This window comes from Stegostoma tigrinum, chromosome 6 (genome assembly GCF_030684315.1).
Source record: "Stegostoma tigrinum isolate sSteTig4 chromosome 6, sSteTig4.hap1, whole genome shotgun sequence".
Classification (NCBI taxonomy): Eukaryota; Metazoa; Chordata; class Chondrichthyes; order Orectolobiformes; family Stegostomatidae; genus Stegostoma; species Stegostoma tigrinum.
The window spans coordinates 93,346,126-93,605,885 of NC_081359.1; the positions used below are offsets into that span (position 1 = coordinate 93,346,126).

The following is a 259,760-nucleotide window of genomic DNA, read 5'->3' on the forward strand; positions in this document are numbered from 1 at the left end:
AGTTGGACAATCAGCCATGATCGTGAAGAATGGCGGAGCAGGCTCGAGGGCCGAATGGCTTGCTCCCACTCCTACCTTCTATGTTTCTATGCTTAATTTAAAAGATAATTAGAATCAGCTATCAAGGTATCATCTAACTATGTTACAATTTGATCATGTCTTCTGTGCCATGTTATGGACTGTTTTTACAGCTCTGAAAGCTCGTAACGCTAGCTATATTTGAAAGGTGTAGTGAATATTGAGCTAAGAATCGTAGCTCTCTGTCAATGTAATTCTTAACAATTTAACACAATTATTGATATTGTCCTTTAATCTTTTCTGCGTGTGAGTTGTTAAATTTGTATGCATTAAATGTTATCAAAAAGAATTAATGGAAGAAACATGGAGTTATCTTTTCAATGCGGCTTGCTACTGAATGAAGAATGATGCTACCTGAAAACTCTCTTAGTGAGATAATTCGTTTTATCTGCAATATCAGTTTTAGTTGTTATTTACTGTCTGCAACTGGGTTAGCAATGGGAAAATCTAACTGACTGACTTCGAGTGATGGCTAATGTTTGCCCCGTCCTGTCATTTTGCCCCACAACGCAAAAGGCTGCTTTGAAGGGGAGAGCGCGAAGATGTCTGGGAGTTGTAGTTTGATGTATGCTGGGCCCGGTCGAAGTGTGAAGAGGGTGACTACAGCTCCCATGGTTCTTCCCTAGGGGGCCGGGGCGGGCGCATGCGTATTGGATGGAGTAGGTGGGCGTTGAGCGGGACGGTTGCTGCATCGTCTGCTGTTACCGGTTATGTTTGTGGACGGCGTGAAGGGAAAAGACGTGCCGGCGGGCGGACTTTCTGTTTTGGCGAGGGAGGGGTGAGGGGATAAAAGACTGGCCCAGGTAAGAGATGATGTCTTGGTGAGGATTATTATTGATGTTTATTTTGACGGGAGCGAGTTTGAGGGTGCTGGGCCCGATGGAAGATCCGTTTGATGAAGGGATGAGCTCCTTCACCCTCCCTCAGTTTCCAGCCGCAGGAGGAAAGCATTAGGCCTCTGCTGGTGGGAGGAAACCTGTCAACAGGAGCAGCAGAACCATTTGTTGCAGAAATGGTGCAATCGTGAGCTGTAGTTCATGAGCAGTACAGAAGCAAATTCTCGTCTTTATTTTCTTGGAAGAGGTCGAGGGAGGTGGCATTCACTTTTGCTGCTATTTTAAAAGTGGCTGAGACCATTTGTTCCTAGTTCCACACTTACGCTGCATATCTCCTAATGCATTCTCCTCCTCTGTCTCATAATTGAAGCGGTCAACACCCCAGAACATCCCAAAGTGCTTTATAATTAAGTAGCTTCTGAAGTGTCAGCACGGTTCCGATGTAGGACGGAAGGAAGGTAAGATTTACATATAGGAGTTTGATAAGTAAACATTCGTTTATCGAATGAGAGATGTGCAGAAACAGCCTTTCAGACAATCATGTTTGAGCTAGTTCTCTGAATGACCTTGTCATTGAGTTGTGTCAAAACTTGACAGCTTGACTCTGATTCTGGCATTATCCTGAGAAGTAAACTAGCAAATGTGCAGTATGTGTTCTGGTGTTTAATTATTATTCATTATTAGTGCATTCTCTATGGCAGTGCCTTTGCCAATTAGTGTCCATTTGCCAAGCAATCAACACTTCTGTCTCATTCAGTATAAGTATTCATTTTCCCCTTGACTTGATGTTGCCAATTGTTCTGGTGACTGTGAATGAAAGGCTTTGACAAAATGTCTTTATTAGCAATATTATTGTCTTGATTTTAACTGCTGTGCAATAAGTGATCATGCCTTGAAAGACATAGGCCCTAAGTCCTAGAATTCTCTTTATGCCCCTCTATCTGGTTTTCTTCCTTTTCTGATGTTCCTCAAAACTACTGTCCTGGCTATCTGATCCAGTGTCTCCCTGAGGCTCAATGTTTGTTTTGTTTATAATCTTCCTGTGAAGTGCCTTTGGACTTGATAGTTCTGAAGCTTTTGAAAAAATAAAAAATGTAGCCATACCGATGAGTGTTGACTTAAGAGATTAATTTGACAGGAAAATCACAGCACCATTTGAAAACTCTGCTATTACAGTTAGTAGCTAGCCAGGTGCAAAGTCTTTTTTTTTGAATCTTACTCTTCCAGGAATTGACATTACCAGATATTTCAATTTTCTCTTGAGGAATGACAACTTTTAATGATTATTTCTTGTACTGTTTAATCTGTTTTTGTTGGTTGCTCTTTCATAACTCAAATTGGATCACTGACTAGCAAATATACATTGTCAAATGTGCAGTCAAATTCATTTGGATTCAATTGCATATACTGTGTTGGCAATAACACGTTTTTAGCTACATTATATAACAGGAATGGAAAGTTCTTGGCTGCTGTTTGTGAGTGGTAGTTTCTCCCAGCCTCACCAATAATACAAGTTTTTTTTAAAAGAAGTGATAGATGGTATTGATATCAGTAATAGCTTATGTATTCAAGTAGCAGAGACCAGTTTTTCTCTCAAAGCTGTAGTGGCTGTTTTTTCACTTCCTTGGTGTCGAAGAAATTGCTCACAAAATGGGAATAGATTAACTTGTTTAATTTGCATGCTGAATATGGGAATCTTTTGATATTATTAGATCTTTTGTGACTGTTGTCACATGTCAAAAATGTCATACTGGCTATTAACTACTGTTTTTGCATTAGTAACAATTAACAAAGCTATATATATAAGCAATGATAGATTTTTATTCTGATGTGACTGGTACAGTTAAATACATGAGTTTTGCTTGTAGTTTGTTAAATCAGCTTTTCCATTAGTATGCACCCTCTTTGTCAGGTTTGCAAGCTGAAATTTTATATTTCTTTGGAGATAATATTATAAAACACAATGTACATGCTTCTAATTAAAAGCTCAGAGAAAATAGTGCTAACTTTAATTTTACATTTTCACTATTTTGTCTGCGGGAGTGACACTTTTTTTTAATGTAACTTTTACTTTAAGGTCTATATTCCAATGAGGGCTCCTAAAAGAAGAAATGAATTATAAATGGGTGTACTGTATTAAAATATTGTATAAATGAACTGCTCTTCATTTTAAGAAGGTGCAGAGCTGGATGAACACAGCAGGCTAGGCAGCATCAGAGGAGCAGGAAAGCTAATGTTTCGGGCCTGGACCCTGAAACATCGGCTTTCCTGCTGCTCTGATGCTGCCTGGCCTGCTGTGTTCATCCAGCTCTATACCTTGTTATCTCAGACTCCAGCATTGGCAGTTCCTACTGTCTCTGATCTTCATTTTAGGCCATTTTCCAATAATTATTTCCTCTACTAATTGCTTCTTTTTAAAAACAGTTCCTGTTACTGTCTATGAAAATACTTTCTTTTACAGGATGTTTTGAATTGAAGGGAAGGAAATGATAATACCTGCTCAGTCATGTGCTAAATTAATATTTTAATTTCTATTTGAGGAAGTGAGGAAGGCTTGTTGCCAGATTTTTATGCCTTTCTTACCCTTTGGAAAGAAAGAAAGAATATAGGGAATACAACTATCTCCCAAAATCTCTGGAAGGATGCTGCTTCATTTCATTTTTAAAAAAAAACTCTTAGTGAATAAAGTGATAAATTCTCATTTTGTTTTAATTTATTCATCATTTCCATGTCCATAAAACTGCTGCATAAGGGACCTGATTATTCAAACGATTGGTGTTATGTTGTACGTTGGACGTTACTGTTCATTTAAAGTTAGATTTAACTTTCAATTCACGATGGAAGAAATTTTCTACCACTTTTGCAGCTGGCATTTTTGTCGGTGGTTAAGTAAAATTTGGTAAATTTACAGTTGTGAAGTGCTATTTTGTGTTGAGATGGTTTTGAAATTTGTTGCAAGATGAAAAGATATGAAGTGAATGGTCAAATTTTTATGTGTTGTTACTTATGTATTATATCTATTTGTATCATGTTCAACATAACGTACCACATGTTTTACTATCAGGAATGTGTTTGTGCTTGTTAACATACATATCTTGTTTTTAGTGCTATTCATTACATAAATATCCATTAAGTCAATCAAATAAAATTTTCAATAGAATACTCAATTCCTGCATTCTCTCTTCCCATGCTGCTGAATTTTGAGTTTTTTTTAAATGAATTTGACAGTTTTCTTACTGTAATCCCAATTACTGTTCTTCAGGCTATTCCGTGGAAATGAATTTTTGCTTGCACATTGAAAATGGCAACTTTGGGTCGGGACTAAGGGCTATTAGTATCTGAAGAAATAAAACCCAGTAAATGTTAGAAAATTGGAGGAGACCAGAAAATAAACAGGATAAACAACAAATCCACAATGCATGGCAAAACAATTATTAAAAAAATTTTCACATGGAGTTTGCTGGCTGGGCCAGTATTTAAAGTCCATGTTACATGCCTTTTGAGAAAGTGGTGGTTACTGTCTTAAACTGGTGCAATCTGTTTAGAGGACCCACGATGCTTTTGGGGAGGAAATTCCAAGATTTTGATCTAGTGACGTGTCAGGGACGGTGATATATATTTCAAAGCCAGGGTGCTGAGTGGCTTGAAGGGGAACTTGCAAATGATGGTTTTCTTATGCATCTGCAACTCTTAACCTTCTAGATGGTGGTGGTGGTAATGGTCAGGTCTGGAAGATGCTGATTAAAGAGGTTTGGTGAATTTCTGCAGTGCACCTGTAGATGGTACACACTACTGCTGAGTGGCGGTGGAGGAAAGAATGTTTGCACATGTGCTACTGATCAAGCAGACTGAATTGCCTTGGATGGACAAGGCAGCGGAAGTGTGTGAGTGAGTGTGTGTCTGTATTATTTTTATAAATATTTAGAATTAAATATAAATATTTATAGTTAGCACTTTGGATGGAAGCAGATCATTTCTGTGCACGTTTTGCTGAAAAAAAAGTAACAATTGCTTCATGGTTTCAGTATTTGTGGCCTGTTTTTTTTAAAAAATTCATTCTTATGATGAACAAATAATATCTCTAGGCCATTGCCTCCCCTTGTGGGGAAATTACAGCACATACTGTAATCCACATGTGCCTCTAAAACTTGAAAAATTTATGATGCAAACAGCAGAATCATTCACAATTATAAATACACTCATTTTAAACAAAAGCATTTTTACAGATTGTGAGCCAATGCTAATTGAGGTTTTAAAAAAATTACTGTGTATGATGGAAATCTGAGGCAGAAATGAAATGCTGGAAATATTGAACAGGCTGGGTGGCTTCTCATGGGAAAGGGAAACCGAAAAATTTCTTTTCATCAGAATTGTCTGTTGTTGTGTCAATGGATATGCCAGCTTCTGTCTTACTCACTTAGAAGGAATTATAATTTCTTCATCACATTACCAAGCACCAGATTGTCAAATGATAGCTGCTAATTTACTTCCTCTCTCTCTCTGGTAACCATCAGAGACTAAAGTGACCTGTTTGTCATTATCATGTCATAATTGCACCATCATTAAGACCACTATATGCATCTCCATGTTTGAATTTTCAAATACGCCACTTTCTGGTCTTCCACATGCTTCTTCCTGGAAATTTGAAACTATGCAAAACCCTGTTGCCTGTGGCTTGTTTTGTGCCATTCCATTCACGAAACTTTCTTGTGCTCAATGAATTACTTTAAGCCCTGGACAGTAATGCTGTGACCTTACAATTCTTAACCTTTATCGCCATATCTCCGCATGACGCTTTCCCCTGAATTCCATGTTTACGTCCAGACTGTCAGATACTTGGAACTCATTTTAATTCTATCCTCTTGAGCATCCTGATGGCTGTGCCTTTAATGCATGTGCCCTAAGCTCTGGAATTTATTTCTCAGATCGCTGTCTTCCTACCTACTTTCTTTTCTTTATCTTTGACCAAAAATTTTATCATATGATCTATTTTTACCTTATTTAACTTGATATCGTTCAGATTACCAACCTTCCAATGAAGTGTGTTGGGCGGTTAATTACATTAAAGGGTGTTTGATAAAAATTAGTTGTATCAAGCAAAGTTGGATGAATTTGTTTCACTAAAGGAGTGGATAATTAGCAAAGTGTGAAGCAATCGTACAGTAAGAAATGGGAACAGCAGTTGGCCTTTTAGCCCCTCAAGTCTGCTGCACTATTCGATGTAATCGTGGCTGATCCAATATTCCTTACATCTACCTTCCTATTTTTCCCCCTTGACTCTTGATTTCTCCTACTTAAGGCTGAGATAGAGAGATTCTTGAATATACACAAGGACTCTCCCCACAACTGTGGCAGGAAATTCTATTCACACTCAACCCTGCTGGAGAAGAATTTTCCTCCTCATCTGAGTCTTAAATTGATGCCCCCTTATTCTGAGACAGTGCCATCTCTTCTTAGGCACTCCCGTGATGAGTAATATCCTCTCAGCATTTACCCTGTTGAGCCTTTGAAGAATCTTTTATGGTTCAATAAGATCACCTCTCATTCTTTTCTCGTAAGACAATCACTCCATACCAGGAATCATCCTAATGAACCTTCTCTGAACTGTCTCCAATGAAATTCCTCAAAACTGCTCTCTCTACTCCAGATGTGATCTCACCAGCACCTTGTACCATTGCCACTAAGGCCGTCCCTACTGTTGTACTCCAATTCCTTGAAATAAAAGTCAACATTTCATTTACCTCCCTGATTATCTGCTGCACCTGTGTGCTAGCTTTTTGTGTTTCATACGTGAGTATCCCCAAGTCCCATTACAGCTTTCTGCAGTTTTTCTTTATTTAAGTGCTACTGCTCTTTTGTTCTCCCTTACAAAATAAACAGCTTCATGTTTTCCAACATTATGCTCCATTTGCAGTGATTACAATAATATTTCAAAAATCTCTTGCAAACTCTCTTTCTGCTGTTTGACCTGTCTGTTTCCATTATAGAATCCGAATGAGTCTGAAGAAAACACACTCATTTCTTCAGGAGGAATCAGGGAATATGATATTCTGGTTTCTTGTCTCCTTGGTCCCTTCCAGAATTAAAATTTATCAGGGTAAGAAAAAGTACTAATTGTCATTGCATCAATTCTTTAAAAGCAAAATATAAATGGACATCAGATATTCATAGTTGGTTAGCTTATTTTAACAGTTGGATTGCAAAGCAGAGTAATGCCAATAGCAGCTGTATGAGGAATCTTAATTTTAGTGCGGTGGAAATGTAGGGTTGGGGAATACAGTACCTGGTGTATTTGAACTTGAAAGGAAGAATTGAAGAAAATTTGGACAAATACTAGTCATAGTAATGATACTTACCTAAAATCATAAAAGGCCGAGCCCAAGGCATGGATGCTAGCAATGGAGAGGAGAAAGAGATTTTCATTAGTGGACGAAGAGTTGTCCGGCTGTGTTACCTAGTGGTGCAGGTAAGATCCTGAAGTGTGAGGTTTTAGATAATTACATGCATTGGGAGGCGTTTGGTAACGGAGGGAGTTAAGTAGTGTCCATAAAGGTCACTAACTGTTTCATGCCCCATTTAAGTGGGCACAAATCATATGTATTTCTTAATTATTTAACACAAGTTAGATTAAAAATTGCCCAGACAGCAATGCAGACATCCTGAGCGAATTCAGAAATGTCTGTGAACTGAACATGCAGGAAATGTGAACAGTCTTGATTTTAAAATACACTTATGCAGAAAAAGGTTGATTTTTCTCAACCATATTTTTAGTTGTCCTTACTAGTAGAAATCTTTTGATCTAGACCTTTACATTTTTTCACGAAAAGTGGAAACTATGGTCTAGCTGTGAATACGTTCAGTGATGCCTTGAGTTAACTGAGACCCTGATCCTGCACTACTGCCCTAGAGTTTTAGTTCTGTTTGCCTCAGTTGCTGTACCTCACCATTTTCCTCTATTCTTTCCCCTTCCTACTGCCTCTGTTGCTGAGATTTTGTGATTACACCATTTTGATTTTTGATAGTACTCAAGCTCTGAAGGAGGTCTGTGATAGAACATTAGTGGAAGAGCTAGAAGATTTATTTGAAGGAAAATGCTGTATTTAGGCTTGGGCTGCCTTTGGTCAACAAATTCTGAAAGCCATTACAATAGTTGTATTTGAAAGAAAGAAATATACAACACTAGACTATCTCTCCAGGTCTGTAATGTAGACAGCATACTGCTTTTTTGTTTTATTTTTTAAAGATGCGCATTAGTCTGAGAATGTATATTTTGTACACAATATTTTGGTTGTAGGCATGTTTATCAGGGTTGGGGAGAGATATGGGAAAGAGTTCAATTATATAATCTTCACATTATCTCTGTTTAATTCATATGTAGTAAGGTACTTTTTGAATAACTTATAGATTGAAAGAAAGATTCCATCTTCAAAACGCAAAAAAACGAGCACAGACGTAGAGTCATGGGTTGTACAGCATGGAAACAGATCCTTCTATCCAACTTGTCTGTGCCGACCAGATATCCTAAACTGATCTAGCCCCATGTGCCAGTATTTGGCCCAAATGTCTCTAAACCCTTTCCATTCATGTACCCATCCATATCCCCTTTAAATAATGTAATTATATCAGAGTTTGCCTCTCTGTACCTTTTCAAATCTGTCCCGTCTCACCTTGAACCAATACTGTCTAATTTTGGACTCTCCTACCCTGGGAAGAAAATTCTGGCTATTCACTTTTATCCATGCTGCCCATGATTTCATAAACCTCTATAAATGCACCCCACAGCCTACAAAGCTCCAAGGAAAATAGCTCCAGCCTGTACAGCCTCTCCCTAAAACTCAAACCCTCTAATCAAAGCAACATCCTTGTAAATCCTTTCTGAACCCTTTAAAGTTTAATCATATCTTCCCTACAGTAGGTGGGGAGTGCACTTTAGTTTAATTCAGAGATGTCCCTGTGGAATTCAGTGCTTTATAAAGGTAAAATTATAATATTTTGTCAGTTTTAAAAGGAAAAATAAATTGCAAGTTTTGCTCCAGCAGGGTTTTGTACTGTTATAGAGCACTTCTGCTGTTAAGTGTAACAATCTCCTTGGGCCATAAACCAAATTCACCAAATTCTCTTCCCCGCGCCCCCCCCCCCACCCTCCCATGAAGAAAGTGCCAACAAGAACTTCTTTTTTGTCGTAACATTAGCAAAGATCTGAACTAATGCACATTAAACATACACAAATACTCAAATGATAGTTCAAATTAAAAGGTACATTTGACTTTAATCCTTACAAACCCTGCAGGCTTCAGGAGTTAATGTTGAATTCAGTCATTTTAGGGGCCTATATCATTTACCACCCCAACATTTCTAGTCCTGTCAGCATATGGATTGCTTTTATTGCTGCCAACCCATTTTCACCTGCTAATTATCCTTTTTATTAACTTTTCATTCTCCATATCTCACCATTATGCATCCCTTTGTCGGCCCAACTAATATTCATTTTGTATCAATACCGCAGATGCTGGACAATCCAAGATAACAAAGTGTGGAGCTGGATGAACACAACAGGCCAAGCAGCATTTCAGGGCACAAAAGCTGACGTTTCGGGCCTAGACCCTTCATCAGAGAGGTGGATGGGGAGAGGGAACTAGAATAAATAGGGAGAGAGGGGGAGGTGGACCGAAGATGGAGAGAAAACAAGATAGGTAGAGAGGAGAGTATAGGTGAGGAGGTAGGGAGAGGATAGGTCAGTCCAGGGAAGATGGACAGGTCAAGGAGGCGGGTTGAGGTGGTAGGTAGGAAATGGAGGTGGGAGGAAGGGATGGGTGAGAGGAAGAACATGTTAGGGAAGCAGAGACAGGCTGGGCTGGTTTTGGGATGCAGTGGGGGGAGGGGACGAGCTGGGCTGGTTTTGTGATGCAGTGGGGGACGGGGAGATTTTGAAGCTGGTGAAATCCACATTGATACCATTGGGCTGCAGAGTTCCCAAGCGGAATATGAGTTGCTGTTCTTGCGACCTTCGGGTGGCATCATTGTGGCACTGCAGGAGGCCCATGATGGACATGTTGTCTGAGGAATGGGAGGGTGAGTTGAAATGGTTCGCGACTGGGAGGTGCAGTTGTTTGTTGCGAACCGAGTGGAGGTGTTCTGCAAAGCGATCCCCAAGCCTTCCGGAGAGACCACTCTCTCAGTGACTCCCTTGTCCGCTCCACGCTCCCCTCCAACCCCACCACACCCGGCACCTTCCCCTGCAACCGCAGGAAGTGCTACTCTTGCCCCCACACTTCCTCCCTCGCCCCTATCCCAGGCCCCAAGATGACCTTCCATATCAAGCAGATGTTCACCTGCACATCTGCCAATGTGGTATATTGTATCCATTGCACCCGGTGTGGCTTCCTCTACATTGGGGAAACCAAGCAGAGGCTTGGGGATTGCTTTGCAGAACACCTCCGCTTGGTTTGCAACAAACAGCTGCACCTCCCAGTCGCGAACCATTTCAACTCCCCCTCCCATTCCTCAGACGACATGTCCATCATGGGCCTCCTGCAGTGCCACAGTGATGCCACCCGAAGGTCGCAAGAACAGCAACTCATATTCCGCTTGGGAACCCTGCAGCCCAATGGTATCAATGTGGACTTCACAAGCTTCAAAATCTCCCCTTCACCCACTGCATCCCAAACCAGCCCAGCCTGTCTATGCTTCCCTAACCTGTTCTCCCTCTCACCCATCCCTTCCTCCCACCTCAAGCCGCACCTCCATTTCCTACCTACCACCTCATCTCACCTCTTTGACCTGTCCGTCTTCCCTGGACTGACCTATCCCCTCCCTACCTCCTCACCTATACTCTCCTCTCTACCTATCTTGTTTTCTCTCCATCTTCGGTTCGCCTCCCCCTCTCTCCCTATTTATTCCAGTTCCCTCTCCCCATCCCTCTCTCTGATGAAGGGTCTAGGCCCGAAATGTCAGCTTTTGTGCTCCTGAGATGCTGCTTGGCTTGCTGTGTTCATCCAGCTCCACACTTTGTTATCTACTATTCATTTTGTCTCGCTGTCTTTGGGCTCCATCACCACTTGTTGTTTATTCCTTCCCTGCTCCCACATGTATCCCACCTTTTCCTGGCTACTGTCAGTTCTGAAGAAGGAAATATTGACTCTGCTTTATTTCCACAGATTCTGCCAGACCTGCTGAGGGTTTTCAGCAATTTCTGATTTGTTTCACAGCTACAAGCATAACTGGCATCATGCATTTACAAACTTCTAAATTGATCATTTCTTAAAAATCCAAATAGGGTAACTCTGGAGTCTTATACAACTCAGTTTCAACCCTGAGCTGGATGGGTGGAACTATTATCAGCAACACTGTTAAATTGTCTGACTTTTGGGTCACAACAGCCCTGATAGCTCTGAATTGTTTCTTTTCAATTGACTGACAAGTAACAGTCTGGTTCTGTGTTTGGTTACTTGACTCCCAGCTCTCTAGTGTTGCTCAGCTGTTCATACATCCTCTTGGGTTTTGACCTTTTTTAGCTTGCTTACTTACCATGCCTCCCAGAGCTCTGTTATATGTGTTGATCACCTTCTGTCTCCAGGTCTTTTCCTGTTTGTCAGTCACATGGCTTTCATGTTCTGAATTCCTTTTGATGTTGCTTCCAGGTTAAAGGCCACCAGTTCTTATGGAATTCGATGTTGGAGGAGGCAAACATAGTGCAAAAGACTTGGCTGAAGTATTTGCATCCATCTGTAACCACAACTGCATAGCATTTCTGCTTTTTCCCAAGGCACTGTGCATCTTAGATGCTAGTTCTCAGTCAATTTGAATTTCTACATGTCATACAAAGAAATAGCTCAAGATACTGGATACTACATAGGCTATTTGGCCCTGACAACAATCTGGTGACAGGAGTACGAAAGACCAGTGCTCCAGAACTAACCTCGTCCCTAGCCAAGTTAGTTTTGCTATAGCTACAACACTGGCATCTACCTAACAGTGTGGAAAGTTGCCCAGGTCTGCCTGTGTACATAAAGCAATCCGACCTGGCCAGTTACTGCCCTGTTGATTGACTCCTCATCGTCAGCAAAGTGTTAAGAGGAGTCATTGTCATTGCAAATGCAAGTTGATAGCAATGGAATAACCTGTTCACTGACATTAGCTGGGATCTGACAGGGCTCATGGTTCCTGACCTCATTAGAGTCTTCGTCCAAAAATGCTGAAATTCATTTACGAGGTGAGAGTGACTTGTTTGTTTGTTTGTTTCTCTCTCTCTCTCTCTCTCTCTCTCTCTCTCTCTCTCTCTCTCTCTCTCTCTCTCTCTCTCTCTGTGTCTGTCTGTCTCTCTCTCTCTCTCTGTCTCTCTCTCTCTCTCGTGCTCTCTCTTTCTCATCCATACCCCCCCGCCCCGCCATGGACGATGTTTTTGGTTATTGGATGTCAATCATCTTCATCCCAGGGCTTCAGCAAAGCAGAAGTTCTTCAGGTTACTGTCCTAGGCCCAAGTGATACATCAATGACCTCAATTTATCATGCAGGGAAGGTGTGGGGATGGATGTTTGCTGAAGATTGCACAATATAAGGCATAATTTGCAACTGGAACAGACCATGACTAGCAAGCCTTGGATAGCCGACAGGCTTGGGCTGATAAATGACAAGTAACATTGTTAGACAGCTGTCATGTTTTGGCTGTTTACTCACAAGAGAGAATTTAGCCATCACCCCTTGATGTGCAGCGGTATTACTATTGCTGAAAACTCCTAGTATGTTGATACTAGGGTAACCATTGACCAGAAACTGAACTGGACTAGCTATATAAATATTGTGGTTAAAGGAGCTAGACAGAATCAGAAATTGCTTCTTTTGTTCATGGATGGTGGGGGTCACTGGCTAGAGGGCAGTTGAGGGTCAACTACATTGCTGACAGTCTGGACTCATATGTGGGCCAGATGGTAAAATGGCAGAATTTCTTCCCTCAAGGACATGAGTAAACCAGGTGGGCTTTTGTGACTATTGGCAGTTCCTAGGGTTAAGCTCGTAGTTTATCCCAGATTTTTATTGATTTCTCATTTCACCAATTCATGTCCTTAGAACAATTGCCTGGGTTGTGTTTCTGGTCCAGTGACATAACCACTATGCCCTACATTCTGAAGCTAGTATTGTCATCATGTTCCCCCAATGACTGTCCACAATCTACAAGCTACATTCAGGAGTGTAATGGAATACTATCCACTTTCCTGGATGACTGAATCTCCAGCAATATTTGAGCTTGACACCATTCAGAACAAAGCATCCTGCTTAATTGACGCTCCATTTGGCACCTTCAACATTCACTTCCTTTGACATTGACACCCTGACACCATCTCTAGAATTAAGACCGAAAGAACTGTGGATGCTGTAAATCGGGCATAAAAGCAAAGTTGCTGGAAAAGCTCAGCAGGTCTGGTGCCGTCTGTGAAGGAGAAAACAGTTAACATTTTGGGTAAGGTCACCCTTCCTCAGAACTGGGGTTCTGGGGTTCCTCAGTTCTGATGAAGAATCACCGGACTCGAAACGTTAATTCTATTTTTTTCCTTCACAGATGCTGCCAGACCTGCTGATCTTTTCCAGCATCTTTGTTTCTGTACCTTCTCTAAAATACTCCGCAGTAACTCATTGAGTTCTCTCCTTTCAAATCCTCTACCACCCAGAAAGATAAAATTAACAGATAAATTGGAACACCATCACATGCAAGTTCCCTTTCAAGCCACACATATCCTGACTTGGAACTATATTGGTCATTTTTTTTTCCCACTGTCATTGGATCAAATTACTGGAACATCCTTTCTAACACCATTGTTAGTGTTCCTACATCCCAAGGACTGTAGTGGTTCAAGAAAGCAGCTCCCCATCATTACCTTCAGGGAAATTAAGAGCAGGCAATAAATTATTGCCTAGTTAGCATGCACACACTTCCCATGAATGCATTTCGTTAAAAGAAGAAACTGGACACAGTGAGACAGTAGTTAGCAAAACAGATTGGATTTGCTCCTTATAAATAGAGGTATGAAGTACAAAAGTAGGCATGTTATGCTGAAACTTTATAAAGATCTAGTTGAGCCATGACCAGTTTATTGCATGTATTTCCGGATGAGAGAATAGACATGTATATCCATGACTGGGTGAGAAGTGATATTCTAATATGAGACATTAACTACAAGGTTAGGTGGCAGAAGCCTTTTTTTTTAAACTTTGGAACGATGTAGAATGAGGGAATATTTGAGGAGGTTTAACTAAAATAGTCATAAGAAAACTATTTTCATTAGCCTTTGATGCAGCGTTAGGGGGACGGATTTAAGGATTAGGTAAGAGATAGAGGCGTTGTGACAAAGAACTCTCATGTATCAAAAGGTACTGATGTTGAACTTGCTGCCTAATGAGGGAGGAGGAAACTGAGAAGATGTGATTTTGAAATTGGCTAGGCATTTGAGTAGAATATACTTGTAAGGCTGCGGTGAATGAGTGTGGGGAATGTTACTGATCAGATTTCTTAACAGCTGAAATGAATTCATTAGACCAAGTGGCCACTTCATTTACCATCATTATTCTGACACTCTGCATAATTTTTGGATCTGTAACTGTAGTTCTTAACTGGTGATTCAGACCAAACATCTCACTTAGATCTGCAGGTATGTTTATATTTTAATGACCTGTATTTTGTTTTCATCTATCTTATAAACAGAATGAAAGCTAACCTCCATTGTTTATCTGCTGTCATGATTATAGACTGATGTGTACTTGAGTAATTTGTGAAGACTTCATGTAAGCTAAGAACTGCGGATGGTGTAAATCAGGAACAAAAACAAAATTGCTGGAGAAGCTCTGTTCTGAGGAAGGTTCACCAGACCTGACACGTTAACTCTGTTTTTCCTTCACCAATGCTGCAGAGCTGCTGAGCTTCTCCAGTGACTTTGACTTTGTTCATGTAAGCTCATAGTTAACATCCTTTCAGCCTTTGTGTTTCAATTTAACAGCCACGTGGATTATGCTTGTGACTAGATAAATTTGTTATTGAACTATTGCTGAAGGTTATTTAAAAATAATAAAACTTGTTAGCTAAAATACAGATACGGTGATTGATCCGAGATAACCAGGTGTGGAGACGGATGAACACAGCAGGCCAAGCAGCATCTTAGGAGCACGTTTCGGGCCTAGACCCTTCATCAGAAAGGGTCAAGGCCCGAAACGTTTTGTAGTCCTAAGATGGTGCTTGGCCTGCTGTGTTCATCCAGCTCCAAACTTTGTTAGCTCGGATTCTTCTGCTGCTCCCATTAACTCTGATACAGTGATTGATCCCACAGGTTCTGGGTGTGAGTGAAGACTCCTTTCTTCCAACCTCTTGTAACAGTGTATTTTGTGACTGTCGGTAGTCTTGTTCAGCACAGCAGCTCTGCGATATTTCTGGCTACCTCCCTTTGGTGTTTAGATGATTCTATTCCAATCTCTGTACAAAATGGTTGCTACATTTTATACAGTTCAAAACTTTGAAGTAGCTGATATCCGAAACTGTCTTATTTTCTTCTTGGACATTTGGTCAATCCAGGTCTGGAAAATCCAATGTTTTTCAGTTGAGATAATTAACTATATAATTTTTAGTCAAAAGTTAAGCATAACTTTGTCTGTGTGTATAGGAACAGTTATTCACACCTCCTGGGAAACCGTTGTCAGTGGGTTTATGTTTACCCTTGGAAATGCCCACAGAATTTTAATGTCGTTTGAGATACGTGCAATAGGGTTTCAAGACCAACTGGATTCACAATTGTAGTTAGGTGGCCTTGGAGCTGTTTTGTAGGACCTCTTGTGTCTGTTTTAAAGATAATGAACTTTCTTCACAAAATATATTGTAATAACCATACATTTGTGATACTACATTAGTTGCCTTAGTGTAGCAGGCGCTCATAGGCAAATTTCATGTCTAGTGCAGAGGGCAGCTATTCTTCTGGTGGTGATCTTATCGTGCTCCTTATGTGAAATGCTTTAAATGTTAAACTAAGCACCGGGGACCAAAATAACCATAGATTTGCAAACACATATTAGGCATAGCTGCAATAGCACAGTAAATAAGAAGTGGAAGAGGTAACTATGATCAAGATATATTAAAAGACTGTGGAGGTGCTGCATATACAACTGTGGTGCTCACATGAAATTTTGCCAGTTGAAAACAAAATCACTCCTAGCCTGGATTAGTAACGCAGCTGCAAGCAAGGGTGTTATGTGCACGTGCCAAACTTAATAATATTCACAATTCATAGGTCCTAAAGACCACGCTGTTCTGATTATTCCATCTTTCCTAGGTCTGTCAATGGGACAGTGGAAGAGAATAATGTTTTCCTTTAGTTTGGAAGGAAACTTTAAAAATAACCTTTATCTTTCACATTGGTTTTCACTCAAATTAGTGGACATTTAACAAAATAGAATAAAAAGACTTTTGTGTTTATATAATACAATAGGCTTGTTTCCAATTGTTTAAAAAAGTACAATATCTTTCTTTGTACTATTTGTTTGTCTATTTAGGTCATTGCTGCATGCTTCATGCTTCCTGACTACTACTCAACATTGAGAAATTTTTTGAGTTAGCAGTTCCATTAACCTATACAATTTTAACCTGTCTTTGAGTTGAAAGAAGTTGTGCTCCATATTTGTAAACAACAACGGACAAAAAATATATTTAAGTCCAAATTAAAATAATTTTCTTCCAACAAAGATGTCATAAATAATCTTGGGCATTTAATCCCCTAAAACAGTTTTATAAGGTCAGTGCAACTGTTTAAAAGTCTTTATAATTAGGAAACCTCCAGTGTGAAGACTTGGAATAGTCGTGTGTTATGTAGGCTAATTATGTCTTGCAGCTTCATACATTTCCCTAGGGTTCAGCGAAGGAACTGTGCACCTAGTCCTGAAAATTTTGGTTGGGATCTCTGTTCAGTATATCTTGAATCTTGAACTGTGTTGAAAATGTGGGCGTTATCAAATTTTCAACAGTGTTAAATTGGTTATGTTTTGCTCAAAGAAATTGTGCAAGTCCCCTTTGGTGCGTGCCGCTGAATCATCAGTTTCGAACTAGTAGGATACGTACGTAGATCAGTCGAGCAATATTAGCTGGGGAAACTGCAGCAAGATATAGATCTCCTAGCACAGCAGCAAAGTGTTTTTGTTCTTTTTTAGGTTCCAAACAGCATCTTGTTTTTCCTCTGTGCAGAATGCCTCAACAATTATAAACTGTCTGCACCTTAAGATAATGTAATGCTAAAAGCCAGGTAAGAATTGTTAATTCCTTTTGGGTAAATAATCTTGACTTTTAAAGAGAGGATGAATACAGTGCGGAACCCAGTATGCCACTATGTCGCTTTAAACGGTTTGATTGAACAAAGCTTAATGTCTTTTCCTTTTCAAGTTTCCTGAGTTCGTAGAGCATTTGATGATAAATTATAGTTTTAGATACTTGGTCACTTAAATGAATAAACCTGAATAACAATTTTGCTATTGTGCTGTTATTATTTGCGGCAGCTGTGGTTGATTTTGAAATATTTGGCTTGAATATTTCCAGTCAGAGCAATAAACAACAGTTATATTATATATTAGATTCCCTACAGTGTGGAAACAGGCCCAACAAGTCCACATCGCCCCTTGAAGCATCCCACCCAGACCCATCCCCCATAACCCACACAACCCTGAACACGACGGGCAATTTAGTATGGCCAATCCACCTAAGCTGCACATCTTTGGACTGTGGGAGGAAACTGGAGCACCCAGAGGAAACCCACGCAGACACGGGGAGAATGTGCAAACTCCACACAGACAGTCGCCTGAGGCAGGAATCGAACCCAGGTCACTGGCGGTTGAGGCTGCAGTGATAACCACTGAGCCACCGTGCCGTTATACTTGACTGAATACTAAACTTCTTCCATTAGGAAGCACATCAATGCAAAAGTGTCTTGGTGATGCATTGGGGACTGATGTCTGAATGCATTTACTACAGCAAAGAAATGTGTTTTCTCAACAGCCTTGTGCAAATGCAAGGATATCTGCCAGATGTTAATCCTTTTGATAACTTGTGTGTCACTAAACCAATTTTTACAGCTATAGAGTTGAAACATATATAAAAATTGTAAATGCTTTGAAATAATTAAACATTGTTTAATAAAAAAATTCAATTTTCACCCTTTTCCAAAATGATTGAATTCCTTTGTTCTTCTGTCGGCATTGGACTTACTGGTCCATTAACTTAACCAAAGATAAGTTGGATTCAGTAATTCTTGCAAGCAAACCTCTGCTTCCTTATCCATTGTGGTGTATATGATTCTAGCTTACACTGCCATGAGCACTCGCTGTCCTCTGAATTGAACTTAGAGTCACAGAGATGTGCAGTACGGAAGCAGACCCTTTGGTGCACTCATCCATGCTGACCAGATATTCTAACTTAATGCAGTCCCATTTAGTGGTATTTGGCTCATATCCCTCTAAATCTATTTGTATACCCTTCCAAGTGCATTTTAAATGTTGGAATTGTTCCAGCCTCCACCACTTCCTCTGGCAGCTTATTCCATAGGCTGGCCCTTTTAAATTGTTCCCCTCTCATCTTAAACCTGTGTCCTCAAGTTTTGGCCGCTGCTACTTTGGGGAAAAGTCGTTGGCTGTCCACCCTATCTATGCCCCTCATGATTTTATAAACTTCTATAAGCTCGCAACTCTGCCTCAGATGTTCTAGGTAAAATAGCCCCAGCCTATTCAGCCTCTCCCTATCGCCCAAACCCTCCAACCCTGGCTAAATCCTTCTATATCTTTCCTGAACGCTTTCAAGTTTCACGATATCCTTCCTATAGCAGAGAAACCAGAATTGAACACATTTGTTAAGCCACTTTTGGAATACTGGCTAGTTCGGCAGGAACTTGACCTCCCAATTCCTAAGGTCAATGCACTGCCAATAAAGGCAAGCATACCAAATGCTGCCTTCAATCTCCTGACTGCCTGCGACTACTTTCAAGGAGCTATGAACCTGCACTCCAAGGTCAGCAACACACTCCACAAACTTACCGACCTGCCCTGATTTGCCTTTCCAAAATGCAGCATTTCACATTTATCTAAATTAAACTCAATCTACCACTCCTTGGCCAATCTGCCCATCTGACCAAGGTCCTGTTAGTACTCTAAGGCTACCTTCTTGGCTGTCCTGATATACTGCGGTAGCTCTGACTACAGTGGAATGGTAGAGCAGAAAAGGACTACCTTCTTGGCTGTCCACTACACCACCAGTTTTGGTGTCATCTGCAAACTAACTAACCGTACCTTGCAAGCCACATGGTTGTACTAGCTTGTGAGGGAAGAGACACCAATCTGAGATGGGGAATAAATTCTAAGATTGCCAATGTCTTGAGAATAAGCAATAGAAAGAAATATCTCAAATGTTGACATACTGTTCACCCATGTGCAGCCATTAAACCTGGTCCTTGCCTGCTCTACCGTTCCAATTGTAGTCAGAGCTCCACTGTGTATCAGTATCCATAATCCTCGATTTCCATCTCTTGGAAAAAAGATATTCACAGCCATTTCTGAAATGGCTGTGAAGATCTTAGTTTAGTATAAATATAGATAAAAACTGACTCCTTCAGGAATTTTTTTTCTGTATTAGTTTAATCAAAATCAGCATGTAAAGTGAGGTTACCAAAGGATAGGTAGATAACTGATTTCTTCTAGAGTGGTTCTTTAAGTCTGTAGCTACATGGAGGGATCTAAGCAATTTTGAATTTTAATACTCATTTTTGGCAACTAATGCCCCATTAAGATCATGGGACGCAGGAGTGGGAATAGACCATTTGGTCCTTCAAAACTGTTCCACAGTGCCTAGATAATTGTTTGTGGCTGTAACTTCACTATTTTACTTGCTTCCCAAAAACTCTGGAATATGTAATTTTGATGGTGCACTCCTTCACTAGGAGTCTGGGGTTGGTGCCATTTATAATAATATGATGGCAACTAAGGTCAAATATTTTTCATAGGCTTATGTAATGGAGGCATTTTGGCTCTTTGTGTTTGTACCAGCCAAGAAAGATCTGACTATACTAATCCCATTTTCCAGCTTATGAATCATAGTCCAATGCAAAGTGAACTATTGTCTTTCTTTACTGTTCAGGCTATAGTTCCAGCTGTTTGATTAAAAGAGGTCTTTATTCCAGGAAAATACGTTGTCATCAGATGTTCACTGGTTGTGACTATAGTATGTGATTACAGAAAATGAAGTACCACCTTTTACCTTGAGGTCTTTTGGCTTCTACTGCCATGTTTGGAAATGAGAAAGTTGCTGTCTGGTGAGAAACTGTGGAAAATACTTCAACCAGACAACATTTTCGTATCTAAAGCTTACACTACTGCTGTAGATTCCACCACTTTGAATCCTTGGGCATCATAAATGAATAACTCTTTGGGAAATATCAGTGGCTCAATAAAACTGTGTTTTTAAAATTCATTCATGGGACGTGGGTGTCACTGGCTGGGCCAACATTTATTGTCCATTACTGATTCTCTTGAGAAAGTGACTGTGAGCTACTATCTTGAAATGTTGCAGTCTGTTTTATCTGCATGCACCCATAATGCTGTTAGGGATCTTGACCCAGCTACAGTGAAGGAAGAGGAATATATTTCAAAGGCAGAGTGTTGAATTTTGGACGGGAGCTTGCAAGTGATGCATTTTTACGTATCTGATGTCCTTGTCATTCTGGGTGGCGGTCGATGATTTTTTGGAAGGTTTAGTCCAAGCAGTCTTAGTGAATTTCTGCAGTGCATCATGTAGATGGTACATACTATTGCTACTAAACATCAGTGGTGAAGAGAGTGAATGTGGCTGTGATGTCAGTCAAGTGGGTTTCTTTGTTCTGGATGGTGTGAAACCTCTTGTATTGTTGGAACTGCATTCCTCCAGGCTAGAGAGTATTCCTTCACTCTACCCTCATGCCTTGTAAGTGGTGCACAAGCTTTGGTGAGTTACCTTGTTGCAGGATTCCTAAATTCTGACCAGCTTTTGTAGCCAGTGTTTACATGGCTAGTCAGTTCAGTTTTTGTTTAATAGTAACTTCCAGGATATTGATAGTGGCAGGAGTCAGTGATGCTGATGCAATTTATTGTAACTTTTGTGGGTTTTTTTAAATGTTGGATCCAACTAACATTTAGAAAACATGATATTTACTAATTACCTAGGTCTTGTCGGTAATTCTGCCTGGAAGATAAAAACATATGTTGAGATTGTGGGAGATTTTAAAAGAAGCACCTAGACAAGTTTTTTATATGGAAGAATAACTAGTGTGCAAGTTGGCATTTCTTATAGTATAGAGGCTACAGTTTCTTTTGTTGGAGTTCATCAATAGCTAGGACTTGTGTACTGTGATTTGTCGTGAAAGAACTGACCTTGTATATATCTGTTTAGTTGGTACCTTGCAGCTATAAAAATGCTTCCTCAAGGATATTTCAATTTCCACTGAACTCAGTTACTGAACATTTAAAGGAAGCATCACTATCCAAGTGATGCACTTGAACTTCCTACAGCAGTTACTGTGAAACCATGCAATTAATGAAGTTGACATGAAACATGTCTGTCTGTAAAACTAAGTATAATATAGTCACAATTTAATGTGAACGCTCAAACACCACATTGGAACGGTCTTATGAGGAAATAGAACATAGAACATAGAACAGTACAGCACAGAATAGGCCCTTCAGCCCACAATGTTGTGCCGACCAATGTTAGCAAATACGTGGCCTATATAAAGCTGTTTCTGACACTTTTTGTACAACTGTGATTGTATAACCAGAGCAGCATTATACATTAGAATTTAGGTACATTAATAATTTTGTGTCCAGTGTTGGTTAAATGTGCTGTAAAGGCCTCTTGCGAATTGATGGTTTTATGCAAAAACTGATTCAAGCTGAGATGTGTCTCAAAGCAGCTATGGAATTCATTGAATTTTAAACTTGTATGCCAAACATACATTCAATCAGTTGTTTCATTAAGTTGTGCTAGCATTTGTGGAATTTTCTGTTCTGGAAGGTGTACATATTGTCTTCCTACTATTTTTAAATGCAAATGTGATCTGTTCTCATATAAAACAAATTTTTGTTCATTCATTTAGTGATTTCTTAGGAATTTTGTCTGTAGGCTATGATTCCTGTGAAGTTGCTTTCTAATACCATTAAGATTGTTTCAACTTATAATTGCAGAGAATTCCAACCTGTCATATTCTGGACACAGGCTCATGTACTTCAGAAGAATTGGCAGATGTAGAGAAGGGCAGGACAGTATTCCCATGCATAATGAAGAGCCAATTTTAATTCATTACTTTATGAATTTCCCAGTAGGAATCTCATGTTTTATACCAGAAATTAATAACAAATGTAATCTGCTTCTGGAGTTAAAGTTTGAGCAGAAGAGAGAATGCCTGAAGACTGCCTTTGTTTTGCCTTTGAGTTAAGATTTTTAAATTATCACAACATGAATTTAAAAAATAAATGAGATTGAGGTAGGTAATGCTCCTCTTCTGATGGTACCTTCCCTAATTGAATATTTTGTTGTGAAAACTTTGCAATTGCTAAAAGCTGAGATTGGCGTAATAGGCCTGTTTAGTACATTGCTACAGTTGTCATTTTGACAAAATGACATATTCTTCTTATACATAATACAGATAGAATAATTCGAGTATTTTTGAACAGCTGCATGTAGTTTTGTTCTAAGGTTTGCCTGTTTCTCTACATCACTGAATAATCATACATACTGAGATAACAAGGTGTAGAGCTGGATGAACACAGTAGGCTGAGCAGGAAAGCTGATGTTTCGGGTCTGGACCCTTCTTCAGAAATTTCTGAAGAAGGGTCCAGACCCGAAATGTCAGCTTTCCTGCTCCTCTGATGCTGCTTGGCCTACTCTGTTCATCCAGCTGTACTCACTGTTACCTCAGATTCTCCAGCATCGGCAGTTCCTACTATCTCCGAATCATATATACTAGTTATTTGGTTTGTCTTTTGCTGCCCTGATTACATAAAAAAAGTTAATTGCTTGAGAACTAGCACTGCATGCCAACAGTGTCATTGCTTCTGAATGTTTTATTCCTTTGTGTGATGTGGACACCTCATCTCTAATTTCCCTTGAAAATGTTGGTGTGTAGCCTTCATCATCCATACAGTGTTTGGGTTATAAGACATACAATTCTGTTATGAGGGTAGTGCCAGGATTTCGACTCAGGAACTGTGAATGAACCATGAATGTACAAAGTTTTTGAGAAGATTTGTAGCTCGGGTTGTGGATGAGGTTGTAGACTTGCTTGCCAAACCAGTGTGTTTGGTTGCAGACGTTTCATCACTGCATCAGTGCGCCTCTGGTGAAGCATTGGTGTTGTGTCCGCTTGTTATTTATATGCCTCAGTTTGCTGGGGTTGTAGGCTTTACTTTCCGGTTGTGTTTTTCAGTGGTTTGTGTATTGGGTCCAGTTCAATGTGTTTGATAGAGTTCTGTTTGGAATGTTAGGCCTTCAAGAATTCCCTGGCATATCTTTGTTTGACTTACGCTATTATGGATGTGTTGTCTCAGTCGAATTAGTGTCCTTTTTTTCTGTGTGTGTTGAGACCAGTGCGAATTGGTTATACCTCTTGGTGGCTAGGTGGTGTTGGTGTATCCTTATTGTCAGTTTTCTTCCATTTTAGCCTTTGTAATGTTTATCACAATCCTTGTATGGTAAATATTATGTCCCTTTTGTTAGTTGTCCATGGGATCCTTTACGTTTGTCAGTAACTATCGCAGTGTGATAGTTGGTTTGTAGGCTATCCTGATGCCTAGGGGTCTGACTAGTCTTGTGGTCATCCCTGATATTTCTCTGATGTTTGGTAGGGTGGCTAGCATGTCCGGCCGTGTTGTGTCATCTTGTAGTCTGTCACGGAAGTAGTGGTGGACTATGCTTTTTGGGTATCCATTCCTTTTCAAAAAAAATCCATATGAGTGCTCCTGTTCTACTTTGTGCAATTCTGGGTTGTGAGGCACAGATCCAGGGAATTCCCGGAGGCCTGGCATTCCAACCAGAACTCTATCACAAACACGTTGAACTGGATCCGATTTATACCAACCATCCCAGCAAACCGAGGCGTATAAATAACAAGCAAGAGAGAGCACCAATGTTTCACTAGAAGCACAGTGATGAAACATGTGCAGCCACACATGCTGGCTTGCTGAGCAAGTCTACAACCTCAACCACGAATGTAGTTCCAAGTCAGAATGGTGTGTGGCTTGTCGGACAACCGGCAGGTGATGAAGTTCATGTGTTGGCTGTCTTTGGCTTTTTAGATGATAGAGTGGATGTTTTAGAAGGTGCTTATAGAAGAGACTGGGTGAGTTACCTGAAGATTTTGAGGATAAGGATAGATTGAGTTCTTTATCATCATCCTAACGGTTCACACGGTGCTAGAATATTTTGGAGTCAAGTTGAGTAGAATAGACGTGCAAGCTGGATGTTATTGTTCTTCAGCAACATCTTCATTGTAACACTCTACTTTTAGCTTCACTTGATGCTTGAGTGTATTTTTGAGTTATAGTATGAACAAATCACGATGGTGCTTTGAACTATTTGAAACCCTCATAAGCAAATTGTGGTCCATTGCTTGAGTTTACAGGGTCTGGGATTCACTGTTGCAAATATTACCTTCAGGGGTTTAATCATTGTTCAGAAGTGTGATTCTGCAATTGCTTGACTTCTGTCCATTTGGCGTAGCACCTTTTAAAGTCTTTGTTCAAAAAGGTCAGTCCCAAGACTTTTTCATTGTCATGCTGGACAGGTACATGACATCGGTGGTGTTTTGAGTATAAAGAAAATAAATTAACTGCATCTCAGGTAGAAGTGAGTATGGACACTGATAATCTATCAGTAATATAGTTACTGCATGGATTTTTGATTAATCGAAAAGTTAAGGCGTAATAAAGTTTTTGTTTCTACTTTTCTGTTTTTATTGAAGTATGAAATTTAGCTTTAAGCAAATACCAAAATTTTACACTTGTCACCTGGAAGAATGTAATGATTAGACGTCTGCCAAACTGCTGACACTTCTAAAACCTGACATGATGGGACGCGAACCTGGATCCCCAGAGCATTTCCTCAGTCTCTAGATTAACCCACTACGACATTGCCTGTACACGCCCCTCCAAACCCCCTCAAATCATCAGTGAAGTGATGGATGGAGGCATGAACAGTGCTATCAAACAGCACTTGCCGAGCAAGGAAGGGAGAGACTCTGGAGATTGGAGTCATACATGGCATGTAAGGAGATTGTGGTTGTTGGTCAGTCATTTTATCCCCAGAATATCTCTGCAGGATCTGCTCAGCGCAGTGGTGTCTTTGGCTTAACCATCTTCAGCTGTTTCATCAACCATCATCCTCCCATCATAAGGTTCGAAGTGGGAATGTATGTTGATGATTGTACAACGTTCAGCTCAATTGTGACGACTCAATACTGTAGCAGCCCACGTCCAAATTAAGCAAAAGTCGAACAATATTCAGTTTTGGGCTGACTAGTACAATTTACGTTGCCTTGAACTTGAGTTACATGAATGACAATCTCCAACAAGAGATTATCTGATTATTATCCCTTGATATTGAATGACATCATTATCAGTGTATCCCTCACTGTCAACATTCTGAGGTTACTATTTGCCAGCAACTGAAATGTGCTGGAGTAACCATAAATACAGTGGCTACAAGAGGTAGTCCGAATACTACAGTGTGTAACTCACCACCTGATTTCCCCAAAGCCTGGCCACCATCTACCTGGCACAAGCCAGGCATGTGATGAATATTCCCCACTTGCTTAGATAGATGCAGCTGCACTTAACAGTCAGGAAGCTTGACGCCATCCAAGACAAAGCAGCCCTTTTGATTGGCACCGCATCCACTTCCTCCTCCATTGATGCTGAGTAGCAGCAGTATGTACCATCTAAAAACTGCATTGCAGAAATTCACCAAAGATCCTTAGATAGCACCTTCGAAATCTGCGACCAGTACCATCTAGAAGGACGATGGCAACTGTAGGCAAATGCTGCCACCAGCAAGCCACTTGCCAATATGATTTGGAAATAGAAATACTGTTTCTTCAGTGTCACTGTGTCAGAATCCTGGAACTTTCTCCCCAGTGGTATTGTGGCTGTGAATAGACTGCAACAGTTCAAGAAGTTTGCTCAACACCACCTTTCCAGGGACAACCAAGGATGGGCAATAAATTCTAGCCTAGCCAGCAATGTCTACTCATATGAATGAATTGAGAAAAGTAGAGCCATCTTTAATTGAAAAGGACTGACAACTGAATAGTCAATGCAACCCGCTGTGGTTTCACAAGCAGTTGTATCATTTTGTGCTGTTTAGTGAAAACTAAAGCCTTTGCAATCTGTTCTAGCAAGAAAATTCAAAAGTGAAGGTAAGTGACTATTTTATGGATTAGGACAATCTAATTATTTCATATTTGTTCTCCCCATATCATATACGTGTTTGACCAGGAATACTATATGAAAATCGCATATTGCTAGAATCTGACCAATGTTGCACAAATAATCCTAATGTGTTAACTGGCATGCAGAATTATTTTCTTCCCACAGCACAGGCAGTCATCGAAGAATGTACACATTTAGGGAAGGAATTCCGCAGCTGGAGGCATGGCTACCTATTTTATAATAGTAATGCTCAAAAGTCAGAATTGTTCAAGTCACATGTCTGAGTGTTATACATTTGGAGGGAATTAGAAAGGAGGTTGTGGGAAGACTTCAAAGGAAACTATATCTAAGTTTGGAAATATTACAAGTGAGGCGTTATTTAAGAAAGGTCCTAAGTCTGCAAACATCGGGTGTTGTTGGATAGAACCTGGTACAAGGACACCGGTAAGTTTTGAAAGGTTTCAAGTTTACAAAGAGTATAGTATGGGAGACCAGCCAGAACTGCTTTCAAATAGTTGAGGCTAGAGCTGATGAAAACACGGATGAGGCTTTCAGCACCAAATTAGTTAAAGTGGGGAGGGTATTACCTCATTGTTTGAAGGAGAAATGGGTAGATTGATTCTTTTGTGTGTTGGTAGCTCATCCAAACTAAATATGACACAGCTGACAGTGTGGGTCATCCTCAGACAGTTGCCAGGGAGAAGGATAGAGTCAGTCATGAGGGAATAAAATTTGTGGCTGGGAGTGAAGACAATGCCTTTAGTTTTCCAAATGTTTAATTACAGAAAATTTCAGCTTATCCAGTACTGGAAGTCAGGCAAGCAATCTGATCATTTTAGTAAATGGAGGCGTCAAAAGCGATGGCACAGTAGTACAACATGTCATTAGCATATATGTGGCAACTGACCCTGTGTTAAGAAACAGCATGCAGATGGGAAATACAGCATCAAGACCACTTCTTGGCTGACATGAGTAATGATCAGGAATAAGAAGAGAAATCATTATAGCCTGGCCACAACTCCACAAATAAAACCCAGGTGAGTACAATTCCATCCATTAGGTGGCTAGATGGAGAGAGCAGTAAGTAAAACATATGGTACCCTTACCTTTTATTAATCGGGTCATTGAGTATGAGGGAATGGAGATGATAGTGAATGTGTATAAGACACTTGTTACATGTCGGCAGAACTGTTCTGAGGAACGGTCACCGGACCTGAATTGTTAACTCTGTTTTCTCCTTCACAGATACTGCCAGACCTGAGCTTTTCCAGCAACTTTGTTTTTGTTCCCAAGAGGCTGTAGATTTTAAAGTGATTTGCAGAAGAAGCAAGGATGATGTGGCAAAACGACTTTCTCACTCAGCCAGTGGTTATTGTATGGAATGTGCTGCCTGGAAGCATGGGTGAGGCAGGTTCAAATGAGGCATTCAAAAGCACGTTGACCAGTTCTTTGGAGTAACGATTTTGAGGGAAAATGCAGGAGACTGGCAATAGGCAATGATGCTTTTTTGAAGAGTTGGTGCTGACTCAACGATTGAATAGCTTTCTGTGCTATAAAATAACGTACTGTGGATTCCATGAAATTTCAGAACTTGGGATTTTTGATAGTTGAAGGCATGTCCACAAACTTGGTATCGTCGCAATTGGGAATACGAATGTAGGTGTAATTGCTGATGGTATGAGAGTTCTAGGGCTAAGGGCTGTTAGAAATGGGCGAGAAAGGTCTGAGTATTTTGAGATATTGGTTGACAATGTAGTTTAATGTAGTTCAGTGAACACAGGTGATGGATGGACAAAAATGATGCTAGATATGACATGGTCAGCAGAATTTTGGATCCCTTCAAACTCATTTATGATCAATGTGAGAGATTGGCCTGGAGTGCAGTTAAATGATCCAATCTAGAACTAACAATGGATGAAAGTTTGTGTCAGAAGAGTTGAAGTAGGGATGGCATTGGGTGGTGATTTGGAGATAATAATAGGCACTGTTAGTAGTGGGATGTGGTTGGAGGCTCTGGTATGGTAACATGCTAAACCAAAGTTGCAAACGGTCTGATTCAGCCTCTGGACCTTCACCAGGGAGATAGAATTGATGAGTGGGAAATTTAATTTGAGATGAGTACTGAAGACAAGTTTGTCTTTCTATTATTTAGCTGGTGGAAATGTCTGAGGATATGCAGCTTGGTGGTAGTGTCACTGGAGTAGAACTCCAGGCTAATGTTTAGGGAGACGCATTCAAATTCCATCATGGCAGATGGTGAAATTTGAATCCAGTAAAAATATGGAATTAAAATGATAATTTAATCGTGAATATGTAATCATTTTTAATTGTCATTTTAAAAAAAAAAAATTCCTTGATCTTTTTTGGAAAGATACCTTCCATCTTTACCTGGTCTGTCCTACATGTGCCTCCAGACCAACAGCAATATGGTAGACTCTTAACTGCCCTCTGAGAAACTAGAGATGGGTAATGTTAACCTACCAATGATGTCCACATGAACAAATATATAAAAATAAATCCAGTTTTCAATTTTGGACAGAGTTTGATAAACAGTGGAGAAATTGAGAGGAGCGGTAGTGAGTGTGTGGGGTGTCGTTGACGCACTTTTGGAAACTGACGCTATATTTTTGGATGATCTCACTGAGAGGCTAAATGTAGAAATAGGGAGCTAGAGATATATTCTAGTGGGACACTACAGTTGAAGAAGTGAAAAGAGAAACCATGTGGGTAATGATGTAATTAAATATAAAAGAGTTGAAGGGAAGGGAAGTTGTGTCCTTTCTGACAGCAACCTCCCCAGCAAAAAAGTACGGAATCATGTTTTTAGTCATTATCATGACGGTTGGATTTTAAATGACTTCTTGAGTTTAATTGACATCTGATTTGTGTTCCGTCATCGAACTACTACATTATTATTTTGTGAAATATGAACTATTGTCCAAAATCACTGGGCTCGTTGGCCATTGCTGATGTGATTATTTACAGCAGAACTTAAATGAAGTTGTGTTTTTACTTATAAATTCTAATTTTGGTTCTTGGTCATGATTAGATTGTGAAGATTCTGCACTTTATCTGCATGCCCACATCAGTTCAGAAAGATCTTGATATGAAAACTTCGAACGAAGTAATCAAATTGTTTTGGAAATTGTTAGCAATACTTATGTTGTCTTTTTAGATCAAAAGTATTGTAAAGGAGGAAAGCTACAAACTTAAATTCTAAAGGCTTTGTGCATCCTTCTGAAAATCCAGTGCTCCTCTTAATAGCTGATTCTTTTGCATGCATTAATCAGTGCAGTAACTTGGGGCAGAATTTAATGGTGTTTTCTGTTACCTCCATAAATAGCTATTTTGCCTCCTTGGACTTCCTGACCTCACTCTGCTATACAGTAACTCATTGGTTGATCAAAATGTATGAAATAGGCAGCATAAAAGGAACATAAGGCAAGGAAATGAGAGATTAAATAGTGAAGGAGTGGAGTGAAATAAACCTACTGACTCAGGGTCACTAAAGAGATTATAATATGGTGAAGGTGGGCAGGACTTGAATCAAACACTTGTTACTTTGAAAGCAGTCTCTTTAAAGTATACCACAACCATTTATACAAGTTAGAGGAAACAGAATTTATGCTTGAAATTATAGCATCCTTTTTTTAAAAAAAATGCATGATAGTTTCTCCAGCAAAATGCAGTGGGAGCAATGTGCATATTTTTACATGTAAAAATCAATCCCAATCTTTTTGGACTTCTCCCACCATCTGGGTGGACAAATTGTTTAGATCTGTCTTGTCCCATTCCCTTCTTTGTCCGCTCCCCCACTTCCACACCTCTCATACAAACCCGATTTTACAAAAGTCCACACTGCTGCTACAATGTGAGTTTAGCACAGCAGTGAGTGGAGTCAGATCCAAATGGCTGAAGAGTAGAATCCCTGCAGTGTGGAAACAGGCCATTTGCCCCAAAAAGTCCATACTGACTCTCCAAAGAACATCCGACCCAGATGCACTCCCTTACCCTAACCTTGTACCTCTACATTTCCCATGGCCAATCCACCTAACCTGCACATTTTTGGACTGTTGGTGGAAACTTGAGTATCCGTGGGAAACCCATGTACACACACTTCATACAGGCAATTGCTCAAGGCTAGAATTGAACCTTGGACCCTGGCGCTGTGAGGCAGCAGTGCTAACCACTGAAGCACCATGTCTAAATCTGCAAATAAAATATTACCCCTCCAAAGTCATGTAAATTGCAGCTGAAGAAGAAAAATAGTAATTGCAGTATTCAAAGGTGAAAGAAATCAATTTTTGGGTGAACTGTTCATTGAAAGGTATCCAGGCTGTCATGTCTACTTGCAGGTCAGTCAATTACTTTCTGGTCATTTGGTTTATCTTGGCCTTCCCGTGGGTGCTATTTTATTTCACTAATGGTTGACTATTCAAAAGCACCACATAAATATAAGCAATTTTGTTTTGATTGTTCATTCTTGGGAAACGGATGTCACCGGCTAAACCAGTGTTTATTGATTCTCCTAATTGCTCTTTGAGGGTCGTAGTGAGCTGCTGCCATGTATCATTGCAGTTCTTGGACTGTTGGCATAGCAAACAATGCTGTTGGGAGTGGAGATACAGGATTTTATTTTAAACTTACTGCAGATCCTTGACAGCAGCTATGGTTCCAAGTCAGGATGACAAGTTTCTTGGAGGGGAACTTGCAGGTTCCTGTGAATCTGCTGCCCTTTTCGTTCTCTGTCGAGGTCACGAATATGGAATGTGCTGGTAAAGGAGCTTTGGTGGTTTACAGCAGTGCGTCTTGTGGATGATTCACATCATTCCAATTGGTGGAGGGAATACACGTTGAAGGTGGTGGCTAGGATAATTTTGTCCTGGATGATGTAAATCTGTTTGAATGTGTTCAAGCTGTACCCACCAAAGTTAGTGGACAAGTGGAGAGTATTCTATTACATTCATGATTTGTGCATTATTGATAGTGAAGAGGTTCTGGGCGAGTCAGGAGGTGACTTAGTTGCCATAGAATTGCTTGCTTCTGACCTACGTTTGTTGTCACAGTGTTCATGATGCTGATCCACTTCGTTTTCTAGTCAGTGGTTACCCTGGCATATTAGTAGTGGGGCAATTCAATGATAGTAGTGCCATCGATCGCCAAAGGGCAGTGCTTATATTCTCTCTTGTTTGAGATAATCTGTGTCGGGCACTTGTGTATCAATGAATTCTGTTTATCTTCAAATTACTACAAGATGTAATGTGATTTTGCACTGTCTATTTTGTACTCGGAGGGATACTCAAATTAATTGTTCAATGCTTTGCATGTTATAAAGCCTATCATTTACTGGTTGGCATTATTGGTGTCACTGTTCAGTTTGGGACAATATAAACATTTCATCCAAATCTTTGTTACACAGCAGTTTTATATGTGTTCGTGAAATGGCAATGTTTCGTATTGTTTGCATTAGACCAAGAATTTACTGTGGAAAACATGCTCCTCGTCAGCTCATTAGAATTAGCTCTGCAGCAAAGTCACTGCATTGACGCTCCTTATTACCAAATTTAGCTATAAATAGCACTGTCCAAAAAAACTACCCTGTTGTCTGGTGCACTCCCAGCATTTTGAATTGGCAGCATACAGGCAGCTTTTCTATAAATTAGAATTTGCACTATTTGTGGCATGGATGAAGCTAAAAGAATTGCAGTCTTAATAGACTCAACTAGTCATGTTATCATAAGTTGTCCAAATCAATGTCAGGTATGATATTGGACTAGTGGTATAAATGGAGTGAAAATGGGTGATGAGACAGTTTCTGAACTGGTATAGAGAAGTGCCCTGATGTAGGGAAACCTCACAACCATTTTAAAGAAAAAAGTTTGGATGAAGAACTTAGTGTCATAACATTCAAGGCTTGGGCCTATTGTAGGTAGGTGTATGTTGCGGTATAGACTTGTTGTACTGTTATGATTGCATGCGCTACTTCCAAACACTCTGATTCAACTGTCTGATGAGTGGCAGCAAATATTCTAATTGGATTTGCTGAAGCTCGAGTCAGACGTTTGTTCTCCTTTCCAGTGCTGTCTTACTCCTCTGACACATTTTAGTTTACATTAAAATGTTCCTTCCTAGTCACTTAGCTCACTGTTTGGTGGCTGGTTTAATTTTTGTTTTGGTCAAGTCTGTATAGAAATTAGTTGTTGTGTTAGTAACCATGTAACTGACTCAATTGCACTGAAGTTAATTTTACAAGTATACAGTTCTGTAAACTGATGAGTTGCTTCCTCATTCTTTAGCGTGTGCAATTTCTGGTTGGGGTGCTTAATTCATTTGACTTTTCTAGAATAGAGTTTGTGCAGCAGCTTGCAGTTTCTTACCAGTCATGGTTTGCAGTTGCAATTCTGATTGTATGAAGTATATTTAGGTTAGTGAAGTAAGGCAGCATGCAAAGCAGCAACATTGACAGGAATGAACCAAGTGTGAATTAAAACACTGCTGAACTTTTGAGGTTGTGGCAGCACAAATCAAAAGTGGAAAACCTTCAGAATGCAGTTGCAAAGCTGAGCAAAAAAAATGTTCCAAACCTTGGAAAGTGAAGATCAAAAGTAAAATGCTTTCTGCTCCTTCCTGTCCTCTGTGTGAGGTAAAGAATTGTTTATATATTTTTTCTAAACCTATCTTGAAGCGTGATTTTATTTGATAATATTGCCTGTAGTGAAAATGCTTTAGCTACTGTGTAGATTTTATGCACTAATGCTGTATGAAAATTACAATTTAAACTGGACATTTAATTGTTTTTGGCACTTTACTTCTAAGAAATATGACTTTATAAGCTTGAAGGTTGCCTTCTCTCTTTCAGGTGGTAGATACCTCTCATTAAACCCTCAGACTAGTCCCTGAACAATAGAATGTGAATTTCCTCTCCAGTGCATTGCTCCAAAGTCCACCAACTTCTGATATTCAAATGACTCAACACCCGACATAGTTTTGCCATCCGTTCCAAGAATCTCTCATTCCTTTTTTCCTCCTTTGTGTTTTCAGTTTATGACATTATTTGCAAGTAATTTGCAATATCTATTTATGTACAGTTAATAGCCAGATCTTTTCTGCCATCCTTGACTCATGCATACTATTATGCTACAAGAGAGCTTGTCTGGTGTGGCAGGAACCACATTTTCTTCAGCTAAACCTTGAAGTTTTCATTTTTACCCCAGCATAACTCCATATTCATGCCTTAGCTTCTTTTCCCTGTCTGTCTGATAGAAATGGACTGCTTACAAACCAAGTGTTGTGTTCCTTATTTTAAGCTGAGTTTGCAGTTGTCCTCCCTGCCCAGCACACAGATTTTCTTTCTGTTCCATGTCTGTGATGTGACTTGCCTTTGTCCTTTCACAGCAGAAATTCTGAATCATTTGAGACCATGTTTTCTGGCAAATTATACCAACCTGCTATCTTAAAATCACGTTAAAGTGTTTTTGCAATTGATCAGTCTTGAAATATGACTTCCTGTAGCTTGGTACCACTCATTATGACTCATTAGTTGAGTTCAAGGTGAATTCCTTTTGCAGAAAATGTCTCTTCAATTTCACTTAATTTGCTGAGGAGCCGTGAGATGGTAACCAGTTGTAAGGAGTGTATTGCAAGTTATCCTCATGATTAAATTTTAAAAGAATACAAAAAAGATGTGGTGAACCTTAAAAAGGTTCGGAAAAGATGTGTAAGGATGTTGCCAGAGTTGGAGGGTTTGAACTTTAGGCAGAGGCTGAATAAGCTGGGGCTATTTTCCCTGGATTGTCAGAGGCTGAGGGGTGACCTTGTAGAAGTTTATGAAATTGAGGGGCATAGATAGGGTGAATAGCCAAGGTCTTTTCCCTAGGGTAGAGGAGTCCAAAGCTAAAGGGTGCAGGGTTAAAGTGAGAGGGAAAAGATTTAAAAAGGACCTGAGGGGGCAACTTTTTCATGCAGAACATGGTGCATGTATGGAATGAGCTGCCAGAGGAAGTGGTAGAGGCTGGTACAATACAACATTTAAAAGGCATCTGGATGGGTTTATGAAGAGGAAGGAGTTAGAGGGAGATGGGCCAAATGCCGGCAAGTGGGACTGGATTAATTTAAGATATTTGGTTGGCATGGACGAGTTGGTTGGAAGAGTCTGTTTCCATGCTGTACATCTCTGGTTCTATAATCACTTGAAGCATTGTTGTATTTGTTCGCATGGCCTCGTCGTGATTCCTTAAGGAAAAGGAATAGATATGTGCTCAGCTGCAACACCTTGATTTCTGAATCAATGACCAATCCTATACTTATGAAGTACTGTACTATTCTGTGACCTTCTGGATGTGAGTTTGCTCGCTGAGCTGGAAGGTTCGTTTTCAGACGTTTCGTCACCATTCTAGGTAACATCATCAGTGAGCCTCCGACGAAGCGCTGGTGTTATGTCCCGCTTTCTATTTATCTGGTTAGGTTTCCTTGGGTTGGTGATGTCATTTCCTGCGTTGGTGATGTCATTTCCTGTTCTTTTTCTCAGGGGATGGCAGATTGATTTGGAGCCAATGTGTTTGTTGTTGGAGTTCTGGTTGGAATGCCATGCTTCTAGGAATTCTCGTGCGTGTCTCTGTTTGGCTTGTCCTAGGATGGATGTGTTGTCCCAATCAAAGTGGTGTCCTTCCTCATCTGTATGTAAGGATACGAGTGATAGTGGGTCATGTCGTTTTGTGGCTAGTTGATGTTCATGTATCCTGGTGGCTAGCTTTCTGCCAGTTTGTCCAATGTAGTGTTTATCACAGTTCTTGCAAGGTATTTTGTAGATGACATTCGTTTTATTTGTTGTCTGTATAGGGTCTTTTAATTGGACAAACTGGCAGAAAGCTAGCCACCAGGATACATGAACATCAACTAGCCACAAAACGACATGACCCACTATCACTTGTATCCTTACATACAGATGAGGAAGGACACCACTTTGATTGGGACAACACATCCATCCTAGGACAAGCCAAACAGAGACACGCACGAGAATTCCTAGAAGCATAGCATTCCAACCGGAACGCCATCAACAAACACATTGATTTGGAGCCAATCTACCATCCCCTGAGAAAAAGAACAGGAAATGACATCACCAACCCAAGGAAACCTAACCAGATAAATAGAAAGCGGGACATAACACCAATGCTTCGTCGGAGGCTCACTGATGATGTTACCTAGAATGGTGACGAAACATCTGAAAACGAACCTTCCAGCTCAGCGAGCAAACTCACATCCAGAACCTCAACCTGAGCTACAAATCTTCTCAAAACTTGCTATTCTGTGACCCTTTTAAATGCACTTCATTTAAATTTTCACATTTTTAGGAGAACATGTTCTTGTTAGGTTTTCTGCCTCAACCTGAGAGCTTTCATGTAAATTAAATTGTGTTAATTTGACTATTAATTTGGATCTTTTGATGGCATGGAATCTAACTATTTAGCTGACATTATTAGATCAACTGTGCTGTAGCAGATAAGTACCACCGCTTGATATTTAATGGCGTTGCTATAACTGAATCTCCCATTATTAACATTGTGGGGGATACTGTTGACCCCCTTCAAACCAAAACCATTCTAACATGGAAGTATATGGACGTTCCGTCTGTGTCACTTGGTCAATATCATGAAATTCGTGGCTCAGTGGTTATCGCTGCAGCCTCACAGCATCAAGGACCAGGGTTCAATTCCAACCTCAGGCGACTGTCTGTGCGGAATTTGCACGTTCTCCGCACCCACCCTTCCCCCACCCCCCCCCCCCAAAAAAAAAAGGCAGGCTAGGTGGATCAGCCATGCTAAATTGCCCCATAGTGTTCAGGGGTGTGTGGGTTATAGGGGGATAGGTCAGGGTGGGATACTGCAAGGGGTGGTGTGGACTTATTGGGCCAAAGGGCCTGTTTCGACACAGTAGAGAGCCTAATCTAATCTAACAGAATGGTGGGTCTACCTATAGAATATGGGTTGGATTTCTTTGGTGTTTTGCTGTACAGCGAGGATACCTGGGAAATGAGAACAGAAAATACAAATACATATCTCTTTAACCAATCTTATTGAAGGATTATTGAAACTGATAGAGCAAAGACTGGCAAATCACTGTGAAAGTGGGTGAATCCGATGGCAAATTGTCTGAAAAGAGAAACAAAACATAAAGTTTCCTTTTTAAAATCTTTCAAGTAAAACTCAAACGAAATCAATCCACAGCAGGCCAAGCAGCATCAGAGGAGCAGGAAGGCTGACGTTTCAAGCCTAGACCCTCCTTCAGAAATGGGTGATGGGAACGGGGTTCTGAAGTAAATAGGGGGTGCGGATAGAAGATGGATAGAGGAGAAGATTGGTGGAGAGGAGACAGACAGGTCAAAGAGGCGGGGATGGAACCAGTAAAGGTGAGTGTAGGTAGGGAGGAGAGAAGTCAGTCCAGGGGCGATGGACAGGTCAAGGGGGTGGGATGAAGCTAGTAGGTAGGAGATGGGGGTGGGGCTTGAGGTGGGAGGAGGGGCTAGGTGGGAGAACGTACCTATGTTCAGTTCACACTAAACAACTGCACTTCACAGTTGCGAATCATTTCAACTCTGCCTCCCATTCCTTAGACGACATGTCCATCCTGGGCCTCCTGCAGTGCCACAATGATGCTACCGGAAGGCTGCAGGAACAGCAACTCATGTTCTGCTTGGGAACCCCGCAGCCCAATGGTATCAATGTGGACTTCACAAGCTTCAAAACCTCCCCTCCCCCAACCACGTGCCAAAACCAGCCCAGCTTATCACTGCCTCCCTAACCTGTCCTTCCTCCCACCTATCCCCTCCTCCCACCTCAAGCCCCACCTCCATCTCCTGCCTACTAATCTCATCCCACCCCCTTGACCTCTCCGGCCACCCTGGACTGACCAATCTCCTCCCTACCTCCCCACTACGCTCACCTTTACTGGCTCCATCCCCGCCTCTTCGACCTGTCTGTCTCCTCTCCACCTATCTTCTCCTCTATCCATCTTCTATCTGCCTCCCCTTCCCCTCCCCCATTTCTGAAGAAGGGTCCAGGCCCAAAACATCAACCTTCCTGCTCCTCTGATGCTGCTTGGCCTACTGTGTTCCTCCAGCTCTACGCCTTGATATTTCAGATTCTCACGCATCTGCAGTTCCTACTATCTCTGAAATCAATCCATGTTTGTAGCAGTTAGTCATTCCTCCATATCTCTTGAGGATTCCATTCCTGAGTATCCCTGCGAATGATGAAGTTTGCGTGTTGATTCATCAGGTGATGGAAGATGGCACATGGTATTCAGCAGGAGGTTTCCTTGCCCATGTTTAGCCTAAAACCCTGAGACTGCATAGGATTCGGAGTCATTTAATGAACACTCCTAAGGTACCTCCCTCCCGATTGTAAACCATGGTGCTGCCACCTCTGCTGGGTCTGTTTTTCTCATGGGATAGGATAAATCCAGGAATGATGGTGTGGATGAGATCCTAAATGAGTGTTTTGTGTCAGCATTCACCCAGGAGAAGGAAATGGAGGATAATGAGTTTTGTTTGGAGCATGCTAATATGCTAGGGCATTTTGAGATCAAGAAAGTAGTGATATAGGGTCTCTTAAAGAACATTAAGGTGAATGAGTCCACAAGCCCAATGATATTAACCCCAGGTTATTGAGAGAGGTAAGACAGGAGATTTCTTGGGCCTTCAGCAAGATCTTTGTATCCTTATCAGCCACTGGAGAGGTCTCAGAGGACTGGCAAGTAGCTAATGTTGTTCTTCTGTTCAAGAAGAGAAATAGGGATAATCCAGGAAACTATAGATTGACGAGTCTGACCTTGGTGGTTGGGAAACTATTGAAGAGAATTCTTAGAGATGGGATTTACGCGCATTTGGAAAACCCTGGCCTAATTATGGACAGTTAGCATGGCTTTGTGGAGGGCATGTCCTGTCTTATTGATTTGATTGAATTTTTCGAGGAGGTGACAAAGGTGGTTGATGGGAGTAGAGCAGTGATAGTGATAGTATCCTTACATACAGGTGAGGAAGGACACCACATTGATTGGGACAACACATCCATCCTAGGACAAGCCAAACAGAGATACGCACGAGAATTTCTAGAAGCATGGCATTCCAACCAGAACTCCATTAACAAGCACATTGATTTGGATCCCATCTACCACCCTCTGAGGAAAAAGAACAGGAAATGACATAACCAATGCAGGAAATGACATCATCCACCCAAGGAACCCTAAACAGAAAAATAGAAAGCGGGACATAACACCAGCGCTTCATTGGAGGCTCACTGATGAAGTTACCTAGAATGGTGTCGGAACGTCTGAAAACGAACCTTCCAGCTCAGCGAGCAAACTTGCATCCAGAACCTCAACCTGAGCTACAAACCTTCTCAAAACTCACTGTTAAGGAGATGTTAGTGGCAGGACCCTCATCAGCATTGATGTACAGAGGGATCTTGGGGTTCAAGTCCATAGCCCTCTGACCATGCAAGTAGATAGGGTGGTAAAGCAGACGTATGAGATACTAGACTTTATGCGTCGGGGAATTGAGTGCAAGAATCAGGATGACATGTTTATAATACTGTGAAGTTGGAGGAACACAGCCAGCCAGGCAGCATCAGAGGAGCACGAAAGCTGATGTTTTCGGTCGGGACCTTTCTTCAGAAGTGGGGAAGGGGAAGAGGGCTCTGAAATAAATAGAATTGTGGGGGGTTGGTCGAGGAAGGGTAGGCGAAATGATAGGTGAGTGCAGATCAGTAGTGGCGTTGGTTAGTCAGTGAGGTTGGAGGAGCGGATAGGTGGGAGAGAGAACTGATAGGTCAAGGAGGTAGGGATGAGAGGGAGGGGTGGTCTTGGGATGAGGCTTGGGCTGGGGAGATTTTGAAGCTAGTAAAGTCTAGCTCTCAAGGTGGAATATGAGGTGCATGTCCAGTTTACGGGTGGCGTCGTTGTGACATTGGAGGAGGCTCAAGATGAACGTGCTGTCCAGGGAGTGGGAGCGGGAGTTGAAGTGGTTCGCAACTGAAAGGTGTTGTTTGTCGCAAGCCAAGCGCAGGTGCTGTACAAAGCAGTCTCTGAGCCTCCTCTTGGTCTCACCGATGTAGAGGAGGCCACATCGGCAACAGCAGATACAATAGACTGTATTAGTGGATGTGCAGGTGAACATCTGTGTCTGATGTGGAAAGTTTTCTTTTGAGGTCTGGGATGGAAGTGAGGGGGGAGGTGTAGGGGCAGGTGTTATAGAACTCTATGCTCCATGATGATGGTGTCTGGGACATTGACTAATATAAGAGACAATTGTACCAATTTTGGCATTAGGTCCCAGATTGTGATAATGAGTACTTTGCAGGGTTGACATGATTGTTTTCCCTGTTTCAGTGCCTAGATTAATATTTGCCAGGAAATCCATCTGGTTTCATTTTGTTAAACTTTGCAGTGATTGATACAGCAGAATGGCTTGCCAGGCCATTTCAGAGGGCAGTTGAGTCAACCACATTGAATGGATGAGGTGAGAAAGACTGATTTCCTTCCCTGAAGAACATTTGTGAACTGAATGGGTTTCATCGTCACCGGAAGGTTCTTAATTTGATCCTTTATTTTTAATTGAATTCAAATTCTACCATCTGCTCTGACAGATTTTGATTCTGATCCCAGAACAGTAGCTGCGTTTCTGGTTTAGTAGTCTAGCAATAATACCACGATGCTAGTGCCTCCCTGTCTATCATTCAGCATCTGCTTGAGCATAAGATTCTAATTTCATGGTTTCTAAAAATGAAGGCTCAGTGGTTAGCACTGTGATCTCACAGCCCCAGAGGCCAGGATTCAATTCCAGCCTTGGGCAACTCTCTGTGCAGTTTGCACATTCTCCCCATGTTTGTGTGGGTTTCTTTTGGGTGCTCCGGTTCCTCCCAAAAATGTGCAGGTTAGGTGGATTAGCCATGGTAATTGTGGGGATCTGGAGACAAGACGGTGTAGTGGGCTGGGCCTGGCTGGGATTCTCTTTGGAGCATTGGTGCAGACTATGGGCTGAATGACCTCTTCCTGCATTGTGTAGGTGTTCTATGATTAAGATCTTTTCCACGCTTTCTGGAACCAATTCCAAAGTAGCGACCTTAATTATAGCCAACTTCTGCTATCGGTTAAATGTAGTATTCATCCCCAGTGACAAAGCATCGCAAATTCCTCTGAACAGGAGCCACGTGCAATTAACTTGCAGACCTGGCCTCAAGAATAGACAGAAACTTGTTTAGTTTGTTATCTGCAGTCCAAACGTAATCTTTAACTTTCAGTTCCCAGATCATGCCTCAACCAAAAGAAGAAAATAAAAACATTGAAAAAGTCAGCAAGGTCTCCAACACCATCTATTGCTGTGCCTTTTAGTGAAACAATCCAATTTATCTCAGGCAACTTCCTTTTCATATTTTCTTTTGTTTGGATTTGGCATAAATTTTGGATTAGATTACTTCACTTTCTATCCCAGGGACAACTTCTATCATAAGAATATATGAACAGGAGTAGGTCATTTAGCCCTTGGAGCTTGTTTCACCATTCAATAAAATCATAACTGATCTATGACCTAACTCTATATTCCTATTTTGGGCCCATATCCTTTGACGCACTTGTTTTAGTCAGAAATCGCCTATCTCAGATTTAAATTTGACAATTGCTTGAAGAAGAGCATTCTGAACCTCCACTACTCTTTACTGTATCGAAGCTTTTCTAACATCTTTTCTGAATGACCTGGCCCTATTTCTTTAGCCTGTGCCTTCTAGTTCTGGAATCTTCAACCAATGAAACCGTTTATCTTTACCTTGTCTTTCCTTATTAGTATCCTGAAAATCTTGATTAGATTACTCTTTAACCTTCTGAATTTTAGAGAATAAAGGCCTAATTTGTCTGATCTCTCTTTATAATGATATCACCCTTGTAAATGCATGTTGTACTTCCTCCAAGGCCAAAACATCCATCCTAATTTGGCGTGGCACGGTGGCTCAGTGGTTAGCACTGCAGCCTCACAGCACCAGGGACCTGGGTTCGATTCCAGCCTTGGGCGACCGTCTGTATGGAGTTTGCACATTCTCCCTGTGTCTGCCTGGGTTTCCTCCCACAGTCCAAAGGTGTGCAGGCTAGGTGGATCGGCCATGCTAAATTGCCCATAGTGTTCAGGGGTGTGTGGGCTATTGATGGATGGGTCTGGGTCTGGGTGGGATGCTTCAAGGGGTGGTGTGGACTTGTTGGGCCAAAGGGCCTGTTTCCACACTGTAGGGAATCTAATCTAATGTATGCAACCATATCTGCTCTCGGAGCCCTAAATAGGATTGAACTGAAATTTTTTATAACTGCTGCTTAATGTTGTAATCCAGCCTTTAAGAGATAAAAACCAGCATTGCATTAGTCACCTTGACCATTTTCTTCACCTGTTGGTGGCATTTTTAAAGAGTTGTGTGTCTGAACCCCCAAATCCCTTCGAACGTCCACTTTGTTGGATGATCTAATGCTTGCTTATATTAAAACCCATCTGCTACAGCTTTGCCCATTCACTTAATCTATCAATATCCTGTTGTAAATTTGTTATGGTTACTTTTTTCCAAAATGACAAGATTATTACTAATTAAACACTTCTTTTCGTGCAGAACCAAATCTAGGACAGCCTGCTCCTGAATTGACTGTAGTCTAAATATCCATCTTGTACACAATCCAGGAATTTATTGTCGTCATAATATAGCTAATGTGGTTTTCCCCAGTCTACATGTAGATTAAAATGAACTATTACACTTTTGTTGCATGCATCCCTAATTTCCTTCATAATGCCATCTGTTGGAGGCCTAGTTTTTAACGCCTTGATGCTTCTTAACGCCACACAAACTGATTCTACATCTAGATTTCTTGTGCCAATATCATTTATCACCGCTACACTGATCATTAGTAATGATGCCATATTACCCTATTTTTCCTTTTAGCTTGTGCTTGTTAAAGATTGAAAACCCTTAAATGTTCAGTTTCCAACATTGGTCAACCTGCAAATGTTTCTATAATTGCAGTCATGCTGTACCAAGTACAAATATTTGCACTGTTAATTCACCAACCTCATTGCGCTTGCTCCAAGTGTTCAGGTATAGTATCTTTAGATTTCTCTTTTTTGACACTTTTTTTTTGTACCAGGACCAATTTGTTGTTACTCGTTTCCTCTGCTTTCCAGTTTTGCTTTCTACTCTTCTGTCTTTCATTTTTCACCTTTGTTTCCTTAATGTTGTCACCTTGCTCAGGTTCCCAGTTAAAACCCTGCCCCACTCTTCAAGCGAACGCCTTGGGGGAAATTGGCCATGATCCTGCTGGAGACAACCTTTTCTAGCTTGTACAATCCTATTCTCAAGAATCTAAATTCCTCCTTCCTATACCCCACCCCTCAAGCCAAGCATTAATTTAGCCTATTGGATCATTCCAGATCTTTCTAGCACAACGAAGTAATCTTGTGATTAGTGATAATGGGAACTGCAGATGCTGGAGAATCCAAGATAACAAAGTGTGAAGCTGGATGAACACAGCAGGCCAAGCAACATCTCGGGAGCACAAAAGCTGACGTTTCCGGCCTAGACCCTTCATCAGACCCTCTTTCGCCCTATTATAGGAAAGATGTGGAAGCTTTGGAGAGGGTGCAAAGGAGGTTTACCAGGATGCTGCCTGGACTGGAGGGCTTGTCTTACAAGGAGAGGTTGACTGAGCTCGGACTTTTCTCTCTGGAGAGAAGGAGGAAGAGAGGTGACCTGATCGAGGTGTACAAGGTAATGAAAGGCATGGATAGAGTCGATAGCCAGAGACTTTTCCCCAGGGCAGGATTAACTGCCACGAGGGGTCATAGTTTTAAGGTGTTAGGAGGAAGGTATAGAGGAGATGTCAGAGGGAGGTTCTTCACCCAGAGAGTTGTGAGCGCATGGAATACTTTGCCAGTGGTAGTCACGGAAGCAGAGTCATTAGTGACATTTAAGCGACTGCTGGACATGCACGTGGACAGCAGTGAATTGAGAGGAATGTAAATTAGGTTATTTTAATTTTGGATTAGGATTATTCCATGGCACAACATCGTGGGCCGAAGGGCCTGTACTGTGCTGTACTTTTCTATGTTCTATGTTCTATTAACTTCCCCTCCCATTCCTTAGATGACATGTCCATCCTGGGCCTCCTGCAGTGCCACAATGCTGCCACCTGAAGGTTGCAGGAACAGCAACTCATATTCTGCTTGGGAACCTTACGGCCCAATGGTATCAATGTGGACTTCACAAGCTCCAAAATCTCCCCTTTCCCCACTGCATCCCAAAACCAGCCTAGCTCGTCCCCGCGTCCCTGACCTGTTCTTCCTCTCACCTATCCCCTCCTCCCACCTCAAGCCGCACCTCTATTTCCCACGTACTAACCTCATCCCACCTCCTTGACCTCTCCTTCCTCCCCAGACTGACCTATCCCCTCCCTACCTCCCCACTTATACTCTCCTCTCCACCTATCTTCTCCTCTATCCATCTTCGGTCCGCCTCCCCCTCTCTCCATTTATTTCAGAACCTCTCCCCATCCCCCTCTCTGATGAAGGGTCTAGGCCTGAAACGTCAGCTTTTGTGCTCCTAAGATGCTGCTTGGCCTGCCGTGTTCATCCAGCTTCACACTTTGTTATCTTGAATAGTTTTCTCTTGTCTGGATGAGTATAGCTCCAACAATACCCAAAGGCAGATCACATGATTTTTGGAACCAAATTCACAAATGTGCATTCCTTCAATGATCACTGATGTTCAGAGTATCATTGTGTGTCATCTACATGATGTGCTGAAGAAATTTACCAATACCTTTGGATAGCACCTTCAAAACCTACCACCTCAGTCTAGAAGGACATGGGCAGAAAATGCATGGGAAACCCCCACCACCAGAGAGTACTAAAACGTGAACTTGTGTTGGCTTTAACATGACTCCATTGGTGCATGGAGGTGTATGTGTTGACATCACATGAACGTTTTATGTGCTTTGTCCTGAGCATGCGTAATGAAAGAGTCTCTGCGCCAACGTCGTGTAATCATTTCGCAGACTTTGTCATGAAGCGCTTTCTGTGAGAGGTACAGTACTTGTGATTTTTGTTTCTCTTTGCAAATTCTGCCATGTTACCCACAAAAATGTGAGGACAATGTGACAAGAATGTTAGCAAGAAGTGTCCTGGTGAATCAAAGAACATTGTGTTGATCTTGCAAAGCAAGTTGGTTTGGAAGAAGTAGAGGATGAGGATGTTGAAGAGCTGCTTGAGTCCCATTGTGAAGACCTCTCCACAGCTGATCTACAACAACTTATCACTGAGTGGGAAGTGAAAGCTGGAGATGAAGAAGATTAAGTCCAGGTTGCAGTATGACAAGAGCTTTCCACTTCTGTTTTGTCTTCTGGTCTGAGGAAATTTGAGAAGCAGTTGTAGCTCTTAGAGGACAATGATTACAATGCAGAATGCAGCAGGGTAGCCGTTCGTAGAATAGGATCTTGTTTGGCACTCTGAACAGCTACTTCATGAAAGAAGAAAAAGGGCAAAACAGCAAAAACTGGATGTCTTTTTAAACAAACACCCAAGAAAGTCAGAAGACAACAAAACAGCCATTCACGTCTGGATTAACTGTTTTTCACCCTGACCCTGCAACCATTACTACACTTGAAGTTGGTGGTGATGATGACGACGATGACCCTCAGCCGTTGCGTTAGCAACATAGCAACCTCAAAACCACCTCCCCAATCAAACCATCTTGACGTTTTTTAAAGGTAAGGTGTTAAATTTACTTTAATTTCATTATTAGATATGAATTAATCATTTATTAAAACTGTGCTATCCTTTGTTTTAGACTTTTGAATGATTTGTTTGGTCTGCCTGTAGCCCCGTTACTTCTATAGCACAATTTTCTATAATGCAGTGTTACACAGGATTGCAACTAATGCGTTACAGTAGAACTGACTGCTCCTAAAAATGGGGTGTCAATCTGGCGAAGCTACAAAGCAGGACTACTTATGTAGCAAAGATTGTAAGCATCAGGTTACAGGCTGAGCTGAGCGATACCATAATCAATGGGTCACATCTAAGTTCTGTGATCCTGCTGCATCTAGTTGAGAATAGTGATAAACAATTTAACATTTTGCTGGAGGAGGACGCCCACAAATATCTCCATCCTCGGTGATGGAAGAGCTGAGCTCATAAGTGCAAAAGGTAAGGTTCTAGCCTTCATAACAGTCTTCAACCAGAAGTGCAGAGTGAATGATCCACCTTGGCTGCCTCCAGAGATGCCAGTATCTCACATGCTGGTCTTTAGCCAGTTTGATTCACTCCACATATTATCAAGAAACGTATAGAGGCATAAGATGCTGCACAGCTTATGGGCTTTGATAGCATTCCAGCAGTAGTACTGAAGACTTGTGCTCCAGAACTTAGAAACACAGGAACAGAAGTAAGCCCTTCAAACCTGTTCGGTGTGATGATGGCTGATCTGTGACCTAACTCCATATACCTACCTTTGGCCCATATCTCGTTAATACCTTGGCTAAACAAAAAAATTATCTGCCTCAGCATCCACTGCCATTTGTGGAAGAGCGTTTCAAACATCTACTACTGCGTCTCGATCTGCTTCTTAACTTGCTACACCTAAGCTGTTCCAGCAGTGCCACAACATTGTTATTTGCTCAGTGTGGAATATTGTCCATGTATGTACTGTAAACAGAATTTGATTTGTTTTTATTTTTATCATATATGCCTCAGCACATTGAAATTTTTTTTGTTTTGCTTGCAGTGTGGGCATATCATATCATATAGAGTGCATCAGGTTAACAGAACCGAGCAAGCTGTTCTTGAATCCGTTGGTACATGTGTTTAAGCTTTTGTATCCTCTGCCCATTGGAAGAGATAATAACCTAGGTTGGCGGGATCTTTGATTATGTCAGCTGCCTTCCTGAGGTGGCAAGAAGTATGGTTGAATTCAGTGGATGGAATGTTAGCTTGCACGATGGACTGGGCCATCTTCATAATTCTCTGTAATTCTGAAGAGGGGCCCAACCAGAAACGTCAACTTTCCTGCTCCTGTGATGCTGCCTAGCCTGCCGTGTTCCTCCCGCTCCACACTTTGTTATCTCTGACTCCAACATCTGCAGTTCTTGCTATTTCTTAATTTCTTATGGTTCTGGGTAGAGCAGTTGCCATATCAAGCCATGGTGCAATAGATGCTCTCTTTGTCGCATCTATAAAAATTCGTAAGAATCTTTAAGGACATGCCGAATTTCTTTAGCTTCCTGAAGAGGTAAAGGCATTGTTGTACTTTATTGACCGTAACACTAACGTGGGTGGACCAGGACAGATTATTGGTGAGCATCATCTTCAGAAACTAGGAGAAAAAGCAGAATGAATCCAACATGGCCAATTACTGCCCTATCAGTCTACCCCAGTATTAGTGAAATGGTGGAAGGCATCATCAGCAGTGCTACTAAGCAGCACATGCTTAACAATACTGCCAAATGGTGCCCAGTTTGGATTCTGCCAGGACCGCTGAGCCCCAACCAACATTACAGCCTTGCTTTAAACATGTTCAAATCAACTGAATTTGAGAGGTGGTGAAGTCAGAGTGTAAGGCCTTGATGTTGAGGCTGCATTTGACTCAGTGTGGCATCAAGGAGCCCTACCAAAATTGCAGTCAATGGAAACTCTGTGCAGGTTGGATTCATACCTGACACGTAGAGAAATGGTTACGAGATTTGGAGGTCAGTCATCTCCGCTCCAGGACATCTCTACAGGAGTACCTCCGGGTAGTGTTAGAGAATTGTACAACATCATGTCTGTGCCAACCAACAAACACCAAATCACATTAATTCAATTTTAAGTGCTCTTCCATATGATTTTTAAATGCTGCGTGAGTATCTGCCTCATCACCGTCTCAGGCAATACATTCCATCTTTCTACCACCTGGTGGAAAAGATTTTTCCTCAGATCTCCTCTGAACCGCTTAATCTTCTTCTGTAACTTATGCTCCCTAGTCTTAGACACATCTGTTCTTTCACTATTGATGGGTCAAAATCGTGGAAATTGTCCAGCCCATCCCCGCTAATGGCAATGTGGGTGTACCTACAGCACATGGCCTGAAGTGGCTCAAGAAGCCTGCTCATCACCACTTTCTCAAGGGCTGTTATGGGTGACCAGTAAATATTGTTCCAACCGGAGGTGCCCAAGTCCCACAAGTGAATCTTTTTGGAGAAGATTTTCTTTAATAATTTTGAATTATAGAATCTCTACAGTGTGGAAACAGGTCATTTGCCCCATCGGGTTCACACTGCCCCTCTGAAGCGCATCCTACCCAGACCCACCCACCTGTATCTGTGACCCTGCATTTACCGTGGCCAAACCACTTAACCTGATTGTTGTACAAAGCATAATCTGTTTAAATGATGTCCTTCAGGGAGGAAAAACTGCTACCCTTTAATGGGGGTGGCCAATATTATGACTCTAGACCTATGAATATATGTGTGCCTCTTAACTTCCCTCTGAAATGGCTGAATACCCAGCTCAGTTATTTCAAGCAGCTAAAGAAAGAACCTCTGTGGATGTATGTGTGCCACATGGGCATCACAAATTCACAGCATTGTGCAAATTCTGAGAACAAATATAAAGAAAGCATGTATCACCTTGAACCAACACAATATCCTCATCCTTTTGGAGAAAAGAAAATTTCAAATTCCACTACTGGTTTCTTTCCTGAACAGTTCATCTAATTTTTATATTGTTAGGACAGTGGTGGGAGGAATGCACTTTCTTTCTTTAGATCTACCACTCCACGGGACACAACATAATTTAATTGCTTTGCTTATTTTCTGATTGGTGGAATAGTCAGATTTTGACATGTTACCAACATCAGCTTAAGACTCTGGAAGCTTGATACATACAGCTTGCTGAGGAAACACTATATTAAGCATTCTCTGTTTTCAAGAGGGCAATCCAGTTTCACACTGAATTCACCACAAAAGTGCTTCAGAGATAGGAGACAGGACCTGCTCAGCTACATTCTTTCAGCTAGCTTTACTAATGAAAAATCCAAGCCTGCAAAGCAATAATCAGAACACCACTAAAATTCAGTCATTTTAAAAAAAAGTTAGATGTTTTCCCTGAAGTGAATTCAAGCAACTATCTGGAATTGTACACTTTCCAAGTAATGACTTTCTTTAAAAAAAAAATCCTCAGTCCTTTCAGTGATGCTTTGAAAAAAAGACAGTCGTGGTCTCCATAATCCTTCAAACTGAAATTTACAAAGCCTATTGAATACAAAGTCATCATAACAATATTATGCCAACTGTTCGTGAATTTTTCCCTTTCAGAGGAAATTAAGTTTCTGAATGTGCCTGGTCATTGTAGATGTTTTCTTACCAGCCTGTTCTGGAATGTTATTACACCTCTCTGGAGCAAGTGGAACTTAAACCTGGAACTTCTGGGAGACAGTACAAGTTCATGATATAAGCTCTAAACCTAGTTTTCATAACTTAAAAAAATCTCAATTTAAATCACACCGTCTACCTCCAAAACCCGATGGATTGCTAAACAAGTATGTGCAGTGCCAAGAGGTATTTCAGTGGGTTCGTGCATCATGCAGATTAAAGTGAACCTGTATGACTAAACCTCAAGTTCAGCCTGTGATCTGTTGCCTTGACTGATACAGAAGTCTGGGCAGTTGATTGGGTTTACTGTAACTCTGAAATTGTATTCCGTAAAACTTGTTAGAAAACATTTATCAAACGAGGGATGACATTGTCAAGTAATCTGTAAGTAGCTACGTAACTTAGAATATCATTATTTTACATAGTGTGTTGCTAATTTCTGTAGAACTGTATTTGCTTTGTTTATTAGTGTCATCCTTAGCTGATAAAATTCTTAACGGACTCTCAACATGATAGATTCAATGCCACAGAAAAATAGAAGGACAGCACACCGAGAGGTGCAGTACTGAGAGGCTTTTTTAAGTTCACTTGTGAGATATAGGTGTCACTGGCTGGGCCAGCATTTATTGCCCACCCACAGTCGTGCTTGAGAAGGTGGTGTGAATTGCTGAAGTCCATGTGCTGTAGATCCACGGTCCCAGGAAGGAATCCCAGGACTTGGACCAAGTGATAGTCTAGAAATAGTGATTTGGTTTTAAGTATGGTGGTGAGTGGCTTGGCGGAGAACTTGCAGGTAGTGGTGTTCCCATGCATCTGCAGACCTTTTCTTTCCAGATGGTAGTGGTCAAGTGTTTGGAAAATACTATCTAAGGATCTTTGAATTTCTGCACTGCATCTTACTGATATTGCACAATGTCTACTGAGTGTCGGTGATAGGGGGAATGGATGTTTGTGGATATGGAGCCTGTCGAGCGGTCTGCTTTGTCATGGATGGAGTCAAGCTTCATGATTGTTGTTGGAGCTGTACCATCCAGGCAAATGGGTCGTACTCAATCATACTCCTCTCTTGAGCCTTTGTAGATGGTGAGTAATCTTTGGGGAGCCAGGAGCTGAGTGACTAAGTGCAATATTCCTAACCTCTGGCCTGCCCTTGTAGCCACTGTATTTATATGGTGAGTCCGATTTTCAGTTTCTGGTCAGTGGTAACCCCAAGGATGTTACAAGTGGGGGAGTTCAGTGCTGCATAAGAAAAAGTGCTGTATGAGATCTGTTTGCTCTGCTAGATCGGCTGTTTGCCTCTTCAAGGTACATGTAAAAGACCCCGTTTCACTATTTTATCCCTGTTGTTAAGACCAAGATTTACCCTTCAGTCAACAACTCTCAAAAAGTTGTGGCCATGATCACAAATCTGCTTTGCAAGAGTTTGCTAGGTGCCAGTTGGCTGCTTCATTTCCTACGTTATACCTGTGCTTTCACTTCTCACGTACAGAATTAGATGTAAAATGCTAGGGCCGTTTGGTTATTGTGAAAAACATTGTAGAAGTGCAGTTGAACCAGGAGGCCCAGTTTCAAGTCCTACCTGCTTTAGAGGTATGTAATGACATTAGTGAACGCTTGGAAAATACCTAAAAATGTAAGATATTTCTTAGTGTTAGCCACTGAAAAGTCTAGAGCCAAAGGCAAAATACTACAAATGTTGGAAATCTTAACAAATTAAGTTTCTCAAGCATTCAATGTGCCTTACAGTATCTGTGGAGTGAGAATATTTCAAGTATGGTATGACTACTTCAACACTGAGAGGCATTAGAAATGAGGGTTTCTAAGTTTTGAGTTACATGGCTTATAGACTGGAATAGGTTGATGTTAGGCCAAGTTATCTCTTTCAAAGGATTTTTTTATGCTGTAGCATTGACTGTAAGAGAAAATCAACATGGCTGATTTGCCACCAAAATTTTCCAAGGCCCTATACGCCAAGCTAATTACTTTGAAGTTCAGTTAGTGCTGCCATATAACTAAGTGCAGTAGTCCTTTTCCACACAAGGACCTCATAATACAATAAAAAATACACCTACCTCTGGTAATATTTGAGCAGAAGTGTTGGCTAGGACTTCTGAAGGTAGAGAGGTGGCCTTGGAATGCAGGTTTTTTTTCTTTAAGAGAACGTAAGCAATGGATTGTGCTAACTTTTTGCTTTAGTGCAGAATTAGGTTAATTGGCAAATAGATTTCTTGAGGCTCAAAATAGATAATCTATTAATGGGTTTTGTTAATATCACAAATTAGGCTGATTGGAAAATGAAGTTTCTTCACTATTGACTGCTATTTAGATATGAAAAATACCTTGACTATTGTATCCAATTATAGCCAAACATACATTAGGAAGTATTAACGTGCTGAAGACAGTCCAAGAGGAGACTGATATTGGGAAGAATGGGGTTGGTGTATCAAATTGTGAAAAATGAGGAATTTGGTTGCTTAGAGTCAGAGCCATGCAGCACAGTAGGTCTTTTCAGGTATGCAATATGGTAAAATCGTCACAGTAACATTAATATAATTTTATGTCAAAATGAGTCATCTTGAACTGAATTTTTATAAACAGTGACTGACTGTTTGCTAATACTTAGACTTTCCACACTGTTCTGATATGAACTTTAGACAATGATTAGACTCAAACTATGATTCACACTGAGAGCAATGCAATGTAATTGGATCAAAAACAGTGCTGGAAAAGTTCAGCAGGTCTGACTGTATCAGTAGAGGGGAAAAAAATTGAACTAACATTTTGAGTCCAGTGACAATTTGTCATAACTTTGTGGAGCATAAAGAGTGTGTTTATTTAGTTGGATGTCTGCAATTTTTGCAAGAAATGTATTTCAGGGAAATACTTTGGTTTGGGAGTTAAAGCTAAACTCATTTACAGGTGTCCAGTGAACCCCAAAAGTAGCGCAACCCATTTACTTTATTAGATCGAAGACAAAGTTGAGAGAAAATTAACAATGTGTTCATTTGAGAACAGCCCAGAGCTGGTTATATTATCATGGAGATGATCTTTAAAGATTATCTAGTTTCAGATTGTCTGGAAATTTGCTGAAAGAATTAATTGTACTTTGGACTGCATGTGGTTTACAGCTCACTGAGAGAATGTATCAAAATTATTGTTAGATACATCTGCACCATGAGCAGAGTTTATACTAAAAGAAAACATCATAATTGATTGTTCAATGCAGGTAATGTTTAATCTCAGTTTGAATTATATTGGGAAGCAACAGCTGGAAGATGCCTAGGTTGAAACTAATAAGAGTCTACAGTGGTGTTGTACAGGCTTGAACCAAAGAAAGCAACATGAAGGTTAACTTGGAAGTGCTGAAAAAGTGACAAGCTTAAGTTTACGGTCAATAAGCTGGAGTCGGATGTTCTTCAGCGAACTATGGCAGTAGTAAAAATTACTTGGAAGATTGATGTATTTTAGGCCATTCTCGTCGGGTGGGGGGGGGAGGGAATGCTGAAGAAAGAAGAGTAACCCTGAGTTGCTAACACATTTAGTTATAAGGCTACGGTGTTAACTTAGTCACTCATTTGTTCATCATACAGTAAAACTTATTTGTTGTGTCTTTAAATTAATTGCCTGTGATATAATTCCTTTGATTAGAATGAGGAGGTGTTCAAACATTTTTTTAATGTTCCCGAAATGGGTCGTAACAAACTTCACTCAGGTCTTAGTGAATGAAATATCTGTACTTTATCCACCTGAATTGTAAACTAGCATTTTGTGATTTTTTTTTAATATAAATATTAGTGGCAAGCTCTGCATTACTCATGGATAATGGGAACTGCAGATGTGGGAAGAATCAGAGATACTGCAGAATCTGAAATAAAAGTGTGGAGCTGGATGAACACAGCAGGCCAGGCAGCATCTTGGGAGCACAAAAGCTGACGTTTTGGGCCTAGACCCTTCATCAGAAAAGGGGAGGGGGAGAGGGTTCTAAATAAATAGGCAGGTAGGGGAGCCGGATCGAAGATGGATAGAGGAGAAGATAGGTGGAGAGGAGACAGACAAATTAGAGGCGGGGATGGAGCCAGTAGAGGTGAGTGTAGGTGAAGAGTCTAGGCCCGAAACGTCAGCTTCTGTGCTCTTAAGATGCTGCCTGGCCTGCTGTGTTCATCTAGCTCCACACTTTGTTATCTCTGTATTATTCGTCCCTGATTGCCGTTGAATTGAGTGGCTTTCTGGGCCATTTCAAAGGACAGTTGGAAATCAGTATTGCTGAGAGCCTGAAGTTGCATGAAGGCCAGACCAGGCATTAATGGCAGATTTTCTATCTAAAAGGACATTTTCAAAGTCCCTTTTAGCTCACTGTACTTGATATTTTCTGATCACCGATACTGAGACTAATTTTACATTCCATTAGTTGAATTTGGATTCCACTAGCTGTCATAATATTATTTAAATGCATATTACCAGAGCATTAAAATAGAACCAGAACTATTAGCACAGATACTAGACGTCCGAAACAAACAAAAACAGAAATTACTGGAGAAATGCTGTAGATCAGGCAGCATTTATGGAAATAAGAGTGTGAATGTTTAGAGTCCAGTGACCCTTCTCTGTTTTCTCTCAATTTTAGTACATGGGATTGGATTTATACTGTGAATTGCAAGGTGAAGTCTGCCTATTGTGTCACTGTTGAAGGTTTCCTGCAAATGTCAAATTGTGTGAATCTCAAAATTCAAACATAGTTACTAAAGTGTGGTCTTAGCTATATTGTTTTGTTATCAGAAAATCCCAGAGTTGACACTCAGCAAAGATATGCTGGTCAACAGTGTGAAATGCTAAATGTCTCAAAACAAGATGGGTACGATAACTTGGAACTGTGTGAATCTGCCTTAATCTTAATATTTGAAAAAAAATGTTTTTCAGCAGACAATTGGTTTCAGGCTTTAAGTTTTCATTTTCTTTCCTCTCCTTCAGGTGAAACATTGAAGTAGCAATACTGTTTTAAGACAAAGAAATGCAGAGCTGACATTAAATGACACCAGCAAACCAATCTTGCTGTATGTAAGTAGCAAAAGTGTATTCTAAGTATTTGTGCATAACCACTTCATGAATTTGTGAAACTTCTTCTGTTTTCGAGTCTGGAAAGATTGGTGTTTTTGCTATTTCAAAGATATTTAGCGTAGTATGTTTTGGATACTGATTCTGTTGACCTGTGTTGCTGGAAGAAATAAACTCATGTGGATTTGCCAGCTTAGTTCCGAGTATTAAAATAGATTTTCCCTTTCTTTTTGTTTCGCTACCATGTTTCATTTGACCCACAGTTGCTCACCTTGGAGTCTAGATCAACTTTGCAAATGTTGATGGATCTGTTGCATGGTAAAATAGTCTTTGACATTTCATGGTGAAGGATGTTGTCTAATCCCTAAAATGTTGGAAGTGAATTTCTTCCGACATGGTTTGCAATGAGGAATCTGCGAGAATCCCATGTGTAGTCCAGTGAAGCCCCTCAATGTCAGGAGCAAACAGCTACATTTTTGATCAGAGATAATGGGAACTGCAGATGCTAGAGAATCTGAGATAACAAAGTGTGAAGCTGGATGAACACAGCAGGCCAAGCAGCATCTTAGGAGCACAAAAGCTGATGTTTCGGGCCTAGACCCTTCATCAGAGAGGATGAAGAAGGGTCTAGGCCCGAAACATCAGCTTTTGTGCTCCTAAGATGCTGCTTGGCCTGCTGTGTTCATCCAGCTTCACACTTTGTTATCTCAGCTACATTTTTGAACTATGTTCCAGGCACTATGGTGAGCTTTTTAAATGCCTGTTAACATACATAATTGCTAAATAGCCCTATTAACATCAAAACTTGCTTTATTAATGCACAGCATCCTATTCTATTGACTCAGTCATACAGCACGGAAATAGACCCTTTGGCCCAACTTGTCCATGCCGACTAAGTTTCCCAAATCAGAATTATTCCTTACCTGCATTTGGCCCATATCTCTCTCAAACTTTCTTATTCATGCAACTATCCAAATGTCTTTCAAATATTGTAACTACATAACCTGCATGTACCTCTTCCTCTGGTGGTTCATTCCATATACAGCCCACCTTCTGTGTGAAAAAGTTGCCCCTCAGAACTGTTTTAAATCTTTCTCTCACCTTAAAAAATGCCCACTAGTTTTCAACTCCTCCAGCCCAGGAAAAGACCTTTGCAATCCACCTTATTTGTGCTGCCATGACTTTGTAAACCTCTATAAGGTTACCCCTCAACCTCCTATGCTCTAGTGAAAAAAGTCTCAGTCTATCCTTTATAACTCAAACCCTCCAGCCCCAGAACATCCTGTTAAATGTTTTCTGAACCCTGTCCAATTTAACAATATCCTTTCTATAGAGGGGTGACCAGAACTGTACACCGTACTCCAAAAGTACACCAGTCTCCTGTACAGCTTCAACATGATGCCCCAACTCCTATATTCAGCAGTCTGAGCAATGAAGGCACATCTGCTAAATGCTGCCTTAACCACCCTCTGTACCTGTGGTGCAGTTTCCAAAGAATTTTGTACCTGAACTTCTAGGTGTCTGTTTTCAGCAACACTACCCAGGGCTGTACCATTAACTGTGTAAGTCCTGCCTTGTTTGTTCTCACCAAAATGCAATACCTTGCATTTATCCAAATTAAACTTCATCTGTCATCTTGCAACGCATTGGCCCAATAAATCAAGATCTCTTTGTAACCTTGGATAACCTTCTTCACTGTTGACTATACCTCTAATTTTGATGTCATCCTCAAACTTACTAACCATGCCTCCTAAATTGTTCAAATCGTTCATATAAATGAGAAACAAAAGCAGATCCTGCACCGTTCCCTGGGGAGCACCACTGGTCACAAGCCTCTAGTCCGATAAACAACCCTCCATCATCACCCTTTGTCTGCTGGAAGGAAACAAGATGTTGACAATTCCTGACGTAAAAGTCAGCGTGGGTACCTGTTGATTTGAGCATGTTGTTTGCTCCTTGGTATTGCCAACTTGGGCAGGTGGGAACAACACATCAGGGGACATTACAGCGGCATGCCTCCCCTCATCCACTGATGCAGAAATCTAAAACCTATCAAACTTCTCTGAATCCTTGTGGCACCTTTCCGACCTACTTGCCGAATGCCTCTGTACTTTAAAATTGAACTTGGGGTGTACCAGCAACTAACATTGATATGATAGGCCTTAATACTGTTGTGGGTTTATGTACAGAGCAGGCACGCCATGGCTCAAGAAAGCGGCTCACCAGCAGTTTCTCAAGGGCATCTAGGGATGGGCAATAAACGTTGACCAAGTGCCACCCGTGTCCCATGAGTGAGTAAAAGGAAAAGCGCTGTAAAGATATGCACCCAGCTCTGGAACATCCTCTGTTACAGGGCTGCTCAGAACAAATGAAAGGTAAACAGTAAAGGTTTCAGCTGTAATTATGGGTGCCTTTAATTTGCATGTAGATTGGGAAAGCCAAATCTGTAACAGTACTTTGAGGACGAATTCCAGGATTTTGATTGGAATGGTATTCTGGACCAATATGTTGATGAACCAACAAGAAAACAGGCCATTTTAGATGGAGCATTGTTTAAAGAGAAAGGAATTGGCAATCTAGCTTTGAGAGACCACTCTGGGATGGGTGACCATAATATGATAGAATTCTTCATTAACATAGGAAATTATATTGTTGATTCTGAGACTAGGGCCCCGAATCTAAAGTTCGGCAAAGGACGATAAAGAGATGGATTTGAAAAGGGAACATAGAAACATGTAGTCAATTTTGATCGGTATGTGAAGAAAACAAAGATTGAAGATAGTGAGGTTCCTTTACAGTGAAAATCAGGGGAATTCATAATGGAGAGCAAACAAATAACTGACCAATTAAATCCATAAGTTATGTTGTCATAAAGGAGGACATATATAGTATGGCAGAAATGTTTTGGGAGCATGGGGTTTAGAGAAGGGGGAGAAACTGAAGAAGATCAGTATTAGTAGGGAAATGGTATTGAGGAAATTGAGATTGGGGAAGTGGAAAGTGAGATTGAAGGCAGATGAATCCCCAGGGCCAGATAATCTACTTCCCACAGTACTTAATGAAGTGGCCATTGAAAAAGCAAGGGCAGGATCAAATAGAATCAGCATGGATTTACAAAAGAGAAATTGTACTTCATGAACCTACTGGAATTCTTCAAGAATGTGACTCCGATTTGGTGAGAGAAAGTCAACGGATGTGATTTGTTTAGACTGTCAGAAGGCTATTGATAAAGTCTCACATAGATTAGTATGTAGCACATAGCATTTGAAGTAGTGTATTGAGATGTGTTTAAAAAACTGGTCAGCTGATAGGAAACAGAGGAGGAATAAATGGATGTTTTTCCAAATGGCAGGTAGTGACTAGTGGGGTCCCACAGGTTTCTGTCCTAGAACACCATCTATTCATAATATGTACTAATGATTTGAATAAGGGAACTAAATGTAATACCTCCCAGTTTGCAGATGAAACAAAGTGGATGGGAGGATGAGATGTGAGGAGCGTGTAGAGATGCTTCAGTGTGATTTGGGCAAGCTAAGTGAATGGACAAATGCATCACAAATTCACTAAGGTGGATAAATGTGAAGTTATCTACTTTGAGAGCTGGAATAGGAAGGTGGATTATCTAGCTATAAATTTGGAAAAGGGATGTGCCACAAGGTGCAGGTATCCTTGTACACCACTCATGAAGGTAAACATGCATGCGCAGCAGGCAGTTCAGATAGCAAATGGTCACCTTAGTGAGAGATTTGGAATACAGGAGCAGAGATGTCTTGCTGCAATTATACTGGGCCTTGGTGAGACCATACCTGGAATATTTTGTCAGTTTTGGTCTCCTCTGAAGGAGGGTGTGCTTGCTATCACAGAAGTGCAGCAAAAGTTTACTGGATTGATTCCTGGCAGACTGATGTACAAGGAGAGATTCAGTTGGCTAGGGTTACATTCACTGGAGTTCAGAAGAATGAGAAGGGATCTCATAGAAACCTGTCAAATTCGAACATAACTAGACAGAATAAATGCAGGAAGCACATCATTATAGAGAGTCTAGGGCTAAGGGTCATAGTCTAATGACTATGCCCACTATTGCTCCTTGTGTCTGGGGATGTATGGGTTAGGTGGATTAAGACTGAGACAAGTGGAAATTTCTTCAACTAGAGAATGGTGAACCTGTGGAATTCACTACCATAGAAATCAGTCATGACAGATGGATCATGCTTGATAAACTTCTGAATTTTTTTGAAGAGGCGACTGAGGCGGTGAACTGTGAAATTCTATGGATATTGTTTATATAGACTTCCAGAATGCATTTGATGAGGTCCCACCTAAGACATTTCTAACTAAGGTTAGAACCCCACAGAATGGATGGCAAATATTGATATAGTTGGGAATTAGTTCAGTGGCAGGTAACAGTAGGGATAAGGGTAGGGGAACTCATATTGGCAGGATATGAATAGTGGGGCCTCACAAGAATCTGTGTTTGGACATCAGTTGTTCACGTTATTGATGAATAACTTGGGTAATGCATAGAAAATCATGTATTCGATTTTGCTGACCATACAACGTGATAAATAAATTGTTTGGAGATGATTTATCAGGTGGAACCTCATTTTATGTTATCTTTGAAAATGTCTACAAAGTGATAGACTAGTTAAACGAACAAAACTGGTTGCTGGAGTTCAATGCCAGCAAATGAGAGGTTATTTATTTTGCCCCACAGAAGGTTAGATCAGGGTACTCCCTTGATTGTATGAAATGAAATATAGTGATGTCCAAAGAGTCTCGACACTCGGGTGCATAGATCTCTAAATTGCCACAAACGGGTGCAGAACGTAATCAAAGCGGCTAACAGAATGCTGGCCTTTTATGTCTAGAACACTGAAGTATGAGGACGTAGAAGTTATGTTGCAGCTGTACAAAATCCTAATTAGACCCCACTTCAAATGGTGCCCACGTCAGCTCACAATACATCTTAGGAAAAATGTATTGGTCTTGGTGGGAGCATCATGTAGATTCACAAAAATGAGACCTAGACTTCACAGATTAAGTTATGAAGAGATTATATAAATTAAGTCTATATTCTCTCAAATTTTAGACGGTTAAGAGGTGATTGGATTGTAGTCTTCAAAATAACAGGAAAACACAGGGTGGATAAAGATGACCTATTTCCACTGTTTGGAAATTCTATAACTAGGAGGCAAAGTCTAAGAATTAGGGCGAGACTTCTCAGGAGATATGTTAGGAAGCAATTCTAGATAGAAAGGTTGGTAGAGATTTGGAGCTTTCTTCCATAAATAGCAGATGATATTCAATCAGTTGTTAATTATTAATCTGAGATGACATATTTATTAGGCAAAGATATCAAATGGTATAGGCTAAAGGCGGGTAGTTAGGCCCCAGATCAGTTGTGATCTCATTAAGTAGCAGAACAGGCTCGAGGGGTTGAATGGCCTATTCTTGTTCCTGTACACTCTACATTTTCTGCACTATTTTATTTTACTGAGGGATCCACCTGCTAAATCGTTTCCAAACAATTTATTTTTAATCAAATCTCATAATTAAGAAAGATCATAGAATTTAATAAATTGTGAATGGAATGGGAATAATATGCTCATGGGCTGTAAGTTTGAAATGACAGACATAGATATCTGATCACAATCACTTTTTTCCTTGGGACAAGTGTATACATTAAGGTGACCTGATTAGGGTTTTGAAATTAAGATGGGAATTATCACTACTGATACCAGTAATTTGCTATTAATAGAACTTGAAGTTGGGTACTGTCAGAGATTAAAATGCAAAAGGTCTGGAAGAGGAATCAAAACCAACTTGAACTAACCCATTAACCTCCAGTTTTAACAAAAACAGGAGGGAGGGAGTGTAATGACCAATTCACTTGTCAGAAGAAGTTGACTATTTAAATGTTATATTGAGACTATGTACCTTCATTTCAGTCACAGAAATCTGGGCTTGAGAAAACTGCGCAGAGACTAGAGAACTAAATCTGAAACGAGGCCGAATACTCCTTGAGGAACAGGAGAAGCAGGAGTGCTTCCTCCAACTTAAGAAACAAGTAAATTAAACCATCCCACCATTCCAAATTGCCATTAAAAATCTGAACACTGGTGCATCTTTTAGCAATAATCTCTCTCCCTCCCCAATGCTGTAATAAACTTTGGACTTGTGAAGTAAGTTCTTGACCAAAAGACCTCTTGTCTGACGATCAAGATTTCTGCAGTCATATGTTCCTCAGGGTTTGACAATCTTAGCAGAGCCACTAAGTAGAACTCCTCTCCAGGTTAAAATCTAGGTTTAAGAATAGGAGAAATGAGAAAAATCAGTAAGAGTAATCAGTAGGTCTTCGCAAAGTAATTCCACAGTGGGTTACAATATAAACCAGGAAATATTGGAAGCTTTTAAGAAAGATATGGCAATTATTGTGGGTGATTTTAATATACAAATAAACTGGATTAAAAAATTGGCCAAGGTAGCCTTGCAGCAAAGTTCATGGAATTTGTTAGAGATTTGTTTTTTTTTTGAAGCAATATGTTGTTGGACCAACCAGAGAACAAGCTATTCTGCTTTTAATAATGTGTATTGAGGTGGGATTATTTAATGTCATTGTAAAGGATACTCTGAGGGAGAGTGAGCATGGCATACTAGACATTTGAGGGTGAGAAACTGGATTCCTACACTTAACATTCTGGGGTTTAAACAGGCAATTATATAGACATGAGGACAGATTTGATCCTTGCAGACTGCACAGGAAGACTAAAAGGTAGGAGATTTGATGAGCACTGACAGATGCTTTAGGATATATTTATTTTCTCCCAATTAAAACATATCCTGGAGAGGAAGAAAGATTGTAAGAAGGGAAAAACCATCCATGGCTAAACAAGAAAGTTAAAGATAAAATAAAGGCAAAAACTAAGTGTTATTATATTACAAAGGCCAGGAGTAGGCTGGAAGATTGGAAAACTTTTAAAGATCAACAAAGGCTTACTAAAAAGATGAAAGGTAAATTATGAAAGCAAACTGGTGCAAAACAATGGACAGCAGAATCTTCCATGAGTATATAAAAGGGAAGAAAATAACTGAAGTGAATTTTGGACGTTTGGAGGGTGATATTAGTGGGAAGCATGGAAACAGCGGACACACTAAATCAACTTTTGCATCAGAAATAATGGGAACTGCAGATACTGGAGAATCCGCTTGGTTTCCCCAATGTAGAGGAGGCCACGACAGGTACAGAGGATGCGGTATACCACATTGGCAGATGTGCCGGTGAACATCTGCTTGATGTGGAAATTCTTCTTGGGGCCTGGGGTAGGGGTGAGGGACGAGGTATGGGGGCAAGTGTAGCACTTCCTGCGGTTGCAGGGGAGTGTGGTGGGGTTGGAGGGGAGTGTGGAGCAGAGAAGGGAGTGGTCCCTCCAGAAAGCAGACAAGGGTGGGGATGGAAAACTGTCTTTGGTGGGGTCCGATTGCAGATGGCAGAAGTGTTGGAGGATGATGCGTTGGATTTGGTGGTGGGGTCAGATTGCAGATGGCATGTGTCGTTTGTTGATGGGGTCGGATACATTGGGGGAAACCAAGCGGAGGCTCGGGGACCGCTTTACAGAATACCTACGCTTGGTTCACAATAAACAACTGCACCTCCCAGTCGCGAGCCATTTCAGCTGCCCCTCCCATTCCTTAGACGACATGTTCATCCTGGGCCTCTTGCAGTACCACAGTGATGCCACCCAAATGTTGCAGGAACAGCAACTCCTATTTCGCTTGGGAACCCTGATACCATTGGGCTGCAATGTGGATTTCGCAAGCTTCAAAATCTCTCCTCCCTCTACTGCATTCCAAAACCAGCCAGGCTTGGCCCCGCCTCCCTAACCTGCTCTTTCTCTCATCTATCCCCTCCTCCAACCTCAAGCCGCACCTCCATTTCCTACTTCCTAACCTCATCCCGCCCCCTTGACCTGTCCGTCCTTCCCGGACTGACCTATCCCCACCCTCAGTCACCGCTACTGGCTCCGTCCCCGCCTCTTTAACTTGTCTGTCTCCTCTCCACCTATCTTCTCCTCTATCTATCTTTGATCTGCATCCGCCCCTTCCTATTTATTTAGAACTCTCTCCCCATCCCCCTTTTCTGATGAAGGGTCTAGCCCCGAAATGTCAGCTTTTGTGCTCCTAAGCTGCTGCTTGGTCTGCTTTGTTCATCCAGCTCCACACTTCGTTAAATCAATTTTTGCATTCATTTTCACTGTGGCAGACACTAGTACCACTCAAATAATAACAGGTAATGCAGAGGTTATGGAAAGGGATGAATTTAAAGCAATCATTATCCTGAGGGAAAAGTTACTAAGCACACGTTCAGGGCTGCAGGCAGACAATTCCCTGTACTTCTAGAGGGATGTAGTTGCATTGGAGTTAGATCAGAGGAGGTTCACTAGGTTGATTCCCATGATGATGGGTTGTCTTATGAAGTGAGATTGAGCAGTTTAGGTTTATACTGTCTGGAGTTTAGAAGAATGTGAGGACGTCTAAATGAGATATATAAGATGGACAGAGATATAGAGAAGGTGTCTTTGTGTGGCAGTTTCGAACCAGAGGTAACACTTGTAGGATAAGTGGTAGTACATTTCAAATAGATGTGAGATTATTTCTCTCAAAAATTTATGATATCAGTTCAAAACATGAAAAAAACAAAGAATTCTGGCATGAGCCTATTAGGACAAGTATAAGATTAGCAAATGTCAAAATATCATAACTTGTACTGCAGGGGAAAGGGAGCTGATTTATTGTCAAATTAACTCTGGTTGAGGATTTGCTGTGAAGCTAAGAAGGAGCTATTGACTTCCAAAGTGTACAGGCAATTCCGAAATGGCACGAGGGTTAAACGTGTTTCTTTTGTTTTTTTTTACAGATTGCTGGTGGCTTCCCATGAATGTATGTTATTTCCAGCAACTTTAAATGAGCTTGACTGATTTGTCTTAAATTGATAGAGTAGTGATTAGCACTGTCCAATTACAGAATCACATATCAACTTTAATTTAGTTTAGTTAGCATGGAGTGCAGTCTGTATCTGCCCACTGGGAACAACCAAAAAAGCATCCTGTTTGATTCATTAGCCTAGTATGTACAGCTTATGTACCACGCTTCGCACTGCCACTGATTCAAATGGCAAGTTGCCCGATTTATATGGGAAGCAGACATCTTTTTTGGATTGATGGAAGCCTTGTGATAACAGAAAATTATACTCATATAGCCTTATCAGTAATCTAGCCAAAGTCATTTGCATACCTTGCAAGCTTGCCACAGCAATAGAGTGCATTAAAGCTATTCTATAAAACAAATGGCAACCCACATCAAGTCGCCATTTGCCCAGAAAGCACAAGCATACAGTTGGCCTAAGGGCTGCAACCTTTGGGCATGAAAATTAGCTGGTCCATGCTGAAATTGCCTTAGTAAGGCCATGCGTCTCAAATATGAACAACAAGTAAAACAAGCTATCTAAAGTTCTGTGTAGTGGTTATTTATTAATAACCAATTAATCAAAGCCTCTATGCCCTGTTGTATAAATTGTTGTGATCTTTTGAAATTTGTTGTTCTTGTACTTATCAGGATAAAACACATGAAAAACTTTGGTAACATGTTTTTTTCAACAATATTCAGGAGTGATTTCATCTGGAAGTGAGTGTATATTATGAATGTTTTCAGATTTCCTGGCTATGTTATCCTAAAGCATTTTTAAAGAGGCTTTTAAGGTTATTATTTCTATCCATGTGAAGCATGACAACAAATGGACAACTGTCCTGTTAGAATGACACAGCATGACTGCATTTAAAACCTTTGCACATTTTGCAGAATAATATTTTAAGTTTAGGGATCTGATATGTTTGATCCAGTGTAGAATCCAGTTTTGAAGGAGGCCATTATATCCGAAACATTGACATCCAAAACAAGCTTGCGTTGAGTTTTGCTAGAACACTGCAGCAAGCCAGAGACACATGTTGGTTAGGCAACAAGTTGGTGTGTTAAAGCTAGAAGAACAACGTCACATTTTCCATTTGGGAACCCTACAGCCCTCTGGACTCAATACAGAGTTCAATAATTTTAGGGCCGAAACACTCTCATGTCCGAGCCCCCCTACGCCACACACCAGGCCTAGTTACCACATAGCCTGCCATTACACACCATGTTATTCATCACTAATAGTCCCCATTAATAATTTTCACCCTCCCAGCTTGATCGTTATCAACTCTGTCTGTCCAACTGCTGTTCTGTCGTTTTAGGCTCCATCCTATCATTTTTGCTCTTCCCCTTTTTTTTTCTGCATATAAGCCAACGTTTTCCTAGCCACCATCAGTTCTGAGGAAGGGTCGCCTGATCCGAAACAGTAACTGTGTTTTTCCCTTCATAGATGCTGCCAGACCTGCTGAGCTTTACCAGCAACTTTTTGTTCCTGATTTACAGCATCCACAGTTCTTTCAGTTTTTATATCGGTCTGTATCATGTCTAACTTAAAATACTTGGTTTGATTATGGCCTTTTAGTTTCTGACCTCGTTCTATGGTTTCGAGATTTTTCTTCTGGAGATTGTACTTTGTACTTTATTTTTATTTCTGCTCTGTTTGTAATTCCTTCAATTAAATTTAATCATATCTTCTTCTCTAGGTCACTTTTTGGACGCAAACTACTAGCAAGCTGCCAGTGTTATGTAGTAATGGGGCATTAGATGTTAGGAAGTGGCCTGTATTGTCTAAATTGACATTTCACTTTTTTGCTTGAATTTGGGAATTTGCTATGCGCATGCGAATGTACGACTGCTTCTTAGACTTCTGCGCCACCATTCATGGGTAGGCTGCTCCATTTTTCATATGTGTTAGCTTAGATGTAGTGACTTGCCTTGCAAGCTATTAATGCATTTGGTGTTCACTGGAGCACTTGTTTTTGTTCATGTGGAAGTTGCCAGCAGTATTTGAATGATCAGCATAGAATGTATAATAGTGGTACTTAAAAAAGATGCATTGGATTTAAATTTTGGTGATCTATTACAAATCTATATTGTGATTACTGTCAAGATGTAATAATCTTGGTATTGAACTGTGTTAAAATAGTCATCATAATATTGATGGGTTTAGTAGTATTTGTCTTTGAGTGTGACACAAATCATCTCCTCCTCCTTGGCTCCATCTGATAGCTCCTACCAAACAAGAATTCTGGAAAATTTCTCAAAGTTTCTTCTGTAGAGTGCATCATCTTTTGAGGAAGAATGAAAGCAACACGACCACAGTTCTACTGATAACAAAGTGTGGAGCTGGATGAACACAGCAGGCCAAGCAGCATCTCAGGAGCACAAAAGCTGACGTTTTGGGCCTAGACCCTTCATCAGAGAGGGGGGTGGGGAGAGGGAACTGGAATAAATAGGGAGAGAGGGGGAGGTGGACCGAAGGTAGAGAGGAGAGTATAGGTGAGGAGGTAGGGAGGGGATAGGTCAGTCCAGGGAAGACGGACAGGTCAAGGAGGCGGGTTGAGGTGGTAGGTAGGAAATGGAGGTGCGGCTTGAGGTGGGAGGAAGAGATGGGTGACAGGAAGAACATGTTAGGGAAGCGGAGACAGGCTGGGCTGGTTTTGGGATGCAGTGCGGGGAGGGGTCGAGCTGGGTTGGTTTTGTGATGCAGTGGTGGGAGGGGAAGAACTGGGCTGTTTTTGGGATGCAGTGGGGGAAGGGGAGATTTTGAAGCTTGTGAAGTCCACATCGATACCATTGGGCTGCCACCCGCCCCCGCCGCAACCGCCCCCAGAGGATCCCCCTTGTTCTCACATCCCACCCCACCAACCTCCGGATACAACGCATCATCCTCCGACACTTCCGCCATCTACAATCCAACCGCACCACCCAAGCCATTTTTCCATCCCCACCCTTGTCTGCCTTCCGGAGAGACCACTCTCTCCGCGATCCCTTGTCCGCTCCACACTCCCCTCCAACCCCACCACACCCGGCACCTTCCCCTGCAACCGCAGGAAGTGCTACACTTGCCCCCACACCACGTCCCTTACCCCTATCCCAGGTCCCAAGATGATTTTCCATATCAAGCAGATGTTCACCTGCACATCTGCCAACGAGGTATATTGTATCCATTGTACCCGGTGTGGCGCTATCTACATTGGGGAAACCAAGCGGAGGCTTGGGGACCGCTTTGCAGAACACCTCCACTCAGTTCGCAACAAACAACTGCACCTCCCAGTCGCGAACCATTTTAACTCCCCCTCCCATTCCTCAGACGACATGTCCATCTTGGCCTACTGCAGTGCCACAATGATGCCACCCAAAGGTTGCAAGAACAGCAACTCATATTCCGCTTGGGAACCCTGCAGCTTAATGGTATCAATGTGGACTTCACAAGCTTGAAAATCTTCCCTTCACCCACTGCATCCCAAAACCAGCCCAGTTCTTCCCCCCCCCACCCCCCCACTGCATCACAAAACCAGCCCAGCTCGACCCCTCCCCCCACTGCATCCCAAAACCAGCGCCGCCTGTCTTCGCTTCCCTAACCTGTTCTTCCTCTCACCCATCCCTTCCTCGCACCTCCATTTCCTACCTACCACCTCATCCCGCCTCCTAGACCTGTCCGTCTTCCCTGGACTGACCTATCCCCTCCCTACCTCCTCACCTATACTCTCCTCTCTACCTATCTTGTTTTCTCTCCATCTTCGGTCTGCCTGCCCCTCTCTCCCTATTTATTCCAGAACCCTACCCCATCCCCCTCTCTGATGAAGGGTCCAGGCCCGAAGCTTCAGCTTTTGTGCTCCTGAGATGCTGCTTGGCCTGCTGTGTTCATCCAGCTCCACACTTTGTTATCTTGGATTCTACAGCATCTGGAGTTCCCATTATCCCAGTTCTACTGGGCTGCTTTTACTTTCTTTCCCATTGTCCCTCTTCACTTCCCACTAATAAGGTATTGTTGTTTCTTGGGGATATGTAAACTGTTGATTCAATCATCTCTGCCATTGATCAAGAGACAATCGGATGAGATTGCACCCCATCTGGTTTTCTGTTTCTGCCCTAGTCAATCAGTTGTTTATTTTCAGATGAATTGAAAATCTAAACTGAAATTGATGCTTACACTTTCCTCCTCAGATAAGGGCCAACACAGACACTTTTGTAGTTGAATGCAACTTTCTTTTGGCAATTTAGACTCTAATTTTGTTAATTATACTGCATTGCTGACTCCAGATTACCCGTTAAAGTTGTAGTTTTGAAGAGTCAATGAACATAAATGCAAAACCTGGAAAGATTTCTGATTAAGATAATAAAATGTGAGGCTGGATGAACACAGCAGGCCCAGCAGCATCTCAGGAGCACAAAAGCTGACGTTTCGGGCCTAGACCCTTCATCAGAGAGGGGGATGGGGAGAGGGAACTGGAATAAATAGGGAGAGAGGGGGAGGCGGACCGAAGATGGAGAGAAAAGAAGATAGGTGGAGAGGAGAGGAGAGTATAGGTGGGGAGGTAGGGAGGGGATAGGTCAGTCCAGGGAAGACGGACAGGTCAAGGAGATGGGATGAGGTTAGTAGGTAGGAGATGGAGGTGCGGCTTGGGGTGGGAGGAAGGGATGGGGGAGAGGAAGAACAGGTTCGGGAGGCACACTTCTTCTGATTCACAACTAGCTGTTGCAGATTGATAATATTTATCAAAAGAACCATGGACACCAGATTTTATTTAGCAGATTTGTTGTCTGGAATGTACTGAAAAGGATGACAAAAGCAATTTACTAGTAACTTTCAAATGAGGAAATTAGATTTATCACTTAAAAGGGAAGATTTTCAGTGCTATGGGATGGTCAGAAATGGGTTTCATTTGATAACTGTGATAGAACTAGCATGGGACAGTGAGCTGTGACTTTTTTTTCTGTGCTATTTGTTTTGTAAATCTGGCATACCTGCACAAATTCAAGACTTCTGTAGGAGATTAGTGTTTTTGAAAGAAATTTTCATTGAGGGCAGTGAGTCTTCAGCAACAATCCAGCTATAATGGATGTTATCTCCTGAATCCAGACAATACTGGAAGTCCACTTGATGCAGACTTCATGAGTTGCTGGGCTGCTAAATATGCAGAATTGCTAAGCACCAGTCCTGAGTTGTCCAGAAATGACCCATTGGTTCTGTGACGAATGTCACAGAAGTTTTCTTTGTTCCACACTATTACAAGTTTGGCGTTCAGGAATCTATAATGTAAATCTCCCAAAAATGTAACACTTTACTCTGAACTGTCTGCCTTCATTTCAGAATTCCAAACTCCCTAAAAAAAACTTCTGCCTGGTTATTCACATAACAACGCAAACTTGTAATTTGAACTTGAAGACTAACGAAAGAATAAAAACATTTCTCATGAAAAATGTCAACAAAGGAACAAAGCCCTCGACACAACGTTAAAGCAAGGTCAATGCAGCGAGCTTCAACATTTGATATGTCTTCAGATATGTTAAGTTTATCTCTTACAGGTGAGATATTTTTACTATACACTTGTGTTAAAATCTATTGCTCAGAAACACGTTTTTGAGAATGGTTTTTTTGAAGTAACAGATGAGTTTTGCCAAAAACAGTATTTTGTTGCAATATTTAGGGAAATCTGTAAACTATTAGTCTATAGGTTGGCTGGCTGCAAGCTAACCTTCTGAAGATCTTCTGATTTCAATGAGACTTTACTACGATACTTGATATTGGGAGTACATTTTAAGCTCTTAAAAGCTTGAATATCTTGGATTTTTGAATTAGCATAATTTATTTTAGTTAATCTGGTCTTTTAATGCCTACTCCTGGGATACTTGAAACAGGTTTCCTTCATCCTCCAATAAGAAACCTAGTTTTAATGCAGAGCTTTCTCAAATTAGCTAACCAGCTTATAACTTATAAACGCTTTTCAATTTTATAAATGCCGAATGGGGAGATTTTCTGAACTGCAAAAGAATAAATTAATGTTAAAATACTGAATGTATTATGAGCTGCTGCAATTTTCTTTGTGAGGCATTTGTTGCAACTAAGATAGTACAGCAGGCACAATTTTTGCATATCAGGAATGCAGTGCATGAAAAATAAAAGCCTTGTAGTCAGCAGAGGTTAGTTTAATTAACAAGTGATTCAAGTATTTGAATGTTTTTAAAGATTTTTGGTTCTTGCTGAATGTACACTTTGCATGCAGTAACTTGTTGCACACTGAAATGCCAGATGCACAAGATTTGTTTTATGGCTTTTGTTTGCTGATCAATTTAGCACTTATATGAAATAACAATTATTATTAACACCATCATATAGTCTCCCTCTTGACATCTTTGAACTTTTTTAAAGAGGACTAATGGGATGTTAGCTGAGCATTTATTGCACATTAGATTTTTAATTGATTTATTGTTACGTGTACTGAAGTACAGTGAAAAGCTTTATTTACGAGCAGTACAGACAGATCATAGTAAGCAAGCATGTACAGATCAAAATAACTTAGACAGAGGTAAAGGCTACGTTGCACAAGGCGTGTGCTATGTAAGATCAACGTTATCAAGATCCATCATTATTTGATGCTAGAGACTCTCTTCAATCTAATGACAGCAGGTAAGAAGTTACTCCTGAGCTTGCTTGTACAGATATCAGGTTTCTGTAACTTCTGCCTGACAGAAGAGGTTATAAGAGATCATTTCTGGTGTGCAACGGGTCATTGATGTTGGCATTCTTTCCGCAGCAGCAAGCCATGTAAATGGAGCCCGTGGATGAAAGGTTGACTTCCGTAATGGTCTGGGCAGTGCACACCACCTTCTGTAATTTTTTACGGTTCTGGGCAGAGCATTTGCCATTCCAGGCTGTAATGCACCCAGACAGTTTACTTCCAATGGTGCATCTGTAGAAGTTGCTGGGGGTCCTTTATATATGCCAAATTTTCTGAGGAATAAGTGTTGTTGTGCTGCCTTGACTGTCACATTTACGTGAACAGTCCAGGACAGGGTGCTGGTTATTGTCACTCTGAGAATGTTGGTGCTTTCCACCCTCTCAACCTCAGTTTCATTTATATAGATGGGGTTGTGTTCTCCGTTTTTCTTTTGAAGGAAATGATTAGTTCTTTAGTTTTGCTGACATTGAGAGACTGTTTTTTTTATTGCATCATGTCACCAAGCCCTCTATCTCCCTTCTGTATTTTGACTTGTTGGTGTTAAATGTCTGTCCCATTCAAGTGGTGTCATCAATAAACTTGTAGATGCCGTTCGTTTGGAATTTGGAAACACAGTCATTCGTCTATAGGGAATACAATACTGGGGTGAGAATGCCACTATTTGTTTCTTGGGGGACTCCAGTGTTGAGTGTGGAGGAGGTGCAGTAACCTATCTTCGCTGATTGCGGTGTGTGGGTCAGAAAGCTGAGGAACCAGTTGCAGAGGGTGGAGCTGAGACCAAGGTCATGGAGTTTTGAGATCAGTCTGGAGGGGATAATAGTGTTCTTGAGCTACTACAGCCTGTGTGCCACAGGTAGACCCACTACTGTCAGGATGGTGAGTAAATTAGAGGTTGGATTGGCAGGTGGTCATGTTCCCATGTATTTGCTGCCCTTGTCCTTTTTAGGTTGAAGTGGTCATGGGGTTGAAAGATGCTGTTTAAGGATCTTGGAATTTCAGCAGTACAGCTTGTCGATGGTGCATAATGCTGTTCCATGCTCTTTGTTTTAGTTGGTTCAATCATTGTGTACTTACGTTTTCATATTAAATTTGTTGCATATAGATTTGGATTTTATATTGAGTGGGGGTCAGGTGGGAAGGGAGTTCACCTGTTGCGATTGAGGGTGGTGGCATCCTGGGATGTGTAGCTGGAGGATGTAACAAGGGCACACTGTTGAAGACTGAGGTCCCCCTACCCACCTTTTTTTACAACTTGTGTTTTAGAAAGTTACTTCTTCGTCCCCACTCTAAATGTATTTCAGCATCAGGAATGTATTAGTTTAGACATTTGGCCTGTTAAGCACCTTGATTGACTGTCACTTATTTAGATAAGTGTGTGACTTGCTGATTTCAATACCTACCCTGCATATTGTGGGAGAGAGTTTCAGATGAGCAAGAAAGATAGTGCGTTGTGTAACTCATGTCTTTTGCACAGTTTCCCATACGCTCAGCGGAGCGGAGTCTGTACAGTTCAGGACATGGATGAAGCTTTGGTGAATTTCTGACTTTCGGGCTATTGTAGGATTGATATTAGAAGAATGTTTCTCCTAGTTGTGCAGCCTAGAACTAGGGATCATGTGATTTAAACATAAGAAAATTGGCCCTTTCAACATGCATTTTAATCCTTTAATCTAGAAGGTAGCGTGCATACCCAACTATGCAGCATTACTTAGCTCCAAATTAAGTAAAAATGGTGGAAAGCAGAGTATGGTCTCACAAATGTCACTCTGTGAGCCAACTTAATTAGAACCACACATGAATAAGCTGAATCAGCATTCATTTGTTCTTGCGTAACTTTTTAACATTGGTTTTGAACTAATTTTTAAATTCACTAATGGGATGAGGGTGTCGCTAGTCAGGCAGCATTATTGTCCATTCCTAATTGCTCAGAAGGCAGTTGAGAGTGAACTATGTTGCTGTGGGTCTGGAGTCACATGTTGACCAGACCAGGTAAGGATGGCAATTTTCTTCCCTAAAGGACATTAGTGAACTAGATGGGTTTTCCCATAATCGACAATGGATCCGTGGTCGTCATTAGATTCTTAATTCCAGATATTTTATTGAATTCAAATTCCACCATGTGCTTTGGCGGGATTTGAACTCGAGTCCCCAGAATGTTATCTGGGCCTCTGGATTAACAGTCCAGCGATAATACCACTAGGCCATTGCCTCCCCATCACCCTCAATGAAAAATATTGTACTTCTTGGGTATTTAGGGTAGCACAGTGGTTAGCACTGCTGCCTCAAAGCGCCAGGGAATCCAAGGTTGATTCAACCCTTGAGCAAATGTGCAAACTCTACATAGACATTCTTCCCCTGTCAATGTCGGTTTCTTCTGGATCATCTGGTTTCAGTCCAGAGATGTGCAGATTAGGTGAATTGGCCACACTAAATTGCCCATGGTGTCCAGGGACGTGCAGGCTTTGTGGAATATTCATGATAAATGTGGGGTTGTGGAGATTGGCTAGGAGGGTGGATCTAGGTAGGATGCTGTTCAGAGGGATTAGTATGCACTTGATGGGCCAAATGGCCTGCTTCCACACTGTTGGGCATCTATGATTCAAACCACCATGAGCACCAGTCTTTGCTACAACTGTCAAGTAGCCTTTATTTTGCACTGGTAGAAATTTATCTCAGCTGATAAATTAGGAGAACTTAGAGTTTCAAGCATTTTATATATGATTCTGTAATCTCCATGCTGCTTACAACAGGTTAGATATTATTAGCAATGAAATTTAGGACAATACAACATGAACACAAGATAAGCATCATTGGTTCATCTAATTAAGAAATGGAAGAAGTCGTTATCACAATAGTCCCAGACATGATCTTGTGTGTCAGTGTAATTAGTAAGGAAGCAGGAGCCGTAGTCTCGGATGATCATAGAGCTGCTGGGCACCCACAACGGTACACAGTACTCCAGCTGAGATGTAATAAGTATCTTGTGGAATTTGACATTATCTCCCTGTACTTGTACCCAGGTCCCCTAAGCCAAGGGCATGTTATACTTCATTAACTGCTCTATTTACCTGTCCTGCCATTTCAGTGATCAGTGCACATGTATATCCAGATCACCTTGCTCTTGCACCCCTATAGAATTCTGCTCTCTATTTTGTATTGTCTTTTTAATGTTTATCTGACTGAAGTGCATCGCCTGAAACCCCTCTGCATCGAAGCTCATTTATCTCCTATCTGCCCATTTCACCAACTTGTCTGTCTCTTTTTTTGGAGTTCCACACTGTTGTCCTTGCAGTTTACAATTCTTCCAAGTTTAGTTGGAAGTGCTATGCTGTTAAGAAGCCTTAATTTATGTCCTTCGATGTTGACACCTTTCACTATTTACTCCAGTCATTGTTTATCAGTTTATTTTGTAATCTTCAAGTTTAAACAGTCAATTTGAAAGACAATAAATTTGATATATCATCATATTGAGCACATGCGACCTCACTTTTTGTTGAACTTGCATCTTTTTCACAAAAATAGTGGACATGAATTACCATTCCTGGTGGATATGCATAAAAAAGTTCTATGTTGTCCAGATGTACTAATCATATTTGCTTAGCACTACATCAGATAATGCACTTATCAATTTCCTTCACCCATTTCTTGTTTACTATTGTGGTTTAATCAAAATGTACACAACAGATTAATGTGTGTTGAAATAAGAAAACTGCTGTTCTGATAACTTTTTTAAATGTCATCTATCTCTACATAACCAACTTAATCCACTGACTTGAACTTTTATTATGCAAATCTTGGTAATATTGCTGACTCTCAATTGAAAGAATGGAGGCCTGGTCTCTAGAAAACCTATCTTGCCTGTAATAAGTCAGCCGGAATGCGGCAACAAGACACAAGCATTAAATTGCTTTATTAGAACATAGAACATAGAACATTACAGCACGGTACATGCCCTTCGGCCCTCAATGTTGTGCCAACCTGTCATACCGATCTGAAGCCCATCTAACCTACACTATTCCATGTACGTCCATATGCTTATCCAATGCCGACTTACATGTACCTAAAGTTGGCGAATCTACTACCGTTGCAGGCAAAGTGTTCCATTCCCTTACTGCTCTCAGAGTAAAGAAACTACCTCTGACATAACTATTATAACATACTAAAATAAAAATATTTGTGATCACATTTAAAGGTTTGATGCTATATATGCTTCCACAGTTCATTGTTACAGTTATTAGTTTTAATTTTCTGAACATTGAACTCTTTGGTTTGATTTGTTTTGTTCTTTGTTATTTCTTTTCTAGCTAACAGCCAGGATCCGGACGAACCAATTTTGGAATTTAGTTTAGGTGAGTAGGAAAGATGTCCCTTCTTCATTTACTTTGACAGTGCACATTTTTTAAAAACAATTTTCTCTCTTCTCTCTTGCTCTTTTTGGTCAGGCATTGTTAGGCAAAAACCTCCCATTAGACATTTCACACTGTCAGCTTTTGGAATTTTTAAGTGAAAGTTGGAAAAAAAAAAGCAAACCAGTTAGACAGACTGACTGAGTGGGCAGGAACATGGAACATGGAATATATGTACAATTGTGAGGTTATCTGCTTTGGTAGAAGGAAGAAAGATGCAGTGTATTTCCGAAATGATGAGCAGTTGGGAAGTATTGATCTCTTAGGTGTCTGTTTCATAAGTCAGTGAGACCTGGTTTTCAGGAGCAGTAAGCAATTTTAGAGGCAATCGTCTTTACCACACTGGCATTTGTTAGCAGGAGCAAGAAAGTCTTGTTTCAATTATATAGAACACCTGAGATTGCACCTGAAGTATTCAGGCAGTTTTTTAACCTGTGGAAGGATATAATTGCCATAGATGGTGTTCATTGAATCGGTCTTGTGAACATCCATAGGATAGTGGGCCTCGATACAGAAGAATGAGAGGTGATCTCATGGAAAGGTCAAAATTCTTGAAGGGCATGACTGTAGATGCAGAAAGAATGCACCCAGACACAGGGAGTAGCCTCCAAATAAAAGGCAAGCTATTTAGTGAGTGAGATGATGAGGAGAACATTAACCATCAGAAATGTAGTGAATGTAAAGAATTCTGCACCGCAGAGGGCTGTTTAAGTTCTGTCATTAAGTTCAAGACAGAAATTGATGGGTTTCTAGTTACTCTGGATCTCAAGGGATAAGGGGATAGTGCAGGAATAAGATGGAGATTTGGATAATCAGCAATGATCTAGAAGGATGGAGCAGGTTCAATGAATTGAATGGCCAACTACCTCCTATGTTCATGTGATGTGTTGGCTGCATGTCAAATTAGTTATTATTTATGCTTTTAGTACTGTCAGAAGAATTGTGATCCCTTAAAGTTCTGTTTTTGTATGGTGAAAGGATGAACTGATGCACATTTAGTTGTAGAATCTACCAGTGTAATATGTTTCATGATGAAACTATTACTTTAAGAGAAAATAGTTTTGGTGAAAATTAAAGTTGAACAGCTTAGGAAGGGTTTCTGGTTAATTGGAGATAACAAAGTGTAGGGCTGGATGAACACAGCAGGCCAAGCAGCATCTTAGGAGCGCAAAATTTGACATTTCGGGCCTAGACCCTGCATCAGAAAAGGGGGATGGGGAGAAGGTTCTGAAATAAATAGGGAGAGAGGGGGAGGCGGATCGTAGGTGGATAGAGGAGAAGATGGGTGGAGAGGAGACTGACAAGTTAAGGGGGCGGGGATGGAGCCTGTAGAGGTGAGTATAGGTGGGGAGGGGATAGGTCAGTCCAGGGAGGACGGACAGGTCAAGGGGGCAGGATGAGGTTAGTAGGTAGGAAATGGAAGTGTGGCTTGAGGTGGGAGGAGGGGATAGGTGAGAGGAAGAACAGGTTAGGTAGGCAGGGATGAGCTGGGCTGGTTTTGGCATGCAGTAGGGGGAGGGGAGAGGTTGAAGTTTGTGAAGTCCACATTGATACCATTGGGCTGCAGGGTTCCTAAGTGGAATATGAGCTGCTGTTCCTGCAACCTTCTGGTGGCATCATTGTGGCACTGCAGGAGGCCCAAGATGGGCATGTTGTCTAAGGAATGCGAGGGGGAGTTGAAATGGTTTGCGACTGGGTGGTGCAGGTGTTTGTTGTGAACCGAGTGTAGGTGTTCTGCAAAATGGTCCCCAAGCCTTCCCTTGGTTTCCCCATTGTAGAGGAAGCCACAAAGGGTACAGCGGATGCAGTACACCACATTGGCAGATGTGCAGGTGAACCTCTGCTTGATGTGGAAAGTCATCTTGGGGCCTGGAATGTGGGTGAGGTAGGAGGTGTGGGGGCAAGTGTCGCACTTCCTGCGGTTGCAGGGGAAAGTGACGGGTGTGGGTGGAGTTGGAGGGGAGTGTGGAGCGGACAGAGGAGTCCCGGAGTGATTGGTCTTTCCGGAACACAGACAAGGGTGGGGATGTAAAAATGTCTTTGGTCGCGTCGGATTGTAGATGGCGGAAGTGTCGGAGGATGATGCGTTGTATCTGGAGTTGGTGGGGTGGTATGTGAGGACGAGGGGGATTCTCTTTTGGTGGTTATTGCGGAGACTGGGTGTGAGGGATGAGTGGTGGGAAATGCGGGAGACATGGTCAATGGTGTTCTTGACCACTGCGGGGGGAGGTTGCGGTCCTTGAACGAGGACATGTGGGATGTATGGGAGTGGAATGCCTCATCCTGGGAGCAGATGCGGCGGAGGCGAAGGAATTGAGAATTGGGGATGGAATTTTTGCAGGAAGGTGGGTGGGAGGAGGTGTATTCTAGGTAGCTGTGGGAGTCGGTGGGCTTGAAATGGATATCGGTTTCTAGGTGGTTGCTTGATATGGAGACAGAGGGGCCCAGGAAGGTGAGGGATGTGTTGGAAATGTTCAAGATGTACTCGAGGTTGGGGTGGAAGCTGTTGGTGAAGAGGATGATTTGTCTGAGCTCCTCTTGGGAGCACGACGCGGCGCTGATAAGTCATCAATGTAACGGAATCTGCCAATGTGGGACACTGCAGCCGCTATACCCGCCGTTGTGGCTTCCTCTACATTGGGGAAACCAAGCGGAGGCTTGGGGACTGCTTTGCAGAACACCTACGCTCGGTTCACAACAAACAACTGCACCTCCCAGTTGCGAACCATTTCAACTCCCCGCTGCCATTTCTTAGATGACATGTCCATCTTGGGCCTCCTGCAGTACCCCAACGATGCCACCCGAAGGTTATATATGTATATATAGAACAATACAGCACAGAGCAGGCCCTTCGGCCCTCGATGTTGCGCTGACCTGTGAACCAATCTAAGCCCATCCCCTACACTATCCCATCATCATCCATATGCTTATCCACGGACTGTTTAAATGCCCCTAATGTGGCTGAGTTAACTACATTGGCATGCAGGACATTCCATGCCCTCACCACACTCTGAGTAAAGAATCTGTCTTAAATCTATTGCCCCTCAATTTGCAACTATGCCCCCTCTTACAAGCCGACGTCATCATCCTAGGAAAATGACTCTCACTGTCCACCCTACCTAATCCTCTGATCATCTTGTATGTCTCTATTAAATCCCCTGTTAGCCGCCTTCTCTCCAATGAGAACAGACCCAAGTCCCTCAGCATTTCCTCGTAAGACCTTTGCTCCAGGCCTGGCAACATCCTGATAAATCTCCTCTGCACCTTTTCCAATGCTTCCACATCCTTCCTACAATGGGGCGACCAGAACTGGTTGCAGGAACAGCAGCTCATATATTCCGCTTAGGAACCCTGCAGCCCAATGGTATCAGTATGGATTTCACAAGCTTCAAACTCTCCCCTTCCCCCACGCATCCCACAACCAGCCCAGCTTGTCCCCGCCTCCCTAACCTGTTCTTCCTCTCATCTATCCCCTCCTCCCACCTCAAGCAGCACCTTTATTTCCTACCTCCTAGCCTCATCCCCCCCCCGGCCTGACCTATCCCCTCCCTATCTCCCCACCTATACTCACCTCTACAGGCTCCATCCCCGCCCCCTTAACTTGTCTGTCTCCTCTCCACTGACCTTCTCCTCTATCCACCTTTGATCCACCTCCCCCCTCTCTCCCTATTTATTTCAGAACCCTCTCCCCATCTCCCTTTTCTGACGAAGAGCCTAGGCCCGAAATGTCAAATTTTGTGCTCCTCAGATGTTGCTTGGCCTGCTGTGTTCATCCAGCCCTACACTTTGTTACTCGGATTCTCTAGCATCTGCAGTTGATACAATTATTACTGGTTAATTGGAAGGCTTTTGAAGTGAACGGATACAAGTCTACACTACAGGTACATAAAGTCAGCAAGAAGGTTGACGCAGAATACATTAGAAGATTGGGAGATGAACCATATATTTTTGCAGCAAGTAGGATGCTATTTAGCTGGTTGGCAGGGTCTGTGTTTTTGTAATCCAATCTTCATTTCTCCACTAGAGCACCACATCGATGTGTCATCCTCTTTTAAATGTTCATTAATTTTTTTCCCTTGATTGTAAGGTATGTTTTCTTTTTGGAAAAACGGTTAGCTGTGTGTGTTGCAAAGATCGTACTCAGGTTAGTATGTTGCCTACTTGAATCTAGAGCTTTGGATATTGAAGAATATGGGAACCTGACCAGTGATAGGAGTGATTCAATTGAGATTAATACTATAGAAGATGATCATACATTTTGAAAGTCACCTCATAACGGGTTGAAAGTAATGTCCTCATCAGGACAATCCTGAGACAGACAGTCAGCAGTAACCAAAGTGAGTGCAAAGAGGATACTGAGGTAGTTTGAAAGCGATATGTTTGGAAGAAACAGTGAGTGTGACTGCCCAGGAATGCTGCAGGTTGAGTGACTGGTGTGTAATTGCTATTGGGAAGTGTTTAAGTTTCTAAAAAAAAGGTCTTAAAATATTTTATTTGAAATTGTAAAGGTCTATCCTGTCAATAAGTTATATTAGTATAGTGCATGTTGGTAAAAAGAGAGGCATTAAATTAAATCTTTAAAAAGGTAAAATTATTTAATTAAAAGACATTTAAAGTTGACAAGGCAGTCGATGTGTTGCAGTTGTCAAAATGTGGTTGCTATTGGACACTGGGTGTACCAGGACAAAGATGTCTGCAGTATGTATTTACAGCTTCTGAGTTGCCAAGTCGTCTGGGACAGGAGAGTGTGATTGCAAATGAGGCATATAAGAGAATGCAGAGACAAGAATGCAGGAGCCTCAGCCGTTTCAATTGTCCAATAGATTTGTGGTTCTTTCAGCTTGTTTGGGTGAGAGTGGGAGTTGCACATGGAAGAGCTAACTGACCAGGAAACCATGATGCAGAATCTCTGTAGTGGTGGTCGGTGGCAACGTAGTCGGGGATAAGCTCAAGCTGTCACCTGTAGAGTTGTGGTCAGCCTGATGCTAAGCTTGGAAATGTACTCTGGGTTGGAGAAAAACTTGAAGTGGGAGAAACCAGTTGTCATGGCCCATGTGGCTACCACCATTTTAAATGAGTCCAGGAAAAAGTTCTACTTTGAGATAATGAGCATCAAATGACTAAATGTAAAAAAAGCAGAACCTCAAAGAAGAAAATCTCTGGTTGTTACCTGAGTCACAAGCAAATTTGCATAGGGAAAATAAGATTAGAGAGATAGCTGAATGATTGGTGTGGGAGCAGTAGGTTTTGGTTCATAGGGCATTTCCTCAAGTATTAGGGAGAGTGAGCTGTTGGAGCAGGCTACTGAAAGCCTATTGGGACTCGTGTTTTGGTGAATCATGTAACTCTGGCTGTAGGGAGGGCTTTAAATGAAATTATTGGGGGAGCAGGCTAGTTGAGAGAAAATGTAGTATCATAAAGGGAAACAATGAAAGAGCAGAGCAGCAATTGGGTACCAATTACCAGTATTTGTCAGGAAGGGACAGAAGTTACAAGCATGAATGTACTAATCGATAAGGTAAGAGGTAGCAAAAAGAATTTAAGACCCTTCATTAAATTCATGTAGTATTTGTAATAGAGGGGATGAATTCCTAGCTATAGTTGAAATATGACCTGACTGACATTACAGAGATATGGTTGAAAGGTGGAATGTTGGTATTGAAGGATAATTGACATTTCGAAATGATAGGAAGCTGGGAAAAGGCAGTGGGCTTTTCTGTTATTTAAGGATGAAATTAATTCCGAACTGAGGGATGACCTTAACCTGAAAGATTGACATTCCGTATCAGTGAAGGTCAGTTAAACAATTGCATGCATCCTGTTCCCATATTATTTCCAAAGAGATGCTGATTACAGTTTCATTTAATATAGTCAACATTTAATTGAAAAAAAACTCCATTAACAAGCTCCAAACACCACAACTTTGACTGTTAATGAAAACAGATATATGATTAAATTTGTGAAGGAAGAAACAGAGTTAACGTTTCGAGTCCGGTGACACTTTCTCTCTTCTTTCGGTTTTTGTGTTTTTAATTTGTTTCTCTTCTATAGCTTGTAGTGAATTGGTCACTCCCTCCTTGGACAGGAAACCTAATAGTTTTGTAGCAGTAAGTGTGACAACCCCTCCACAAGCCTTCTGGACCAAGCATGTACAGACTGAGATTATAGAGGTGAGTTCATCAACTACTATTTGTTCATCTTCTGAGTGACTGCAAAATCAGAAAGCATCACATGGAACTCAGAGTACTGAAACAGCAGATTGACTATGTACCTTATAATTTTTCCTGTTGTCGCGTGGACGCCCACGCACACCAGCAGCTTCCAAAACCAGAAGTCGGTGTGCTGGCATTCCGATCAGTGTATACGGCATCTGCCAGTGACTGCACAGTTTACAGAGATTGTTGCTCATTGGTGCTGGTACCCCATAGAAAGATTCCGCTTTGTTTACTTAGTCTCACCCTATCAACACATCTCTTTATATTTGCCTCCCTCATTTATCTAGCTTTTTCTTAAATGCATCACCTCAACCATTCCATGGTAGCAGATGCTACAGTGACATCATTAGTTGGGGAAAGAAGGTCTTTCAGAATTCTTTACCACATTTATTAGCAGTTGCCTTACATAAGTGGTTCTTGGTTTTGGACTTCCTCCACTAATGAAGGAATCATTTACCCATTCAAAATCCTTTGATTGGTTTGGAAGCTATTTTCTCAAAATAAAGCTCCCAGCTATTTGTGCTTTTCTGACAAATGCAATCTCTCAGCTCTGGTTTGATTCTTGTAAATGATCTTTCTTTAGTGCTTATTTTTCTTTAAACGTTTGTTCATTTTTTCACTTATACATGTTAGGCAAATTGATATATTTGTTTCCATAAGAATTAAGAATTACCAGCTACATACTACTGAATATGATAAATCACTAGAGGCCATAACTTTTTAAAAGATGTATAAATTCCCCAGAAACCTATGCAAAGATATGCGAAGTAAGATTTCGGGTTTTAAAGTTTTTACTGTCATTCGGTATCCCTTGATTGAAGGATATGCCTGCTCTCAGCAATGAATTTCTGCTGCAGGATGAGACGGAACAATCTAAAATCAACAACAGTTAAACATTAATTATTCAGAAACTGATAGATTAAAATACAGAAAAGGTATTCACCACAACCTATTGCAACCAAAAAATACCGCACCTTGTTTAGAAGTCAGTGTTCTCAGCAACATGTAACTGAATGCTTAGTAGTTCAAGCATCTCCTGGTAACTCATCAAGCTCTTTCCTGCCTGTCCTGCCAGGGTGGGTGGTCACCAGGCACATTCAGTATAACTTTGCATCATACCTCATTACAGGGCATTCTGCTTTATTTTAAATTTAAAGAGCCAGTGTAAAAAAAAATTATCACATGGTCTTGCTGTCACAATGAAGGGTTATACAACAAGCTTATCCTCGAATCAGTTGTAATATGGTCTGGAAAAATAACAATGTTTCACAAATCCATTTTATCTCAAAGACCATCAGCTTCCACTTCTGAAACTTGTCTCTGCCCCTATTTCAGCCCATCTGCCATCTTCCAGTATTCCTTTCGTCACCCCTACAGCTGATAATTCCACCTACTGCACTCCATAAGTTTCAGCCTGTGTGCACTTTTACCTATATCCTACTTATGTTTCAATTTTATGTTGCAGTATTCATTCCCAGAGTCCAAATGTGGGGGGAAAGAAACAGGAGTAGGCCATTTAGACCAGGGAGTCTACTACACCATTAAATATGATTATGGCTGATCATTCAACTCAGTGCCCTGTTCCTGCTTTGGTTTTACGCCCTTTAATCCCTTTGAGCCTAAGAATGGTCATCTTCTTGACCACATGCAACGTTTTGACCTCAACCACTTTGTGAAGTAATTTCTCCTCATCTTAGTCCTAAATGGCCTTTCCCCGTCTGGTAAACCTTTGCTGCATTCCATCTATGACAAGAACAACTTTCCTCAGATAAGGAGACCAGAAATGTACACAACATTCTAGATGTGGTCTCACCAAGGCCCTGCATAGTTGCAGCAAGACATTGCTGCTCAAGGACTCCAATTTTTTGGCTGTGAAAGCCAACATATTCTTTCCCTTTTTAAGAACGTAGGTGCAGTAAATTGTTACCTTCAGTGACTGGTGCCACATTGTTCCAGATTCCCTTCTACCAATTTATACCCAATCAGATAACAATCAGTCTTCCTGATTTTGCTCCCAAAACTAACTGCACATTTACCCATATTATACTATATCTGTCATACATTTTTCCTACTCACATGGCTTGTCCAAATCACATGAATCATCTCTACATCCTCCTCACAGCTCATCCTACCATGCAGCTTTATGCTACCTGCAAATTTGAAGATATTACATTTTGATTCCTTCATCCAACCATTTATTTTTATGTATGTATATTTTATATAGTATCTCACTGGGGTCCTTGCACTGATCTATGCTGTATCCCATTAGTCACTGCCAGCCATTTGGATAAAGACAGTTTATTAGAATCATAGGATCCCTACAGTGTGAAAGAGGCCATTCAGCCCATCGAGTGTGCACCAATCCTCTGAAGAGCATCCCATTCAGGCTATTGCCCTGACCCCATAACCCTGCATTTACCGTGGCCAATCCACCTAACCTGCACATTTGTGGTCTGTGGGAGCAAGCCAGAGCACGCAGAAGAAAACCAGATAGTCACAGAGAGAATGTGCAAACTCCACACGCAGTTACCTGAGGCTGGAATTCAACCGAAGCTCATAGTGCTGTGAGGCAGCAGTGCTAACCACTGAGCTACTGTGCTGCTCATTCTTACACATCCTAAGCTTTCCTCCTGTCTGCCAGCAGGTTTTCTATCTATCTCAGTACCCTACTGCTATTCTATATCCTTTAATTATACATGCTAATCTCTTATGTGGAACTTTGTCAAAGCCTTCTGAAAGTCCAAGTAAACCATATCCACTGGCTCCCTCTCATCAACACCTTGACTCATCCTCAGAGGATTCTAGTAGATTTGTCATGTATGATATGATTTCCCTTTGTAAATCCGTGCTGACTGTCTGATCCTGTCACTGTTGTCCAAGAGCTCAGCTATTTAGGCTTTTATAGTAGACTCCAGGATTTCCCCACTACCGATGTCAGACTAATGCGTCTGTGATTGCAAATTTTCTCTCTGCCTCCTTTTTTTAAATAGAGAGGTTACATTAGTTAGACCTAATATCTGTAGGAATTGTTCTGGAATCTATAGAATCTTGGAAAATAACTATTAATGCATCTGCTATTTGTAGAGCCCCTTTTTCCTTTGCACTGCCTCTTTGTTTAAGGCACTCCCTGGAATCCGCCACATGGATCATGATTTTGGTTACTCCTATCTCTTCCTTTTGACTGACATGCATTTTTGTGACATTATGTCTCTGAAATGCCTGTGGATGTTTTTCTTTGTTAAAATCAGTGTTTAAATGTGGAGTCTTTGATTGTAAGTAAACAGTTAAGATAATTACAGCTTTAATTGGAGAAAAATAAACACAAGGTAATTTAATAAATTAAATTTATTGTGAAAAGCAGTATTTAAAAAAAGTTTATTTAAAAGGTGCCAGGTTAGGCTGGTGTAACTGTGCAACCCTGCACTAAGAGCGGTCAAAAATCAATTATAAAGGCACTTCGGTTAGCTGAATGGAACTCTTGTGCTTTATGATGACATGTTTAAGATGAGAAGAATGTACTAATTGATTTCCCTTATCCTTGCAGGGTACCAACAATCCCATATTTCTAAGTAGTGTTGCATTTTTCCAGGATTCTCTCATCAATCAAATGACGCAAATTAAACTTTCAGTGTATGATGTCAAGGACAGATCTCAGGGAACTGTAAGTGGCATAATATTTGCCTCTGCATGTAGACCCATTTTTAATATAAAAGTTTCCAAAGTCACATCAAGTGAAATCAAAGATTTTTTTGCAGTTCTGCTGTGGTATATTGTATGCATGCAATGTTATCATGACTAATAAATTATATTGCAATTTCTGCTGGATCAGATGAAGTATTCCCTAGGATGCTAGCAATGTTAAACAGTAACTGTACATTATGGAAAGAATAACTGCAACATTAATTAATGTAGTTTGACTGTTCACAAGCACTCTAGCTCATGTATTTGTTCCTGAAATGTGAATGTGGGTGGCAATGTCAATATTTATTGTCCAATTCTAATTGCCCCTGAGAAACTGTGAAATTATGAGTGAACGACAATGCTGACCTTGCCGCAAACAACAATGGGATTAAAAATGAACTGTGCCCTTTCCATTTAGAGAACCATGTCTAGTATAGAAGCAGATGTGCCAAGAAGGTTGAAAGTTCAATTCCTTATTTTGGCTCCAATTAATTGGCTTCAGTGGAGTTAGTAGATACAGCAAAACAATTGGGCTCTGCTTTTCTATGCTGGGGCGATGCAAGGTTGCTCAAAGTCCAGTCATGAATGTATCAGTTTAATTTCAAAAATATAAAATACATTGGTAGGATAGTTGCAAGGATATTTTGCACTAATAGACAATCTAGAACTAAGAGCTCAGTCTCGGGATAAAAATGCAACCATCTAGAACTGAGATGTGGAGAACTTTATTCACTTAAAAGGCTGTCGGTCTTTGGAATTCTTTCCCACAGAGGGCAATGGATGTTTGTTCATAAAGTAGGTAGTGAGATTAAAAGAGATCCAAGGTATGACAGGGTTAAATAAGACAGAAAAATTGTTTTCATTAGTTAAGGATGCAAGGGGTAGGAAGATACAGATTTACTGTTAAATGCCTTATGGTCTTATGATCTTATAAGAAATGGAAGCAGGAGTAAGCCAATTGGCCCCTTACCCCTCTTCTGCCATTCACTGACATTGCGCATTTTCCTGTGTTTTCCTGTAACCGTTGATTTCCTTGCTGATCAAGAATCTAGCTGTCTCTGCTTTAAAGATATACAAGGACTCTGCATCCTTACCTCTCTGTGGCAAATAATTCCAAATACACTCAACCCTCTGAAATTTCTTCTTATCTCATTCCTAAATTAGCATCCCTACATTCTGAAACTGTCCCAGTTCTAAATTCCCAGAGGGGAATCATCCACTCAGAATTGACCCTGTCAAGTCTCTTAAGGATCCTGCATGTTTCAATGAGATCGCATCTCTTGCTGCCCTTTTTATCTCCCAGATTAGATCTAACAATGATTTTTGATTTTAATGTGAGGCTATACCCCTTTCTCAATAAAATATAGTTATCTGATGTCTACTGTAGTAGTAAGGAGCCAGATACAAAATTTTCTTGAGTAAAAACAATTATTGTCTGCTAACACCAAGAAAAAATAATAGACCTGTACGCTTGATGTCATGTCTAAAGCTTAAAAAAAAGTGTCCAGTGCAACTGGAAGATGAAAGATTTGTAGTATAAAGCCCTTGAGTAAGGGTTTTACCTGAGATATCAGTTGTTTAATAGGGGACTTGAATCATCAGCAGTAGTGATTAATTTCAGTTATCAGAAAATTAAGAATTCAAAGGTTATTTGATTTTTGAGTATTATCACAGGTGTTTTTACTTCTTGAGGGGCAGAGAGCACTTTTTCCAGCTGGTTCAAATTCACAAGTAAACTCAGTCTCCTGCTGTGCTTAAAAACTGGTTTAACTAGAAGCTGGTTCATGCATTTTTGACTTTAGAACTTTGGAGACAGTGAAATCAATCTCCAATATGTGAAAATTCTCAGTAAATCAAAACAGACGATGAAGGCTTTTCACATCTGATTACATTGACCAGTTTCAGTGCCTTTTGATAAAAGTGTTAATTTCAGTTTCAACTGAATTTTTTACTTGTTGAAATTATTCATTCATGGGATGTGAGCATAGCTAGTTGGGCCAGCACTTATTGCCTGTCCCTAGTTGCCCTTCAGAAAGTCGTGATAAGGTACCACCTTAAACTGAGGCAGTCCATGTGCTGTAGGTCTGCCCACAATGCTGTTAGGGAGGGAGTTCCAGGATTTTGACCTAGCAACACTGAAGGAATAGTCACATATTTCCAAACCTAGATGTTGAGTGGCTTAGAAGAGGACCTGCAGATGATGATGTTCTCTCACATCTGCTCCCTTATCCTTCTGGATGGTAGTGATCATGGGTTTGAAAGGTGCAGTCTAAAGTACCATGTGTTAATATCAGACAATGGAATCTGAAAAGCTGTATTTCATTTTGTTGCCATTGTGGTAAGTAAGGGATGTGGGAAGATTGAGGAAAAATGTTCTATATAGTGAATGGTCATGTACTAGAACTCAATACGTAGAAGATTGGTGATCATGGAGATTGAATTATTTCAATAGGAAGTTGCACGGACACTTGAGAAAAATAAACTTGCAGGCCTATGGAAATAGAGATAATCATTGAAACAAATTAGATTGCTTTACACTGAATCAGCATGTACATCAGAGGCCAAATGACTTCTGTGCTGTAATGTCTCCATGGCTCTGAATAGATTTGGATCCTCTGGGAGGAACTGACCACAGCTGTATTGTCACCAAATCCTTCGGTGAAAAATTGACTGATTTACAAAGGTATTTAATACAGTGAGCCATAATTTCAACAATGGTTAAATCTTACTGGAGTGATCTCTCCAATTAAAGGACATGATCCATGCAATATTCTCAAGGTGCATGAGGTTTAGTAGACTGAACTACACTTATTGTTGCTGAATGACAGGGTGCAGTTCTTTTTGTATCAAATACACGCAACTGACTTGTTGGCAGCTCTGTATGTCTGTTGGGCTTGTGTTGATGTTGATGAAGGGAGTCCTGGAAAGGAGAGTGATTCTTGGGTCGGAAGTTGAGTGAAATGTTATAGGACATTGCTCACCTATCTGTTTTTAAAAAACAGTTAATCGATTAAACTTTTTTATTGAGGAACGTATCCACGAATTCACCTGTTTCTCCAGTAAAGAGCACTGCAACAGAATAGCAAATGAGTAACTCATGCTGAACCTGCAGAAATATTTAAAATTCTTTGGAAATTTGCCCACTGGCTCTATAAGATTAAACCAAATAACTCACAACAAAGAATTTATTCAGAATCACATGAGCTTCTTGGAATTCAATGGATCAAGAGCTTTGGGTCATGTAAATGTACTTCTTTTTTGGAAACTTTCCTTTTTCTTAATTCACCTTGCATGTGCCATGTCTGTTTGAGATGGTCTGTGATCTTTGTACTACCTCTGGGGGGAAAAAAAGCAACTGCAAGTAATTGGAAGAGCAGTGAAGGGAGAATCCCATTGGCTTTTGTTTTTGCAGGAGAACTTACTGACCTATGATGTGAGTGAAATCTGACTGTATAAATGAACCCCAGATGTCTAATTTGCACCACAAGGTGCTTAGGCATGTTGAGATATGCCTGCTATTAGATGTCAAAATGTGAAACTAATAGTGTTTGATGTTCGTTATACAACAATCAAACAGAACCTTGGATAAAGGTATTTGCGCAGGTCAGTACAGAAATCCAAATGTTATTTTAAGATGAATTGTTCCAGAGCTACAATCTTTAAAATTTGCATTTGCCTGCTCAGCCATGAAATGCAACCAATGGACATATGCTGTACAAGGTAACCTCACCACAAATGATTTGGGCTGGCCTGAAGTTAGGCAAGGAGTATGAGCTATTAAAGTCAATATACATTTAATTAAGCCTAGCTGCCAGGTTCATATAACAAGTTAATTATACCAATGAACCTCTGATATTGAGAATTAGATACTGGAAATTGTAAACGAAAAAAATTCTTGGTTTGCCTTTTTTTTCCATCTTTCTCTCTCTTTGTTTCAGTACCTAATATTGCATTAAGATGACCGATTCTAATTTATGATTTCGTCCATGTTAATTTTGCAGTTTATTGACTGAATTGCTTAAAAAGGTGCGCAGATGTTTCACCTTGTCCTTTGAAGTCCCATACTTGTTTTCTCTCTGCTTGCAGTTTCACCAACTTGGATTGCTAAATGGGCAAGAGCAATTTTAACGATTGCCGTTGTTCATAAGTTATGACAAATTATACTCACTCACTTTGACCAAAGAAGTGAATTGATTTTTCACTGAATTCTTCTCCACATTGTGCAGTATGATCCCTGGAAGTATATGATCTACCTAGCTCCACCCTCTGTGCACAGGTTTTCAATCATCGTTAAAGTTTTATATTTATAATGAGATCACCTTTTGGTGAGCTACAGTCTGTTGCCTCTTGAAGACTAGCATGTAACCAGAACTGAGAAGTCATTTCTCTAGTAAATGAGCTTCCATCAAATGTGCTAGTCCTAATTTTGAACATATCACGTTTCTATTCACCTTATTGAATTAATGATGTAATCAAACTCCACTCCCTAATTAATCTCCATTCCGTCCATTCTTAAACTTGGCTCATATAACTTCGCTCCCTATTTTGAAAACTCTATTCACCTAATAAATTGGTTGCCAATGACATACATCTATGATCTGCAGTAGTTTTGATCTTTAGTTGGGTGATCACACTGGCAGGATTTTTATTTCAGAACTGAGGTGCAGTTTTGTAACTGTCTGGTAATGGATTTACGTACATGTAATTTCTATCCGTCTTTTTCACTATAGACTTTGTAATGGTTTAGAATTTTACCTTACGTGTGGTTTGATCCAATACTATCATCTGCACATGCAGTACTAATCTGGAGTTTCTAGGGCTGTGGGTACCTGCATGTATATTGTCCCTGAGGCTGTTTGCGCCATATTTTGAAGTAAAGTCTCTTCTACCTGTATATTGTAATGCTGCTTTTGTATCTCTGTAGAAGAGCTGAATGCTAGAAGGGAAGTGAATTGATTTGATTTATTATTTTTACATTTGTCGAGATACAGTGTAACATATTGTTTTGTGTACTAACCAGGTAAATAATATCTTACACAAGTATGTTGAGATAATAGAACAGAATTCAGAATATAGTTTTACAGCTGCAGAGAAGATGTAGATAAAGATCAACTCTGTCATATGAGAGGTCAGTTCATAAGTTTGATAACAGCAGGGATGAAGCTGTTCTTAAATCTGTCGTATGTGTTTTCAAACTTTTGAAACTTCTGCCTGATGGAAGAGTATAACTGGGGCACGAGGGCTCTTTGATTATGTATGACTGCCCTTGATGGAACAACAGCAGTTAACCTGATGGCATTTATCCAAGGATTCTGTGGGAAGTGAGGGAGGAAATCCCAGGGCCTTTGGTGATGATCTTTTTGTCCTCACTGTCCACAGATATGTTACCGGAAGATTGGAGAGGGGCAAACATCGTTCTCTTGTTCAAAAAGGGGAATAAGGATAACCCCGCAAATTACAGGCCAGTTAGTCTTACGTCAGTGGTGGGCAAATTATTGGAAAGAGCTCTGAGAGACAGGATTTATGATCACTTGGAAAGGCACGTTTTGAATTATGATAAATCAGCATGGATTTGTGAGGGGTAGATCATGCCTTTATTGAATTCTTTGAACAGGTGACCAAACACGTGGATGAAGGTAGAGCAGTGGACACAGTGTACATGGATTTAAGTAAGGTGTTTGATAAGGTTCCCCATGGTAGGCTCAAGCAGAAGGTAACGAGGCATGGGATTGAGGGGAAATGTGACAGATTGGATTCAGAATTGGCTGCCCCTTAGAAGACAAAGGGTTGTAGCGAATGGAAAATATACAACATAGTGCTCAGTTACGAGGTGTACCAGAAGGATCTGTTCTGGGTCCTCTTCTTTGTGATTTTTGCAAATGATTTGGATGAAGGAGTGGAAGAGTGGATTAGTAAGTTCACGGCTGATACGAAGTTGGGTTGAGTTGTGAACAGTGCAGAGGGCTGTTCTAGGTTACAAAGAGACCTTGATAGGATGCCAAGCTGGGCTAAGTGGCAGAAGGAGTTCAACCCTGAAAAGTGTGAGCTGATTTATTTTGGAAGGACAAACTTGAAAGCGGAATACAGGGTTAAGGGAAAGATTCTTGGCAGTGTGGAGAAACAGAGGAACTTTGAGGTTCATGTCCACAGTTCCCTGAAAGCTGCCACGCATGTGGATAGAGTTGTTAGGAAGGTGTATTGTGTGTTAGCTTTCATTAATAGAGGGATTGAGTACAAGAGCCATGAAGTTGTGCTCAGCTATACAAAAGACTGTTTCGGCCTCATCTGGAGTATTGTGTCCAGTTCTGGTCGCCTCATTACAAGAAAAATGTGGAAGCGTTGGAAAAGGTGCAGAGGAGATTTACCAGGATGTTGCCTGGAATGGAGGGAAGGTCTTACGATGAAAGGTTGAGACAGCTAGGGCTTTTCCTGTTAGAACAGTGAAGGACGAGAGGTGACTTGATAAAAGTATACAAAATGATCAGAGATACTTTTTCCTAGGATGGAAGCTATTACAAGGGGTCATAGTTTTAAAGTAAATGGAGGTAAATATACGGGAGTTAGGTTCTTCACTCCGAGTGCTCGGGGCGTGGAATGCATTGCTGGAGAGGGTAGTGGAGTCAGCCTCATTAGGGGCATTTAAGTGGCTGTTAGATAGGCATATGGATGATAGTATAAGGTAGGGGTGAAGGTTGGATAGACCTTAGGCTTAGTGTAAAAGTTCGGCACAACATCATGGGCCGAAGGGCCTGCACTGTTCTATTCTGTGTTCTATGTTCTAACTGTGTGCTATCAAGCACCTGTAGCAGAACTGACCAACAACCCCATTCTCTTTCTCACCTTACCACTCTCCTTCCAAACCAAAATGTGCGTGGAAGGCATCAACAAGCCAATGAGTATTCCAGCTTTGTCACCTACCTGCTGTGAGGTCAATTCTTTATTAGCATTGGAATCGCCAGCTACAATGTCGGGTTGTCCACCCCAGAGTAGTAAACCCTATTGTATAAAGAAGATCTCTGGGTCAAGAGTCAGATTCACGGCAGCACAGGATTGTTCTGTCGACAATGCAACTCCTGCTTCACAAACCCTGAGGGTCTTTCCATATGCTTTCCTCTGTACCAGGCAGTCTGCTTATATACTGGCCAGAGCAAGCATGGTTCATTACCCAAACTGGTCGAGTAAAATATTGCAAGTAATAACTAGGTTATTACCGTAGGGCCAAGAATGCCATTATAATAGCATTTTTGTTGTAGACTTTTCAGGGGTGTGCGCTCATGTGTGTGCTTGCAAGGTAGAGAGTTATGAGTGCCTGGGTGAGTTCACTGTTGAAACCCAGGCTTTAATTCCAATGATAGGAAGTCAAGGACATGAAGTTTTAGGAATTGGTGCATCATAGAAGGAGGCTTTTTAATCCACCAAAGCTTGTTCATGTTTCTGTGTTTCTTTTGGTGAAAATCAGTGATCTGTGACTCGACGTAGTTTTCTTTCTGTTCTGTTTTCTGAAGTTAATATGGTCTGGCAGAATCTTGTTTTTCTTGTGCTCCCTTCCCCTGCCTTCCAACAAGAGGCATTGGCAACTCCAAAGTTTGAGCCAAATCGGTAGGTTCAGTGGTAATATGTGGTTTGAGAATTATAGTCATTTTAGGTTAAAAACATAAAATCTGAGACTCGTGCTTCTCTATTGATCTGGTTTTTATTTTTTATTTTCCAGATGTATCTGTTGGGTTCTGCTATGTACACAGTAAAGGATTTGTTGAGAGAAAAGAATCACCGATTGCACCTAACACTTCGGTCAGTAACATAAAAAAAATACTGTGCAGATACTGGAAATCTGAAGTGAAAACAGAAAATGCTGGAATTCCTCAGCAGATCTGGTAACATCTGGAGTGATCAACAAAGTTGATATTTCAGAATGAAAGCTTTGTGTAAGAACTGAAAAAGATCAGATGTGATAGTTCCTTCCCCACCTCCTTGCCTCTAAAATCTACCTGGGGGTAGGTCTCTGGTGGGGTGGAAGGCAAGAGAGCATATAGGTGTCAAAAATATGGTAGTCAAAGGCAAATGGGATGTTTGTGGGACAAATAAAGTCCTCTAGGTCCTCTTATGTTTCTTGTTCCATTACCACCATCTCCTGTATTGTGCTATCATTTCTTCTTTTATTTAATCACTACTTGTCACAGTTTTTTTTGTTCTCTTGCCTTTGTATTTACTTCAATTTTTGTTTACATTTACCAGTTCAGATGGAAGGCATCAACTTGTAATATTAACTTTGTTTCTCTTGCCACGAATTTGGAGGTGGTATAGTAGTAACTTCATAGGCTAAAAAATCCGGAGGCCCGTGCTAACGATCTGACTGCGCAGGTTCAGATTCCATCATGGCACTTTTGGAATTTAAATTACTTTAATAAATAAATCTGGACTTGAAAGCTAGCTTCGCTGACAACATTCTCATTCATCACCCATTGCAAAATCCTAAGTGGCTCATTCATGTCCTTTACTGAGGGAAGTTTGCTGACCTGAATCAGCCTGGCCTGCATATGATTCCTGATCCAGAGCCATCTGATTGGTTCTTAACTGCCCTCTGAAATAGCCCAGCAATCCACTGAATTCCAGGGCAGTTTGTAATGGACAGCAAAAGCCAATTTCACCCACATCATGTGAAAGAATAAAAGAACATTTCCAGGACAAAAGCCAGGTGTGAGTCTAATTGGATAAATCCTTAAATTGGTCAATGAATGTAATGGCAGCCTGTATTATACAATTCCATAAATTTGTTCAGCTGTTACATTAAAATCCACATTGGAGGTGCACGATTGACTGTTGCAGTAATTAAAAATGCTGTAAAAGCTTAATAAGTCTGACAGTATCTTTGTTTTCTTTATTCTTTCATGGGATGCTGATTTCTGACAAGGCCAGCATTTGTTGTCCATCCTAAATTGCCCATGACTTTCTAGGACCATTTCAAAGCATTTCTGTGGATCTGGAATCATGTGTAGGCCATATCAGGTCCAACGGAGCAGAAATCCGAGTGATGGGTCTTTTTCTTACCATGATTGGTGATGGTTTCACGGTCGCAATTAATAACTGAGGCTAGCTGTCAATTACACATTTTCACGAGCTACCATATGAGATTCAAACCCAAGTTCGCAAACCATTAGTCTCTTCATTGCTATTTGAGCGACATAACCAATGGATCACTGTCTACCCTTGTATTTTCTACTTCATGTATTTTGAACGTTACTGTTGAATCTGTCTTCAGCTCTAGTTCAAGCAGTTCATTCCAATCATAACTGTATGGTGTAAGTTTCTGTTTTCTCTTCTTTCTGGTTCTTTTGCTAATTGCTGTAAATATATGTTTTCTAATTCTCTACTGTACTCTACTGCTAGCAAAAACATTTCTAGCTGTTGAAAATGTGTAAGCAAGACAGACCTTAATAAAAATTTGATGAGTCAAATCAGCCTTAGTAAGAGTTTTTGTTTTCTTTCCTCCCCCACCCCATCACTCTGATGCCATCAATATGTTTTGCTGCAGGTCTGCTGAAAATGAGCGTGTGGGTAATATTACTGTGATAGCTTGGCAGATGGAAGGCAAAGTTGAGGACAAGATTCCTGTAAGCCGGTCACCTGACACCACCAATGGAAGGGTAATTATTTGAAATGAAATTGATACCACTGATTTTGGGCCATTCGGGTTATTTCCTTGTCCGAGTGGAACAAGCCATAAGGAAATATGATGCATGCAAACTTAGGCATTGAAGTCTGTCTTAAAGTGACATTAATTTTGGCATAAACTCCCGCTTTGTCTCATGATTCTGTCTGCTGACGGGTAATCTGCATGTATACGTAGGCAGAAAAAAGTAATTTGTGTCAGCTTGTCTGGAACGTGCATTATGTTGTCTGACGAGAAACAGCATTGCTTTAGACAAACAAATCTAACACACACTAACCATTTTCATATATTATGAAATGAAGCTACATAGTCATATATGTTAAACCTCAAATTACTGAAGTATTTGTTGAGGTATGCCTTCAAAAAGATTGAGGAAGCAGATGTATAAAAACCACCAATATCCAGGTTAAGTTTGCAGTGTCTGCAGTTCTGCTCATGGGTAACATTTCTGTGCTACGGCTGCAGTCAAAATCACCTCTCGTAGCAATAAGGTATCCTGACCACCTACAGGAGAGGCTGATGCCACAGAACCTGAAATTATATACAATGCAAAAATCAAGGTGTAACAGTCATTTTGGGCCACAGGGAGGAAAATAAAAAAAAGGGCCTTTTCAGTCCTCTTCATTGATCCTGCTGCAAAGTGTCCGTGCTTATTCAGTGCATGAGTGTATGGTCAGATATAACTTGCACTTAAATTACCTGCTGATGCTTATCATCTAGGCGAAGACAGCTGCAATCTCTACTTGTACTGTACTTTTTCCAGTGGTCATTTGTTACAGTGAGGAAAATTAAGGAGGAAAGATCTATACCTTGTTTTGTTTCCCTGTGAAACCTTGCAGATGGTTTTGCCAGTTGATGAAAGTTTAACGGAATCTTTGAGTATTCGTTCAAAACACTCTACATTGAAGAAAGATCCACTATTACGATCAGGTAAGTAGTGATCAAGTACTTGAGTTTTGCCATTTAAAATTTGCGTTGGCATACTTTGAACTTGTCTATTATATGGTTTTCTAGAACTGCCAATCCAGTTTTTACCCATGATTGTTTTTTTTGGAATCCTACCTGAACAACGTTTTGATTGACAATTGCACGATACTCAATTTTCAGCCCCGTGTCTACTAGATGAACTGCTTCATGGTGGTAACTCATTCTACCCTGGAAAATTAGTGACTGTTTTGCCTGCACGAACATGGGCAGGACAAGTTAGGCTGCAAAGAGATGGAAACAAATTGACTGAGCAGGCGACAAAGTAGCAGATAGAATATCTGAGATAACAAGAACTGCAGATGCTGGAGTCAGAGATAACACAGAAGGCCAGACAGCAGCAGAGGAGCAGGAAAGTTGACGTTTTCGGGTCAGGGCCCGTCTTCAGAAATGGGGAGGGCGAAGGGACCTCAGAAATAAATAGAGAGGTGTGGGCCTGGGAAGGTAGGTGGGATGTTGATGGGTGAACGCAGATGGGGATTGGGTCAGTGAGGTGGGAGGGGCTGATTTCTGCTGCTACTCTAGCATTCTCCACCTCTTCCTCCGCTACATTGATAACTTTATCGGCACTGCCTTGTGCTCTCACGAAGAGCTTGAACGGTTCATCAACTTTACTAAGATCTTTCACCCCAACCTCAAATTCACCTGGACCATCTCTGATACTTCCCTGTCCTTCCTGGACCCCTCCGTCTCCATATCTGGTTACCACCTCAGGTGACCACCTATTTCAAGCCCACCAACTCCCACAGCTACCTAAAGTACACCTCCTCTCACCCATCTGCTTGAAAGAATGCGACTCCCCTACTCCCAGTTCTTCCACCTTCACGGCTCCTGCTCCCATGATAGGGTGCTCCACTCCAGCACATCCCAGATGTCCTCCTATTTCAAGGACTCTAATTTCCCCTCCTCCTCCGGTGTGAGAAAATGCCCTCAAATGCATCTCTTGTGTTTCCTGCACCTCTGCCCTCACACCCCATCCTCCCAATAACAATAAAGACAGAATCCCCATTTGTCCTCGCATATCACCCCGCCAACCTCCGCATCCAACGTGTTATTCTCCACCACTTCCGCCACCTGCAATCTGACCCCACAACCAAAGAGATATTTCCCTCCCTATCCCTGTCTGCTTTTCGTAGGGACAGCTTTCTCCATAACACTCTCCTCTCCGTGCTGCATACTCCCCACTAACCCCACCACCCCCAGCACCTTTCCCTGCAACCGCAGGAAGTGCTATACCTGCCCCTACACCTCCCCTCACCTCCATTCAAGGCATAAAACAAATCTTCCATATTGGACAGGGGTTCACTTGCACATCCGTCAACTTGGTCTACTTCATCTGCTGCTCCCAATGTGGCCTCCTTTACGCCAGTGACACAAGTGGAAACTTGGAGACCGTTTTGTAGAGCATCTGCACTCTGCACACAACAAATAACAACACCTTCCGGTCATGAATCGTTTTAATTCCCTCTCCCACTTCCGGGATGATATGTCCAGCCTGGGCCTCCTCCACTGTCAGAATGACGCCACCTGCAAACTGGAGGAGCAGCACCTCATATTCTGCCTCGGGATCCTGCAGCCAATGGCCTAAATGTAGATTTCACCACTTTTAAAATCTCCCCTCCCCCAGCCTCATCCCATGTGCAACCCTCCGTCTCATCCCCAGCTCTTGACCTGTCCATCTGTACCAGCTATCCACCCAACTCACTGACCAATCCCCAACAATCTTTACCTGCACTCACCTGTCACCATCCCACCTAATTTCCCCAGCCCCACCCCTCCTCTCTCTCTCTTTATTTCTGAACTCCCTTACCCCTCCCCATTTCTGAAGAAGGGTCCCGACCCGAAACGTCAACTTTCCTGCTCCTCTGATGCTGCCTTGCCTGTTGTGTTCCTCCAGCTCCCCACTGTATTGCAGCAGATATAATATTTTGTGAGGAAGTATTCACTTTGTTTTCTAATATTACAAACTTATGTTTGAAAGTACTGAAACTTGTGAATGTTGATCAAAAATAAACCAAAGAACTGCATATATGGAAATCCGAAACAAACACAGTTAACCCTCCCACTTATCTTCAGCATACAAAGCAACCTTCTGCCAGCTGCAATCTATTCTGAAGAACGGTCACTGGACCTTAAATAGTTAACTCTATCTCTCCACAGATGCAGTCACACCAGCTGGGTTTCTTCAACAATTTCTGATTTTGCGTTGTAAATGCTGATGCTTATGAGAGTTTGGTGTACTTGAGAAGGATCACAAGGCTAGCAGTTCAGAGCAAATGTCATGATCCCCAAGGAAGTTCAAATACAATAAGAAGTTTTTTACTCTGTTTAGAGCTTTGGTGAGCCCACATCTGGAACATTGCATGCAATTTTGTCTTTTAAGAAATGTATATTCGCATTGGAGGTGGTTCTGCACAGGTACACTGGATTGGCACCTAAGATGAGAGGGTTGTCCTACGATGAGAAGTAAATTGCGGTCTATGGTCTTTGGAGTTTAGAAAAGATGGGTAAGCTGATTGAAGCATATGAGATTCTGAAAGGGCTCGACAAGGTAGACACACAGATTATGTCACCTGTTGGGGAGTGAAGAACATGGGTAAATTTGGACTGAGATCAATGGAAATTTCTTTAAAGAATTCTTATTCTTTGGAGTCCCCTACCCTGGAGGATTGTTGATTGTGGAACATACTTAAGATTGAATCAAACAGATTTTTGTCTCTGGATATCAAAGCACCTGGACAGTGGCAAGAAAGTGGAGTTGAAGCTGAATATCAGCCATGTTGAATTGTGTAGCAGACTCGACAATTTAGATGATCTTCTACTCCTATTTCTTATAGGGCTTAATCCCCACTTGTACAGGTAAGAAGCCTAACTTTGTATGTGTTGCAGCTTTTTTATTTGAGACAAGGCTAGACTGTTGGGCCATGCTGTTTTATAAATGGATGCTTGACTATAGTGGTGTGTTGAACAACCAAATGTCGAAGTCTAACCTGTTTTTTTGCAGTGTTTGGGGGGGTTATCTGTCGGATGTATCGTTTCCCTACAACGGATGGGAACCACTTACGGATACTGGAACAGATGGCAGAGAGCATGTTATCACTGCATATCCCAAGACAATTTGTAAAACTAGTTATTGAAGAAGATGCAGCAAGGTAACATCAATTTACTTTCTAATTATCCAATGGACAATGGCCTCATTGTTGCTGCCGAACATGGATCAGAACAAACAGTCTGATCTGAACTCATTACAGATTCAAACCTCTCCAGCCTTTTCAGTTATTGTAACCCACTATTTTGGCCCTATTTCTGTTCTTCAAAATACAGTGCTTTCAGTGACTAAATAATCCTAATTAAACTTATGCCCTCTAGTTTTAGACACCCCTACCCTGGGGAAAATACCTTGGCCATTCAAATTATCTAAGCCCCTCAGGATTTTATAAACTTCTGTAAGATAACCCCGTTGGCCTCCTAAACTCCAGGGGAAACAATGTCCCAGCCTATTCAGCCTCGTTGTCGTACAGAACGGAAACAGATCCTTTGGCATCCGTGCCACCAGGTCTCCCAACATAAACTAGTCCCATTTGCCTCATTTAGCCCTGTCCTTCTAAACCTTTCCGATTTGTGTACCTGTCCAAATGTCTTTTAAATGTTGTAACTGTGCCTGCACTACCACTTCCTCTGGCAGTTCAGCCCCTACACGAACCAACCTCTGTGTAAAATTTTGCCCCTCAGGCCCCCTTTAAATCTTTGCCCTTACCTTAAAATTATGCCTTCTAGCTTTGACCTTGCCAAGCCTAGGGCAAGGATCTTTGCTATTCGCCTTATCTATACCCTTCATGATCTTATAAACCGATATAAGGTCACTCCTCAACTTCCTATGCTCCAATGAAAAAAGTCCCAGCTTATCCAGGCTCGCCTTATAACTTAAACCCTCCAGTTTTGATAACATTCTTGTAAATCTTTTTTGCACCCTTTCAAGTTTAATAACAGGATGACCAGAATTGTACATAGTACTCCAAATGTGGTCTCGCCAATGTTTTGTATAGTTGTAACATAACATTCCAACTCCTGTTCTTAACGTCTTGACCGATGAATGCAGTGAGCCATACACTGCCTTCACCACCCTTTTTAACCTGTGACACTACTTTCAAGGAACCGTACCCCTAGATCTCTTGTTCGACACTTCCGAGAGCCCTACTATTGACTGTAAGCCCTGCCCTCATTTATCTGAATTAAAGCCCATCTGCCATTTTTCAGCCCATTCATCCACTGTACTGTTGAGTCATTGAGGCATACTGTGCAGAGACAGGACCTTCAGCCCAACTTGCCGACCAGGTTTCCTAATGTGAATTAGCCCCGTTCCTCTGCATTTACCATCCTCCTAAACCTCTCATAGGTACATGTCCAAATGTATTTTGAATATTATAATTGTACCAGCGTCTACCACTTGCTTTGTCAGTTCATTCCAAATATGAAGCCCCCTCTATGATAGTGTTGCTGCTTGGATCCCTTTAAATCTTTCTCCTGTCACCTTAAACTTCTACACTCACTTTTAACTTTATTTTATTTTTCTACATTGTACTATGCAGACTTTGCAGAAAAGTTTTAACTTATTTCTTTGTTTTACTACTTTGTACCTAAAGGTTTGTACCTAGCTATCTTGTTGGGGCAGGGAATGGCAACTTTGTGTACTCGTATTCTTGTATTCCTGTACTTAAGTACATTTGATAATAAAACCTAATTTTAATTCTAATTCAATTGAACATGCCTGTTATAATGTGTTTATACTTTTTCTATAACAATAATCCATGTGAATAATTATTCTGAATGTTTAGTACACCACTGATGTGTTTTAGAATGTACCTTCTACTTGTGCAATGTAATATTTACTGTAAAAATAAGATTTATCTGGAGTCTTTTACAATTAAAGAAATGGTGTGATGTTTGCCTTTGGAAGTTAACAGCTTGGAGGCAAGATTATAAAGCAGCAGGTGGGTTTACCTAAGATTGAAACCAAAGATTGAAACTATAACATCTGCAGCCCTTGTAGTAGTGCACACTGGAGAGATGTTCTGTTCTGGGACTTTGAGCTAAATTAGTTTAAAAGCATTCAGTGTAAATTTAGGGAGAATGAATTTAAAGGTTAATTTGAGGATAGCCCAGAGCAGGCCTTGTCATCACTAAAATGGGTGATTGTAGGAAGGCTATCTGATTTTAATTTATCTGCCTGTTTGCTGCAAGAGGATTTTAGTTACTTTTTGGGCCTTACGTTGTTTGCCACTCACCGAAGGAAGCTAGTGCAAATGGTGGTAAGAAGAATTGTGCTCTAAGTGGGCTAAACCACTAAATTCATTCAACAATGAAAGGCAGAAGAGAGTTCAGACATTAGTAAGTTATCACAAAAAATTAATTACATTAATTTGGCATGAAGCTCCATGCTTTGGAGAAGAGGCAAGATCATGGTTGTAAATGATTTCTTGTTTTTCCCTGGCTCATTATAATTTGCAGAAAATTTAACATTAAATATTTACCTCCTCTGATGGTTTTGATGGTGCAGATCACTTTTTTAGTTATAATGGTCTTGCAGCACTTTCTGCAATTTCTGAATATATAATATACTACTTGCATAACTGGGGCCCTTCAGCACTGAATTCAAAAGGTTTAAGGGTTGGAATTCTTTGTGACCACTGCATCCATAGTCATCTTGATACCACACCCATGCCATTGCTTTTAAAGAAACAGAGTTAAAATAGTTCCGGAACTAAAGGTAGTCTGTTAGCCAATAACAAGGGATTTTCCAAATAGTCTTTTAAAGCAATAAACACTTGGATGGTTCCTTAATGTTTTAAGAAAGACCATTTTCCTTTCAAAATACACCAAAGTGACTGAGTAAATTGGACAAATTAGATGTGATTCTATTTGTTAGAGCTAGCAAATTGATTGTAAAATGAAATGTCTGTTGGTCAATTTGGAAACTCTTTTCTGTGTTTAACTTCTAGAAGCTAAGGGTCTCATTCCATGATGTATGACTCTATGAATCTATAATCTATAAAGTTGTACTGATGCTTTGTTGTTGGAAAATATTTTCTTCTGACTTGTGATTGATCTTGGCTTTCTTACAGGATATGTGAACTAGATGACCTAGGCGAGCTATCTCCCTGCTGGGAGAATCTTCGAAAACAAATTGTTACTCAGTATCAGACCCTCATAATAAATTACCAGGAGAATTTAACAGAGCTGCATCAATATAAAGGTTGGCCTACATTATGGAATATTTTGATGCCTAATTGACAGGTAGCATTGTTAAACCTTTCAGTTATATTTGCATATCAGTTGGTATATTCAGGAACAGGAAGTACTACCTATTTTGCAGTCAGAGCCTGACTGAAGAAGGGGATGTGGCCATTTGACAAACATTGCGCGGAGATCGCAAGTCCCGTACATTGCTGCAGTGATATGCCTCTGAAACATCTTGCCACAGACCTTTGGGCATGCAGAGCAGAGAGTCTCACTAACTATTGGAATCCAGAAAGCTTGTCTTTCCATCTCTGATACTGCTCTGCCTTTTTATTAAAGCATCATGGCTCAACCTGTTGCAACTGTTTAACATTCCAAGCTACAAAATTTTTCTGTTGTTGGTCACAAAAGTGGTTATCCTCTGGTATGTGGTTCCTCAGCCAAGAGAATGTGAGTCAACCTAAGTTCAGAGAGTTGTTTGCGGCCCAAAGATGCCTCTGTTCCCACCTCCGTCTGGCTGTTTGTGGAGTGAGAGGAACAGTCAGTGTTTCAAGTCCAGTCTGATTCCTGTTTGGAACTGAAAGCAACAGGATAAGTAAAGGGTTTTATGGTGAGGAAAAGGTAGAGAGGAAGAGCAAATAGAACAGATGATAAAGGTGTCCCATGGCAAATGACATAGGGAGTATATAAGTGAAGATTAGGGTGTTAATAATGGACCATAGGTGAGCTTGACTCAGTAAATCCATGCAGACAAGTTACTGGGGGCCTGAGTGGAGGATATTCGGAATTCCACTCCAACTAGAAGGCCCGAAGTGCTGGGACCAAGAGGTGGAGCCACTGTCTTGGGTTGGGGGATGAATACTTGGGCCCACAGCAGACCCTGGGCCTGCCATCAGTCACCTGTGTGCAGACTCTTGAATAGTGACAGCCCTGTCCCAGTTATCAATCCTCTATTGCCACAGGAACTGGCAAACAAGTCATGTAGAATCTGTAATTGATGTCCTCTCCTTGGAGCGTTGTTGTTGTCCACACAATGTTAGTGGCTTGATGATCTTATGACATGTCCCATCACACTGACTCAGGTCACATTTCCCATGCACCCTTCTACAAGGCTGTACACCTCCCCTTCACTGAGGACGAACAGTCAGTCCTCAGTAAAGGACTACCCTTTATCCCGCTCCATCAAGGAATACTGCTCATGCTTGGACTTTGAACAATTTTTCTGCCACCTCTGCCTCCGTGCTTACTCCTTTAATCATGAGGCCTCCTACCCTCCCTGGACCTCTTCATCTTCAACTGCCATCAAGACATCAATCACCTCAACTTCTCCGCACCTCTCACCCACTCCAACTTCTTTCCCCACAGAACATGCAGCCCTCCACTACCTCTGCTCCAACCCTAACTTGACTATTAAAACCCACGGACAAGGGTCGCGCAGTTATCGTGTGGCACACTGACCTCTACATCGCTGAGGCCAGGCACCAGCTCTCTAACACCACTTCCTACTGACCCATTGATCATGACCCCACCCCCGACTACCAAAACATCATCTCCCAGACCATCCACAACCTCATCACCTCAGGTAATCTCCCACCCATAGCCTCCAATGTCATCATTCCCCAACTGGGGGCCTGAGTGGAGGATATTCGGAATTCCACTCCAACTAGAAGGCCCGAAGTGCTGGGACCAAGAGGTGGAGCCACTGTCTTGGGTTGGGGGATGAATACTTGGGCCCACAGCAGACCCTGGGCCTGCCATCAGTCACCTGTGTGCAGACTCTTGAATAGTGCCCATTTCTATCTCCTTCCCAAAATCCACAGACTTGACTGCCCTGGTTGACCCATTGTCTCTGCCTGCTCCTGCCACTCTGAGCTTATTTCCACTTATCTCGACTTCATTTTCTCCACGCGGTCCAGGAACATACCACCATGACGCCACCCACACCCTCCACCTCCTCCAAAACTCCTGATTCCCTGGTTCCTAATACCTTATCTTCACCATGGGCATCCAGTCCCTATAGACTTGCATTCCCCATGCAATGGCCTAAAGGCCCTCTGCTTCTTCCTGTCCCACAGGCCCAACCAGTCCCCCTCCACTGACACCCTCATCCACTTATCCGAACTCATCCTCACCCTGAACAACTGCTCTTTCAATTCCTCCCACTTCCTACAGACAAAGTGGGTGGCCATGGGTACCCGCATGGGCCCAAGCTATGCCTGCCTCTTTGTAGGATACGTAGAACCGTCCCTCTTCTGCAGCTACACTGGCCCCATCTCCACCTCTTCCTCCATTATATCGATGACTTATCGGCGCCACCTCATGCTCCCACGAGGGGCTCAACAGTTCATCCACTTCACTAACACATTCCGTCCCAACCTTAAGTTCGCCTGGTCCATCTCTCTCTCCTTCCTGGACACCTCTGTTTTCATCTTTGGCAACCACCTGGAAAGCAATATCTGTTTCAAGCCTATCAGAAATAATGGGAACTGCAGATGCAGGAGAATCCAAGATAACAAAGTGTGAAGCTGGATGAACACATAAGGTCAAGCAGCATCTCGGGAGCACAAAAGCTGACGTTTCAGGCCTAGACCCTTCAACAGAGAGAGGACCCTCTCTCTGATGAAGGGTCTAGGCCTGAAACATCAGCTTTTGTGCTCCTGAGATGCTGCTTGGCCTGCTGTGTTCATCCAGCTTCACACTTTGTTATCTATTTCAAGCCTACCAACTCCCACAGCCACCTAGAATACACCTCCTCTCACCCACCTTCCCCTATTCCCAATTCCTTAGCCTTCGCTGCATCTGCTCCCAAGCTAAGACATTCCACTCCGGATATCCCAGATGCCCTTGTTTTTCAAGAACCGCAACTTCTCCTCCACACTGGTTGAAAATGCCCTCGACCGCATCTCTTGCCTTTCCCACAACTCATCCCTCACACTTCCTCTCTGCAATAACAGCAAAGGCAGACAGAATCCCCCTCGTCCTCAAGTACCACCAACCTCCCGATTCAATGTTTCATCCTATGCCACTTTCCCCACCTGCAATCCGACCCCACCACCAAGGACATTGTTCCCTCACCACCCTTATCTGTCTTCCAGAGGGACAACTGTCTCCATGAATCCATTATTCGCAACCCACCACCCTGGCACTTTTCCCTGCAATCACAGGAAGTGCTGCCCCTACACCTCACCCCCATTCCAGGCCCGAAGAAAACCTTCCACATTAAACAGATGTTCACCGGCACATATGCTAATGTGGTATATTCCACTGTTCCCAATGTGGCCTCCTCTACATCAGGGAAACCATGTGGAGGCTTGGCGACCGCTTTGTGGAACACCTACACTTGATTCGTGACAAACAACTGCACCTCCCAGTCACAAATCACGTCAACTTCTCCTCCCACTCCTTGGATGACATGTCCATCCTGGGCATCCTCATCCACACTGATGTCACCCGATGGTTGCAGGAGCAGCATCTCATATATTGCTTGGGAACCCTGCAGCCCAGTGGTCTCAAAGTGGACTTCACAAGCTTCAAAATCTCCCCATCCCTGACCTCGTCCCAAAACCAGCCTAGCTCATCCCCGGCTCCTTAACCTTTCCATCTTTTATCCCACCTAGCCGCTCCTCTCACCTCAAACCCCACCTTCATCTCCGCCTCCTCGTCCTGTCCATCGTTCCTTGACTGACAAACCCCTATCCCAACTCCCCACCTACACTCAGCTTGACTGGCTCCATCCCCACCTCCTTGACTTGTCTGTCTCCTCTCCACCTATCTGCTCCTTTATCCACCTTCCATCCTCCTCCCCCCACCCTCTCTATTTATTTCAGAATTTCTTTCCCTTCCCCATTTCTGAAGAAGGGTCTAGACCCAAAACGTCGGCTTCCCTGTTCCTCTGATGCTGCGTGGCCTGCTGTGTTCATCTACCTCTATAGCTTGTCATCGCAGATTCTCCAGCATCGGCAGTTCCTACTACCCCCTTCTACAATGTTCACAGTCTGCTGTGCAGGTAGTGGTGTGGCAGTGCATAAATATCAGAGTGAATATTTTGAACTTTAAAAAATATGACTGACAAGTAGGATTCTTTTATAAATATTTCAAAATACTGGATGGTTTATCTAGCTTAAAATGATATTCTACAGGCCCATCTTTCAAGGCAAGCAGTTTAAAAGCTGAGAAGAAATTAGAATTTGTACCTACTAATTTGCACATTCAGCGGATGCGGGTTCAAGATGACTCTGGGACAGGTAATTTCTTTTGAGCAATTATTTGTTGTTATTTCAATTGTACTACTGATCAACTGAACTCGAAGTCAAAGAACAAAACTCCTCCTTTTTAATCTGTAATTAATAAATATTTTGCTTCCTTGTTTTTTAATGTTCCTGAAAAGTTGTGTTTTAAGCAACAACATTTTTCCTCAATAGTTTGTTCTTCATATACTTCAAACTTAGTCAATTGTTGAAACATGGATGGAATATTTTTGGATCAGGAAAATTTCACAAACTGATGTTGTCATTTTCACACTGTAAAGTTTATTTGGTTGAAGTTATCCTGAATGAATGTCTTCAGAACTGGCAAAAGCCTTTTGCTTCAAAATAATAAACTTGTGTTGCATGGAAGTTATAAAGCGCACATGGACCATTATGGCCAACCAATCTACACTGGTATTCGAGCTTTACACAAGCCTCCTTTTCCCCCTCTTCAGCCTGATTACTTATCCATTTGTTTTTCTTTGTCCCTTAACTATTTCTCTAGCTACATCTTAGAGATTTATGAATTTTCAAACAAAAAGCACCAGAAATACTTACTGGAGTGAAAGCATTAATGTTACAGATTGATGAAACGTCATCAAACTGAAAAATTAACTGTATCGTGACTTATCTGAATATTTTTCCTTCAGATATCCAGCGTCTATGCTATTTTGCTTTTCAATGTTATTTGCTTTTTGTGCAATTACCTTACATGGTAGCAAGTGAACTCATTCTAGTCACTGTGGTAAATAATTCTTTTAAACGTCCGGGCTCACTTCGATAATTGCAAGTCTGCCCGTCAAATGTGAAGTTCTTAACAGCTCAATTGACTGGAATAATACACTGCCCCATTCCTTAACACGTTTTCAGTGCGCACTTTTTCTTGTGTCTTAGAAATGTGGGAAAGGGGGAGTACAGTCTTAGGATGCCTTTTCTGCTGCATGGACTGGTTAGCCAATAATGTTGGCTGGCAGCTCCGGGGTTGTGACTTCTAACTGATCGATGGAAATCCAACTACCATACTTTACGGCTTCAGGGAAGGCTTTCTTGGAGTAAATCAGTTCGCCATCAACTTCTCAGTATGTGGAGGTGAAGAGGTGATTCACTTTCAGAAAGAAAACCCGCAGTCTTTATTTGATCTGGCCTATATGTAATTCCTTACCCACAATAATGTGGTTGACTGTTAATTGCCCTCTGAAATAGCTTACCGAGCCAGTCAGCTCATGGGTAATTAGGGGCTGCGACTAAATATCGGCACTTTGAGTGATGCCTATGTCATATATGCAAATAAAGGATCAAAAATGACAGTTGGAGTCCCTTGCTTTAAATCCAGATGGGTATTTTTGTTAAACTTCACCCATTTATTACCTCGGTAGTTCTCTGTGTTCTTTATGCCACAGATCAGACATATGACATAATTACTATTGGGGCGCCAGCAGCTCACTGCCAGGCCTTCAAATCTGGTGGCTTACGAAAACTTCTGGTCAAGTTTGTGGAAGCAAAGAAAAAGTAAGTTAAAGAGAACTTAAAATCCTTAAAGTTTGCAAGGTTTTATATTGCTTTTCCTGATGTATTGGGTATTGTAGCATGAAATTGCTCATTAGTTGCTCCTTCATGTGGTGGTTGTTTTCTGAAAATCGTCAAAATCAAGGAGGTACTGTACCTTCAGCATTTTTGGAAATTAGCTGATGTATGGTTATAGGCACTTGAAAGGAGACAAGTCAATGAAATAATCTTAACTCAAGTACGAATGGGAGAAAATAAGGCTTACCGACAGTTTGCTTGTCACACTTCTGTGCTGATCACTTCTTTGCAGTATAAATCAAATATATAATTGTAGCATTATATCAAGCTGCAGAAAATATGGCAATATTTTAAATACTGTACCTTTTAAACAAAAATGAATGCACCAAACTCTCCAGGTTGTGTGACCTCCATTTATTTTGCTGAGCAGAGGAATTTGTTGGTCCATCCAACATCTTTTACATCAAAAACCAGAAAACAGCCACTGGTGCCATTTGTTTCCTTTCCACTGTCAGATTTCCTGTGAGTCAAGTGATCTGCTCTTAATTTAATTTAGCGCTTCGATAGAAATAGGACCTGAGCCAACCATTTATCTTGTGTATTTACCACTTGTCTACCACGTGGTATCAGATTCATTGAAACTCTTGTTTCTTAAGTAAATAGCTTTAAGATTTCCACTGAAAATCACTAGTATTGTAGTGCTAACTCTATACAAACTGTAAGTAATTATTTGCTCCTCCTGTAGCATTGGGGTTTTATTTAATAGATACCTGAACCATAAACCAATTTTTCTGGTTTTAATCCTTGTTCTAAAAGTTAGATGAGACCATTGATAAACCACAATTGCCTTGATGTCTCTTCATTCGAGAACCATGTTTCTTGCTCTTGATTTCAAACGAGTGCTCTACTGGAATGTACAATTACTGACATTGGCTGATGAGGATAATGTCTAAATAGTAAGATTAAAAAAAAAATTGAAACTGTAAGGTGAAAACCATGGATTAGAATTGAATATTGTAAACTTAATTTCAATTTTCGAATTGCCATAATTACAGTAAGGCTAAGGTTTCATTTCAAGTTGCATGGTTGATGATTGCTTTGTAGACACCCTTGCATCCTGGTAGATTGTGATCTATTTGCGTGAATAATTAATTACTTGAGCCTTGTTCAGACTGCAGATTTTATCACCCTGGTAGCAAGCTGAAACCTTGAATTCTAATTTAGTTTTAGTCTAATTTATTTTAGTCCAAAATTGCCATTTCACTTTTTTTGCAAATTTAAGTAAATTGTTTTTGCTCATCCTGAGTTGAAAGGTATAGTTTGTTTTATTTGCTGATTAGTTTTTGATAAGCAACACTGCTTGTAACACTCTTCTGCAATTGTTTCTGTTCTGTTTGTTTATTCTTTACCCCTTAGCGTGTATGAGGAGGGTTGGTGAGTTCCTAACTGTTGACAGCTAAGCTTGATTGTTTGGTTTCCATGTTCATTTTATGTCCTGTTTCATTTTCTTTTCAAACCAAAATGTGTTCATACTGAAAATACCATAATTCCTTCGCTAGGGCACTAATCATTGTTTGTTGAGAACTCCATATTTAACCATGTGTTACTTATTAATATTACAAGATTTGCATAATATTGCCATTTAATTAATAACAACTGTTTGTCTCAGTGCTGTATTGTAATATTGCATGTCCAGAATAATTCCATTATTCAACCCAAAAAAGACTTTAAACCAACCATTATGCACGAATCAATCGATGTGGATAGATTATACCAAGCAAGTTTTTCCAACTAATGAAAAGACTTGAAGCCATTCTTCGTGCATGTGTGGAAAGGAAGCAGTTATATCTGGGAAGAACTTAATTCAGTCACTTCAGTATATGTCTCAAACAGTCTGTCAGTACACATTCAAATTTTTATTAATTTCTTCTCTTGTCAAAGCTCTATCAGTTCATGCATCTTTATGTAGTAGTTTGTTCCTAATCCACTTTTAATCAGCTACCACGAGGAGCATCAACCGACTGGTATGTTCTTTATCAGTTTATACCCTCCTGTGTTGGAACCTTCCCTGGTATCCGTCTGTATCCTCTTGCAACGCAGACTAAGTTTGAGCAGTCAGTGTTGTGGAGAAGTGTAGAAAGGGAATGCAGAATGTCATTGCTTCAATGTTGTTCTCAAATAAAATAGATTTATTTTCAGCAATATTCAAATTAATCTAATACTATACTGTTCGTGTGCTCCAATTGCATGTATCAAATCCATTCTCAGAGAAAATTGCTACCTTAGTCAGATTATTACTCCTATATTATGGAAATTTTGATTGAGTCTAAAACTGCCACTTTGGATCCTGAAAGTGCCCAATCAAACTTCAGTTAAGAGACAGGTAGTTCTCCAATAACATGATGATAGTGTTCTTGTGTGCCTCACGTTATAGGAAATTGCCACTAAAAAAATCACATTAAAGGGAAATTGCTATGCCTGCATAGCAGAAAGATTGCATTATTCAAACAGCATCCACTATTCACCAATCGAGTTACAGCCAACTCAGGTTAGCAAAATGTGCATTATGGCAGAACTACCTGTGTCTTAAAAGGTTGAGCAGCATCTGAAGTGAGTTGTTTCTCACTGCTACCATCCAGTAGCAACACAAATGGTTTCAGCCACTAACAGGATACTGCTGTCAGGCCAAAAAGGGATTCTACCTATTATGATAATGAATAATGGGACATATTAATTTCAGTATTTGCTAGGTATGTAGGCAGTGAATCAGTTGACTGACTGCAACACACTGGATCCCTTCCACTGACAAGCTACTGACCAAACCCAAGCCATCCACATCCATCTTTTTAATATTAAAAGGAGTCCAACATGTATTTGATTTCACAATTTGATAACATTCAGTAAATAATCCCAAGTGTGCTCTGAATTACATTTGACAACCAGTTCAAGATTTTCAGGGTCATAGGTGCACCGTATAGTTGTGCGTGTTGCACACTAAATATATTAATCCACAGGGCCCTGCCCTTTGCAGACAGAATATGTAGGAATCCTGCCGGTTTCAACTTAGCAAAATCTTGTGATATCTGCTAGCTCGTTGACTCAGATTGGTCAAGGCATTGAGTAGTATGCCTGATTTAAATTTAAAGCTTGGAGTTAACTGTCAGTCATGGTCTAACAGGTGCATTCTCCATGGCAATGCTTCTACCATCAGAGTCCATTTGTCAACCAAACAACAAACCCTTCTTGTACAGAATGAAATGTTTTTTTAACATTGATATTCTTGTGAATGTCCTGTTGAGCGCGTTATGAGAAGCTTTGACAAAATGTCTCTTTTTTTCAGCAAAAGTAAAATTCTGTGTAAATTGGATTATTTGGTTTGAATTCAATGGTTGCTGTCGGTAATTGTCCTTCATCAGTACTGTTGCTAGTTACGGTAGTAGAGTACAACTAGTGTATTTGTGGGAAGTTTAGTTAGACGACTATATACTGAACAACCTATTCTAAATAGAAGAGTTCCAGTTTCAATTAATAATTTTATTTGGGTCATTTTTTTCAGAGGCAAATGAAATATATCAATTGCGATTGTGGAACTCTGGGTTTTTAGAGTGATGCACTGTTTTGTAGAATGAACTTGTCCTGAAACCTAAGGGTCCTCATGACTCTGGGCTAAATTGAGTCCAGGATCAGGTGAAACAAGAATGCTACAATGTTTATAAACCCTTTTCAATGCAACAATAACCTTGTTTAAATTGGGAAGTGTACACTATTTTTAAACTCTTTTTGATCCAAATCAACATGAGAGCTGACTCACAGTCACTCATATTCAACTAATCTACCAACTGCAAACTCACCAAAATACTCTTGCATATTTTGAATGAATTTCAGATGCCGGATATGAACTTTTTTGTTACATTTCAAATGCCACTTCCTGTGAGAAAGTGTGCAACAAATTGTGTGGCACATCTTTTGCTGTCAGATGTAGGCATTTGTTTAACTGATCATTGCGGTCAGTGCGATCAGTACAGTGGTTTTTCTCCGTACTGAGTCCAGGGCAAAGAAGATTGACTTTATTTGAAGGAGAGAGCCCTGAGAAAGTCCTGTTGTGCATCATTCTCATGTTGAATCAACCACTGACCCAATTTACATTAAGTTTAGTAATCAAACGGGGGGGCAATGGCCTAGTGGTATTATCGCTGGACTGTTAATCAAGAGACGCAGAAAACATCCTGGGGACCCGGGTTCAAATCCCGCCATGGCATTGGTGGAATTTCAATTCAGAAAATATCTGGAATTAAGACTCTAATGATAACCATGAATCCATCGTCGATTGTCGGAAAAACCCATCTGGTTCACTAATGTCCTTTGGGGAAAGAAACTGCCATCCTTACTTGGTCTGGCCTACATGTGACTCCAGACCCAAAGCAATGTGGTTGATGTGCAACTGCCCTCTGGGCAGTTAGGGATGGACAATAAATGTTGCCTAGCCAGCGACACCATCATTCCATGAATGAACTTCATGAAAAGCTGAAGCAGCTTCCCCACTACAATGTATCATCAATGATTTGGTCACTGTCTTGCTCTTGATGTGTAGCAGGAAAGGAAAAAAGCTGCAAAATTTTAGAATGCAGAGCTGTGGAAAGTTTGGCAGTTTTGTGATCATGTGAATTGCCAAATTAGATTAGGAGACGGTGGAGATAGAGAGAGGAAGAAAATGCATCTGAATTGCCATTTGTATTTGAATTTATAATTTCCTAAGCGATGTGAATCTTCTTTCTTACAGTTCATCATCTAGCTCCCAATCTATACTATACATACCACAAGACATAATAAGAGCTAAAGAGATTATAGCAAGCATTAATACCCTTAAAACGCAAGTCAGTTATTATGCAGAACGACTGTCGAGAGCAGCCAAGGAGAGATCGGCAAATGGCCTTGAAAGAACACTTGCTATTTTGGCAGACAAGGTAAGTAAGCTTTTATTATTGATTATTGTACCACTGTTGTAAAACTACAATACTGCATGGCCCTTTCATTTAGCTACATTTTTAACCATCTCTAGTGATCAAACCTATGCATGGGTTCTTTGATCAATCTTTTTTCCTCTTTCCTTAGGGTACATTTTTTTACAGTCCCAACCAGTTGAAGAGAGGATTCAAGGAAAGAGAGGCTGATAAGAATTGCTGACAGCTTGTTAGACATTGCGAAAAATTAAAAAGTGTGCATGGCTTGCAGTATCCTATGATTAAACTCTGTAATTTGGGAGATGAACAGCTGCTCATATCACAAGTGTCCTTAGAAAATCAGTCAGCAACCATCACCCAAGAATTTACATTGCCCTGACTGGTAGTAAAGATAACCATGAAAATACACACACGCTCCTCCAATGACATTGCTTCCTTTTCCACATATGCAATAAAGGGTCTTTGAAAAATGCATGCTTTGATGCTTCTTTATGGAGACATAAGAACATATCATGTTCAGTGAGGTCAGGGGCGATCAATACTGTCTCCCTGCCCCACTCCCCAGTATAGAATACTGCAGTATGAATTATGACTGTTCTTTAGATATAAAAGTATTATCTTAGTTATTTATTTTTCCTTCTTGTCATTTTTTCTCTTTACTTAGACAAGGCAGCTTGTCACTGTTTGTGACTGCAAGTTGCTGGCGAATGCAGTTGAAGCCCTTAACGCTGCCAGACCCAATTATATCGCTTCTAAATCATCCCCATCAGGAGAAGCAGATCAAGTGATGCTGAGAAATGACCAGGATACACTCATGGCCAAGTGGACAGGCAGGAATAGCCGTTCTTCCCTACACGTTGGTTGGCATGAGGAGGAGTGGGTAAGTCTGAGAAAAGGTTGCAAATGAGCTGAAGTTTGTTAATATTGGTTACGCTGCATTCTGGGTTGTGGTACCCCACATAACATCAACTCACTGTGGTTCCTTGGACAATGCCTTCCAAACCACCGACCAGACCCATCTAGAAGGACAAAGGCGGCAGATATATATAGTAATGTCATGATTAGAGTCATACACCATACAAACACACCCTTCAGTCCAACTCATCCATGATGACCGAGTTTCCCAAATTAAACTAATCCCATTCGCCTGCATTTGGCCCATATCACTAAACCTTTCCCGTTCATGTACCTGTCCAAATGTCTTTTAAATGTTGTATTTGCATATACCATTTCCTTTGGCATTTCATTCCATGTACGAACCGTCTGCCATGTGAAAACATTGCCCCTAGGGTCCCTTTTTAAATCTTTCTCCTCTGACCTTAAAAATGTACCCCTTAGTTTTGAACTCCCCTACCCTAGAGAAAGTAACTTTGCAGTTCACCTTATCTCTGCCTTTCATGATTTTTTTTAAACCTCTACAATGTCGCCCCTGAATAGTTAGGTGCTTGGTGTTGATAGGCACAAATTCAATGGAATGAAGGTCCTTTTACTGTGCTGTGGACTGCCATTATTATGACTCTGGTTTATCTGCCATTAAAATGAATTAATTCCATCCTTTATATTAAATCAGCATGCATTCTGCAAGTCATTAGCGATAAAAAGGTAACCGTATTACAGAACAAAATAATTTTTAGAAGTGTCACCAGAGCTTTTTTCACCCAACAGCTTTTATTAAAATTATTGATCCTTAGTTTTGTAGCAGAATGAACTGTTTATATTTCAGCTGATGACTTCTTCAATCCTCAATCATTTAGCCTTGATGGAAGCAGAGTGAAAAATTTAGCCGATATGATATGGGCAACACAGTGACTCAGTGGTTAGCACTGCTGCCTCACAGCGCTAGGGACCTGAGTTCGATTCCACCCATGGGTGACTGTCTATATGGAGTTTGCACATTCTCCCTGTGTCTGTGTGGGTTTCCTCCAGGTGCTCCAGTTTCCTTCCACAGTCCAAAGATGTGTTAAATTGCCCGTAGTGTTCAGGGATGTGTAGATTAGGTGGGGGATGGGTCTGGGTGGTATGCTCTGAGGGTTGGTATGGACCGTTTGGGCCAAAGGGCCTGTTTCCACACTCTAAGGATTCTATGATGATGAATGCAGAAGGACACCAATTGATCTGTCTTGCTCGTGATAGTTGTTTGGAAGAGCTATCAAATTAATCCCACTTGGCTACTCTTTCCCCATAACTTTACATTTGTCTTTGAAAATTGACTTCAAATTATAGGAGTTGAAATGAAGCAATAAATTCTCTGAAAATTATGGTGGAAATTATTTATAAACATTTAAAATAGCTTAAAAAATAAACAAGCAACAAACAAACCAAATACCTAATGCTCGTACATATCATTGTAAGTGAATTTTCCACCACTTTTCAACCAGACTAAATAGATTGTATCTACAAATACTGCCAGGAATTCTTTTGTGAAGAATTTTCTGCTGCATACGCATTGACTGCCTTGATCTCGAAATCCAGTTTTATTAGCACTGTTCTCTCACTTGCCCTGTCTCACTTATATTTTTTAAATGTATAGATGAGCGCACACAAGAATCTCACCTGTGTATGTATGTATTCAAAAATAAAACAGCATCAAAATGATTAGTTTTACCTGTCAAATATCTCAAACAACTGGAATTGTATCACCTTCCCTGTAGGTCTGTTTCTGTGCTGTATGACTATATAAATGCCATTGCACATGCTTTTTATAATATCTTTATGTAAATCTGTTATTCTCCCCTTTTATTTAACATTTAACACTATAATTTAATAAAAGAAAACATACACAACACTTCAAGAATTTCAGATCATTGGACAAATGTAATTTAGAGTTTGCGTTATTTCTTCAGCTATGAATTTGTGATGCCTTTCCCTGTTCATCTGAGCTCAACTGTTTCAACTAAAGCACTAATTTTTGTAAAATTGTAATGCATAGGCATACTGAACTGCAACGTTTACTTCCTAATTTGCCATCCTCAATCTCAGGTTGACTGAAGAAAGAGGAACAGAAAATGCTACAAAATGTGTACAAGATCTGAAACAAGTTACGATTTCAATTCTTGGAGTGGCTAGCCTATTGACATAGGCTAGCAATTGTGGAAATGCGAATAAGAACGCCAAAACATTGTTTCCATGCTTCAGCTAGGCAATGAAGGGAGACCGAAAAGGGGATTGAGATTCAAAGTCTCTTGATCTCAATGTCTTGATCTACAAGGGAGATCAAAGCAAAATTCCTATCCCTTCATAATAACCTTCAGATTGTGTTTTATTTTCCTATTGCAACCAGGGAGTTGAGTGATCCTTTTTATAAACCATTGTCATTTTTCCTTTTTTGTAGGAGAAGGTGTGGCTTAATGTTGATAAAAGTTTGGACTGTATTATTCAGAGGGTGGACAAACTTCTCCAGAAAGAGCGGTTACATAGTGATAGCTGTGAAGATGTTTTTCAGTGTGACACTACCACTACCAGCAAGAAAGGTAACCAAGAATATCGTGCATACTGGATAAATCCAGGGGACTTAGATGAGAAATGTTCTCGATCTCCATCGTCATGTCGTTCATCCAATAACAGAGCTGCGTGTGAGTGAACATTACCATTTGCTTTCCTTTCTAACCCTTGGTATGTTGAGTTAAAATCATTTGGTTAAGTTTAAAAATGGAAGAAAATAGAAAGCAGTCAGGCATTAAATCCAGATCTAAGAAGAAATGTTTTGTGCACAGTGCTAGTCTGCTGACAGCCAGCAGGATGCAGGTCCATCCTAGTCCAGCATTTGTAATTTGGCATGTCATCTGAGCTGCTTCTGTCGCAGGCTTCTGTTGTTGGCCTAAGACTTTATATTCTGATGAATTGCTCAAGATCATTCAGATGATCAGTGATGCTCATGCTAGTTGCAGAGCTGGTCTTCCCCTTCCTCTCCCCTCTCTCCCTCACGCATCCTTCAGGAAAGTGGCATGGCCACTTTTGTAAAACAATGCTACCAGATTTGATAACCAGATGACACTGAGCTGCAATCAATAAAACGCCAAATCTTGTAACCTTAGTGCTGTCCTTAAATTCGTATCAGTGATAATGGGAACTGCAGATGCTGGAGAATCCAAGATAATAAAATGTGAGGCTGGATGAACACAGCAGGCCCAGCAGCATCTCAGGAGCACAAAAGCTGATGTTTCGGTCCTAGGTCTAGGCCCGAAACATCAGCTTTTGTGCTCCTGAGATGCTGCTGGGCCTGCTGTGTTCATCCAGCCTCTCATTTTATTATGCTGTCCTTAAATTGTTGCTTTATGCAGTTTCTCAACTGGCTGATTAATTGGCAGTGTATTTATTAAATGTATATCGCCTTTTCCTCCTCCCAATTTGATTGAAACCAGTGAAAATTTTGTTTTGAAACAGAAGGTAGGAAAATGGCCAATTTTACTGCAGTCTGTTAGCAAGAGTTTATATACTGCGTTTTCCTGAGGCTGGGAACAACGCATTCGTTGATAAGGAAATGCCCGTCCTAATGCTTTTTAAAAAGAGTCCAATTGTAACAATTCGATCTTCCAAATGCTTCAATTGATTGTTTTCTTTCAGTGATCTTACCAAGGGTTAGTTTCCATTTCATTTTTTCCTTAATTTTGTATTTTGATATTTTATTGGTTTGTTCATCATGCTGTCTGCATTTCCATTGCTTGCTCATTCAAATTCTGCTATCCTTGCTTTTACTGTAGTTTAAATAGGTAGTTACAGATTAAACATATTGAAAGATGAAAATTTGATTTTGTGTTCCAGTCCTCGCAACATGGCGTGCTTGCCTTGAGCAATGCTCATGTCAGATTTGGGCGGAGATATAAATATAGAAATAATGAGTGAACAATTGCTTCAAACTTGCACATCCTGTCTCACACCTTCAAGAATTCAGTCTACATGTGAATGCTAATAATACCTTGAGTTAGGAAAGCATGGTCTTCTTTTGACTGAAACAAATGAAATTTATTTTTCATGGTGCCATAGACAGATAAATAAACTACTACTGGGGCTCATTTATGAATAATGAAGGAAGATGCAACTTAAATTAGTTTCCCTGTTCACCCCAGAAGAAGCCCTTGTACATAATAATTTGTTTTCTTTATTTTTCTTCTTTATGCTAAGAAGAACAGTAAATTTGAACTTTTACCTTAATTCTTTATTTTTCAATTTTGAACCTAAGATTTTGTACCAGGGTATCTTTTGTACCAAAATGGTGCCAGGGATGACAACTTTGTACGCCTTTCAATGTACTCCTGTCTTCCTGTACTTGAGTATGTGACAATAAATCCTAATTCTAACATGAAAGTATTGCTTCCTGTAGAAGATAAATTACAGATGTTAACGAGCCATCTGACTAAAGTGTGAAATTCAGATCTCAGCTTTACAGCTGAAATGTAGATTCCGGTGAGAGTGATCCTGTTGATGTAAGAGTGGCTTTTGATTGAACATGGCATCAAGGAGCCCTTGCAACACTGGAATCAAAGGGAATATCTTCTGCTGGTTAGAGTCACATGTAACACAAATATGGTTGTGGTGTTGTAAGTCGATTAGTTCACTCCCAGGGTATCATTAAAAGAATTTCTCTGAATAGTGTCTTAGGCCCAATCATCAGCTGCTTTATTAATGACCTTCCTTACATCCAAAGATAAGAAATGGAGCTATGTACTGATAACTATGCATTGTTTACCACTATTTGCAATTCCCTAGAAACTAAAGCGATTAAAGATAAGACTTGGATAGTGTTCAGTTGACTGATGAGTAGTGAACAACATTCACTCCACACAAGTGTCAGGCAGAAACCTCTTCAACAAGAGAGAATCTAACCAAATAAAGCTAGAAATTGCTGGAGAAACTCAGTGGGTCTGACAGACTCTATGGTGGGCGAAATGAGTTCATGTTTTGAGGCCACTATGACTCTCCAACTAGAAGTTGGAATAGTAATGAGTTTAATGCTGTAGCAACAGGGGCAGAGGAGCAAGCAGAAGGGGTGGTAAAGGAACTCCAGACCAAAAGGCGAAGGGAGTGATAATGAGAGTAAGGAAGAGGTATAGACAAAATTTTAACTGTTACTGGTAGCGGTTAATAGCAGAAGATATGTCAGCTTACTGAGAACAAAAAAATGCAAACAAGACACTCAATTGGGGGCTAAGTAGGGGTGGATGGGAGAAATGAGTAATTGACAAGGAGGATGCTATTTGTAATCTGACATTGATGACCTCAGTGGTGAGTCCTGAAGGTTGCAAGTGAGTAAATTGAAAATGAGGTGCTGTCCCTCTAGAGTATGCCCAAACCCCCACACTCCCCATCGACATGATATTGTTGAATCTCCACTATGAACATTCATTAAGCAGAAATCGAACTGGACCAGCTGTACAAGCTCTGTGGCTACCAGAGCAGGTCAGGCTAAGAATATTGCAAAGGGTAACTCACTTTTGAATTCCTAATTCCTGTCCATCATCTACAAGATGTAAGTCAGGATAGTGGTAGAACACTCTCCACTTCCCTGGATAGATTTCATCTTCGGCACTATTCATGAAGCTCAGTGCTATCCAGAACGAAGCAGGCCCATTTGATTGACAATCCATCCATCAACTTCAGAATTCACTTCCTTCAGCAGCATCACACAGTGCAGCAGTAGTTTTAATCATCTGCAAAATGCACTGCAGCAACACATCCGGATTTCTTAAATAGCATCTTCCAGATCTGTAACCTGTCACTTAGAAGATCATTGAGAACAAATGCACGAGAACAGAACCACTTTCAAGTTCCCCTTCTAGCCATAGACCATCTTGACTAGAAACAAGATCACCAAGCCTGATTAACATAAACCCAGGAATAGCCAATTTAACAAAGTATACTTTTGATTCTTCTGAGAAGTTTTATTTTGTAAAGCTCTTTTATAAGCATATGCTGTAGTATGAATCAAATGCTCGCGTATTATTTTGATTTCTACCGATAAATTTGCTCTCAAAATGATTTGCAGCATTACTGGTGTTTTCCCACGTTAAAAAGAATATTTTTCGCGAAGACTTTGAGAGTTTCAAACACTTTCCTAATTTAAATTCCGTAAATAAAAATCTTGTTTTACTGGATCACTCATACATAACATTTCAGACTTTGACCTTTATTTTGAATCTGTGCTTCTTATCATCTTACTGTCTCATCCCCATTACCAGTTTGTATGTGCCTGTGTGCGTGCTTCAGATTCTTGCATTTGACAGTAACTTACATTTGTTTACAGGTTGTCTGATATATTTTGCTGATGTTCTTGGAATTTATAAACAGTGAGATTACAACAAAAAAATTAATAGAACCATATTAGTGTATCTAGAATCAACAAGCTCTTTAATGTAATTAGCAAGCTAAAAAAAATTGATTATAATTATATGAAAGCATAATTTTCTGGTATTTATTAATTTGCTAGGCTGTCCGGTCAAGAGCATGTTATGGGTTTAGGACCCTGTTGATTAAATGCAAAATATATCAAATGCACTTAGTTTATTAATGCCTTTGATTTGAGACATCATTACCTCTCCACCCAGGTTTGTTACAACAATTTATATTGCAAGTCCGAATTCAAATTATAAGAGCAACTTTTTGCATTTGCAGTGAAAGTTAATTTTTTTTTGTTTAATCTGAAGACCTGAATCTAATTTAAACCAAGAATCTTGTTTTCTGTGAAATCTTGCTGCTCGATATTGTTTGTTTAAATGACTTTAAGATGGACCACTAAAGGAAGCTTCGTCACTTGAAACAAAAAGCAGCTTTATAGTCTAACATTTGTCCTGTTGCATGCTGTGCGTTGAGTTGCTGCCTTAAATAACTCTTAGTACTTGCTCCTGCATCTGGGCATTTTGAATTTCAGAAGAAATAAATCACAGGATCTTTATATGTTTAAACTTTGACTTACTGAAGTCTTTTTTTCAAAGCTTGTAATGTAAGAAATTTATTGCCAGTTTTGGCGCCAGATTTTTTTACGCTTAATTAAAGAAAAATCCATCTTTGCAATAATTGCTGATGTTTACAATGAATAACATTTTATCATAAATTTTGTTTGCATTGAGTCTACGATAAACCTAGTTATTCCCCTTGTGTTGATTTTAGTAAAGCGTGGACTTAGTTTGATTAACCCATGCTTTGATGAGACCAAGAGGTTGCTAGTGGCCCAAATATCCAGTGTCGTCAGTTTTCTACGAGACATAGGAGCTGAAGGAGGCAATTCCATCCTTTAAATTTGCTCTACCATTCAATGATGACTTAAAATTCCAGTGCTTGGTTGAGGCACAGTTGTATGTCTCAAAAAGAGACCCTTCAGTCCAACTCTTCTGCATTGAACATATATACTAAACTGATCTAGTCCCATTTGCCAGCACTTGGCCCATATCCCTCTTAAGGCCTTTCTATTCATGTCTTTTAAATATTGTAGTTGTACATCGGCATGCTGGCCTACATCACGAGGAATTGAGTATAGGAGCAAAGAGGTCCTCCTGCCGCTGTACAGGGCCCTGGTGAGACCGCACCTGGAGTATTGTGTGCAGTTTTGGTCTCCAAATTTGAGGAAGGACGTTCTGGCTATTGAGGGAGTGCAGCGTAGGTTCACGAGGTCAATTCCCGGAATGGCGGGACTATCATATGTTGAAAGATTGGAGCGACTGGGCTTGTATAGACTTGAGTTTAGGACGATGAGAGGGGATCTGATTGAGACATATAAGATTGTTAAGGGATTTGACAGTCTGGAGGCAGGAAGTATGTTCCCGTTGATGGGGGAGTCCAGAACCAGAGGACACAGTTTAAAAATAAGGGGTAGGCCATTTAGAACAGAGTTGAGGAGAAACTTCTTCACCCAGAGAGTGGTGGATATATGAAATGCTCTGCCCCAAAGGCAGTGGAGGCCAATTCCCTGGATAGTTTCAAGAAAGAGATAGATAGAGCTCTTAAAGATAGATGCATCAAGGGTTATGGGGATAAGGCAGGAACAGGATACTGATTGTGGATGATCAGCCATGATCATAATGAATGGTGGTGCTGGCTCGAAGGGCCGAATGGCCTACTCCTGCACCTATTGTCTATTGTCTATACCGGCCTCCTCCTCCTGGCATTTTGGTCCATACACTCTCAACCCTCTGTCTGGATAAAGTTGCCCTTCAGGTCCCTTTGTAAATCTTTCTCCTTTCATCTTAAACCTGTATTTTTGGACTTCCCTACCCTCGTGAAAAGACCTTGGATATTCATCCTGTCTATGCCCCTCATGATTTATAAAGCTGTATAAGGTCATCCCAGTCCATGCCATTCCTTTACACAAGTTATATGTTCAGCTTGTGTGTGATTGAATTTTATCATCTTTGGAAAGCAGATGTCCAGTCTGTTTTTTTTTCTGCTGTGGCTATTATATTTGGAACTCTAATGGCTTTATTTTTATGTGAAATATTTCTCTTGATTTTAGTGTTTAAAAAGAAATGACAGTTATTTTATGCGAAGCTTCTTTTTATCTTGAACAGTTGTTGCAGACCACCGATTTCTAGTGAGAAGTAATACCTAAGAGTTTAAAAAACTGCAGTACAGGGGAATTTGGGAGGCCTGTGCATGAAACGTTAAAAAAAGCCAGCATACAAGTTCAGCAGTGTACCGTTGGTTTTTGTTTCAAAGAGAATAGTGTATACAAATAAAGCTAATGCTTTACAACACTCCAGTCAGATCAGTTCTGGAATGCTATAAACAGTCTTGGTCCTGTTATCTAAGCAAAGGAACACTGGTGTTGGAGGCAATCTGGAAAGGTTTACTCAGTTGATTACAAGTATAGAGAGATTTTCTTGGGAGAAGTTCAGTAGGTTGGGCCTGTATTCATCATAATTTAGAAGAATGAGAAGAAACCTCACTGAAACATAGATGACTCCCAAGGAATTATTACAAGGTAGATTTGGAAAAGGTTATTTCCCCATGTGGGAGAATCTATGATCAGTGTGCATTTATCTGAGTCATGGATTGCCCACTTAATAGAAATGAAGGGGAATTTCAGCGGGAAGTGAATGTGTGGAATTTGTTATTGTGGGAAGCTGTAGATTGTGGGCCATTAAATATATTATGGAATCCTAGAATTTTATAGTAAAGACGGCAGCAATGCAGCCCACTGTTTCTGCAGTGGCTCCCCAAAGAGCTACCCAGCCACTACCCTTCTCTAGCTCTAACTCTGTGGCTCTCTAAATTTAACAATTTCAAATATATATCCAGCTCTGTTTTGAAATCTGCTTCCACCATGCCCCAGTCAGCACATTGCAAATTCTAACAACTGTTTGAGTAAAATGGTTCTCCTCATCCCACTGCTAGCTCTCTTGCTGGCAATCTTGAAATTGTGACCCATGGTTACTGACATAACGACTCGTGCAAACAGATCATCCTCCTTTATCTTGCCTAAACTGTTCATAGTTTTGAACACCTCAATAAGGTCCACCTCTTCTCTGGTCTAGGGGGAATCAACCCAGTTTATTTAATCTTTCCTTGTATCTAAAATATCTCAATCCTGGTATCATTCTAGTAAATCTCCTTTGCACTTCATCCAGGACTTTAATATCCTTCCTTAAGTAAGGTGCCCAAAACTGAACTCTGCTCCAAATGTGATAAGGTTTGGGGAATGCTTTGCAGAACACCTTTGCTCGGTTCGCAATAAACAACTGCACCTCCCAGTCGCAAACCATTTCCACTCCCCCTCCCATTCTTTAGATGACATGCCCATCATGGGCCTCCTGCAGTGCCACAATGATGCCACCCGAAGGTTGCAGGAACAGCAACTCATATTCCGCTTGGGAACCCTGCAGCCCAATGGTATCAATGTGGACTTCACCAGCTTCAAAATCTCCCCTTCCCCCACCGCATCCCAAAACCAGCCCAGTTCATCCCCTCCCCCCACTGCACCACACAACCAGCCCAGCTCTCCCCCTCCACCCACTGCATCCCAAAACCAGTCCAACCTGTCTCTGCCTCCCTAACCTGTTCTTCCTCTCACCCATCCCTTCCTCCCACCCAAGCCGCACCTCCATCTCCTACCTACTAACCTCATCCCACCTCCTTGACCTGTCTGTCTTCCCTGGATTGACCTATCCCCTCCCTACCTCCCCACCTATACTCTCCTCTCCACCTATCTTCTTTTCTCTCCATCTTCGGTCCGCCTCCCCCTCTCTCCCTATTTATTCCAGAACCCTCACCCCATCCCCCTCTCTGATAAAAGATCTAGGCCCAAAACGTCAGCTTTTGTGCTCCTGAGATGCTGCTTGGCCTGCTGTGTTCATCTAGCCTCACATTTTATTATCTCTGCTCTAAATGTGATGTGTCCAATGATTTGTAGAGGTGTATGATCACTTCTTTGCTTTTATACTCTACTTACAAACTCAAGGATCTGTAACCTGCCATAACAACTTGTCTGGTCACCTTCAGAGAATAATTCACTTGACCCTGGAGGTCCCTTTGCTCTAATACTCACCTCCAAGTTGCATCGTTGAGACTGTCTTGTCTCTGTGTTTCTTCTACCAAAATGCATTATCTCACATTTCTCTGCATTGAAATTTGTCTGACAAATCTGCCCATTTGGCCAACTTGTCACTGTCATTCTAAAATTGCTCAGTGTCATTCTCATAATTCACTATTCAAACTAGCTTAGCGCCATCAGCAAATTTAAAGATTTTTCCCTCAACATCCATCTCCAAATTGTTTATATATGTCTGAAAAGGTGAGGGTTCCAATCTTAGTCTTTGGGGAGCACCACTTTCAACTCGTCCAATTTGAGAACTGTCCATCATTACTGTCCTCTGTGTCCTATCTTTTGGCCAATTTATAATCCATGCCACGAAGGACCCATCAATCCCAAATAATTCTGGTTTGCTAACCAACTTATGTGCACAGATTCAAAAGTTCAAATTTACCGCATCCTCAGAATTACCGTCATCCGCTGCCTGTGTCACATCAATAAAGAATTCAGTTACATTTGTCAGACATTACATGCCCTTGTCAAAGCCATGTTGACTATCTAGTATTAACTTATTTTTCTCTCAAGTCTGTATTTATCTTATCCTGCATTATAGATTGCATCAATTTTCCCACTTCAAGCTGTACTTTTCTGGATTATTCTTTACTCTTGAGTAACAGCATCACATTTGCAATCCTCCAGTCCACTGGGAATAATCTGCCTAGAAAACTTCTGTCTAGAGCAGAATTTTAGGCTGAGAGAAGCAAAATTTTAATCAATAAGGGAATATAGTATGATTGGGATAATGTAGAAAATGGATTTAAGGTAAATCAGACCAACTGTAACTTTATTTAATAACAGAGTAGATATGGACCACTGGCTTATCTCAGCTCCTATGCCCAGAGGTGTCCCCTTTTACTCTCTTGCATTTTAATAGAAGCATCCCTTGCCATTTCAGTTATAACATTATATCAAGAGTTGTAGGAAACAGATTTATATTTATCAAAATTTGCCTAGGAAGAGAGAAATTTGAGAGTCGCTTCATAACCTATGGTTCTTCTGTATCTGTTCATAGGTAGTTATAAGTAGTCACTGGCAGTGCTTGGGACAAGATCTCCGATCAGTTCTCTGTTAGGGAAGTTGTGGATATGAATCAGGAACTTCTATTAAAAAGAGATTTTTACCTGTCAGTCCCCTCAGAAAATCAGAGATTTTCATTGCAGATCAACATGCAAAAAGGGAAATTAAATGGATCCTTGTCAAACAAGTTAATTTATAATGGAAGTGACAAGTCCGTTAATATTTCTTTCTATAATATGGTTACACAATACTTAGTGTGGCTAGCTGCATAAAAGCTGTAATTACAGTAAGTTACATCACAACACTTCAGTGCAGGCTGTTGATTGGAATGAATTATTTTAATATATTTAATGCAGATGGCTTACTTTTCTAGTGAAAGCTTCTTGTTCGAAGATTCTATACTAACCTGCCCACTTTGGAGATCTACTTCAGTAAGGCAAATTGAAAGATTTGTTCGGAAAATGCCCAGGTGGAATCATTCTTGCCCTGAAAAGCTCTTGCTCTTTGATTCTGTTTTGCTTGCTGCTTTATCAGAGCTGAGTGCGAAGCACCTCATTGTAAAATACTTCAGAGAGAAAAGCAACTAGATCTGCTTGTCAGTAGAAAAAAGTGCTGCTTCCTAATCATGCATGTGCACCTCCATTTCTGTGCAGATTGCCACTCCACTGCAGAGGAGCCTACTGAAGGTATGTGTGTTTTCTAGGCCCTTTCACCAGCCAATTTCTGCTTTTTCGCACCTGATATGGGTTGCCATGAATGCATTTTTGCACATAGATGCTTCAGCTAGGATGTTTCTAAATTGATCTGTTTAAAGTATATTGGTTTTTACATGTTATTTTTAGAGCATCATAAATAGTAATTAATTATAGCTTTTGTCTCAATATGAGCATGTTGTTTTAAACTAACATTTTAAATTTGGTCTTGTAATGGAAGTGTCGAGTTTAATTCTGTTTCTTTCCACATCTTTGCGAATTTTAAAGGCTGAGGCAAGGAAGAAGATAAAGCTGGTTAGTTGTAACTTTAAAGACTGAAAGTAAGTCTTTCGTCTTTTTAGAGAGAGTCTTTATTAAGAGGTTAAAATCATGAGGATTTTGGGCACAGCAGATAGGCGTTCACTTCCAATTAGTGAAAGGATTCAGAAGATCCAGTGGGTATGAGTCCAAAATGATTGGCAAAAGAAATGGTAATGTGCAGAAACTTTTTTCATGCAACAAGTGATTAACTTCTGTAGTGCATTGCCTGAGATTGTGTAAGAGGTAGATTCAATCGTAGCTTTCTACAGAAATTGGATCATTATTCATATGGCGGATTCATGGGGAAAAGGCAGGTATTGTCTCCAGTTAGGGTTGATTTTTGCAGAGATCAGGCACAGATATGATGGACTGAATGTCTGCCTCCTGTGCTTGTAACCATTCTTTGATTGATTGGTTTAGTGATATATTGTTGTTACAGCGAACTGACAACCTAGAACTTGTGCTGGAATTCTCTTATTACAATTTGTGCAATTAAGTACAATAAATTCATTGACTAGAGCCTTTTACAGTCATTGAGCTGCCTGGGTTGGAGATGCAGCAACATTTGAGGGAAATGGAACAGTATCTGGGTGGGTTGCTCCAAGCTTTGGTCGCATTTTGTAATGAGGTGCAATCTTGGAATGGTGATAACAATGTGGAGCCGGAGGAACATAGCAGGCCAGATAGCATCAGAGGAGCAGGAAAGCTGACGTTTCGGATTGGGACCCTTCTTCAGAAATGGTGGAGGAAGGGAGCTTGAAAATAAATAGAGGATGGGTGGGGCTGGGGAAGGTAGGTAGGATGGTGATAGGTGAGTGCAGGTAGGGAGTGGTGGGGATTGGTCAGTGAGGTGAGAGGAGCGGATAGGTGGGAGAGAAGCTGGACAGGTTGTGCCAGGTCAAGGAGGTGGGGATGAAGGGAGGTTGTTCGGTCATGGGATGAGGGTGGGGAGATTTTGAAACTGGTTAAATCCACATTTAGGCCATTGGGCTGTAGGCTTCCAAGACAGAATATGAGGTGCTGCTCCTCCACTTTCCGAGTGGCGTCATTGTGACACTAGAAGAGTCCCAGGATGCTGCCCAAATGGAAAAGGAAGAGGAAGGGAAGCGTACAGTGAAAATTGTAAGGGATTCAAAAAGTGAGAATGGATCGTATCCTTTTTAAACAGGATTGAGTAACCTCAATGGTATGGTTACTATCTGGTACCAGGGTCAAAACCCCTTGAACAGGCTTGAAAAGATATCGGAGGATGGTATTCTAATGACTGGATTCTGTGTTAGAACCAACAGCATAAAGAAAGGGATGCAAAAAGCCCTTTTTGGAGAATACTGGAAATTCGGGCATAATTAAATAACAATGTCACTATTATTAACTATGTCAAATGCAACTTGGCATAAGGTGAAGCAGAGTAGGAAGGTAAACACGTGACTGAAGGAGAACTGAGAGGGCGAAGCATTCCTCATTTGAGACTTTGTACTAATTTAACAAGGAGCAGCACCTTTGGTCCAGCTGCACCTACACTTAGGTTGGACTAATATCTGAGTGTAAAGGCCAAATAGATTTGAGACAAGCACTTTAAACCAGTGAATGGGACAGGAGGCTTATATGGAAAAGGGTCTTTTCTAATTATTATACTGCCTGATCTATAGGGAACAGACAGAAATAAAACTGGTGATACGTAGGTACTTTCGTTTGAAATTGAATTATAGCAGCTATTTTTTAACAATTATTTTATTTCACCTTCAATTCACCAGAAGAGTTGATTTAAATTATGATAGTGCTGATACTACATAGATTATGAGGAATATATGTGTATACATTTGTAGGATATCTAGAAATTTTCTTGTTTAAGCAGGTTTATCCTGTGTAAAATGGTTGAAGTGGACCCCAACACTTAAAACTCACGCCTGCAAATTGCATACTTTAATTTTTAAAAACAATTTTGATATTCTTTGTTTACGTGGTAACAGCTTAAATTTCAAGCTATATGTTACTTCCTTTAAAGTTGTTCACAACTTGTTCACGCTGTGCTTTGTTCAGGAAGGCCAAATCTTAAATGGAAGTATAACTATAGTGCAAGCCAGTTGAGCTAAGGAGAAGACAATCTGAAAATGTAGCTAGCCAACTTTGAATTACATTTAACTTAATGAATTGATTAGATTTAAATGAAGTAAACTTCTGAACTGGAAACATAACCGATAATAGGTTTAATGTCTAAAATGAAATATTCTATTATTCAACTTAAAGAATGAAAATGTGTGATGATTTTAAAAGCTTTCTGTACCTTGTGACAAATGTACTAACCACTCTAAAGTGTTGAAAGGAACTTATGCAAGAATTGCAGGATCTAACCTGACACTTCTAAAACTGTCCAGATATGACGGTTTAGTATTGCACTGAGAAAAAGTTTTGCATGATACAGGCAGAACTAGAAACCACACCTAACTTGATGTGCCCTACATGAATTTAAAATGATACTGTTAGTTTGAAACAGTTTAGTTTACTTCATAATAGATTATTGAGTATGGATTGAAAATACAAATGCTGAAAATACTCTAAGTCAGGCAGCATCTGTGAAGAGGGAAAGTCAACAGCAGATATTTTTCATTTTTGATGAAAGACTACCATCATTATAATTTTAATAAGTTTTTAGCAAGCTAAATGGGAAGGGTTGAAAAAGAATAAAGGGAAATATCTGTGATGGGTTGGGAGATGAGAGAAATTAAATCACCTGACAGTGATGCAGAACTTCTAGATAAGCGTGATTGTTACTTTCTTGCACTAAATTTTGTGAAATTCCATATTCTAATAGTAGGGAGTCAAAATTGGTGGCCACTAATTCAGTTTCTGTAATACTCAGTTTCCTTAAACCCAGGTATTGAATCTAATTGGTCTTTTATTGTTTAACAGGTGAATGGAGTGAAGCACTTTATCCTCTGTTGACCACACTCACTGACTGTGTAGCTATGATGAGTGACAAAGCAAAGAAAGCTATGGTCTTTCTACTAATGCAGGATAATGCTCCAACTATCGCAATGGACTTAACTATCCAGTACCGCCGTGATGTAGTCTTCTGTCAGACTGTAAGTTTGAATGCAGATGCAGCTTTTCTTTTCTGTGGCCAATGTCATCTTTTTTCTTTGCTCTTTTCTCTTTTCTGAAGTCTGTCCTCCTCTGTCATGAACATTGTTTAATTAAATCCAACAGGTCTCCAGCAATGCTGTGTATAACCATTATGCTAAAAGCTGCAAAAATTGTCTGTGCGATGGTTTCAGCTTGCCAACTCACCGACTTGTTACAACATGGACCAAAACATCTATTGCAGACAATTCGTACCCAAAGGGTAACGAAGTTTGACCCTGGTGTCATAAAATCTATTTTCAGGAAAAACCTCGACTTACTTACAGTTTCTGATACTACAATATTGTGTTTTCAAATAAACCTGTTGGACTATAACCTGGTGTTGTGATTTCTACCTTGTCCACCCCAGCCGAACACCAGCAACTCCACATCATACAATATTTTTGACAATGCAAGAAATATCTCGATGCATAAAAATATATCTTGATCGGGGAATTCGCATCCAGTAGCATTTTTCACCATTAGACCTCTGTATAAGTTAACTGCTAGGATTCATTACAAAATAAAACCTGTTGCTTTCTTTATACAGTTTGGGTGGGATGTTTTTGTCTTGTTGCTTGAAACAAAAACCTTTCTACTTATTGCAGGATAATTTGGTTGGTGGTATTGACTTTTCTGCTTAAGAGCATTTCAAATGAACTGCACTGCGAAAAGAAATAAGATTCTACATGCTTCCTGATAACTTCTGGTCATGTTTTCAATTGAATATTTTTATGCTTTTATCTTCAATGTAGCTGACAGCCCTGATCTGTGGTTTTATTATTAAACTAAGAAACTGCCTTCGTGATGATGGATTTTTGCGCCAACTTTACACCATTGGCTTGTTGGCACAATTTGAAGGTCTTTTAAGTACATATGGTAAGATATTCATCTTATTTGCATTTCTGGATTTTTGTTGGAAGACTTTGACTGGCTATTTTTGAAAATTGTACATATCCTAAGGTGTTCAGGATTTTGGGTTATGGGGAAAAGTCTTTTTTTTCTATCGTGGTATTATCTTCATTCCTTTACAGTATATAAAGCATGAGATTCCAATAACCGGGTGAAAATTATCTGCCTTTTAATGTGAGAACTTTAGCCCATGAGACATTTTATCACTGCATAAAACCAGTGATCCGTCATCTTTCAGCATCTTATATGATCCAACCTTTGTAATAACCCTTAGTTCTATTTTCCTTGAGTTTTAGTTTTTTATTAGTTCTTATTCAATACACAGGTACTTTAAAAGAGTGAACACAAGTGAAAAACAGTTCTGAAACCATTTCAGAAAATATTGCTTAAAAGTAAATACTGAGTTGCTTGGCACTATCCAGTGTATTGTCTCCCTGTATACTACCTTGTCAATAGCTTGGTGTGCTCTCTGTGACCTCATTATGGGCACTGGCTCTATTTTCATGGAGTCCATCTTTTTCTAGAAACAGGTTAAGAACTAACTTCGCACTACAAGGTGTTCTCTCAAGATTTCTACTATGATCAAGTAAATTTTGCTTTAATATTTAAGAAAGCTAGAAATGTCTAGTGAATAGTGTTGTATAAAAATCTTTGCCTCTTGGATATGCTTTCCATGGTTGGTAAGAAAAGCTAACAAAAAGTGATTTCAACTCCCCACCACAATATTTATAATGTACTTTATGTAGGGGAGGAACTTGCTATGCTTGAAGATATGAGCACAGGAATTATGGATTTACGAAACGTGACTTTTAAAGTAATCCAAGCTGTGTCTACTTCATCAGTTGATATGCTGCCAGTCATTACTGGAAACCGGTAAGTAATGCTGGATTCCTGAAATAACAAGGTGTACAGCTGGATGAACACGGAAGGCCAAGCAGTATCATCGGAGTAGGAAAGCTGACGTTTCGGGCCTAGACCCTTCAGAAGAAGGGTCTAGGCCCGAAACGTCAGCTTTCCTTCTCCGATGATGCTGCTTGCCTGCTGTGTTCATTCAGCTCTACACTTTGTTATCTCAGATTCTCCAGCATCTGCAGTTCCTACTAATGCTGGATTCCTTTCTGGAATAGCTTGTGATAGATATATTTACCAGTGGTAAGTGAAAAATTAAAACACCTATGTATGACCTTTTATGCCTCATCAATTTACAAGAAAAATAACTTTCATGCTAGCCATTAGAGTTAACATTTCCTTGAAAAATATGCAGTGGCATTGGTAAATAGATCTTGTTTTGCTCCAGAGTTATTAGAAATTGAGTTTTCTCTCAATAGTATGATAATATTTGATCAGTTGCCAAAATAGTTATTGTAACTGCTCGCTGCAGGTGATTTGCCTTATCTATTGCTGCTCGATTCAGACCACCGTTAAGCAGCTACTTGGGCTGTTTTAATGATCAGCACTTCCATATTGCTGCTTTTTTGTTTTGCCTTCACTCAGTCACTTGCTGGCTGCTTTAATGGAGTGGTTCCGGTGTTTACGATGCCCATTGGTGCAGAACTGCTGCTAATAGGTATAAGTACTGCTCAACGACATCAATGCAAGTTGAAAAGCAATGTAAGATGGTGTTGGTTAGGTGTGGCAACTTATCCTGGCTAGAACCAATGAAAAACATGTAATTAAAGCAATATGTCCACTAATTACCATCTTGAGGAACCTTTACAGTTGTATTGGCAGGTGGCGATTATAACTGAAGTGTATATGGTGGTGAATTTTGGTGAAATTGTATTATTCATCCTTGGATGTGAGCATTGCTGGCTAGCCAGCATTTATTGCCCATCCCAAATTGCCCTTGAGAAGGTGGTCGTGATGAACTACCTTCTTGAAATGCTGCAGTCCATGTAACATAGATTGACCTAGATTGCCTTTAAGGAGGGCATTCCAGGATTTTGAACCAGTGACAGGGAAGGCACAGTCATATATTCCCAAGTCAGGATGATGAGTGGCTTGGAGGGGAAGTTGCAGGCGGTGGTGTTTTTCCATGTACATGCTGCCCTTATCCTCCTAGAGGGGAGTGGTAGTAGGTTTGGAAGTTACTGTTTAAGGATCTTTTAGTGAATTTCTGCAGCACATCTTGTAGATAGTATATATTAATGCCACAAAACATCAGTTGTGGAGGGACTGGGTGCTTGTGAATGTGGTGCAAATCAAGTGGGCTACTTGACCTGGATGGTGTTCAGGCTATTTGAGTGGTGTTGATACGGCATCCATTCAGGCAAATGGGGAGTATTCCATCACACACCTGACTTATGCTTTGTAGATGATGGACGGACTTTGGGGAGTTAGGAGCTAAGTTACCCGCCACAGTATTCCTAGCCCCTGACCTGTTCTTGCAGCCACTGTGTTTATGTGGTGAATTCAGTTGAATTTCTGGTCAATGATAATGCTCCCAGGATGTTGATAATGGGGCTTCAGCAATAGTAATGCCATAGAATGTTCGGGGACTGCGGGAGCTATTAGACAGTGGCCAAGGACGGGATAGTGAAATTGTTGACTAGGAAATAAACTTCATAGAGGGAGCAGGAATCTCTGCATTTGATGCTCTTGCGTTTAAAACTTAAAATATGATGGTCACTACTCCCAAAGTGCTTGTGCACATTTAGGAGGAGATGGTGCTCTAATAGTAATATCAGTGGACTATTAATCTAGAGTTCCAGGCTAATATTCTGAGCACATGGCCTTGAATCCCATTGTAACAGATTGTGAAATTTGTATTCCAATTAAAAATCTGAAATAAAATGCTAGCCCAGTGGTTACATTGTTGTCAATGTTGATTGTCACAAGAATTCATCCATTAATATCCTTTTGAGAAGGTAATCTGCCATCCTTGCCTGGCCTGGCCTGGATAATGTGTTAGTCCAGAACCAAGGCAATGTGATTGACTTTTAATTGCTGTCTGGACAATGATAGATGGACCGTAAACACTAACACAGGTAGTGACCCCCACTTTCCGTGAAAAAAAATTTGAAAAAGCACTGTTTTCTAGCTATAATATTTGCTGAGGTATGGTTGATTAAAAAGATGCACAAAATGTTATTGTTAAATTTAATGCTCGTATCACATTCCTCTATTGACTATTTTAGCACTGACATTTTGTAATTTATTTAAGTATTTATCTATTTTGTATAATTACTGTTATACTGTTTATGGCCTGAAGGAATGTCAAAGATATTTAGTTTCAAAAGATTTATTTTGCTTGCAAAATCCCTAAGCTTTATTGCTTTTTACAGAGATGGATTTAATGTGCGAATACCACTACCGGGTGCTATGTTTGATGCTTTACCCCGGGAAATACAGAGTGGAATGTTACTTCGAGTGCAGCCAGTGCTTTTTAATGTGGGTATCAATGAGCAGCAAACACTCGCAGAAAAGTAAGTACTGCTATCAAACAAGCTAAACCACTTTACAAAACAGCGATCAGCTCTTAAGATTAAAGGTAATATAGGGCAAAAACTATTTGAGTAACGGAAATCTAAAATGCCTAATATGTTTGCGACATCAATACACTCAGTATTTCAGTATGTACACTTTTAATCAATTAGGTTCCAGCAAAGGGTAAAAGCATTAGTCTGCCATGGGATTTTCAGATGTTGATAGACCTCCTGAGCATTTCCAGTGCTTTCTCAATCATTTTTAAGCCTTATGAGATGGTGAATCCCCTCTGTGTACCATTGCTGTATCTGTAATTCCTGTAGCACAAACAGTTCCAGACTTATTCTGTAGTGGGTAAAGGCAGAGCCAGTCACATGGATACTGTGTGCATACAAAGGGTTCACAGTATCCTAAGTGTGGTCTGACCTATGCCTTGTATAGATTTAGAATGATTTCCTGAAATTTTTATTCAATTTCCTTTGAAATAATGGCAAATTAGTCCATTTGCCCTCTTTATTACCTGCTGAACCTCGGCACTTGCTTTTAGAGATTTATGCATGAGGACTTCAAAATTGCTCACAAAATTCTGCTCTATGTTATTACCTGTATAAGGTAGATATGTTGTTGAATGTACTGGAAAACTATTGTGACTGATGATTCTTATTGGGATCAGTGGTGGAGCCATAATTATTTACAGTACATTATAATGACTTGGATGGCACAAATCACTCTCCCTGCACCACCTCAGTGTTGCAACAGTGTATTTTGCACTCTGTTCTGCTACCTGATGCCCTTTGTCCCATACAATCTGCCTGCAAAACAGCACTGTTCACTGTATCTCTGTACATGTGACACCAATAAGTCAAATCAAATGGATATACTATAGCAAAGTTTGCCATCAACAAAGTTGGTGGGAACGTAAATGGTGAAGTGACAGAGTTGAGAGGTGTATACATAGTTTAACCAATTAGGCAAAAGTTTGGCAGATGGAATGTAAAGTAGGAAGACGAGGTTACGCACTTTAACAGGAAGAGTAGAAGAGCTGAATGATAATTAAATGGAGAAAGACTGCAGAAAGTTGCAATAATTAGATTTGGCAAAGTCATACAAGGCATTAGTCAGACCATACTTGGGATACTATGAGCGTTTTTGGTCTGCTTATTTAAGGAAAGAGATATTGGCATTAGGGTCAGTCTAGAGAAGCTTCCCTAGGTTGATGTTGTGTACAGATGGACCGTCTTATAAGGAGTGGTTGAGTAAATTCGGCTTGCACACTTTTAAGATTAAAAGAAATGAAAAGCATTATTGAGATAGGCAAGATTATTGGGGGAGATGCAGTGAGGTTAATTCCCCTTGTGGAGAGGCTGGGACCAGACAGCACAGTCTCAGAGTAAGGGATCACCCTTTTAAGCTAGATGATAAGGAATTTCTTCTGAGGGGAGTGAATTTGTGCAATCTATACTGCAAAGAGCTGTGGAGGCTGGGCCAATGAGTATATTCAAGGCTGAGATAGACAGATATTTAATCCAAAGAATCAAGAGTTATGGGGAAAAGGCAGGAAGCTAGAGTTGAGGATTGTCAGATGAGCCATGATCTCATCGTTTAGAGGAGCAGACTCTGTAGGCTAAATAGTCTCCTTCTCACCAAGGTCTCATGTCTTTCATAATTCTGACAATGTTATTCTTAAGCTAAAGAAAAAGCTGCACCTCCAAATATAATCTTATTGAAAACTTCCAAACACAATTTGGGGGAAATTGGTGATCCAACTCTTGCTCCTGAGTTCTCCGTTCTGGCTTATTACTAAGAAGAAGTAGCAAGTATACCAACTGGAAAGGAGGGAACATGATTAGGATCTTTTCCTGAGTAATACATAATTTTCAAGCACTAGCAGAGTGTTGTATTAGAGATTTGCTTTAAAATGAATCTGCTGTATAATTTGTATTTATTAAATGGCTTAGATGGTGCAAAAAAAAAATCCTTGCACTGAAATAACGAGTTTTATTTTTTAAAAATCCCATTTTGTTCACACTTTTTGATATTTACGTATCTGGTTTAGGTTTGGAGACACATCTTTACAAGAAGTAATTAATGCAGAGAGCTTGGGTCGCCTGAATTCCTACTATGAACAGTTTAAGGAGGTTTTGCCTGATGATTGTAAGTATTTGTAGATGTGAACTATAATGCTTTTTTCTGTATTGTCATTTGCTCTGATTAAGAGAGAGAAGCATATTGAGCTACACCACGGTTAGGAATTATTTTCTGATATTACCTTTTGAAAATAATTTGCTCTAATTGTCAAAGTTGAAAGCTTGGTTCAATTTGTACATTTGTTTATGAATTTTAAAAACTCTTATTTTTCTGTCTCAATTCTCTAAAGAAGATTGCAGACTGCAACAAATAAAGTTTATGCAGTATCGAGTCCTGTGTTTGAAATTAAATAAACTGCATGAATTTGCCTTGTTACAATTCCGAAATTAATATTTAGAGGTTTGAGACAGAAAATCTGTTGCTTTCACATTCGCACATACATGAACTGACCCAGGCTTATCTCAAGATTCAGCAGCCTTTGACAATCATCTGTGACTTCAAGGTTTCCTGTCCTACAGTTAGCTGACAGGCTACACTCGGCAGCCTCACTTGCTGTCCACTTTTTGTAGCCTCATAACACTGCACCCCTCTTGCCCTAGTGCAGCCAATGGTGTCTCTCCATCACCCTAACTTTGCAGCCACTTTGATCTCTCATCTCCCATTTCTTGCTACTCACTTTTTGCAAATTACCCATTCTTCTGCACATCTCCTCCCCCACTACTTTCACCATTACCACCCACATCAGTCAGGCCATGCAGCAGGGAAGGAACCAGCCTATGATTGGAGGAACAGCTTCGTGTATGGCCAGATATTGATGTGCTCAGTATATGTAAGTGAATTTCAAGAAACTGTACATTGGTTTAAAAAATTGCAATTGATTTAAGTTTATATCTCATCGCATACAATAAGACATTCTCCTATGACTTCATTTTAGTGTGTTTAAAATGCATCCTGTGGATTTATAAAACTTGCAATACTGAAAACTTGTAGATTATTCTAAAGCTGATTTCCACTTTTGAAAATACGGTGCACCACAGTAGTTCCATCGCTCATTCTTTGTCTAAAGGTCGCTAATTCAAGGTAGCTAGTACATTTTTAACAAGCTGGAATTAAAGCTTATTTGTTAGGTATGCTGCAAACAGAAGTATCATAATCAGGAAAAGACTGATGTAAGTTGAGTAATGCATTGTTTGTGCTACTCATTGCTGAGGTCAGAAGCATGTCTGGTGCTAGTTTGATGAATGTAAATATACAGTATGAGCAACCTGTGGGTGCTGTAAAACACATTCCACAAATGACGCTTTCAGTGCTTCCCTGCTTTTATTTTGTTATATCTATAAAAATATAACTTTTGTAGGTTTACCTCGATCCCGGAGTCAGACATGTCTGCCTGAACTTCTGAGATTTCTTGGCCAAAATGTTCATGCAAGAAAAAATAAGAATGTAGACATCCTTTGGCAAGCCGCTGAGGTAAACAGTTTTATTTGCAAATTAAATACAAGAATTGTTACAGTTCAATGGATTGGTTACAATAGATAAGTTGAATAACTGATCAACATTTGAAAGAAGTTGTAATGCCAAAAATTTTAGATATAAACCTGCATTGCACCTGGATTTCCATTGGTTATGGATTTATTATTTCATCACACTTCATTGTCGTTGAGACCAATTAGTTGTTTGATTGAATGTGTTTGTGACTGTATCCATGTTGAACAACCTATAGGTTAGGTAACTCATTGCAAAGTAGCTTTGGGGAAAGCTGTGAAATGATTTAAAATTTGAGATTCTGTAATGAGCCATGTTTGAAAGTAATCTTTATAATGCTGCTGTCTAATTGGTTTTCCTAGATACATGTATGTGCATTACCTTTGTACACGCACCTTGAACAACGCCTACAACTAAAGCCCATTTACTTTTAAAGGAAATTTTTGATTGATAAACCTGTTGAATGAATTGGAATTAAGGAAATTTTTTTTTTTCAACACAGCAAAAGAAAACACTATTTACTGGTCCATCTCTAATACCTCTCTCTCCTTCCTGGACCTCTCTGTCTCCATCTCCGGCAACCACCTAGAAACCGATATCCATTTCAAGGCCACCGACTCCCACAGCTACCTAGAACACATCTCCTCCCACCCACCTTCCTGCAAAAATGCCATGCCCCATTCCTAATTCCTTCGCCTTCGCCGCATCTACTCCCAGGATGAGGCATTCCACTCCGGTACATCTCAGATGTCGTTTTTCAAGGACTGCCAACTCCGCCACCCCTCCCACCAGTGTTCGAGAACGCCCTCAACCGTGTCTCCCGCACTTCGTGCAACTCATCCCTCACACCCCCTCCCTGCAATAAAAACCAAAACAGAATCCCAATTGTCCTCACGTACCACCCCACCAACCTCCGAATCCAATACATCATCCTCCGACACTTCCGCTATCTGTAATCCGACCCCACCACCAAAGACATTTTTCCTTCCCCACCCTTATCTGCGTTCCGGAGGGACCACTCTCTCCGTGACTCCCTTGTCCACTCCACACTTCCCTCCAACCCCACCACACCCGGCACATTTTTCCCTGCAGCTGCAGGAAGTGCTACACTTGCCCCTACACCTCACCCCTCACCCCCCACCCCTGTCCCAGGCCCCAAGAAGACTTTCCACATCAAGCAGATGTTCACCTGCTCATCTAATGTGGTATACTGCATCCGCAGTTCCTGTTGTGGCCTCCTCTACATCTGGGAAACCAAGCGGAGGCTTGGGGACCGCTTTGCAGAACACCTACATTCGGTTCGCACTAAACAACTGCACCTCCCAGTCGCGAACCGTTTCTACTCTCCCTCCCAGTTTGCAGACGACTTTTCCATGCTGGGCCTCCTGCAGTGCCACACCGATGCTACCCAAAGGTTACAGGAACAGCAACTCATATTCCGCTTTGGAACCTTGCAGTCCAATGGTATCAATGTGGACTTCACAAGCTTCAAAATCTCCCCTCCCCCTACAGCTTCCCAAAGCCAGCCCAGCTCGTCCCCGCCTCCCTAACCTGTCCTTCCTCCCACTTAACCCCTCCTCCCACCTCAAGCACCATCCCCGTCCCCTACCTACTAACCTCATCCCGTCCCCTTGACCTGCCTGTCCTTCCTGCACTGACCTATCTCCTCCCTACCTCCCCACCTATGCCCTCGCCTTTACTGGCTCCATCCCTGCCTCTTTGACCAGTCTATCTCCTCTCCACCTATTTTGTCCTTAATCCATCTTCTATCTGTCTCCCCCCTCTCCCTATTTATTTCAGAACTCCCTTCTCCTCCCCCATTTCTGAAGAAGGGTCTAGGCCCGAAATATCAGCCTTCCTGCTCCTCTGATGCTGCTTGGCCTGCTGTGTTCATCCAGCTTTACACCTTGTTATCTCAGTTTCTCCAGCATCTGCAGTTCCTACTATGTCTGAATGTATTTAATGGTTACAAGTTCTTGAAAGGCTTGACATGTAATTGAGTGGTTTCTTTTTTCATGGGGGTTGCTGATTTGGGATTAATCTAGTACATATTAGATGTAGTTTTTTGGGGCTAAAAGGTTCAAAGGGTATGAATAGAATGTGGGAACAGGATGCTGAGTGGGATGATCAGCCGTGATTGTATTGAATGGTAGAGCGAGTTCAAAGGACTGAATGACCTGTTCTTATTTTTCTGTGTTAACTTATTTCCATTCCTGTGTTCCCTTTATTGATTGTTATAGCTTGCTAAAATAGCTAAAGAGGTCAATGAAGATAATATTTAATTCAGGAAATAAATGATAAATGATAAATGACTTTGGTGGTTTTGTTCAGTGCTGAAGTCCATTTTTGCTAAGCAGAAGGAAATTAAATAGCAGTTTTGACTATGTTTACTTGAAAATTATGCATTGTTATGACTCTAGTATGCACTGATAAACTTTAAAAAGAGATTTGGGTTCCCAGCAAGTAACTCTCAAGATCAAAGACAGGATTTGATGTATTAAGACATGCTACACAAAACGAAAATCATTTTGGCATATTAGTTGCTGATTAAGAAAATTACAGAAAATGTATCCTACTTTGCTTTCTAATATGATTGTGAAAGCACTGAGTTTTCATCATATCCGACTCTTCTCAGAATCCTAGTCTTTTCAGGAACCAGTTCCAAGTTTTCCAGCTTCCAACGTGCTTATTTCTCCCTATTTTGCTGAATCATAATGTCCAGCGTCTATTGTAAGTTATTTCTCTCAGACTTTTGAGAATCCCAAAATAAAGTTTTAGTGGCAAGTCCCTCTCTGGCACTGACTTTTAGCCATGCCATGACTTGTATTGGAGTGCCCTTAAGTCCCTGCAGCTCTGATCTATTTAACCAGAAAACAAGTTCCTACCTGCATTCTACCTGGTGCCTTAAAACAAGTGTTTGCCCCTGCTATTTTTCTTTTTCTCTTCCCTGTTTCTCTTCCCCCTCTCGCATTTCTCTTTTCCCTGACTGCTCCATGAAGGGTCTCTTGCCTACTGCTCAAGGTTATGCAGGCATTAAAGATCAACTGACACTAATCACAGAGTGAATGCAATCTCTTGCTATCCTGATGCATGTTTCTGCCTCAATTAATCCAACCAGTTGCTCATTTCCATTTATGAGAAATATCCTCTACTTGCAATGACAACTGTATTTATCTACATAAATCACTGTACTTTGTGTCTGAAAGGTTGAACAGATACATATACTGTGTAGTTGAATTGATTAGCATGCTTTCCCTTTTTAAGTTCTTGTTTGCTTTTCATATCTTTTTACATAGTGCAATTAACATTCCTGTCGGTCCACAGCACCTCCTGCAACATGCTGTGCTTTCCAATTGTGGCACGCGGAAACTTGGTCCTTTGGACCCATGCTAAGCCTTCGGAGGAACCTGTAGGAGGTTTGGGCTTCAGGCAGTGTGCTAGTCTATTGCCAGGAGGACACTGCCTGGCGCATGTCAACCAAAGTCTCAACCTAGGGCAAATAGTTCCATTGCCGTGTGCATATCTCAGAGTACACAAGAAATTCAGCGTGGACCCCAAAGGTGGACTAAATATGTCACCTTTCAAACAGCTCCCACAACTGAACATAGTTCTTTGTATTCCTTTTGGTTGACCTTGATAGTTGGGTAGCCCAGATACTCCATAATTTTTGCCCCTAAATCTTGAGATGCTACTCTAGTTTTACTACAATACAGGCTGCGCCCAACAGTATGAAGGACCGTGGTGTCCTACATAAGCCACTATCAGCCCTTATCCGCCTCCAGTCAGGCAGTCCCCAAATAGTAAGATCCTGACCTGACCTGGTCATCTGCTATGATAAGTGCAAAGAGCTTAAGTGATGAATAAATGGTCAGAATCCACCAGGTCACGTAAATTTAAGACTATACTGTATAGGTTCTCCATCCATTTACGAATAAAAATTGTTCTCCCTATTAACTATTTTCAGACTGTTTATGATTCTGAAATCTTCTATCAAGCTACTGTTAATAGGATGGATCTGTTAATGGATAGGATCCCCACAGAATGTGTTCTCTATTTATTTTCATTTTATTCATCGGATTAGGGCATTGCTGGCTAGGCCAGCATTTGGTGACTATCCCATAGATCAGTTAAAAGTCAGCTGTATTTTTGGAGTTACATGCAGTTCAGTCTAGGTAAGGATGGCAGTTTCCTTACTTAAAGAACATTAGTGAATCAGATGGATTTGTCTGACAATCAACGAAGATTTCATGACCATCATTGGATTCTTAGTTCCAGATATTTGTTCACTTAAATTGAAATTGCAGCATCTGCCATGGCAGGATTCAAACCCAGATCTATTTAGCTACCTCATATCTTGGGCGGGGCCATTTAACCTCGAATACCTATCCTCCAAAGCTGTGCTCCATTCACTAGAGTGATTCAAGACCAATTCTCTCAGAAGTTGGACCCTGCTTTCAGAAGAATCTGAAGTCAGAACATGTTTACCTCCTAGTGGATTTCAATGCAAAAACGGTCATGGGCTTCCTGCCCTAATGCTCTTGGGTGAAGTAAATGAGAAGAGGCAGAGACTTTGAGAAATTGGAACTGAAATTTCTGGCAAATGTATCAGTTCTGGCAGAATCTATGGAGCATGAACAGAATTAATATTTTAAAACCAATTCAACTTTTCTTGCAGATATTTTGGCAGAGACTGAGCTGTGCATAAACTTTGTGTAACTAGCACCTTTCAGAACAAATTATCCTTCAATATGTCCTGGACACTCCCAAAATCAAGGGATTAGGATAAGATGGACCTGATTATCACCAGACGTGACTCTGAACACCATTCTCCTTGAGAATGCTGACTTATTCGAGGCTAATACCACTGTTTTGGAATTCTCGTTGAAGCCAAACAGTCTGCTCTCATTAACTATGAGAGAGATCCAAGCAAGAATTCATTGAATATACTAGCTTCTGCTCGAAGTAAAAGTTCACTGACTGCTAGGGTGACTTCACCAATGACTACAGGCTAGGAATCTGTCAAAGAACATTCAATGTTCTGGCCCATGGATTATCGGCAATGTATGTTGATCAAAATGACAACAAGTCAATCAGCAACAGAACTGCTCCGTTGAAAGCCATGGTAGGGATGGTCGTCATGAACTGCAATAAACAATTAGAGATGGTGGAATATTACCTTGAATTCTAGGCCAGACAGAGAGCTTGCTGAGGAGGCTGTAAGAACCACAGGCTCCCTGGCATGGCAGAGCTGATATCAAACTCAGTGAAGGAATTTAGTAAAACTATTGACTTGTTTGCTGTGCACAAAGTACCATGGGATGCTGCTACAATACCATCTGAATTTAAGCATGAGAAACTGGCACTTTGCAGCATGTGTACAAACCTCTGTCTCATTCTGGGCTGCAGCCTCCAGCGAAGTGTGATGTAGATATTGTGAGCCTATACTATAATAAGGGCAACAATCAAAGCATCTCATTGCTGAACATTGCTCTTGTCAGACCGCAGAGCTTTGCTGAATGTTTCTACCCCAAGTTCCCCATGGCTTCCGAACCGGAAGATCTGAAATTGACGTGAAATTCTCAAGTCTGGCAGCTGCAAGAAAAGTGCTGTGAACAATGGAGAACCTATATATTGCTATGATTAGTCTCAATTACCACTCAACACTGGTCTGTTTAAGCTCCTGGAGAAAACTGTCTTCTGCCGTTGCTCATAGTGATCTTCTCTTTCCTTGATAACTTGATGGATAAGGTCAGAATCTGAGCTTTTTGAGATGTGCATAGGGCTCAAGTAGGGTTGTGCTCTGGCACTGACATTCTTCAGTATATTTTTGCTGCTGTCATAGGCCTTGAGGACATCTGCAGAGAGGAACCGCTTGCATATCAAAATGATAAACTGTTCATTGTTCAACTGTTCACCTATGATCCAAGACAAAAGTATACCAATTCCTCATCTTGGACTTTCTGACAATACTGTACTAACATTTAATATAGAGAAATGTCTGCAGAGACATTCATACCTGATTTAACCAGCAGCATCAGGAAGATAGACATATTGTCCAGGAAGTTGCTATTCTACCGTTTGTCAGCATTGGAATGTTACTACATATTCCTAGACTCGACAGTCTCTAGCTTGGTTATCACTTAAAGTCAAAGCATGCATCACAAAATCTGCAGCTGTTAAGTTTAAGCTAAGTATGAGAGCGGACTCACAGTGACCTGATTTGAGAACACTGACCTGCAAGTTATCAAGCCTGATCCCTCAGTGCACTCTGAAATGGTGAGTGAGACCTGGATAACAACGTGCTAGATAGGTGAAGAGTCTAGGCCATTTCCATGCTGCTGTCTCAGACATGCCTCAGCATTTCTTGGTACATCTAGGTAACGAACTGTAAAGTCCTGAAGCTACTAATTCCATCAGCATGACACCAGTTCCTACGACATTGGTTTAGTAACAGATGAATGACTGCTGCATACTCATGGCGAATTGACTACTGGATCATGATAACAAAGTGTGGAGCTGGATGACCACAGCAAGCCAAGCAGCATCTCAGGAGCACAAAAGCTGACGTTTCGGGCCTAGACCCTTCATCAGAGAGCCTGCTGGATCATGCCTTCTTAAAGCATCGATACCTCCACTACAAGGACACCTGTAAGCAAGATATAGAAATGACTAATATTGACTCTGACAACTGGAAAATGGTTACTAACGGAGTCATTTGCCAATGCTGACAAATGGTAGAATGGCAACTTCCTGGGCAATCTTCCTGTCTTCCTATCTTCCTGACGCTGCTGGTTAAATCAGGTATGAATGTCCCTGCAAACATTTCTCAAAATAGAATGTGAGTACAGTGTTGTCAGAAAGTAAGTCCAAGATGAGCAAATGGCATATTTTTGTCTTGAGTCTTGGGTGAGCAAGGATGAACATGTTCTCATCATTCCTTCTGACCTGTGGGAGGCTGACTGTTTGGAAGTCCGTTGGAAGAGATAAGCGGAAGCCAAAAGCTTGGCTGTCTGAGAAGAGGATTGGAGAAAACTGAATTTTCACCTTCTCATCCCACTGTCCTTCTCCGCAGCAAATGCAGCATGTCACATGGGGCCCCTGAGGGACGATATGATGCTTAACGCAGGAATGCTGCTTCATAATATAATGAATATGAATACTTGGAGTTATTTCTGGAACATCCTTTTTCTATACTGTAAATGAACCTCTTTTGACATTTAACTATTTGACCCCTCAATTGAATATTAACCTTTAGATATGTTCATTTGTAAGTTTCTGTAATCTTGTTGCATTCCTCTTTAGCTTTGGAAATTAGTTATTCTTAAGAATGAGCTACTCTTCATATACAATTTTGTTTTCATTTTCTGTTGTTAGATTTGTCGTAGATTAAATGGAGTTCGATTTACAAGCTGTAAGAGTGCCAAAGACCGAACAGCAATGTCGATCACTTTGGAACAGTGCCTAATCTTGCAGCATGAGCATGGAATGGCTCCACAAGTTTTCACACAGGCCTTGGATTGCATGAGGAGGTGAGCTTTCATTTATTATTTATTCATTTATTGGTTTCATTTGTTAACAAGCCAATCAAAAGTGCTTGCAGAACTGATTGCAGAAAGGTACAAACTGCAGAAAAGTACATCTCCAGTAATACAAGGAATTGTAAATTAGAATGTAGTGAATAGCATTGGGAAATGGGACAGAGTGAAATTGTCATCTATATTTATCACAATATGATGTATTAATCCAACTGCTTCAGCAGCAAAAACATATCACTGAAAAATATTTATATAATTGACTATACAAATTAGAAAGGTGCTGGAATGATTTTAAAGCTGAAGGTGCTGGAGTGACTCCAGAACTTCTGGAGCTTTGGCTACATTTGCAGTTCATCTGTCCAAACTGTCAATGGAGGCCTAGTGGTATTATTGCTAGACTCTTAATCTACAGGCCCCAGTAATGATCTGACCCAGGTTCCAATCCTGCTCTGGCAGATGGTGGAATTTGGATTGAGTTAAAAATCTGGAATTAAGATTATAATGACTGATGACCAATGTCAGAAAAACCCATCTGGCTCACTAATGTGTTCGAGGGAGGGAAACCGCCATCTGGTATGCATGAGTTCCAGACCCATGGCAATGTGGTTGACTCTTAGCTGCCCTCTGGCCAATCAACAATGAGCAATAAGTGCTGGTCTACCCAGCGATGCACATCCCATGAATGAATTTTTAAAAGGTTATCTGTTGTTCTCTATTGCTTTTCCAATATTATAATAATGCCCACGGGGTGCATGAATTTCTAAGAGGCTTTCTACATATTCTCTGTCCCACCCATTCTCTGTCTGCCTGCCAGCCCCAGTTCATCCCCAAATAAACCTGCCTGTAAATGCTACTTGCTGCAGGACTTGTTGGGATGTGAGCATTTCTTGTTCATTTTCCCAACCTCTTCCTGCCGCATTGGATGGATTTTTGAAAGGTCTGAAGTGTGCTAACAACAGGACCACAGAGCAGCTTTGATGGAACTTCTAATTGATGAGACTGCATTTTTGCCAAAGATAACTTTTAAATGAATTTAGTCTCACTGCTTTGGTTAAGTGCTACTATCAGGATGCACTTCATACAAATGATAGTAAAAGCCTGGAACTCAATTCCTCCCCCCCCCCCCCCCCCCCCCCCCCCCAGAGAGCTATTGAGTTTCAGTCAGATGAATTGAGCAACTTTTGTAGAGTCAAATTCAGTGCTTGCAGAGCTTTGAAGGGCTGAATGAGCATTCGTGTTACTACAATAATGAAGAGCCTTCAGGTCTTAAATTTCTGGAAACTGCAGTAACACAGTTGATGTGGCTAAATTATCTGTCTTGGAATAGGTGCAGTCATCTCAAATATCACAGCAGCCCAGGAGCTGTAACACGCAAGAAACATACTTCAAACAACACTAAAGAATGTCTATCTGAAATTGCTACGTTTATTTAGTTTCAGCTGATCTTAGCAAGAAAACAATGTTTTAAGGCTGTGAAAATAGTAATCTTAACCTAATTAAAACAGAGTTAATGTTATTGTTTGGAAAAGAGCTGTTGACAATGACAGTTGAGAGCATTCTTTGTTTCTGTGCCCAAAAGCCTGTTGTTGTTTAAACTGACTAGCTTGCAGACCAGGCCAAATCTTGTGCAAAACACTGTGGATGTTGGAAATCCAAAAGAAAATACACAATGCTGAAGGACTCTGGTCTGCCAACTCCCGTGGATGGAGAAACAGCATTAACATTTCAAGTCCAAAAACTCTTCTTCAGAACTGACTATATAACTGTTGTATACAATCAGCTAACTGAGATCAAAATTTGTTGAGGAGCCAAAGCAGCTTCTCAGCACGTACATTGATCCATCGAGTACCCTTTGTAGATGTGAAGGTAGGATCGTGCTGGGTCAGTCGTATTTGGAGCTTAAAGACTTGATCGAACAGATGCAGAGGCAAACAGTAAAGTTTATATAAATGTGAGAATTCATATTTATTTCTTTGTCCCCATTGCTACAAAAGTACCCTCAATAGGTTTGATTCTTTTTCTACCAACCACTGGGGCTGAGCAGGTAAGTGATCTCTGGCAGTCCCTGAATCGCAGCAGCCAGGCGTGCTTCTTTCTCGGCCAATTGTGCAGCTATCAGAGTAAACTGCTGACCAGATTGTGCTCCCAAATTTTCTAAGACTAACCTTCTAATGAGGTGTCAATATCTGAATTAATGGGGATGCAGGAGGCAGCATTCCAGATGTTTCCTTTGAGGCCTCAGAAGCCGAGGAGGTGGCTTGTGCTGGAGCCGGCTTTTCTCCAGAGCTCTTTGGTATTTTAGCAACACTTGCAAGACATGAGAGAGAGAACCTCACGGTCAGTGGTTAGAAATGATGTCCAATGAATGAGACTGACTGTGGGGTTACAGTGAGAGTTGCAATGGAATGAAAAATGGTACCTACTCTGTTGACAGGACGTGAATGTGTCAGTTGTCCCACAGTGGTAATCCCAGTCTTTTGAAATAGATATGATCCTCTCCTGAGGAATCTCATGCTGTGCTCCCCTCCACCCATCTTGGCACTTTCTTCCCTAGTTTTTAAAAATTAATTCACAGAATGTGGGCATCGCTGGCAGGGCTAGTATTCATTGTCCATCTTTAGTTGACCGTGATAGGATGGTTGTGGCCTGCCTTCTGGAATTGCTGTATTCTACTTGATGTAGGTAGACCCACAATGCCATTAGGGAAGGAATTCTGCAATTTTTGTTAATTGTCATCTTCCAGAATGAAAGAAAGGACAGACTCTAGTACAGTGAATGTGGGTGGCATGGCTGTCTGTACTAGTGTAGATGGCTGAGGTATCCTGGGTGAGTAGGGGACTGCACAGAAGCCGTGCAGGATTAGTGCTGTATGAGGTTAGGGATGTGAGAGTGAGTGAGGGAAGATGTCACATGCAGTGGTGATACTGCTGGCAGAGCATGAATCTTGGAGGTTGGGTGTTCAGAGCAGAGTGTGACATTGACCCTGGCAGACCAAGCTTTTGAGATGGTACTGCCCCAGATGGCAACCTTCGACCAGGCAGTTCAAGTCTGGCCTCCTTTGCTGACAGAAAAGGAAGAGAACGCGACTGCTTGCACCAATCCCTTGACCAGGACCTCCAACTTCCTGTCAAATTCCGTCTTTGATTGAATAGGGCAGCTTCGTAATACGAGCACTCATCCAGGTACACGAGCCTTTTAAATATGATGCGAGTGCCAGAGATGCTGGTGTTTCCAGTCATTGGCAACTTGTTCCAGAAGTGGCAGGTTGTTAAGTGGGAATAGATTCCAATGTGAGGAACAGCTTGTGGGCAAGTGGTAGTAAACGGAGATTTTTTGGTAAGAAACAAGATGAAATTTCACTGGTTTCATGGTGAGAATTCCTCCAAAGCAAAAACTTGACGTAGTGTCAAAAACTTAATTTCAGCCCAGTAACTTCCCATCGAGTTTATCAAGTCCTTTATCCTATTTCCTCAGCCTTCATCTCTCCAAAGAGAGCAGTCTTGACTTCGCCAGTCTATCCTCTTAGTTGAAGTTTCTCATTCTTGGAATCATTCTTGATCTCTTCTTCACGGTCTTTAACACCTTCCTATACTTCCCATAGTATGACAAGCAGAACAGTACATAAGGGTCCAGCTGAGTTCTCACACAGCTTCAGTATCATCTGCTTGCTCTTGTACCTTGCTATATTAATCAAACCCAGGATACCGCATGCTTTATTCAGTGCTGAATCCACCTTGTCCTACCACTTAAACAATCTGTATATGTACCCATCCAGGATCCAGGTCCCTATGCCTCTGCACTCCCATTAATTGTATCCATTATATTTTATTAATTGTCTATGTTATTCCTACCAAAATGCATCACCACCTACCCCTCTCCACTGAACTTCATCTGCCACCTGTCTACCCACCACCAACTTGCATGCATCTATTGGAAATTTTCAGGACAGTTTACCAGATTTGTGTCATCCATACACTTTGAAATTGTTTACTATGTGCTAAGATCTTGATCATTAATGTATACCAGGAAAAGGAAGGGTACCAGCACAAACCCCTGGGGAAGTCCACTACCAACCTTCCTCCAACTGAAAAATATCTATTGACCTTTACTCACTGTTCCTTATCACTGTCAAATTTATATCCATGTTGTTACTGTCCCTTTTATTCCACGAGCTGTTGTAACTTTTCTCAAGGCTTTTGTGTTGCGTTGTACCTCAAGATTTCTGAAAGTCTATGTACAGCAGATGCACAACAATGCCCTCATAAATCCTTTGTTACATTTTCAAAGTTAAGTAAAACAATGATTTGCATTAAGATTATTCAAAGAGGTTTAATTTCAAGGGGTAAGTAATGGCAGGAGAACTCAAAGCTGTTGTGTGCTCCTCCTAGTGTATGTAGGAAATGAGGCACATTTCCAGTGCCTGGGACCAGCATATATGCAGCTGTAGCTGCAGCTCCTGGAAGCCCAGGTTTCAGAGCTCGAACAGTGAGTGCGGATTCAGTGGAGCGTTCATAAAACTGAGAGAATGGTGGATAGCGCATATAGAAAGGTGGTTATCCCACAGGTTAAGACTCCACAGGAAGGGAATGAGTGACTATCAGGCAGAGTAAGAGGACTAGACAGGCAGTGCAGCAATCCTCTGCGACCATTCCCTGAAAAACAGATCTATCACTTTGCATACTATTGAGAGGAATAGTTTGTTAGGGGAAAACAGCAACAGCCAAATTCGTGGTGCCACAGTTGACTCTGTTGAAGAAGGGAAGAGCAAGCAGCATGGAAATGCAATAGTTATAGGTATTCGATTGAAAAGGGAGTAGATGGGTGTTTCTGTGGCTGCGGACAAGATTCCAGGATGTCCTTTTGTCTCCCCAGTGCTCAGCCAAGGATGTTTCACAGCAGCTACAGGGCATTCTGGAGGGCAGTAGTGAACAGCCAGCAGTTGGGATGCATGTTGGAGACAGTGGATAAATTACTCATTGAATTAGGTGTAAATGGGTATAACATAGTTGGGATTACAGGGACGTGGCTGCAGAATGACCAGAGATGGGAACTGAACAACCAGGAGTATTCAGTATTTTGGAAGGACAGAGAAAAAGGAAAAGGTGACAGATCATGACTGGGGATTTAAATACCCATAGAGGAAAGGCAGTATGTCAGACAATACAGAGTCTGTGAGTAGAATTGCAAAATACCAGGCAGCAAAAACATTATTGGAGGGTGGTATATAGCCCACCAAATTGTAAAGGTAACGTTAGGAATGCCATTAAACCAGGAATCAGATGCATTTGATAGAGGAGCATCTGTAATTATGGGTGACTTTGGCTTCAGTATAAATTGGATAAATCACATTAACCACAAAAGCATAGAGAAGGAATTCCTGAGTGTACATGGGATGATTTTCTTGACCAATCTGTTGAGAGACAAACTAGAGAATAGGCTATCGTAGACAGGGTATTTTGCAATTGTTTCTTTCTCATTGCTAGTATAATTGTGACAGACCATAATATGATAGAATTTTCCATCAAATGTTGAGTGGCATAGTTGATCTGAGACTAGGATTCTGAATCTTAATCAGGGAAACTACAATGATATGAGGCATGAGACCATAAGACATAGGAGTGGAAGTAAGGCCATTTGGCCCATCGAGTCCACTCCGCCATTTAAATCATGGCTGATGGGCATTTCAACTCCACTTCCCTGCACTCTCCCTATAGCCCTTGATTCCTTGTGAGTTGCATGAGTTGCCTTTCATGGATTGAGAAATGTTACTGAAAAGAGTGACAGTGGATTGGCAATGGCAAACAATTCAGAGTGAATGAGTGACCTACAAATTGTTTTATTCCTGTCTGGCAAAACAGTGCAAAGAGAGCAGTGGCCAAGCCATGGTTTATGAGGAACTTAGAGAAAGTATTAGATTAAAAAAAAAACAACTTGGTAGAAAAAAAACAATATTCCTGAGGATTTGGAGCTATTTAGAAGTCAGCAAAGGTGGACCAAGGAATTGACTAAGAATTGGGGAGAATAAAGGTGTGAGAGTAAGCTTGCTGGGAGCATAGAAACTGACTGTAGAAGTTCTACAGGTATATGAAGAGAAACATGGAGGCCCCTTACAGTCAGAAATAGGGTAAATTATAACGGAGGGACAAAGAACTAGCTGACAATCTAAATTTTTAATAAGGCTCCTAAAAGTCCCTCTTAATCATGGCCCCAGTTCTGAAAACCAACAAAATAGAACCGGGGTCCTATTCCATTATTCCTTGCTGGAGTATTCAGGTGACTGGCCTGCTTTGAACACTCTAACTTGTTCAAAGTAAACGCATCAAACCCCCAGGACACTCGGCCAAGAGCATCCAAAGAGCGCCAAGAGACAGAGACTGGGACAGGCGGTAGCTCACCTCGCGGTGGACTGCCAGCTCAATCCCAAGATCCAACTATGAGCTTTTTAACTGCAGCAGCTTTAATATACGCTGTTGGAATTACCACGGCTGCTGGCACCAGACTTGCCCTCCAGTAGATCACTGTTAAAGGATTTAAAGTGTACTCATTCCAATTACAGGGCCTCGAAAGAGTCCTGTATTGTTATTTTTTGTCACTACCTCCTCGAGTTGGGAGAGGGTAATTTGTGCGCCTGCTGCCTTCCTTGGATGTGGTAGCCATTTCTCAGGCTCCCAATCTGGAATCGAACCCTGATTCCCCATTACCCGTGGTCACCATGGTAGGCACAGAAAGTACCATCGAAAGTCGATAGGGCAGACATTCGAATGAGTCGTCACCGTCACGAGGACTTGCGATATGCCCGAGGTTATCTAGAGTCACCAAAGCTGCCAGGCGAGCCTGGATTGGTTTTGGCCTGATAAATGCACGCACTCCCGCATGGGTCAGCGCTCGTTTGCATGTATTAGCTCTAGAATTACCACAGTTATCCAAGTAACGTTTGGAACGATCAAAGGAACCATAACTGATTTAATGAGCCATTTGCAGTTTGACTGTACCAGCTGTGTGTACTTAGACATGCATGGCTTAATCTTTGACACAGGCGTATACTGCAGGCAGGATCAACCAGGTAGAAGAATTGACGCAGAGGCGAGCGGGCGACGGGATGCCAGCCCGGCGGAGGGGTTGGTGGGGGGGGGTCGCGGTCGTGGTTGGTGGGGCTGCCAACGACTAAGCGGCCATGCCTTGGGAGGCTAGGGGGCGCAGGGAGCACCCACTCCCGACCGTCCCAAACATACCGCTGCACGCACGACCTGCTGACCGGGATCTCTTTCGAGCCAAACGCGCAGGGAGACCGGAAGGCCTGTGAGACCCTGTCCCTTCTGACGGGATACGACAGGGGCTGCTGCGCACCGTTTGCGTGTGGAGTGGCTGATAAGGATAAAGCAGCCATCACCACCAAACTCGGAACTGGGTAGTGGCGAGGCACCCACCCACATCCAGAGCTGTGGAGGTGTGCGTCATGTGCGGCCTGTGCGCAAACCAGCCGTCTTTCTGGGCAAGCCCAGGTGAAGGGTCAGCCCGCTACCTTCCATGCAACGCCCAAGGGACTTGGGCTCTCGAGCCTGCCGTTCTGCATGTAGCCAAGAAGCCTTGGAGGGATGGCGGATTAAAATGTGTCCAGAGACCTCTGCACCGATCTCTGACCGAATTTTAGATCAGGCCTGAAGATTTTGGGAAGTCGACCAGGAAATCACCAAAGTATCGAGAAATCCGCTAAACTGTCTCTTGGCCTGATGTGTTCATCCAGCTCCACACTTTGTTGTCTCGGATTCTCCAGCATCTGCAGTTCCCATTATCTCGAATCTAAATTCTTACTTTGCCTTTGCCTTCACAAAGGAGCACACAATTGACTTAGCAGAAATGATGGGAACCATAGGGTTTATTGGGACGGAGAACTGAAGCCGTTCTGCATTAGTAGAGAAATGGTGTTAGAAAAATTGATGGGATTGGAGGCCAATAAATCCCCAGGACCTGATAATCAACATCCAGAATACTTAAGGAAGTGGCCTGAGAAATAGTGGATGCATTGGTGGTCATCTTCCAAAATTCTTTAGACTATGAAAAAGTTTCTTCAAATTGGAGGGTAACTAATGTAATCATGCTATTTAAAAAGGGTGATAGAGAGAAAACAAGGAATTATAGACCAGTGAGTCTGACATGGTAATGGGGAAGACTATAGTCCATTATCAAGAGTTTTACAGCAGAGCATGTAGAAAACAGTTCTAGAAACTATCAGCATGGAAGTGAAACCATACCTGACAAATTTACTGAAATTCCTTGAGGATGTAACTAGTAGAGTTGATTGGAGTGACCAGTGAATGTGTCGGACTTTCAGAAGGCTTTTGACAAAGCCCCATATAAAGGATTAATGTGTAAAATTAAAGTGCATTGGGACAGGTAGAAAATTGGTTAATGGGCAGTAATAAATTTGTCATTTTCTCAATGACATGCAATAACTAGTGAGACTCCACAGTTATCAATATTAGGACCCCAGCTGTTTACAACATAGGATAATGATTTAGTTGAGGGAGCTAAGTTTAATATCTCAAAATTTGTAGATTACACAAAGCTAGATGGAAGGGTGAGCTATGTGGAGGATACGGAGATATTGCTGTGTGATTTTGGACAGGCCGAGAGGGTGGGCAAATGCAGTAACAATGTGAACAGATGAAGTTACCACTTTATTAGCTAAAGCAGAAAGGCAAATTATTTGAATGGCTGTAAATTGACAGAGGGGACTGTTCCATGAGACCTGTGTATTCAGTGTGTACCAGTCACTGTAGTTTTTGAGTGCAGCTGCAGCAAGCAGTAAAGAAGGTCGCCTTAATGAGGTTTTGAATACAGGAACAAGGATGCCTTGCTACAATTATACACAACATTATCAAGGTCACACCTAGAATGTTGTGTGCAGGTTTGGTTTCCACATCTGAGGAAGGATGTTCTCGCCATAGAGGGAATGCAACAAAAGTTTATCAAATTGAATCCTGTAGTAGCAGGGTTGATGAATGAGGTAAGGTTGAGTTGGTTCGGATTGTATTCACTGGAATTTAGAAAAATTAGGGATATCTCCTAGAGACCTGTAAAATCCTGACAGAACAAAGCAGATTAAATGCAAGGAGGATATTCCCTATGGTGGGGGAGTCCAGAACCAGGGGTCATAATTTAAGGATAAGGGGTAAATCTTTTAGGGCTGAGAAGAGGAGAAATTTCTTCACCCAGGAAGCACTGAGTTTATTGCATTCACTGCCACAGAAGATGGTTGAGGCCAGAATATTATCTGGTTTCAAGAAGGAAGTGGATATAGCTCTTGTGCTAAAGGGGATCAAGGAATATGGGGGGAGAATGGGACTAAGGTATTGAGGTCAATGAGCAACCATGATCTCAGAAGGCCAGAACAGGGTTGAGGGAACGATTGGCCTACTCTGTCATGCTGCCATGTTTCAGACTGTGCCTTCACCTTGTCTGCTGTAGAACTTGCATGGAAGTAGCTACCCTGGAGCACTGCCGAACTTTTATCTTCTAGCACAAAAACAGAAATTTCTTTAGAAACTCAGCAGGTTTGTTGCCACCCATTGAGAGAGAAAACAGAGCCTACGTTTCTAGTCCATAGTCCTTTCTTCAGAACTAGGAGCTAAGTAGTAAAGCTGAAGAAGGGTCATCAGACTCAAAACGCAGGCTCTACTTTCTCTCCACAAATGCTGTTCCATCAATTTTTTTCTTTTGTTTCAGATCATTAGCATGCATTGTTGTTTGTTTTAATTTATTTTCTAACCGTTGTTTCCTTGCATTTTCACTTATTCTCTGCCTTCCACTTCAGTTTTGTTTTAGTCCCAATTAAATCTACCCTCTGGTCTACTTCCATCTGTCAAACTAATTTAAACCCTCCTCAGCCGTACTAGCAAAATATCCCACAAGGGACTCAGTCCTGCCTCTGTCGGGCACATCCTGTCCAGACTGCATAGGTCCCGTCTCTCACAACCAGTCTCATTGTCCTAGTGGTCTAAAGCCAAACCTGAGCATCAACCTTTCAGTTGTGCATGTATCTTTCTTGCCCTCCTCTTCAAATAATCACTTTAATGTTACTGGATGTATTCCAGAGATTACTATTTTGAGGTCCTGCTTTGTAATTTTCTACTTGGCTCCTGATTTCTGACTGTAGGCCCTTTCTATGTTGGTTCCAGTGTGGACCATAACAGTTGGCTATTCAGTATACTACCCAACTAGTAGTATACTGCAGCTGCTCAGGAGCCTCCTTATGCTGGCACCTCATGAGCAACACAGCATCCAGAGAATAATGCTTGTGATTGCAGAAATGTCTGTCTGTTATGTTGAATATGGCGTCAGCTATAACTTTTTGGCCCATTAGATTTTCCTTGTACTCCCCTGTGCAGATGAGTCACCTGTGATGTCATTGGACCTAGCTTTAGCAGCACTCCCCAGATGAGCCATCACTGTAATCACTGTGCAGAACTGAACATTGGGTGGAGAATGGGATGCATCTGGAGAACTCCTGAACTACTAGCCTGGTCCTTTTTGACTATCTGGTGGCCACCCATTCCATCTCTCCCATGCATATTTTTAAATTGCAGTGATCGCATGTATAAGTGAGCTGCCCATCTTTTGGTACAGCCTTTGATTGGGGTAGAGTGTGGTTTTAAAGCCACCTCTCTATGCAATGTTTGACAATCTTGGGCAGCTGGGATATGTGTTAGTGTTGCCGGTCAGAAATCCAATTTAAACTGGCTGTTGCCTTGGCAGATGCTTATTAATACAGCGATGGGGGAATAAAAAGTACAGGATGAGTGTGGTACAGCACCATTTTATATCAGAAGCACAGCTGCATAGTGCCAGATGAGAGCAGTGTATCAATTTCTAGTCGTCTTAATTTGGTGCTTCTAACAAGTTAACAGCTGCTTTGCCATCGCTCTGTTGATTCTGTAGAAACATGAACTTGAGGCCATTTAACCCCCCCCCCCCCCCACCAAAAGAATGGTGGAATATTTGTCCTTGCCTGAAGGTTTACCAATGACTCATTAACTTTGCAAAGGTTTAACTTCATATTGTCCATTCTACAGCTGCATGTTTGTGGAAAGTTAGTGCAGAAAGAAAAATAAATGAAATAGAGGATTCTGTCTTTTTCCCCCAAAATCAGATGACATTAAATTACTGTTGAAAGCAAAAAATGTAATATTTAATTCCAATTTTCCATCAGTATTTTTAATTTAAATTGAATTGGAAGCTTCAGAAATTTGAAAACAGGGAAATATCTTGATAAACTGGAAGGCCAAGCCTAGGTGTAATTTTAGTTAATCTGATTTAGTTTATATGAAAAAAAAACTCTTCTGCAGTTTGCTCTTATTCCATTTGCTCAGTTCACAACAGCAGTGAAGTTGCTTGTTACTTGTTTATAAAAGCTATATGAATGTGACTAAAATTAAGGAATTGTGTGTGAGCTTTTTGGTTTTTTTGGTCATTTATGCAGCATTCATCAGTTTTGTTTTATATATTTTACAAATGTCATTAACATGAAATCCTTTAAATAGCACTCAGATACTGAAAACGTTTCAGCACTAATTAGCAATATGTTCTAAATTTGCTGTATGTTTCAAAGAAAGGATAAGAACACAGTAAATGGCCCAACACTAACTGTGGTTGAACCCTGGTTGCAGTCACTGATGTTTTAAAGTTAGTTTTATTGTGTGCCTTGTGTCAAAGCCTTGTCTCAAAGTTTCTTGTTTTCTTATCCTTTCTCTGTTTACCTGTTATTTAATCCTGTCTCACCTAAATATTTCAGAGATGCTTTTAGTTGGTGTTCTAAATTTCTCCAAATAAATGATTGCCCTTTATTTGAAGAAACAGTCTAATCATAATAATCTAACAGTTATATAGAGTTAAGACTCACGCTTAAATTCCAGTCTGTTCAAATTTCCTATATTTGTGATATTGGTATCATAAATATGGAATATTTCCAAATTCACTAAGAAAGTTTAACACCACTCTATGAATAGCTTACTGTTATGCAAGAATATTGCCTTCTCTTATTGTACAAATATGTTATTGGGACTACAGGGAAATTTCCAGATGGACTATAAAGCAACTTCAATTCTGTGCCAACTTTGTATAAAATTTTCCCTTTGAAGGTGAGAAAGGGCTAAATACAAGGATGGTTATTCACGTTCAGTTTGCTTGTACAGTTTAAGCATGACCAGGCATGATGGTGCAGCATGTATTTGATGCATACAGACTGAACATGAGAAACCATTGTCATTCTTCCTGAATTTTCAACTTTTCTCTTTTTTTTTCTCCTTTTTCACTCTTTCCCTTTCTAATGTGTTACTTTGGTCACTCTTCTTTTCATTTGCTGGTTTTGGTGCTTTCTTTCTGAATTATCGTGCACTTTGTATTTCTCTACTTGAAAAAAAAACTTGCCCCTTCTCTCCTGTCCCTCTCCCTTTCTGTTTGAAATATTCTCATCTATTCTTTTTCTGCTGTGTTTGCTGCATGTTTGTTTTGCTTTCTTCCACCTTCCCAACCCTCTTGCCCCTCTGCCATTTCCTACATTTTCCCTTTTCACAGCATTGGAACCCGGGAGGTAGTCACACAGAAGAACTTGAGTGGCTTGGTGCCTATCCGTGATTGCAGGCTTGACCCCAGCCTCCTCTATTCGATCCCTTTACTCGCTCTTAGCCCCAGTTTAATGATTGTATGCGTCTTTCTGAGCCTGGCTTATCTGCTGGCCAGATTTCGATGCCAATGAAGAGAAGCCATTTTTATAAAAAGTTTTTTTTTAAAAAAAGACAGGACAAGCTTAGTTACTTGTTTCTGAAAAGCCACTGAATGGAAGGATGTGCAATAGAATCGTCCACCGTAAAATATGCCTTACCAATGTTGAACTTTACACTGTACTTTGTATATATTTTATCAAGGCTTACAATATAAAATGTATGAAAAATTCTATCAACTGTATACATTAAAACTCTTGTAATAGAACCATGATCAGTACCTCAGTTTCTTGAAATATATCTAAAGTGAAAGGACAGTGTATATGCTGTATTTTCAACTTTATTTAAGCCTTTTTTATACATTCTAGTGCAGTCATAATTTTTGTTAGTTGTTGTGTGACTCTTCTGTTGTAATTTTTTTGTGTTGGGTTCTGAAACTACGGCACTTTCTTGGATGAAACCGCATAAGTGGTAAAACCTTTTCAAAACGGCTTATCTGTATTTAACAGAATAAAATTGTATTTAAAATTATTTTGAAATATATTAACCTTTTAAAATGTATGTTGGCCAGTTTTGGGATAACTTGCTTCGTGAATTGCATAACTTGCTTACACAAATGCTTTGTCATTTTAAAAAAGTCTGTTCACACATTTGAGCAGACGTTAACTAATTTGCTTGCGTAAAAGCGAAAGATCTGTTGTACTGCATTCTGCTTCTGCCTTATAGCACACCCATTTAGCCTATATTAGTAGATAACTCAATAACACTTTAAGCTTGGCTTGAATTTTGTGTAGTGTTACAGAGAAAGCGCAGGGAAATGGGACTAAATAGATAGCTTTCCAAAGATCCAGCTTTTGAGCCTGTTGACTGCCTTATGCTGTATGATACATGAGTAAATGCCCTATGCAGTGATTTGCACTTTAGTTTTCATTTCAAGAAATGTGATGTTCTTCCCATTAATCTTCTGAACATTGTTTCATGGATGCATAAATGCCTTCTGTGCTCTGGTTTCTGCTTATTTTGGCACATAGCAAAAATCATCCCTATAACCTCCCTGGTCTATTGTTCATATCCACACTCGTCAGAGCAATTACCCATTCAACATAAAATGCACATGCAGTGAATGCATGGAGCAGTTGATTTGGAAGATAGCTCCTCTTTTCTGGTAGCTCTGTCCTATTGAGTTGAGTTGAATTGAGCTGCCAGTATTTCAAGTAAGGTTCACAAATCAGCAAATTTGTAGTGTTTATAATCACCTATAATATTTCAACTGCAATTTGTAACTTGGAGTGTGAGCATAAGTGCTTGATACCAAGTTACAACAATGGTTAAGTCTGAAGAGGAGTCTCAGTAAAATTATTCTGGGTGTGTTATAATCAGATTCAAATTTAACTTAAAATTTGTCTCTTTTTTAAAAACAACTCGTGCATACAAATCTGGCAATTTAATAATAGTCTGTGAATCTCATATTACATAATCACCGCATACCATTCTGTTGCCTCTTTTATTAACAAAATACACATCTTACCATTGTCTTAAGTCTTTTTTTGTATCATTTTTTTTTCTTTGCTTCTATCATTCTCTGTACTTGTTTCTTCCCCAGCGAGGGATGTCGCCGAGAAAACACGATGAAGAATGTTGGATGTCGCAAGTACGCATTTAATATTCTACAATTGAAGGCTTTTCCAAAACATTACAGACCACCAGAAGGAACGTTTGGAAAAGTCGACACTTAAAAATAGGAAAAAGACCTTAACCAAATGTGACTCTGACTGCTCATTTCTAGTCATAGTTGTGGGGCTTTTACAATGAAACATACATAGTAAAGATAGCTGTCAACCAAAAAAGAGTACTTTGTTGAACAGTTAAATGTTTCTTGAAGACGTAAATGTTCCACAATCGCCCAATTTGGTCTTTTTCCTCTGCATATGTAGCGCATGCTCTTTGGCTAGTTTGTCAATATGTAATATAGTACATGATAGTGTAGATTGTGGAACTGCCATTTAATATCAATTTTTGTTTAAATAACAATTGAAGCACACAGGAAGGAAATGTCCTTTAGTGAAAGCAGGACACAATGGTTAGACATTAACTATTATTGTAGAGCTGAGAGTAATCGGTTCCAATTCTGTGCACGTTTGAGGTGGCTTACTAGGTAAGAGTTTTAGTTTTGTGTTTTACAAAAAACGTGTCAGACAGGACTTGAAGGTGCGTTTTTCAGTGCTTTTGGAAATGATTGAAAACTATTTGCTTGAGCTTTCCAATTCACAGTGACCAATACAGATGAACCAAAACATTGTGCATTGTGTTTGCAGTTCTGGAAGGAGAAAAGGAGTTTTTTTTCTCTTGCTGAAAATTCATGCTGAAGTTTCCAAATTTCAAAAGCCTTTGAACGTGAAAGAAATAAGAAAAGGACATGCAATTCATTGACGCTTGTCACTGTGCATACCCCAGCTTCTCTCACATTAGTAACATTCAAATTTGCTTTAAATGTTTTGCAACCACTTTTGTTTCTGCAACCAGCTCCCCCTATACTCACTGCTCAGTAATTATTTGTTAGCCATAACCATAAGTCTGTCCTTGTGGTTTAATAATAAATCCCTGACCCCTTGCCATATTTTGTTTATCTTCTATAGAGACTTTTTTTCTGGCTTCATGATAATATTGTAATTTTTTTGACTGTGAGCTCAGCTATAATTTTACCTTGACTATAAAGGAAGGAATGTATATTAAAATAATTTGTTTAAACGTAGCATTTTGATCAGATCATTTGTATTTTCATGCAACTTGATTAATTTTAAGACAAATGGTTGTCGCAGAGCATTTTTTTGTTTCCTTAAGGTGCCCTAAAATACATCTGGAAATTTGGAATTGTCTAAGTACAGCTCACCAGGGCTTATTGAAGAGCTATATAATTTAAGTATGGTTTGAGTTACACTCTGGTCTGTGGCATCTAGAATGCCGTGCATATCTGCCAGACTCTGAACAATGGTACACATTCCAAATGTTTCTGTGTAGGTATATGCAATTAGATAAATATGGAAGTTAATATTGTATGAATTTCTACATTTCAAGGCACATGCCTGCACTAACATCCGTTCTCCAAAGTAGCCTTTGGTCCTTGTATATAACACCCTAATAGATTGTGTAAAATGCTTTTTCATTGCACTGTTGATTTTTAAGGGAGTGGCACAATTTATTTATAAGGTTTACAGAATTTTTAACCTTTTTTTATGTTGAACATGTTTTTTGCTGTTTTACATGATGCACAAGAAGTTGACACAAAATTTTACTAAGCAAATTGCGCAGAAGGGTATTGTAATTATTTTTTTCTTTTACCATTGCTCGTAAAGTATTGCATTTCATGTAAAGATTCTCTCCATTTACGACATGGAACATAGGATTAAAAAACTACACTAACATCACTAGAAGACCAATCAGTTATAATGAATTTCTAAACTGCTCTGCAGGTCAAGTTTGCTCACTTTAGTTTTGTTTAGTTTCTCATTAGGGCGATTTGTGTAACATTGGAACCTTTTGTTTCAATTCAAAAGCATCAAGCAAAAGTTTCTATTCTTAAGTAGAAAATGGTCTGTTTGGAAAGCTATTAAGGTCTTAGTTGAGAATATTATAATAAAAGAAAACTAAGTTGTACTTGTACACAGTTTATTATGTTGTAAAGTTTGCCAGTTCTGTAAATTGATGTGTAATGCATATCACAGCCATGTTGACTTGGGGATGCAGTTATGATTTAAGTCAACTTTTTAATGTATATAATGTATATGGACAACCATTCCGTCCAAAACTGTTCATGTTCCATGTAATCTTTTTGCAAATTTTATTTATTTATGTTTGCAGTATTCATACTGTTTACAGCATTTTACCAATGGAATTGTTTTTTTTCCGGTGATCACTTAGATTCATGTAAGCTGTATAATGTGCTTCTGCAAGTGGTATGAAATATTAAAAGGAAACTGACAAATTGCTTGTGTTCAGTTGTGTGTAAGACATTGTTATATCACACAATTAGTTGCAAGTATTTCCAGATAAAATGTTCTCATCTGATCTTGTATTTGCATATGTTTGAGTATTGAGGTCGGGTACTATTGGGTTGGCCAATGATGCCTTGCACTGGCAAGACTGAACTTGACCAGAATGATACTGTAGGTAATGTCAACATTAAATCACTTCAAACAAGTATTAACTTATTATCTCTGTCTACAAATGACTTAATTTGACTGAAATTAACATTTTTATTGTCATCCACCATAACATTCACTACAAGGGATGCATTGTTCATTTTTGACATTTTCTAACACTCAAGGTTTAATTTCTTATTCTGAAGTTGACTGAGAAAAATAGTCATTTTCTAATGTGAGCCATAATGTTGAGTATTGCTTAATACCTGAGCAGGAAAGAAAGGAATGTTACTGCCTGGTTGAACCCTGTCCTCACTAACATACACCAATCCATACATTGCAGCTATAGTATGTGATCAGTTAACTTAAGGTTGTTACTAAGCCCAAAATAAATCCTTAGACTTTAAAGTCATGGTACAGGAATGCATAAAACAACTAATCTAGTCATCTAAAATACTTCTCTGATTTTTAGACAATTAATTTAAGAGGTGATAAGTTCTCTAAAAGTTGCATTAAGCAAATAACCCACTATACCTGGGGCAGTACGATAGCTCAGTGGTTAGCACTGGTGCCTCTCAGCACCAGGGACTTGGGTTCGATTCCGGCCTCAGGCGACTGTCTGTGTGGAGTTTGCACATTCTCCCTGTGTCTGCATGGGTTTCCTCCAGGTGCTCCGGTTCCCTCCCACAGTCCAGAGATGTGCCGGTTAAGTGGATTGACCATGCTAAATTGCCCATGGTATCCAGGGATGTAGAGGTAAATTGGATTAGCCATGGTAAGAAAACGCAAGGTTACACAAGATAGGATAGGGGGTGAGCCTGAGTAGGATGCTCTTCAGAGAGTAGGTGTGGACTTGTTGGGCCGAATGGCCTGTTCCAACGTTGTAGGAATTCTTTGACTTTACAATTTACAAGCTGTCTGTTTTGTTTTGTGTAACCTAATTCTTAGATTGAGTAAAGTCAGAAGTCACATGACACCAGGTTGTAGCCCAACAGTTTTCTTTGAAATCACAAGCTTTTGGAGTGTAGCCCTTCATCAGGTGAAGTGAGAGAGAGAAGCACAAGACACAGAATTTATGGGTGTGGAGATCTAGGGCAGAGTGATCAAAGAACAGTGTGTCAAATAATAAGTCTTTGCACATGAGCAGAAGTGTCAGATGTCATACGTAAGCTGTCAACAGCTGAATAACAAGTGAAGGAATGACCCTGTAATCCAATTAAATGAGGCAGAGAGATAATAACAAATGATTAAAAATAAGGTGGCGCTAAAGACAAATCAAATGACTGGAATAGCATGATGTATATAAGAGCTGTATGCAGAGAGTCTAACCAAAGTAATAAGTAATCCAAAACTGTACAAACTAATTAAAGTAACAGCACAGCGAAAAACCACAACAATCTCAGAAGTCAGATGCAGGATACGACCGTTAAAGTACTCTTAATTGTCTAGTGCCACCCCAGAGTGGAGAGACAACGTCATGTTCTTTGCAGCCTTCAATGCGTCATTGATGACAATGAACATCTTGCCAAGATCATCCATATGTCTCCACTTCTTGCCTTCAAATAACTGCCAAACTTTAGACAGATCATTGCAGCAAACTACCCAGTCATCAACTTTGACCACAACACCACACAATCCTGCCATGGCAACCTCTGCAAGACATGTCAGATCATTGACATGGATACTACCATCACACGTGGGAACACCACCTACTATGTGCATGGCAGCTGTGATGATGTCTGTCTCATATGCTGTAGGCAAGGATGCCCTGAGGCATGGTATATTGGCAAGGCCATGCAGACGCTATGACAACAGATGAATGGACACCATGCAACAATTGCCAGACAAAAATTTTCCCTCCCAGTTGGGGAACACTTCAGCAGGCAAGGGCATTCAGCCTTCAATCTTCGGGTAAGCGTTCTCCAAGGTGGTCTTCAAGATAAATGATGACGCAGAATGACCAAGCAGAAACTGATAGGCAAGTTCCCTACCCGTGAAGGCGGCCTCAACTGTGATCTTGAGTTCATGTTTCGCTATGTGACCCTACTACACTTATGTATCTGTAAAATCTGCCTCACTGTCCTGTTTTGACACCATCATCTTGATAAATTATGATATCTCCATGTTAATTAGTTTGTACAGTTTTGGATTACTTATTACTTTGGTTAGACCCTTGGCATGCGATTCTCATATGTACCATGTTATTCCAGTCATTTGGTTTGTCTCCAGCACCAACTTGTTTTAAAAAAATATTTGCAATTATCTCTTTGCCTCAATTAATCAGATTATAGGTCATCTCTTTACTTGTTATTCAGCTGTTGACACTTTATCTATGCTGTCTGACACTTTTGATCACTTGCAGAGACTTATTATTTGACACTCCATTTATACCAGTTGTATGATCTTTTGATTTCTCTGCCTATAAATTCTGTGTATGTGTGGTTCTCTCTTACTCACCTGAGGAAGAGACTGCGCTCTGAAAACTTGATTTCAAATAAACCTATTTGACTATAACCTGGTGTAGTGTGACTTCTGACTTTGTTCGCTCTAGACCACCACCAACACTTTCACATCTCAGATTGAGCATTAAGGGATAAGGAGTCAACGTGAATGGATGGTGCTCAGATATGGATGAGACATAATTTTGTTGAATGGTCAAACTGGCTTGAGGGACTTTGGTTAGCAAGATCTAACCCAGATATGTTTTTTTTTCCATATAGAAACTGTATCTTCCTTTTCTGTCTTTTTATCCAATACCTCTGTCACCACTAAACTCCTCACCAAAGGACACTGACAATTTTTATAAGGAGGAATGGCCATGGTTTATTGTTAAAACTTAACAGAATTTCATGAGCCCAACAAATATAGTGGCAAGTACAAAGAACAGATTGATTTCTGTAAACAAAATAAGCTCATGATAAGAATTAACAGAATAAATTTGAAGAATGGGACAGGTGACACAAGCTAGAACGTGCCAGGAATGAAAATAACCAAGGGATCATTTACATGTATAAATTATGTTTAAAAGCTCGTGAAGTAGAGCAAAGATAATCTTGGTAAGCAATACAAGTTTCTGGAGTGATTTGAGTGTTCAATTTTAAAGTGAATTCCATTTCACAAAATTGATAGAAATGGATGATGAAGGTACTTTAAAACACATTCTCCTTCGGAAACATCAGTTATGTCATTGACCATTATAACTCCTAATGATGCTTGAAATTTTGTGCATCTGTACTAAAGCAGTATTCGCCAACAGGCAGCAAGACCTAGGCAGTATTTAGTCTCAGGGTGATGAGTGACAAGTGACATTCATCATACAAGTGCTAGGCATTGGTCAAATCCAACATGCGCAAATGCAGCAATCCATTTAGATCCTTTTGATAGCAACATCCAAGCCCGTACATCCAGCACTTTGCTGAACAAGAAGCCACTCACAATTGCCTTGCCAAAGGCCATTTTAAAAAATGCTGCCCTTAACAACAATGCTTACCTTACAAGAAGATATTGGATATTTTTTAGCAAAAACTGCGATCATGTCTTGTGAATGACTGAAAGACTTCACCAGTGATATGTTTCCTTACTGTTATGTAGGCTAAATGCCTTTTCATATGTAAGTAATGATTAAGTAGCATATTGCTATTGAGTGTGTGCGCTCTAAATACTCATTTGGAGACATTCAAATATTTGAAACCTTTCTGTGAGGTGTTAAAATAGCTGGAGGAAAAGTAAATGTTATTGTGTTCATTTTTTAAAAAATTTAATTATTGTTTATAAGTAGTCTCTTAAAAATGTATAACACATTGCCAAAAATGGTGGCTTTCACAGCATTATAAATGCTAACAACATTGTGTGGAAAGGGGAGCTGTCAGCCAGATTAACTCAACCAATAACAAAGTTAGCGGATAAGTCCAAACGAGCATTTCACAGCACAGGAAAAGTAGTGCCCACCCAAAATCAGGATGAAGCACATTGGCAGGTCTGCAAGTGAGCATTTCAACATCCCGTTGTCACTCAGATGAAACCAATGCTGTTTGTAATCATCTTTGTACACGCTGTTCCGAAGGATCCTTACATATGTCTCCATCCTGTGCCAATCTTTTCATTGGCCAATACATTCCTTGTATTTTCAGGTCTCTTAGAGATTCTCTTTTCTTCTTTCCCTACGTTTTCATGAAATTTTGCCTCTGTAATAACCCTTAAAAGTCAGAATCCTCTCTGTTCTACTCAATTTCTCTACCTTTTCCTAATCCATTCGACAAATTTCTTTGTTAATTCATTATTCATAATACTTTGTTTACTTTCCTGTCCAGGAGATAATTTACATTCTCCAAGTGCTCATTTCAAAGCTATTTAGCAAATGTCCTGCATCTATAAAAAGTTAACACCCTGATTCAAAATCTTTATAAGGTGGCTTTCAGGTTAGTAATTGCCTCTTTTTACCAAATGTGGTTTTCCCCACTGCTGTCATTGGTTTTTTTTGGTGTTGCATCTTCCGTCTGCAGATATTACACTTCCTAAGTGTAATGTAATAGCAAACCACCACTGATTGCAGCTAAGAAAACAGCTCAAGATAGCAAGAGCACGAATAAATGCCAATATTGTAAATGGAATACCTGTCAAAGGATGGATAACATCACAGTCAGAAAGTTGCGGGGGGGGGAGAAACGGCTGGGGAGTGAAACCTCAAGGTCCATCCAGTGAAATTGGCATAAATGCAAGCTTGTTAATCAAAGGAAAGGATTAAGCCATATATCGACAATACACAGGAAAGCGAAGGTAGAGAATCCAATTCATAAAAATGGAAAAGGAGAGTTGAAGGAGCTTAGGATATAGAATATACAGAGGACGGGAATAAGCAACTTTGAAGAAGTGAAAATAATTTACTTCGGGGGCGAAGGCATGAACGGGGGAATAGCAGTAATGTTTGAAAAGTGTTGGAGTTTAAATGTGATTCAGATTGATGCTAGTGAAGCTGAAAGGACAACCAACAGACATTACTGTCATCCAAGTATACCTACCTGCAGTGAATTCTGTTTGTAACTGGTGAAGAGAATTCTGAAGCTGCATTATGATGTGTTTTGACTGATAAATGTATGCAATTCTGAAGTTTGGCAGAAGAAACAGACTGCATATTTCACATTGAGTGCTAAACACTAAGTAAAGTACTGTATGTATTTGCTTGTGTTAGATGTGCCTTATTTCAGCATTAGATTTGTAGGGTGAACAAATGGCTTGGGCCTTGATAAAACAAATCTTACTGTGTGCGTGGATTTGCTGGAATCACAACATTTGTACAGACCAGTGAAGGTATGGTGCACCAAGGCTATCCTACGTCATGATGGCTACCCTGATCAGCTGAGGGGGTTTGTTAGTAAGTCAGTAAAGGGCAGAAAAGTGGGTCAGAGGGTATGGGCCAAGTGCCCAGGAGGGGCTCAGTTCTCCATGGGAAGCATTGGTCTCAGAGTCCATAGCAAGGAGGGGATAATCAGAGTTATTAATGGATCCATTTTATAGTTAATCAGGAGTTAGAAACTGTTTTAATCCTATAGTTCTTCCTGGATAATTATTACAGTAAGTTAGAGCTCTAGAACGTCTTCACCTTTAACTTCAAATTGGGTACATTTTTGGAGGGTTCTGGATGTCAGGTAATTGGCCGTTGGAAGTTGAAACATTGATGGTGCAGTGTGTGAGGACTTCCTTGGGATTTCAATGTGTGCCTTTCAAGGTCAGTCCAGTCTCTGATGATCCGGAAGACCAAAAAGGCCGTGGTTTTTAAACTCTTTCATTAACAACCTTTCTCGCCAGTTTCTCTCAAGCATCATAGATCTATGTTATCTATCAATGCCATTATTTTCTCCATTAAACTTCTGTGGAATTTTCTAATATCTCTTCCTCACATTTCTAAAATGTTGTCTGTAAGTTTCTAGAATTGACTTGCATGCATTAAGTACAGAATTCTTAACCACATCATCACCATCTCATCCGAAAGGCTCGCGAAAACCTCCAACACTTGCCTTCTCACACCACTAATGAAATCATCTACATTTCTCTTAGTCATTGTAACTTTGTGGCAGTTTTTTCACAGACTCCCAAACAGACGAATAGCTGCAAATTGAGGGGAGGCAATAGCCTAGTCGTATTATTGCTGGACTGTTAATCCAGAGACCCAGATAACATTCTGGGGACCTGGGTTCAAATCCTGCCACAACAGATGGTGGAATTTGAATTCAATAAATATCTGGAATTAAGAGTCTAATGATGACCATGAATCCATTGTCATTTGTCAGGAAAAACCCATCTGGTTCACTAATATCCTTAAGGGAAAGAAACTGCCATCCTTACCTGGTCTGGCCCACATGTGACTCCAGATATGCAACATGGATTGATGTGGTTGACTTCTAACTGCCCTCTAGGCAATTAGAAATGGGCAATAAATGCTGCAAAACTAGTGATGCCCTTATCCTGTGAATGAATAAAGAGAGAAAAAGAACAAAATTTGAATTCCCAGTAATCAGCAAATGAATTGCACAATAGTGTTTATTATAGTGAGCAATCTGAAGCCAACATTGACCAAACACTAGCTCAGCGAACCACCATGATAGAAAGTGTAGTGGACAGTGAAGAAGCTTATCTCAGAGTGCAATGGGACCTTGATCAGACAGGCCAATTGGGCCCAAGAGTGGCAGATGGTGTTTAATAAATGTGAGCTGTTGCGTTTTGGTAAGGAAATCATGGCATGATTTGTACAGTTAATGGTAGGGCACTAGGGAATGTGGCCAAACAAAGACACTGAGAGTTGCAGGTGCATAGTTCCTTGAAATTGGAGTCACATATAGATGGAGTGGTGAAGAAGGCATTTGGCACATTTGACTTCATTGGTCAGTGCACTGAGTGTATGAGTTGAGTAATGTTGAGGCTGTACAGCACATTGGTTAGGTCGCTTTTAGAATACTGCGGTCAATTCTAGTCTCCCTGCTATAGGAAAGATGTTAAACCTGAAAGGGTTCAGAAAAGACTTACAAGTATGTTACCAGGTTGGAGACTGCAGGGAGAGGCTGTATCAGCTGGGGCTATTCTCCCTGGAGTGTTGGAGGCTGAAGAATAACGTTTGTAGAGGTTTATAAAATCAAGAGAGACATGTCTAGGGTGAATAGTCAAATGTCTTTTTACCAGGGTAGGGGCACTGAAAACTAGAGGGCATAGGTTTAAGGTGAGAGGAAAAAGATTTAAAAGGGACCTAAGGGGCAACGTTTTCACACAGAGGACGGTGCATAAATGGAATGAGCTGGTGGAGGTTGGTAGAATTGCAGCATTGAAAAGGCATCTATTTGGGAATATGAATAGGACAGGTTTAGATGGATATGAGCCAAATACTGGCAAATGTGTCCAGTTCAGTTTAGGATATCTGGTTGGCACGGACAAGTTGAACGAAAGTGTCTGTTTCTGCAGCATATAACTCTCTTATTCTGCAGTTGATTACACAATGTCTTGTTTATACTTTCCATGAAATTACAGAACTTATAGGAAATAGTCCACAGTTTCTGCCAGCTTCCAATGCATTGACACGTCACCAAGTAGCAGCTTAGAGTGACAGTTTAAAGGCTGTTGCCTGAGTCAAGTTTCCAAATTGGCCAGCAGCTGTCAGCCCTGCTCAACTGATTTTCTCTACAGCAATGCTGGGATGAATCTCCCAAATTTTTGATGGACCTCTTTGACCAAAGACGCTCATCCATCCCACATCCTGCTTTTGTATAGAAAGCTCATGGCTCCTTGCTGCTGATCCCCATAACTTTGTATTTGTAATATTCTGGTTGTCATCTCTTGTATGGCTCTCCTGCACTATGACTTTGATGTTCCTCTTGAACATCCAAATTGTGTGAACTTGCTGGCAACCCACTATTACTTCACTCAAAGCCCTCTCTACAGCTCTGGTTGTAAAATTTACCATGGTATTGGTTCCAGCATGGTTCAGGACTCGTGGTACACTCATCAGTAGATTACTGAAATAAACATGATGATGTGACAATACCAGAGACCTGGCATGAGGAACCACAAAACTGGCTGTTAAATGTTCCAGATAGGAGGTATTCAGGGAACAACAAAAAGGAGGAGGTGGAGGTGCTTTGGTTGTAGTGTGGCACTTTTCATTAATGAGGATGTTGTAGAGCAGGGGACCAAAGTTGTCCTAGTAGGTCAAAGGACAGAATTAATTTGGCAGTAGCTAAGGAACAAAAAAGGTGCAATTATTTTGTAAGTCTATCAACTACCAAGTAGTGGGAAGGATAGTGGAGGAACAAATCCACGAGGAAATTATTGCAATGGCAACATTGTAGGGTAGTTATAATGGGGATCCTTGACTATCCAAGTATAGACTGGAATATTGGTTTTGTAAGAAGCAGCAAAAGATAAGCAATTCCTAGATTGTGTTCAGGAGAATTTGACATAGCAGACATGTCGAGTCCAACAGAAAATAATGCACTTTTGTAATGGCTCTTGAACTACTTTGTCCACCTAATTTTCAAGTGTCAATGGAGAATATTTGTAAAGGAAACAGCAATCATTATATTTTCAGATTTAAGATGATGCTGGCAAGTGGCATTGGATAATCTAGAATGAAAAAAACAATTGGAGAGTGATTTCAATGGAGCAAGTTGGGAACTGGCCAGAACGATTGGAACAATAGGTTAGCAAGAAAATCAGGAAGGACTTGGTTCAGGTACAATTTGGGTATATTACCTCAAAGGGAAAGATAGAACAAATAAATCCAGAGCTCCCAGGATGACAAAGAAGATGGAAATTATGACAAGGAAAAAATTTGCTTGTGGCAGGTAGAAAATACAATTGAAGACCAAGAGAAGTACAGAAGGTCTAAGCCAGTTACGACAAAGGATATTAGCTAGGAAAGAGGCATGATGAGAAAAGGCAGGCAGCCAATATAAAGTGGAATCCAAAGATGTCAACAGGTATACATAGTAAAACGGTGATAAGAGACCTACATGCGAAACACACACAGCGACCAACTGTATGAGATACAAGTCCTGGACAAAGGCAATCTTGACCATGTCATTGGTAATTACTGATTGCTCGTAGTCACCTCTGTGAAGCAAAATAATCAAGGTGACCCTAATAAAGTCACCTGCAAGTCACTACTGAGAAAGACAATCTCATTGGTTGCACAAGAGCATGGAGCTGATTTCCTCTCACCTTCAAATGTAAATATTTGTCAACATGCTGTTACCTGCAATACTGCTTTTCTTGGGAGATCAAGGTTTCTGTAATCCTACTGCATTCACAATGTCCTATAGTATTTGCATAGCATGCCTTGTGTACATACATAGGAATAAGCTCTAGCATGTCAAAAGTCCATGTGGAGGTATTCCATGGCCTTCCTCCTGGGAGTTATCCATATCCCATTGTGTTGGGGAAGATACTAATTTGAGACATTTGTGCAAATGCTGACTGTTTCTGATATTCCCCACATATGTTCACAGCCAAGGTTGCTGTGTGGCCTTGGTGAAATGAAGGTATAGAGAAGTTGAGGATGAATAAATGTGTCAGCAAGCCTAGAAATAGCTGGATCCTCCAGCCACTGCTAAACAACCTCCACATGAAGCTCCAAGTGCTGAAGTGCCCCACAGTGCAAAGGAGGTACAGGAGACCCAGAATTGATTGTCCTCAATCATCATTCCTCCAAATGACTGAGGGGCATAGAACAAAGAACTGTACAGCACAGTACAAGCCCTTCAGCCATGATGTTGTGCCGAACTTTTACCCTAAACCTAGGGTCTATCTAATTTCCACCCCTACCTTATACCATCATTAATACGCCTATCTCATAGCCGCTTAAATGCCCCTAATGAGGCTAACTCCACTGCGATCTCCAGCAGTGCATTCCAGACCCCAACCACTCATGAGTAAAGAACCCATCTCCGATGTCTCCCCTATATCTACCTCCACTCACTTTAAAACTATGCCCCCTCATAATAGCTACCTCCACCGTAGGGAAAAGCATTTGGCCATCCACTCTATCTATATTCATTGCAACTACAGGCTAAGGAAATCACAAAATACTGTCATTGAACCATGCCAACAGCTGGAATGGGTCCTGTGGCCTCCTATCTTGGTGTCCGTTAATGTCTTAGCTACAATAAATTTTATGGAACTGGCCATTTCAAAGGATCCACTGGGGACCTGTGTGAGAACTGAGAAGTTTATCCACATTATACTGCATCTGCCATGCATTTGCCATTCACTCAGCTTGTCCAAATCACACTGAAGTATCTCTGCATCCTCATCACAGTTCACCTACCTATCTTTGTATTGTCTGCAAATTTGAACACATTATATTTAGTGATAATGGGAACTGCAGATGCTGGAGAATCCAAGGTAACAAAGTGTGGAGCTGGATGAACACAGCAGGCCAAGCAGCATCTCAGGAGCACAAAAGCTGACGTTTCGGGCCTAGACCCTTCATCAGAGAGATGCTGCTTGGCCTGCTGTGTTCATCCAGCTCCACACTTTTTTACATTATATTTAGTTCCTTTATGCAAATCATTAATTTATATTGTGACTAGCTGGGGAAAGAGCACTGATTCTTACAATACCCTGTTAGCCACTGCCTGCCATTTGGAAAAAGACCTGTTCATCCCACCTACCGAAAGTTTTCAATCCATCTAAGTACACTACCCCAATCTCATTTAATCTTACACTCTAATATCTTATGTATAACTTTGACAAAAGCCTTCTTCTAAATAAACCACATCCACCGGCTCCTCCCCATTAACTCTACTCATTACATCCTTGAAGAAGTCCTGTAGATTTGTCAAGCAGGATTTCCCTTTTGGAAATTCATTTTGACTCTGTCCAACCCCGCCACAGTTTTCTAAGTTCTGAAGAAGGGTCACCAGATTCAAAACATTAACTGTGCTTTCTCCACCACAGATGTTGCCAGATCTGCTGAGCTTTTCCAGCAACTTTGTTTTTGTTACAGTTTTCTAAGTGCTCTGCTATTAAATCTTTTATAATGGACACCAGCATTTTCTCCACTACTGACTTCAGGCTGATTGGTCTATAATTCAGTATTCTCTCTGCCTCGTTTCTTAAAATAAAACAGTGACATTATCTACCTTCCAATTCGTAAGAATTGTTCCAGAGTCTATTGAATCTTGGAAGATGACCACCAATGCATCCATTATTTCAAGGGCCACTTCGCTAAGACCTCTGGGATGTTGAAATGTAGGGAAATGGAGCTGGGAATTTACCTGTCTACAATCCCATCAATTTCCCCAGCTCCATTTCCCTACTAATACTGATTTCCTTCAGTAACTCCCCCTCACTAAACCCTGTGTTCCCCAACATTTCTAGTAAGGTATTTGTGTCCTCCTTTGTCAACACAAAACCAAAGTATGTATTTAGTTGGTCAGCCATTTCATTGTTCTAGACAATAAGTTCCCCTGTTGCTCACTGTAAGGGACATGCACTTTTCTTCACCAATCTTTATCTCTTCACGTTCCTACAGAAACTTCTACAATCAGTTTTAATGTTTCCAGCAAGCTTACTGTCATAGTCTATTTTCCCTTTCTTAAACAATCTTTGTCCTCCTTTGCTGATTTCTAAACTGCTCCTATTCCTCAGGTCGGTTTTTTTTTATTCTTATCTATTCGTATGCCTCTTTCTTGGATCTGATCATTTTCCTCACAATCCATGGTTTTGTGACTCTTCCTGTTTTAGTTTTGTGCGAGACAGGAATGAACAATTGTTATAGGTCACCCATGTACTCTTTGAAAGTTTTCCATTGCCCTTCCATCATCATTCCTTTAAGTAATATCCCTCAATCTCATAACTAGCTCACACCTCATACAATCAGAGCCTCCTCTATTTAGATTCAGGACCCTAGTCTGAGAATCAGTCATGTCACTCTCCATCTTCCAAGGTGGTGGTGGCAGGTCAGCAGTGTTCGGGTCCTGAGCGCAGGGTCCGGCTGCTTATGGCTCATGCAATGGGTTCTCCTGTGTCCAAACGGCTTCACCATTGTCTTTCCAGATTGGTCTTTTTTTTGTTTCGGTTGCCCTGGGGCCTCCGCCTGATGTCTTCCTGTGGAAGGCTGGGCCTCCATGTATCTCCACCACCTCACCACTCCATCTTGGGTGGCAGGGTCGGAAAATGAGCCAGGGCCCTATCAGTCAATGTCCAGTGTCAGAGGAGGTACGGGACCCACGCAATGTGACCATCGCCAGCTCGAAGGCAACAGATGCAGAAACGACAGTGCTGAGGGCAGTAAAAAAGGAGCACATTGTCAGGACCTGGGGAACGATGCTCGATGGCAGCAACTGGAAGGTGAAGTTTATGGAGAAAGAAAGATGAACTTTTGAAGCTGTTTCAGTTTCATTAATATCAATTTAATATTAATTTAATCAGTAATTTATCGCTGGAATGTGGTGAAATTATTGACTTTTCTATATACCTATATACAAGAGACAATCTATTAAACAAATAAATACATCTAGTGAATTCTATCATATTATGGTCACTTATCCCCAAAGGACCTTGCACATCTGGATTGCCAATTATTCCTTTCTCATTAACTCATACACAATCTAGGGTGGATTGTTCTACAGTTGGTTCCTCAATGTACTGGCTCAGAAAACTATGCTTTATACACTCCAGGAATTCTTTCTCCACAGCATAGGTGCTAACTTGTTGTGTCTAATCAATATGCAGATTTAAAGCACCCATAATTACAGACGCTCCTTTATTGCATGCAATGCTAATCTCCTGTTAAATGCCATTCACAACAACACCTGGAGAGTTTCAGTGTCTATATACAGCTACACTAAAGTTTTTTTGGCCCCAGACATTTCTCAGCTCTATCCATACAGATTCCACATCATCGGAAGTAAGTCCCTTCATCACTATTGCATTAAATTCCTCTTTAGCCAGCAATGCAACTCCACCACCTGTTCCTTTTTGTCTGGTCTTTCTAAATGGTGAATACTCCTGGAAATTAAGGTCCCACCCCTGGTGACCCTGAAGCCATGACTCCATTCTCCCAGTTATATAATACCTGTTCTCATCTATTTACACAAATAATTCACCCATTTTATTTCGAATGCACACACAGTAGGGGCATTTAAACAGTCCTTGGATAAGCATATGGATAATGATGGGATAGTGTAGGGGGAGCAGCTTAGATTAGTTCACAGGTCAGCGCAACATCAAGGGCCAAAGGGCCTGTTCTGCGCTGTATTGTTCTATGCTCTAGACTGAAGGCTTGTCTTTTCAATATTACTCATCCCATTCCCATTGTTTTACAACATGGTGCTGTTTGATCTTGCCCTTGATTTCCTTGCAATTTAGTTTACTTATTCCCCTTTCTGTATTTCATTCTTGCCATTGATTCCCCTTCCTCCGATTCCTTGTGTAGGTTCCTGTCTCCCTGCCATTTTTGTTTACAGCTCTCCCAATCGCTGTACCAAATGGTCTCGTGAGGATATCATTTCTAGTCCTGCCCAGATGTAACCTGTTCACTTTGTGTGGTCCCACCTCCCCTAAAGTCAGTCCCCAACATCCAAGGAATTGGATACCCTCCCCCACGCACAATCTCTTCAGGAATATATTCAGCTGCATGTGCAACATTACCATCCAACAGGGATCATACCAAGTACAGCCAGCAATTAGGAAGGGAAATTAAATATTGTCTGTTGCTAGCAAGCAGATATGAATACAAAAGCAGGAACATTCACTGCAGCTTTAGACAACATTGGTGAGACCACCCCTGGAGGTCTGTGTACAGTATCCGTCTCCCTAGTTCAGAGAAGGTTCACATGGCTCAATTCCTGGGGTGCAATGCTTCTGTAATGAAGAAAGGTTAAACAGACTATGCTTTTACCCATTGGACGTTAGTAGAATGAGAGATGATTTTATTGAAATGGGTAAGATCCTGAAGGGCCTGAACAGGATGTATTGCAGGAGCAATTTTCCTTTTGTGCGGGAGACTAAAAGTAAGGACCATAGTTTAGGATAATATTTCCCCCCCTCAGACTGTCATTAAAGCATTCAATTCTCTTTCCCAGAACGTAGGGGAGCCCCCATAGTCCGAGGGAAATGGAGGAACAAATATGTAGAGAGACTTCAGATATATGTTTAGTTTAGGATTATTGTCAGCATGGACTGAGAAGGCTGAAGGCTTTGTTTCCATGCTACATGATTCTCTGACTATGGGTGGTGGAGGCTGGGGGAGTGTAGACAGGAAAGCGGAATCAAAACCTCAACCAGATTAGCCGTGATGTTATTGAATGGTGAAGTAGGCTCAAGGTAACAAATGGCCCATGTCTCTTCCTAAATTTTACACTCCAAAATTCTATGTATGATCTGTAACATCAACTACTCGATGCTTTTCATTGCCGACCAGGCAATTTTTCACCGCACTGAACAAGATGAATCATGCTGATTCAGCTCAAATACTTTTCCACAAAATTTTCACACACTCCATGACTGTTTGAGTGAAGTTATTGACTGAATTACTGGTTATGATCCCAGCTAATGAAACTACTGGACAAGTCAGATCCCAGAGTGAAATCTATGGTTTGGGACAGGCAATAAGTTAATTTTGTAATTTGTTTCCTGTTGTGGTCAGTCACTGAACAATCACAAGAGGCTGCTTATGTAATTAATGTTATCAATTGAAGGTAATTTCCATTAGGTGCAGCTTTGGGATTTAGACCCATTTCCTGAGCTTCAACCTTGGCTTCTGTTACTTGATCGGGGACATTACGGCTACGTTACTGTATCCCCACAGCAGTACAATTATATTTCTAGGGGCCCTTTCTTTCTTGACGTTATAATGCAAGGTAAGGGAATGTTTTTGTTTTAAAGTCAAAACACAGTCCTGGGGTTAGTCCCCTCAGTTTAAGTTGCAGATCTGCCATTTAACAATTCCATGGAATCTAATGTCAGAAAACAAGTTGCTGTTCTTGTCTTTTTCATTTTTTTTAAAAACGTGGAATTAATCTGAAGGCAACTGCTGTTCATCAGTGAGAAAGGGTGAAAAATTAGCCTTGCACATTGCCTGAGTGACAGGACAAGAAAGGCTTGGCTGTGTTTTATTTGTTCTATTTGATTTGTCTTGATTTACCACAGTTACCACAGCTAAAGGTAAAAGTACTGAAAATGTTGCTAAATGTTGAAGCTTTTCATCTTGCACTCATCAGAACTACAATGCAGGGAACTGAAGTGACAAAAGGAAACATCATTTTACATAGCAATGGGGGGAGGGAGCTGATTGGTCAGGCCATCATTGGCAAGGAGATACAAAAAGGACAGTTAACTGTCAATCATAGTTCTCAGGCCAGGCAGGTAGATTCTGACTTGTCAAGGCATTGCCACTGGGATAAAATCTGTATAAAATGGTGTCCTGTTTTACCAAGACTGTTTCTTGAGTTCTGGTTCTGATCAGTGCAAGATGAACAGCTTCAGCTTCTGGTCTCCTTTTAATAAAGTTTAAGTTCTGTACTACTGAGTAATGGAAAAGTGATCCAGGGTATTTTGGAGGTGAACAGTCCCTCTGGAAAGTAGGGTTGGGGAAAAAGGGTATATTTGATGTGGCATCATATTGTAATCTGAAATTTGCAGATGATAATTAAAGACTATGAAAAGGAAGATGAGGATAAGACCATTGTGATTATAACAGGAGGAATGTGCAGATGCATGAAATATGGAATGAACCCATCAAAAGTCCTGTTAATCCATGTACAGGGGAATATTTGGACAAATGAGCACATTTCCAAAGCTTGGCTGTAAAAGGTAGAGGAGATAGAGAAACTCAAAAGAAGAAATGGTGACCCAATAAGTTAAAGATCTTGAACTTGGATTTGGTATTACAAGGCAGTGGAGAAACGAACTTGGCTAATTCTGTTTTGAGTTGGAATAATTTCAACCCAATTAGTAAAGCTGGAACAAAAACAGAAGTCGCTGGAAAGGGTCAGCTGGTCTGGCAGCATCTGTGAAGAAAAATCAGAGTCAATATTTCAGATCCAGGGACACTTCCTCAGAACTCTTCCAGTTTTAATAAATAAAACTCTTGGTCTTTCCTTGCAGTCTAAGGGAGCTTTGACAGCAAGAGAGCATTGGAACTTATTCATCTTCATAGCCTGCACTTAATGCACATATTCTATTTTGCAATTCTTGGGGTGTGCAATTGTCAAATACCATCAAGTTAACTTGATTTGGAAAAAATCTGATACATATGTTTGTCTAAAGTGTCCAGGAGAAAGAGTTTATTTCTTCTTAGCTGTGAGAAACCTCAAGCAGGCAAGAGTGTGGGAGCCGTCAGCCACTCCCTTATAAGCAAAATTATTAAAGAGCAAAATGAACTTAACACAGAACATAACATAGAACATTACAGCACAGCACAGGCCCTTCGGCCCTCGATGTTGTGCCGACCTGTCATACCGATCTCAAGCCCATCTAACCTACACTATTCCATGTACATCCATATGCTTATCCAATGACGACTTAAATGTACCTAAAGTTGGCGAATCTACTACCGTTGCAGGCAAAGCGTTCCATTGCCTTACTACTCTGTGAGTAAAGAAACTACCTCTGACGTCTGTCCTATATCTTTCACCCCTCAATTTAAAGCTATGCCCCCTCGTGCCCCCTATCCACCCTATCTAACCCTCTGATTATTTTATATGTTTCAATTAAGTCACCTGTCAACCTTCTTCTCTCTTATGAAAACAGCCTCAAGTCCCTCAGCCTTTTCTCGTAAGACCTTCCCTCCATACCAGGCAACATCCTAGTAAATCTCCTCTGCACCCTTTCCAAAGCTTCCACATCCTTTTTATAATGCGGTGACCAGAACTATACACAATACTCCAAGTGCAGCCGCACCAGAGTTTTGTACAGCTTCACCATAACCTCTTGGTTCCGGAACTCGATTCCTCTATTAATAAAAGCTAAAACACTGTATGCCTTCTTAACAGCCCTGTCAACCAGGGTGGCAACTTTCAAGGATCTGTGTACATGGACACCGAGATCTCTCTGCTCATCTACACTACTACGAATCTTACCATTAGCCCTGTACTTTGCATTCTGGTTACTCCTACCAAAGTGCATCACCTCACACTTGTCTGCATTAAACTCCATTTGCCACCTCTCAGCCCAGCTCTGCAGCTTATCTATGTCTCTCTGCAACCTACAGCATCCTTCGTCACTGTCTACAACTCCACCGACCTTAGTGTCGTCTGCAAATTTACTAACCCATCCTTCTACGCCCTCATCCAGGTCATTTATAAAAATGACAAATAGCAGTGGACCCAACACTGACCCTTGCGGTACACCACTAGCAACTGGTCTCCAGGATGAACATTTCCCATCAACTACCACCCTCTATCTTCTTTCAGCAAGCCAATTTTCGATCCAAACTGCTATATCTCCCACAATCCCATTCCTCTGCATTTTTTACAACAGCCTATTGTGGGTAACCTTATCGAATGCCTTGCTGAAATCCATATACACCACATCAACCGGTTTACTCTCATCTACCTGTTTGGTCACCTTCTCAAAGAACTCAATAAGGTTTGTGAGACACGACCTTCCCTTCACAAAACCGTGCTGTCTATCCCTAATCAATTTATTCTTTTCGAGATGATTATAAATCCTATCCTTTATAAACTTTTCCAACACTTTACCAACAACTGAGGTAAGGCTCACTGGTCTATAATTACCAGGGTTGTCTCTACTCCCCTTCTTGAACTGGGGAACCACATTTGCTATCCTCCAGTCGTCTGGCACTATTCCTGTAGACAATGACGAGTTAAAGATCAATGCCAAAGGCTCGGCAATCTCCTCCCTGGCTTCCCAGAGGACCTGAGGATAAATCCCATCTGGCCCAGGGGACTTATCTATCTTCACCGTCTGAAGGACTTCTAATACCTCTTCCTTGTGAACCTCAATCCCACCTAGTCTAGTAGCTTGTATCTCAGTATTCACCTCTGAAAACATTATCGTTTTCTAGAGTGAATACTGTCGAAAAATATTCATTGAGCACTTCCCCTATCTCATCTGACTCCATACACAACTCACCACTACTATCCTTGATTGGGCCTAATCTTACTTTAATCATTCTTTTATTCCTTAAATACCTATAGAAAGCCTTAGGGTTTACCCTGATCCTATCCACCAACAACTTCTCATGTCTCCTCCTGGCTCTTCTGAGTTCTCTCTTTAGGTCTTTCCTGGCTACCTTGTAGCCCTCAAGTGCCCTAATTGAGCCTTCACATCCCATACTAACATAAGCCTTCTTCTTCCTCTTGAAGAGAGATTCCACCTCCTTCGTAAACCACAGCTCCCACACTTTACAGCTTCGTCCCTGCCTGCCAGGTACATACTTATCTAGGACACAAAGGAGCTTTTCCTTGAATAAGCTCCACATTTCTAATGTGCCCATCCCCTGCAGTTTCTTTCCCCATCCTATGCTCCCTAAATCTTGCCTAATCTCATCGTAATTGCCTTTCCCCCAGCTATAACTCTTGCCCAGTGGTATACACCTATCCCTTCCCATAACTAAAGTAAACATAACAGAATTGTGATAACTATCACCAAAGTGCTCACCTACTTCCAAATCTAACACCTGGCCAGACTCATTACCCAGTACTAAATCTAATGTGGCTTCGCCCCTTGTTGGTCTGTCTACATACTGTGTCAGGAAGCCCTCCTGCACACACTGGACACATCTATCGTACTCGAACTATAGTCTTCCCAGTCAATATTTGGAAAGTTGAAGTCCCCCATGACAACTACCCTGTCTCTCTCACTCCTATCGGGAATCATCTTTGCTATCTTTTCCTCTACATCTCTGGAACTATTCGGAGGCCTATAGAAAACTCACAACAGGGTGATCTCTCCTTTCCTGTTTCTAACCTCAGCCCATACTACTCAGTTGACGAGTCCCCAAACATCCTTTCTGCAACTGTAATACTGTCCTTGACCAACAATGCCACACCTCCGCCCCTTTTACCATCTTCTCTGTTTTCACTGAAACATCTAAATCCCGGAACCTGCAACAACCATTCCTGTCCCTGCTCTATCCATGTCTCCGAAATGACCACAATATCGAAGTCCCAGGTACTAACCCATGCTGCAAGTTCACCCACCTTATTCCGGACACTCCTGGAATTGAAGTAGACACACTTCAAACCAACTTCTTGCTTGCCAGTGCCATCTTGCTTCCCTGAAAACTTTATTACGGACCACCCTACTCTCAACCTTTTCTGTAGTCAAACTACAATTTTGGTGCCCATCCCCCTGCTGAATTAATTTAAACCCACCCGAACAGCCTTAGCAAATTGCACCCCCCCCAGGATATCGGTACCCCATCTGGTTCTGGTGAAGACCATCTTGCTTGTAGAGGTCCCAACTCCCCCCGAAAGAGTCCCAATTACCCAAGAATCCAAAACCTTCCCTCCTGCACCATCCCTGTAGCCACGTGTTCAACTCCTCTCTCTCCCTATTCCTTGCCTCACTAGCACGTGGCATGAGCAACAAACCAGAGACGACATCTCTGTTCGTCCTAGCTCTCAGCTTCCATCCTAGCTCCCTGAATTTCTGCCTTAAATCCCCATCTCTCTTCCTACCTATGTCGTTGGTGAAAAAATTATAAATTACTTTCTAACAAGACATCAACCATTAAAAATAACGTTGTAATTCTCCAAATCTTCCTTCGATTTTTGTTTTAACTTTTTGATTTATAATGGCACAGCATATCCTGAGGATCCATACAAGTTGCTTCAAGAAATTCAATTTAACATATTGTGAGAAATAAGGATGATTAAGCTGCAGTAAAAAGAATTACTCAGCTTTGAACAAAAAGACATCTAGTACTGAGCCAAGTGATAAGAAAAGGAGGTGAAGACCAAGTGGTTAGAAACCAGAATGAACTGGTCCAAAACTGCTAGCAGATACCCAGAGGGTGAAAAGGTTCCTAATGAGAGAATGCATATTAACTTTTACGCCCATGCTTACGAAGCTGCTTAATTAACATAACATGCGATGTATGAAGAGGGTGGGACAAGGGAAGTAATGGGAAGATTGTGCACCTTGAAGCTCAGATTGGATGGAGCTAAAAAGGGAGGATCTGGCCGGATAAATGATGTATAAAAAGGGGAGGCTTCCTGACCTGTGTGTGCCTCAGGCGACGGAGGGGGCACCCGATTCTGCAGACTCGTAATAAAGCTTAAGTTACTTGTTTTCAAGACTTTTTCCCCACTGACTCTGTGATTGTGAGCACGTGAATCTATATCTCACAATATAATAATGGACAGAAGGGCCCTCTAGGGCTCCCACTTCTCAGCAAGAAGACCTGGGTTCATGTACCAACTGCTCCAGAGGTATCATGCCTGAATACGTTTATCAGAAATATTAAGCAGAGGTCAAAAATATTGGATGTAATACAAGCTCAAGGATATGATTGATGTGTAACAAGTCAAAACTAAATTCAGCAGAATAAACATAAATACTGCTGGTGTTGCAGATCTGAAATAAGAAGTGCTAGCTGAGCTCAACAGGTCTGGCAGCATCTGTGGGGAGAAAAAGAAAAGATTTAATGTCTTGAGTCTGAGATGACTCTTCAAAAGTCACCTCCTGACACTCCAAAGCCTGTCCACCATTGTAAAGGTACAAGTCAGGAATGCAATGGAATACTCCCCACTTGCCTGGCACAGAGCAGCTTCAAAATCATCCAAGAATATCATAGAATCCCTACAGTGTGGAAACAGGCCCTTCGGCCCAACAAGTCCATACTGACCCTCAGAGCATCCCACCCAGGCCCATCTACCCATAGCCCACCTCATCCACACATCCCTGAACACTATGGATAATTTAGTATGACCAATCCACTCAGCCTGCAAAGAAACTTGACACTATCCAGGACGTACTATCTACAAGATGCACTGCAGATGTTCATCAAAGATCCTTAGACAGCACCTTCCAAATTCATTACCACATGCATCTAGAAGCACAATGGCAGCAGTGACATGGCAACACTGCCACCTGCAAGTTCCCCTTCTAGACACTCACCATTCTGACTTGAAAATATATTGCTGTTCCTTCACTGTCTCTGGGTCAAAATCTTAGAATTGCCCCCCTTGTGAGCCAACTTATAGCCCATGGACTGCAGTGGTTCAAGAAAGCAGCTCACCACCACCTATTCCTACTTCTAATTCTTATGTTCTAAAACATGAGTTTGAATAACACAAGCTGTAGGATGATGGCAAGGAAACTAATGAACTACGTCACAGAGTAGAGCTCGAATCAGTGATCTGATGGAAACTCCCACCGTCGATCAACTGTGACAAGAACAAGATGGAAAAAGCTGTAGAAAAAGTGACCCTTTGTCAGAACTGAAAAAATCTGGGAAAGGGTGGTATTCATGCTGATGATAAGGTGGAAGGAGTGAATGAAGTACATGGAAACTGGGTCCAGAGAGGGGCTAAAAGGGGATAGGTAAGCAAAGAGATTGCTGATAAGCCACAGAGATAAATGCCAGGTACAGTGCTAATGAGAAGTGAAAATGCTTGAAAAGTGGGTTGGCTATGCTGGGAGCAACTTACCGTTATCTGCAGTCTGCTAAAGCATATTGGTCTTTACAGGGAAACAAGGACATATGCAAGCAGGGCAGCAACAAAGTGACTTGTATTTTCCTTAGAGAAAAATGGAAGGGTTCCTGTCTTGTGAAGCACTGGACTGGGTGGCATGGCTGATTAAGGAGAGATGCAGATGATCTACCCTGCACAGCTTTGAACCGTAGGAGGAAGCCCAGGCAGACATAGGCAGAATGTGCAAACTCCACACAGTCATCCGAGGCTGGAATCAAACCCAGGTCACTAGCACTGTGAGGCTGCAGAGCTAACCACTGAGAACAGTGCTACCCTTTTGTAACTACAAGACAAAAGTCTCTCTTGGCCATGATACAGGAATATAATAAATGGGAGCCTGCGCTCAGAATGGCAACATGGTGATGATTTGAAATAAAACATGATGAATCATCTCACTTTTACTAGAGGGAAGTGTTACCAGAAAATAACCTTACTATGACAGATAACATAATCTTCATAAACATAATCTGGTGACAATTATCCTCTTCTTAATTTTAAACACATGCTATTATACATATATTCTGAAACAATAAAACAAGATCCCTGAAAACAAGGATTAGGGGTTAAATTTTACAAACTGGGAAAGCAAAGGAATTAAATACTTGTGAGCTAAGCACCATTTCAGATTCATTCTCATAAAAAGGAAATTGCTATTTAAGGGTCAATACAAAATCTATAACAGCTGGTGGAATTTAAATTCAGTTAATACATCGGGAATTGAAAGCTGCTTTCAGTAAAAATGAACAGCGTTTTCTTTAGTCAGGTTCCCTACAGTGTGGAAGCAGGCCCTTCGGCCCAACAAGTTCACACCGCCCCTTGGAGCATCCCACCCAGACCCATCCCCCAATAGCTTACGCCCCTGAACACTATGGGCAATTTAACATGGCCGATCCACCTAGCCTGCACATCTTTGGACTGTAGGAGGAAACTGGAGCACCCGGAGGAAACCCACGCAGACACGGGGAGAATGTGCAAACTCCACACAGACAGTCACCTGAGGTTGGAATCAAACCTGGATCCCTGGTGCTGTGAGGCTGCAGTGTCGCTTTCATTAATGGTCTGAAGACAGTAATTTCGAGTTGTGCTCCCGAGTTAGACTGCTGGCAGCAACTAAACGATTAGGAGGAGTTACGATTACTTTTTATACTCGAAAGCAATGCTGTTCACATTTGTAAACATTAATGTAACTTCTGGGGCATTGGGTGTCTCTGGAAATTCAGTACAATCAAAATTACATCCTTCATAAACATAATCTGGTGACAATTATCCTCCTCTTAATTTTAAACACATGCTATTATACATATATTCTGAAACAATAAAACAAGGTCCCTGAAAACAAGGATAACCGACAATGGGAACTGCAGATGCTGGAGAATCCGAGATAACAAAGTGTGGGGCTGGATGAACACAGCAGGCCAGGCAGCATCTTAGGAGCACAAAAGCTGACGAAGGGTCTAGGCCCGAAACGTCAGCATTTGTGCTCCTAAGATGCTGCTTCGCCTGCTGTGTTCATCCAGCTCTACACTTTGCCAACCCGGAAAACACAGTTGTTTTGGCTGCACTGCACATCTGGCTGTCACAATCCCTTCAAGTTCCCGCAGGAGCAGGAAGTAGAGCTCATCAGCTCCGAATACGTTTTTAGAGGATAGCTTTGCGTAATTTATAAACAAAAGATAGAGACACAAGTTGGACAAGAACAACACACCTAGTGAGCAAATTAACGTTTTATTGGGCTGACCCGTGAATAGTTATTTTACGAAGAATTATATCAGAATCGAAAACTTTATTTCTCCACGGATGCCTGATCTGCTGAGTTTCCAACACATTCTGCTTTTATGACTGAAACTAATTTAACTGAATAGTCTTCAGGGAATGAATAATGCTGAGAAATAATTGTTGCTGAGCTATGCACAGAAGTACATGTGGTATCTCCACTAACGTGAAAAAGATACACTTTTACCAAACTTGGCCAACATCGTCAATGAGGGAACTCACCTGCCATGCAGCTCCCTCATATTTTGCTGCCAACATTTGGGGTTTGGTTGACATTTCTGTTTGGGGACTTCAGGGTTATTTTAATAATTGGCTGCAAACAAGTCTGGTGCCGCTTTAAATTCCTCAGAACGCTCGGATTTTTTTTACATAGGTGTAACAAAATCTATTGGAAAACCTGCAAAAACACCAGTCAGCAGTTCAGGGGAAAAAATGTGTTTAAATTCTGGATTTAAAAAAAATTAAGAACTGAAATTGAAACGGAACTGTGTGGCATTTCGACACCTCTTGTGGGTTTAAGCAATGCATTTCTTCAACTTGAAATATTTACGCATCATTTTATTGCATTGATCTCACAAAAAGGAGTTTCATGTTTTTTTAACTGCCTCTAAGCCGTTGCGGCCTATTGTCCCACGTTGCATTCAACACTGTTCAAAAGTTACAAAATTATTTTTAAGGGATGATGTCTTGTTAGAAAGCAATTTTTAAAATTTCTGCAAAAGTCTAACGACTTACTTTTCAATTCTTGTGAAGCGTAAACTTTCTCTTTACAAGCATTGTTCATTTTTTAATTACAGCTCTTGGTTTCTTACTTCAAATGGGTCACCTTTTTAATAGTTGGTGACAAATGTATTTTCACTCTCTTAAGTGTTGAAAAGGTTAAGAAGCACTCACTCTCAAAAACGAGAACCAACCCAATAATAATTGTTCCAGACCACAGTAAATTATGAATGTTTAAATCTATCGCACTGCAACAACACTTAAACATCGCCATGGCAATTTTAAGGGGGCTTTAGTTCTCCCAACTGCATGGAACAGTGCTGCTGATCACCTGAACTTCTGTTCGGCACTGTATCAATGGATCTAATTTAGTGTTGAGTGGATTTGCATTTTGTTGGTTAAAGTTGAATAATTTTTCAACACAATGTGGCAGATGGTGTGACGTGGAAAACACATTGTTCCCATTTCTGTCACTGAAAGCCAGGTCAGAAAAGTGGGGAATCTGGATCGTCTGGATTTCTGTTCATCATACCTTAAGGTTGTAGAGCAACTGTGAAGTTAAAATCAACCCCCAAAAAGTCACCATGTTCATGCTCCATTCTCACCAAGGGTTCACTCCACCTCCAAGGCTGGCCAAGATGCCTGCTTGACCAAAATTAAACTCTTATTAATATGTACAATTTGGCATCCTGGATTCAATCATGATCTGACCACAAAAACAATTTTTAAAAATACCCTTGTGGGGTGTTAGTGCCATTGGATAGTTGACCATCCCTAGTTGCCATCGAGAATGTGGCGGTGAGCTGGCTTCTTGAGATAATGTAGTCCATGTTCTATTGGTACTCCCACAATGCATTGTGGAGAGAATTCCATTATTCTGACCGAGAGACACTTGCTATGGACCAGACCAATCCCGCTCCAAACTTATTGAGAAGATAGCCTGGACCCCAACTTTTACCTATTTTTAAAGGCAAGTGCAAGGCGTTGTGTTCCGGATACAATTCAATTGGCCGGACTACAAGGCTTGAAGCAAAACACACTTTATTCGAACATTATAAGTTAAAATAAAAACAAAAGAAAGAAGAATTGGAATAACAACTCCAATGGAAAACTTAACAGAATAATGGATTATTGACCTACTAAACAGCAACTGTTCCAAAATAGTAACATCGCGCACACACTTTTGACCTCAGCACTTGTTATTTGTTTAATTTTTCCCTTTTATTGTGTTAATAATTCAGCTGCAAACAAGTCTGGTGCTGATTCAAATTCCTCCAAACACTTGGATTTTAAGTTTTTATTTACAAAAATAGTAAAACACATTCTATTGGAAAACCTGCATATAAACGCCAGTCGGTATTTAGAGAAAAAAAATAGGAATGGGTTTAAATTTGGATTTGAAAAATTAAGAACTGAAATTGAAACAGAGCTGACTGGCATTTTTGACAGTTCCAGTGGGTTTATGCCAGGCATTTTTTCCAGCCTGAACTATTTTCGCACCCTTTTATTGTAATGATCTCTCAAAAAACATTTTTAATTTAATTTTTATTTTTGAATAAGCAACCTCTATGCCTTCACAACCTGTTGTCCTACATTGAATTCAGTGCTGATTTAAAAAGTTTAATGTCTTTTCAGTTCTTGTGAAGAGTTAACTTAATTTCTCTTTACAAAGTCAGAAGTCATACGGCAGCAGGTTATAGTCCAACAGTTTAATTTGAAATCACAAGCTTTCGAAGCACAGCTCCTTTGTCAGGCATTGTGTGCCAGATGCAGTTTGATTGGTCAAACTACAAGGCTTGAAGCAAAACACACTTTATTCTTACACTATAGTTAAAATACAAACAAAAGAAGAAGAATTAGAACAACTCCAGTGGAAAGCTTAACAGAATAATAGATTGTTTAGCTACTAAAAAGCAAAACATGCCATTGGCAAAGGCAAATTCAGTAAAATAGTTTGTCTTACATACAATTCTCTATTCAAGAAGGAAAGAATGTGGAAATAAAATACTCTGTGAGAGAGAGAGAGAAAAAAAAAGAGAACTCAAGTGTTTTGCTGCAGCAGGAAGAAATGAAAAGCAGCCTCCAAACCCCAACAGCTATTGAAAGTTAAACTAAAATCCTGGTTCTGTGGGAGCTTGACTCCATGCCTTCATGCTTTTTCTACTGTTTCAACTTTAAAAAAAACTCCAAGGCCTCCCAAACCATTTGCTTTATTGGGTAGAAACAGACTGCTTGTCGCCTCTGTCTCAACATTTTGTCATATAGGGAGAAAAAAGGATAAAATACACCCCTTAATCTATAGTATCATCCAAGTTTGGATGTTGAACAGCTTGTAGGGGAGATTGCAAGTTTCTGTTTATCTGCTGTCCTTGTCCTTCTAGAGGTACTGGTTATGGGTTTGGAAGGTGCAGCCTGAGGATTTTTGGTGAATTTCTGCAGTGCACCTTGATGATAAATACTGCTGCTACTGAGCACCAGGGAGTGCATGTTTGCGCATGTGGTGCCAATCAAGCAGACCGCTTCGTCTTGGATGATATTAAACTTCTTGGATATTGATAGAGTTGCATTCATCCAGGCATGTGGGGAATATTCGATCATCCTACTCACTTGAGCCTTGTAGATGGTGGACTGGCAACTAGCGTGGGGGTTGCACAATGTTCAAGAATGAGTTACTAATTACAGCATTCCTAGCCTCTAACCTGCTCTTTTAGCCATTGTATTTATGTGGTAAATCCAGTTCATTTTATGGTCAATGTTGACCCTCAGGAAGTTGATAGGATAGTTCAGTGATGGTAATGCCATTGAATGTCAAGAGCCAATGATTAGATTTTCTTTTAGTGCAGATGGTACTTGCCTGTGTTTGAGGTGTGAATGTTACTTGCTACATTGAGCCCAATCCTGGATATTGTCCAGGTCTTGCCGCATTGGGACATGGATACTTCAGTAGTGAATAACACACCTATAGGAGTTAGAAAAAGTGCTGAATGTTGCGCAGTTGTCAGCGAACACCTCTGACCTTTATGATGGAGGGAAGTTCATTGACGAAGCAGCCAAAGATGATTGGGTTTCAGATACTACCCTGAAGAATTCCTCCAAGGCGATTGACCTCCAATGGCCACAACTATTTTCCTATATTTAAGGTATGCCATCAACCAACAGAAAGCTTTTCTCCTGATTCCCATTGACTCCATTTGCACAGGGGCTCCATGGTACTACACCCCGTCAAATGTGATCTTGATGTCAAGGGCAGTCACACTCGCTTCTCCTCTGAAATTCAGATCTTTTTTCTGTGTTTGATCCAGCTAGCGAGTTTTGAGAAGATTTGTAGCTCAGGTTGAGGTTCTGGATGTGAGTTTGCTCGCTGAGCTGGAAAGTTAGTTTTCAGACGTTTTGTCACCATTCTAGGTAACATCATCAGTGAGCATCCGACGAAGCGCTGGTGTTATGTCCCGCTTCCTATTTATATGTTTAGGTTTCCTTGGGTTGGTGATGTCATTTCCTCATCACCAACGCAGGAAATGACATCACCAACCCAAGGAAACCTAAACATACAAATAGAAAGCGGGACATAACACCAGCGCTTCGTCGGAGGCTCACTGATGATGTTACCTAGAATTGATCCAGCTCTGTAATAAGGCCAGGAGCTGAGCTGCCCTGATGGTTTCTAAACTGTGTGCTCAATGAGCAGGTTATTGCTGGAGCAGCACAGTGTGAGGACTCCATATACGCTTTTCTCTTTCACTGCATTTTCCTGTCTTACTTAACTTCTGATAAAAGCTCGTTGGCCTCAAGATGGCCAGTGCATCTGATGCAAGGTTACTTCCTGGCGGCATTGAAAGACGGAGGTGAAAGTGTGTTCCTGGTGGTGTTGGGGGATGGAGGTGAGAGTGTGCTCCTGGTCGTGTTGGGGGAGGGAGGTGAGAGTGTGTACCTGGTGTTGGGGGAGGGAGGTGAGAGTGGGTTCCTGGTGTTGGGGGAGGGAAGTGAGAGTGTGTTCCTGGTCATGGGAGAGGGAGGTGAGAGTGTGTTCCTGGTGGTGGGGGAGGAGGGGAGAGTGTGCTCCTGGTGGAGTTGGGGGAGGGAGGTGAGAATATGTTCCCAGTGGTGTTGGGGGTGGGAGGAGAGAGCGCGTTCCCGGTGGTGTTGGGGGTGGGAGGTGAAAGTGTGTTCCCGGTGGTGTTGGGGGAGGAGGTGAGAGTGTGTTCCCGGTGGTGTTGGGGGTGGGAGGTGAGAGTGTGTTCCTGGGTGTTGGGGGTGGGAGGTGGGAGTGCGTTCCTGGTGGCTTTGGGGGTGGGAGGTGGGAGCGTGTTCCCGGTCATGTTGGGGGAGGGAGGTGGGAGTGCGTTCCTGGTCGCGTTGGGGGAGGGAGGTGGGAGTGCATTCCCGGTGGTGTTGGGGGTGGGAGGTGGGAGCGTGTTCCCGGTCATGTTGGGGGAGGGAGGTGGGAGTGCGTTCCCGGTCGTGTTGGGGGAGGGAGGTGGGAGTGCGTTCCTGGTCGCGTTGGGGGCGGGAGGTGGGAGTGCATTCCCGGTGGTGTTGGGGGTGGGAGGTGAGAGTGTGTTCCCGGTGGTGTTGGGGGAGGGAGGTGAGAGTGTGCTCCCGGTCGTGTTGGGGGAGGGAGGTGAGAGTGTGTTCCCAGTGTTGGGGGTGGAGGGAGGTGAGAGTGGGTTCCCGGTTGTGTTGGGGGAGGGAGGTGAGAGTGGGTTCCCAGTGTTGGAGGTGGAGGGAGGTGAGAGTGAGTTCCAGTGTTGGTGGTGGAGGGAGGTGAGAGTGGGTTCCCAGTGTTGGTGGTGAAGGGAGGTGAGAGTGTGTTCCCTGTGTTGGTGGTGGAGGGTGGTGAGAGTGTGTTCCCAGTGTTGGTGGTGGAGGGAGGTGAGAGTGTGTTCCCAGTGTTGGTGGTGGAGGGAGGTGAGAGTGGGTTCCCAGTGTTGGTGGTGGAGGGAGGTGAGAGTGTGTTCCCAGTGTTGGTGGTGGAGGGAGGTGAGAGTGTGTTCTTGGCAGTTGTGGCACAGAGAGGCAAGTTTGTGCCCAGTGCCCGGTGCGGCTGCTGCATTGCCAAGATTGTCCCAGCGCTGTCTCATGGTGGTCACTACATTGGTGGAGGCAAATGGCGATGGGTGGTGTGGCATGGGGATTCGAGGCTGGCCAAATGTTTTCTGCTGGTGTTGGTCTCTGCTTCAGGGTGGAAGAGTCCGATCCAGGCCAATGGATCCTCAGAAGTACTGTAATGTCGAACTTTTAACTTATTTCTTTATTTCCGACTTCATACCTAAGGATTTGTATCTAGATACTTTTGTATCTCAGATAGTGCTGGAACAGTGACTTTGTACACTTTCCACTGTACTCCTGTGTCCCTGCACTTGACATCAAAACCTAATTCCAGTTCTAATTCTGAGTAGGTGCTGCTTGATAGCACTGTTTATGATACCTCCCATTACTTTTCCATTGATCAAGAGTAGACTGATAGGGTGAAATTGGTGGAGGTGAATTTGTCCTTGTTGTCTACAGGGCAAAAACAGAAATTGCTGGAAAATCTCAGCAGGTCTGACAGAATCTGTGGAGAGAAATCAGAGTTAACATTTCAGTCACTGGACTCAAAACGTTAACTCTGATTCCTCTCCACAAATGCTACCAGATCTGCTGAATTTTTCCAGCAATTTCTGTTTTTGTTTCTGATTTCCGACATCTTCAGTTCTTTCAAGTTTTAGTGTCTACGGGAGCAATTTTCCACATTGTTGTGTGGATGCCAGTGCTTTAATTGTACTGGAGCAGCTCGTCTAGGGGTGTGTTCTGGAGTAGCAGTCTTATGATTTGTTGGTAGAATGTTGTCAGGGCCCATTGCCTTTGCAGGATCCAGTGTCTCCACCCTCCGAATTCACAGGCACACTCCGTACAGCCATCCACCAGTAAAATCTGCTGAGGAAAAAAGCAAAGTTCCTTCAAGTGTCTTTTATTTTTAAATCTGTTAAAACTTGTTTCCTTTTCAGCCAAATCTTCATCACATTCAATTCAGAGAGTGAGCTAGTTTCAGGTTTCTGCTATTCAGCAGCGATTCATGGAAAACACAGAAAAATTTCTCAGGTTATCCTCTTCCTTTAACAGGAGACAGAGTGGAAATCGAGAACTTGTTACTTTGCGAAAAACACCCGGGCGCAAAATGGAGCAAGTTGCAACACAGATGGGTAAGTATTAAGGTTAAAGAAGAGGAAATAACATTTTACAGCTAACATTTTTTACAGGTATAGACTACTAATGGCGGAAACATCCCTGAGGAAGAAAAATTCAAAACAGAACATATTTCTGATCCAAGATTTCTGATTCTAACAATATATCCAAAATGCCTTGCTTTAAATTTCATCTCTGCTTGGAAGCACAACACTTCTAAAATACAAAATCCTAAATGAAAAATCAAATATTCATGTTATTGATCACCAGACACCATTAGGAATTAAATTTAATAAGTTGTGGGAAATTAAAACAAAATTATGAACATACGTGTCAGATCACTTTGCCTCTGAATGTGTGTTTCAGGCTGAGATCCTGATAATAGAGGACCAAATATGTCAGAGCATTGTCTGTCCTATGTCCTGACTGAAAAACTCTTTAAATTAATAGCTAAGAAGTTCAGGGCTTCCGAAAAATGATCCCCAAAGCTCAGAGTTTATCACTTTTGTCAGTTCAAACTAAGGCTGCATTATTTCTGGTCCTCTTTAGACCTGAGTTTACCTCAAGCACCATTCTTCTCCCCTATCATAGTTACTAAATCCATCTTCAATCTTTCCTCACTCCCAAGACCACTGAAAATGGAAAGCATGTTTGGTTGCAGATAGGAAGCAGGAGGAATAGGCAAGTCTTTACTAAGTGGTAGGCAGTGACTAGTGGGGTAGCAGTGGGATCAGTGCCTGGACCAAGCGATTCATAATGTACAGTCATGATTTAGATAAGGAGACTATGTATCATACCTCCACGCTTTCAGATGACCCAAAGCTGGGTGGGATGGTGTGGTGTGAGAAGGATACAGAGAAGCTTCAGTTGGACAGGTTATGTGAGTGGGAAAATATGTGACAGATGCAGTACAATATGGATAAATGTGAGGTTATCCATGTTGGTAGTAAAAGCAGAAAAGCCGATTATTATCTCATTGGCAACAAATTGTGCAAAGGAAGGATCAATGAGGCCCTCATAACAAGATGGTTTGAGTGCCGGAGCAGGGAGGTCTTGCTGCAACTGTGCATGGCATTGGTAAGACCACACCTGGAATATTGTGTGCAGTTTTGGTCTCTTTATCTGAGGAAGGATGTTCTGGTTATTGAGGGAGTACAGAGAAGGTTTACTGGACTGATCCTTGGAATGGCAGGACTGTAAGCTGGCAGGAGACTGGATCAATTTAGGACTGTACAACCTGGAGTTTCGAAGAATAAGGGGAGATCTCATAGACAACTATAAAATTCCAGCAGGATTAAAGTGGGTGGATGTGAGAAGGATGTTCTCAATGATCAGGGTGTCCAGAACAAGGGATTACAGTCTAAGGATATGGGGAACATTTTTTAAGACAGAGGTGAAGAAGACTTTCTTCACCAGGAGACCCTGAGGAATTCTGAGGCCAAAACATGAAAATATCAAGAAAGATATTGGTGAGGTTGTCAATAGTAAAGGATTCAAAGGATGTAGGGAGAAAGCAGGAGCACGCTACTGAGTTGGATAGACAGCCATGAAAATTTTGAATAGCACAGCACTCTCAAAAGGTGAGTTGTGCTGCTCTGCTCTAATATTTTATGTTTCGATGTGCAGCAGGAAATAATAGAACATTGGGCTGGGCAGGGGACTACTGTTTGTTAATGTTGGCTTAAATGTACATTTACAACTCTTAAGTCATCAAGCACTGTTCAGCTCTACATTGTTAAGGAATGCCTTTTCAAATAAAATCTCTGCATTTCAGGTTGTACAATGGGAAAGAAGCTGTTGCTGTTAGATGTTGACTGTGGGGTGGATGATGCCCAAGCAATGATGATGGCTCTTCCAGCTCTGAGCGTGCACATCCTGGGTATAATGTGTTGTCATGGAAACACAGCAATTAAAAACATCTACAAAAATGTGCTGCGAGTGTTACTACTTTGCAAGAGGATGGAGGTAGGTGTTGAAGACAATAGGATTTAAATATCTGTAAGTGGGACTTTGTGCTTTTCGTTCAGTGACAAGAAGTAAGGAATACAAAACTCACTTAAGGCTCGGAGGCATCCTACTTTTGTCAAAATGCTTCATGTTATTTCTGTTTAGAACATGAATATAAATAAGAGGAGCAGCAGACCATGAGGACCCTGAAACCTGCTCTGACATTCAGTAATGGATTTGGAAACGAAGCTCAGACTTAACCAACTGCCTTCCTTGACCTCTTCCTAGCTGACCAGCCAAGGCCCCACGTTACCTTAGAGCACCAATACAATCCTGTCCAGGTGGATCTGAAAGGCAGTGGCAGCCTCCAAGAAGCGGTGGTACTGCCTGTTTAAAAAGACACTATTAGGCAGGAGCTAACATGTGGCTAGGTACATGCATTCACTCCATGGCTGCCTGGACCGTGATGAACAAACGTTTCCTGGTGCACACCTTGGGAGGTGGTGTGGGACTTGACATGGCTCAAGTTGGGGAGCAGGAGAGTTTGTGTCAAAACACAGCCAACTGGTCAAGTGCAGTAAGGTATGTGTTATGACATGGACAGCAAACCAAACCAAATCAGCCTCATGATCACTGTATTCGTAATACCGTGAACTTAAACCAATCAACCACCCTGAAAATTGCTCAATTGTTTCTGAACAGATTAACAAATGATAGAGCTTGGACACCAATTTAGTTGAAACAAAACTTATTAATTTATTGTTGAGAATATGACTTTAGCAAGCACAGATGAATAATACAGAAATCAATTAATTTCAACAATTTAACCCCAATTTTTTATTATCACAAGCCCTGACTCTCTCTCAAGCACAGAATTACAGGATTTTTTGTAAAATTAGAAGAATCGTAAGTTGCTAGTTTCAATGATGAATACCAAGCATTAATGAAATCCTTGGGTGATTGGAAATAAGACTTTGTGTATCTTGCTTGAATTCCAAAATCACCAGTCAATGTCAGTCAAAGTCAGCAGTCAATGTCAGTCAAAGTCAGCAGTCAATTCAAACAGCTTCTATAGACATTTGGAGACTTTTACTTATTTCTTACAGCTGGGAATATCGTTTCCCAACTTTCAATAAATTGATAACTGGAGAATAACAACTAGAGAGAGCAAAAACAAAATCCTAGCCTAGTTCAGCAGCTGCAAAACCAAAACTATTTCCTGCACAAAACCCAGTCAGAGACAGTTCACTTTTCCTCTTTCTTCTCCACCATTCTGTGGTTGGCTGACCAGCATCAGTCCTCCCTTGATTGACCACCTCAAAACCCAATCAGCTGCCAGTCACTGAGCAGAACAACATCTTGGTGCTGGTGATAATAAAATGTGAGGCTGGATGAACACAGCAGGCCCAGCAGCATCTCAGGAGCACAAAAGCTGACGTTTCGGGCCGAGACCCCCGAAACGTCAGCTTTTGTGCACCTGAGATGCTGCTGGGCTTGCTGTGTTCATCCAGCCTCACATTTTAACATCTTGGTGCTGGTTCAGATAAGCTGGGGCTTTTTTCACTGGACCACAGGAGGTTGACAGGGGACCTTTTGAAGCTTACTAAATAATGATGGGTATAGGTAGAATTAATGGATGTGGTTCTTTTTCCCTTGGAATAGGGGATTTCAAGACGGGGGGGCACGTTATTCAGGTGAGAACAGAGAGATTTGAAAAGCATGAGGGGCAAATTCTTCACAGAGGGAGGTTTGTGTGCGGAATGAACTTCCTGAGGGAGTGCTGAATGTAGGTACAATTACAATGTTTAAAGGACATTTAGATTCTACATGAATAGGAAAGATTTAAAGGGATCTAGGCCAGGTGCAGGCGGGTGGGTCTAGTTTAGTTTGGGACTATGTTCGGCATGGACTGGTTGGACCAAAGGGTCTGTTTCTGGACTGCATGACTCTATAGTGTTCTTAGAGCATTAATTAGCCTGCATTATTGTTCCTCTTTTGTCCTCTGCTGCATTTTTTTAAAAACAAGCTGCTCTTCAAAGTTCAATTCTCAACTTCAACTCACAGTTCCAAATCAGAAATGAGGGAAGAAAAGAAAAATAATGATGTTCTCAACAGATGTTTGACAGATTTCAGGCTCCATAACTTAAAGAAAGGGGAACTTTTAAAAACTAAAACACTTAAGCCTTAAAGCAAAATAATACTGAAAGGGGCAACATTACATGAGAACTTCAATAATCAAGTATTTGGAACATGTTTGATTTCTTCATTTCCTAATTTGAAGAGTTGGAATCAGTTGTACAATCCCTATTTGAGGTCTAGTAGATGCCAATCATTTTTAAAAGAACTGGCCATCTGTCCAATTAACAATTTCACAATTCAGGCAAGGTGTTCAATAAAATTACTGTTGATCTTTTTTGTATCTAATCTGTTTCACAGAAGAACTGATGTGATGTATGCTTAGTATTTCTGAAAAGTATTTTCCCGTTTGTACAGATTCCCGCTTACCGGGGTGCAGTTACCTCTCTCCTTGGAGACAGACTCCATGATCCTGCTTACCATGGAAAGGATGGTCTGGGTGATGTTCCAGACCCAAATGCTCCAGGGCTGGAACAAATACAAGCTGAGCATGCAGTGAATGCCATGACAAGGATAGTCAATCAGCATGTTGGCCAGGTGAGATGTTGCCTTCTTCTTCATACACCATGTCTTGGGATTAAGGATGACCTGCATCCTTTTGTTTTCAGTTTGGAGATGGCTGGTAATTCTAATGTACATTCTGCAGAATCTGCTACATGCAGGGCAGGTGATACTTGAAGGGTCAGGTAGATAGGCTACTAGGGGGATCGTGGAATGCCTTTCTTGCCATTAGATTTAAAGTTTCTGCGAGAGCACCACTGATGTACCCACTGTAGTTGGAATATACAATGTAGTTGGAAAAGCAGACCTTAGTGATCAAAGTCTATCGATACTTACTTTGAAGGCATGTGGCAGGCTTAAACACAGGAGACTGGAGTGAAGTTGTTTTTTTGAATTGGGGCAGGCCTATGTCAATAAAAAGAGGATTTTAATGGGGTTATCGCAACAGAGGCACAAAATAAACAAGGAAATTTGGAAGTTGTGATATTTCTGTGTAAAACCATCACTATTCAGTTCCATGCTAAACGTCTCAAGAATAAAATGTCGTATGCCATAGCTAAAGTAGTTTAATCATGAACAGGTCAAGATTCACATCACAAGGAAGAACATTTGACTATACCAATGGAAGTTAGTGCCAGCAATTCATTGTGTTTTTGTAAATAAGGAAGGTAATCTATTCACAAGGGATTTGTGCTGTCTTCAATAACAAAACAATTTTATTCACAGGACGTGATGAGCAGGGACCCACAGTTTCTGTGCAGGGACCTCTGTTTTTGTGCAATTTATATCAATGACTTGCATGGAGGTGCTGAGGGATTAGTAGCTACATTTTCAGCTGAGACAATGGGTAGGAAAGTAAGTTGTGAAGTAGATTTTTTTGGAGATGGAGATACATAGGCTGTAAGTGCACAAAAATTTGGCCGAGTATGATATTGGACGTGTGAAGTGGTTCACTTTGGAAGAGAGGATGAAAAAAAAGAGTTCTACTTTAAATAGAAACTGACTGCAAAGTTCTGAGGTGGAGAGTGATCTAGTTATTCCACTGCTTGAGTTATAAAATGTTCATATGCAAATTCAGCAAATAATGAGGAAAGGTAATGGTATGCTATTCTTTATTAGAAGAGGAATTGGACATGAAGGTAAGGAAGTTCAGCTTCCATTACAGAGGGCATTAATGAGACCACAGCTGAATATTTTGTGCAGTTTTGGTCTCCCTATTTAAGGAAGGAGCTGAATATCTTTGAAGAAGGAGCTGAACATTTTTGAGGTTGTTCAAAGGCACTTTAAATTGATACCTGCATTGAGCAGTTTATTGGATAGGATAGGTTGGACAGACTGGGATTGTTTCCACTGTGAGGGTAATTTGATTGAAATATGTAAGATCCTAAATAGTGCTGGAAATTTGGATGGGGAAAAGATATTCCTTGTTGTCACAATTCTAGGATTATAGGGCACTGTTTAAGAATTAATACTTGCCCTTTAATGAAAGGGATGAGAATTTTCTAAGTTGTCTGACTTTGGACTTCTCTACACCAGATGGTTAGTGGAGGCAGGGTCATTAAATATATATTTAACAGAAAGTCTGGTGCATTCTTGTTGTGTGAGAAAATCAAACGTTATTAGGGCTAATGGGAATATGCAATTTGAAATGCAAACAGATTTGTCATGATCTTATTAGATGGTGGAACATGGTCAAATGGCCTGCATGAGGTCCTCATTTTATGTTTAAGTACTTGTAGATATTAAACAGGTTGAACAGAGTTGCATTCTCCCTGAAACATTGTACATCTGAATTGTAATGTAGTATCCTGACAACATTTATGAACTTTGCAGTAGTTTTTATTTTGAATGTAACATTAGCATTTTACTGTCATAACGGACAAAGGAATGAATTTTTCACTGTTACTATCCTAAGATTTCACAATCTCCCCACCCCATCTCGTCACCAACTCTCTAACGAGTCCATCCTTTATCCCACCTATCTACTCCTCCCACTTCAACCCCCACCCCCATTTCCTACCTACCAACCTCATCCTCACCTCATTGACCTGTCCATCTTCCCTTAACTGACCAAACCCCACCCTAACTCCCCACCTACACAACACCTTTACTGGCTCCATCCCCGCCTCCTTGACCTGTCCGTCTCCTCTCCACCTATCTGCTCCTTTATCCACCTTTTCATCTTTCCATTTCTGTTTCCAGCAGCAGGAAGGGCAGGAGCTTGGACCAGTGGCCTGTTGGAAAAGGGCGAGTCACTGATTTAAATCTTTAAGCAGCAGCAGTACCTCGGAGAGCAGAGGTTTCTGGGAAAGGAGGGACGTTTTGCCCCTCAGCTACATAAGTGAGTGTTTTCTATACCCGAGACCCTACCCTTGTAGGGCCTCCCACCCGTTCACCTCCTCTAACCTTATACACCAGGGACAAATCAGGTAAGCTTGTTTTTTTATTTACTTTCTGATAAGGTGACTAGAAGGGATGGCAGTGCAGGGAGAGGGATGTTCCTCCTGCATAATGTATGAGGTGAGGGACGCCATTAGTGTCCCATCCAAGTACGTCTGCAGGAAGTGCACCCAACTCTTGCTCCTCCAAGACCGCGTTAGGGAACTGGAGCGGGAGCTGGATGAACTTCAGATCATTCGGGAGGTAGAGTCTGTGATAGATAAGAGTTACAGGGAAGTAGTTACTCCTAGGCACAAAGAAAGCTGGGTAACTGTTAGAAGGTGGAAAAAGCAGTCAGTGCAGGGATCCCCTGTGGTCATTCCCCTGAAAAACAGGTATACTGTTTTGGATACTGTTTTGGATACTGTTGGGGGGAACGACTTACCAGGGGCATGCACTGGGATGCAGGTCTCTGGCACAGAGCCTGTCCCTCTTGCACAGAAGGGAAGTGGGGGGGGATAGGGGGAGAGCATTAGTCATTGGGGACTCAATAGTTAGCGGGACAGATAGGAGATTTGTTGGGAACAAATGAGACTCATGGTTGGTGTGTTGCCTCCCAGGTGCCAGGGTCCGTGATGTCTCGGATCGTGTCTTTGGGGTCCTGAAGGGAGAGGGTGACCAGCCCCAAGTCATGGTCCACATAGGCATCAACGACATAGGCAGAAAGAGGGATAGGGATGTAAGGCAGGATTTCTGGGAGCTAGGGTGGAAGCTGAGAGCTCGAACAGTGTGGTTATCTTTGGTTTGTTACCCGTGCCACGTGATAGCGAGGGAAAGAACAGGGAGAGATATCAGCTGAACACGTGGCTGCAGGGATGGTGCAGGAGGGAGGGCTTCAGGTACATGGATAATTGGGGCTCGTTCTGGGGAAGGTGGGACCTCTACAAACAAGACGGTCTTCACTTGAACCAGAGGGGTACTAATATCCTGGGTGGCAAATTTCCGAGTGCTATTCGGGTGGATTTAAACTAGCTCAGCAGGGGGATGGGAACCTGTGGTATAGTTCCAGTTCTCAGGAGGATGAGAGTATGGAGGACATGGACAGGATTTCACTGTCACAGGAGTGTGCTGGCAGACAGCAAGCTGGTTTGAAGTGTGTCTACTTCAACGCCAGGAGTATCCGGAATAAGGTAGGTGAGCTTGCAGCATGGATAGGTATGTGGGACTTCGATGTTGTGGCCATTTGGGAGACATGGATAGAGCAGGGTCAGGAATGGATGTTGCAGGTTCCAGGGTTTAGATCTTTCATTAAGATCAGGGGAGGTAGTCAAAGAGAGAGAGGTGTGGCTTTGTTAGTCAAGGACAGTATAACAGTGGCTGAAAGAACTTTTGACGCGGACTCATCGACTGAGGTGGTATGGGCTGAGGTCAGAAACGGGAGAGGAGAGGTCATACTACTGGGTGTTTTTTTATAGGCCTCTGCAAATTTCCAGGAATGTGGAGGGGAGGATTGGCAAAAAGATTCTGGGCAGGAGTGAAAGGAACAGGGTGGTCATTATGGGAGACTTTAACTTCCCTAACGTTGACTGGAAATGCTATAACTCTAGCACGTCAGATGGAACAGTTTTTGTCCAATCTGTGCAGGAGGTTTCCTGGCTCAGTATGTTGAAGGGCTGACAGGAAGGGAGGCCACACTGGATCTGGTACTTGATAACGAACCAGGCCAGGTGAGCACTTTAGAGAGAGTGACCATAATTCGGTTACGTTTAGTTTAGCGATGGAAAGGGATAGGAACATGCCACAGGGCAAGAGTTATAAATGGGGGAAGGGCAATTATAATGCAATTAGGCAAGACTTAGGAAGCTTAAAAAGGGGTAGCAAAATGCAGGGGATGGGGACAATCGAAATGTGGAGCTGGTTTAAGGAACAGATATTGCTTGATAGGTATGTCCCTGTCGGGCAGGGAGGAAGTGATAAGGCAAGGGAACCGTGATTTACTAAAGAAATTGTATCTCTTGTTAAGCGGAAGAGGGAGGCTTATGTGACTTTGAGACGAGATGGTTCAGACGAGGTGATGGAGAGTTACAGATCAGCTAGGAAGGATTTAAAGGGAGAGTTAAGAAGAGCAAAGAGGGGACATGAGCAGACATTAGCAGGTAGAATAAAGGAGAATCCTAAAGTTTTCTATAGGTATGTGAGGAACAAAAGGATGACTCAGGTAGGAATAGGGTCAGTCAAAGACAGAAGTGGGAAGTTCTGTGTTGAACCTGTGGAGAACGGAGGGGTGCTAAATGAATATTTCTCATCTGTTTTCACTCAGGAAAAGGAGAATATTGTAGGGAAGAAGACTGAGTTACGGGCTATTAGACTTGAAAGGATTGAGGTTAGTAAGGAGGAGGTGTTATCAATTCTGCAAGGTGTGAAGGTAGATAAATCCCCTGGGCCGGATGGGATTTTTCCGAGGATTCTCTGGGAAGCTAGGGAGGAGATGGCGGAGCCTTTGGCCTTGATCTTTGAGTCCTCATTGTCTACAGGTTTAGTACCAGAGGACTGGAGGATTGCAAATGTTGTGCCCTTGTTCAAGAAGGGCAGTAGAGATGACCCAGGTAATTATAGACCAGTGATCCTTACGTCTGTTGTAGGAAAATTTTTGGAAAGGATTATTAGAGATAGAATTTATAATCATCTAGCAAGCAACAATTTGATTGGAGATAGTCAACATGGATTCATCAAGGGCAGGTCATGTCTCACAAACCTCATTGAGTTTTTTGAGAAGGTGACCAAGTATGTGGATGAGGGTAGGGCAGTTGATGTGGTGTACATGGACTTCAGTAAAGCTTTTGATAAGGTTCCACATGGTAGGCTATTGGAGAAAATGCAGTGGCATGGGATTGAGGGAGATTTAGCAGTTTGGATTAGAAACTGGCTTTCTGTAAGAAGGCAACGAGTGGTGGTTGATGGAAAATATTCAGCCTGGAGTCTGGTTAGAGTGGTGTGCCTCAAGGATCTGTTTTAGGACCACTGCTGTTTGTCATTTCATAAATGATTTGGACGCAGGCGTAGGTGTATGGGTTAGTAAGTTTGCAGATGACACTAAAGTCGGTGGAATGGTGGACAGTGTGGAAGAATGTTGCAGGTTGCAGGCAGACTTGGGTAAACTGCAGAATTGGGCTGAAAGGTGACAAATGGAGATCAATGTGATAAATGTGAGGTGATTCATTTTGGGAAGAATAATAGGAAAGCAGAATACTGGGTCAATGGAAAGATTTTTGGTAGTGTAGATGTGCAGAGGGATCTTGATATCCATATACATAGAACCCTGAAATTTGCCACCCAGGTTGACAGTGCTGTTAAGAAGGCTTACGGTGTGTTAGGTTTTATTGGCAGCGGGATTGAGTTCAGGGGCCATGGTGTCATGCTGCAACTGTACAAAACGCTAGTGCGACCTCACTTGGAATATTGCATACATTTCTGGTCGCCCCATTACAGGAAGGACGTGAAAGCATTGGAAAAGGTGCAGAGGAGATTTACCAGGATGTTGCCTGTTCTGGAGCGAAGGTCTTATGAGGAAAGGCTTTGAGGGACTACGGTCTGTTCTCATTGGAGGGAAGAAGGCTAAGAGGGGATTTAGTAGAGACATACAAGATGCTCGGAGGATTAGATAGGTTGGACAGTGAGAGTCTTTTTCCTAGGATGACGATGTCAGCTTGTACGAGGGGGAATAGCTGCAAATTGAGGGGTGATAGATTTAAGACAGATGTCAGAGTCAGGTTCTTTATTCTGAGAGTGGTATGGGCGTGGAATGCTCTGCCTGCCAATGTAGTCAACTCAGCCGCATTAGGGGCATTTAAACTGTCCTTGGATAAGCATATGGATGATGATGGGATAGTGTAAAGGGATGGGCTTAGATTAGTTCACTGGTCAGCGCAACATTGAGGGCCGAAGGCCTGCTCCGCGCTGTATTGTTTTATGTTATGTTCTTTCACATGCCTCCTCATCTTCAGAATCCCCATTCCGTTCCCCATTTCTGAAGAAGAGTCCAGACCTGAAACGTCAGCTTTACACCTCCTTTGATGCTGCTTGGCCTGCTGTGTTCATCCAGCTCTACACCTTGTTATGTCCACATCATCTTGTGGGTCTGTTTTGTTGCTGTTGGACCCCTGACCAATGTGACTCTGGCAGCAAAAATGGATCCCACTTTCCCTTCAAAACTGAAATAGTTGTATATCATGGGAGGAAACATGGAAGGTATGTCTCCTTTACTGAAGCAAATTACCGTGGAAGCTCGAAATCTGACTTGTACAGTAAATGACAGAAATACAGAGCAGGTCTGGCAGGACTGGGGGACAGAGGAAGAGAGTTAGTGGATGGAATGTCATCTTTTGATCAGTGGGGGTGGGGGTACTGAAAAGTAGTGAGAATTTTATGTTGATCATTTTCAGGAGGCTCAATGGAATGTCGCAATGGTTCAGCACTTTGTGGGGCAGTGATGTGTTCCCATTGGAGTGAGCCTTTAGCAGGGTAGACATCCCACCTGAAGAGCTGCTGATAAATCGGTGGCTGTAAGCTCTCTGGTATTGTCAGTGTCGCTGGGAGAGAAGGCCACAGCTGGTGCAGTGCTGAGATCTTCACAGAACCCTAGAAAGAGGTGAGTGCGGGGTCATTGGAGGTAACAAAGCGGGACACTGGCAAACGGGGTGAATGGGTCAATTTAAAGGGCAGGAGGATAGCTTCACACAAACATCTCCCTGTGATCAGTTGCACAGTGTTTGGGATGAGAGATGCCCCTGCCTTCACCCCATCAGTAGGCCATAGGCAAACTTTACTGGATTTGATCCACACGGCAAGATCATCCCCACCAGCTGTCGGTGAAATTCCACCAATGGTAAGGTGTGGTTCAAAAGTGACCCTTTAAGGGTTTCCTAAAGGCTTCAGGCAGAACGGCCACCCTCCACCCTTTTCATCCAAAGCTTGGTAAGGGTCTTACCCAAAAGATGGCCGAATAGCTCTGCATTATGTCAATTATTGTGTTCTCACCATTTACTGTTTATACTTTATTTTCAGCCAGAGGGAATGCGAGAGTCTGCAGTGAGTTTAACTTGGTTAATGATCCAGCAGCAGCTTCCATCGTTCTCAGCCAATTTACATGCCCCACTTACATTGCCACCTTGGAATATAACCTCCACCATCAATTACCATGGGTAAGGTGTTCAAAATATACGGCAACAATCCCAAAACAAGGGGCACAATTTGTCAGCTGTCCCTCAGCCTTTTAATACTCAGTCTGTCACTTGGGACGAGGCACTGCCTGAGGGAGCCGCTGGCCTCTTTGTTTGGCTGGTAACATTGTAGTCCGAGCATCACCACTTTGTGTGGTGGTCACTTGTTGGGACTATGTCCAGTCCCAGTGAAGAAAAGTCAGGATTCAGATGTGAGTTAAGTACTGGGCGCTCACATGAACACTCTGTGTCATGTTGCTGGTTCATGCAACATAGGAATCGGTATCGGCAAAAGTGTTTAGCTTCCTTTCCAATAGGATACATGGTAGGCATAAATCTAGCTGTTTCATACACTCATTAAAGCAGTCCCAGTCACATATATCACTGTGCATAGATTTTAAATTGGTTTAGTTCTCTCTTCTAATTAGATTTGAAGATATAAAATGGCTAATTATTAAACGGTTAAATTTTTGGGAACGATGCATCAGGATGGATGGTTTTCTTAAAAAGACTGGATAAAAGGGCATATCTTGGAAGTGCTTTAATTGTGGAAGGTTGGAATAAATTGGATTCAAGTGCACTTTTCTGCTGTGCACTGAATACAACGACACCTGATTCAGGCAGTTTACATTGAGAATGTACAATACTCTGTGGACTTTAGATTATCATTCAATAAACTGGAATACATGCAATGAAATGCAAACAGCTTTATTCAAACCAAAGTCTGTGCCCAGTACAAGCTGTAACATGATAAGTTAGGATAAAGTTATAGTCTTAGTGGACCATAGGCTGCTCACTCGTTAGAGAGACTGAGAGAGAGAGAGAGAGATAGAGAGATAACTCGTGGTCGTTTAAACTGAGAGTTCCTGCTCCTGAGGTGAGGGGCGAGGTTGAGATGGTAGGATCTTCATGATTACCTCTGCCAGCACTGGAAATGAACCTGTGCTGTTAGCACTCTGCATTGCAAATTAGCTAATTGAGCTGTGTGTACTCGTATCCATGTCAATACAGCTCACAGGCTAGGAATCCTTCCATGTGTAACTTATCTCCTGACTTCCCAAAACCTGTTCACCTTTTACAAGGTACATATCAGGAGTGTGATGGAACACTTTCCGTTATCTTGGATCTGTGCAGCCCCAGCAACACTCGGAGCTTGACTCCGCCCAGGACACAACATGCTGTTTAATTGGCATTGCATTCACAAACATCCATTTCCTCAACCACCGATACTCAGTTGAAGTTTTGTAAATAATCTCCAAGATGCGCTGTAGAAATTCACTGAATCTTCTTGGACAGTACCTTCCCAACCCACAACCCCACCATCTAGAACAATAAGGGTAGTAAATAGTTTCAGAGATAGTAGGAACTGCAGATGCTGAAGAATCTGAGTCAACAAGTTGGAGGGCTGGATGAACACAGCAGGCCAAGCAGCAATACAGGAGCAGGAAGGCTGACATTTCTGTTTTCTGAAGAAGGGTCTAGGCCCAAAACCTCAGCCTTCCTGCTCCTATGATGCTGCTTGACCTGTTGTATTCATCCAGCTCTACACCTAGTTATCTTAGGGCAGTAAATACATGGGAACACCTCCTGCAAGTTCACCTGCATAGGGCAAAGGTCTTAAAGTGGAATTGAGGGTTATCAGATCAGCCATTATTTCTTTGAATGGCAGATTACTTCTGCTCCTGTCTTATGGTCCTACCATGCTCATCATCCTGATTTGGAAATATATCTCAACTCCTTCAGTGTGATTGGATAAAAATCTTAGAGTACTGAGTTGGATTCCCTCCCATCAGCATTTTGGGTTTACCTATAGCACATTGACTGCAACTATTGAGGAAGTCGCTCATCACCACCTTCTCATGGGCAACTAGTGACAGGCAATAATACCCACATGCCCCATGTGAATGTAATCCCCAAGTTGAGGGGGATTAGCAGAGCATAAGTGCACAAGAGGTACCATCAAGGTACTACAAATGGATCATTGTCTTCTGTTTCTTGGGGGTTGGCTTCAAAAAGACATCCAGTTTTTGCTGCTTTATCCTGTTCAGAGGGTGCCCACAAACTGGTACCCTGCTGTGTTCTGCATTGTAATCATTGTCCTCTAAGAGCTACAACTGCTTCTCAATTTCCCTCAGGATAGAAGACAAAATAGAAATGGAAAGCTCTTGTGATACTGCATCCTGTACTTCATCTTCTTCATCTCCAACTTCCACTAAACCCTCAGCAACAAGTTGTTGTAGATCAGCTGTAGTGAGGTCTTCACAGTGGGTCTCAAGCTGCTCTTCAACATCCACACCCTCTACTTCTTCAAATTCAACTTGCTTTACAAGACCAACACAATGTTCTTTGATTCTTGGGAGCTCCACTGATGGATCAAAGCCTTTAAAATCTAAAAAAGAATCTGGGAGAAGCTTCCACCAAACTGCATGCAAGCAATCCTTAGCTGACATCACCCCATTCTTGATGTTACAGCTCTTCCAAAATTGAAGAACACTGTCCTTATCCCCCTCAGTGGCTGCAATCAGCCTCTTAAATGTGCGCATTTAAATAGCTTTAAAAGCTGCTATTGCACTCTGGTCCATGGGTTGAAGGAGAGAGGTTGTGTTTGGGGATAGAAATAGCACTTTGATGTTTTCAGAAAACTCACCAATGGTGGGAGGATGGCTTGGCACATTATCCAGGATGAGGTGAATCTTGAAATCCTAATTCTTTTCCTGCAACATTTTCTAAAAACATCTTCCAAAACATCAACAATGAGGTGAGCAAAAAATTGCCCTGTCATCCAACCTCTTTTGCTTGACCTGCAGTAGACTCATAGACTAGACTTAAGGTAACCTTTCAAGGCTCACAGGTTGGCAGAGTGGAGCACCATCACAGGCTTAAGCTTTTAAGTCTCCCCTGGCAGAGCGGCGCGAACATTGCATGTATTCAGGACAAAGCCCACGAAACGATCATGTGATGTCGACACATACCCTCTGCACACCGATGGAATTGTGTTACAGCCAACACAAGTTCGCATTTTAGAAATAGCGTTTCGCCCTATTTGTCAGTTGCGCTATAGCTAATTTGCGTTGCTGGAACACACGTTATAGCAGAACCAATTGTACTGTTTCTAGGAGAACTTGCAGTACTGCAGCTCTCAACTTTCTACGCAAACAAATAACTGGTATCACTTTTGGCTAATGTTAGTGGCTGTTTTAAATAAATATGGTGAATTATAGTTACAAATTGGGAACTACAAAAGCAAATTGGTATTGCACAAAGAACCTTTTTTTATTGAAATCATGCAACTTCGTGCAACAGGCAATTAACACAGACATGGAACGTATAGCTCTCATGGGCTTCCAAACTGAGCAGACAGTTTATTTTTTAACCTACCTGTTCAGATATTTTATGCCAACATATAGAGCAGAAGACTGCCACTGTGCCAGAGCACCCCTATCCCTTGTCAGTGGTTGGGAATGTGGGGTTGTTTGAAATATTATGGGTATCTGGGCTGGAGGATCTTCCAGTGGCTGAAATATTATCAGTTTTTCTTTTGATTTGCAGGACTTAAGTGGTTAAATCAAAATACTGAAAAAGCTTGATTCATGAAGAATATAACTACACTTACTGCTCAGTATACGGAAGATGATCAAGGCTGTAAAGAGTTGTATCTTGGACATGGGTTTGTGTCCTGTGATTCATACGCAACGGCTGCTGCAATTGATGATTCTGTTGTCACTGAACACACAGGGTATGGGGTAGGTGTGGAACTGCATAGATCATTGACCAGAGGGATGATGGTTGTAGATACCCTTAACCTCCTGAAACCAAAGCATAAAGCTGTTGTTTTTCTGAAATCTAACATGGAAAAATTTAAGCAGTTGTTGGTTAATGCTCTGAAATAGGATGCAGCAAGTTTGTAATGGAAGAAAAGAACATGGACGTATATTTCATGTTCTTTCATTTAGGAAGTAAGCAGGAAATACACTATAAACTTTAATCAAATTTAATCAATTTGCTGACACATTGTTAATACCTTTATCACAGTTACATTTCTGGGTCTGCATGGTCTCAACTCATCTGCCTTCATTCATATTTTTATTATCTTTTGAACTTGATTATTCTAATGTTCTTCTGCTGACATTCTATCTCTCTCCCTCTGTACAACTAAGGTCATGCAAAACTTGCTGCCTGTACCCAAACCCTATTGAATCTGATTAATATATACCTGACCTGATGCTGCTCACCTACACTAGCTTCTCATCCTTGTCTTCAAGTCTGTCTATGCAATCCTCTGAGATTCTGTGGTCCTTTGATTCTAGCCACTTGCACACTGATTTCCATCACTCCCTTATCAGCTGTCTCTTCCCTAGGGTCTGGAATTCCATCCCTGCACCTCTCTGCTTTTCTTTGTCCTCTAAGATGCTATATAAATCCTACATATGTGACCAAGTGTTTGGTTAAGTTTCCTAATATCTCCTTATGTCACTTGGTATCTGAAATGACTGCACAGAGGTCAGTGTCCCATCACCAAGTGACTATTTATTTACATGTGCACAGTACTCTAGCTGTGGCCAGTCAGCTCAGAGACAGTCCCTGAACTGAGGTGCCCTGATTGGATGAGATTAACAATCCCAATCAAGGATCTCATGGTCAATGAGTTCCACCTGATTCCAATCACTATATTGTCAAATCTACTTAATGGTATTCTATTAAATGCCTTGGGATGCTTTACTACATTAAAGGCACTAGTTGTTTTCATCCAATGTTACAACGTCAGCCAGATGCTTATGCTTTGGCCTTTGATAATTGATATTCACGCAAGTGAATTTATTTCTTTGATTTACTAGCAATCTGAATTTAATGCAAACATCAATATAGTTATGGAAGCTGAAATTAAAAAAAAACAGTGCTGGAGAATGTCAGCAGGTCTGGCAGGATCAGAGGACAGTTCTTTGAGACTGAAGACACAGTCATGCTGGACCCAACGTTAACTCTGTGTGTCCCTGCTTATATGTTGCTAGATCTGCTCAGTTTCTCTAGCCCTTTCTTTTTTTTCCATGTCTGGCATCTGTAATATTTTGCTTTTAGTTATGGAAATTGTCTGCATTTAATCCACAGAGAAATGTGTTATACTTTAATAAAACTGGGCTTTAGTTTTATTTAATCTGATGTACTGGCATTGGATTGCAATGGATAAACACACTGTATGTTGTGAGTCCATAAAAAAAGAGTAGGATGCATCTAATTGTTTTCAATTGTATTTATTTCCATCTGGACCCTGATTCAGTTCTTTAAGTTTATTGAGAAATGTCTTCCTTTGTTCAAATATCTAAGTGTATGAAGACTCACCAGATATTACAGCAATATTTAAAGAAATTTTGAAAGCAATGCTGAGAGAACTTGCATTGCCATAATTTCTTCCAGATCCTGGTAAAAAGGAGAGTCTATGCTTATCTCCCGGCCGGTGGTACTTGATTCACTATAAACGGGTATTGAAAACGGTTGAAGTTCTAATTTTCAAGTACAGTAAGCATTTGAGATTCTATATTTTGCAGACTTTGAAGCTACTGTTCCATAAATATTAGTTCCAATATTTACTCAAGGCTGTGTATAGAGCAAGAGGTGAGTTTATGAACTGTTTTCTGGGATGTTTCGCAGCAGGAAGACATTTCCATTTTTTCAGTATTTTTCCTGCTCAAAAGCAGCTGGGAAGCAGTAAGTAACTTAAATAACAATCATGGTTTGGAAGGCTGGGGCTTGAAAATCAGGGTTAGGAGCTAGATATTTCACATCAATGGGTTCAAAGAATGTAGGGTATGAGTGTCAAGAGATTGGAAATCAGACCTGATGGCCGAAAGGCCGATTCTGCACATACATCTTGTGGTCTTCTGCGGAAACCCAATGTCAGGGTTAGAGATTGTGGAGGGAGTCAGAATGCCCAGTTGGTTTTGGGATGGGTGAAGTAGATGGTGAAGACTAGAGATTGTAAGAGGTGGGCACTGGAGATTCCATGCCCCGGCAGTTTGTGGGTGACACAAGTTTGAGATTGCAGACTTGAGCACATCCAAAACTTTAGTACTACACTGCTTTATCAGAAAACTGTCTTTTGCATGAAATGTTAAACCTGGGACAGAATCTACTCACTTGGATGGAGTTTAAAAAAAGAATTCATGCCAAGGCATTCTCCTGGTGTCTTAGCAAACATTACACCCCAAAGTAACACTATGTCCGTCTGCCTGTTTGTACGTATGCCATACATTTGTACTTGTGAGAACTTGATGTACAAAGTTAGTTTTGTGTGTTACCCATATACTAAATAGTTGCATTTGGGAGGTAATTTGGTCATCTGAAAGTCTTTGAGTTGTCCCAAAAACTGTCACTGTATAGCCCCCACTACTGCTTATTCAGGGCAATTGCCTATATCGGTAGATAGTGTTAATTCTGGCTACTACTGTTGAAGTAAATTACAGAAGCATTGTTGGGGGCACATTTAAACAGGCTGTCTGTTCCAGCAATTCATACCTGGGCTCAAATCCCTTTCCGTATCAATTTCTGTCAACAGGCAGGATGTTCTTGACCTAGAGCAATGAAATACTTGGGAAAATATAGTGAATGGAAAAAAACAAATTCTCAACATAGAGAATTTCTCTTTTCCAGTTATCCTCACTACAGTCTGAGTGACAAATTTTGAATTCCTCTAATGAGCAGTAGCTACCTTATTTTCACATATTTTGATCTCACTAATAACTAAATTTGCCTCATTTCAAAGCAACTTTCTATTTGCGACCTCCTTCCATGAGAAATGAGATGGTCCCACTTCCTGAAATGAACAGTGGAGCTGTTTGTCCAGGCATTCATCCATCTCCAATAGCAGCACAATTTCCCGAATACACCATGGACACTGCCCTCTTCCACCCTATGTCCGTGGAGTGGAGCGTCACCAAACCACCAGTCTCAACACATCATCATGGCTGTTTTTCAAACAACTGTCACACTACTAAGAACTTCACTTTGGTGTTCATAAGTATGGCTTGCACATTTCTGTTAGCTCATATTTTCATCACTTTTGCCTGAGTCTGCCTGACCTCCGATCATCTGCTCTGCAAACACTCAATCATGTCTTTCTCACCTTCAGACTTGTTTATTCCAAAGTTCTTCTGCTGGCATTCCATCTCCCACCCTCCATAGGGTAGAGGTAATCCAAAACTCCACTGCCTGTAACTAACTTCCACCTATTCGGATTCATCTCTTACCCCTTGAGCTTGTTGACCAACATTGGCTTCTCAGCAGCAACACTTCAAAGTTAAAATTCTAATTCTTGTTTTAAAATCCTTGCCTATCTTTGTAACTGCCTGAGATTTGTGTACCCCCTAATTGTAGATCCTTAACTTTAATTGCTTCATTATTAGCAGTTGTGCTGTCTCTTCCCTAAGCTCTGGAATTCCATCCCTACACCTATCTGCCTTTCTTTCCCTCCCCTTAAGATGCAATATTAATCTTACCCATGTGACCAAGATTTTGGTCATCTCCTGTTAAGATCTCTTTATGTCACTTGGTGTCATGTTCGATTGATGCCATTCTATTAAATGCTGTCAGATGTTTTACCACTTCTAATGGCACTGACTGTAATTATTCATTTATAAATGTCAACAAGCTCTGTGCTTTTGCCTGAGGGAGAGACATTTCAAGGAACCCAATTTCCTTTCCTTAACTTTCAAGTTACTGAATTCAATGTGGAGATCAATATATAGTTATGGAAATACATAAACAAATGCTGGAGAAATTCAGGTGCTAGGGCTACTGGTTTTATCATTGCCTGAAATTTACCATTTGCCTGATATACATGGTATGTCTGGCAAAATTCAACCACATCCTTCTGTAGCTCAGACCAATAAAAATGTTTTTGTGTTTTGGCTTGCGTTTTCCTTACTCCCGCATGACCTCCTACAGGCAGTTCATGTTTTGTCCGCAACACCTCCTTTCTGTAACCCACCAGTAATACAACTTGATGAACTTCTGCCCACTTGTCATCCATCTTAGTGTGTGATGGTCTCCATTTTCTCATCAAGACATCATTGTTAAGATAGTAACATCTGGGATACACTCAGATTATTCTTTTGTGAATGATTTGTGATTCAACTGCTTTAATTTTTCGTTTTTCTGTTGTAATTCAGCTAATTCCTGTGAACTAAAATATCCACTTTTCCCCCCACCTGTTCTTGCTTGTTTCTCAACTATTTGATCAAACATAGTCTGTAATAATTGAACTTCAACTTCCTCACCTTTATCCTTTGATTTCTCCTTCTGTTTCAACCTGTGGCTTTGTGGCCTTCTTACTGAACAGTCGGAAAAATTCCAGATATACTTCCTTTAACATCTCAGTTGCTTGATTTATACTGGCTTTACAACGACAGTAGGCATCACTTCCATCTGCGATCCAGTTATATCATTTCTGAGGATTAGCTGTATTTCCAGAACTGACATTTTCTCTACTTCTCCTATGATCACTTCACCACTTCCCACCAGATTCTCCAACCTTTATATAATAGAACACTGCACTTCTCAGCATGAATTCCACATATTACCACTTTTTCTGGTAATACTCAATGTGAATTACATATCTCTTCATCTCTTACCGTCAAAGGTGACTTGCTCCCGTACCTCTTAAAATTTTAATTTCTTGACCTGATCCTCCTGGTTGTATGAGTGAACCTTGCCCATGCAAGTAAATTTTTAAAAGAAATCTGGCATTTTCTTCTCACAAACTCTTGATCAAGTTGCACATTCTTTTACAGCTTTCCTCTACCACTTCAGACAAAATCATCGGCTTATCCTGTTTTTCCACATTCGTCTTCCCAATGCCTTTTCTAAACCACCAACACTGTGACTTCATGTGGCCTACTTTATTACAGTGGAAACCGGTGAGCTTTTTTACTTCCCTTTCCCCTTCATGGGTTTCCTTTTTACTCTGTGGTAAACTATCTTTACTATCATCAATGAAATTTCCTTTTCCCTTACCACCTGAGGATTTCTCATTTCCCCAATTTCTATCCCTCACAGATTGAAGCTAAAGAACTTCATGGCTAAAGAAGCCAAACTTTGATTTATGAACCAACTTGTAATCATCCACCATTTCTACCGCTAATCTTGCGTCCTTAACTCTCTGTCCTTACACATGAGCTCTCACTACTTCAGGAAGTGAATTTTTGAATTCCTCCAAAATAAACTAAGAGTGTCATATGTTTGATCTATTGTCAATGGTCTTATTCACCTATCAAAATTACCTTGTTCAATCCCTTCAAACTTACATTAAGCTTGACTGGGATCCCTCCTTAAATTCCTGAAATGTTGGCTGTAGGCTTCTGGTACAAGCACATATGCACTTAAGACGGGAGAGAGATAATGGGAACTGCAGATGCTGGAGAATCCAAGATAACAAGGTGTGAAGCTGGATGAACACAGCAGGCCAAGCAGCATCTCAGGAGCACAAAAGCTGATGTTTTGGGCCTAGACCTTTCCTAGGGTCTAGGCCCGAAACATCAGCTTTTGTGCTCCTTAGATGCTGCTTGGCCTGCTGTGTTCATCTAGCCCCACACTTTGTTATCTTGCACTTAAGATGGCATTTTTTACCTCATTATACTACCCCCCACCCCCCTGATAACCCCTTTGGTAGTGATGCAAATACCTCACTTGCTATACCTACCAACTTTGTTTGGATCAACAATACCCACATGGTGACTGGCCATTTCAATTTGTTTAGCCACCTTCTCAAATAAAATGAAAAAGTCTTCTACATCCTTCTGGTCGAATTTAGGCAACACTTGGACATATTTAAACAGATCGCCACCAGGCCTTTGGCTATGCTGGGATTGCTCTTCATCACTGTCCTCATCACTATTAATACTTATCACCTCTACCAATGCCAATTCAAGTAGACTTTGAGTAAACAGTAGTTTGGTTAGCAAGGTTCGGTCCCATGGAATCCAGGGAGAGCTAGCTATTTGGATACAAAATTGGCTTGAGGTAGGAGACGTAGGATGTTAGTGGAGCGATTTTTATTTTTGTTAGACTGGAAATCTGTGACCAGCGATGTAGTGCAAGCATCAGGTCTGGGTCCACTGCTTTTTGTCATTTATATAAATGACATGGATGTGAATATAGGAGGCATGGTTAGTAAGTTTACAGATGGCACCAAAATAGTGGCAGAGTGGAATGTGAAGAAGGTTATCTCCGAGTACAATGGGACCTTGATTAGATGGGCCGAGGAGTGGTAGATGGAGTTTAATTTACATAAATGTGAGGTGTTGCATTTTGATGGGGCAAACCAGGACAGGACTTCTACACTTCATGGTAACATCCTGGGGAGTATTGCTGAGTCAAGAGACCTTAGCGTACAGGTTCATACTTTCTTGAAGATGGAGTCACAGGTAGACAGATAGTCTCACATGCAATTCTAGTGCAAACTTCAGCTTTTAGCTGTAACAGACAGAGGAATAAGAGCTTCCACATCCAGCTTCAAAATCCCAGCAACTACTACTGAAGGCTAAAACCAACGAAAATCTTCGATCTGTTAGCAACAGAAACAGAAGTTTCTGGAAAATGTTCAGCAGGTCTGGCAGCATCTCTCAAGAAAAAAATCAGGTTTAACATTTTGGGTCCGGTTCTGAGGAAGGGTCACCAGACTCGAAACGTTAAATCTGATTTTTTCTTCACAGATGTCGAACTTTTCCAGCAACTTCTGTCTTTGTTTCTGATTTACAGCATCTACTGCTCTTTCTGTTTTTATTTGGTTCCGTGAGAGCTTGACCCCACCCATTCAGGCTGCCTCCATCGTTCCGACTTTAAAAACAATCCAAGGCCTCACAAGCTGTTTACATTATTGACTTTGGAGCAGACTGCTCAACACCTCTGTCTCAAACTTTCTTCATAAAAAAAAGACAAAACACATCTCTCAAAGCCATAGTGTTGTAACAACACCAACGTCTTATTGGACATTCCCATGTCTTAATCTATCGCCATTTAGATAATAACCTGTCTTACAGTTATCCCATCAGCCATGATTTAAATGGCAGAGTGGACTCAATGAGCCGAATGGCCTTACTTCCACTCCTATGTCTTATGGTCTTATTTGCTACCAGAATTGATAACTTCATATCTATCTGCCCATGCATCTGCCTATTCACTCAACTTGTCCAAATTACATTGAACTATCTCTGCCACCACCTCACAGTTCACCCTTCCACCCAGTCCAACATGGCTCTTCTTCTTCAGTCTCAAATAACTCTCTGCAGAAGCTGCCTCACCTGCTGGGCTTTTCCAAGACTTTCGGCCTTAATTTCTGATTTCCAGCATTCGCAGTATTCTACTTTCAGTTCCAGAAATTTTCTGCATTTATTCTCATCAAGCAATGTACCTTCACAAAAGTGGAATTTAATTTTACTAATGGTGTTGTATTAGAATTGGATTGCAATGGATAAACATATTTCAGTATGTTGTGAAGGAAACATTCCTCATCCTCTGCTTTACCACTAATCTTATTATATATTTTCTTTCAATTTGATAAAATCCTTAACTTGCTTCATTAACTATAATCAGTTTTCCCTTTCTCGAATCCTTCTTCCTTACAGGCTTTATTGTTGCTATGTATCATGATCTTATTTATTAAATGTACCTCATTGTTTCTTAACTGTATTTTCTGCCGAACCCCTTTCCCAATCTACTCGTCAACATTTTCCCCATCCCTATGTAATTACTCTGTTAAAGTTGTTAGCTTGTTTAAGTAGTTATTTCTAACCCAAGTTTCTGACTGTCAAACTGAGTGCTAAATTCCACCATTTTATGGTCCCTCTTTCCCTTTTTCTGCAAGATCACTTATGAAACTTATGAAAAACCAGATCCAAAATAGCCCGATCCCTGTTTGGATTATTGTCATAGCTACCATTCAAGAAATTTTGAAAGTGGTGCTCAGAAAACTGTATGGTCGTTCTTTTTGCTTGATTCCTAGTAAAAATATGAGTCCTACTTATAAGTTCCTTGTAGTGACACTTCCATCCAACACACTCAGGTATTAGAGATAATGGAAACTGCAGATGCTGGAGAATTCCAAGATAATAAAATGTGACGCTGGATGAACACAGAGATGAAGGGTCTAGGCCCGAAACGTCAGCTTTTGTGCTTCTGAGATGCTGCTTGGCCTGCTGTGTTCATCCAGCCTCACATTTTATTATCTTGGAACACTCAGGTATTAAACCACTTAAAGATCTCATTTTCAACCACAGGAAATATTTTTGAGGTTAAAAATGAAAGCTGGAGAAAGTGAGCATGTAATCTGAGCGCCCCGATGTGTTCTAAAGATGTCATATCTGACTCAAAACATTATCTTTGTTTCTTTCTCCACCATGGAAATAGGCCTGTTGAGTTCATCCAGAAGTTTCTGCTTTTTATTTCCACTATCATGACATATTTGATGTTATATTCCTGAGATTTTGAAACTACTATTTGTACATTGGTTATAGGGGAGGTGATGGCCTAGTGGTATTATCACTAGACTGTTAATCCAGAGACCCAGATAATGTTCTGGAGACCTGGATTAAAATCACGCCCCAGAAGATGGAAATTGAATTCAATAAATACCTGAAATTACAAATCTAATGATGACCATGAATCCATTGTTGATTGTTGGAAAAACCCATCTGGTTCACTAATGTCCTTTGGGGAAGGAAATATATCATCTTATCTGGTCTGGCCTACATGTGACTCCAGACCCATAGCAATGTGGTTGATTCTTAACTGCCCTCTGGGCAATTAGGAATGGGCAATAAATGCTGTCTAGCCAGTGATGCCCTCAGCATGTGAATGAATAAAGAAAAAAAATGTACTCCAGGCTGTGAATAGAGCAAGGGTGGGTTTTAGAAAGTTTTCTCAGGACATTTTAGCAGCAGGATGACTTTAAATTTTTAAATTATGTTTCGTGCTTGAAGGAGACTGCTAGGTAAATCAGAGACTATAAAATCAGACTTCAGACGGTCCTGTGGGGTCAAAGATCCTAGGCCATGAGATTCAGACATCAGAATTGTGTTTGGTGAGGGCAATTTAGGGATCAAGGAGCAAATCAGAGTTTCCACAGTTGGCTTTGAGGGTTATGATTGGAGGTTTCAGCTTGGAGTTCATTGCTGGAGCAGTTGAGAGGCTGAAGGATGCTGATGAGCTAATTTTAGTTTGCAAAAACAAAACTGTAAATACGTTTTATGAATCTGAACCTTCGTGGCCTATTTTTACCTGCTGTGATTCCAGACTCTGGTGGAACCTGTCAACACTTCTTAATGAAAGAACCAGAAAAGTGCAGCTTCCTTTTAAAAAATTTGACTCCTGAACTCTAGAGGGCGCCCTGCTTCATACCACTTCCAGTACCACTTTCGTTACAACTGGAAGTGGATGTATAGGCTGGGGCTGGAGCTGGATATGAAAGTTTAACATTTTTTGCTCCCATCAATCAAAGTTCACCCATTTTGGGGAGTCAAAATTTAACCCTAAGAAATTTCTATACATCTTCCCTGTGTTTTCTGAATCAGAACATAGCGGAAATGTTTACATAATAAAATTTGCAGCAGTATCATTGTTTCAACAAAACAGGAACTGACCATACAAACTGCTTCCAATAGTTTTGCAAAAGAGAATGATCCTTAAACATTACAATGAAATAACTCCACAGAGGCCAATATCTCGTCACCAAGTTTACACGCGCATAACACTTCTCACCGGTCTGGCTTCCTCAGAGAAGAAGGGTCTAGGCCTGAAACATCAGCTTTCCTGCTCCTCTGATGGTACTTGGACTGCTGTGTTTGTCCAGCTCTGCACCTCGTTATCTCAGAACTTCTGGTAACTCCTTGGGGTGGCACAGTGGTTAGCACTGCAGCCTCACAGCACCAGGGACCCGGATTCAATTCCAGCCTTGGGCGACTGTCTGTATGGAGTTTGCACATTCTCCCCGTCTCTGCGTGCATTTCCTCCAGGTGCTCTGGTTTCCTCCCACAGTCCAAAGATGTGCAGGCTAGGTGGATTGGCCAGGCTAATTGCCCATAGTGTTCAGGGGTGTGTAGATTAAGTGGGTTATGGGGGGTGGGTCTGCGTGGGATTCTCTAAGATTTGGTGTGGACTGGTTGGGCTGAAGGCCTGTTTCCACACTGTAGGGATTCTATCATTGTGCTTATTTCTGTCAGCCAAGGCTCCCTGATTGGACAAGATGAACAGCCTCAATCAAAGCCAAAAGCAAATTTGCTGGAAAAGCTCAGCAGGTCTGGCAGCATCTGTGAAGGAAAAAACAGAGTTAACATTTTGGGTCTGGTGACCCTTCCTCAGAACTCATATCCTGTGAGGTTCACCCGGCTGACCTCGTTACAATCACTACACAATATTTATAGACCACTATAGTTGATGGGTCAAGAACAAGGGAGTGGATTTTTAAGGTGGAGGTAGGAGGTTAATTGGGGATTTGAGAAAATGCTTTTTTTATAAACCCAGAATGTGGTGAGAAATCTGGAAAGCACTGTCTAGAAGCAAAGTTAAGGTGGGGAGCCTCACAACTTTAGAAAGTACTTGGATGAGTGCTTGAAATGTCATAACATTCAAGGCTCTAGGTTAAGTGCTGGAAAGTAGTGTAGATTTAGCTTAGTTTTGGCAGTACAGGCTTGATGGGCTTTAGGGCCATTTCTGTACTGTATGATTCTACGAATTCTTAAAACTTATGTAGGATGTTCAATGACATTTACGTGCAAACTATACCAAACTGCTGTTGCTAACTGTCTTTAATTGAGTTACTATTTCCATAATGGTGAGGATGCATTTTAAAACCATCTCAATCATTGTATTTCATTCTTTCACTGGTATCAGATGAACAAGATGATGATAATGCAGCCACATTGGTGACATGTAGCCAAACATGTAACCAGGCTCTGACAATTGCTACAGGAAACTGATTCCAAACAGGGGGAAAATATGACTCCTAATGCAGGGACCTCTTATACCAGCTTACGTAAAGGCTTGTGGTTTCAGCCACGGATACCCACTCACAACTTTATTGGTTCCATCTCCTTCCATTCATCAGCTAGACCCATCAGCTTTGAGACTGTCTATCAATCATCGTGGTGGCTTAGTTGTTACAGTCTAAGGGATTGCGATGGCCAAATGGTCCTATCGCTAAACTATTAATCCTGAAATTCAGGTAATGTTCTGGTGACACAGTTTAATCCCTCTGGGGCAGACATTGAATTTGAATTCAATAAATATCCGGAATTAAGAGTCTACTGATGACCATGGAACTATTGTTGATTGTCAGAAAAACCCATCCAGTACATTCATGTCCTATCCTTACCCAGTCTGGCATACATGTGACTCCAGACCCACTGCAATGTGGTGACTCTCAACTTGCCTCTGAGATGGCTGAGGAAACAACTCAGTTTTAAAAATTGTTATGAAGTCTCAAAAAGAAAAGAAACTGGTCAGACCACAAGGCATCAACCTGGCACCAGAAAGGAAACAATAATAACGTTCTGTCAACCTGCAAAGTGCTCCTTACAAACATCTGAGAAGCACTGCTAAATTTGGGAGAGCTGGCTGATAGACTAGACAAGCAACAGCCTGACATATAGTCATACTCACAGAGTCACTTCTTACAGATGATATTGTCCCAAACACAACCATCACCATCCTTGGATATATCCTGTCCCATTAGTAGAATAGGCTGAGCAGAGGCAGCAGCACATTGGTATTGGATTTGATTCGATTGCGATTTGATTTGATTTCTTATTGTCACATGAACTGAGATACAGTGAGAAGTATTGTTATGTGTGCAATCCAGACAAATCACACCCTACGTAAATGTTAGGGTAATAGAACTGGATGTGGAATAAATGTTACAGCTACAGAGAAGGCATAGAGAAGGATCAACTCCAAAACATAAGAGATCCTTTCATAAGTCAGATAACAGTAGGGAAGAAGCTGCCCTTAAATCTGTTGGTGGGAGGGGTCTTTGATTACGTCGGCTGCCTTCTAGAGGTAGTGGGAAGCATAGATGGAGTCACTGGAAGGAAGGCTGGTTTTTGCGATAGATTAGGCTGTGTTCACAGCTCTGTGTGATTTCTTGTGGTCTTTGGCAGAACAGTTATTCCGTGATGCATCTGGATAAGATGCTTTCTATGGTCATCCCTAAAAATTGGTAAATATCATTGTGACGATACTGAATTTCCATAGCTTCCTGAGGAATAGAGGCATTGATGTGCTTTCTTAGCTGTAGAGTTGATGTGGATGGACTGGGATAGATTGTTGGTGACAATTACTCCCAGGAACTTGAAGATCTTGACTAACTCCACCTCGGCATCGTTAATACCAACAGGGGCATGTCCTTCGCTCCACTTCTTGAAGTCATTGACTATCTCCTTCATTTTACTGACATTCTTGGAGAGATTGTAAGAACTGCAGATGCTGGAGAATCTGAGATAACAAGGTGTAGAGCTGATGTGATAATGGGAACTGCAGATGCTGGAGAATCTAAGATAATAAAATGTGAGGCTGGATGAACACAGCAGGCCAAGCAGCATCAGAGGAGCAGGAAGGCTGACATTTCAGGCTTAGACCCTTCTTCAGAAGTGTGCTGAAGAATTTCTGAAGAAGGGTCTAGGCCTGAAACGTCAGCCTTCCTGCTCCCTTGATGCTGCTTGGCCAACTGTGCTCATCCAGCTCTACACCTTGTTATTTCAGGGAGAGACTGTTGCCTTTACATCATGCCACTAAGTTCCCTGTATCTTTCCTATACTCTGTCTCGTCGTTGTTTGAGATCTGACCCACTTTGCTGGTGTCATCAGTAAATTTGTAAATGGAGTTTGAGCTGAATTTGGCCACACATTTGTGAATGTATGAGGAGTACAGTAGGGGTCTGAATATGCAGCTTTGCAGGGCACGAGCATTGAGGATCATCATGGAGGAGATATTATTGCCTGTCCTTACTGATTGAACTCTGTGGGTAAGGAAGTTTACATCCAAGTTCCAAAAGGGGGAGCAGGGTTCTTGGACTCAGAGTTTGGAGATGATTTTTTTTGGAATTGTGGTGTTCAAGGTGGAGCTAAAGACAATAATTAAGAGTCTGATATAGATGTCGTTGCTATCCAGATGTTGCAGGGATGAGTGTGAGGCAAGGGAGACGGCATCTGACATGGACCTATTGCGATGGTAAGCACACTGCAGTGGATCAAGGCAATCTGGGAGGCTACAGTTGGTCTGCGCCGTTACTAATCTCTCGAAGCAGTTCATAATGATGGATGTCAGAGCCATCAGGTGATAGCCATTAGGTTGCCTGATTTTTCTTTAGCAGTGGGATGATAGCAGTCTTCTTGAAGCAGCTGGCAACCTCACATTGTGATAAGGATGGGTTAAAGATGTCTGCCTGCCAGCTGGTTGAAGCCGGATATGAGGGCACGGCTGGGGACTCCATCCAGACCAGCCACTTTCTCCATGGGTTCACTCTCAAGAATGGCGATCTGTTGTCTCTGGCGGAGACTGTGGGTACAGGGATGCCTGACACTACTGGGGCAGTTGACATTATTTCGAGCGGCACGGTGGCTCAGTGGTTAGCACTGCAGCCTCACAGCGCCAGGGACCTGAGTTCAATTCCAGCCTCAAGTAACTGTCTGTGCAGAGTTTGGACATTCTCCCTGAGTCTGCGTGGGTTTCCTCCGCGTGCTCCAGTTTTCTCCCACAGTCCAAAGATGTGCAGCCTAGGAGGTTGGCCATGCTAAATTGCCTGTAGTGTTCAGAGGTGTGTAGCTTAGGTGAGTTATAAGGGAATGGGTCTAGGTGGGATGTTCCAAGGGTCGGTGTGGACTTATTGAGCTGAAGGGCCTGTTTCCACACTGTAGGGATTCTGTGTGAATATTTCACTGACCTTCTGTTGAAAATGAGCATAGAATGCACTGAATTTATTGGGGAGGGGCATTATTTGTTGGGGATTCTACTTAAGTTCTCTTTGTTGCCCGGTATATCGTGTAAGCCCTGCTGTGGTTAGTCTGGGGCTCTAGTCTGCTATTGTCTCTTTGGGTCCTTTATGGATTTGTGAAGATCTCACCTTGATTTACTGTCTTTGTCAGGGTCACCAACTTGAACGCCTCAGATCTGGAATTCAATAGGGAGTGGATCTTCCGATTCATCCCTAGTTTCTGGTTAGGGAACACTTGGATTAACTTCTTTGGCACAGAGTCCTCTGTGCACTTTCTGATGACATCTGTAACAGTAGGGAAATACTCATTTTGCTTGGCTGCTGAGTTCTTGAATATGGACCAGTTCATTAGCTCCAAGAAGTCAAGTAGGAATTTGTCCATTACCTCAGACCAGCACAGTATGACTTTCTGTACCGAATCCTCACATTTCAATTTCTGCTTGGAAGCCAGGAGAAAGAACACAGCCTAACAATTCACTGGGGGAACACAGCCCAGCATATCAGTGCAAAAGGCTGATGCTTTCCTAACAAATTTCAGCCAGAAGTGCTGAGTAGATGATACTTCTTGGCCACCTCCAAAGATCCCCAGCATCACAGATGCCAGTCTTCAACAAATTCGAGTCTCTCTATGTGATATCAAGACATGGTAGGAAACACTGTACACTGAAAAGGCCCTGACAACATTCTGACAATAGTACTGAAGACTTGTGATCCAGAACTTGCCACTCTCCTTGCTAAGCTGTTCCAATGCAGATACAACATTTGCATCTACCCGACAATGTGGTAATATCCCATTGACAAAAAGCAGGACAAAACATCTTTGCCAGTTTTCACCCCATTAGTCTACTCTCAATCATTAGTGACGTGATGGAAGGTGTCATCAGCTAGCCCCTGCTCGGCGGTAACCTGATCAGTGACACTCGGTTTGGGTTCTGCTAGGGGCACTCAGCTCTGACCTCATTTCACCCTTCATTAAACATGGACAAAAGAGCTGAATTCTGGAGGTGAAGTGAGAATGACAGATCTCGACATCAAGGCTGTGTGTGACTCAGTGTGGCAGTGTTCTTGCATCGACAGTAATCGAATGGAAGTTCTTTCTTAATCCAGTTGCAAGCTTAGCTCACTACTTCACATTTGCCAGATGCCTGCAACCCCAGTGTGATCCTGCTGCCCACTGACACCTCACTACTGCATTTCACAAACTGGCAATGGTGACTACTCCTTTTCTGTCATCATTACTTGTTCTTCCTTCCCTACAGCCTGTGGTCTACCTGATTACACTTCCTCAATCTCATTAGACGCGGTAAGATGTGCACAGCAATGCTGGTGCTTGCAAACATTGACTCAAAGTGATAGCGAATGTGTTGAAACATTGCATTGGCCTCGGGTACTGGCAGTCTTTCAGGACACTGTTCCGGTCCAGCATGACAGAAAATTGATAAAGATTACAATGTTACCTTAAAATGGCATTAAATTTGATGAGTGGGTTACTTCAATGAATAAATTGAAAGCACTCTCCTGACCACATCTGCACTGTGATTTACGACTATGTGACATGTAGCTCACTCCTCCAGGTTGATTCAGAGCTCTCAAGCGTGGCCTTACCTTTCATATTGGATGCTGAAATAACTCCCTGAGTTAGGAAATCCAGCGTCTCCAACAAAACAAGCAGAGAAAAGTGTTTGCAGACAATTGTTTACACAGGATATACAGCCAGGGCTCTTAACGGTGTCCCTACAGTGCAAAATTAGACGTCAAATATATCTGCCTGTCTCAATACTCCGAAAATCAGACACAGTGGAAAACTTGACATTAATTTTAATTTGGGTGACACGCACCTTCTGGAAGAACATGTATAATGATGTATTTGTGGAAAGTATGTGTGTCAGTTCAATCTGTGGTTCTTCCTATTACAAAACAGTGAAGAAAATTTAACAAATCCAGTCCAATCTCTGTGAATTATCCTCCATGTTCCCAGATCTTGTGAGCATTGAATTGCTTCTCCAAACTCCACTGTGAAACGTTTAAGTGGCATACTTCAGTTTTAAAGTATGCTTGCATTTGTAATTATTGTGTAATTATGATTTTATTCTACCGTTTGTAATTGCTCTCTCACTCTAAAATGTTGTGTCAGGGGGTGGGCAATTTTTTTTTAAGTCTGCATTTAATGATTCAATTGTTTTACGTTTTAATGTGTTAATCTTTTACTGAACACGTCTGTTTGACACTTCATTTACGTACGATAGAGGAAATAACTTAGCCCCACGCCTACCCTGTGGAAAAAATGCAAATATTTGCACAGGGTCAACGGTTTGACTAAAGTTTGAAAATCTCTCCGCCAATATAAAAGAAAATGAAACACTTTCGATTAATATTTTACAATCTGTAAAATAATCAGTCCTGTTCGACCAAAGTCAGTTTTGTGCCTTACTGTTGAACATTTCCGAATTTGTCACGATTACCCAGTTGGGGACTTTAAACTGTAATTTGTAATAAATGACACAAGGATAGCGGAAGTAAATGGGTGAGGAAGGAAGAGGCGGTGAGTTTTGATTTGATTTGGAGCCAGAAAGCAATCTTGTCAAACGACAAGCTGGCCCCTTGTAGAGGGTAAAACTGGAGGCTGGAGTGGGATCACTTGCTCGGCTGGAAAAGCAGACATACGGTTCGAACTAGCCTTCGCTCACCCTCTCACTGCGCAGGTATGTTGTTGTAGGTGCTAACCAAATGTACATTGTTGCGAGTGGGTGAGCGCCCAGGCACTGTTAAGGGTCTTTTCAAAGTTATCGGTCTGCACACTGCAGCTTGGCCTGTTGTGTTCCTCCAGCTCCACACTTTGTTATCTTGGATTCTCCGGCATCTGCAGTTCCAATTATCACTGCATTTATTAGTGTTTGTAACATCGACAAGAGCTGCTGTTTAAGGTGAGAACCTTCTTTTACTGCATATATCCAGTCATTAAAAGGAAGGGAAAGTTTTTGTCCTCTGAGTAAGTGTGGTCTTATTAATGAACTAGATGCCTTGGACAAAGATTGGTCATCTCAGTTTTTTAATCAGCTATAGGACTGGGTGTCACTGGCTGTCAGGCACCTGTGGCCTTCTGTCTCCAACATATTTGTTCCAAAGATATCAACTACAAGAAAAGGGCTTCCAAAACGTCCATCTTTTTCTTCAACCAAGGGGTCTATTCTGTCGTGATTGTAATGAGGTCAGCCGGGAGGACCAGTTCCCTGATTGGGGCTGTTAGCCTGGTCCACTCAGGGACCACTGGCTGACAGATATGTACAGAAGTGTAAGAGGTTCTGTTCACTCCGAGAGCTGCCTCTGAGGAAGCTGGACCACCGTTAAGAACTTTCCGTGTGTAACTAAAGGGTGACTGGTCATAGGATAGTAGCTTCTGTGGAGTTATTTCACTGTGCACTTTGGTGACAGAGCCCTCTGCCACGTCCAACCCATTTCCCCCCACCTTCGGCTCTCACCTCATCCTTTCCTTCCCACCGTACTGATTAAGCCCGCTTCGTCCTCGCTTACCATCCCACCGGCATCCATACCCAAAGTCTCATTAGCTGCCATTTCCAACACCTCCAGCAGATGCCACCACCAGACACTTACTGCTCTCCTCTCCCTTGTGAGCCTTCCAACATTCCCCTTCCAACAGTACCGTCCCATGTAATCATACAGTGTGCCCATTTACCTACCCCATTGTCATTACCTAAGGCCCCAGACACACCCACCAGGTGAAGCAATGCTTTCCCTGTACTTCTCGCCATTTAATCTAAATGCAGTCGCTGCTCACAATGTGGTCTCCTCTACATTGGTGTAGCAAAGCGTAGACTGGGTAACTGCTTCATTTGGTAATTATGTTCTGTCTGCAAAAATGAGCCTGGCTTCCAGTTGCCTGTCATTTCAACACACCATTGTGTTCCCTGGCCAATGTCTCTGTCTCAGGCTTGCCAGATTGCTCCAGCAAAGCTCACCGCAAGCCGGAAGTACAACATTCTGCTTGGAAACCCTGCAACCTTCTGGATTCAATATCTAGTATATTGAGAACTATCTTAGGGCCTGATCATGTCCGTAACCTAAAGCCCACAGATCAGGCTTTGTCATAACAAACAACCCATTGTCAGCTACTAATAGTGCTCAATGGCAGCTATTCAATCTTTCCAGGCTGATCTTTACCCATTACTTTGTCTGCCCAACTGTTTTTCTCTCTTTCTGGGCCCCATCTCCACCTGTTGTTCACTCCTTCCCCTTAGCCCAGCCCCTTCCTGAACACATACACCAACCTTTCCCTAGCTACAGTCAGTTATGGAGATGGGTCACTGGACCCAAAACATTAACTGTGCTATCCCTCCACAGATGCTGAGATTTTCCAGCAATTTCTGCTTGGCTTTCTTTATTTAACTCTTTAGGTACCAAGATTCATATAAAACATACATTCATTGCAACATTTATTTCTTTCATCAACTAACTTAAATTCAACGTTAACTCATTTCATTTAACCACTTTAACTTAATTCACATTTAACCTCAACTCTAATGTTTACTCCAAAAATTTGACTTGAAACAAATACAATACCAATTCAAGTGATGTGGGTCACTTTGTTCTCATGGTTCTTTGTCTCCTCTGAAGATGACTTCAGGGTATGTGCTTCTCATATGTTGATACTGAAGGCTTTTCCTGAGGAATACTTTGTTCTGCTAAATTTAATCACACAATGTGCTTGTTTCCAGAAACGCCTCTGACATTCGGCCAATGAATTGATCAAAACCTGATCACAGTGTTTGAGCCCAGCCCATGGAGTTTACTGATAAACAACTGCCAAATGTTTACACCAAATCATAGACAGCACCAGTCTGTCTCACAGACCAGTGTGACATGTCCCCTATTTGGTCAATGCAGGAAACTGCAGGTCATAGTTTAAAGAACAGTTCACAGCATGTCCTGGCTGCAGCTTTAACCTCAGTCTGAGTTTAATCCAGTTTGACCGAAATTCCCAGAATGCTTGATTGTAGCTCTTAATCAGACTTGTCGCAAATTCTGTTGTTGGCCACCTGACCATAATAGCGACCAGGACTGTGTGATGATCACCTGACTGATACTGTCATGGTGAGGATGAGTGAACATATTTTTCCCCCTTCTTGGCTCCATCACCTTCTGCTGCTGCCCCTGTCTAGCAGCAACACCCTTTAGGACTCAACCAACTGCTACTGATACTCTAATGGTGGACATTGAAATCCTCCACCCACAGTACACTCTGCGTTTTTCACCCTCCGAGTACTTCCTTCAAGTGTTACTCAACATGGACGAGCACTGATACATCAGCCGAGAGTGGATGTGGTAATTAATGGGCGATTTCCCTGTCCAGTTTTGACAAGATTCCATGAGACCCCAGATGCCATGAGACCTAAAGGTGTCCAGAGTCAATATTGAGAACTTCCAGGGCAACTCCAACAGGTAGTAAGGGGGACTTCGAAGGGTTGTTAGGGCTGTTTTTCTGTTGCCATTTCAGGTGCCTAGGTCGATGCCAGGTTGTCCATACCTTTTCATTCTTTGATTCTTTAAAACTGTCAAGAGCTTAGGGTTAATTGTTGGTCAATTAAGTGAGAGCAATGGGCTGAGTATTAGAAAAATACAAGGACACTTTTTTAGCAAGGCTTATACAACTGAATGGTTTGTCAAGCCATTTCAGAGGGAAGTTAAGATTTGACCACATTGTTGTGCATTTCAGGTAAATTTCCTTCCTAAAGGGCATCAGTGATGCAGATAAGTTTTTCTGACAGTCAGCAATAAGTTCATGCTCATCATGAGACTCTGACTTGCAGATTTTTTAATTGAATTCAAATTCTACCATCTACTACAGCAGGACATAGATGCTGGTACCCAGAACATGTCCTGGAGCAGCCTCTGGATTAATATTCTATGATAGTATCACTTGGCTGTCATCCCACAAATACTAGGTTATTGTTTCAAACCTGATTTAGCTGTTGGTTTATTTTACATGTTCAATCAAATTTGTGCTTTTATTAACTTTTTAACTAGTTACTGATGGAAGTGATCTACTTTCCACTTTCAGGCAACTTGATTTTGCAATTGGAATTATTTGAAAATCATTTGTTTACTCAATAACTTGCACACCTTAACCTTAAATAAAACTGCATCATAAATAAATCTCCACAGTATTTTTCATGCAAGAAACAATTAAAAGACACATGCTTGCAAACAAAAAATGGTAACTCAGAAGCAGAAAACAAACTGCATTTAATACTTAAAAGCACCTCTCACTTCAAACCTCCGGCCACAAATAAACGCAGCCCTTCAAGCTCAGCTGAGGCAGTTTATGGAGAAATTTCCAGGATATTGCAGCTTATGTCGTTGGGCTGAAAAAAAAGTCAAAAGTATACTTTCCTAATTTTTGTACAGACATTGTCAGAGTATACTGGGCTTCCAAACAATCAGGAGCTTAAGGTTCATTGTACTTCAGTTCAGCAGGAGCAGTTGGCTGAGTATTAGGAAACTAAATGTTAACTTTTCATCGATGTTACAGTTTTCAGTCAGCAGTGCTGTGTAAGGGCATTAAGATCCTGGTGCAACCATATAATGATATTACAGACCTGTACATCCACTGGGTATAAATACCAAAGTGTGGGCAAAATTAGAACAGACTAGAATGATGACGAGAATGTGAGACTGTTTGGAAGATATTCAGAGAGAACATGGACTTGAATGCATGATGAAGAAAAATTAGTCATTACCTAATGTAACTATAAAGCAGGGCCTGGTATATGATAACCGTATATAATAGTATTTGGAAAGAAAGATAATAGTGTTACTTTGGAGTCGAATCCTGACAATATTTACATGTATTTGGGAAGGCAGGGAATGTTTAGGGATAATCAGCATGGCTTTGTGTGTGGGAGGTTACTAACTTGATTGAGGTTTTGAAGAGGTGACAAGGAAGATTGAAGGTTCAGCGGTAAACATTGTCTATATGGACTTCAGTAAAGCATTTGACAAGGTTCTGCATGGTAGAATGGTTAGTAAGGTTAGATCATATGGGGTACAGGGAGAGCTTGCCAATTGTATACAAAATTGACCTGGAGGTAGGAGACAGAGGGTGGTGGTGGAGAAAAGTTTTTCTATGACCTGTGGTGTGGCACAAGGATCGGTGCTGGTTCCATTGCTTTTCATCATTTGTACAAATTATATGAGGTGAATATATGAGGTATGCTCAGTACATTTGCAGATGGCACCAAACTAGATGATGTGGTGGACAGTGAAGAAGATTAGCTCTGAGTACAGCAAGACCTTGCTTAGATGGGCCAATGTGTCAAGGAGTGGCAGATGGAGTTTAATTTAATTACCAGTGGTAGTCGTGGAAGCGGAGTCATTAGTGACATTTAAGTGACTGCTGGACATGCACATGGACAGCAGTGAATTGAGGGGAATGTAAGTTAGGGTATTTTAGTTTTGTATTAGGATTATTCCACGGCACAACATTGTGGCCGAAGGGCCTGTGCTGTGCTGTACTTTTCTATGTTCTATGTTCGAGATAAATGTGAGGTGTTGCATTTGAGTAAGGCAAACTAGCGTAGGACTTATATAGTAAATCATAGGGCCCTGGAGAGTGTTGCTGAACAAGGTGACCTAGGGGTGCAGGTGCATAGTTCCTTGAAAGTGGATTCACAGGATAGACAGGATGGTGAAGAAGGTGTTTGATGTGCTTGGTCATGACACTGAGTATAGGAGTTGGAATATCATGTTACAGCTACAGAAGACATTGGTTAGGCCACTTCTGGAATACTGCTGTACCACATGGGAAGAATATCAGATTGTGAACCATGCAAACAACAGATGAGAAGTAGTTTTGTTTGACCCCAGCAGCTTTTGATCAATATTTTACATCAAGAACAAACAGAACACCGGCCAGATAAAGAAATCTGGCCACCCTTCTATAGGAAGGATGTTGTTAAACTTGAGAGGATGCAGAAGAGAATTGCAAGAATGTTGCTGAGATTGGCGGTTTTATGCTGTAGGGAGAGGCTGAATAGGCTGGGGCCTTTTCCCCTGGAGCGTTGGAGGCTGAGGAGCGACCTTATAGAGGTTTATAAAATCAGGAGGGGCTTGAATGGAGTGAATAGCCAAGGTCTTTTTTGCAGAGTAGGGTAGAGGACGTAAGTTTAAGGTGACAAGGGAAAGATTTGAACGGGACCTGAGGGCTAGCGTTTTCGTGCAAAGGGTGGAGCATATCTGGAATGAGCTGCCGGGGAAGTAGTAGAGGCAGGTTCGTATACAACATATAAAAGGCACTTGGTTGGTATATGAATAGGAAGAGTTTAGAGGGATATGAGCTAAATGCTGACAAACGGGACTAGGTTAGACTGGGATTTTTGGTTGGTGCAGAAGGGTTGAACTGGAGGGCCTGTTTCTGTACTGTATGACTCTATAACTCTACAACAGTCCTTGACTTTGCCTTCTCCTTGGCTGGTGTTTAAGGAACCCAAACACACAATATGAAATCAAAACACCTGGTAAATGATAGGCAAGTAAGGAATGAGGTTGATCAAAACTTCTTAAATATCACTAGTGGTACCTGGTTGTTGCTGGCAGGGCTGGCATTTATTGCCCTTCCCCTACTGCCCTTGAGAAAGCAGTAGTGAGATGCCTTCATGCACTGCCGCAGTCCATTTGGTGTAAGTGGACCGATAATACCATGAGTGAGGGAGCTCCATGGTTTTGATCCGGTGATACTGAAGGAATGGCACTCAATTTCCCTGCCAGGACAATGAGTGGCTTAGAGGGGAATTTTCAGGTGATGGATTTCTCACCCAAATCATTGCGATTTCAACATTTTGAGTAAGAAAGGCAAGTTTTATTCACTAACTTAGAAGTCTTTTTTGGCATGCATTTTGATATAGTCAAAAGACCAGCAGTCATCTTTAACATAGCCAAGAAAACATTGAATCTTATGCTGTGTCTCCTGACATTATGAAAAGGTTCAGATTACACAAGCAGAAACTTTTTGCACATACATACTTTGTGAACTGACCTCCCAGTGAAAAACACACTAACTCCCAAATAAGGACATTAAATATGAGCAAATAGGATGGAATGATGCCACTGGAAATGCTAGGAGGTGTACTGCACAGGTGTGCTGAGAGTATATTCGGGATGTCAGCAGACATTCCCTGAATCTTATTAACTGACTCCCTATTTTGGGAAAATTTCTATCCACAGACCATTCAGCCATATTGGGGAACAAAACTTTCATTCATCTCTGACAGTGCCATATTGAAAAGTAAACTTTACATTAAAAACAGCATTTAGAGCAGCAGAAACAGTAATATGTTCCAGGTTTAGTGCTAGAAAAAACAATCTTTACAACAACAAAGATTCAATAAGAATTTTAATCAACAAAGAATATGACAGGGCTACAAAATGTGCATAATACAAGGAGATCAAAACCCTAATAATGATCATCCAATCAATAACATAACAATATCAAGGGCTTACCATCAATAAGAAGTAATTTGTGACAAAATTTCCCTTGGCCTCTTATTTAGATCAGTTGCTGAACTTCTTCAATCAAAAGAGGATCCAATTCTAGAAAGAGCTGCCTTAATAACAGATCTTGAAAACTGCCAAAGAGGTATTACATAGCAAATGTAAATTTAATTCAGAACATTCTACAAGAGTGTGGATGATGTAAAACACTGATATCCAATCTGAACAATATGCTGCACATGACAGCATCAATATGAAACTCTAAGCAATTGAATATGACAGTATCTTGTCACCGATGTGTTTCCAAACTCTGACATCAGTGAGGATGAAACTGTCTAACCTTCCAAAATTAATATTGTAGAGAAAAAGGTCACTTCTCAAAGTTGTGAGTCAGTCTGAACAATAAAGCAAGCACTAAATTAAATGAGAGATAATGGGAAGTGCAGATGCTGAAGAATCCGAGATAACAAAGTGTGGAGCTGGATGAACACAGCAGGCCAAGCAGCATCTCAGGAGCACAAAAGCTGACGTTTCGGGCCTAGACCCTTCATCAGGGGAGAGGGTTCTGAAATAAATAGGGAGAGATGGGGAGGCGGACTGAAGATGGATAGAGGAGAAGATAGGTGGAGAGGATAGTATAGGTGGGGAGGTAGGGAGGGGATAGGTCAGTCTGGGGAGGACAGACTGAAGGGGGCAGGATGAGGTTAGTAGGTGGGAAATGGAGGTGTGGCTTGAGGTGGGAGGAGGGAATAGGTGAGAGGAAGAACAGGTTAGAGAGGCGGGGACGAGCTGGGCTGGTTTTGGGATGCAGTGGGGGGAGGGGAGATTTTGAAGCTTGTGAAATCCACATTGATACCATTGGGCTGCAGGGTTCCCAAGCGGAATATGAGTTGCTGTTCCTGTAGCCTTCGGGTGGCATCATTGTGGCACTGCCGGAGGCCCATGATGGACATGTCGTCTAAGGAATGGGAGGGGGACTTGAAATGGTTTGCGACTGGGAGGTGCATTTGTTTATTGCGAACCGAGTGGAGGTGTTCTGCAAAGCGGTCCCCAAGCCTCCGCTTGGTTTCCCCAATGTAGAGGAAGCCACACCGGGTACAGTGGATATAGTATACTACATTGGCAGATGTGCAGGTGAACAGGGCCTGGGATGGGGGTGAGGGAGGAGGTGTGGGAGCAAGTGTAGCACTTCCTGCGGTTGCAGGGGAAGGTGCCGGGTGTGGTGGGGTTGGAGGGCAGTGTGGAGCGAACACCCTCAACAACTTCTCTTTCGATTCCTCCCACTTCCTACAGACAAAGGGGGCGGCCATGGGCACCCGCATGGGCCCCAGCTATGCCTGCCTATTTGTAGGTTACATGGAATAGTCCCTCTTCCGCACCTACACAGGCCCCAAACCCCACCTCTTCCTCCGTTACGTTGTTGACTGTATCGGCGCCGCCTCTTGCTCCCCAGAGAAGCTCGAACAGTTCATCCACTTCACCAACACCTTCCACCCCAACCTCAAGTTCACCTGGGCCATCTCCAGCACATCCCTCACCTTCCTGGACCTCTCAGTCTCCATGCCAGGCAACCAGCTTGTAACTGATGTCCATTTCAAGCCCACCGACTCCCACAGCTACCTAGAATACACCTCCCACCCAACCCCCTGCAAAAATTCCATCCCCTATTCCCAATTCCTCCGCCTCCGCCGCATCTGCTCCCAGGATGAGGCATTCCACTCCCGCACAACGCAGATGTCCAAGTTCTTCAAGGACCGCAACTTTCCCCCCACAGTGATCGAGAACGCCCTTGACCGCGTCTCCCGCATTTCCCACAACACATCCCTCACACCCCGCCCCCGCCACAACCGCCCAAAGAGGATCCCCCTCATTCTCACACACCACCCCACCAACCTCCGGATACAACGCATCATCCTCCGACAGTTCCGCCATCTACAATCCGACCCCACCACCCAAGACATTTTTCCATCCCCACCCCTGTCTGCTTTCCGGAGAGACCACTCTCCCCGTGACTCCCTTGTTCGCTCCACACTGCCCTCCAACCCCACCACACCCGGCACCTTCCCCTGCAACCGCAGGAAATGCTACACTTGCCCTCACACCTCCTCCCTCACCCCTATCCCAAGGCCCCAAGATGACTTTCCATATTAAGCAGAGGTTCACCTACACGTCTGGCAATGTGGTATACTGTATCCATTGTACCCTTTGTGGCATCCTCTACATTGGGGAAACCAAGCGGAGGCTTGGGGACCGCTTTGCAGAACACCTCCGCTCGGTTCGCAATAAACAACTGCACCTCCCAGTCGCGAACCATTTCAACACCCCCTCCCATTCTTTAGATGACATGTCCATCATGGGCCTCCTGCAGTGCCACAATGGTGCCACCCGAAGGTTGCAGGAACAGCAACTCATATTCTGCTTGGGAACCCTGCAGCCCAATGGTATCAATGTGGACTTCACAAGCTTCAAAATCTCCCCTTCCCCCACCACATCCCAAAACCAGTGATAATGGGAACTCATCCCAAAACCAGCCCAGTTCGTCCCCTCCCCCCACTGCATCACACAACCAGCCCAGCTCATCCCCTCCCCCCACCACATCCCAAAACCAGCCCAACCTGTCTCTGCCTCCCTGACCTGTTCTTCCTCTCACCCATCCCTTCCTCCCACCCCAAGCCGCACCTCCATCTCCTATCTACTAACCTCATCCCACCTCCTTGACCTGTCCGTCTTCCCTGGACTGACCTATCCCCTCCCTACCTCCCCACCTATACTCTCCTCTCCACCTATCTTCTTTTCTCTCCATCTTCGGTCCGCCTCCCCCTCCCTCCCTATTTAATCCAAAACCCTCACCCCATCTCCCTGTCTGATGAAGGGTCTAGGCCCGAAACGTCAGCTTTTGTGCTCCTAAGATGCTGCTTGGCCTGCTGTCTTCATCCAGCTTCACACTTTATTATCTTGGATTCTCCAGCATCTGCAGTTCCCAAAGCCAATAACTTCTGTTTTCAAGTTCGACATTAATAGATTGTGATTGCACAAGACATCAAAGTATATGGGTACAGAGCAGGAATATGGAGTTATGGTCGATGATCAGCCCTGATCTAGGTTAGCACAGCAGGCCTAGTAGCTGAATGGTTCTAGGTCAACAAAGTACCCCTGCTCTTTAATCCTGTGTTTTAAATTCAATCTTACCATTTTTTAGGCCACAAGTTTCAAGATGTCAAAGAAGCTGTTGCTCTTAGACGTTGACTGTGGGGTGGATGATGCGCAAGCAATTATGATGGCTCTTGCAGCTCCTAACGTGCAGATCCTGGGTATAACATGCACTCATGGAAATACAAGCATTGAAAATGTGTGTAAGAATGTACTTCGAGTGCTAAAGGTTTGCCAGAGGACAGAGGTATGTGATGGCAATTGTGCGCAAGGGTACTGTGTGCTATATATTACATTTGGCTCTTTGAGGGTGCTCTGTCATTCAATGTGGTGATGACTGACTTTTTTATTCACTTGTGGGACGTGTGGGTTGTGGCAGGATCAGTATTCAGTGCCTATCTCTAGTTGATCTTGAGTAGGTTGAGATGAACTGCCCTCTCGAACTGTTACAGTCTTTCTGCTGTGGGTAGAACCACAATGCTGCCAGTGAAAAAATCCAACTCAGTACCTTGTTCCCGCATTCTCCCCAAACCATTTGAGACCCCTCGTTCTAAGAACTATATCTAAACCCTTCCTGAAAATATTCAATGCTTTGGTCTTAACTTCTTTATGTGGCAGAGAATTCCACAGGTTTACTGGTCCCTGGATGAAAACATTTCTCCTCTTCTCAGTCCTAAATGGCCTACCTACCCCATATCCTTAGATTGTAACCCCTGGTTCTGAACTACCTGGCCATGGAGACCATCCTTCCTGAATTTACTGTGCCTAATCCTGTTAGAATTTTATAGGGTCAACTCTGGTGAGTATCATCCTAACCAATCCAGTCTCTCGTCTTATGCCAACCCTATCATCCCAAGAATTATTGCACTCCTTTCATTGCCAGAAGATCCTTCCTCAGAAAAAGAGACCAAAACTACACACAATACTCCAAGTGTGCCCTCACCAAGGCCTTGTACAATTGCAGCAGGACATCCCTGCTCCAATACTTGAATCATTTTGCTATGAAGACCAACGTTTCATTTGCTCCTTTACTACTTTCTGCACCTGCATGCTTACTTGAAATTACTGGGGTATAAGGACACCCAGGTTTTGTTGCACCTTCCCCATTCAGATAAGAAACTGCCTTCCTGTTTTAGTACTGAAGTGGACAACCCCACTTTTATCTGCATTATACTGCATCTGCCATGCATTTGCACGCTCGTTGAATTTTTAGTAATCACACCAGAGCATCTCTGCATCTTCTTCACAACTAACCCAACACCGTGGGTCACCACCAGAAACATCAGCTTTCCTGCCCCTTTGATGCTGCCTGGCCTGCTGTACTCCTCCAACTCCACACTGTATTATCTCGAAACCCAACCACTCTGCTTTGTTCACCTGTAAACTCTGTGATATTACATTGAGCTCCTTCATCTAAATCATTAATATGTATTGCAAAGAGCTGGGGTCAATGTACTGATCCCTACGATACTTTACTAATCAATGCCTCTCAGAAAAAGACTGATGTCTTCCTACTCTTTGTTTCTGGCTGCTGACCAGTTCCATATCCATGTGAGTACATGACCACCAATTCCATGCACTTTAATTTTACATGCTAATCATTTGAGTGGGACCTGATTGAGAGCCTTCTGAAAGTCCACTGGCTCCCTGTATCAACTTTATTAGTTACATCTTTGAAAAATTCGAATACATATGTCAAACATGATTTCCCTGTTGTAAATCAATGCTGACTCTGTCTAAACCTGTCACCGTTTACCAACTGCTCTGTTATCAAGTTTTCTCTAATGCTGGAGTATTTTTCCTATACAAATATCAGGCTAATCAGTCAAAAATTTCATTTTTTCTTTCTATCTCCCATTTCAAATAATGTATTAATTTGGCAATCCTCCAAACTTTAGAAACTCTTCCAGAGCTGATAGAATCTTGAAAGATGACCACCAATGCATCCACAATTCCTAGTGCCACTTTCTTATGTAGTCTGGGGTCAGGCCTTCTGGATTTATTGGCCTTTAATCCTATCAATTCCCCCTATACCGCTTCCTTACTGACACTGATTTCCTTCACATCCTCCCCTTCACTAGATCCTGTGCTCCCCAACATATTTGGGAATTGTTTGTGTCCTCCTTTGTGAAAAGAAATTACATATTAAGTTGGTCTGCCATCAGTTTTTTTCCCGATATAATGTTGTCTGTCTCTGTTTGTTTCTCATTAATAACCTTAGTTAGCAAAAAAAACCAATCAATCTATTCTACCAACAGAATTAATGTTTATAGTTGATGTAGCATCATTTGCCATTTGCAGAAGAGTGGTCCAAATGTGTGTTTAGAAACATTTCATGATTTCATTCCTGAAAGTTCTGACTCTAAATTTTAGACAATGTCCGAATTCCTAGGTTCCCTAGCCAGAGCCAATTGCATTTTTCCATCTACCTCTTATGTACTCGTTAATAATTTGCCCCTAACCCTTTAAATGATACCAAAAAGTGTATGATCTCACATTTACCTACATTGAAATCCACTTGCCATGATTTTGTGGTAACCTATCAGGACCTCTTTGAAATTGCATCTTTTAATTTACGCTGATTAATGTGCTGTATATCTTTTGCATATTGGAAGTGTGTTTTTTTTTAATTTCAGAATGTAATTTAATAACAAATCTTGTGAATATTTGAGACCCAATATAAAACTTTTGGACACCATTAATAATCTGCCCATTAAAATGATTGACAGGATTGTTGTTCTTCCATGTGTGAACAGTAGGTATTGGGAATGCAATCTCAGAAGTCTAAGGTCAAATAACATCATCTGCTGCACTTTCTTCAATGGCTGGTCAAACCATGAGACCAGAAGATGTAAGAGCAGAAGTAGGCTATTCAGCCCATCAAGTCTGCTTCAAAATTCAATGAAATGTAGCTGATCTGGTCATTCTCTACTCCACTTTCTTGACTTTTCCCTTTTAACCCTGACTCCCTTACTGATTACAAATGTCTCTTTTCTCCTTGAATTTACTTAATGATCCAACCTCAACAGCTGTTTGTGGCAAAGAATTCCAGAGTCACTGTCCCCTGACAATAATTATTTCTCATTTTGTTTTAAATGTGTGGCCCCTTTCTGGAGATTACCGTATATAGAGGACCCTACATGGGAGGGTGCAAACCCAAAATAGGGCAGGACTGGTGACTGAGGTGGCAGTGCAGAAGCACTTTGGGACCAGGGACCACAGTTGTATTAATTTTAAAATAGTTATGGAGAAGGACAAAACTGGTCTACAGGTTCAAGTTCTAAACTGGGGTAAGACAAATTTTGATGGAATTAGATTAGATTAGATTAGATTCCCTTCAGTGTGGAAACAGGCCCTTTGGCCCAACAAGTCCACACCGCCCTTTGAAGCATCCCACCCAGACCCATCCCCCTATAACCCACACACTCCTGAACACTACGGGCGATTTAGCATAGCTGACCCACCTAGCCTGCACATCTTTGGACTGTGGGAGGAAACCGGAGCTCCCAGAGGAAACCCATGCAGACACAGGGAGATTGTGCAAACTCTGCACAGACAGTCGCCTGAAGCTGGAATCGAACCCTGGTCCCTGGTGCTGTGAGGCTGCAGTGCTAACACTGACCCACTGTGCCGCCCTAAGACAGGGGCTTACAGGGGTTGACTGGAGTCATTTCTTTGCAGGCAAAGGGACCTCTGGCAAGTGGGAGGCCTTTAAAGTGTGATAGTTAGAGTTCAAGATCTATATAGTCTTGTGTGGGTGAAGGGCATGTTTGGCAGTATGGAACCCTGGATGACAAGAGATTTTGAGGCTTTGACCAAAAAAAAGGAGGCATGGCTCAGGAATAAGCAGCTGGAATCAACAGAATCCCTGGAGCTATTTAGGGGATACAGGAGTTTATTGAAGAAGGAAATCAGGAGGGCGGAAATGGGGCATGAGATAGCTTTTGCTGAGCAGATTAGGGTGAATCCAAACAGATTCTTTAAGTATATTAAAGGAAAAAGAATAACTTGGGAGAGAATAGGATCCCTCAAGGACCAAAGTGGACATGTATGTGTGGAACTGCAGGAGATGGGTGAGGTTCCCAATGAATATTTCTCCTCTGTGTTTATCGTGGAGGAAGTCATGAAGACTTGGGAACTTGGGGAAATGAGGGGCGATATCTTAGGAACAGCCCATATCACAGTAGAGGAGGTGTTGGAAGTTTTAGTATGTATGAAGGTGGATAAATCTCCTGGTCCTGATCAGATATATCCAAGAACCCTGCAAGAGGCTAGAGAAGAAATTGCAGGGGGCCCTGGCTGATATATTTGCATCATCATTGGCCACAGATGACATCCTGGAAGACTGGATGGTAGCGAATGTGGTGTCCTTATTCAAGGGGGGTTGCAAAGAAAAACTGGGAATTATAGACGAGTATGCTTAACATCTGTGGTAGGTAAGTTACTTGAGAAGATTCTGAGGGATAAGGTATACATGCATTTAGGAATTCAGGGTTTGACTAGGAGTAGTCAGCATGGCTTCGTGTATGGGAGATCATGCTTGACAAATTTGTTAGAGTTCTCTGATGAAGTGACCAGGAAGGCTGATGAGGGCAGGGCGGTAGATGCAGTCTATCTGGATTTCAGTCAGGCCTTTGATAAGATCCCACATGGTAGGCTTCTCTGGAAGGTTAGATCACATGTAACCCAGGGACTGCTGGCAAACTGGATACACAATTGGCTTGATCGTGGGAAGCAGAGCATAATAATGGAAGGATGTTTGTCGGACCGGAGGCCTGTGACTACTGGTGTGCCTCAGGGTTTGTTGCTGAGCCTATTGCTATTTGTCATCTATATCAATGATTTGGATGAGAATGTACAAGGCATGATTAATAAGTTTGCGGATGACACTAATATAGGTGGCATTATGGAAAGCAAGGAAGGTTATCAGAAATTGCAGCAGGAACTTAACCAGCTGGGGGAGTTGACTGAGAAATGGCAAATGGAGTTTAATATAGATAAGTGGCAAGTTAGAAAGTCAAATCCAGGTAGGAGTTTCATGGTGAATGGTATGGTCTTGAGGAGTGTAGTGAAACAGAGGAATCTTGGAATGCAGGTGCACAGTTCTCTGAGAATGGAATTACATGTAGACAGGGCAGCGAAGAAGGTGTTTGGCACACTGGCTTTCAGTCAGGGCACTGAGTACAGAAGTTGAGAAGTTATGTTGCAGTTATGCAGGATGTTGTTGAGGCCACACTTGAGAGTTTTGTGTTCGGATTTGGTCACCTTGCTATAGGAAGGATGTTATTAAACTGAAAAGAGTGCAGAAGAAATTTACAAGGACATTGTCAGGACTCAAGGGACTGAGTTATAGGGAGAGGTTGGACAAGCTAGGACCTTTTTCTTTTAGAGTGTAGGAGATTGAGGGGGGATCTTATAGAAGTGTATAAGATCGTAAAAGGCATGGATAGGGTGAATGCACCCAATCTTTTTCCCAGGGTTGGGAAATTGAGGATTAGAGGGCATCAGTTTAAGGTAAGAGGGGTAAGAATACATGGGAACCGGAGGGAGTGTTTTCTACACAGAGGGTGGTACGGATGGCTCAGGTGGGTACATTAACGACATTTAAAAGGCATTTGGATGAATACATGGATGGTAAAGAATTAGAAGGATATGGGTCAAGTGCAGGGATATGTGGATGGACATTTTGTTCGGCATGGGCCCACTTGGGCTGAATGGCCTGTCTTCATGTTGTAGGACTCTATGATTCAATGATCCCAGGCTCTCCCACAAGAGAAACCAACCTTTCTGCATCTACCATGTGAAATCTCTTAAGAATCTTGAATGTTTCAATAAGGTTGCTTCTCATTCTTCTAAATTCCAATGAGCACAGACCCAACCTACTCAACTTATCCTTATAAGGCAGTTGCTCCATACCTAGAACTAGCCTAGTGAACATTCTCTGGACTGTCACCAATGCTAGTACATCTTTGCACAGATAAGGGGACCAAAACAGTTTGCTGTATTCCAGTTGTGGTCTGACTAGTGCCTTGTATAGTTTTTACAAAGCCTCCTTATTTTCTCTGCAATCCCTTTGAAACGAAAGCCAACATTCCACTTGCTCTCCCTATTACCCATTGAACTTGGATGTTAGCCTTTTGTGACTCATGGATGAAAACTCCTAAATCCCTCTGTTTGGTAGATTTTTGCCCAATCTGGAAAAGTAAAAGTGATTGCTGCACATAGTTTGTGGAGGCAAAGTCCCATGTTGTTGTGAGAATGACCCCCATATTGTTGTGCACCACGATCACTGTGCTAAATGAGATAGACTTTGAACAGCCTGAGCAACTCAAACCTCGGCATCCATAAGCTGCTGCAGTCCATTCACAGCAGCAACAGCAGAACTGTACTCAAACACAATTCACAACCTCATGGCCCACTGCCCCAGAATTCTTGAACCTACGAAGACAGAAGCAAAGTGGATTGAATATGGTGCTGGGAAATTGAATTAGGAGGGGTATCTTAATTTGAATTCAAATTTCTGACAGATGAGATGAATGCAGAAGCAGTGAACTGATGTTTGTGATTAAAAATCGCAACTGGTCAAATTGTCCTATGGCCAATATGAGAAATGCCTGCCTCATACAGAGACCAGTATCAATTATAAGCTTACAACTGCCAACCAATCACAGACTGATTGGTTTCCAAAAAGCAGCAGAAAGTTTTTTTTAAAATCATTTCCCTCCTCCCAAAGTAAAAAGAATCAAGCCCCTGGGATGGGTGGAGCACAAGCAGTGTGAAAGCTTATATGGTCACCCACCTCCTCTCTATAACTGACCTTTTGTTACAGTTAAGGATAGGCCAGTTTGTGGCCAGAAATCCTGCCTTAGTAAGACAGGGCTTTGAAGTCCAGAACCATATATTTATGTGGTATCATTCTATGTAACAACCATTACATTTCATTCCCATGAATTTTGTTAAAGATGTTTTTTATCCTTATGATTGCAGATTCCTGTATATCGTGGTGCAGATGCATCTATTCTAGAAGATCAGCTAAATGGTGGCCAGTACCATGGAAAGGATGGTCTAGGTGATGTTCCAGATTGTAATGCTCCAGGTTTGGAACACATACAAGCTGAACATGCAGTAAATGCCATCATAAGAACAGTCACTGAACATCCTGGTCAGGTAAGATGTATATATATCATGAAATACAATTCGGTAGTCAGTGCGACAGAGAATAGGATATATTTCAGTTCTTGGAACCTGTTCCATCATTCAATTAGATCATGACTGATACATAACAACACACCTTGACACTGTATTACTGAATGTTACTGAACAAAAATATGTAAATCTTAGTTTTTTAAATTTTCAATTTACTTATTCTCCAATACTTGTAAGGCGCTAAATTGCCAACTTAGCCAAGACTTTATACAGTATGGTACTCTCTGAGATCACCACTGAACAGCCTAGCCCTAATTCTAAAGTAATGCCATCCTTGTTTTGAACTTAATCTTAAAAGAGATAAAAACATGTACAGTTTCCTATTGCACAAGTCCATTGTGAAAGGCTACTGTTATGGGTAAATCAACACAAACTACCTTTAGTCCAGCTACATATTACAAAATCTCACAATCAAAAGCTGAAACAATGATGGAATCTTTAATGTATGTAGCAACTAAATTAGGACACCTCACATAAGCAAGTTTAGCCTTACAATTCAATTTGGCTAGTACCTGATTCATGGTGGAATTTAGCTGTGAATCCAACCAACAGTGTTGCCTCTGATGTCCAGGGTTTGATTCTTGTGCAGTGTTGATCTTCAAAGTTCTGCTGCTGAGGAGTTCAAGTATTGGATTCTCATAGTTTTTTCAATCTACATATCTGTGCGGTGACATTATTGGTGATCATTTGGATTCTTCCATCCAAAACATTGATTACTGTTCTGGCGTTTTTGAGTCTGCAGCTTACTTCCTTATCAGAAGTAACTCCTCTGTTCCTTGTTACATTTGGCCTTAACTGTCTATTGAAAACCCAGCATGTCTTACAATTAACACCTTAAATTCTTTAGCAATCATTCATTTGTCCTTTTGGCATAAGGCAGCCTGTTATCAATCAGGTGTCAAAACAGTTTTGTTCAAATTGCCTTGACTCCTTATATGCCCAGACATGGCTAATTGCTTTCAATCCCCTATGTAACTGCTTCTCTTTGTCCCTTTACAGCTTATTCCAGACAGAGATATTGCTTTCCTTGTGCTTATTTGTGTGGATTCTGTCAATCCATGAACAGTTATTAAACTTCTGAAGTTTACAATATACTAATGTGACTTCTGTATCTCTCAGTCACTTTGATCAGTATTTATGTGTTACTCAACAGGTCTCACTTGTGGCTACTGGCCCCCTGACCAATGTTGCTCTGGCATTTAAAATGGACCGCACATTTCCATCGAAGTTAAAGCATTTATACATCATGGGAGGAAACATGGAAAGTATGCTAAAGAGCTAATTGCATCATTCTGTTAAATGTGGGTGGCATCACACCTGAGCCTGATTACATCCTCACCTGATATTGAATATATATACTAGCAGTAATCCACGCTTGGGAATTTTTTTTATTCCTATGTCCTAATTACAGTGCAATGTTGGTTGATGTAAGGCAATGACCAGAGCAAACAGACATCCAAGCTAATCATTTCCTGATCATTACAACACAACAGCCCCTTATATGTACTCATTCAATGAAACATTGGGGAAACTCAGAAAATAATATTTTCTCGATTAGAGTACAGAACATTGATGTTGTTGTATGCAATTGATTCTGTATTCCTATTGTATGTAATTTCCCTAATGCCTGGACTACTTTATAGTAATCCATTTTCATATTTACTCCCTTATCTTTGTCTGAACAAAACACTTGCACAGTGGCTCAGTGGTTAGCCCTGCTGCCTCATTGTGCCATAGACCTGCATTCGATTCAACCCTCAGGCAACAGTGTGGAGTTTGCCTCATTCTCCTGTGTGTGTGTGGGTTTCCTCTGGGTGCTCCGGTTTCCTCCCATAGTCCAAAGATGTGAAGATTAGGTGGATTGGCCTTGCTAAATTGTTCAGGGATGTGCAGCTTAGGTGGGTTATGGGGAATGGTCTGGGTGGTATGCTCTGATGGCCGATGTGGACTTGTTGGGCTGAAGGGCATGTTTACACACTTTAGGGGTTCTATGATTCTATGAAAACTGATTGTCTTTTATCTCTAAAATGTCTGTGAACCATATTATCACGCTGAACAGATAACAATTTCCTGTGTTAATAAACTATATCCAGAATACAGTATTACTGCAGATAGTAGCTTTGACAAATTTGTTCTACCATAAATACCAGGTAGATTATGTGGCGTCAAGCATTCTTATGAACATTCTGAGTACTTTCATGAGTTGATTCTCTTTGTCTGATAACAGCTTCTAAAACAGCATGATCTAAATATTGCAGAAGTACCTGTTTGCATTGTTTTCAAGAATGTGGTCTGATAGCACTCTCGGGAGAAGAAGCTTAACATAACTCAACTATTTCTTGTCAAATGTTTCCATTCAATACAACTGCATTTGTGTACACAAAATAATGACTATATTACAATTCTGTCCCTTTCAGTGTGTAGCCATACCTTCCATTCTTAGCCTGATCAAGTTTAAAATCTTCAAATTCAGCTTAGGAGTAGTATTTTGTAACCGACACTGCATCAAACTCTCTCCATGGAAACAGTGTCAGAATTTCTGAAATGTGGCAGTGGTCTGTTGTGCACTTGATTTCCTAAAGTATGTGCTTTTGATATTTTGGCTATTGACAATTCCACCCAATGTTGTATTTATCAATCAATGCCAAGCATTTATTTTCCCCAAATGCGCCTGGATTAAGAAGCTGTTAACGTTGTAAGGAATTAATTTCATTTCATGTCTTTATCTTTGACAGGCAGGGGGAATGTTGCGATCTGTTCTGAATTTAACTTCGCAGCAGATCCAGAAGCAGCTTATATTGTCTTGAATCATTTTGCGTGCCCCATGCACATAGCGACTTGGGAGTACTGTCTTCGTTGGGCACTGCCTTGGGTAAGCTGTTGAAAAAATAATCTTAAGATAAGATCATTGGACACATAATGTTATGGAAACTCTTATTTATATATACTTCTGGTTTAATTTATCATAAATTTGGTTTTTGGTTTTTTGTTTTTTGTTTGTAGCGAGTGGATTTTCACTGTGTTTGAAGTTAATAACTAACTGTAGCCGAGGTGATTTCTTTGGAAACATACTCAAGACCTAACTTAAGAACTAATAGGTTTTTGTGCATTTTAGTAGGATTTATGACCTAACAAGAATATTAAGCTCCATTTTAGAAGGTGAGTTTTTTTTTTCAAGCTTAAGGAAAACAGCCATAGTTTAGAAAAAGTTTTTTATCTTTACTTTGAATCTTGAATACTTCTTTGAGGTTCTCAGATGAAGTTTGTTGTATAAACCAATACTCTTGAGATGGGAACATGGTACTAGATTATTTTGAATAAGACCAGAAGTGTTGGGATAAAGTCTTGAAGGGGTTACTTAAAGTTAAGTACATTTAAGCACAGATGTACAGTCGCTTCAGGAAGAAGCTACTTGCAGTTCCAGTCTATGAATTAAACCAATCAAGACATGAGAGGTGGGGACACTGGTGTGAGTAATGTGTGATTTTGAGTCTCAGACAGAAGCTATGTCTTTTCTTTTTCAGTTTATACAAGAGAGCTTTGGCGATTAATGGGATTATACTTTGTGTGTTTAAAATTTTTTTGAATTTGTGTTAAAAATAGACAGCTTGATTTATTCCGTTTTATCTTCATTTCTTTTGTTAGTAAACTTCTTGTTTATTATTAGCGCAAAATCTGCAGCTTTGTGTACTTGCAGTGAGATGCCACTTTGTTAAAATCAAAACAAACCAAAATGTTATCTATCAAGACAAGTTTCAATCTGGGATCTGACTTAATTGGTAATAACATCAGCTGGGATCATAACAATGCACACGTCTTTTGATTTGGAAAGTAAAGAAATTGCTGATGGACATGAGATGCATCCCATGTGAAAGCAGTGTGCTCTGCTGTGGAGTTTGATAATTAGAAACATTTCCCCTGCTGTTTTTTAATTAACCTAAAGAGAGGAGAAGCAAAGTTATACTGCCACAGGGTAATTACAATAAGTAACAGCAGTTTGCTGATGCTGGGATCTTAGGACTGAATTGCTAGGCTTCAATATAGTGTACAAGATTTCAAACAACTGGTAACATCTGCAACTGGAGGAAATTCAGATGTTTCAATGCACCACATTTTTATCGCTAATCTAAGAGTGACTTCGAAAAAATCAGAGCCTGTGATCTTTATATGTAAACCATCCAGGGATCATAGTAGAACAGTGTATGGTGTATTTCTCCAAAGAACCTTCAGAGAGAGCTCCTTTTAAAGCAGTGGACAATCGCTGTTTGATTTTTGGCCCTTGTCTTGTGATGAGTTTGGTTGGGCTCATCAGTCCTGCCACATTTTGCATCTGTAGGTTTACTAAATTTTTAATGTTAAGGCTTTAAGGTCGTGTTTTTAATGATCCTTCATTTATTCAATGCAACACACCTCGGGTCAGGAGAGGCATTCCTGCTTCTAACCAGAATATGTTTCTTGCATCTCTACAATGCCTCTGATACAAAATCCCACTGTCCTATTACAGAATCTGAGCAGATGACTTTTTCACTTGGACTCATGAGTGCCATTGTCCTGCCATCTCCTCTGCTTTCACCAACCCATCCAGCTCCCTGTTCTCCTATAATCCTCTTGAACACCTCTCGACCCATCTCAATATTTCCTTCTTTAGCTTAGCATTCATTCTTCCCACGCACATCTACAAACTATCCTAAGATGTTTCTATCTGTATTAGAAACACTATATAAATGCAAGTTATTCTTGCAAATCTGCTGAGTCTTGTTTCGATATTTCATGGAAGTAGGCCAATTGGCCCTTCATACCCTTGCCAGCTTATTGACAATGCTGTTGATAGTTGAAGCTGCTACTCCTGCCTCCAGGTGCTCTTTTCCAAAGCTTTTGCTGACAGCGAGAGTTCAGGACAAGAAGGCATTGAAAACAGTGGCATTTCAGCACCTTCAGGGTCCACAAAATTACACTATCAGAGCTGCAGCTTCAGACCACACATGGACCTGGACTGTGAACACCAAATCAAGCGCAGGAGAGGAACGAGCAGGACAGTCAGGAAGTGGGCACTCAGTCAGCGGGTGAGCTTGGGAGTGGCAAGAGCCATAAGCCCAAGGATTAGCAGCAAATGTTAGGCAACATAAAGTCCGCAAGCATTGACTGCCAGCAAGTGAATAGGTTTGGGAGCAGGACAGGCTGTAGCAGAATGGTTGGCAAAAATGGGGTGTTAGGCAGCAGGAGATGTCCGCAATAGCACCGATTGAGTCGCATGTCATGATGTCAGCCAGGTATGAAACAAATTTAAAATGGATCCTGCCATGTTAAACAAGGATGGACACTTCATTTAACAATCCAACATTAGACCAAACAATGTTAAATGAGGGCCATGTTAAATTGGGAGTTACTGTAGTTTCACTAAACTACCCTCAAGATTCTCTGCTAGTACATCAACTAACTCAAGTTAGTCAAATACAATTTGTCTTTAGCAAATCTGCTGATATTTGAAGATTAGCCCACACTTTTCCAAACACCAATTAATTTTGTTCCGGTTCATTGACTTTAAAATCACCCAGACTAAGCTGCTGTTGCTAGTTTTCACCCTATCCTCTTTTTTAAACTTTTGCAGTCCTTCAGACCGTTATCACCTCGCCATTCCAACCCCATATCTGAGGCTGATTGAAAGATTGTGGTTATAGCCTGTCATTTTTTACCTCTCCTGTGTTGGATGACCGAGGACCGCCAGCATTTAAGTCCATCGTCTTTATCTGTTTTTGTCCTGTACAATCTTATTCCGATTGTCTCTTTCTTTACCATAACATAGGCAACATCCTTGACTCATTTAGTAAATCAGGCATTCCCTCTGCGAATTCATCGATCAGCTCATTTTGACCTATACTTTCATTGGGCAGACTATTGCTATAAAGACACTAAAGGTATAGTTATTAAATTTGCTGATGACCAAAGGGAAAGTACATTGTGGAAAGAACAGAAGGAAATTACAAAGGAATATAATTAGGTTAAGTGAATGGGGAATAACCCAGCAAATGGAATATAATATAGGAAAATATGGAATTAATAATTTCAGGTAGAAGAATAAAAAATCATAATTTCTAAATAGTGTGTCCTAGTTGACAAATCCCAACAAGTTAATATGCAAGTACAGCACTTAATTAAGAAATCTAATAGAATGTTATTGTTTATTGCAAAGGGAATTGACTACTAAATCAAGGAGGCTATGCTTCAGGGGTACAGGGCATTGGTGAGACTCCATCTGGGTTACTGTATACAGCATTAGTTTTTTTATTTAAGGAGGGATGGAACCACATTGGAAGCAGTTCAGAGGCTTACTAGACTAATGCCTGGAATGGATGGGTTGCCTTGTGTATAAAGGTTAGACATGCTCTTCTTGTATCTGTGGGGTTGAGAAGTTTAAGAGGTGAATTGAATGACTGAAACATTTAATATCCTGAGGGATCTCGGCAAGATGGATGTGGGACCTTGCTGTTCAAAAGAAGGTGGAAGCAGCGTCTTTGGATATTCTTAAAGTAGAAATAGTATTGAAAGACCACCAGTACTGTTTGTTATGGGTTGAACTAAGTACTTCCTAATATTCAATCTGAATGCCCATTATTCTGCCATGACAAACTTGTCCAATTTGTTTTTATAATTTCAGAGGTGCCTCCCCTCAATCCATTAGTTCTCCTGATGTGCCACCACCTGCAAACTAGTTCAATTTGTATTTACTGATATTGATGTCAATGTGGCCCATTTTACACTTACAAGGGTCTGTTCTCACTGCTTATTCTTCAATTCTGAATTGCGTAGCTGCCTGCTTCCTTTCTTAGTATTATGGAACAGTAGGCCAAAGAAGGATGTAATTTAACCCATTGTGCCTCTAACTGCTCTTTCATGGGCTATGCAATTACACCATTCCTTTCTTCATTTGCTTTGGCCCTGTAATTTTATCCCTTCAAATATGTATTTAAGCTACAATTGAATACATTCACAAAGATAGAGTTATTCATGACTGATAGTAAATTAATATGAGGCTGTTAATGGGAAAAATAATCTAAAAATTACCAGTATAGCACTGTAGGTCTGCATTTCCCCACAAAAACAGTAGTTTTGCTCTTTCCTCTGAGGCTGTAAATGTTAAACCTGTGGATTTTCAATTTACCTAGTAAGCATGAAAAATATTTTCAACATATTAAGATATTCACTCTTGTAATGAGAGGTACCTTCTATTGTAAAGAATTTTAACCTTTGATTGACTGTTCTTTCATTTTCCAGATAATTACCTTGGAAGATGTACAAAATTGATTGCTTTTCTCTGTATCCATTATAGGAGTTTTTTGAGGAGTGGGTAAACCAAGACACTGAGAAAGCTTGCTTCATGAAGAAGATAACTGCTCACAGTAAAAAATTTGCCAAAGGCAAGCAAAGCAAAGGAGAGATGTATTTTGAACCTGGCTTTGTGTCCTGTGATTCTTTTGCAATGGCAGCTGCAATTGATGAGAGTGTTGTCACAGAACACATACGATATGGAGTAAGCGTGGAGTTACAAGGTTCAGTGACCAGAGGGATGATGATTGTGGATACACTTAACCTACTGCAAAAAGAAAATCAAGCTTTTATTATGACAAAATGTGATGTTGAGAAGTTAAAGCAGCTCATGATGTCTGCTCTGAAGTAGCAGGCTTAATAACATCAGCAAAAAGAAAATTGATCACAACTAACGATAGACTTTCTAGAGAGCTCGTTGTGTATTTGCCTCTGTTGACAAGTTATTTTTCCTGTTTCCTATAGAATTGAGAGAATGTTTCTTTCACTGCTTCCTATTTGTGCCACTTCCCTTAATATTTTCTTCTAAAAGCATAGGGTGGGACTCACTGGATTGTAGGGGCTCTCTTCTAAATCATCCAACCTGTTCATTTTCATTTTTTACTGCAGGTTTTGAATATTGGCAGACCAGTGCTAATGTTCACAGCTAAATCAGATTTACCCGATGAAATAACTCCAAGTCACCCTTTATTTGCACATGGAAACTCCTTTACTCTGGCACAGACTCATCAGAGACAGCACACAGAGTGAGTGGAATTTCTGACACACCTGTTCTTTTCTGTAAACCAGGGATCCCTATTTGGACCAGATTAATATCTCCAGTCAAGGAATGCAATTTCTATGAGGTCTAGTTTGGTGATGTTGATTCAATCACTATACTCAATTTCTACATGAGCACTCTAGGCCTGGTCACTGGATAGTCACAACAGCAGAAAGCTTTGTTGAGGTTATTTGGTTTCCAAGGGACAGTTATAATGCTTCTAATGCAAGATAAACTGTTTCAATTCAGAGTAGAAATCGGATGTACTACCTTAACTGACTGACTTAGTGTGTAAAGACAGATGGTAGCAAAGTAATAATGATACACTTCTTAATGCATATAGTGTCTTTAATGGAATAAGAGTTCCCATAATATTCGCAGAAGGTTAAAGGATTTAAAAAAAACATGCTGAGATATGAAAGTATACATAACCAAAAACTTGACAAAAGTGATCAACTTTGAAGACTGTCTTAAAAGAGAAGGGAGCGATGGAGAGATTTAGAGAGTGAATTCCTTGGACGAGCTATTATCATAGACCAGACCAAACCGCATAAAAATATATTAAGAAGGTAGCCTAGACCATAACTTTGTCTTATTTTAAGGGGTAGTGCCAGGCATTGCATTCTGGATGAAATTCAATTTGTCAAACTCCTCATCTTGAAGAAAAACACACTTTATTGTTACACTATAGTTAAAATACAACAAATAAAAGAAGAAATTGTAATAACTTACCTCCCCTGGCAAACTTAACAGAATAATAGGTTATTTAACAACTAAATAGTAACACCCCATAAACACACCCCTGGCAAAGGCAAAATAACAGTGTGGGGCTGGATGAACACAGCAGGCCAAGCAGCATCTTAGAAGCACAAAAGCTGATGTTTTGGGCCTAGACCCTTAAGCTAAAACTAAAAATCCTTCTTTTGTGGGAGTTTGATACCACCCATTCAGGTTGCTTCTATTATTCCAACTTTTAACACAAAACCCACGGCCTCACAAACTGTTAACTTTATTGACTGTGAGTAGACCAATTGGTGGCTCTGTCTCAACCTTGCTTCATTTAAAAAAAGGACAATATATACCTCCCCCATTAAAAGCAATGACATCCACACGCAAAGACGGCTTCATTTAAAAAAAAACCTTTTAGTATTATGCTTGCAGTAGCCTGCAATTGCTCAAGTAAAAAAAGACATTAAAAAGGGAGGCCAGAAATACAGGCACAGCAACTGAAATGAACAGGTCATAAAAACAGCAAAAAAAGCAAAGTTTGCTGGGAATACCTGAGCCAAGACAGACACACAAGAGACAATTCTGCCCAGGGCCAGTCCCTTGCAAGATCTGAGCCCAGACAACTGAAAACCAGAGAGGTATCAGAATATATTAGGAAGAGTGAAAGGGCAATTCAAGCCTTCCTGACAAACAAACAACACTAGATGCATGGGGCAGACATGTCTCAGTAAAATAAAAGACCAGGTGTTTATTTTGGGTTGAAACTGGACTCCCAGGCCCAAGAGCAGGCACATCAACAGACTCACAGTTAAGCAAGCCATCAAGAGCCATTAGCAGCATTTCAAGGTAATAAAACCAATTAAATTGATACCTTTGATTGGTCAAGTCTTCAGAATGTTCCAGAAGGTAAACAGGATGGTTGGCAGGACTTAAGGGGACCCCACTCTTCAGCTGACCTAGGTGTAGGTTGGGATAAGGACATGACCAGAGCAGCTTGCTTTCCAACCAGAGAGTGAATCAATCCATGAAGAGTTGATTAGACTGAAGAATTTGACAGATCAGCAAAAGTTTCAAGTATCTGGGAAGTATTTCAAGTTTTGAACAAATTGGATGGTCAAAAATAGAGTTGTTAAAATTGCACAGATTACTCCTTAGCTTTGTAGTCATCAAATAAAATTGCGACCTGGTTCACTGACTGCAGGCTTGTGCTGTTTTGTCCTTTCCCAGTACATGCTAATATGCTGGGTAAATTATTGTGTACACTGGCCAAGCACTCTGCAGGGTCTTAGAGACACCCTGTCCTGGACAAAATACGTTTGCACATTTCAATACATATACCTTGCATGCAAACATTTGCTACTACAATCCATTTCAGTCCATTTTTACCTGCTGCCAACACCTCCGTCTTCCTTTATCAAAGTCATAATAACGCATTGGCAATATTTTCTCTTGTCTTGCCATGTGTATAATTTTCATATTGATTGGATGCAAATATAAGTTCCGTCTAAACAGTTTGGAATTTTTATCCTTAAATTTTTCCAAATTATTGAAGTGTTTATGATCAGCATATACAATTATTTCAGACACATTACTGTTGAAATGCTGAAACACCAAAACAAAGCTCAAAGTCTCCTTAAAGTAGAATATTTCTGTTGATGATTGTTCAGTTTTCTGGAAAAAGTGCTTAATAGCCCTTTCTTTCTTCTGATTGTCTCCTTGTAAGCCTACAGCACTGATGCTCAAATCACTCACATCGATAGCCATGTTGAATGTCTTCCATGTATTCAGGAGTGGCCAACACTGGGCACTGGGTGCTGAGGACAGACAAATGGGCACATAAGCAGGATGTTGTATTAAAATGACCAACTGTAGGAATGTTGGGGTCCTGCTTGCGCACAGACCGGAGGTATTCTCCAAAACGGTCATCCAGTCTGTGTTTAGTTTCTCTAATGTAGCGTAGGCCATGTTGGGTGCAGCAAATACTATACACAAGATTGGAGGAGGTACAGGTGAAATGCTGCTTCACCTGGAAAGACTGTGGACAGTGAGCAGGGAGGAGGTGAAGGGGCAGGTGTTGCACCTTCTGCGCTTACATTGGAAGGTGCCATGGGAAAGGGGGCTTGATATTGATGGTTGTGGAATGTACTTGGGTGTGCTGGAGGGAGTGGTCCCTGTGAAATACAGATGGGAGAGTGGGGGAAAGATGTGTTTGGTGGCATTTTGCTGGAGTTGTCTGAAATGGCGGAGAATGATCTTTTGAAAGTGGAGACTGCTGAAATGAAAGGTGAGGTCAAGGGGGACACAATCATATTGTTGTGAATGATGGGAAGGGGTAAGGATGGAAGCACGGGTGATAGGTCAGATGTGGCTGAAGGCCCTGTCAACCACAGTGGGCAGGAAATGACCATGATGGAAGAAGCCATTTGCAGCACCATTTTGGGAGGTGGCATCATCTGAACAGATATGACATAGGCGAAGGAAGTGTGAAAATGGGATTGAGTTTTTGCAGGACATGGGGTATGGCAAGCTGTAGTGAAGGTAGCAATGGGAACCAGTGGCTTTGTAATGGATAGCAATGGACAGTTAATTCCCTGAAATGGAGACAGAGGGGTCAAGGAAAAGACTGGAAGTGCTGGAAATGGACAATGGAAATTGGAGGCAAAATGAATAAATTTTTCAAGGAAGAAACAGAAGCATGAAGCAGCACCAAGGCAATTGGCAATGTACTGAGGAAAAAGTGTGGGAGGGGGCCAGTATAAGATTGGAACAAGGATTGTTCCATATTACCCAAAAAGAGGCAGGTATTACTGCGACTTGTGCGGGTGCCCATAGCCATTCCTTTGATAATTATATTTGAGCATGCTTTCAGTCTCTTTTGGAACCTGTGGCAACTTTAAAGGATTAAGTTTATAAGGATGCTGCTTAATTGGAATGGCATTTCCTATCTCTACATCATGCAAAACTACATTAGAACTTCCCAGCCTACTGTCACATATCTCCCTGGGTTTGTAATAACTCTTTCAGGATCATTTCTATTTTTCTCTGGAAGGTAACTCAGTAATTTATCACAATTTTTGAGAACTTCATCATTGTCCAATTTAATTTGAGGAATGTCCAATTCAGAATTGTCTGAACTTGGTTCTTCATTCTATGTTGTAAACGGTACTACGTTGTCATTATGCATTCCTTCCCTATCAAAATACCTTTTGAGAATATTCACATGACACACTCTGTGAGATTTCTTTCCGTTTAGCATTCTTATTAAATAGTTCACCTCACACAATTTCCTTTCGACTTGATAAAGTTCACTAAACCTTGACTTTGAAGGATCACCTACCACTGGAAGTAACACTTAACACTTTACTTTCTCTAGCAAAATTTATCTGCTTCCTGCTTCATGACATTGTGTTCTACTTTCAAATGCTGTCTACACAACTCATCTGTTCTATTTATTAAACATTCCCTAAAATTTGACACCTAATCCAAATGTGTGGTCTCTGAACCCTGATTCAGCAAATTCTCATTAATTAATTTCAGTGGTCCTCTCGCCTCATGCCTCTAAACTAATTCACATCGACTGAGTTTAGTTAATTCATTTGGTGCATCCCTCATGGCAAAATAAAATACAATTGGAATTCCTTTATCCAGTCTTCTAGATCGTCTTGGCTATAAGCCCTCAACATGGTCTTTACTGTTTGATGCCACAATCCCTAAACTCCCTATGATTCTGGATGGTGTGTAGTGGATTTGAATTGTTTTATTACTTAATTATCCATAACTTCCTTGAATAAATTTGACCCTTGAACCAATTATATTTCCAGGGGTACTCCATACCTAGTAAAAAAAAACCAACAACCCTAAACACAACCTAGAATTTGAGAGTTGCTCCTGATAAAGGTCCCCAATTAATTATGGACCAGACCAAGCACCCTCAAAATATATTAAGAAATCGGCTAAACTCTCATTTTTTTTTCTTATTTTGAAGGAAAGTGCCAAGCATTGCTTCTGGATGAAATTAGATTGGCCAAACTACCAGTCTTGAACCAAAACATACTTTATTTGTGTACTGTAGTTAAAATACCAACAAAACAAAGAAGAATTGGAATAACTTAATCCCTTTGGAAAACATGACAGAATAATAGACTCTTAATTACTAAGTAGTAACTGTTCCAATGTAATAACATCCCATAAATATACCTTTGTCAAAGGCAAATTGAGTAAAATAGATGGTCTCACAGGCAATTTTCCAGTTGAGGAGGAAAAACATAAAAAAAAACGCTGAGAGAGAGATCAGCAGAGAGAGTGAATTGCAGCTTCCAAACCCAGCTTCAAGACCCCAGAAGCAAAGGCTACTGAAAAACTAAAACTAAAAATCCTCATGCTGTAAATCAGGAACAAAAACAGAAGTTGCTGGAAAAGCTTAGCAAATCTGGCAGCATCTATGAAAAATCTAATTCTGAGGAAGGGTCACCAGACCCAAAACATGAACTCTGATTTTTCTTCACAGATGCTGTCAGACCAACTGAGCTTTTCCAGCAACTTATGTTTTTGTTCCTAGGTCTGTGAAAGCCTGAACCCACCCATTCAGGCTCCTTCTATTGTTCCAACATTAAAACAAAACCCAAGACCTCACAAACTGTTTATTTGTTCTGAGTAGACTGAATTGCCACCTCTGTCACAACCTTTCTTCATTAAAGAAACCAGAACAAAATACACTTCTTAAATTCATAGTATCGTTGTACTATCAGTGCAATTTTAAGGTTTAATCTGAACTGTAAGCTTCCCAATTTCTTATCTTTCAGGAAAAATAGTTGAATTCCCAAATGTGAATGGTGTTTTAAGAGTAGAAGGCAGCACAGACTGTACATTTATGCTGCTTCATTTGCAGTAATTAATGGGAATCAACAAGGTAACCCTTTGAGTCATAGAGTTACAGCACAGCATAGAGTATTCAGCATAGAAACACACCCTTTGATACAACTCATCTGTGGCAACCAGTTATCTTAATCTGACCTAGTCCCATTTGCCAGCATTTGATCCATATCGCCCTCAACCCTTCCTATTCATGTATCCATCCAGATGTCTTTTAAATGCTGTAATTGTACCAGTCTCCACCATCTCCTCTGGCAGCTCAATCTATAATTCACCAACCTGTGCGTGAAAAGGTTATCCCTCAGGTTCCTGTCAAATCTGTCCCCTCTCACTTTAAATCTATGCCCTCTAGTTTCAGATTTCCCTATCCTGAGAAAAAGACCCTGACTATTTACCATATCCATGCCCTTCATTATTTTATAAACTTCTATAAAATTACCCCCTCAGCCTCTGATGCTCAAGGGAAAATACCCCAGCCTATTGAGCCTTTCCCTATAGCTCAAACCCTCCAATTTCTGCACCATTCTTGTAAGTAATTTCTGAATCCTTTCAAGGTGCACAGCACCCTTCTTATAGCAGGAGACCACAATTGAATGCAGTGTTCCAAAAGTGGCCTAACCAATATCCTGGGCTTCCACAAGGATGTCAATTACGAAATAATTTACTAAATCAGTGCCAGTCATGCACAATCTCTGGCATTCCCTGGTGCAGGGCTGAGTTAAAATGTGTTTAAATTGTATGGGTAATCTAGCACATTCAATTGTGTTGAATAAGCACAGGATAATAGTAAACCATATGCATAGTTTGAGTTCCTTTCCTTTTAGAAAGAACCAATTCATCAGAGGAAATAAAGTATTTGTTGGAGATTTTTTGTTTATGATATGGTTTCATAACAATCTGCAGCCAGAAGTGCTGAGTGGATGATCTGCCTCGGCCTCGGCCTCTGCCACTGCTTCCCAGCATCACAGATTCCAATCTTCAGCCAATTTGATTCACTCCATGCGGTATCAAGAAATGGTCGGAAGCACTGGATACTGAAATGGGTATGGGCCCTGTCAACACTCTGGCAAAAGTACTGAAGACTTGAGTTCCAGAACTACCCAAACGCCCAGCCAAGCTATTTCAGTACAGCTGCAATGCTGACATCTACTCGGCAATGTGGAAAACATCCTGTAAAAGCAGCTCCAACAACACTCAAGAAACTAGACACTATCCAAGACAAAGCAGCTGCTTGATAGGTACCACATCCAAGTATCATCCTATCATCTACTCTCAACCATCAGTAAAGTGATAGAAGGTGTCATCAACAGTGCTATCAAACAGCACCTGCTTAGCAATAACGCGCTCACCGATGCATAAGTTGGGTTACACGGGGGCCACTCATCACCAGACCCCATGAGAGCCTTAGCCCAAATACAGACAAAGGAACTGAATTCCACAGGCGAGGGTAACAGTTCTTGACATCAAAGTTGCACTCTGCTGAACATAGCATCAAGGGATCCTAATGAAACTGGAATCACTGTGAATCATAGAGCCAACATTCTGTTGGCTGGAGTCGTACCGGGAACATAAGAAGATGGTTGTAGTTGTTGAAAGTCAGTTGTGTCAGCTCCAGGACATCTCTGCAGGAGTTCCTCAGGGTAGTATTCCAGACCTATGTGCCTTCAGATGCTTCATCAATGACCTTCCTCTATCACAAGGTCAGAAGTTGGGATTTACAGCACCATTAAAGAATCCTCAGACACAGAGGCAGTCTGTGTTCAATTGCTGTGTTCAATTGCAACACGACCTGGATAGTATTCAGGCTGGTACATGGCAACACAATTATAGTTAAAATGGAGTCAAGATCATGGTCTGAAATTATTGAACTCAACCTGGAATCCAGGAGACTGTAAAGTGGCTAGTCAAAAGATGAGGTGCTATGCTTTTGTTGTCCGAGCCCTTTAAGGCCCATTTGACACTTCGATCAATAGGCTTTAAATGAATTTAATCAGCTATCCCACAATACCAGAACAGTCAATCACTGCAGACACAAGTTGGTGCTGATGCAAACTGTCACAAATTTATCAGGGAACAAGTAACAGTAAGGCTTTAGTATTAACAATACTATTCCGAATCCTGCCTGATCCCCTTCATCATTACAATACTTCCCAGAGTGTCTTCTAAAAGTTAATGAAATCATTGTTCTCTTTCTCTCTCACTCCAGACAATCAATAGGTATTTTCATTTGTCATTCCATTCACTTCTTCTTTGCCTCCAGAAGGTCCAAGATATCGATCTGCAGGTAAAGCTCTGTTTATATCTTATTGGATGGTTTTCTGGAATTTTGTACAGTTTTTAACCTTGTTGGTACAAATCAAATGGGGAGCCAGTTCCTCTCTCCTTATCTTGGAGTTTAACAGTTTGAGCATCCTGTCCAGATCCATAATAAATTGAGGATCCTCATCCAAGTTCTGTTCATATCATATCTGACTAGTTTAATCCTAAATAAAAACCAAAAGAACTGCGGATGCTGTAAATCAGGAACAAAAACCAAATTGCTGGAAAAGCTCAGCAGGCCTGGCAGCATCTGTGAAGGAGAAAACAGAGTTAACGCTTCGGGTCCAGTTACCCTTCCTCAGAACAGACCCTGAGGAAGGGTCACCAGACCCGAAACATTAACTCTGTTTTCTCCTTCACAGATGCTGCCAGATCTGCTGAGCTTTTCCAGCAACGTGGTTTTTGACCAGTTTAATCATTTGGAGTGGTGAAAGCCTGATAGTGACCACTATCTAAGATGAAAGAAACTCACATGAGGTTTCATCAGGCAAAATGGAAGAAAGACTGTGGATCTAACTCAAGCCAGAATGGTTGGAATGAGGTAACTTTTTGATGATGATATCATGCAGTTGTTTTTTATTTATTTATTCACTGGATGAGCATGTCGCTAGCTGAGCCTGCATTTACTGCTATAACTGAATGCCCTTGAGAACCTAATGGTGAGCTGCCTTCATGCACCACTGCTGTCCATGTGCTACAGATGGATTCACAATGCCATGAGGATGGGAATTCCAGGATTTTGACCCAGTCATACTAAAGGAATGATGACACGTTTCAAGCTAGGATGGTGTGACTTAGAGGAGAACTTGCTGGTAGTGGTGTTCTCATGTCTCTGTTGCCCTCAGCTTCCAGATGATAGTGGTTGTGGGTTTGGAAAGTGTTATCTAAGGGCTATTGGTGAATTTCTGCAGTACATCTTGTAAATGGTACACACTGCTGCTACTGACCGCAGTGATGGAGGGAGTCAATGTTTGTGGGTGTGGTCCCAATCAAGCAGGATGCTTTGTCCTGGATGATATCAAGTTTCGTGAGTGATTTTGAAGTAGTACACATTGAGCCAAGTGGGGAGTATTCCATCATACTACTGATATGTGCCTTGTAGATATGGACAGGATTTGAGGTGTCAGGAGATCAGCCCCTGGTTTGCTCTTATAGACACCGCATTTATATAGCTCGTGAAGTTCAGTTTCTGTTCAATCTGGAAGTAAACAGGACACGGAAGAGGGCTCTGTATTCGCTCTGATCAACCACATGATTGGATGTAGGATGAAGAACTAATAGGAGCTTGTCAAACGTTACGACAGTGATGAAGGAGGACTTTAATCTGCATAAAGACTGAAAAAAATTAGGTAGGTAAAGGCAGCCTTGATGAGGAATATATATAATATTTCCAGGACAGTTTCTTAGAACAGAACATTTTGGTGCCAATCAGAGAACAGGTTACACTAGTCCTAGCAATGGGATTGGATGAATTAATGACTTTGTAGTCAATACAAAATTACCCTAGATAGCAGCAGCCATAACATAATTGAATTTTACATTCAGTTTGAGGGAGAGAAAAGTGGCCTGAACAATTTTAAACTTAGCTAAGGGCAATTATGAGGGACTGAAAGAGCTAATGAAAGAGAACTGGCAAATTCCATTCAGGAGCAGGTCAATAGAAATGTAATGGCAAATATTTACGGGGATGTTTCAGAATACACAGAATAGATACATTTCAACAAGATAGAAAAATTACAGGGGAGGGTGCAGAATTCATGGTTAACGAAAAAAAAATTAAAGATAGTACAACACTTAAGAAGCATGTAATTGCACAAATTTGGCGGCAGATAAGAAGATTGGACAGAATATAAGAAAAAGCAAAGAATTAAAAATAAATGGGTGAATATTCAAGTAGGAAAGAATGCTTGCTAGAAATATAAAAACAGATAATGAAAGTTTGTATCAATGTTTTAAAAACCAAAGAGTTAACCGAGTTTGCATTGGTCCTGGAGAAATTGCGTCTGTAGGATCACTAATGAAAAGTAAGGAGATGGCAGATGAATTGAGCAGGTATTTTGCATTGGTCTTCACTGCAGGGAATGAAAATGATATTTCAAAAATAGCTGTAAATCAGGAAATGGAAGACAGGGAGGAACTCAGGAAAATTATTATTGTCAAGGAAGCGATACTGAGAAAATTATTGGAGCTATATGCTGACAAGTCCCTCGTTCATGAAGGACTTCATTGTAATACATTAAAGAAAGCTAGCAAGATAGTGCTAGTGAGTTGTTGATTTTAATTGTCCTTTTCAGGGAAGGTTCTATTACATTGGCAAACAGCATGTCTAACCCATTTATTAAAACAAAACCTCATTTACAGAAACTACGGACCATTCAGCTCATTACCTATTTGTATTTTGTTCCTTTATGCATTCATAGGATGAGGGTGTTGCTGGCCAGGCAGCATTATTGCCCATCCCAAATTGCCCTAAGGGCATTTCAGAGTCAACCACATTGCTGTGGGTCTGGAGTCACATGTAGGCCAGACCAGGTAAGGATGGCTGTTTCCTTTCCTAAAGGGCATTAGTGAACCAGATGGGTTTTTCCCCAACAATGGCTTCACGGTCATCATTAGACTCTTAAGGCCAGATATTTTATTGAATTCAAATTCCACCATCTGCCATGGCGGGATTTGAACCCAGCTTGCAGAACATTATCTGGGCCTCTGGATTCACAGTCCAGCGATACTACTATACATCATCACCTCCCGATTGTAGGGAAGATATCTAAAACTATTATTAAAAGTTTTACTGCAGAGTACTTAGGGGTAAGGTCAGAGTTCAAGGTGCTATCAGGCAGAGTCAATATGATTTCGTGAAAGGAAAATCACATTTCATCAATTTATTGGAGTTCTTTCAGAAAGTAACAGGTCTGTGGGTAAAAGCGAACTGGTGTATATATTGCATTTATATTTCCAGAAGGCATTTGATAAGGGGCCACATCAAATTTTAATACAGAAAATAAAAGCTTGTGGTGTGAGAGTAACCTATTGGCAT

The 259,760-nt window shown here is 41.2% G+C and overlaps 2 protein-coding genes and 1 pseudogene across 17 annotated transcripts; all 3 read left to right on the forward strand.

The window, feature by feature from the left end:
- Positions 1-747: 747 nt before the first annotated feature.
- LOC125453079 (inositol polyphosphate-4-phosphatase type I A) lies at positions 748-160,438 on the forward strand. 13 transcript variants are annotated; one of them, XM_059646775.1, is made up of 28 exons: positions 748-881; positions 6,902-7,011; positions 11,555-12,126; positions 53,766-53,852; positions 68,128-68,342; positions 73,801-73,845; positions 79,954-80,072; positions 83,662-83,778; positions 91,510-91,589; positions 93,331-93,442; positions 94,308-94,398; positions 97,457-97,604; positions 100,575-100,705; positions 104,829-104,933; positions 106,337-106,445; positions 107,877-107,894; positions 111,241-111,424; positions 112,086-112,301; positions 114,753-114,993; positions 124,610-124,642; positions 127,880-128,052; positions 128,845-128,968; positions 129,748-129,874; positions 132,286-132,426; positions 134,484-134,581; positions 135,873-135,985; positions 143,375-143,529; positions 156,109-157,851. In XM_059646775.1, exons 5-28 carry the CDS (start codon positions 68,237-68,239, stop codon positions 156,287-156,289), a joined length of 2,967 nt encoding a protein of 988 aa, XP_059502758.1. In that variant the 5' UTR covers positions 748-881; positions 6,902-7,011; positions 11,555-12,126; positions 53,766-53,852; positions 68,128-68,236; the 3' UTR covers positions 156,290-157,851. The 13 variants fall into 13 exon arrangements, with proteins under 13 accessions (XP_059502758.1, XP_048388121.1, XP_048388126.1 ...); XM_048532164.1 differs by lacking the exon at positions 11,555-12,126; XM_048532169.2 differs by lacking the exons at positions 6,902-7,011; positions 11,555-12,126; positions 156,109-157,851 and adding an exon at positions 157,858-160,438.
- A 32,048-nt stretch (positions 160,439-192,486) lies between these two features.
- Positions 192,487-206,776, forward strand: LOC125453578 (uncharacterized; annotated as a pseudogene).
- A 16,509-nt stretch (positions 206,777-223,285) lies between these two features.
- LOC125453649 (nucleoside hydrolase-like) lies at positions 223,286-250,722 on the forward strand. 4 transcript variants are annotated; one of them, XM_048533486.2, is made up of 7 exons: positions 223,286-223,562; positions 230,424-230,509; positions 233,564-233,761; positions 240,502-240,681; positions 241,874-241,985; positions 243,456-243,592; positions 248,048-250,722. In XM_048533486.2, the coding sequence occupies exons 3-7, from the start codon at positions 233,579-233,581 to the stop codon at positions 248,393-248,395; spliced, it is 960 nt and encodes a 319-aa protein (XP_048389443.1). In that variant the 5' UTR covers positions 223,286-223,562; positions 230,424-230,509; positions 233,564-233,578; the 3' UTR covers positions 248,396-250,722. The 4 variants fall into 4 exon arrangements, with proteins under 4 accessions (XP_048389443.1, XP_048389442.1, XP_048389444.1 ...); XM_048533487.2 differs by lacking the exon at positions 223,286-223,562 and adding an exon at positions 223,569-223,784; XM_048533485.2 differs by lacking the exon at positions 230,424-230,509 and having other exon boundaries at positions 223,287-223,562.
- The last annotated feature ends 9,038 nt before the right edge of the window (positions 250,723-259,760 follow it).

Excerpts from the sequence above, each read along its gene's own strand:
- LOC125453079 (XM_059646775.1), top strand. The coding sequence starts at position 68,237 with ATGTCAACAAAGGAACAAAGCCCTCGACACAACGTTAAAGCAAGGTCA. Across the intron at positions 111,425-112,085 it reads TTGCTATTTTGGCAGACAAG|ACAAGGCAGCTTGTCACTGT; the intron begins GTAAGTAAGCTT and ends CTCTTTACTTAG. Across the intron at positions 129,875-132,285 it reads CCAGTCATTACTGGAAACCG|AGATGGATTTAATGTGCGAA; the intron begins GTAAGTAATGCT and ends TGCTTTTTACAG.
- LOC125453649 (XM_048533486.2), top strand. The coding sequence starts at position 233,579 with ATGTCAAAGAAGCTGTTGCTCTTAGACGTTGACTGTGGGGTGGATGAT. Across the intron at positions 233,762-240,501 it reads AGGTTTGCCAGAGGACAGAG|ATTCCTGTATATCGTGGTGC; the intron begins GTATGTGATGGC and ends TTATGATTGCAG. Across the intron at positions 241,986-243,455 it reads CATGGGAGGAAACATGGAAA|GCAGGGGGAATGTTGCGATC; the intron begins GTATGCTAAAGA and ends TATCTTTGACAG.